The 288,358-nt window shown below is 40.8% G+C and overlaps 4 protein-coding genes, 1 long non-coding RNA gene and 1 pseudogene across 7 annotated transcripts; 2 read left to right on the forward strand and 4 right to left on the reverse strand.

Moving 5' to 3' along the window:
• Window positions 1-31,377: 31,377 nt before the first annotated feature.
• Window positions 31,378-33,126, reverse strand: LOC148000481 (uncharacterized). The gene is made up of 3 exons (XM_087589403.1): window positions 32,507-33,126; window positions 32,082-32,404; window positions 31,378-31,534 (listed from the first exon to the last, which is right to left on the reverse strand). Exons 1-3 carry the CDS (start codon window positions 33,115-33,117, stop codon window positions 31,512-31,514), a joined length of 957 nt encoding a protein of 318 aa, XP_087445529.1. The 5' UTR covers window positions 33,118-33,126; the 3' UTR covers window positions 31,378-31,511.
• Window positions 33,127-66,030: 32,904 nt separating this feature from the next.
• On the reverse strand, window positions 66,031-107,614 carry Potem (POTE ankyrin domain family member M). Its single transcript, XM_087589404.1, has 11 exons — window positions 107,198-107,614; window positions 102,604-102,718; window positions 101,704-101,877; window positions 100,641-100,747; window positions 98,570-98,622; window positions 86,903-86,936; window positions 86,403-86,445; window positions 84,541-84,669; window positions 67,156-73,622; window positions 66,731-67,053; window positions 66,031-66,171 (listed from the first exon to the last, which is right to left on the reverse strand). The coding sequence occupies exons 1-11, from the start codon at window positions 107,452-107,454 to the stop codon at window positions 66,149-66,151; spliced, it is 7,725 nt and encodes a 2,574-aa protein (XP_087445530.1). The 5' UTR covers window positions 107,455-107,614; the 3' UTR covers window positions 66,031-66,148.
• A 3,303-nt stretch (window positions 107,615-110,917) lies between these two features.
• LOC148000482 (uncharacterized) lies at window positions 110,918-198,538 on the forward strand. Its single transcript, XR_015639748.1, has 4 exons — window positions 110,918-111,170; window positions 157,563-157,660; window positions 196,595-196,746; window positions 198,298-198,538. It is a non-coding gene; the product is annotated as an uncharacterized LOC148000482 (long non-coding RNA).
• LOC134482473 (elongin-C-like) lies at window positions 120,188-120,649 on the forward strand (annotated as a pseudogene). The gene has a single exon (XR_015639745.1). The product of XR_015639745.1 is annotated as an elongin-C-like, transcript variant X2 (transcript).
• Window positions 198,539-227,080: 28,542 nt separating the features above from the next.
• Window positions 227,081-228,776, reverse strand: LOC148000483 (uncharacterized). Of its 2 annotated transcripts, XM_087589391.1 has the most exons (3): window positions 228,210-228,776; window positions 227,954-228,107; window positions 227,081-227,237 (listed from the first exon to the last, which is right to left on the reverse strand). In XM_087589391.1, the coding sequence occupies exons 1-3, from the start codon at window positions 228,767-228,769 to the stop codon at window positions 227,136-227,138; spliced, it is 816 nt and encodes a 271-aa protein (XP_087445517.1). In that variant the 5' UTR covers window positions 228,770-228,776; the 3' UTR covers window positions 227,081-227,135. The 2 variants fall into 2 exon arrangements, with proteins under 2 accessions (XP_087445517.1, XP_087445516.1); XM_087589390.1 differs by having other exon boundaries at window positions 227,081-228,107.
• Window positions 228,777-252,857: 24,081 nt separating this feature from the next.
• On the reverse strand, window positions 252,858-259,430 carry LOC134482339 (uncharacterized). Its single transcript, XM_087589405.1, has 3 exons — window positions 254,004-259,430; window positions 253,579-253,901; window positions 252,858-253,003 (listed from the first exon to the last, which is right to left on the reverse strand). Exons 1-3 carry the CDS (start codon window positions 259,415-259,417, stop codon window positions 252,981-252,983), a joined length of 5,760 nt encoding a protein of 1,919 aa, XP_087445531.1. The 5' UTR covers window positions 259,418-259,430; the 3' UTR covers window positions 252,858-252,980.
• Window positions 259,431-288,358: the final 28,928 nt, after the last annotated feature.

A 288,358-nucleotide genomic window follows, 5' to 3' on the forward strand; every position in this document is an offset into this window, starting at 1 on the left:
AATCCTAGAGGACTTGTCTTAATAAATAATATATTAACAATGTCTTAATAAATAAACAGGGGGAATTATATCCCTGTATGCTATGCAATTATTTAAAAATACTCCTTTTATATTAATTATAAATTTGGATGCCAAGGAACACTCTGAGTTTATGGCACCCTACAACTAGGCATACTTCTGCCTAGGTGAAATAGAAAGTCCACATATTGGCATGAACATGTCCAGGTATTTTTATGTGGAAGAGGGAATCTTTGTGTTTTTTTCTACAGGATGCTACAGAAGTGTGCCAGCTGCCTGCGTGTCTGGTGAGACATGCTGATCCTGGGAGCATGAAGATTCAGCTCTCCTGGTTCGGGTCCCTGGAGTCATTCCTGTGCCCTTGAAAGAAGATGGAGACTTTTTAGGATTTACCCTCACCGAGGTATCTGGGGTGGAAAGTTATATTTTGGGAGAACATATGCTCCCTCCTCACCAGCTGTTAGAAATATACAACCATACCTTGGTTGTTAATAAACATCATGAGTACCTGCTCGCCCCAAACCATACTTATCTGGCATGTTCATCAGGGCTGACTACCTATGTAATAATATCTGAGTTCCTGCAGCAGCACGATTATTGTGTATGAGTACAATTACTCCCCAGAATCAGCATACATGAGCCAGAGACTTTTCTTAAATCCTAGGAAAAGGGCTTTCCCCACAAAGTAAAAAGAGAACCAGTAACTGCCATCACTCTCGCGGTTCTCCTAGGACTAGGGGCTGCGGGTGCAGGCACTGGCATCACTTCCCTAGTTACCTCCCATCAATACTATAACCAGCTTAGTGAAGCCATAGATAAGGATATTGCTGAATTAAGAGATGGATTAGCTAACTTAAAAGATTCAGTTGCCTCGTTGTCTGAAGTAGTCTTACAAAATAGAAGAGGCCTAGACTTAATCTTCCTACAACAAGGAGGACTTTGTGCAGCCTTAAAATAGGAATGCTGTGCTTATGTAGATAAGACTGGACTTGTAGAAGACAGTCTAAAAAAGGTGAGAGTTAGCCTAGAAAAACGAAGGAGAAAGAGAGCAACAAGTGTCTTGCTACAAAAACTGGTTTTCTACATCCCCATGGCTCTCTACCCTGTTGCCCTCAATTTTGGGACCCCTTGTGGGCCTACTTTTGTAGATTTCCTTTGGTCCTTGGGCCTTTCAGCGACTTATATGCTTTATTAAATCACAAATAGATTCTGCTTTGCCTAGAAATTCCGATTCAGTACCTTATCATTGCTTGGAGACCAGAATAGCTGAGGAGAACCAGAGAGACAATGAACAAGATGAGGTGCCTACAACATATCAGGAGAGGCTCGATTTCCACAATCTCTTATATTAATGCCATCTGGCCCCTACTCTTTCGCCCCTGGGCTCAAATAAGAGGAATGAGTAGATGACCCAATGTAGCCATCATCAACGACGGGCAACTTCCTCTGACCCTTGACCAATCTAAGACATGGAGCCTTGAGGGCAACAAGGTGATCCTATGACAGATAAGGCTGGGGTTCGAGAGGTAGATCCTAAGACAGAGGTGGCTACACCCTGTTTAAACGTATGGGTTGGTCAAATGCTCCTCGGCCCAGTTTCTCCCCCAATAAACACACACGTATAGCCCAGTACGGTGTGTTACAGCATAAGTTCATTCCTAGCCATTGGGGTGCAGTCCTAACTGCAAGAGTGGCTTGCCATGGCCGAGCTGGGCACTCTGTGAGGCATGTCTAATCTCTCTTAGGCCACTACTTCCAGCTAATGGTCTTTTATAAAGAAAAATGGGGGAAATGTAGGGAGCCGTATTGGATTTGGGCCTGGCCACTTTTTGACTCCATGGCGCAAAGTGGCTAGGTGACTCTGGGCTGTTTGGCCACAGATATTCACCCCTAAGATGACTGCCATGAAGTCTTGAGATTGTTGGACAAAAGCCTCTCCCATGAATTTACAGCACAGGAAGATAACATTCAAGGGATGCCTCAGCTTGAGTAGATACCAGTTATCTCCTGAGTCAACACCCGGTGTCTCCACCGCATGACCTCATCGTCTACCGCCTGACCTCTTTGCCTCCTGCTATCACTGACTATATCCTCATCCCTCCATCCTTTGTGTTTCACAAAGGACACTCCCCCTACCTGAAAGCCTTAAAAGCTGGAACGTTCACCCCAATAAATGAGACCTTGACAATAGAATCTTGCTTGGTCTCCTTCTCCTCTCGCCCCCCATAGGCCTATGAGTAAGCATACATATAAGACTACAACCAGCTGAGTCATTTGTTGATGTTGTTGCTGTTGTTATTGTTGTTATTGATTGTGTGTATATAATTTCAGGTGTGATCACAATGCATTAAATTGCCAATTAGGGGGTTTATTCTTCCAGTAGGCTGATTCACTGACTTGCAAATGAATGAAAGGACAGTAGGGGAATAACCCTTCTAATGACCTAGCAGCTTTGGAGAGGAAATAAAAAAAAAAAAAAAAACGTTGGGATGGAAAACACATGAGCAGCTGAGAACACTGTAGATTTTTTGAGAGCATCCAGGTTTCATTTCCAGCAACATAAGAGTAGCTCACATCTACCTCTAATTCCAGTTTTAGAGGTTCAGAGAAAAGCTGTTCACCTCCCTAGTCAGGCAAAAATTTACCAGGCAGGAATGGGGAAAAGTCACATAAACAGGAAAAAAAAAACCCATATACATGAAATACAAGTGAAATTCTATTTTGGTGCCCATAATCATTTTCAGTAACGAACATTGCCAAGAACGGTATCACAAATGTTAATGCAAGCACTTAGGAGGCTAAGACAGTCTGATTTCCATGAGTTACAGTGCATTTTAATCTACTTAGTCACTCACATTATAAGACTAACCTCACGAATACCCCCGATTTTTTTAAAGTCAATGTAATTTTCATTTGATTCATTGGTTGACAGTAGATGTCACAAGAACTTTGACTTTGATTTACTTCTTATACTATAATCATAATACATATTGAATCTTTAACAAATTCTCATATACATTTAATCTCAGTGCCTGTGAATTATCATTGCTAGCTTTCCAATCTTCTATAAAAGAGAGAGCTAATGAATAAATTAATATTGCTAACTCTGTTAAGGAGTAGATGAGAATGTTCCTTATGTGGTTGTTCATGGCAGTCTACACTCGTCATCTTCGGATCTCTTCTACCCTCAAGGTCATGGTATTCATGCTACCTGCTCTAGAGCTACAGTTAAAACACACCCCTTCCTGGTTTCCTGTACCTGGATGGAGAGACATCAGTATTCTGATCTTCCACAGAACACTTTCATACAGTTACCCTTCTACTGCTGTGATAAAACATAACATGGCCAAGGCAGGTTTTAAAAGAAAGCAGTAAATTGGGCTTACAAACCCACAGTTAGAGATGGTGCTGGCACAATAAACACAGGGCAGCAGGAAGCACTGAGAGCTTACATCTGGAACCTCAGGTTGAAAGTAGAAAATACACTGGGCATGGCTATAGGAATCCACATCCAAGACTATTAACATGATGCCCCTCCTTTAAAAGGCCACACCTCTCATCTCTCGCAAAGTGTTAAGGCAGCTGGTTAACAATTATTCAAACAGAAAAGAGTATGGGAGCCATTTTCATTTAACCAACACAGTTTTCTGAAATTCTTAGTTAGTGCCAACTTAAATGGCACTGATATGTTTTCAACATACAGTGCCATAAAATATTAACTGCATTCTCTATGACCGTTATATTTTTGTTCTATTGTATGCAATTACCTTCTATTTAACCTAAGGAAAATAGTTTAAGCATCCTATCTATAGCCACCCTGCACTTCTGAAACTACTTTAGAAGTTTTACAACAGGCTCAAGTTTTTCCTTGCTTCATTTCCATATATGCTTTTGAATCATAATCAATAATGTCTCCAGTCCCCTTTATATAAAGTTGTTACCTGCTCCTAGTTCATTATCTTTACCTAAAACTGTATGTCATCAACTTAATATATCTTCTCATCTCTTTGTGGGTGACTGACTTTCTGTCTCCATGGCCTAACAAGTCCCTTCTAACAGTTGCCACATTCACAGGCAAAGCACAAGGAAAGGAAGGAAAAGCACAAGAAAGCAGTAAGGAAATATACTTTAGTCACTCAAAGACTTAGCCTTGTATGCCAGGATTCACTATGCAAACTATGTTTCAAAAGGGGATGTTGGAGATGTCCCATGAATTAATGTCCTGGTTATCTTTACTCTGTAAACCAAACACAGAAAAGAGTTTCATCCTCATTCCCATTGAGCTGATTAAGTAACCTGACCCAACGTGAAATACATGGGAAAACAGTCATTTGTATCAAAGTTCTAAATGACAGCTCATCATATACAAGGCTACAAATGCTGAAAAATAGAGTCTAATCACATCTCATTCATAGTCAAATCCAAAAAATATTAAACACATACTTGCTTTCCTCTTTCCTGCTTTCTTCACTCATTGACAAGTCATGGCTCAGCCTATTGTCCAGACATATCCAGAGTGGGCTTGGTATTTCATATCAATGAACTGTCACACAGTTTAACACCCATATGCAAACAGGACAACCTGGTCAACTGTCAGACATTTTCCAAGTATATTTGCTTGTGTCAAGTTGACAGTTGAAATTCCACAACTTTTAACTTGAATAACACCCTTCACAAGCTTGCCTGTCCATCCCTATTAACCAAGGAGTCCTGTTTTTCCTAACAAAAAACACTTCTAAATTCTTAAATCCCATGGATTAAATAGGGTTCTAGAGTCCCAGAACTTATGAGTAATCTCTATATAGTAAGAGACTTTGTTGATGACTTATAGTCTGTACTCCAAGTCCCAACAATGGTCAGAAGCAGCTGTGAATAAAAGTCCAAAGATCTAGCTTTGGCTTAGTCCCACAAGGCAGTAGAGAGAAAAAGAGAGATTCTTCCTTCTTCCATTGTCCTTATGTAGGTCTCCAGCAGAAGGTGTGTCCCAGATTAAAGGTGTGTACCACCATGCCTAGATCTGGGACTTGCTTTGCTCCAGGTGACCTTGAACTCAGAGATCTCCTTGCCTTGGTCTCCTGGGATTCATAGCCACTGTGCCTCAAGATCTCATATCCCAAGATCCATGTCAGAAAACTTGTATCTCCCATCTTCAAGATCAGGATCAGAGGTGAACCCTCCAATGCTGCATTGTAATTTACTCAAGATATATTCAAGTTGACAACCTGGAATAGCCATGATACCCATAGTCTTTAAAAATACCAACATTTAAAAAAAAACTGAAACCCTAAGTTCCCTGTGTAGATTCCTTGAAATTAACAACAACAAATGATTAGTATCCCAATATTTCAAAGTGGAAAAAAGAGAGTAGTGTAATCAATCCTACTTAAAGAGAGCAAAACCGAATAGCTTCTGTTACCACAATGTGCAAATTCGATGAAACATAATGATACTCTGGACTCAAAAAGACGTGGGAAACTCCGTGTTTCAAGCTTGGCCTGTAATACTCACAGCCTCCCTCACATGCCAAATCCATTCCATACCTGCTCTTCTCCTATGTATATCATATCTTCAGGTGTCCACTGCAAATAGTGTCCTCTCCAGGGCTCTCTAATGAGACTTCACATATGCCTGAAGGACATTGGCTCTCTTTCATATTCTCAAATATTAGTACCACACAGATGATAATTACTCTTCCTTACTTAACTCATGAAATGGCCTCGTTTCTTTAGATCACACAGTTGCATGAGCTTTTGAGGTAAAACAGAAGATGTCAATTGTGGACTGATACACCAAGTTATTTTTCAGTGACACTGTCCTGTGATAGAAGACCAAGAGACCAAAAGATCAGGCAGATAGTGTTGTTTGGTATTACAATGTCTTATACAAGCTATGTCTTATGCCAAGAGTGATGACTCATAAGTAGAATATTTATTTTTAATAAAGGAATGGGATGAGGTAAGCAGAAATTACCATACAATGCGATGCAGACACCAGGAAGCTAATAAAGCAAGATTGCACAAAGCAACAAAGGATACTTCTGGATCATTATAGACAGAGTACCCAGCAGCCTTGGGGCTTGTGACTATAACCTAGTATGAGAAGAAACAATAGGTTCTTCTGATCCTAAGCCAATGATCCACAAAATTGTTGGCCTTGTTCTACAGGCACTGCCAAGCATGCTCCTTGTTATAGAGAAGGAACTTAGTATTTCGCATATAATATACATAAGAGCCTCAGAAAAGGAATGTAAAGACATGCACACACAAATGTTAATGGAACCAACATGTATGTTGATGAAACAACTTTTCTTCTCCATACATTGTAGCCTCAGGGAAAAGCCTGGGAGGACCCCAGACCTCAAGACAAGTCTGTAGTGCTGCTCTCTTTCATACTTCCTCCACAGCACCAACAGATTTAGCACACATGAATTGAGTGAAAATACTACAGAAGCCCAGGACAGATAGATGTGTCTGCCCCTTTCCAAACTGTAGAGCCTACATGTTTCCCTGAATATCTACCATCACCAGGGACACAGGGATGATCCCTATCCCAGTACACATGCCAGCTGGGATCACCACAGAGCCCAGCACAGGAGACTACTCACCTCTCTGATCAAGTCCCGTCTTCTTTCTGATCTACACTTCCAACCAGAGCAGATTAGACTGCCTGACCTGTTACCACACCCTACATCCTGAGCACCTCCCAGGAGATCTGCCACAAGCTTTTCAGGAGGTCTCCCTTAACCAGGGACACAGGTGAATGGCTCCAATGAGAGACAAACAATCCAGTTAACATTACAGTTAATGAGATAATAAGAGAAAAGCACAAGAATATAAGCAAGAGAAGCCAAGGTAATATGGCACCATGAGAAAACAGTTCTGCTACAACAGCAGGCCCTGGATACCCTAACACACCTGGAAACTAGATTCTGACCTGACATTCCAACTCATAAAGATGAAAGAAGCCTTTAAAAAGGATATAAATAATTCCCTTAAAGAAATACAGGAAAACACAGGCAAACATGTAGAATCCATTAGAGAGAAAACAAGTCAATTCCTTAAAGATATACAGGAAAACATGACCAAGCAGGTAAAGGAATTGAACAAAAATGTTCAAGACACAAAAAATTGAAACAGAAAAAGGAAATCACAAACAGAGGCAACAACCTTGAAGATGGCAACCCTAGGAAACAGTTCAGGAACTACATCACCAGCAGAAGACAAGGGAGGGAAGAGAGAATCACAAGTATAGTATATGAAGATATTACCACATTGGTCAGAAAATACAATATACAAAACATCCTCATCCAAAACATCCAGAAAATGTGGGATACAATGAGAAGAACAAACCTAAGAATAATAGGAATAGAAGAGGGCAAAGAGTCCCAGGTCAGAGAACCAGAGAATGTCTTCAACAACATTTAAGAAGAAACTTTCCTAATCTGAAGGAGGAGATGGCCAAAAAATTACAAGAAGCCTACAGAACACCAAAAACTTTGGACTAGGAAATAAAATCCTCTTGTCACACAAAAATCAGAACACAAAATGCACAGAACTAAGAAAGAATATTAGAAGCTATAAGGAGAAAAGGTCAAGTAACATATGAAGGTAGAACCGTGAGAATTACACCACACTCCTCAAAAGAGACACTAAACCGTGAAAATCCAGGACACATGTCATGCAGTCCATAGGAGACCAGAAGTGCCAGCCCAGGCTCCAATACCCAGCACAAATCTCAATCATCATAGATGTAGAAACAAAGATATTTCATGATCAAACCAAATTTAAACAGTATTTTTCTAATATAAAGCACTACAAAGGACACTAGACCCAATACTCCTACACAAGGCATGTAACTACACCCAAGAAAACAAGAAATTAATCAACTCACAATAAACCTAACATAAGACACACACACACACACACACACACACACACACACACACACACTACCATGTCCAACCAAAAAACAATAACAATCTTTGATCTTTAATATTTATGAAAATCAGTGGACTCAAATTCAAAATAAAGACACAAGCTAACAGACTGGATTTGCAAACAGGATTCAGCTTTTGTCTGCATACAAGAATAATACCTCACTGATAAATACAGAAAGAATTCTGAGTAAAGGTCTAGAAAAAAGTTTTCCAAGCAAATGGTCCCAAGAAACAAGCTGTAGTAGCCATTCTAATACCCAATAAAATAGACTTTCAACCAAAAATAACCAACGGAGATGGGGAAGGACACTTCATATTCATCAAAGGAAAAGTCCACCAATATGAACTCTCAATTCTGAATATCTAAGTCCCAATGAAAGGACACCAGCATTCTTTAAAAAAAAGCAAAAACATTATTAAAGCTCAAAAAACATATTGAAACTTACACAGTAATAGTGGGAGACTTCAATGGCCCACTCTCACCCATGAACAAGTTATTGAAACAGAAACTAAACGGACACACAGAAAAGCTAGCAGAAGTTATGAACTAAAAGGATTTAACAGATATCCACAAAACATGTCACCATAATACAAAAGAACAAAATTTCTCAGGATCTCATGGAATCTTCTCCAAAATTGACCAGTTAATTGGACACAAAACAAGCATCAACAGATACAAGAAGATTGAAATAATCTCATACATTCTATTGGATCACCAGGGTCTAAGAATGAACATCCATACCGAAAATGAAAAAGAAAAAGAAAGAAAGAAAGAAATGAAGAAAGAAATGAAGAAAGAAAGAAAGAAATGAAGAAAGAAAGAAAGAAGAAAAGAAAGAAAGAAAGAAGAAAAGAAAGAAAGAAAGAGAGAAAGAAAGAGAGAAAGAGAGAAAGAAAGCAAGCAACAGAAAGCACACAGATACTTGAAAACCAAAGAAATGTCTAATCAATGACAACTTGATCAGGGAGGAAATAAAGAAAAAAATAAAAAATTCCCAGAATTCAATGAAAATAAAAGCACAGCATATTCAAAATCAGAGGACACAATGAAAGTAATGTTAAGAGGAAAGTTCATACCACTAAACGACTTTACAAAGAAATTGGAGAGATCTTATACTGAAAACTTAACAGAAAACCTGAAAGCTATAGAAGCAAAAGAAGCAAACATCCCTAAGAGGAATAGACAGCCAGAAATTGTCAAGCACATGACTAAAATCAACCATTTACAAAGAGAACAATACAAAGAATCAAAAAAACCAACAGCTGATTCTTAAAGAAAATTAACAAGGCAGATAAACTGTTAACCAATCTACCTAAAAATTATGGATACAGTATCCAAATTAAACTACTATTTAGCACCATAATATGGAATAAATGAGGAAACATGAATAAATAACCCACACAAACGTCGTTTTATATCGATATGAAAACCATTCTCTTTGTACAATACCCAAAACACCACTCTGTCAGTCAGAACAATCTAACATAAAGGCCCAATTTTCCCACACCTCGCTACAGAACAGTTAAGAACAGGAAAAGTGTACCCTACAGTACAAGGACAGTCTGATCAGTGAAGAACAAAGTTACTACAGAGGAAATATTCATACGGCTTTCCTATTTCTATTAGGATACTGCATTCTGTATACCCACTTCATGATTCAAAAACCATAAATAGCTAAAACAGACAGTGAAATGCTAACTGACTCATATAACAACTGACCTAATACAGATTATTTACATTATCAGTTTCAAAGTTGTAAAGTTTATAATATTTGATTGTGACAACATATTCAGTCCTTTAAAAACTTACTACTTTCCCTCTACTTTAACTACAACTATGATTTTATTTCTTCCAAGTATTACTCTGAACACCCCTAGTAGTCTGCTAATATGATGCCTGTTGTTTTAACATGACACCTAATTATGAAAAGATAATCCAACTGTTAATACATTGAATTAAAAAATATTTTGCTTTGAAATGCCGAAAGAAAATCATCACAATAAATGAAATCTCAGCATATCCATTAATATGAATATTTTTCTGGAAAAGAGTAAATGAATTATCTTAAGAATGTTAAAAATGTTTTATCTGTAACAGAGGAAACTATTCAGGAAATGTTAAAATAAAGAAAAGTGTCACTTCACAGCATGCCTGGCATGGGCTCAATTCTTAGTGGGTTGCATCCTTGACAAACACAGTGAATGGCCACACTCAGTAGACTCTACTCAAGGCAGTCTCCTCAAAGTTCTCCTCACACTTAACTTTCAATGAATCCGTATATAATCATTAAACTGAAGGAGCCTCCCTTCACAAACGAGTAAGCCAGTCTGTCAGGAGATGTTAAATGCTATTCCGAAGGAAGAGTGTCAACAGGGAGGGTATTATAGAACTGATGTAATTCCAATTATTAAGCCAAATGTAGGTAATTACTGCTTTTTCTTTCTCATTTTATGCTCTTCAACTTGAAGCTCCATTTATATCTTAAAACACTGGTATTTTTAAGAGAGCAAAGTGCATAGCGGAGGAAAAGAGGAAATAAGAAGGAGGCTGCAGAGAGCGGGAGGAATGGGCAGGCTTCTCAGGGCCATGGGACAGGTTTTTTCCCATCTTCATTAACTTGGGTATTCCTTATTTACATTTCAATTGTTATTCCCCTTTCCGGTTTCCAGGCCAACATCCCCCTAAACCCTCCCCTTCTATGTGGGTGTTCCCCTCCCCATCCTCCCCCCATTACTGCCCTCCCCTGCAACAATCCATTCACTGGGGGTTCAGTCTTGGCAGGACCAAGGGCTTCCCCTTCCACTGGTGCCCTTCCTAGGCTATTCATTGCTACCTATGAGGTCAGAGTCCAGGGTCAGTCCATGTATAGTCTTTAGGTAGTGGCTTAGTCCCTGGAAGCTCTGGTTGCTTGGCATTGTTGTTCATATGGGGTCTCAAGCCCCTTCAGCTCTTTCAGTCCTTTCTCTGATTCCTTTAACGGGGGTCCCGTTCTCAGTTCAGTGGTTTGCTGCTGACATTCGCCTATGTATTTGCTGTATTCTGGCTGTGTCTCTCAGCAGACATCTACATCTGGTTCCTGTCAGCCTGCACCTCTTTGCTTCATCCATCTTATCTAGTTTGGTGGCTGTATATGTATGGGCCACATGTGGGGCAGGCTCTGAATGGGCGTTCCTTCAGCCTCTGTTCTAAACTTAGCCTCCCTATTCCCTGCCAAGGGTATTCTTATTCCCCTTTTAAAGAAGGAGTGAAGCATTCGCATTTTCTTCATCCTTCTTGAGTTTCATGTGTACTGTGTATCTGGAATAATTCGAGCATTTGGGCTAATAGTCACTTATCAATGAGTGCATACCATGTGTGTTTTTCTGTGATTGGGTTACCTCACTCAGGATATTTTCATCCAGTTACCTATGAATTTCATGAAGTCATTGTTTTCGTAGCTGAGTAGTATTCCATTGTGTAGATTTACCACATTTTCTGTATCCATTCCTCTGTTGAAGGGCATCTAGGTTCTTTCCAGCTTCTGGCTATTATAAATAAGGCAAGGCAGCTTATCCTTATTAAAGAGAAGAAAGCTTTCTTCTTACATCTGGGTTTAATTCATTTAGCATTAAAAGGGTTGAACCTTTTCCTTTCTTTATGCAATAAAGATTGGAGCTCATTAAAAAAAAACACTGGTATTTTAAACCATGTTTAAAATATGCCATCTGATAGCATGAAAGGTAAATTAAGCTTTTGAAAAACCTTTGAACAACTTATTCTGACCTAAACTGAGTACTGTAACTTAAGGCCCAGTATGGTATTGACCAACTTAAAAAATGAATAAATGAAAAGAAAAATTTAATTTTAAATAGGAGCTAACAAAATCAGGAGCTAATAAAATGGCTGGCCACACTGATTAGGCACTCACTGTAAAACACAGCAGAATTGATATTTTCTGCTCATCACCACAGCACTGTAGTTTCACTAGCCTAATCAAATATTCATTTTTACATAGAAAACAACCCACTTTAGTGTCTAGTAATTCCTTTTAATGCAACTACCTTTCAAAATGTTGCTGGGACAGGTGTTCAGTCGGTGTGTGAAAGCTCTCAGTAAATCCTGTGGATTTACCTGCTTGAGTCTTTCATCAGTGAGTTTGTCCTGGTTGCCTACTTGGACTTTCTGCAGTAAAGAGCAGTGAGGCATGACCACTATGAGAGAGGTGTCAGGAAGCTGCTTACACCTATATGTTGTATACCTAAGAAGTCCAGGACACTTAAATGCTAGAACACACATCAGACATACTGAGACAACCAGAAATGCTGATCTCAAATATATTCTGAATTCTGGAAGCAATTTTTTTCCAATAATCATCAGTAATCTGCTGATGACTAGTAAGATCCAGCAGCTTCCAAACCTGGAAATCTAAACAAGTCAGCCCAGGACTTGCAAACCAATGATGCAGAAAGGTAACATTATTCAGGGACAAATTCAAAACTATCTTATGGACTGTGGCAGTTGGGTGATAGCTGGGATTTGGGGGAGGCTCTCTGTGACAGAAACAGGAGTTTTTAGGGATGGGCTCCTGAGAGTAAGTTTGGCTACTTTAAGGCTGCTCCTGGGCAGATGAGGGCAGGTGCACCTGGCTCTGACTGCATGCCCCCTCAGCCCCTCCCCCACAATTGCCTCAATCCTGGCACACTCTGTGGCTGGAGAGGCTGGTGCCAGGTAGAGAGGCAGTAAGGGCTGCACAGGGCCTCATAGCAGCTGGTGTTGGGCAGCCACGGAAGTGAGGCACCTCCCTTGCCCCTGCTGCCCTGGCACTTCAGAGGGTCTTTTCCAGCTCTCTGCTTCATACTACCTCAACTGCATTGAAGTTTTTCCTCTAAAGACTTGCGTCTCAGACATTTTCAGAGCAGTTGGTCACTTGGTCCACCATTTCAGACTGTTCAAATCATTTGTTCAAATCAAAGCTTCATTTATACCTGCACTTTCTCAGCACACAAACCCTGGACAATACATGCTACAGCTAACCAGTTTCCTTTTTTATTAATCATTTTATTCACTTGCATTCCAAATGATATCTCCCTTCCGGATTACCCCACACAAACCCCCCATCCCATCTCCTTCTCCCCCCTCCTATTTACCTCTATGAGGGGGCTCCTCCACACACTCAACCACTCACTCTTCACTTCCCTACTCTAGCATCTCCCTATTTTGGGGCATCAAGCCTCCACAGGACCAAGGGCCTCCCCTTCAAATGAGGCCAGGTAAGGCCATCCTCTGATATATATGTATGTGGAGCCATGGATTCCCTTCATGTATACTCTTTGGTTGGTGGTCTAGTCCTTGGAATCTCCTGGTGTGTAATTACTTGGTATCTTTCTTCCTATGGTGTTGCAGTTCCCTTCAGCTCCTTCAGTCCTTCCCCTAATTCTTCCATGGGGCCCCCATGTCCAGTCTGATGGTTGGCTTTGGGCACCTGAATTTGAATTGGTCAGGTTCTGGCACAGCCTGTCAGGGGAGAGTTATGCCAGGCTCCTATCAGCAAGTGTTTCTTGGCATCAGCAATAGTGTCTGTGTTTGGTGTCTGCAGATGGCATGGATCCCCAGGTGGAGTGGTCCCTGGATGGTGTTTCAGTCTTTGCTCCACTCTTTGTCTATATTTCCTTTAGACATGAACAATTCTGGGTTAATATTTTGAAATGGTGGGTGGCCACATCCCTCAGCTGGGGCCATGCTATCAACAGGATATAGTCTCTACTGGTTCTCTCTCCTCTTTGTTGAGTATTTTGCCTAATGTCATTCTGATTGGGTCCTGGGAAACTCTTGCTTCCCTGGCATCTGGGACTATCTAGTAGTTGTCACCAGTACCCATACCCCACTACTGCACACCTCTGTTCATTTTCCTGACCCTTAGTACATCTCCCCTTCTCCTCCCAGACCTCTTCCTGCCACCATTTTTCCCTGTGCCTGCTATCTCCCTCCCAGGTTCCTCCCTCTTCTACCTCCCATAATTATTTTGTTCCCCCCTCCAAGTAGGAATGAAACATCTACATTTTGCTCTTCATTCTTGGGCTTCATATGATCTGTGAATTATATTGTGAGTATTGTGAAATTTGGGCTAATATCCACTTATCAGTGAGATAAGTGATATGTGACCATATGATCAGTGACCATACCCTATGTGACCTTTTTGTGTCTGGGTTACCTTACACAGGAAGATCTTTTCTAGTTCCATCCATTTGTCTGCAAATTTCACATAGACATTTTTTTTACAGCTGAAAATTACTTTATTATGCAAATATACCACATTTTCTGTATCCATCCCTCTATTGAGGGAGATCAAGTTTGTCTGCAGCTTCTGGCTACTACAAATAAGGCTGCTGGTGAACTAATACCATCCCACAGTTCCCTGCACCCAAATCCCTTGGGAAAGAGAGCAGACCACCCAGGCGCGCAGACATCCCAAGGCCCCAGGACAGACTGCCACCTCTGAACACCTCGGCCCACATTCCTGGTCCAAGGGGAAACTGCACAATGCCTCTGGACAGAGGGATATAAGAACAGACAACTGCCAGTACCTGCAGTTCTGGTCTGCGCCCAGGACGGAACTGATCCCCCAAACAGCTCCCTGAAGCCAAATCCCATGGGGGAGAGAGCTGGAATCTCAGAAGTGTGGATACTCCTGAGAAGTCAGTGGAGAATACCCTCTGCCCACAGTCCAGACCCAAGAGGGAATTGAATAGTGCCAAGTGTGCCCGCTGGGTGCAAGGACCTACATGAGCAATCAGGGGCAGGACCCTTTGATTCCTTCCCATGCCTAGAGCTGGAATACAGTCTCCAGGAGTGCTGCCACAGCTGAGAGCAAGCACCTGTTCTCAGGAAAGGCTGAAAGAAAACAGGAAAACAGTTCTACAGGAGTGGGGCCACACAGGCCTCTCACAGGGACAAGACACTCCCAGATATGGCAAGACAAGCAAACACCAGAGACAACCCAATGGCTAGAGGCAAACGCAGGAACATAATAAACAGTAACCAAGACTACTTTGAATCAACAGAGCCCAGTTCTCCAACCAAAGAAAATACTGGATATCCAAACACACCAGAAAAGCAAGATTTGGATTTGAAATTACATTTTTTGATAATGATGGAGGATTTTAAGAACGACATAAAGAACTCCCTTAGAGAAATGCAGGAATGCACAAGTAAACAAGTAGAAGCCCTTAGAGAGGAAACACAAAAATCACTGAAAGAATTACAGGAAAACACAATGAAATAAAACAGGTGAAAGAGTTGAAAATGAAAATAGAGACAATAAAGAAAGCACAAAGGGAGACAACTCTGGATAAAGAAAACCAAAGGAAGAGACAAGGAGCCGTAGACACAAGCATCAACAATAGAATGCAAGAGATAGAAGAGAGAATCTCAGGGGCAGAAGATACTGTAGAAAACATCGACACAACTGTCAAAGATAATGTAAAACGCAAAAATCTCCTAGCCCAAAACATACAGGAAATCCAGGACACAATGAGAAGATCAAACCTAAGGATAATAGGTATAGAAGAAAGTGAAGACTCACAACTTAAAGGGCCAGTAAATTATTCAACAAACTTATAGAAGAAAACTTCCCTAACCTAAAGAAAGAGATGCCCATAAACATACAAGAAGCCTACAGACCTCCAAATAGATTGGACTAGAAGAGAAATTCCTCCCGTCACATAATAGTTAAAACAGCAAATGCACAAAACAAAGAGAGAATATTAAAAGCAGTAAGGGAAAAAGGTCAAGTGACATACAAAGGCAGACCTATAAGAATTACACCAGACTTCTCACCAGAGACTATGAAAGATATAAGATGCAGGACAAATGTCATACAGACCCTAAGAGAACACAACTGCCAGCCCTAGTTACTGTATCCAGTAAAACTTTCAATTAACATAAATGGAGAAACCAAGCTATTCCATGACTAAACCAAATTTACACAATATCTTTCTACAAATCCAGGCCTACAAAGGATAAGAGATAGAAAACTCCAAGACAGGGAGAGGAACTACACCATACAGAAAGCAAGAATATAATTTCCTTGCATTGAAACCAAAAGAGAGACAAACAAACATAATTTCACCTCTAACAATGAAAATAACAGGAAGCTACAATCACTATCCCTTAACACCTCTCAACATCAACAGACTCGATTCCCCAATAAAAAGACATAGGCTAACAGACTGAATAAAGAGGACCCAGCATTTTGCAACATGTAGGAAACACACGTCAGAGACAAAGACAGACACTACCTCAGAGTAAATGGCTGGAAAAAAATTTCCAAGCAAATGGCCAAAAAAACAAGCTGGAGTTGCCATTCTAATACCAAATAAAATTGAATTTCAACCAAGAGTCATTAAAAAAGATAAGGAAGGACACTTTATATTCATCAAAGGAAAAATCCACCAAGATGAACTCTCAATCCTAAATATCTATGCTCCTAATGCAAGGTCAACTACATTCATAAAAGAAACCTTACTAAAGCTCAAAGCACACATTGTAACTTACACAATAATACTAGGAGACTTCAACCCCTCACTCTCATCACTGGACAGATCATGGAAACAGAAATTAAACAGAGACATAGAAAAACTAACAGAAGTTATGAACCAATTTGATTTAACAGATATTTACAGAACATTCCATCCTAAAACAAAACGATATACTTTCTTTTCAGCACCTCATGGAACCTTCTCCAAAACTGACCATATAATCAGTCACAAAACAGGCCTCAACAGATACAGGAAGATAGAAATGATCCCATGCGTCCTATCAGATCACCATGAGCTAAGACTGGTCTTCAGTAACAACAATAATGACAGAAAGCCCACATATACATGGAAGTTGAACAATGCTCTACTCAAGGACAATGTGGTCAAGGAAGAAATAAAGAAAGAAATTAAGACTTCTTAGAATTTAATGAAAATGAAGATGAAACATTCCCTAGCTTATGGGACACAATGAAAGCGGTACTAAGAGGAAAACTCATATCTCTGAGTACCTACAAATAGAAACAGGAGAGAGCATATGTCAGCAGCTTGACATCACATCTTAAAGCTCTAGAACAAAAGGAAATAAATAAACCCAAGAGGAGTAGAAGGCAGGAAAAAAATCAAACTCAGAGCTGAAATCAACCAAGTAGAAATGGAATGGACTATACAAAGAATCAACAAAATCAGGAGCTGGTTCTTTGAGAAAATCAACAAGATAGATAAACCCTTAGCCAGACTAACCAGTAGTCACAGATAGTGTATCCAAATTAACAAAATCAGAAATGAAAAGGGAGACATAACAAAATCTGAATAAATTTTAAAAAATCATCATATCCTACTACAAAAGCCTATATTAAATAAAACTGGAAAATCTGGAGGAAATGGACAATTTTCTAGGCATATACCAGGTACCAAAGTTAAATCAAGAACAAATAAATCATCTAAACAACCCCGTAACTCTATAGAAATACAAGCAGTTATTAGAAGTCTCCCAACCAAACAGAGCCCAGGTCCAGATGGATTCAGTGCAGAATTCTATCATACCTTCATAGAAGATCTCAACTCATTACTGTCCAAACTATTCCACAAAATTAAAACAGACGGAGCACTACCAAATTCCTTCTATGAAGCCACAATTACTCTTATACCTAAACCACACAAAGACCCAACAAAGAAAGAGAACTTTAGAACAATTTCCCTTAAGAATATCAACGCAAAAATACTCAATAAAATTCTTGCAAACTGAATCTAAGAACACATCAAAACAATCATCCATCATGATCAAGTAGGCTTCATCCCAGGGATGCAGGGATGGTTTAGTGTATGAAAATCCATCAATGTAATCCACTACGTAAACAACTCAAAGATAAGAAGCACATGGTCATTTCATTAGATGCTGAGAAAGCACTTGACAAAATTCCACACCCCTTCATGATAAAAGTCCTGAAAAGATCAGGAATTCAAGGCCTATATCTAAACATTCTAAAAGCAATATACAGCAAACCAGTAGCTGACATCAAACTAAATGGAGAGAAACTTGAAGCAATCCCACTAAAATCAGGGACTAGACAAGGCTGCCCACGCTCTCCCTACTTATTCAATATAGTTCTTGAAGTTCTAGCCAGAGCAATCAGACAGCGAAAGGAGGTCAAATGGATACAAATTGGAAGGGAAGAAATCAAAATATCACTATTTGCAGATGATATGATAGTGTACTTAAGCGAACACAAACGATCCACCAGAGAACTACTTAACCTGATAAACAACTTCAGCAAAGTGCCGGGGTGTAAAATTAACTCAAACAAATCAGTAGCCTTACTCTACCCAAAGGATAAACCGGCTGAGAGAGAAATTAGGGAATGACACCCTTAAAAATAGTCCCAAATAACAGAAAATATCTTGATGTGACTTTAACCAAGCAAGTGAGAGATCTGCATGACAAGAACTTCAAATCTCTGAAGAAATTGAAGAAGATCTCAGAAGATGACAAGATCTTCCATGGTCATGGATTGGCAGGGTTAATATAGTAAAGATGGCCATTTTGCCAAAATCAATCTATAGGTCAATGCAATTCCCATCAAATTTCCTACTCAATTCTTTATAGAGATAGAAAGAGTAATTTGCAAATTCATTTGGAATAACAAAAAACCCAGAATAGCGAAAACTATACTCAACAGTAAAAGAAATTCTGGGGGAATCACCATCCCTGACTTCAAGCAGTATTACAGAGCAATAGTCTTCAAAACTGTATGGTATTGCTACAGAGACAGGCAGGTAGATCAGTGCAACAGAATTGAAGACCCAGCAATGAAACACACACCTATAGCCTCTTGATCTTTGACAAAGGAGCTAAAACCTTCCAATGGAAAAAAGATAACATTTTCAACAAATGGTGCTGGTTCAACTGGAGGTCAGCATATAGAAAAAGGCAAATCGATCCATGCTTATCACCCTGTACAAAGAAGTGGATCAAGGACCTCCACATCAAACCAGATACACTCAAATTAATAGAAGAAAAAGTGGGGAAGCATCTCAAACACATGGGCACTGGAGAAAATTTCCTGAACAAAACAATGTCTTATGCTCTAAGATCAAGAATCAACAAATGGGACCTCATAAGACTGCAAAGCTTTTGTAAAGCAAAAGACAATGTCATTAGGACAAAATGGCAACCAACAGATTGGGAAAAGATCTTTACCAATCCTACATCTGACAGAGAGCTAATATTAATCCAAAATATACAAAGAACTCAAGGAGATGGACTCCAGAGAGCTAAATCACCCTATCAAAAAATAGGGTACAGAGCTAAAGAAAACATTCTCAGCTGAGGATTATCAAATGGCCAAAAAGCATCTAAAGAAATGTTCAACATCCTTAGTCATCAGGTAAATGCAAATCAAAGCAGCCCTGAGATAAAAAAAGCTCAGATGACAGCAGACGCTGGTGAGGATGTGGAGAAAGAGGAACACTCCTCCATTTTTGGTGGGATTGCAAACTTCTACAACCTCTCTGGAAATCAGTCTGGAGGTTCTTCAGAAAATTGGGCATTACACTACCTCAGAACCCAGCTCTACCACCCTTGGGCATACACCCAAAGATGCTCCAACATACAATAAAGACACATGCTCCACTATGTTCATAGCAGCCTTATTTATAATAGCCAGAAGCTGGAAAAAACCCAGGTGCCCTTCAACAGAGGAATGGATACAGAAAATGTGGTACATTTACACAATGGAGTACTACTCAGGTATCAAAAACAAGGACTTCATGAGATTCATAGGCAAATGGAATGAACTAGAAAATATCATCCTGAGGGAGGTAACACACCACAGAAAACACACATGGCACGCACTCATCGATAAGTGGATATTAGCCCAAAACCTCGAATTACCCAAGATGCAATCCACAGACCACTTGAAGCTCAAGAAAAAGATTGAATAAAATACAGATGCTTCCACTACTTATTATAATGGGATAACAGAAATATCCATAGGAAGGGATATAGAGGCAAAGTTTAGAGCAGAGACTGAAGGAACAGCCATTCAGAGCCTGGCCCACATGTGGCCCATACATATACAGCCACCAAAACTAGATTAGACTGATGAAGCTAAGAAGTGCGTCATGTCCGGAACTGGATATAGATATCTCCTGAGAGACACAACCAGAGCATGTCAAATACAGAGGTTAACACTAGCAGCAAACTACTGAACTGAGAACAGGACGCCCTTTCAGGGATTAGAGAAAGGATTGAAAGAGCTGAAGGGGCTTGCAACCCCATAAGAATAACAATGCCAGAGATTCCAGGGACTAAACCACTACCCAAAGACTATATATGGACCCAGGGCTCCAGCTGTGTATGTAGCAGAGAATACACTTGTTGGTCACCAGTGGAAGGGGAAGCCCTTGATCCTACCCTGGTTGGATCCCCAGTGCAGGGGAATGTAGGGGTGGATTGTAAGGGGGTTGGATTCGGGGAGGGACACCCTTACAGGGAAAAGGGAGGGCATAGGGGTTTAAGGACAGGAAACTGGGAAAGGCAATAACATTTGAAATGTAAATAAAGAAACGTATCCAATTAAAAAAAGAAGAAAAATAAGTAGAGGAGGAGGAGGACGACGAGGAGGAGGAGGACCAAGAGGACGACAAGGTGGAGGAGGAGAAGGACGAGGAGGGGGAGGAGGAGGACGAGGAGGAGGAGGACGAGGACGAGGAGGACGAGGACGAGGAGGAGGAGGGCGAGGAGGAGGACAAGGACGAGGAGGAGGAGGAGGGGTGGAGGAGGACGAGGACGAGGACAAGGAGCAGCAGCAGCAACAGAAGCAGCAGCAGCAGCAGCAGCAGCAGCAGCAGCAGCAGCAGCAGCAGCAGCAGCAGCAGCAGCACCTGAAGCCGCAGCCCAAGCTCCAACAGAAGCAGCCAAAGCCAAAGCAGCTGAAGCCAAAACAGCGGAAGCCTAAGCCACCTAATCCGCCGAAACCCCGGAAGCCACCGAAGCCGCCAAAGGCGCCAAAGCCTCCATAGCCACGGAAGCCGCCGAAGCAGCTAAAGCCGATGCGGAAACCGCCAAGCCGAAGCCTAAGCAGAAGCCGAAGAAGAAGCAGAAGGCGAAGCCGAAGCAGAAGAAGCTGGCGAAGCATAAGAAGCCAACAAAGCCAAAGAAGCCAATGAGGACAAGGAAGAAGACAGAGGAGGAGGGGGAGGGGGAGGGGAAGCAAAGGGGAGAACGCGGGGAAGGAGGAGATGATGACAACCACAAAGATGACTAGGACAAGAAGAAGAAGAAGCCGAAGAAAAGGAAGAAGATGAAGGAGAAGAAGGTGAAGGAGAAGAAGAAGGAGAAGGAGAAGAAGGAGAAGGAGAAGAAGGAGGAGGAGAAGCCGGAATAGAAGTAGAAGCAGGAATAGAAGGAGAAGCCAGAGAATCTGTATCTATATCTATATCTGATAGAGGGCTAATATGCATACAAAGAAATTCATAAGTTTAGACTGCAGAGAATTAAATAACTCTAGCACAAAATGAGGTGCAGAGCTAAACAAAGAATTCTAAGCTGAGGAATATCAAATGGCCCTGAAGCTCCTAAGGAACTATTAAACATCCTTAATCATCAGCAAAAATCAAACCAAGAAAATGTTGAGATTTGACCTCACACCACTCAGAATGACTAAGAAAAAAGTCTAAAGTGACAACAAATGTTGACGAGGATGAGGAGAAAGAGAAACATTCCTCCACTGTAGGTGGGATTGCAAGCTCTTATACTAACTCTGGAAATTAGTTTGTAAGTTCCTCAGAATTCGGACATAGTACTACCTGAGGACCTAGCTATACACCCTCCTGGGCATATACCCAAAAGGGGTGCCAACATGTGGCAAGGAAACATGCTCCATTATGTTCATAGAACCCTTATTTGTAATTGCCAGGAGCTGGAAAGAACCCAGATGTCCCTCCATCTACAGAGTACACTGACAGACCCATGTCTTAGGTGCACATGTAGCAGAGGATGGCCTTGTGGGGAACCAATGGGAGGAGAAGCCCTTGGTCTTGCCAAGGCTCTACCTCCACAGTGTAAAGGAATGCTGAGACAGGGAGGGAGGTGGGAAGGGGTGAGTGGATAGGTGGGGGAACAGCCTCATAGAAGAGGGGAAGGGAAGATGAGATGGGCGTTCATGGGTGGGAAACCAGGAAAGGGGATAACATTTGAAATGGAAATAAAAAAAATCAAATACTCCTCCCCAAAAAAGGATGAGGGGAAGGGGTGGTTGGTAAACCTCACTTGGTAAAACTCTTGCCTTGAAAACCCAACTGCAGATGTGGGGACAAGGGGATCCCCAAAGCTACTTGCCTGCAAGTGTGAATATCAGTGCGCTCCAAGATAGTAAATCAACCACACCAGGGACGTGGGTGAGTGAGGTTTGTCTCCAGAACAGAGGGACCAGGGGTGGAATCCACAGGGCGGCCTGATGGCCTGAGTTCAGTCCTCAGAAGCCACAATGTGGCAGAACAGAACGGTAGTTGACCCTGCCTTCTGGCCACTACACACTTAGCTCCACATGTGTGGGGCACTGGAAAGTGAGAGTTGAGCAGGTGTCCCTGTCGTATGGTTGGTTATCTTTTTGGTATATGCCTAGGAGTGGTATACCTGGGTCTTGAGGTAAAACAATTTTTAGTTTTCTGAGAAACCTCCAAATTAATTTTCCAAATTCATTGTACAAGTTTCCACTCCAGCAACACTGAGAAACTCTTTCCTGTGCTCTACATCCTTACCAGCATGTGCTATCACTTGAATTTTTGGACTTAGCCATTCTAACAGTGGATATGGAATCTCAGGGTCATTTTGATACTCATTTCCAAGATGGCTAAGTACTTTGAAGATTTCTTGGCCATTTGAGGTTCCTTTGTTGAGGATTCCCTGCTTATCTTTGTATGCCATTTTAAATTGATAAACCCAGGGACCAGAAATCCTGACCTGGCAGGGCTTAAGAAGTAGTTCTAGCGTAATGAGCTCCAATTGCCAAAATGAAAGCCAAAGATGATTGCACTGTGACATAGGAAGAACCTATATGGGGGTTGCAGGGATGGCTCAGTATTGATAAGGGCCTGGTGCATTTGCCAAAAATCTATGTTCTATTCTCAGAACTTATCCAGTGGCTCAAGAGTACCTGACCTTATCTTCTGGATGCTCTAGATATGACATAGGTGGCAAACACAGACGCACATGACAAGCGTTTATTATTTTGATGTTTGACCTGTATAGATATTTTGTCTGCATGTATTTCTGTGCACCGAATGAATGTAGTGCCTGAAGCATTCAGAAGTGGGTACCACTGCCAGATCTCCTTCAAACTGTAGTTACAGACAGCTGATGGCCACCATGTACAGCTAGATATTAGGCTCATGTCTCCTAGAAGAGCAGTTAGCCAGTGCGTTTAACCACTGGGCCACATCTCCTAAAAATATTCTAAATGATAAAATACTATAGAATCAATTTTAAAAGTGCTCAGAAAATCTCAGAGTTGCATAAGAGTGTAGGGGGTTGCGATTATTGCAACCAAAGAAACAACAAACTAGTTGTAGACTCATAAACAGGGAATTTAATGAGAGAACCACTTTCTTGATCACTAAGCATGGAAGTGTAGGAATCAAGTGGACCTCACTCTCCTACAGGATTGAGAAAGGTGACATTCAGTGAGAGAGATTAACCTTAAGAATGCAGAAGACAAATTTGTGTTCAACATACAAAATGAAATGTTTTGAAGTCTCTTGACATCGTCTAAAATTGCCACAGCCATGTACTTCTTTAAACTACTCTTAGCGAATGATTTAGCTCCCTTGAATTTAAGTTTTTATAGGAATAGCCCTCCACTGATTTTTATTGCTTTTATTAGATAATTGCTTTATTTACATTTCAAATGTTATCCTGCTTCTCTGCTTCCAGTCCAGAAAACCGCTACTCCATTCCATCTCCTCAACCCCTGCCTCCATGAGGGTGAACTCCCACACACCCACACACTCCCTCCTGCCTCCCTGCCCTGGCATTCCCCTATACTTGTCATTGAGCCTTCACAGGACCACGGGTCTCTCCTCCCATTGATGCCCAACAAGGCCCATCTTCTGCTACACATGCTGCTGGAGCCAGGGTTCGTTCCAAGTGTACTCTTTACTTGGTGCTTTAGTCCCTGGAAGCTCTGCGGTATCTGGTTGGTTGATACTGTAGTTCTTCCTATGGGGTTGCACATCCCCTCAATTACCTCAGTCCTTTCACTAACTCCCCCATTGAGTTCCCAGTTCTCAATCCAATGGCTTGCTGAGAGCATCTGCCTCTGATTTGTCAGGCTCTGGCATATTCTCTCAGGAGGCAGCTGTATCAGGCTCCTGTCAGCATGTACCTCTTGTCACCCCAATAGTGAATGGGTTTGGTGACTGCATGTGGGATGGATCCACATATGTGTTACTCTCTGGATGGCCTTTCCTTCAGTCTCTGCTCCATACTTTGTCTTCATATTTCCTCCTGGACTATTTTGTACCCCCTTCTAAGAAGTACTGAAGCATCAGATTTTTGTCATTCGTCTTCTTGAGCTACAAATAGTCTCTAAATTATATGGTCAGTATGCTGAAATTTTGGGATAATATCCACCACTCCACTGTATGTTTAGATTCACCAAGCATGCTGCGGTTTAGGCAAATTAGGGAATTTTAGGATGTGGACATCAGTGGGACTGCTCCGTTATCCATCAGAAAACTCAGGTTTCCTTAGCTATTAACTAAAGATTTAGTGAGTATTATCAAGGAATAAAAACATTAAGATTATGAAGAATCAAGTTAAAAAATCTATTATAATTACAGCCACGATAAATATCCCAGAAAGTTTTATAAAGCAAAGCTTACCAGACAGCCTGAAGTCCGTGGCTTTCATATGAGAGGAATAGAGTAGATCCACAAATTAATATTTGAAGAAGTAACATTTCTAAGAAGAACTTAAAGGAAATTGTGTGAATGAGGAAATAGAGACAGAGTAGCAGGATCCAGCCCAAGAACATCAAAACCTAGGGTAGGAAAATGAGTGCTGCCCGTTCAAACGAACTGCAATAAGAAAGGTGTGCCTGGCAAAGAGGCAGGGAAAAACTGCAGAAAGAACACTGTCTCCTAATGTGATCCCGATTTTCCCCCTGAAAATACTTCAGGAAGCACATTCAACTTACCTCCATTGTTATAAAGATTTATATTGCACCTAGTCTCTGTGATCCTCTCTGAAATATCTACACACAAAACCTTGAATGTTTCACTCTCTGACTGTCTTAAATGGCATCTTGTTTCAGCATTTAGTAAGTAAAAACTCAGAATTATTGGCAGAAGGTGAATTAACCATGTGGAGATTAGGCAATGGCCTATCTACGGTACTGATCAAGATATATCAAAACATAAAACCTTTGTGTGTGTGTGTGTGTGTGTGTGTGCGTGTGTGTGTCTGTGTGTCGGTGTGTGTGTGTGCATGTCTGTGTGTGTGTCTGTGTGTCGGTGTGTGTGTGTGCCTTTCATACAGGAACGTAAACCATTAAAGCAGGTTACAAACCTGTCAATGTGATTTACTCATAAAATATTAATTCTACGCTCACACTGTTAAAAACATTGGTGTTTGTGTGTCCATGGTAACCTGTGATCATTCAGAATGAGGAGTTTCCTTTATTTTTTCTGAACTTTTCGCTATTGTCAATATAATCAAAATAATATGAGGATGAACTCTTGAATGGACACAAACTTGCTGCCTTGTTTTCCTATTATACAATCTTCTGCTTTATCAGGAGCTCTGAAGAATTAGCTACCGTATGCAGAAAAAGTGTTCTAAATCCTTCTGAAAATGTGCTGTCAACAGAAACAAAATCCTGCGCTTCCTTCACTACAGGATTTTTTATAAAGAATAAATACATGATGTTGATCATCACAAACATCTCCCCATTTGATTTCAAGCAGGCATGGTAACAGGATCGGCTCTGCATGGCAAACCTGAGGCCTGAATGATGTAGGAGGAGGAGCCTGAGGCAGAGATGAATCTTTGCTCTCGGCATGATTTATTGTGTGCTGTCTCCCAGGTTTATCACGTCCCTATTTATGATATCAGTGTGTGAGGGTTGTGGGTTTTTGAAATTTTTCTGTTTAATCTTAATTGAATACTGTTGCTGTTTACTTTGGATAATTGAAAGACTGTGTGAATTTTCTCTTGATAACTGACAGACTGTTGGAGATTCCTATGCATGATTTACTGGTTGTGTTCATTTCCTTTGTATGCATGACAGGCACTTAGCTTTTCCTATGGATGACTCTCACGCAATGTATGTGATGTGTGGATGACTGACAGACTGTGCGTGTTTCTAATAGATGACAGGATATGGTCATTCCTTATAAATGATTCTAAGGCTGTAGGGAATTCTTATGGATGACTGATAGAACGTAGGTTCTTCCTTCAGATGATTGCCAGCTTGGGGGTGTGCCATGTGTATTGATGACTAACAAGCTGTAGGTATTTCCTATAAATGATTGACAGGCTGTGGGCATTCCCTATGAATGCCTGACATGATGTGGGTACTTCCTATGGATGATTTGCAGGTAGCACTCAGTTAATATGGATGACTGACTAGAAGGCTGTACATGTTTACTGTGCATATTGAACAATTGTAGATATGTACTATGTATGGTTGACAGGCATTGGGTGTTTTTTTTTAATTAACTTGAGTATTACTTATATACATTTTGAGTGTTATTCCCTTTCCCGGTTTCCAGGCAAACATCCCCCTCCCCTCTCCCCCTCCCCTTCCTTATGGGTGTTCCCCTCCCCATCCTCCCCCCATTGCCGCCCTCCTCCCAACAATCTAGTTCACTGGGGGTTCAGTCTTAGCAGGACCCAGGGCTTCCCCTTCCACTGGTGCTCTTACTAGGATATTCATTGCTACCTATGAGGTCAGAGTCCAGGGTCAGTCCATGTATAGTCTTTAGGTAGTGGCTTAGTCCCTGGAAGCTCTGGTTGCTTGGCATTGTTGTACATATGGGGTCTCGAGCCCCTTCAAGCTCTTCCAGTTCTTTCTCTGATTCCTTCAACGGGGGTCCTATTCTCAGTTCAGTGCTTTGCTGCTGGCATTCGCCTCTGTGTTTGCTGTATTCTGGCTGTGTCTCTCAGGAGCGATCTACATCCGGCTCCTGTCGGCCTGCACTTTGCTTCATCCATCTTGTCTAATTGGATGGCTGTATATGCATGGGCCACATGTGGGGCAGGCTCTGAATAGGTGTTCCTTCTGTGTCTGTTTTAATCTTTGCCTCTCTATTCCCTGCCAAGGGTATTCTTGCTCCCCTTTTAAAGAAGGAGTGAAGCATTCACATTTTGATCATCCGTCTTGAGTTTCATTTGTTCTAGGCATCTAGGGTAATTCAAGCATTTGGGCTAATAGCCACTTATCAATGAGTGCATACCATGTGTGTTTTTCTGTGATTGGGTTACCTCACTCAGGATGATATTTTCCAGTTCCAACCATTCACCTATGAATTTCATAAAGTCATTGTTTTTGATAGCTGAGTAATATTCCATTGTGTAGATGTACCACATTTTCTGTATCCATTCCTCTGTTGAAGGGCATCTGGGTTCTTTCCAGCTTCTGGCTGTTATAAATAAGGCTGCTATGAACATAGTGGAGCACGTGTCTTTTTTATAAGTTGGGGCATCTTTTGGGTATATGCCCAAGAGAGGTATAGCTGGGTCCTCAGGCAGTTCAATGTCCAATTTTCTGAGGAACCTCCAGACTGATTTCCAGAATGGTTGTACCAGTCTGCAATCCCACCAACAATGGAGGAGTGTCCTTTTTTCCACATCCTCGCCAGCATCTGCTGTCACCTGAGTTTTTGATCTTAGCCATTCTCACTGGTGTGAGGTGAAATCTCAGGGTTGTTTTGATTTGCATTTCCCTTATGACTAAAGATGTTGAACATTTCTTTAGGTGTTTCTCAGCCATTCGGCATTCCTCAGCTGTGAATTCTTTGTTTAGCTCTGAACCCCATTTTTTAATAGGGTTATTTGTCTCCCTGCGGTCTAACTTCTTGAGTTCTTTGTCTATTTTGGATATAAGCCCTCTATCTGTTGTAGGATTGGTAAAGATCTTTTCCCAATCACTTGGTTGCCATTTTGTCCTAACCACAGTGTCCTTCGCCTTACAGAAGCTTTGCAGTTTTATGAGATCCCATTTGTCCATTCTTGATCTTAGAGCATAAGCCATTGGTGTTTTGTTAAGGAAATTTTTTCCAGTGCCCATGTGTTCCAGATGCTTCCCTAGTTTTTCTTCTATTAGTTTGAGTGTATCTGGCTTGATGTGGAGGTCCTTGATCCACTTGGACTTAAGCTTTGTACATGGTGATAAGCATGGATCGATCTGTATTCTTCTACATGTTGACCTCCAGTTGAACCAGCACCATTTGCTGAAAATGCTATCTTTTTTCCATTGGATGGTTTTGGCTCCTTTGTCAAAAATCAAGTGTCCATAGGTGTGTGGGTTCATTTCTGGGTCTTCAATTCTGTTCCATTGGTCTATCTGTCTGTCTCTGTACCAACACCATGCAGTTTTTATCACTATTGCTCTGTAATACTGCTTGAGTTCAGGGATAGTTATTCGCGTTGGGTGTTTCTTATGAATGATGGTCAGGGTGTAGTCATTTCTTATGAATGACTGACAGACTGTAGGCTTGTCCTTTAGAGAAGTGACAGAGTTGGTATGTGTTTCTTGGGGTTGATTCACAGGCTGTTGACATTACCTATGAATGGTTTACAGGCTCTGAGACTGGGCACAGAAACAAAAAGGTTAAGAATGGGACGATTTTGAGAGATAGTAGAATGTGTATTGTACTCAGTACACATCTAAGTTACATGTGGGGAGTAAATGGACTGACAGAATGAAAAAACTACAGTAGGACAAGTCAGTGTATTTAAAGAAAATATTCAATAAACAGGAAGTTCTTGGAATTCTAATTCAGAATTTATTATTTATGTGAAACTGTAACTTAAAGACTAAAGGCCTTTAGATCTACAAAATTATCAAGAAGCATGTGGATTATGGAATATCTACTACTGTGCTATGGTTCTCCTTCATAACCTAGTACAGCCTAACAATAGGAAATAAGGATTAGAGCCTGAGGTGTTTGGTAAAACACGTTTCCTGAAAACCTCACTGCAGATGTGGAAATAAGGGGATCCCCAAAACTTGCTTTCCTGCAAGGATGAAGATCAGTGTGCTCCAAGACACTAGGATTTGAGTGAATGAACATGTCCCCAAAACTGAGGGACCAGGGGTGGAACCCATACAGAGGGATGATGGCCTGAGTTCAGTCCCTAGAACCCACAATGTGGCGGAACAGAACTGTAGAGTGGCATTGTCCTTTGACCCACACAATTACACATGTGAGTGGGGTACAGGAAATCGAGAGGAAGACAATATCAGTCTCTATCCTTCACATGTGGATCAATGCACACACAAGATGTACACAAGGTTTATACTGGGGTTCAGGGTTATAGATCCAATTCAAAATGTCTTTGTTTGACCCATCTGCAAGCACAAGTCATATTGGTGTAAATATCTCTTGGTGAAAATTTTTGCACTATACTAGAAAATTTATTGAAGTTTCATGATAAAAATTTATCTTATGGTGAAATTTACCATGTTGTATAATATTAACATACATATACATATACATATACATACACACACACACACACACACACACACACACACACACACACACACATACATCCATACATACATATGGCCTAGAGAGATGGAGACGCAGTTAAGAGTTCTAGTTTTGTTTGTAGAGCACTCAGTTTTAATTGCTAGCACATCGCTGGCCACTCAAAACCAACCATCTGTAAATCCAGTTCCAGGGGAACCAGCACTGGGTTCTATCACACATACTGCATAGAAAATGCACAGCAGTAAAAACTCTTACATATAAATCTAATCAATTTAATGATAGACAAAGAAAATAAAATGTATTAACTTCTTGACCTAAAACATGTGCCCAATAACGGGCTCTTAAAGAGACCATGGAAAAGAATTGATAAACTAACTCAATGTTTCTGTTTTCTGTACAGAAGGCCTATGAGCTGCTGTCTTCAGGTACGCAGCTCTCATATGCCTAGGAGCCTAAAGTAGGTATGCAATCCAGTGGGGCTCAGTGAAAAGGAAGCTAAGCATGACCTCTCCCCTCTCAGTAAGGAGCCTATAAAATAAAGGATGCCCAGTGCTACACTCCACAGATCCAAGAAGACTGAACAAAAGAAGGGCACAAGAAAGGATAATTGAGAATATGGAAGGGTCATGGAAGGCATATGGATGAAGGGAACCAGTTGGGAAAGGAGAAAGGAAGGAATAGGGTCACTGAGGGTCCAGTGTGGGGAGGGGGAGGGAACCATGATAATGAATGGAAATCTGCAACAGATAGGGGTGGTGAGTGAGGAGGCGACCTCAGAGAGAGACAGAGACTGAGGTAGGGGAGGCAACAAGAATCACTGGAGCTTGTGACTCACTGCACTGGGGATACAGAGCATGGGGATCCTGGCTCTTCTCGCTATGCAGGAAGCCCAGTGGAGCAACTGGAACATCGACCCAACCACAAAACTTTAAATCCAAATTTTTTCCTGTCTACAGGAAATGAAGGAATAGGGCTGGAGGAGAGACTGAGGGAACAGCCAACCAATAACCCACCCAACTTGAAACTGATCCCTTGAACAAGCGACAGTCCCTGACTCTGAATGATACCCTGTTATGCTAGCAGACAGAGTCTAGCACAGGCTGTCTGGAGAGGTTGCACCCAGCAGCTGACTTAGATGTACACACCCACAGATAAAATTGGATGGATCTTGAAGACTCTTATGGAAGAAAAAGTAGAAGGATTGCAGTCCCTCAGAGGATAAGAACGCAACAGGAAGACTAACAAAATCGATTGACCTGGACTCTTAGGGCTCTTAGAGACTGATCCACCAACCAAAGAATATACAGAGGCTGGTCCTAAGCCTCCACACACATAGGTAGCACATATGCACCTCGATCTTCATGAGAGTCCCAAAAAAAACTGCAGCAGGGACTATCCTTAAAGCTGTTGCCCGTATGCGGGATATGTCCTTCTATCTAGACGGCCTTGTCTAGACTCAGTGGGAGAGGAAGGGCATAGTCTCACAGAGACTTCATGTTCCAGGGTGGGAAGATAACCAAGTGGCCCCTACCCTCTCAGAGGAGAAGGAGGCGGGGCGCAAGGGAAGGATTGTGGGAGAGGCTGACAGGGAGGGGCCAGTGAGCAGGATGTAAAGTAAACAAGTAAAAAATAAAATTGAAAATAATTGAACATTTTTTCTAGGAAGCATCACATGGCACAACTGAGTCTCCAGTGAAACAATAAATTTTTACTTCAGTCTACTATCACATTATACCTTTAACTCTACAATTTATATATATGATCAATTCTCCCACACAGACTGCTGTGGCATTCCAATCGATCCTGGAGGAACATCAAGGGTCTAGGGATCAGGAGCCGCAGCCACTAGAAGAAAAACAAGAATTATCAACAGCATCATCAGGCACATCACTGGTGATATTGTCATGCCCAGCATCAACAACATCAGTATCATTATCATCGGGATCAATGTAGTGAGAAACAGTGAGAAGGTGGATGCTTCTCTTGTTATTTTTAATCTCAGAAGTTGCTTCTTTTGGAATGTTGCGGTCAAAGGCTATGCTAACCTCAGAAGTCAGAGTTCAGAATGACAGCATTAAATAGACAATAACATTTAACAGGAAGTTACCCCTGCTTAGTCATTCAGGAAACACAAGGTCTTCACTGGGAGTGACCATAATCTCCTCATTCTAGACTAGAAAACAACCAATCAGAAAACAGTTTTACATGTCACTTGTATTTGTCCAAACTGGATTTATCATGTTACTAAAAATATATAAATTGAAAAAAAATTTCAGGTTCTAGGTTATTCATGAATAGCCCTATAGAAGCATGAAATTTATTAACAATACAGACCTAGGTTTCAAGGGAAAAAAATTCATCTATTTTAAACTACTATTTTTGTCTAACTAACCTGATCCAACTTTTTTGTTAGTGGGAGCTCCTTGGCCATTTTCTTCATGCCATGCATGTTGAATTTGGATTTTCATCCATGTTATGACAGAGAAAAGTGAGGATACAAGCCATATAAAAGGCAAAAAGGGGATGTGTGCTATCGCTGGTGCCCGAAGATATCCACCCACCCTGAGAGGGTTCATGCTGTGGTTTATTGGTTCAGCTGACGCAGAAGCATCAAAATTATCAACAGGTGCCTGAGTAGCAGGCAGACCTTCTTCTATGTCAGGAATAAAAGAAGATTCCTCATCTGAAGAAGCAGTATAAAATATTTCTTCTTCACTAAAGGATATCAAAAGAGTCAGGTTAGTCATTTGAATGGAATCAAGGGAATAACAAGTGCAGGAACCAGGAGTGGGCTCTGGGTCAGCATGGGGTTTGTACCTTGTACTCTCCTTGTAAAGAGGTAAATCAACTACATAATCCAATCCAATGTGACTAGCTGGTCCTGAGTCACCTGACACAGTACTGTCAGCAGCATATGTAAGGGACAGCTCGGGCTCATTTGCAGTCAGACCGTCAGCGGCAGTGGTGGACTTAGTCGGCGCAGGCTCAACTGCAGTCAGACTGTCAGCGGCAGTGGTGGACTTAGTCGGCACAGGCTCAATTGCAGTCAGACTGGCAGCGGCAGTGGTGGACTTAGTCGGCGCAGGCTCAGCTGCAATCAGACTGTCAGCGGCAATGGTAGACTTAGTCGGCACAGGCTCAACTGCAGTCAGACTGTCAGCGGCATTGGTGGACTTAGTCGGCGCAGGCTCAGCTGCAGTCAGACAGGCAGCATCCTTGGTGGACTTAGTCAGTGCAGGCTCAACTGCAGTCAGACTGTCAGTGGCAATGGTGGACTTAGTTGGCGCAGGCTCAACTGCAGTCAGACTGGCAGCCTCCTTGGTGGACTTATTCTGCGCAGGCTCAGCAGCATCCAGGCTGTCAGTAGTAGAAGTGGAAGGTCCAACATCAGCAGCAGCCTCAGAAGGCACGGAATGGAAATTTTCCATTTTAGTTTTTTCATCCTATAAGGAAAATTATCATTGTTATTTTTGATTTAAAATTCACTGATTTTATTCATTTCATCACCCTTCTGATAAAGTCAGGACCTTGATTGATAGTCCCCAAACTATTTCTGTATTCCGTCGATATTTAGCACTACATTCAATGATATTCAGTAACGTCTGCTTCCTTTCAGGATGAGTAAACGGCCCAGAGTCTTTAAAAATCTTTAATGTGGACATGCTTAGGTTTAAACTTACCACTATTCTGCTCTTTTGGATCTAAACTCATGGTACCTTTTAAGATGAAAATATATAAAAAAGAAGTGACAAAATGTGTTTCTTGGCCTCTGATGTTTTGCTCTGCTTCTCCTCTAAATAACGATTTTGTAATATTCTCTCTCCTTCATATTCTATGGTTCATCCCAAAAGTTCCACCAGAGAACTACTACACCTGATAAAAAACTTCAGCAAAGTGGCTGGGTATAAAATTAACTCAAATAAATCAGTAGCCTTCCTCTACACAAAAGAGAAACAAGCCGAGAAAGAAATTAGGGAAACGACACCCTTCATAATAGTCCCAAAGAATATAAAGTACCTCAGTGTGACTTTAACCAAGCAAGTAAAAGATCTGTACAATAAGAACTTCAAGTCTCTGAAGAAAGAAATTGAAGAAGACCTCAGAAGATGGAAAGATCTCCCATGCTCATGGATTGGCAGGATTAATATAGTAAAAATGGCCATTTTACCAAAAGTGATCTACAGATTCAATGCAATCCCCATCAAAATATCAATCCAATTCTTCACAGAGTTAGAACAATTTGCAAATTCCTCTGGAATAACAAAAAACCCAGGATAGCTAAAACTATCCTCAACAATAAAAGGACTTCAGGGGGAATCACTATCTCTGAACTCAAGCAGTATTGCAGAGTAATAGTGATAAAAACTGCATGGTATTGGTACAGAGACAGACAGATAGACCAATGGACTAGAATTGAAGACCCAGAAATGAACCCACACACCTATGGGCACTTGATTTTTGACAAAGGAGCCAAAACCATCCAATAGAAAAAAACATAGCATTTTCAGCAAATGGTGCAGTTCAACAGAAGGTCAACATGTAGAAGAATGCAGATCGATCCATGCTTATCACCCTGTACAAAGCTTAAGTCCAAGTGGATCAAGGACCTCCACATCAAACCAGATACACTCAAACAATAGAAGAAAAAGTGGGGAAGCATCTGGAACACATGGGCACTGGAGAAAATTTCCTGAACAAAACACCAATGGCTTATGCTCTAAGATCAAGAATGGACAAACAGGATCTCATAAAACTGGAAAGCTTCTGTAAGGCAAAGGACACTGTTGTTAGGACAAAACGGCAGCCAACAGATTGGGAAAAGATCTTTACCAATCCTACAACAGATAGAGGGCTTATATCCAAAATAGACAAAGAACTCAAGAAGTTAGACCTCAGGGAGACAAATAACCCTACTAAAAAATTGGGTTCAGAGCGAAACAAAGAATTCACAGCTGGGGAATGCTGAATGGCTGGGAAAAACCTAAAGAAATGTTCGACATCTTTAGTCATAAGGGAAATGTAAATCAAAACAACCCTGTGATTTCATCTCACACCAGTGAGAATGGCTAAGATCAGAAACTCAGGTGACAGCAAATGCTGGCGAGGATGTGGTGGGATTGCAGACTGGTACAACCATTCTGGAAATCAGTCTGGAGGCTCCTCAGAAAATTGGACATTGAACTGCCTGAGGACCCAGCTATACCTCTCTTGGGCATATACCCAAAAGATGCCCCAACTTATAAAAAAGACACGTGCTCCACTATGTTCATAGCAGCCTTATTTATAATAGCCAGAAGCTGGAAAGAACCCAGATGCCCTTCAACAGAGGAATGGATACAGAAAATGTGGTACATCTACACAATGGAATATTACTCAGCTATCAAAACAATGACTTTATGAAATTCATAGGCAAATGGTTGGAACTGGAAAATATCATCCTGAGTGAGGTAACCCAATCACAGAAAAACACACATGGCATGCACTCATTGATAAGTGGCTATTAGCCCAAATGCTTGAATTACCCTAGATGCCTAGAACAAATGAAACTCAAGATGGATGATCAAAATGTGAATGCTTCACTCCTTCTTTAAAAGGGGAACAAGAATACCCTTGGCAGGGAATAGAGAGGCAAAGTTTAAAACAGAGGCAGAAGGAACACCCATTCAGAGCCTGCCCCACATGTGGCCCACACATATACAGCCATCCAGTTAGACAAGATGGATGAAGTAAAGAAGTACAGGCCGACAGGAGCAGAATGTAGATCTCTCCTGAGAGACACAGCCAGAATACAGCAAATACATAGGCGAATGCCAGCATGAAACCACTGAACTGAGAACGGGACCCCCGTTGAAGGAATCAGAGAAAGGACTGGAAGAGCATGAAGGGGCTTGAGACCCCATATGAACAACAATGCCAAGCAACCAGAGCTTCCAGGGACTAAGCCACTACCCAAAGACTATACATGGACTGACCCTGGGCTCTGACCTCATAGGTAGCAATGAATATCCTAGTAAGAGCACCAGTGGAAGGGGAAGCCCCTAGTCCTACTAAGACTGAACTCCCAGTGAACAAGATTGTTAGGGGGAGGGAGGTAATGGGAGGAGGATCGGGAGGGGAGCAGGGGGGAGGGGCTAGGGGGACGTTGGCCTGGAAATCGGGAAAGGGAAATACAATCGAAATGTAAATAAGAAATACTCAAGTTAATAAAGAAAAAAATAAAAATAAAAATAAAAAGTACCTGAGTTCCATGTCTTTGCTAAGTTCTTCCTAGAATAAAAATTACTCAGGTTCATCACCTCTAGTAGTTAATTGGAAACCAAATTGATCTAGGCATAAAGGAAGAGCATTTGAGTTTGGTTTCTATAAATTTACAGTTTCTAATGATTCCATTATGTGTAATAATTATATCTGAACTTCCTCTTTCCTAATGATGAAATTAGAGGTCTAGAGGAAGGTAATTAGCTACGTGTTGACAGTATGCAGTGGAGTAAGGAGTAAGTAGTATGTGTAAGATCAGCAGACACATACTTCTGCTTGCTTTGTAACTTCTGAAAGGGGATTTAAACAGGAAAGATGGCTGTTACTTTTGAATTTGTTTCTTTACTTTCTGTGACAAAATATCTGATGGGGAAAACCAGTCACTTATTTCAAGGAAGGAACAGGGAGGCCTGACTTTTGGCAGTACATTATTGGTTCTCACAGGCTGGTAGACCGGGAAGCAGATAACACAGTACTGGTACCACAAGTAGTCACAGCCATTAAAATCTACCACTGAAAACCTTCTGCTAGCAAGGCCAGACCCCAAAAGTTAACCAATCTCCCAAACAGTGGCCAAGTGTTCAAACACATGAACTCCCATCTCTTTGTCTGATCCTTCCATGCACTGCTTAGCATTTGTGTTAATGTTAAATAACCCTCCCCCCCACACACACACATGCAGAGTTTATCTACTGTTTGTCTGTTAATGCTAACCAAAGTGTAAATCATGCTACAAATGTGATAAACCTACTTGGCAGCCTGACTGATAACTTGAATTTGATACCTGAGACTGGAAACAGAGGAAGGGAAAGATTGATTCATACAAGTTATCTTTTGATACCCACAATTCAACTTACATTCTCCTACTCCCCAAATAAATTAAGAACAGGACGTCCTTGAACTGACAGAGACCACCCTGCCTGCTTTATGAGTTCGTGAATTAACTGTGTACACCAACATACCCAGCCACCTGTTGTGGGCACCCTGCCTATAAGTACTTTGGACTTCAATGGGTAAAACCAGAATGCTGAGGTCCTGTCCAGGAAGTTAAGAAATATCAGAAGACTGACTTCTTATTTCCCCTGATGATAATTTTAATCTTTTTGCCTATCAAACATATTAAATCTGTGTGCTGGAAAAGGGGCTGAGGAGTTTAAAACATTCATTGCTCCTCCAGGACACCTGGCTTTGCTTTGTAAAACACATAATATTGGCTGACAAAGTTCTGGAACAACAAGAACAAAGGATGAAATGACCTCTTCTGATTTTTGTGGGAAGCACACGCACATGGTATACAGACAGAATACACGCAAAACATTCACACACATAAAGTCAGTCAATCCAAAGTAAATGAAACACAACTATGGTGGTTGCTTTCATATTGACTGTACCTATTTCCAGGAGCATGTACTATTTGGTTTCTGTATTTTTGAGTTCTCCTCAGTGAGTTAAAAACATGCTCATTTTCTGTTTTTTCTTCTGTTTCCATAGTCTAATTTACTATTATTACATTTTATGACAGTGATTCTCAACCCGTCTGTCATACCCTATTGGAGGAGGGCATAGAACAGTCTCACACAGGTTGGCAAAGACCTTCTGAAAATACCAATACGACATTACAGTTGATGATATTATCAATCTGACACTGATGCAGTAGCAACAAAACAGTTGTATGGTTGGGAATCACCACAGCATGAGGAACTGTATTAAAGGTCACAGCATTAGGAAGGTTGAGAAGCACTGCCTAATGCAGTGACTGGCAAGGAGTGAGGATATGGAGAGTGTGAAGGGAATGCTCAAGGCTGATCTTTCTCTACTCGTTCACTACTTGCTCTAGGAAGGCATAGGCACAAACACCCATCACTCCCCTTCACAAAAGGAAATAGGTTACTTCTCACATCAGTGGGGATTACCGTTGCAGATGTATTTTCTTCCCATACTTCAAGAATTGGGTCTACCCGAGAAGACACATAAACTCCAGATTTTCTAAAACTGTTCTGGCTCTTCTTAGGTTTTATGTGGATCTTTCTCCCTGATTCTCCCTGCAATGCAGAGGGGACAGTTAACTTTTTATTTGGTCCCGAAATTAACTCTTTTCTTTTAGGATGCATGCTTTTAAATCAACTTTATTACTTAGGAATTACAGGATATTGACACATGAAAATTAAAATTCATTATTAAATATAAAATATCTTCTAATATGCCTACTTACAACTTAGCAGAGGAGGACGGTAATGGGGGGAGGATGGGGAGGGGAACACACATAGAGAAGGCGACAGGGAGGGGCTAGGGGGATGGGGAGGGTTTAGGGAGATGTTGGCCAGAAACCCGAAAACAGAATAAGAATCGAAATCTAAATAAGAAATACCCAAATTAATAAAGATGAAAAAAATTGCATGCATTTTCCTGAGGGTCAAGTCACTTAGGAGATTCCTGGATTATAGAAATGTCTGGACTTACTAAGAAGTACTTATTATATATAAGTACACTGTAGCTGTCTTCAGACACACCAGGAGAGATCATCAGATCTCATTATAGATGGTTGTGAGCCACCATGTGGTTGCTGGGAATTGGATTCATCAAGACCTCTGGAAGAGCAGTCAGTGTTCTTAACCACTGAGCCATCTCTCCAGCCCAGGAAAACCCGTATGGGAGAGGTGAGGGGGAAGGGATGGGGGCTCATGGACAAGAAACCGGGAAGGGGAAAAACATTGGAAAAGTAAAGAAATATATCTAATAAAGAATTTTTAAAAAAGAAATATTATGGTCTAGTAACAGTCACATTTTAAAATCAGTCAAATGTGTACTCATCTCTGCAAACAATACTTGTCAAACATCAGACATCTTCTATTGTACAAGGACTGTGCTCAATCTTCCACTCACTATGTCTTTTGAGTCCATTCTCTTATTGGCCACCACTACCCACAAGGACTTACTGCTCACTTGCAGTTTGTAGAAATCTCCACATCTACAATGTAGACTCCCTTGAGCAATCTTTCCATATAAAACTGATCCCAGTTACACTATTGCTGAATTATAACAAAATTCATAAGAAAATTAATTTCACAAAGAAGCATTTTACCTTCACAGAGGAGGTAGAGCTGACATTATCCACATTCACACACCTAGGAACAACAAAGGAGGGCTTGTCAGGTAGCCTTTAGAATAACAGCATGCAACATTCTTCCAACCTCAGTTTTGTGGCTCAATCCCTTCTTGGTGAATAAGAAACCCAGGCAAACTAGCCAGTAAACTTCAGGGGATTCCCTGTCACCACCTCCTGCCTCATCATAAGTGCCCCAGGATTCAGATGCACTTGAGATCATCAGACTTCATGTGGATTCTGAGAATCCAACCTTCATTCTCACAGACTCATGGCAAGCACTTTATCCACTGAATCATCTCCCTACCTAAGGATGTTTGTCCATATCTCATGCTGTGTGGGAGATAGGTCTAGTAGTTTGAACATGGTTTGCTCTACAAATAATTGTTTAGCTTGTGATTATAGAAGAAATAAAGAAGCTGAAATCGTTGTACACAGAGGCAAAGACAGTGTCATGTTCTGAACATTATACTTTTTACAGATTAATGGATTGTACAATGCACACATTCTTACCACGGTGATCTTCCTGTAAGTTGCATCCAGCTTCTAAATAGGGAAGCAAAATTTGTCACGAAACAACTATAGGAAACATGACAATAAGTGCAAAGGCTAATATTTGTGACCCTATATCTTTTGGCACCATTTATGAAAAGCCTTTAAAGTGAGTAATTATTTGTAAATAATAAATATATGCAAAAACCTTCCTTTCCATTTCCTAGTATATTTTAAAGACAAAGAGAAAATTTCATCAAAAGTTACTACTTATAAAAATTGTTGTGCAAATTACCTATGATCCTGATCACTATCAGACACAGAAATTACCATCTTAGCCTGAATTGTTGTCCCATAGTGAAGGGTTAAAAGGACAGCGTCATGTTGCCACTGCTGCTTTTTGCCTCTGGACTAGGGATGTTTGCAGCGCTCTAAGTGAGCATGCTCATCTGGTACAGCAGTGAAAGGGGCTGCTACAAAGGTCGACTTGAACTTCCTTCACTGTGGAGGAACATTCATTGCTACCACCGGGAAGCACAGTCTCTGGTGACTGTCATTGCAGGACAGTCAAATATAGGAGACCCAAAGACCTTTACAAAACATTTCCAGCTGCAAGTGTGACAAAGCTCTTGGAGATCAGTGTGTTACTGTAGTCGAGATCTTCTGAAGAAGATGTTAAGGGCCCTCAGATCTAGCATTGACCCCTAGCTCATTTCCAGCAAAAAGAAGTTCAACATCAACTTCCATTGCCGGCCATGGCAAGAGCAACTGGAAAGACTTCCTTAGTAGTTATGCAACATGAATTATTACTCCAGAGAGAGAAGCATGAAAGAAACTTGCAGATAGAGCAGCAATCTCACATAAAACATTTTTAAAATATATTTCCACATATAAACCATAGTGTGTCTCAAGTTTCACTCTCTGGATAAAGCCTGCCCTCGAAACATGCTTCAGAGAATGAACAACCCTAGTTCATTTCCTATACAGTATGTAAAACTCCACTGCACACCCCTTGGCATTGCCCATGACCAGAGCAAGTTTTTGTCCTATCAACAAATGGGCTGAGAAAATGTCTCTATGGTGGACCGTATGCTCAGCATGTGTGGGGCCTCTTACAGTCCTCGACAACACAAACATAACTCCAGTGCTGAAATACATTTTAAAAAAAGACACCCACATTATGATAATTCTGTTTCCCTCAGGGTTATGTGAAGAGGGTCATTTAGGTTCCTCTACACTATTCTCTGGCTGGCTCTCTCCAAAGGCACAGTAGGTATGAGAGATGCTGTGGTGTAGGTTGCTGAAAGGATAAATTCTGTGGTGCTTCTCCCCCTGTTGGAATCTGATCTTATTCAGACTCAATGAAGGGATCATTCAGTGCTGTGTACTGGAGAATGATGTGGTTTTTCAACCTTCCATCTACTGTGTCAATGTTGTTTTTACTGGAAATTTTGTCTTGCAGCATATAAATCAAGTATCACTATATCTTTTGCTAATTAATAGGACTACAGGGAAAAGGTGCTGTCAGAGTAGCCCATATGGAGGCTGCTTTCATTGAATGCTAAGAATATCAGTTTTCATTCCCCAGCACTACCTACAAATCTCACACACCATTCACTTCTCCAAAGGTTCCTGAGTGAGCCAGATATTTATAATATCAAGATATTCACATTAAATGGAAGACAACTAAAAATAACTATAAGATAATCTATGAATTATCAAATAAGTATGATTGAAATATTATGAAGGGAAAAATTCCAGATTATGCTAAAAACATTTAGTCTCCAAAACATAATGAAAGTAATTGAATACTGTTTTTGGTTTTTTTTTTTTTTTTATTAACTTGAGTATTTCTTATATACATTTCAAGTGTTATTCCCTTTCCCGGTTTCTGGGCAAACATCGCCCTCCCCCCTCCCCTTCCTTATGGGTGTTCCCCTCCGAACCCTCCCCCCATTGCCGCCCTCCCCCCATAGTCTAGTTCACTGGGGGTTCAGTCTTACCAGGACCCAGGGCTTCCCCTTCCACTGGTGCTCTTACTAGGATATTCATTGCTACCTATGGGGTCAGAGTCCAGGGTCAGTCCATGTATAGTATTTAGGTAGTGGCTTAGTCCCTGGAAGCTCTGGTTGCTTGGCATTGTTGTACTTTTGGGGTCTCGAGCCCCTTCAAGCTCTTCCAGTTCTTTCTCTGATTCCTTCGACGGGAGCCTATTCTCAGTTCAGTGGTTTGCTGCTGGCATTCGCCTCTGTATTTGCTGTATTCTGGCTGTGTCTCTCAGGAGCGATCTACATCCGGCTCCTGTCGGTCTGCACTTCTTTGCTTCATCCATCTTGTCTAATTGGGTGGCTGTATATGTATGGGCCACATGTGGGGCAGGCTCTGAATGGGTGTTCCTTCAGTCTCTGTTTTAATCTTTGCCTCTCCCTTCCCTGCCAAGGGTATTCTTTTTCCTCATTTAAAGAAGGAGTGAAGCATTCACATTTTGATCATACGTCTTGAGTTTCATTTGTGCTAGGCATCTAGGGCAATTCAAGCATTTGGGCTAATAGCCACTTATCAATGAGTGCATACCATGTATGTCTTTCTGTGATTGGGTTAGCTCACTCAGGATGATATTTTCCAGTTCCAACCATTTGCCTATGAATTTCATAAACTCGTTGTTTTTGATAGCTGAGTAATATTTCATTGTGTAGATGTACCACATTTTCTGTATCCATTCCTCTGTTGAAGGGCATCTGGGTTCTTTCCGTTTTCTGGCTATTATAAATAAGGCTGCGATGAACATAGTGGAGCACGTGTCTCTTTTATATGTTGAGGCATCTTTTGGGTATATGCCCAAGAGAGGTATAGCTGGATCCTCAGGCAGTTCAATGTCCAATTTTCTGAGGAACCTCCAGACTGATTTCCAGAATGGTTGTACCAGTCTGCAATCCCACCAACAATGGAGGAGTGTTCCTCTTTCTCCACAACCTCGCCAGCATCTGCTGTCACCTGAGTTTTTGATCTTAGCCATTCTCACTGGTATGAGGTGAAATCTCAGGGTTGTTTTGATTTGCATTTCCCTTATGACTAAAGATGTTGAACATTTCTTTAGGTGTTTCTCAGCCATTCGGCACTCCTCAGCTGTGAATTCTTTGTTTAGCTCTGAACCCCATTTTTTAATAGGGTTATTTGTCTCCCTGCGGTCTAACTTCTTGAGTTCTTTGTATATTTTGGATATAAGGCCTCTATCTGTTGTAGGATTGGTAAAGATCTTTTCCCAATCGGTTGGTTGCCATTTTGTCCTAACCACAGTGTCCTTTGCCTTACAGAAGCTTTGCAGTTTTATGAGATCCCATTTGTCGATTCTTGATCTTAGAGCATAAGCCATTGGTGTTTTGTTCAGGAAATTTTTTCCAGTGCCCATGTGTTCCAGATGCTTCCCTAGTTTTTCTTCTATTAGTTTGAGTGTGTCTGGTTTGATGTGGAGGTCCTTGATCCACTTGGACTTAAGCTTTGTACAGGGTGATAAGCATGGTCAATCTGCATTATTCTACATATTGACCTCCAGTTGAACCAGCACCATTTGCTGAAAATGCTATCTTTTTTCCATTGGATGGTTTTGGCTCCTTTGTCAAAAATCAATTGACCATAGGTGTGTGGGTTCATTTCTGTGTCTTCAATTCTAGTCCATTGGTCTATCTGTCTGTCTCTGTACCAATACCATGCAGTTTTTATCACTATTGCTCTGTAATACTGCTTGAGTTCAGGGATAGTGATTCCCCCTGAAGTCCTTTTATTGTTGAGGATAGCTTTAGCTATCCTGGGTTTTTTGTTATTCCAGATGAATTTGCAAATTGTTCTGTCTAACTCTTTGAAGAAATGGATTGGTATTTTGATGGGGATTGCATTGAATCTGTAGATTGCTTTTGGTAAAATGGCCATTTTTACTATATTAATCCTGCCAATCCATGAGCATGGGAGATCTTTCCATCTTCTGAGGTCGTCTTCAATTTCTTTCCTCAGTGTCTTGAAGTTCTTATTGTACAGATCTTTTACTTGCTTGGTTAAAGTCACACCGAGGTACTTTATATTATTTGGGTCTATTATGAAGGGTGTCGTTTCCCTAGTTTCTCTCTCGGCTTGTTTCTCTTTTGTATAGAGGAAGGCAACTGATTTATTTGAGTTAATTTTATACCCAGCCACTTTGCTGAAGTTGTTTATCAGCTTTAGTAGTTCTCTGGTGGAACTTTTGGGATCACTTAAATATACTATCATGTCATCTGCAAATAGTGATATTTTGACCTCTTCTTTTCCCATCTGTATCCCCTTGATCTCCTTTTTTGTATGATTGCTCTGGCTAGAACTTCAAGAACTATATTGAATAAGTAGGGAGAGAGTGGGCACCCTTGTCTAGTCCGTGATTTTAGTGGGATTGCTTCAAGTTTCTCTCCATTTAGTTTAATGTTAGCAACTGGTTTGCTGTATATGGCTTTTACTATGTTTAGGTATGGGCCTTGAATTCCTATTCTCTCCAAGACTTTTATCATGAAGGGGTGTTGAATTTTGTCAAATGCTTTCTCAGCATCTAATGAAATAATCATGTGGTTCTGTTCTTTCAGTTTGTTTATATAATGGATCACGTTGATGGTTTTCCGTATATTAAACCATCCCTGCATGCCTGGGATGAAGCCTACCTGATCATGGTGGATGATTGTTTTGATGTGCTTTTGAATTCGGTTTGCCAGAATTTTATTGAGTATTTTTGCGTCGATATTCATAAGGGAAATTGGTCTGAAGTTCTCTTTCTTTGTTGTGTCTTTGTGTGGTTTAGGTATAAAAGTAATTGTGGCTTCGTAGAAGGAATTCGGTAGTGCTCCATCTGTTTCAATTTGGTGGAATAGTTTGGATAATATTGGTACGAGGTCTTCTATGAAGGTCTGATAGAATTCTGCACTAAACCCGTCTGGACCTGGTCTCTTTTTGGTTGGAAGACCTTTAATGACTGCTTCTAGTTCCTTAGGAGTTATGGGGTTGTTTAACTGCTTTATCTGTTCCTGATTTAACTTCGGTACCTGGTATCTGTCTAGGAAATTGTCCATTTCCTGAAGATTTTCAAGTTTTGTTGAATATAGGCTTTTTTAGTAAGATCTGATGATTTTTTGAATTTCCTCTGAATCTGTAGTTATGTCTCCCTTTTCATTTCTGATTTTGTTAATTTGGACACACTCTCTGGGTCCTCTCGTTAGTCTGGCTAAGGGTTTATCTGTCCCGTTGATTTTCTCAAAGAACCAACTTTTGGTTCTGTTGATTCTTTCTATGGTCCTCTTTTTTTCTACTTGGTTGATTTCAGCTCTGAGTTTGATTATTTCCTGCCTTCTACTCCTCCTGGGTGTATTTGCTTCTTTCTGTTCTAGAGCTTTTAGGTGTGCTGTCAAGCTGCTGACATATGCTGTTTCCTGTTTCTTTCTGCAGGCACTCAGCGCTATGAGTTTTCCTCTTAGCACAGCTTTCATTGTTTCCCATAAGTTTGGGTATGTTGTATCTTCATTTTCATTAAATTCTAAAAAGTTTTTAATTTCTTTCTTTATTTCTTCCTTGACCAGGTTATCATTGAGTAGAGCATTGTTCAATTTCCACGTATATGTGGGCATTCTTCCCTTATTGTTATTGAAGACCAGTTTTAGGCCGTGGTGGTCCGATAGCACGCATGGGATTATTTCTATATTTCTGTACTTGTTGAGGCCCGTTTTTTGACCAATTATATGGTCAATTTTGGAGAAAGTACCATGAGGAGCTGAGAAGAAGGTATATCCTTTTGCTTTAGGATAGAATGTTCTATAAATATCCATTAAGTCCATTTGGCTCATGACTTCTCTTAGTCTGTCGACATCACTGTTTAATTTCTGTTTCCATGATCTGTCCATTGATGAGAGTGGGGTGTTGAAATCTCCCACTATTATTGTGTGAGGTGCAATGTGTGTTTTGAGCTTTAGTAAGGTTTCTTTTACGTATGTAGGTGCCCTTGTATTTGGGGCATAGATATTTAGGATTGAGAGTTCATCTTGGTGGATTTTTCCTTTGATGAATATGGAGTGTCCTTCCTTATCTTTTCTGATGACTTTTAGTTGAAAATTGATTTTATTTGATATTAGAATGGCTACTCCAGCTTGCTTCTTCTGACCATTTGCTTGGAAAGTTCTTTTCAAGCCTTTCACTCTGAGGTAGTGTCTGTCTTTGTCTCTGAGGTGTGTTTCCTGTAGGCAGCAGAATGCAGGGTCCTCGTTGCGTATCCAGTTTGTTAATCTATATCTTTTTATTGGGGAGTTGAGGCCATTGATATTGAGAGATATTAAGGAATAGTGATTATTGCTTCCTGTTATATTCATATTTGGATGTGAGGTTATGTTTGTGTGCTTTCATTCTCTTTGTTTTGTTGCCAAGACGATTAGTTTCTTGCTTCTTCTAGGGTATAGCTTGCCTCCTTATGTTGGGCTTTGCCATTTATTATCCTTTGTAGTGCTGGATTTGTAGAAAGATATTGTGTAAATTTGGTTTTGTCATGGAATATCTTGGTTTCTCCATCAATGTTAATTGAGAGTTTGCTGGATACAGTAACCTGGGCTGGCATTTGTGTTCTCTTAGGGTCTGTATGACATCAGTCCAGGATCTTCTGGCCTTCATAGTTTCTGGCGAGAACTCTGGTGTGATTCTGATAGGTCTCCCTTTATATGTTACTTGACCTTTTTCCCTTACTGCTTTTAATATTCTTTCTTTGTTTTGTGGGTTTGGTGTTTTGACAATTATGTGACGGGAGCTGTTTCTTTTCTGGTCCAATCTATTTGGAGTTCTGTAGGCTTCTTGTATGTCTATGGGTATCTCTTTTTTTAGGTTAGGGAAGTTTTCTTCTATGATTTTGTTGAAGATATTTACTGGTCCTTTGAGCTGGGAGTCTTCACTCTCTTCTATACCTATTATCCTTAGGTTTGATCTTCTCATTGAGTCCTGGATTTCCTGTATGTTTTGGACCAGTAGCTTTTTCGCTTTACATTATCTTTGACAGTTGAGTCAATGATTTCTATGGAATCTTCTGCTCCTGAGATTCTCTCTTCCATCTCTTGTATTCTTTTGGTGAAGCTTGTATCTACAGCTCCTTGTCTCTTCTTTTGGTTTTCTATATCCAGGGTTGTTTCCATGAGTTCTTTCTTGATTGCTTCTATTTCCATTTTTAATTCCTTCAACTGTTTGATTGTGTTTTCCTGGAATTCTTTCAGGGATTTTTGTGTCTCCTGTCTATGGGCTTCTACTTGTTTATTTATGTTTTCCTGGAATTCTTTCAGGGATTTTTGTGTCTCCTGTCTATGGGCTTCTACTTGTTTATTTATGTTTTCCTGGAATTCTTTCAGGGATTTTTGCGATTCTTTCAGGCATTTTTGCGATTCCTCTCTGTAGGCTTCTACTTGTTCTGTAAGGGAGTTCTTCACGTCGTTCTTGAAGTCCTCCAGCATCATGATCAAAACTGATTTTTAACCTAGATCTTGCTTTTCTGGTGTGTTTGGATATTCCATGTTTGTTTTGATGGGAGAATTGGGCTCCGATGGTGCCATGTAGTCTTGGTTTCTGTTGCTTGGGTCCCTGCGCTTGCCTCTCGCCATCAGATTATCTCTAGTGTTACTTTGTTCTGCTATTTCTGACAGTGGCTAGACTGTCCTATAAGCCTGTGTGTCAGGAGTGCTGTAGACCTGTTTTCCTCTCTTTCAGCCAGTTATGGGGACAGAGTGTTCTGCTTTCCGGCGTGTAGTTTTTCCTCTCTACAGGTCTTCAGCTGTTCCTATGGGCCTGTGTCTTGAGTTCCCCAGGCAGCTTTCTTGCAGCAGAAAAGTTGGTCTTACCTGTGTTCCCGAGGCTCAAGTTCGCTCGTGGGGTGCTGCCCACGGGCTCTCTGCAGCGGCAGCAACCAGGAAAACCTGTGCCGCCGTTTCCGGGAGCTTCAGTGCACCAGGGTTCCAGATGGTCTTTGGCTTTTCCTCTGGCGTCCAAGATGTGTGTGCAGAGAGCAGTCTCTTCTGGTTTCCCAGGCTTGTCTGCCTCTCTGAAGGTTCAGCTCTCCCTCCCATGGGATTTGGGTGCAGAGAACTGTTTATCCGGTCTGTTTCCTTCAGGGTCCGGCGGTGTCTCAGGCAGGGGTCCTGCCGCTCCTGGTCCCTCCCCCACGGGAGCCCAGAGGCCTTATACAGTTTCCTCTTGGGCCAGGGATGTGGGCAGGGGTGAGCAGTGTTGGTGGTCTCTTCCGCTCTGCAGCCTCAGGAGTGCACACCTGACCAGGCGGTTGGGTCTCTCTCTCACAGGGTCTCTTTGGTTTGTTTTTTAACCTTATCATATTTTACAGACACTAACACCTATAATACGTAGCATTAATCATATATATATTATATATAAAAAACTGAAATAAAAATGTATTTTATTACAAAGTCAACGTACTGCTATGTGTCTAGAGAAGACACAAATCATGGAATAGTGTATCTTTTGTATCAAAAGACACTACACGCATCAGTAGTTCAATTTGAAGAAGCTAACACATCAGACGGTATAATTTGAATTTGACATTTCTTAGAAACAATACCTTAATAAATCTATAGTCTAAAAATGGTTGCCAGCAAGTGAACAAAGAATATAAATATATTCGTATTTGATTTCCTTATTCTTTTTATAGTAAGGGTAGAATCAGTAGAGGACTTACACTTAATCTTACCTGAATTATGCTGGATAGATGTTTTCAGAATGGAGTTTAGCTGTCTTGGTGATCTTACTCGACTGTGGGGTATTTTAAGAATGTTATGTTAATATTCATATTAAACATTAATCCAATGCATTGAATTACTTCTTGTTTGATTTCCTAAATTATATTACATTACAAGTCTGGGAATACTTTCCTTTCAACTTTTCCCCATGTGGAAAAAAGGGAAGGAATTTAGCAACACAAAATTAGCCTAATGAAACCATTACACAGTTACACACACACACACACACACACACACACACACACACACACACACCTTTCCAGCTTTTGCTCTCATAGCTATACCAAGTGATATTTTTAATCTGTAGATGCAATGGAATTAGTCCCCTGACTACATTAATCATAACAGTCTCTGCCCCTGATGCAACAAAGCACCTTTTCCCATGATACTTTGTGAATATTTCACTATCTATGATGGTATCACCCAAGTGGTTTGCTTGTCGAATATCAAATAGATTTCTGTTGCTGCTAGAACTCTTCAAAACCCACCACTGCTTTTGTAATGTTCAAGCTGCTCCTTCTTAACTCATGCATGAATGAATCCTGAAGTCACAATATGCCTGTTTCTGTGCCATTTATGCATTTTTATGAACATAATAAGGTAATAACAGAAAAAAAGAACAATAAGACTAAGCGCATTGAGACTGTGAAACTGTTTGCACTTCCAAGTATAAGTTAAAATGCATATTTTGCAAGGAGTCTTTGAACAGTTTTAGTATGGAAAAGTTTGAATCTTGATTTTTGACATTAGCTTGTATGATTTAGGAAATTTTAAACATGGAGGAAATAAGTCATTTGATAGTATTTATAAAATGTTTTCCTGATGTAGAGCCCAAATAAAGAGAACAACATAATTGTCTTCTCTTGTGGAGGTAATTACTCTTAATGAGCACAGAATTAGCTTGAAATACACCTTTTAATTTTCTACCAAACCAGTGTCTAACCTAGCATCCTGGACAGGAATGGATGGGCCTTCACCTGTATGTTCATGTCCAACTGATGTGGAAGGCAAAAACCCCTTTTATACAGAGATAAATAATTGTCACATGGTCATTTAGTTCTATACATTCAGCTAACCTATTGAGATTCAAAGGATCTGTTACTGTGGAAAGCAGATCATATGAATGGATAATTGACGGGTGGAACTTTCAGGAAGACATGGGACTTGTGGAATAATTAAAAGGTGAATGATTCCCTCGAGTTCCCATGCCAGGTGGAATCACATGCTCTAGATGTTTCTCTGTCCTCCATTTTCACACACTGTCTCCATAAAGGGTTGTTCCCAACCTGAAACCCACATCACGTTCCGTGGGCCATGCTAGTGTGGCCAAATGTCAAGCTAGCCCCAAGCATTCTATAGCCTAGCACGGATTCCTGTCACAGACTCTTCTCACACTCCCAACAACCCAGTGAAGTCATGACTCAACAAACTGTAACCCAGCAACCAGAGTCATATGTTAATTACTGAATGAACAATACATTCGCACAATTAACTTATAACTAACTTATAAGGACATAAACCGCCCACCAAGATAAGATATAGTTTGTTCATCTAGACACACAAAATCCTGTACATATCCATCCCTTCAGAATAACCATAACACCCAATAAATGTACAGAGAGAATTCTTAACATCCATCTTCAAATTCTCTCAGCCTGTCATTGGATGGACTGCAACTCATGGGTGTCTTCCAACATCTATGATATATGCTACACCTTTGCATTCATAGCTGGTGCCAAAGGAGGAAAGAAATTGTTGCCATCCTCTAGTAATGACTGACTGAGAATCATTCCAAATTATGTAACATGTCAGACAAGATGAATGACTGAAATGATAACTATGAGTGTGGGTCTTAGTGCACAAGTACTTAGTAAGGCTTTGAAAAGCCAAAGAATCTTAAGTAGACACTAACTTGCACAGTTAATCCTAGCAGGCTCTTTTTAAAAACTGTATAGTTTGTTCTTGGAAATGGTGGGTGAGTATAATTTTCATTTTCTTATGAAATACACCGAACAAGTTTTCAACCTAAAATTATATTCAGAATATTGTGGGACCTGTAAGACACAAGTCTCAAAGTGTACCCAAAATAATTTACTTATTATCTTTGCATTTCTCTAGTATTAATGTATTGTTAAACCTTACCGGGACAAAGGCCTTTCATCGTTAAAAACAAATACTTCTGAAAATAAAAACAAAGAATGTATTATTACAAGTATAGAAGAATATTACGAATAATCAGACTCATTATTAGTATCAATGTCTATAAGAGCAATCTAGAGAGTATTCTAGAGTAAATATTCATTTGTAGCCAATTACTTCACTTAGAACCAATCCATTCCCTATATATTTCAAATCAAGGATGACAGCAATTTATCAAACATTAATGTCTAGAAATAAATAGCCATAAACAATTGCGATGATCCTAACAGAACTCTCTCAGAATGACAGGAAGCCCAATCCTTACCAGTATGAATATAATCAACTGTGATTCTTTTTACTCTGGGCTAATGATTCTGGAAAGAATAACAGATTGGGTCTGGTGGTGCATAACATGAATACCAACACTGAGGAAGCAAAAACACATTGATCACTGTGATTCCTTAGACAAACAGAACTACAATTTAGTGAGACAATGTCTCAACTTCACCCGTAAAAAGAGAAAAACCCAGAGCCCACCTCAGGACACTGCACCTGAAAAACACCCAGGGATAAACAGTTGGCTGAGGGCCAGCATGAGAATACATTCAACAAGAGCCAAATCAACATGACACATCCTGAGCCCAGATATCCTACTACAGCAAGACCTGGATATCCTAACACAATCAAAGCACAATGAAATTACTTTGAAACCAATCTTATTGATATGATAGAGGAATTTAAAGGAGAAATTAATAAATCCCTTAAAATGTACAGGAAAATATAATCAAACAGGTGAAAAATGAATAAAACATGTCAATACCTGCAAATGATAAAAAAAGAAATAAAGGAAACAAACTGATGGAACCTTGGAGATGGAAAATCTACAAAAGAGAACAAGAACAGAAGCACAGCCAACACAATAAAAGAATTGGAAGAGATGATCTCAGGCATAGAATATATACTTTAAGAAATTAATACATCATCCAAAGAAAAGGTTACCTAAAAAAATGACTGACCCAAAATGTTCAGGTAGTCTGAGACACTGTGAAATTTCCTACTAAGAATAATAGCCATGAACAAAAGTGGAGAGTACGAGCTCCAAGGATGAGAACATATGTTCAGCAAAATCATAGAAGATAATTTATACAACGTAAAGAAAGAATGCTTATGAACATAAAAGAACCTCACAGAACACCACATTGATTAGTGTTCCCAACACATAATAATCTCTTCACAAAACGAGAATGGTAGGAATTAACACTCATTGGCTATTAATATCTCTCAATATAAGTGAACTCATCTTCCCCACTAAAAAGACACAGCCTGACAAGCAGGATGTGAAATTAGGACCAAATCTATGAAAAATAGGAATGGAAGAAGTTTCCCAGATTAAAGGCACAGAAAATATCCTCAACAACGTCATAGAAGAAAACATCCCAAACTTCAAGAAAAAGATGCCTATCTACACACAAGAAGCTTAAAGTACAAATAATACTTTATTGTGCCAGAAAAGAAAATCCTCCAGCTACATAATAACCAAAACAGTAAATCCACCAAAAAAGAGAGAAAATTGAAAAGCGGCAAGGAGAAAGAGGCAAGTAACATATTACATATAAAGGCAAACCAATCAGAAATATACCGAACTTCTCAACAGAGAATTAAAAGCCAGAAGAGCCAATGAGATGTCTTCTAGACCCTAAGAGACTACAACTGTCAGCCCAGACTACAACACTTAGCAAAATTTTCAAACAACATACATGGAGTAAAAAGATATTTTGTGACAAAAGCAAATACAAACTATATCTTTCTACTAATCCATACCTACCAGGGATGCTACAAGCAAAACTCCAAGACAAGTAGAGTAACTGAACTCAACAAAACAGAAGAAATTAATAATCACACAGCAAAACCAATAGAAGAGAAAGACATGCAAACCAACATCAAAACAATAAGTAAAAGCAATCGTTAGTCATTAATACCTCTGAACAGGAACAGATTCACTTGCCAAACAAAAAGACAGGGTCTAAGAGAGCAGATGTATAAACAGAATCTATCGTTCTGTTGCATATCGAAACGGAACTCAGCCACAAAGATAAAAACTACCACAAAATAAAGGGCTGAACAAAAGGACTGAAAAGCAAATGGACCCAAGACACAAGCTGAAGCAGTCAATCTAATAACTGGTAAAATAGACCTTCGATCAGAAATAATCAAAAGAGATGGGAAAGGACACTGCATACAAATCAAAGGAAAATACACCAACATGATGTCTCAATTCTGAACAATGCCTGAGATGCAAGGGCATCCTGCTTCATAAAAGAAACATTTACTTATTTGGCTAAAGCTTAAACCACACCTCAAACCTCACAAATTAAGAGTAGGGGGCATCAACCACATATTATCACTATTATGACCAAAGGACATGTCACCAAAAGAGAAACTAAACTGAAAAATTATGCAACTCATAGATGGCATGTACCAAATGGACCTAACAGATATCTACAGAACCTTTCACATAAATAAAAAATATGTACCGTCTCAGCATCTCATGGAATGTTCTCCAAAATTGAACATATATAGATACAGATCTACATCAACAGATAAAAGAAAAGGGAAAAAAAGAACCAACAACAATCCCCCCAAAAAACTCTTGCATCTAATAAGGTCACCATGGACTAAAGCTGGACTACATCAACAAGAAAACAACAGAAAGCATACAATCTGATAGAAACTGAACAATGCTATGCTCGGTGACCACTGGTGCAAAAAGAAATCGAAGACTTTCTAGAATTCAATGAAAATGAAGGCACAAAACATCCCAACTTAGGGAACACAATAAAAGCAGTGCAAAAGGAAAGTTCATAGCACTATGTCCCTTCATAAAATGGAGCGATTTCATAAAAGCAGCTAAACATCAAATCTGAAATATTGAAAAAAAAGAAGCAAACAGGCTCAAGAGAAGATGGTATGAAAATTAAACATAGAAACATGGCAAACAATACAGAGAACAAAACCAAGGGCTGCTTACTCAAACCCACTGACATGTGATTTGACACCCATCACAAATCAAGGTGACAAACTCAAGTGAGAGTAAATGCTGGCAGGATGTGGAGCAAAGGGAAGTCTACTCCATCACTGGTGGGTGTCAACAACAACTGGATATCAATTGGGTGGTTTCTCAGAAAACTGAGAATAGTTCTACCTCCAGGGCCAGCTATAACTCTCCTGGGTGTAGTCAGAAAGATGTCACACGATACCAAAGAACCACATCTTAAACTATGTTCTAGTAGCTTTGCTCATACCAACCAGAAACTGGAAACAACCTAGATGTCCCTCTACTGAACAATGGATAAAGGAAAAGATGTGTGCCTACACGATGGCATACTATGCAGCCATTAAGAACAAGGGCAGCATGAATTATACAGTCAAAGCAATGGAACGTGAGAACATCATCCTGAGTCCCAACAGGACATGTGTGGTATGTACTCACTTATAGATGGTTATTGGCCAAAAAGTGCAGGTACCATAGAACTATCCACAGACTCAGAAAAGCTACACAAGAAGGAATGCACAAGTGAGGATGCCTGAATCTCACTTAAATGAGTGTACAAAGCAGTCCTAAGAGGAAGTCGGAGGGAGTGAACTGGATAGAGAAGAGATACAGAGGGGTAGGGAGGGGTTCAGAATCAGGTGTGGGGAAGGAAGAGGAGTGATGGGTGGAAGGTTCTGAAAATGAATGGAAATCTGCAACTGACAAGGGTGAAGAGCAGGGGGCACCTCTGATGAGACAGAGACCTAGAATCATTGAGGCACCCAAGAAAAAACTGGGATGACCTTAGCTGTGACTGACCACGTTGGGGATATGGCACCCATAATTTATTTTGTCTACCAAAAATATTGCAAGTCCAAGGTTAGAGCAGAGACTGAGAGTATGGCCAACCAAGAGCAGCCCAAATTGAGACCAATCTCATGAGCAGGTACCAATCCCTGACATTATTAATGATATTCTTTAATGTTTGCAGGCATGAGCAAGCTGTCATCTGAGAGGCTCCATCCAGCATCTCACTTGGACACATAGATACAGATACCCACAGCCAAACAGTGGAGGGAACATGGGAATCTCTGTGGAAGAATACAGGAAAGTACTGAGTACCCAAAATGGGATAGCAATTCCACAGGAAAACCAACAGAGTAAACTAACCAGGACCCTTGAGGCTCTTAGGCTAGGGACCACCAACCAAAGTACATACATGGGCTGGGCCTAGGCCTCCCCGACCTACATAGCAGACATGCATCTTGGTCATCATGTGGGTCCAAAGAACTGGAGCGAGGGCTATCCCAAAAGCTATTGCATATCCTTGGGATATGTTGTTCTAACTCGGCTGATTCGTCGGGACTCAATGGGAAAGGAAGCACCTAGCCTTGCAGACACGTCAAGTGCAAGTCTCCTACCCACTCAGGGGAGAAGGAGTGGGAGATGGAGGAAGGATTGTGTAAAAGGAGTGACCAGGAGACAATCGATGAGCTGAATTTAAAGTGAATAAGTAAAGAAAAATTATATTAAGTTAAGAATAATAATTTATAGACCTGAGATATGGGTCAGCATTTAAGCACACGTGGTGCTCTTCCAGAGGACTACAGTTCAGTTCTCAGTCCCGTCTCTAAAACTCTTACTCCAACTCTATGAGAATGACTACTTCTGGCTTCATAGGTCACATGTACACATACTTTTTTTTTTTAACTTGAGTATTTCTTACTTACATTTCGAATGTTATTCCCTTTCCCGGTATCCGGGCTGACATCCCCCTAACCCCTCCTCCTCCCCTTCTTTATGGGTGTTCCCCTCACCATCCTCCCCCCATTGCCGCCCTCCCCCCAACAATCACGTTTGCTGGGGGTTCAGTCTTAGCAGAACCAAGGGCTTCCCCTTACACTGGTGATCTTACTAGGATATTCAATGCTACCCATGAGGTCAGAGTCCAGGGTCACTCCATGTATAGTCTTTAGGTAGTGGCTTAGTCCCTGGAAGCTCTGGTTGCTTGGCATTGTTGTTCATATGGGGTCTCGAGCACCTTCAAGCTCTTCCAGTTCTTTCTCTGATTCCTTCAATGGGGGTCCTATTCTCAGTTCAGTGCTTTGCTGCTGGCATTCGCCTCTGTATTTGCTGTATTCTGGCTGTGTCTCTCAGGAGAGATCTACATCCAGCGCCTGTCAGCCTGCACTTCTTTGCTTCATCCCTCTTGTTTAATTGGGTGGCTGTATATGTATGGGCCACATGTGGGGCAGGCTCTGAATGGGTGTTCCTTCTGTCTCTCTTTTAATCTTTGCCTCTCTATTCCCTGCCAAGGGTATTCTTGTTCCCCTTTTAAAGAAGGAGTGAAGCATTCACATTTTGATCATCCGTCTTGAGTTTCATGTGTTCTAGGCATCTAGGGTAATTCAAGCATTTGGGTTAATAGCCACTTATCAATGAGTGCATACCATGTGTGTTTTTCTGTGATTGGGTTACCTCACTCAGGATGATATTTTCCAGGTCCAACCATTTGCCCCTTGAATTTCATAAAGGCATTGTTTTTGATAGGTAAGTAATATTCCATTGTGTAGATGTACCACATTTTCTGTATCCATTCCTCTGTTGAAGGGCATCTGGGTTCTTTCCAGCTTCTGGCTATTATAAATAAGGCTGCTATGGGCTGGAGAGTTGGCTCAGCAGGTAAGAGCACTGTCTGCTCTTCCAGAGGTCCTGAGTTCGATTCCCAGCAACCACATTGTGGCTCATAACCATCTGAAATGGGATCCGATGCCCTCTTCTGTGTGTCTGAAGACAGCTACAGTGTACTCATATAAATAAAATAAATCTTAAAAAAATAAATTTTTAAAATGAAAAAAGACAATGTGGGATACCATTCACCTACTAAGGACAAAGATAATGAATTTTGCTGGTGAATGAATAGAACTTGAGAGTATCTTCCTGAGTGACATAACCCAGACCCAAAAGACATGGATGGTGTATACTCACTTATAAGTGGATATTAGCAATAAAGTACAGGATATCAATACTATACTCAGGACCAAAAGAAGATGAAGAAGAAAGGACCAAGAGAGGATTTTGAATCTAACTTAGAACATACTGTAAAATAGTCAGAGGAGGCAGAGGAAGGAAGAAACTAGGTGGGAGTGGGTAAATTTGGGACTATTGAGTGTTTCAGGATCGGGTCTGGGGAGATACAGAGGAGATGGCTTGACAGCCATGAAAATGAATGGATAGCTGCAGCTGGTAGGGGTGGGGTTATGGAAAAATTTTACTTGATCATCACATTAGATGCTGATAAAGCCATATAAAAACAAACACCCCTTCATGTTAAAAGTCTTAGAGACCTCAGTGATCAAATTTGCATACCTAAACCAGCCAATAGACAATAACAACTTAAATGCAGAGAAACTTAAAACCAGAGAGTAAGCAAAGCTGCCCACATACAAAGGAGACCTCGCAAAATCTACCAAAGTACACCTACACCAAAGGTGATAAACCCTTACAGCAAAGTGTCTGGATACAAGATTAACTCCAAAAACCAGCAGCCCTCCCTCATACAATAGTTAAAAGGGATAAGAAAAAATTTAGCCAAGCAAAACCCTTCACAGTAACCACAGGGAATATTAAATAGCTCAATACAACTCTAATCAAGCTACTTAAAGTCCTGTCTGTTAAAAACATTATGTCTCTGAAAAAGGAATTAACAGGACATCTGAAGATGGAAAGGTCTCCTATGCTACAGATGGATAGGATTAACAAGGTGAAAATGGCCATCTTATAAAAAGCATCATCACATTCACTGCACTTCCCATCAAAATTGCAAGACAGTTATTTACAGACCTTGAAAGAGCAATTCTTTCAAAAAAAACCCCAAGATTGCTAAGACATAGATAGATAGATAGATATATAGATAGATAGATAGATAGATAGATAGATAGATAGAGTTAGATATCGATATAGATATAGATCTTGAATAATAAAATAATTCTTGGAGGTATCACCATCCCTGATCTCAAGACATATCACAAAGCAATCATAACAAAAGTTGTATAGAATTAGTACAGAAACAAAAAGTTGATCGGCGGAATCAAATCAAAGAAAAGACACACATATCTACCAACACATGATTATGACAAAGAAGGCAAAACCATACAATGGGGGAAAAAATGAAAGTATCTTCAACAAATGATGCAGGTGTAACTGGATGTCTGCATGAAGAAGAATGCAAATAGATGAGTATTTATCACCCTGCACAAAACTCAAGTTCACATGGATGAAAGACCTCAGCATTGAAGCAGAAACATTAATATCCTTGGAACATTAGTACAGTAGACAATTTCCTAAACAGAACACCAATGTCCCAGCCTCTAAGACCAACAACTGATTAATGGGGACTCATGAAACTGAAAACCTTCTGTAAAGCAAAGGAAACCATTAAAGGACAAAACAGAAGCCTACGCATTGGGAAAAGATCTTCACCAGTCCTGCACTTGAAAGAGAAATAATGGTCAAATTATATATAAAAACCCAAGGAGTTAGACACCAATAAACCAATTGGAAAATGAGGTAAAGTGGTAGATGGAGAATTCTCAGCAGAGGAATCTCAGGAGGCAGAGAAATAGTAAATGTTCAGTCTTCAGTCATCACTGAATGCAAATAAAAAGAACTCTTAGATTCCATCCTACCCCAGTCAGAATGGCTAAAATAGAAAACACAAGTGACAGCACATGCTGGCAAGGATATTGAGCAAAGGAAACACTCCTCCATTGTTGGTGGGAGGACACATTTACAACCCCCTTTGAAAAGGAACTTGACAGTTTTTTTTCTAAAAATTAAGAATGGATGGGATTGGCAAACATCATAATGGATGAGGTAACTGAAACTGAGAAGGACAGGCATGGTATGTACTCACTTAAAGGTGAGGACCTTAGCAGCCATAAATTACAGAATAACCAGGCCACAGTGCACAGACCTAAAGAAGCTAAGTAATGAGGGCCCAAGGGAAGATGCGTGAATCTCACTCAGGAGAGAAAATGAAATAGATATCAGGATTCAATTGAGGGAGGGAAATTTGTGGGGGATGGGGAGGGGAACTAAGGTGCAGAGCAGGTGTGGTTTGGGAGCTGGGACAGAAGATACCAGTGGAGAGGCATCTCTGTCGTGAAACAAAGACCAGGAACCATGGGGGCTCTTAGCAGTCTATCTATGGAGCTGAGACTCGCTGAGCCTACTAGCAGCAGGTGATATGCAGCTTTCAGTGGTCATCTTCTGTACACAGGGGAGACTTCCAGGAGAAGGAGGAGAACACCAAAGCACTCAGAAAAACATCAACCCAAAATTTATCCTACCAGCAAGATAGGCAGGTTAAAATGGAATGGACATTAAGGACATACCAAACCAATAACTGGACCAACTTGAGACCCACCCTGTGGAAGAGAGCCAATCTTTGACTCCATTAATGATATTTTGCTATGCTTGCAGACAGAAACCTTGGATAATTCTTCTGAGAGTCTTCATCTAGCCCTGGATAGAAACAGATGTGAACACCCACAGCCAAATAAATATCAGGTGGAGGTTGGGGCGTCTTGTGAAAGAGTTGGGTGAAGGATATTGAATTCAAAGGAGGACAGTGCCATTGAAGGTTCAGAAACACAACAAGAAAACCTACAGATTAACCAACGGGGGCCCATCAGGGCTTACAGGGACTGAACCACCGATCAAAGAGCACGCAAGGCTGCACATAGACCCCATATTCACAGGTAGCAGACGTGCAGCTTCACGTGCTCTTCATGTGGACTCCTGGTTTACTGAACTGAGGGCAGGTTCACATTCTGTTCACATTTGGATTCCTTTCTGCTAGCTGGGCTGCCTTGTGTGGTCACAGTAGGAGAGGAGCTAAAATGTCTGCACTATTTTATCTAGGGTGAATAAGACCAGCTACAATATAGTAAATTTATATATGATATAAAAATCTTACCTTTGTTAAATCTGACATGCTTCACTTTTTTTTTATGTGCTGGTCTTCTTGCACTGTGGCATAGATTTTAAAGTTATGGTTATCGTACTATTCATAAGAAAAACATTTAGCGAGCATTTGAAGCCCTTTATATTTGAGTCCCCGTGTCTTAGTTTAGATGTTTACAAACATTCTTTTTTGAAACTGGATCTCACTATGTAGCCATGCTGGTCTGAAACCCACCCCATAGACCATGTTGGACTTAACTCACAAAGGTCTATGTGTCTCCTACCTCCCACAGTCTGGGATGTAATTCATGGAACTACAGGTCTAGGCAAATAATCTTTAATTCATTTTTCAGCAAATGATTATGATTATTGACTGGTATCCTCCCAAATTTCACAAGAGAAAACATGAGGCATGGTTAAGTTTTAAATAGAGCACAAACTAAAAGGCTCGAGAAAGCATACACACAATCTTTCCCTCTTTCCCTCCCTTCCTCCCTCCCTCCCTCCCTCCCTCCTTCCCTTCCTCCCTCCCTCCCTCCCTCCCTCCTTCCCTCCCTCCCTCCCTCCCTCCCTCCCTCCTTTCCTCCCACTTAAAAACTCTAATGACAAGATTTGCCTTGCTCAGGGATGTATGGCAGTAGACTCTTAGGGAACACTAGGAGGAAAGATTCCAGGTCTGCAAGGAGATAAGAACTCCAGAGGACAAACAACAGAGTGAAATAACCTGGACGCCTGGGGCTCTCAGAGACTGAACCACCAACCAGAGAACATACACGGGCTGGACTCACACCTTCCCACTCATATGTAGCAGAAGAGCAGCTAGGTTTTCATATAGGTCCCAGTCAACTGGGATGGGGCCTATCAAAAAGCTGTTCCTTATACATGGGATACCTCCTTTTAGCTGAGCTGCCTTGTCTGACCTTGGAGAGAGAGGAGTGTCTACCCTTGCAGAGACTTGAAGTGCCTGGGTGTGGGGATATATAGGGGATCCATGACTGCTCAGAGGTGAAGGGGAAAGGGAACCGGAAAGGACTGTAGAATAGGGAGACTGAGACAGGGTCAGTGAGTTTGATGTAAAGTGAATAAGAAAAAATAAATTTAAATATTTCAAAGAGCATTAAAGTTTTGAAATGAGAGTGAGCTCTCTCTAGAAAGGCTCACCTTAAAGCACAGATCTGTTGTCTGGAAATAATGGCTCAACATAAACAATAGGTAAACATGTGTACTAAACAGGGAATTTCAGCATAAAAATTTTTATTTCATATGGAAAGGAATATAGCTTTGTAAGATCATTTTGTAGAGCTAAACATTAACAAAGTCTAGGACAAGATTTATAATTCTACAATACCAGAATATGTGGAAGGAAATGAACTATTTATATATCCACATTGAAAGCTCCATCTGAAATATGACACAAAAACGTCTTGGACTGCAGTATCAAGAACATTGCTGGTTCATTACAGGATGAAAGTTGACAGAAAACCTCCTAGCAAAAGGTAGTTTTCTGCTGCATTGTACATTTCAAAACTCAAACAGATCATTAGGAAACACTATTTATTACCTGTGATTATGTATGTATAATTCTAAACATGTGGCTTATGCTGTCATTTTTAGAGTTAGAAATTATAAAATTTCAGACTCAGGGACTGGGGGTGTTTATTCATGGTAGAACATTTGCCAATGACACACATGACCTTTAATTCAGTGGCAACTGTGTCAAAATAAAAAATACTGAAGTGGACCAACAGCTGATCTAGCTTATTCTTTGTCTTGGTTCATGACTCACAAACTGAACTACTGAACTATGTAGTAATCCTGGTACTGCTGTTCTTTTGTTGTGTTGGAACAGTCTCCGTATTTCCTGTGTCATAAGCTTTCTAAATATTTGTCTCTGAGTTTTTCAAATCATTTAATATCATTTTAATATTCATACTTAAGTAATTGTCACCATCAAGAACAACACTAAGATTGTAGGGAAGGGAGAGGTAGCAATGAATATCCTAGTAAGAGCACCAGTGTAAGGGGAAGCCCAGGGTCCTGCTAAGACTGAACCCCCAGTGAACTAGACTGGTGGGGGGAGGGCGGCAATGGGGGGAAGGTTGGGAGGGGAACACCCATAAGGAAGGGGAGGGGGGAGGGGGATGTTTGCCCGGATACCAGGAAAGGGAATAACACTCGAAATGTATATAAGAAATACTCAAGTTAAAAAAAAAAAAAAAAAGAACCTATTCTGCATACAGGCAACATCCTTTAGGATAACCCATGCTGTAATTGTTTGGGACTCACACAAAGATCAAGCTGCACATCTCCTACCTATGTGTGTGGAGGCTTAGGACCAGCCTCTGTATGTTCTTTGGTTGGTGGTTCAGTCTCTAAGAGCCCTAAGAGTCCAGGTCAGTTGATTTGGTTAGTCTTCCTGTGGCGTTCTTATCGTCTGAGGGACTGCAATCCTTCCACTTATTTTTCCATGACAGTCTTCAAGATCCATCCAATTTTAGCTGGGAGTGTTCATCTAAGTCAGCTTCTGGGTGAACCCTCTCATGGGACAGCCTATGCTAGACTCTGTCTGCAAGCATAACAGGATATCATTAATAGTGTCAGGGACTGTTGCTTGACAATGTGATGGGTTTCAAGTTGGGTAGGCTAGTGGTTGGCTTTTCCCTCAGTCTCTCCTCCAGTGTCCCGCGTGACCTCGCCAGCAAGAATACATGGGAACACACGAATCCTTACTGCAGCTAAACATTTTTTGAATCTTAAGGAGAGGCCCGGGACGCCGGCAGGGCGCGGCTTATATACACCCTAGCGCGGCACATCCACACCTGATTGGTCGCTTACCCAAGATCTCATTAGGCACGCCCCGGAGTGGGCAAAGACCTGGCACGAAGGCACTCTTGCACATGCACACACAGTTAACTTCCTGAAAGGAAGTCGGCTGGCGCGGCGGAGGCCAGCGCCATCTTGTGGTGGCGAATGTTATTGCGGCCCTCTACACTCCAGCCCTGTTCCTTCATTGACTGTAGACAGGAAAAAAATTGGATGTAAAGTTTTGTGGTTGGGTCGATGTTCGAATTGCTCCAGTGGGCTTGCTGTGTAGCTAGAAGAGCCAGTCACCCCAGGTTCTGTATCCCCAAGGCTATGATTCACAACCTCCACTGATTCTTGTGTGCCTCCCCTATCCCATTCTCTGTCTCTCTCTCTGAGGTTGTACCCTCACTCAACACCCTTACAAGTTACAGATCTCCATGTAAGGTTTGTATGTAAGCTTGTGGACATGACCTGTGAATGATTAACAGACTATGGCCATTTTTTATGCGTGATTGACAGGCTGTGAAAATTTCTTCTGGATGACAGAGAGTTGAGAGTTGCTTGTAGATGACTGACAGGACAAGGAGGTTTCCAATGGATGATTGACAGGACTTAGGCAATTCTTATTGATGATTGCCAGGCTGTGGGATTTCCCTATAGATAATTGACAGACTATGGAGGGTTTGCGGACAGATTTTTTGATAAGCTGTGTGTCTTGTGGATGAGTGACAGGCTGTGGGTCTTAGGCTGGATGATTGACACAATGTAGACATGACCTACGGATGCAGTTTTCAGACCACGTGTATCTATGTAAATTCTTACCAACAAATGAACAAGGAAACCCCCAGTCACTAGTACTTTGATTTTTTTTTCATTTCCAAATTTCATTTTTTATGCCCAGGAGTAATGTTTCTGTATTTGCTTCCATCAGGATCACAACATGCTTCTTAGGTAATAGATAAAGTATCAATGGTAACACAGGGACTAAAAGGTAGCAAAGCAGGACTTCACGCTTTATGGTAAAATGGTCAATGTGTGCCTGGACTTACACCAAAATTGGTAAATATCACTATGAGGTGAGAAACAATGGCACCCCAGCTCCTGGATTTTAGATTCAAAATGGTTTAAGCAAAATGAAATGAGGGTCCCAAAGACCAGGGTTCATTTCATAATATTTAAATTTATGAACTGTAAGGATCTTGACTGGCTAAAGAAACAAAAAGGTGTAAGAATGGGACAATCTTGAGAAATAGTAGAATGGGGATTCTACACAGTACATGTGGGAAGTTACATGTGGGGAGTAAATGGACTGACAATGAAAAACTACAGTTCATCAAGTCGGAGTATTTAAAGAATATGTTCAATAAACAGAGGAATATTTTGGAATTAGAATGCATAATTTATTATTTATATGAAACTGCAGCTTAAAGACTAATTAATTAAGCCTTTAGAACTACAAGATGATCAAGAAGCATGTGGACAATGGAATGTCTACTACTGTGCTACTGGTTCTCCTTCCTAAGCTAGTACAGCCTAAAAATAGGAAATAAGGGATAGAGACTGGGGTGCTTGGTAAAACTCAATTGGCAAAACACTTGTCCTGAAAACCTCATTGCAGATGTGGGTATAATGGGATCCCCAAAGCTTACTTTCCTGCAAGTATGAAGATAATTTTGCTCCAAGTCAGAAAATCAAACACACTAGGGATTTGAGTGAGTGAACAGTCTCCAAAATGGAGGGACCAGGGGTGGAACGAAAATGAGGGTTGATGGTCTGTATTCAGTCCATAGAACCCACAGTATAGCAGAACAGAACTGTAAAGTGGCATTGTCCTTTGGCCCAAACACAGTAATCTACGTGTGGGGGGTAAAGTGAGAGAAAGACAATATCAGTCTCTATCTTTCATATGTGGATCAATGCACAAACAAGATGTACACATGTACACAATGTGAGTACTGGGGTTCAGGGTCATAGATCCAATTCAAAATGTCTTTGACCCATCTGCAAACACAGGTCATATTAGAGTAAAATGTTCTTAGTGAATTTTTTTTTACATAAACTAGACAATGTATTGAAATTTCATAAGATTTTATGATAAATTTTACCATGTTGAGATATATATATATATACCTTTAGAGATGGATGGGCTGTTAAGAGTTCTAGTTTTGATTGTAGAGCTCTCAGTTTTAATTGCTAGCACATTGCTGGTCACTCACAACTATCTGTAACTCCAATTCCAGGGGAACCAGCACTGAATTCTATCACACATACTGCATAGAAAATGCACAGTAGCAAAATCTCCTACATATAAATCTAATCAATTTAATGATATAAAAAGAAAACAAAATGTAATTTCTTTAACTTAAACATGTTAAAGTGCTGAATAGATGGGCTCTAAAAGAAACATTGGAAAAGTATTTATGACTTAATTCAATGATTATGTTTTCTTATAGAAGGCCTAGGATTGGCTCTCTTTAGTTATACAGGCCTCTTATGCCTAGGAGCCCTAAATAGGAATGCAATCCAGTGGGGCTCAGTGAAAAGGAAGGTAAGCATGACCCCTCCCTCTCAGGAGGCAGCCCATAAAATACAGGATGCCCATGATAGACTCTACAGACCCAAGAAGGTAGAAAAAGAAGGGCACAAGAAAGGATATTTGAGAATATAGAATGGTCATGGAAGGCATATGGATGGATGAAAGGAGCTGATTAAGAAAGGAGATAGAAAGGGATAGGGTCAGGCAGGGTTCAGTGTGGGAAGGAGGAGGGAACCATGATAATGAATGGAGATCTGTAACTTGTAAGGGTGTTGAGTGAGGGTACAACCTCAGAGAGAGAGACAGAGAATGGGATAGGGGAGGCACACAAGAATCAGTGGAGGTTGTGAATCATAGCCTTGGGGATACAGAGCCTGGGGTGACTGGCTCTTCTAGCTACACAGGAAGCCCACTGGAGCAATTCGAACATCAACCCAACCACAAAACTTTAAATCCAATTTTTTTTCCTGTCTACAGTCAATGAAGGAACAGGGCTGGAGGAGAGACTGAGGGAAAAGCCAACCACCAGCCTACCCAACTTGAAACCCATCGCATTGTCAAGCAACAGTCCCTGACACTATTAATGATATCCTGTTATGCTTGCAGACAGAGTCTAGCATAGGCTGTCCCATGAGAGGGTTCACCCAGAAGCTGACTTAGATGAACACTCCCAGCTAAAATTGGATGGATCTTGAAGACTGTCATGGAAAAATAAGTGGAAGGATTGCAGTCCCTCAGACGATAAGAACGCCACAGGAAGACTAACCAAATCAACTGACCTGGACTCTTAGGGCTCTTAGAGACTGAACCACCAACCAAAGAACATACAGAGGCTGGTCCTAAGCCTCCACACACATAGGTAGGAGATGTGCAGCTTGATCTTTGTGTGAGTCCCAAACAATTACAGCATGGGTTATCCTAAAGGATGTTGCCTGTATGCAGAATAGGTTCTTCTAGCTAGATTGTGTCCTCTGACTCAGTGGGAGAGGAAGGGATTAGTCTCACAGAGACTTCATGTTCCAGGGTGGGAAGATAACCAAATGGCCCCTACCCACTGAGAGGAGAAGGAGAGTGGGGCACAAGGGAACAATTATGGGAGAGGCTGACAGGGAGGGGGCAGTGAGCAGGATGTAAAGTAAATAAGTAAATATTAAAATTGAAAATAATTGAAAAAAGTTTCCAGGAAGCATCACATGGCACAACTGAGACTCCAATGAAACAATCAATTTTTACTTCAGTCTACAATTAGACTGAACATTTTATTTTAAAATTTATATATATGATCAATTCTCCCACACAGACTGTGTTTTGATATTCCAATCGATCCTGGAGGAGCATCAAGGGTCTAGGGATCAGGAGCCGCAGCCACTAGAAGAAAAAGAAGAATTATTAACAGTATCATCAGGCACATCACTGGTGATATTGTCATGCCCAGCATCAACAACATCAGTGTCATTATCATCTGGATCAATGTAGAGAGAAACAGTGAGAAGGTGGATGCTTCTCTTGTTATTTTTAATCTCAGAAGTTGCTTCTTTTGGAATGTTGCGGTCAAAGGCTATGCTAACTTCAGAAGTCAGAGTTCAGAATGACAGCATTAAATAGACAATAACATTTAACAGGAAGTTTTCCCGGCTTAGTCATTCAGGAAACACATGTTTTCACTGGAAGTGACAATAATCTCCTCATTCTAGAATAGGAAACATCCAAGTAGGAAAAAATATTACCTGGTCAGTTGTATTTCTCTAAACTGGATTTGTTACATTATGAAAATTATTTTCTATAAATTGAGAAAAAATAAATTTTTCAGGTTCTAGGTTATGCGTAAATAGCCCTATAGAAGTATGAAATTTATTAACAAAAGAGACCTAGGTTTCTAGTAAAACAATCTTAATCTATTTTAAGCTACTATTTTAGTTTAACTTACCTGGTCCGACTCTCTTCTTAGTGGGAGCTCCTTGGCCATTTTCTTCATGCCATGCTTGTTGAATTTGGATTTTCATCCATGTTATGATGGATAAAAGTGAGGATATAAGCCATATGAAGAGCAAAAAAGGTATGCGTGGTATCTCTGTTGCCCGAAGATATCCACTCTCCCTGAGAAGGTTCAAGCTGTGGTTTATTGGTTCAGCTCGTGCGGAAGCATGAAAAATATCCTCAGCACCCTGAGTAGCAGGCAGACCTTCTTCTACGTCAGGAGTAAAAGAAGATTCCTCATCTGAAGTAGCAGAATCAAATATTTCTTCTTCACTAAGGGATATCAAAAGAGTCAGGCTAGTCATTTGAATGGAGTCAAGGGAATAACAAGTGCAGGAACCAGGAGTGGGCTCTGGGTCAGCATGGGGTTTGTACCTTGTACTCTCCTTGTAAAGAGGTAAATCAACTACATAATCCAATCCAATGTGACTAGCTGGTCCTGAGTCATGACTCTCAACTAACACACTACTGTCAGCAGCACATGTAAGAGACAGCCGAGGTTCAAGAGCAGCCAGACAGTCAGCAACAATGGCAGGATCTGTAGGCTCAGCATCAATAGCAGCCATACTGTCAGCAGGGTGGGTGGACATACTGGACTCAGGCTGAACAGCAGGCAGACAGTCAGCAGTACTGGAGCAATTAGTATGTTCAGGCTCAACAGCAGTCAGAATGTCAGCATGGTGGGTGGCCATAGTTGGCTCTGGCTCAGCAGAGTCCAGACAGTCAGCAGCTTTGGTGGAATTAGTCGGCTTAGGCTCAACAGCTGCCAAACTGTCAGCAGGCTGGGTGGACAGGGTTGTCTCAGACCCAACAGCAGCCTGACAGTCAGCGGCATTGGTAGAAATAGTCCTATCAGGCTCAAGGTCGTCCAGACAGTCAGCAGCAATGTTGGAATTAGGCAGCTCAGGCTCATCAACTGCCATACTGTCAGCAGGGTGGATGGATTTGGTTGACTCGGGATCAACAGCACCCAGAAAGTCAGAAGCTTTGGTGGAATTAGTCAGTTCAGGCTCAATAGCTACCAAACTGTAAGCAGGGTGTGGGGACATAGATGACTCAGGCTGAACAGAATCCAGACAGTCAGCAGGGTGGTTTGACCTAGTTAGCTCAGGCTGAACAGTAGCCAGACAATCAGCAGCTTTGGTGGAAAAAGTAGGCTCAGGCTCAACAGATGCCAAAGTGTCAGCAGGCTGGGTGGACATGGTTGGCTCAGCCTTGAGAGAAGCCAGACAGTCAGCAGCTTTATTGGCATGAGACAGCTCATGCTCAAGAGCAGCCAGACTGTCGGAACGGTGGGTGGGCATAGCTGGCTCTTGTTCAATAGAGTCCAGACCGTCAGCAGCATTGGTAGAATTATTATGTTCAGGCTCAACAGCTGCCAAACTGTCAGCAGGCTGGGTGGACATGGTTGTCTCAGTCCCAACAGAAGGCAGACAATCAGTAGCATTGGTGGAATTAATCAGCTCAGCCTTGAGAGAAGCCAGACAGCCAGCATCTTTGTTGTCATGAGACAGCTCATGCTCAAGAGCAGCCAGAGTGTCGGCACGGTGGGTGGACATAGCTGGCTCTGGCTCAACATAGGCCAGGCAGTCAGCAGCACTGGAGGATTTAGTAGACTCAGGCTCAAGAGCAGCCAGACAGTAAGCAGCATTGGTGGAATGTGTAGGCTCAAGCTCATCAGTAGCCATATTGTCAGCAGGGTGGGTGGACATAGTTGTCTCAGTCCCAACAGAAGCCAAACAATCAGTAGCATTGGTAGAATCAATTGACTCAGCCTTCTGAGAAGCCAGACAGTCAGCAGTGTTGTTGGAATTAGTCAGCTCATGCTCAAGAGCAGCCAGACTGTCGGCACGGTGGGTGGGCTTAGCTGGCTCTTGTTCAACAGAGTCCAGACCATCAGCAGCATTGGTGGAATTATGTTCAGTCTCAACAGCTGCCAAACTGTCAGTAGGCTGGGTGGACATGGTTGTCTCAGTCCCAACAGAAGCCAGACAATCAGTAGCATTGATGGAATTAATCAGCTCAGCCTTGAGAGAAGCCAGACAGTCAGCATCTTTGTTGACATGAGACAGCTCATGCTCAAGAGCAGCCAGACTGTCGGCACGGTGGGTGGACATACCTGGCTCTGGCTCAACATAGGCCAGACAGTCAGCAGAATTGGAGGATTTAGTCGACTTAGGCTCAAGAGCAGCCAGAGAGTAAGCAGCGTTGGTTGAAATTGTAGGCTCAAGCTCATCAGTAGCCATATTATCAGCAGGGTGTGTGGACATAGATGTCTCAGGCTGAACAGAGTCCAGACAGTCAGCAGGGTGGTTTGACCTAGTTAGCTCTGGCAGAACAGTAGCCAGAAAATCAGCAGCTCTGGTGGAAATTGTAGGCTCAGGCTCAACAGCTGCCGAACTGTCAGCAGGCTGGGTGGACATGGTTGGCTCAGCCTTGAGAGAAGCCAGACAGTCAGCAGCTTTGTTGGCATGAGACAGCTCATGTTCAAGAGCAGCCAGACTGTCGGCATGGTGGGTGGACATAGCTGGCTCTGGCTCAACGGAGTCCAGACTGTCAGCAGCATTGGTAGAATCATTATAGTCAGGCTCATGAGCAATAGGAATATCAGCAAGGTGGGTAGACATGGTTGTCTCAGACCCAACAGAAGCCAGAATATCAGCAGCATTGGAGGAATTAGTCGACTGGGGCTCAAGAGCGGCCAGAAAGTAAGCAGCATTGGTGGAATGTGTAGGCTCAAGCTCATCCGTAGCCATATTGTCAGCAGGGTGGGTGGACATAGTTGTCTCAGTCCCAACAGAAGCCAAACAATCAGTAGCATTGGTAGAATCAATTGACTCAGCCTTCTGAGAAGCCAGACAGTCAGCAGTGTTGTTGGAATTAGTCAGCTCATGCTCAAGAGCAGCCAGACTGTCGGCACGGTGGGTGGGCTTAGCTGGCTCTTGTTCATCAGAGTCCAGACCGTCAGCAGCATTGTTGGAACTATTATGTTCAGGCTCAACAGCTGCCACACTGTCAGCAGGCTGGGTGGACCTGGTTGTCTCAGGCCCAACAGAAGCCAGACAATCAGTAGCATTGATGGAATTAATCAGCTCAGTCTTGAGAGAAGGCAGACAGTCAGCATCTTTGTTGGCATGAGACAGCTCATGCTCAAGTGCAGCCAGACTGTCGGCACGGTGGGTGGACATACCTGGCTCTGGCTCAACATAGGCCAGACAGTCAGCAGCATTGGAGGATTTAGTCGACTCAGGCTCAAGAGCAGCCAGACAGTAAGTAGCGTTCGTCGAATTTGTAGGCTCAAGCTCATCAGTAGCCATATTATCAGCAGGGTGTGTGGACATAGATGACTCAGGCTGAACAGAGTCCAGACAGGCAGCAGGGTGGGTTGACCTAGTTAGCTCCGGCGGAACAGTAGCCAGACAATCAGCAGCTCTGGTGGAAATTGTAGGCTCAGGCTCAACAGCTGCCGAACTGTCAGCAGGCTGGGTGGACATGGTTGGCTCAGCCTTGAGAGAAGCCAGACAGTCAGCAGCTTTGTTGGCATGAGACAGCTCATGCTCAAGAGCAGCCAGACTGTCGGCACGGTGGGTGGACATAGCTGGCTCTGGCTCAACGGAGTCCAGACTGTCAGCAGCATTGGTAGAATCATTATAGTCAGGCTCATGAGCAATAGGAATATCAGCAAGGTGGGTAGACATGGTTGTCTCAGACCCAACAGAAGCCAGAATATCAGCAGCATTGGAGGAATTAGTCGACTGGGGCTCAAGAGCGGCCAGAAAGTAAGCAGCATTGGTGGAATGTGTAGGCTCAAGCTCATCAGTAGCCATATTGTCAGCAGGGTGGGTGGACATAGTTGTCTCAGTCCCAACAGAAGCCAAACAATCAGTAGCATTGGTAGAATCAATTGACTCAGCCTTCTGAGAAGCCAGACAGTCAGCAGTGTTGTTGGAATTAGTCAGCTCATGCTCAAGAGCAGCCAGACTGTCGGCACGGTAGGTGGGCTTAGCTGGCTCTTGTTCAACAGAGTCCAGACCGTCAGCAGCATTGTTGGAACTATTATGTTCAGGCTCAACAGCTGCCACACTGTCAGCAGGCTGGGTGGACCTGGTTGTCTCAGGCCCAACAGAAGCCAGACAATCAGTAGCATTGATGGAATTAATCAGCTCAGTCTTGAGAGAAGGCAGACAGTCAGCATCTTTGTTGGCATGAGACAGCTCATGCTCAAGTGCAGCCAGACTGTCGGCACGGTGGGTGGACATACCTGGCTCTGGCTCAACATAGGCCAGACAGTCAGCAGCATTGGAGGATTTAGTCGACTCAGGCTCAAGAGCAGCCAGACAGTAAGTAGCGTTCGTCGAATTTGTAGGCTCAAGCTCATCAGTAGCCATATTATCAGCAGGGTGTGTGGACATAGATGACTCAGGCTGAACAGAGTCCAGACAGGCAGCAGGGTGGGTTGACCTTGTTAGCTCCGGCGGAACAGTAGCCAGACAATCAGCAGCTCTGGTGGAAATTGTAGGCTCAGGCTCAACAGCTGCCGAACTGTCAGCAGGCTGGGTGGACATGGTTGGCTCAGCCTTGAGAGAAGCCAGACAGTCAGCAGCTTTGTTGGCATGAGACAGCTCATGCTCAAGAGCAGCCAGACTGTCGGCACGGTGGGTGGACATAGCTGGCTCTGGCTCAACGGAGTCCAGACTGTCAGCAGCATTGGTAGAATCATTATAGTCAGGCTCATGAGCAATAGGAATATCAGCAAGGTGGGTAGACATGGTTGTCTCAGACCCAACAGAAGCCAGAATATCAGCAGCATTGGAGGAATTAGTCGACTGGGGCTCAAGAGCGGCCAGAAAGTAAGCAGCATTGGTGGAATGTGTAGGCTCAAGCTCATCAGTAGCCATATTGTCAGCAGGGTGGGTGGACATAGTTGTCTCAGTCCCAACAGAAGCCAAACAATCAGTAGCATTGGTAGAATCAATTGACTCAGCCTTCTGAGAAGCCAGACAGTCAGCAGTGTTGTTGGAATTAGTCAGCTCATGCTCAAGAGCAGCCAGACTGTCGGCACGGTAGGTGGGCTTAGCTGGCTCTTGTTCAACAGAGTCCTTACCGTCAGCAGTATTGGTGGAATTATTATGTTCAGGCTCAACAGCTGCCAAATTGTCAGTAGGCTGGGTGGACATGGTTGCCTCAGTCCCAACAGAAGCCAGACAATCAGTAGCATTGGTGGAATTAATCAGCTCAGCCTTGAGAGAAGCCAGACAGTCAGCATCTTTGTTGGCATGAGACAGCTCATGCTCAAGAGCAGCCAGACTGTCGGCACGGTGGGTGGACATAGCTGGCTCTGGCTCAACATAGGCCAGACAGTCAGCAGCATTGGAGGATTTAGTCGACTCAGGCTCAAGAGCAGCCAGTGTGTCAGCAGGGTGATTGGACATAGTTGGCTCTGGTTCCACATCAGGCAGACTGTCAGCAGGGTGGGTGGACATGTTTGGCTCAGGCTCAAGGTCAGCCAGACAGTCAGCAGCTTTGGTAGAAGTATTATGTGCAGGATCGTCAGCAGTCATAATGTCAGCAGGGTGGGTGGACATAGTCGGCTCAGGCTCAACAGCTGCCATACTGTCAGCAGGGTTGGTGGACATAGCGGGCTCTGGTGCAACAGCAGCCCGACAGTCTGCGGCATTGGTAGAAATTGTTGGATCAGGCTCAGGGTCAGCCAGACAGTCAGCAGTGTTGTTGAAATTAGTCAGCTCAGGCTCAAGAGCAGCCAGAGTGTCAGCAGGGTGGGTGGACATAGTTGGCTCTGGTTCCACATCAGGCAGACAGTCAGCAGGGTGGGTGGACATAGTTGGCTCTGGTGCAACAGCAGCCTGAAAGTCAGTGGCATTGGTAGAAATAGTCGGATCAGGCTCAAGGTCAGCCAGACAGTCAGCAGTGTTGTTGAAATTGGTCAGCTCAGGCTCTAGAGCAGCCAAAGTGTCAGCAGGGTGGGTGGACATAGTTGGCTCTGGTTCCACATCAGGCAGACTGTCAGCAGGGTGGGTGGACATTTTTGGCTCAGGCTCAAGGTCAGCCAGACAGTCAGCAGCTTTGGTAGAATTATTATGTTCAGGCTCATCAGCAGTCAGAATGTCAGCAGGGTGGGTGGACATAGTCGGCTCAGGCTCAACAGCTGCCATACTGTCAGCAGGGTTGGTGGACATAGCAGGCTCTGGTGCAACAGCAGCCTGAAAGTCAGCGGCATTGGTAGAAATCGTCGTATCAGGCTCAAGGTCAGCCAGACAGTCAGCAGTGTTGTTGGAATTAGTCAGTTCAGGCTCAAGAGCAGCCAGAGTGTCAGCAGGGTGATTGGACATAGTTGGCTCTGGTGCCACATCAGGCAGACTGTCAGCAGGGTGGGTGGACATGTTTGGCTCAGGCTCATGGTCAGCCAGACAGTCAGCAGTGATGTTGAAATTAGTCAGCTCAGGATCAAGAGCAGCCAGAGTGTCAGCAGGGTGGGTGGACATAGTTGGCTCTGGTTCCACATCAGGCAGACAGTCAGCAGGGTGGGTGGACATAGTTGGCTCTGGTGCAACAGCAGCCTGAAAGTCAGCGGCATTGGTAGAAATAGTCGGATCAGGCTCAAGGTCAGCCAGACAGTCAGCAGTGTTGTTGGAATTAGTCAGCTCATGCTCAAGAGCAGCCAGACAGTCAGTAGCATTTGTAGAATTTGTCGGGTCAGGCTCGGCAGCATCCAGGCTGTCAGCAGTAGAGGTGGAAGCTTCACGATCAGCAGTAGCCTTAGGAATAGAATTTCTATGCTCAGAAGACACAGCATAGAAATTATCTGTTTTATATTTTTCATCCTAAAACGAAAATTAGCAGTGATACTTTTGATTGAAAATTTACTGATTTTATTCATTCTATCACCCTTCTGATAATGTCAGAACCTGGATTCATAGTCCCCAAACTATTTGTGTATTCTGTCGAAAGTTAGCACTACATTCAGTGACATTCAGTGAAGTCTGCTTCCTGTCTGCTTGAGTAATTGGCCCAGAGTTTTTCAAAGTCTTTACTGTGGATCTCTTTAGGTTTATACTTAGATTTCTTCTGCTCTTTGCTACCTAAAGTCATTTTTCCTTGTAAGATGGAAATATATAAATAGAAAGGACAAAATGTGACTCTTGGCCTTTGATGTTTTGCTCTGCTCTTCCTCTAAATAGTGATTTTGTAATATTCACTTTCCTTCATATTCTATGGTTCATTCTGCAATATTTCTCTCTAAAACTCTACAAGTAAAAAGGCCACCTCCCTCCCTCCGCCCCTCCCTCCCTCCTCTCTCTCTCTCTCTCTCTCTCTCTCTCTCTCTCTCTCTCCCCCGTCTTTTTGTACTTTCTGCTGCACTACCCCTCAAGTAGCCACTTTTCTTATTCCTTCGTGAGAGAGATGGGAATATTCTTTATACCAAATCTTTCTCTGGATAATCACCTTCTCTTTCATGCAATTAAGCATCACTTTTAAACGAGGTGCTTCATTCTATAAACTAAGGTTACATTGATTACTTAGCATTAAGGGTGGGTACTAAGGAAATGTCTACATTCCAGTTTGAGAGATTAAAGGTCTGTGCAAAGGCTGAACCACAGCAATTAGTAGAAATTTGTTTATAAGTAAACAACGCAATCTGGGAGGAGGGCACAGTATCGTCAACTATTCTGTAACATCATGACTATTGCTACACTTACAGGATGTATATTAAGACCTCATCCAGCACCTCTGTGGTGGCTTGAATGTCAACAGCCCCATAGGCTCACATTATGCTTGCTGTGCAGAGCGCTGAATTATTTTCAAAAGGAGTAGGTGGTGGGGCTGTTTTGTAGTAAAACTGTTGCCAGGATGAGGTTTAAGATTTCAATAGAGAGACAGAGCTGGAAACAGAGTAGAACAACAGTGCTTTCTTTTGGCATCTGAGACACCGCCGGAACCTGAAGGGACCGACCATATAAACAGTTCTCTGCACCCAAATCCCGTGGGAGGGAGAGCTAAACCTTCAGAGAGGCAGACATGCCTGGGAAACCAGAAGAGACTGCACTCTGCACACATTACTGACTCCAGAGGAAAACACCAAACGCCATCTGGAACCCTGGTGCACAGAAGCTCTGGGAAAGTGCAGCTCAGAACTTCCTGGTGGCTGCCGCCGCGGAGAGCTCATAAGCAACACCCCATGAGCAACCTTGAGCCTCCGGATCACAGGTAAGACCAACTTTTCTGCTCCAAGTGACCTACCTGGTGAATTCAGGGCACAGACCCACAGGAACAGCTGAAGACCTGTAGATAGGAAAAACTACACGCCCCAAAGCAGAACACTCTGTTCCCATAACTGGCTGAAAGAAAACAGGAAAACAGGTCTACAGCACTCCTGAAACACAGGCATATAGGACAGTCTAGCCACTGTCAGAAATAGCAGAACAAAGTAACACTAGAGATAATCTGATGGCGAGAGGCAAGCACAGAAACCCAAGCAACAGAAACCAAGACTACATGGGATCATCGGAGCCCAATACTCCCACCAAAGCAAACACGGAATATCCAAACACACCAGAAAAGCAAGATCTAGTTTCAAAATCATATTTGATCATGATGCTGGAGAACTTCCAGAAAGACGTGAATAACTCCCTTAGAGAACAAGTAGAAGCCGATAGAGAGGAATCGCAAAAATCCCTAAAAGAATTCCAGGAAAACATAAATAAACAAGTAGAAGCCCATAGAGAGGAGTCACAAAAATCCCTGAAAGAATTCCAGGAAAACACAATCAAACAGTTGAAGGAATTGAAAATGGAAATAGAAGCAATCAAGAAAGAACACATGGAAACAACCCTGGATATACAAAACCTAAAGAAGAGACAAGGAGCTGTAGATACAAGCTTCACCAACAGAATACAAGATATGGAAGAGAGAATCTCAGGAGCAGAAGATTCCATAGAAATCATCGACTCTACAGTCAAAGATAATGTAAAGCGGAAAAAGCTACTGGTCCAAAACATATAGGAAATCCAGGACTCAATGAGAAGATCAAACCTAAGGATAATAGGTATAGAAGAGAGTGAAGACTCCCAGCTCAAAGGACCAGTAAATATCTTCAACAAAATCATAGAAGAAATCTTCCCTAACCTAAAGAAAGAGATACCCATAAGCATACAAGAAGCCTACAGAACTCCAAATAGATTGGACCAGAAAAGAAACAGCTCCCGTCACATAATAGTCAAAACACCAAACGCACAAAATAAAGAAAGAATATTAAAAGCAGTAAGGGAAAAAGATCAAGTAACATAAAGGCAGACCTATCAGAATCACACAGACTTTTCGCCAGAAACTATAAAATCCAGAAGATCCTGGAGAGATGTCATACAGAACCTAAGAGAACACAAATGCCAGCCCAGGTTACTGTATCCTGCAAAACTCTCAATTAACATAGATGAAGAAACCAAGATATTCCAGGACAAAACCAAATTTACACAATATCTTTCTACAAATCCTGCACTATAAAGGATAATAAATGGTAAAGCCCAACATAAGGAGGCAGGAGATACCCTAGACGAAGCAAGAAACTAATCGTCTTGGCAACAAAACAAAGAGAAGAAAAGCACACAAACATAACCTCATATCCAAATATGAATATATCAGGAAGCAATAATCACTATTCCTTAATATCTTTCAACATCAATGGCCTCAACTCCCCAATGAAAAGACATAGATTAACAAACTGGATACGCAACGAGACCCTGCATTCTGCTGCCTACTGAGGAAACACACCTCAGAGACAAAGACAGACACTAACTCAGAGTGAAAGGCTGGAAAAGAACTTTCCAAGCAAATGGTCAGAAGAAGCAAGCTGAAGTAGCCATTCTAATGTCAAATAAAATCAATTTTCAACCAAAAGTCATCAAAAAAGATAAGGAAGGACACTTTATATTCATCAAAGGAAAAATCCACCAAGATGAACTCTCAATCCTAAATATCTATGCCCCAAATACAAGGGCACCTACATACATAAAAGAAACCTTACTAAAGCTCAAAACACACATTGCACCTCACACAATAATAGTAGGAGATTTCAACACCCCACTCTCATCAATGGACAGATCATGGAAAAAGAAATTAAACAGAGACCTAGACAGATTAAGAGAAGTCATGAGCCAAATGGATTTAACGTATATTTATAGAACATTCTATCCTAAAGCAAAAGGATATACCTTCTTCTCAGCTCCTCATGGTACTTTCTCCAAAATTGACCATACAATTGGTCAAAAAACGGGCCTCAACAGGTACAGAAAGATAGAAATAATCCCATGCATCTTATCAGACCACCATGGCCTAAAGTTGGTCTTCAATAACAATAATGGAAAAATGTCTACATATACGTGGAAATTAAACAATGCTCTATTCAATGATAACCAGGTCAAGGAAGAAATAAAGAAAGAAATTAAAGACTGCTTAGAATTTAATGAAAACGAAGGTACAACATACCCAAACTTATGGGAGACAATGAAAGCTGTGCTATGAGGAAACTCATAACGCTGAGTGCCTGCAGAAAGAAACAGGAAAGAGCATATGTCAGCAGCTTGACAACACCCCTAAACGCTCTAGAACAAAAAGAAGCAAACACACCCAGGAGGAGTAGAATGCAGGAAATAATCAAACTCAGAGCTGAAATCAACCAAGTAGAAACAAAAAGGAACATAGAAAGAATCAACAGAACCAAAAGTTGGTTCTTTGAGAAAATGAACAAGATAGATAAACCGTTAGCCAGACTAACTAGAGGACGCAGAGAGTGTGTCCAAATTAACAAAATCAGAAATGAAAGGGAGACATAACTACAGATTCAGACGAAATTCAAAAAATCATCAGATCTTAGTATAAAAGCCTGTATTCAACAAAACTTGAAAATCTGCAGGAAATGGACAATTTCCTAGACAGATACCAGGTACCAAAGTTAAATCAGGAACAGATAAACCAGATAAACAACCCCATAACTCCTAAGGAAATAGAAGCAGTCATTAAAGGTCTCCCAACCAAAAAGGGCCCAGGTCCAGACGGATTCAGTGCAGAATTCTATCAGACCTTCATAGAAGACCTCATACCAATATTCTCCAAACTATTCCACAAAAATGAAACAAATGGAGCAGTACCGAATTCCTTCTATGAAGCCACAATTACTCTTATACCTAAACCACACAAAGACCCAACAAAGAAACAGAACCTCAGAACAATTTCCCTTATGAATATCGACGCAAGAATACTCAATAAATATCTGGCAAACCAAATCCAAGAGCACATCAAAACAATCATCCACCATGATCAAGTAGGCTCATCCCAGGCATGCAGGGATGGTTTAATATACGGAAAACCATCAACGTGATCCATTATATAAAAAAACTGAAAGAACAGAACCACATGATCATTTCATTAGATGCTGAGAAAGCATTTGACAAAATTCAACACCACTTCATGATAAAAGTCCTGGAAAGAATAGGAATTCAAGGCCCATACCTAAACATAGTAAAAGCCATATACAGCAAACTAGTTGCTAACATTAAACTAAATGGAGAGAAACTTGAAGCAATCCCACTAAAATCAGGGACTGGACAAGGCTGCCCACTCTCTCCCTACTTATTCAATATAGTTCTTGAAGTTCTAGCCAGAGCAATCAGACAACAAATGGAAGTCAAGGGGATACAGATGGGAAAAGAAGAAGTCAAAATATCACTATTTGCAGATGATATGATAGTACATTTAAGTGATCCCAAAAGTTCCACCAGAGAACTACAAAAGCTGATAAACAACTTCAGCAAAGTGGCTGGGTATAAAATTAACTCAAATAAATCAGTAGCCTTCCTCTACACAAAAGAGAAAAAGCTGAGAAAGAAATTAGGGAAATAACACCCTTCATAATAGATCCAAATAATATAAAGTACCTCGGTGTGACTTTATCCAAGCAAGTAAAAGATCTGTACAATGAGAACTTCAAGACTCTGAAGAAAGAAATGGAAGAAGACCTCAGAAGATGGAAAGATCTTCCATGCTCATGGATTGGCAGGATTAATATAGTAAAAATGGCCATCTTACCAAAAGCGATCTACAGATTCAATGCAATCCCCATCAAAAGACCAATCCAGTTCTTCAAAGAGTTAGAAAGAACAATTTGCAAATTCATCAACAAAAAGCCCAAGACAGCTAAAACTATCCTCAACAATAAAAGGACTTCAGGAGGAATCACTATCCCTGAACTCAAGCACTATTACAGAGCAATAATGATAAAAACTGCATGGTATTGGAACAGAGACAGACAGATAGACCAATGAAACAGAATTGAAGACCCAGAAATGAACCCACACACCTATGGGCACTTGATTTTTGACAAAGGAGCCAAAACCATCCAATGGAAAAAAGATAGCATTTTCAGCAAATGGTGCTGGTTCAACTGGAGGTCAACATGTAGAAGAATGCAGATTGATCCATGCTTATCACCCTGTACAGAGCTTAAGTCCAAGTGTATAAAGGACCTCCACATCAAACCAGATACACTCAAACTAATAGAAGAAAAACTAGGGAAGCATCTGGAACACATGGGCACTGGAAAAAATTTCCTGAACAAAACACCAATGGCTTATGCTCTAAGATCAAGAATCGACAAATGGGATCTCATAAAACTGCAAAGCTTCTGTAAGGCAAAGGACACTGTGGGTAGGACAAAACGGCCACCAACAGATTGGGAAAAGATCTTTACCAATCCTACAACAGATAGAGGCCTTACATCCAAAATATACAAAGAACTCAAGAAGTTAGACCGCAGTGATACAAATAACCCTATTAAAAATGGGGTTCAGAGCTAAACAAAGAATTCACAGCTGAGGAAGGCGAAATGGCTGAGAAACACCTAAAGTAATGTTCAACATCTTTAGTCATAATGGAAATGCAAATCAAAACAACCCTGAGATTTCACCTCACACCAGTGAGAATGGGTAAGATCAAAAACTCAGGTGACAGCAAATGCTGGCGAGGATGTGGAGAAAGAGGAACACACCTCCATTGTTGGTGGGAAAGCAGACTGGTGCAACCATACTGGAAATCAGTCTGGAGGTTCCTCAGAAAATTGGACATTGAACTGCCTGAGGATCCAGCTATACCTCTCTTGGGCACATACCCAAAAGTTGCCCCGACATATAAAAAAGACACGTGCTCCACTATGTTCATAGCAGCCTTATTTATAATAGCCAGAAGCTGGAAAGAACTCAGATGCCCTTCAACAGAGGAATGGATACAGAAAATGTGGTACATCTACACAATGGAATATTACTCAGCTATCAAAAACAATGACTTTATGAAATTCGTAGGCAAATGGTTGGAACTTGAAAATATCATCCTGAGTGAGGCAACCCAATCACAGAAAAACACACATGGTATGCACTCATTGATAAGTGGCTATTAGCCCAAATGCTTGAATTACCCTTGATGCATAGAACAAATGAAACTCAAGACGGATGATCAAAATGTGAATGCTTCACTCCTTCTTTAAAAGGGGAACAAGAATACCCTTGGCAGGGAATAGAGAGGCAAAGATTAAAACAGACACAGAAGGAACACCCATTCAGAGCCTGATCCACATGTGGCCCATACATATACAGCCACCCAATTAGACAATATGGATAAAGCGATGAAGTGCATGCCGTCAGGATACGGATGTAGATCTCTCCTGAGAGACACAGCCAGAATATAGCAAATACATAGCCGAATGCCAGCAGCAAACCACTGAACTGAGAACGGGACCCCCGTTGAAGGAATCAGAGAAAGAACTCGAAGAGCTCGAAGGAGCTCGAGACCCCTTATGAACAACAATGCCAAGCAACCAGAGCTTCCAGGGACTAAGCCACTACCTAAAGACTATACATGGACTGACCCTGGACTCTGGACTCTGACCTCATAGGTAGCAATAAATATTCTAGTAAGATCACCTGTGGAAGGGGAAGCCCTTGGTCCTGCTAAGACTGAACCCCCAGTGAACGTGATTGTTGGGGGGAGGGCAGCAATGGGGGGAGGATGGGGAGGGGAACACCCATAAAGAAGGGGAGGGGGAGGGATTAGGGGGATGTTGGCCTAGAAACCAGGAAAGGGAATAACATTCGAAATGTAAATAAGAAATACTCAAGTTAATAAAAAAAAAGATTTCAATAGACTGGTGTCATTTCCACTAAGTTCTCTCTTTCCTGTGTAGGTCAAGATGTGATCTCTCAGCTGCTGCTTCATCGTCATGCTTGTCTGCCTGAATCATGATGGTGATTTCTGTATCCAAATTAACCAAGAGACCCACTTCACACCATCTCTTTCTTCTAAACATTTTCTTTCCCATGATATTTTTTACAACTATAGAAAGTGACTAACATAAGCATCAGCTAGTTACAATAAGAGTGTATTTAACAGAGTCTGAAGGATTCATTCAAAGCTGTGAAGTGGTGTTACCCAGGGGATTTGGTCACAAAATGTGTTATCAAATTCCATAAAGCTAGCTTAGATAGGATGCCCAGAACACTCGTTGATTTAAATAGATAAATTCAGGAAGTTGGGATTGTGAATGGGTTTGATGCTGCATTGTAAATGGGAAGCCTCATTGACTCATACTGCATAAGAAATAAGATCTTCACATGTTTGTTCTTCCTTACACCTCAGGGAAACCCATAACATGGCAGTCTACTTTTGACTTTCAGTGCCAGGTTTGAGGATGATTTACGTTTCTTACTTGCAAAACTGACACGTCAAACATTCTCTGCATCAACAAGCAATATATCACAGAGAAGATTCAACAGAACAGGTGAAGGAGGACTGTTGATCAAAGAATAATGTTGAAGAAGCATGCATTTCCTCTTAGTGTTCACACTATTCAAATGGATCATGAGAGAATTTAAGTTCCTTGGATTTCCTGAGAAAGACAGACTTGAATATAGCAAACCATGGGGTATGTTACACACATAGTCATGTTTTCATATGCAATGTGTTACCAGACTACTTATCACTACCCCATTGAACCATCTGGCTGGCAAATATGCATATACACATGTGTGTGCACTTATACACATGTATGTATTTGTAACTACATATGTGTACGTGAGAAGATGTGTATACATGCATATATATGCAAGTATATGTATATATGTATATATATGTATATATATTTACTGCTTTTAAAATAAAAGGAGAGAGATTGGTGTATAGCCGTTTAGAATAAAAATAAAATGTAATAAGTGTGAATTTCTCATTCATGTGATCTTTTTCTTTCAGCCAAACTAGGCATCACCTTTGAAATGTGCCTGTGTTATTGTAAATCCTGCTGGCTGTACTTGTTTATAATGACTTATACCTGGTATTCCGCTAGCATGGGGTAGAGAACTGATATTAACTAGCTAAGGTCTTTCATTTTTTTATTTTATACTCATTACACTGCATTTGCCATGTAGTCTTGTGGGAAGTCTTGTGTTCGTTTGGTTTTATTCAAATTTAACATCAGAAATGATGTTTAGTTTTACTTCAGTGACATTTATTCCTTGGAAGAATGGAAACTACCTTTGTCTTAGTTGTCTCTGTAAGATCCCACTGCTGTAATGATATTGTGGATTGTATTCTAATCATGGGCATATAAAATTTAGTTACTATATTCATCACCATTATTTGTACATTCCATAACATCATAAAATTCTAGTTAGGATAAAATGTGTTTGCATTAGAAATTTTAGTTTAGAAAATTCTAATGACTTTTCACTGCAATAGAAGGTGATTGCCGAGTGAATTTCTCTTTATTAAAGTACCTGAGTTCTATGTCTTTGCTAAGTTCTTCCTAGAATAAAAATTACGCAGGTTCATCACCTTTAGTAGTTAATTGGAAACCAAATTGATCTAGGCATAAACGAAGAGCATTTGAGTTTGGTTTCTGTAAATTACAGTTTCTAATGATTCCATTATGTGTAATAATTATATCTGAACTTCCTCTTTCCTAATGATGAAATTAGAGGTCTAGAGGAAGGTAGTTAGCTACGTGTTGACAGTATGCAGTGGAGTAAGGAGTAAGTAGTGTGTGTAAGATCAGCAGACACACCCTTCTGCTTGCTTTGTAACTTCTGAAAGGGGATTTAAACAGGAAAGATGGCTGTTACTTTTGAATTTGTTTCTGTACTTTCTGTGACAAAATATCTGATGGGGAAAACCAGTCACTTATTTCAAGGAAGGAACAGGGAGGCCTGACTTTTGGCAGTACATTATTGGTTCTCACAGGCTGGTAGACCGGGAAGCAGATAACACAGTACTGGTACCACAAGTAGTCATAGCCATTAAAATCTACCACTGAAAACCTTCTGCTAGCAAGGCCAGACCCCGAAAGTTAAACAATCTCCCATCAGTGGCCAAGTGTTCAATCACATGAACTCCCATTTCTTTGTCTGATCCTCCCATGCACTGCTTAGCATTTGTGTTAATGTTAAATAACCCCCCCCACACACACACATGCAGAGTTTATCTACTGTTTGTCTGTTAATGCTAACCAAAGTGTAAATCATACTACCAATGTGATAAACCTACTTGGTAGCCTGACTGACAACTTGAATTTGATACCTGCGACTGGAAACAGAGGAAGGGAAAGATTGATTCATACAAGTTATCTTTTGATACCTACAATTCAACTTACATTCTCCTACTCCCCAAATAAATTAAGTACAGAATGTCCTTGAACTGACAGAGACCATCCTGCCTGATTTATGAGTTCATGAATTAACTGTGTACACAAACATACCCAGCCTCCTGTTGTGGGCACCCCGCCTATAAGTACTTTGGACTTCAATGGGTAAAACCAGAATGCTGAGGTCCTGTCCAGGAAGTTAAGAAATATCAGAAGACTGACTTCTTATTTCCCCTGATGATAATTTTAATCTTTTTGCCTATCAAACATATTAAATCTGTGTTCTGGAAAAGGGGCTGAGGAGTTTAAAACATTCATTGCTCCTCCAGGACACCTGGCTTTGCTTTGTAAAACACATAATATTGGTTGACAAAATTCTGGAACAACAAGAACAAAGGATGAAATGACCTCTTCTGATTTTTGTGGGAAGCACACGCACATGGTATACAGACAGAATACACGCAAAACATTCACACACATAAAGTCAGTCAATCCAAAGTAAATGAAACACAACTATGGTGGTCGCTTTCATGTTGACTGTACCTATTTCCAGGAGCATGTACTATTTGGTTTCTGTATTTTTATGAGTTCTCCTCAGTGAGTTAAAAACATGCTCATTTTCTGTTTTTTCTTCTGTTTCCATAGTCTAATTTACTATTATTACATTTTATGACAGTGATTCTCAACCCGTCTGTCATACCCTATTGGAGGAGGGCATAGAACAGTCTCACACAGGTTGGCAAAGACCTTTTGAAAATACCAATACGACATTACAGTTGATGATATTATCAATCTGACACTGATGCAGTAGCAACAAAACAGTTGTATGGTTGGGAATCACCACAGCATGAGGAACTGTATTAAAGGTCACAGCATTAGGAAGGTTGAGAAGCACTGCCTAATGCAGTGACTGGCAAGGAGTGAGGATATGGAGAGTGTGAAGGGAATGCTCAAGGCTGATCTTTCTCTACTCGTTCACTACTTGCACTAGGAAGGCATAGGCACAAACACCCATCACTCCCCTTGACAAAAGGAAATAGGTTACTTCTCAGATCAGTGGGGATTACCGTTGCAGATGTATTTTCTTCCCATACTTCAAGAATTGGGTCTACCCGAGAAGACACATAAACTCCAGATTTTCTAAAAATGTTTTGGATCTTCTTAGGTATTATATGGAATTTTCTTCCCGATTCTCCCTGCAATGCAGAGAAGAGAGTTTACTTTTTATTTGGTCTTGAAATTAACTCTATTCTTTTAGGATGCATGCTTTCAAATCAACAATGTTCTTTAGGAATTACAGGATATTGACACATGAAAATCAAAATTATTAAATATAAAATATCTTCTTATATGCCTATTTACAACTTAATAGGATACCATCAAGAAGTTAAAATATTTATGCTAGCCTAGATTAAGAGAAAATCATTAACTGACAAACTTGACCTTGTTCTTGTTGAGACTAAGCTTAGTTCATTATCAGTCAATTATTCTGCTTCTAGTTTAAGATGATTATTAATATTAATGAGGCCCCTTCTAACAGTCTTACTCTTCCATTGTGGGGAATCACAAAATGCACAGTTTTCATTTACAAATAAATGGCAATTTAATTGCTAGCACTGTCCATACCATAGAACCGGTGAAACTGCTTTATAGAAACACAATTGTCCACTGAGTCACATTCAAAAATCATTAAATTGCCACTCTTCATTCACACAGCCCCTCACTATAGGGCTATAGGTTATATAGAAACAGGTTTCTTAACCTTGAGCAGCTCACAGTGATAAAGCAGCCTCGGACTGGATATGGAAATATCTAAGTAAAGCACTACAATATTTTAACTGTTTGAATGTGGCACAAAGAATATAAGTTTATATTATTTTAAAATCCATAAAGAAGAACTTAAATGGAAATATACAGTAATTGACTCCCTGCATCTAAAAATGCTGGATAATTGGGAAAAACACTTGTTGTTTTTCTAGATGAAGAGCTTTCAACATACCCTCATAGAATCAAATAGAAAATGCTCTATTCTCATAAGACAAACTTGATGAACATATTACAAACTGCTACATAGCCACAATTTCTCCTTAGTGTAAATACACATGAAATAGAGAAACCAAGGAGATGCTCTCATACAGGATCCTAAAATAGCAGTGTCCAAAGGTAGATAAAAATTGCATGCATTTTCCTGAGGGTAAAGTCACTTAGGAGATTCATGGATTATAGAAATGTCTGGACTTACTAAGAAGTACTTATTATATATAAGTATACAGTAGCTATCATCAGACACACCAGGAGAGATCATCATATCTCATTATAGATAGTCGTCAGTCAACATGTGGTTGCTGGGAATTGGATTCATCAAGACCTCTGGAAGAGCAATCAGTGCTCTTTTTTTTTGTTTTGTTTTGTTTTGTTTTTTTTTTTTTTTTGGTTCTTTCAGTCAGTGCTCTTAACCACTGAGCCATCTCTCCAGCCCAGGAAAACCGATATGGGAGAGGGTGAGGGAAAAGGGATGGGGGCTCATGGACCGGAAACCAGGAAGGGGAAAAACATTGGAAAAGTAAGTAAAGAAATATATCTAATAAAAATTTTTTAAAAAAGAAATATTATGGTCTAGTAACAGTCACATTTTAAAATCAGTCGAACATGTAATCATTTCTGCAAACAATACTTGTCAAACATCAGACATCTTCTATTGTACGAGGACTGCGCTCAGTCTTCCACTCACTATGTCTTTTGAGTCCATTCTCTTATTGGCCACCACTACCCACAAGGACTTACTGCTCACTTGCAGTTTGTAGAAATCTCCACATCTACAATGTGGACTCCCTTGAACAATCTTTCCATACAAAACTGGGATAGTTACAATATTGCTGAATTGTAACAAAATTCATAAGAAAATTAAATTCACAAAGAAGAATTTTACCTTCACAGAGGAGGTAGAGCTGACATTATCCACATTCACACACCTAGGAACAAGAAAGGAGGGCTTGTCAGGGAGCCTTTAGAATAACAGCATGCAACATTCTTCCAACCTTGGTTTTGTGGCTCAATCCCTTCTTCATGAATAAGAAACCCAGGCAAACTATCCAGTAAACTTCAGGGGATTCTCTCTCACAACCTCCTGCCTCACCATAAGTGCCCCAGGATTCAGATGCACAAAAGATCCTCAAGACCTCATGTGGATTCTGAGAATCCAAACTTCCATTCTCAGAGACTCATGGCAAGCACTTTATCCACTGAATCATCTCCCTACCTAAGGATGTTTGTCCATAACTCATGCTGTGTGGGAGATAATTGTTCAGCTTGTGATTATAGAAGAAATAAAGAAGCTGAAATCGTAGTACACAGAGGCAAAGAGAATGTCAGGTTCTGAACATTATACTTTTTACAGATTAATTTATTGTAAAATGCACACATTCTTACCATGGTGATGTTCCTGTAAGTCTCTTACCAGCTTCTAAAGAGGGAAGCAAAATTTGTCACTAAACAACTATAGGAAACATGACAATAAGTACAAAGGCTAATATTTGTGACCCTATATCCTTTGGCACCATTTATGAAAAGCCTTTAAAGTGAATAATTATTGGTAAATAATAAATATATGCAAAAACCTTTCTTCCCATTTCCTAGTATATTTTAAAGACAAAGAGAAAATTTGATCAAAAGTTACTACTTATAAAAATTGTTGTGCAAATTACCTATGATCCTGATCACTATCAGACACAGAAATTATCATCTTAGCCTGAACTGTTGTCCCATAGTGAAGGGTTAAAAGGACAGCGTCATGTTGCCACTGCTGCTTTTTGCCTCTGGACTAGGGATGTTTGCAGCACTCTAGGTGAGCATGCTCATCTCGTACAGCAGTGAAAGGGGCTGCTACAAAGGTCGACTTGAACTTCCTTCACTGTAGGGGAACATTCATTGCTACCACCGGGAAGCACAGTCTCTGGTGACTGTCGTTGCAGCATAGTCAAATATAGGAGACCCAAAGACCTTTACAAAGTATTTCCAGCTGCAAGTGTGACAAAGCTCTTGAGAGATCAGTGTGTTACTGTAGTCGAGATCTTCTGAAGAAGATGTTAAGGGCCCTCAGATCTAGCATTGACCCCTAGCTCATTTCCATCAAAAAGAAGTTCAACATCAACTTCCATTGCCGGCCATGGCAAGAGCAACTGGAAAGACTTCCTTAGTAGTTATGCAACATGAATTATTACTCCAGAGAGAAGCATGAAAGAAACTTGCAGATAGAGCAGCAATCACACATAAAACATTTTAAAAATATATTTCCATATATAAACCGTAGAGTGTCTCAAGTTTCACTCTCTGGATAAAGCCTGCCCTCGAAAGATGCTTCAGAGAATGAACAACCCTAGTTCATTTCCTTTACAGTATGTAAAACTCCACTGCACACCCCTTGGCATTGCCCATGACCAGAGCAAGTTTTTGTCCTATCAACAAATGGGCTGAGAAAATGTCTCTATGGTGGACTGTATGCTCAGCATGTGTGGGGCCTCTTTCAGTCCTCGACAACACAAACAAAACTCCAGTGCTGAAATACATTTTAAAAAAAGACACCCACATTATGATAATTCTGTTTCCCTCAGGGTTATGTGAAGAGGGTCATTTAGGTTCCTCTACACTATTCTCTGGCTGGCTCTCTCCAAAGTAGGTATGAGAGATGCTGTGGTGTAGGTTGCTGAAAGGAGAAATTCTGTGGTGCTTCTCCCACTGTTGGAATCTAATCTTATTCAGACTCAATCAAGGGATCATTCAGTGCTGTGTACTGGAGAATGATGTGGTTTTTCAACCTTCCATCTACTGTGCCAATGTTTTTTTTTTTTTACTGGAAATTATGTCTTGCAGCATATAAATCAAGTATCACTATATCTTTTGCTAATTAATAGAACTACAGGGAAAAGGTGCGGTCAGAGTAGCCCATATGGAGGCTGCTTTCATTGAATGCTAAGAATATCAGTTTTCCCAGGAGCGGCAGGACACCTGCCTGAGACAACGCCGGAACCTGAAAGAAACAGACCGGAAAAACAGTTCTCTGCACCCAAATCCCGTGGGAGGGAGACCTAAACCTTCAGAGAGGCAGACAAGCCTGGGAAACCAGAAGAGACTGCTGCCTGCACGCACATCTCGGACGCCAGAGGAAAAAGCCAAAGACCATCTGGAACCCTGGTGCACTGAAGCTCCCGGAAGGGGCGGCCCAGGTCTTCCTGGTTGCTGCCGCTGCAGAGAGCCCCTGGGCAGCACCCCACGAGCGAACTTGAGCCTCAGGACCACAGGTAAGACCAAATATTCTGCTGCAAGAAAGCTGCCTGGTGAACTCAAGACACAGGCCCAAAGGAACAGCTGAAGACCTGTAGAGAGGAAAAACTACACGCCTGAAAGCAGAACACTCTGTCCCCATAACTGACTGAAAGAGAGGAAAACAGGTCTACAGCACTCCTGACACACAGGCTTATAGGACAGTCTAGCCACTGTCAGAAATAGCAGAACAAAGTAACACTAGAGATAATCTGATGGCGAGAGTCAAGCGCAGGAACCCAAGCAACAGAAACCAAGACTACATGCCATCATCGGAGCCCAATTCTCCCACCAAAACAAACATGGAATATCCAAACACACCACAAAAGCAAGATCTAGTTTCAAAATCATATTTGATCATGATGCTGGAGGACTTCAAGAAAGACATGAACACACTTAGGGAAACACAGGAAAACATTAATAAACAAGTAGAAGCCTACAGAGAGGAATCGCAAAAATCCCTGAAAGAATTCCAGGAAAACACAATCAAACAGTTGAAGGAATTAAAAATGGAAATAGAAGCAATCAAGAAAGAACACATGGAAACAACCCTGGATATAGAAAACCATAAGAAGAGACAAGGAGCTGTAGATACAAGCTTTACCAACAGAATACAAGAGATGGAAGAGAGAATCTCAGGAGCAGAAGATTCCATAGAAATCATTGACTCAACTGTCAAAGATAATGTAAAGCGGAAAAAGCTACTGGTCCAAAACATATAGGAAATCCAGGACTCAATGAGAAGATCAAACCTAAGGATAATAGGTATAGAAGAGAGTGAAGACTCCCAGCTGAAAGGACCAGTAAATATCTTCAACAAAATCATAGAAGAAATCTTCCCTAACCTAAAAAAAGAGATACCCATAGACATACAAGAAGCCTACAGAACTCCAAATAGATTGGACCAGAAAAGAAACACCTCCCGTCACATAATTGTCAAAACACCAAACGCACAAAATAAAGAAAGAATATTAAAAGCAGTAAGGGAAAAAGATCAAGTAACATATAAAGGGAGACCTATCAGAATCACACCAGACTTCTCGCCAGAAACTATGAAGGCCAGAAGATCCTGGACTGATGTCATACAGACCCTAAGAGAACACAAATGCCAGCCCAGGTTACTGAATCCAGCAAAACTCTCAATTAACATTGATGGAGAAACAAGATATTCCATGACAAAACCAAATTTACACAATATCTTTCTACAAATCCTGCACTACAAAGGATAATAAATGGTAAAGCCCAACATAAGGAGGCAAGCTATACCCTAGAAGAAGCAAGAAACTAATCGTCTTGGCAACAAAACAAAGAGAATGAAAGCACACAAACATAACCTCACATCCAAATATGAATATAAAGGGAAACAATAATCACTATTCCTTAATAATTCTCAATATCAATGGCCTCAACTCCCCAATAAAAAGACATAGATTAACAAACTGGATACGCAACGAGGACCCTGCATTCTGCTGCCTACAGGAATCACACCTCAGAGACAAAGACAGACACTACCTCAGAGTGAAAGGCTGGAAAACAACTTTCCAAGCAAATGGTCAGAAGAAGCAAGCTGGAGTAGCCATTCTAATATCAAATAAAATCAATTTCCAACTAAAAGTCATCAAAAAAGATAAGGAAGGACACTTCATATTCATCAAAGGAAAAATCCACCAAGATGAACTCTCAATCCTAAATATCTATGCCCCAAATACAAGGGCACCTACATATGTAAAAGAAACCTTACTAAAGCTCAAAACACACATTGTACCTCACACAATAATAGTGGGAGATTTCAACACCCCACTCTCATCAATGGACAGATCATGGAAACAGAAATTAAACAGTGATGTCGACAGACTAAGAGAAGTCATGAGCCAAATGACTTAACGGATATTTATAGAACATTCTATCCTAAAGCAAAAGGATATACCTTCTTCTCAGCTCCTCATGGTACTTTCTCCAAAATTGACCATATAATTGGTCAAAAAACGGGCCTCAACAGGTACAGAAAGATAGAAATAATCCCATGCGTGCTATCGGACCACCACAGCCTAAAACTGGTCTTCAATAACAATAAGGGAAGAATGCCCACATATACGTGGAAATTGAACAATGCTCTACTCAATGATAACCTGGTCAAGGAAGAAATAAAGAAAGAAATTAAAAACTTTTTAGAATTTAATGAAAATGAAGATACAATATACTCAAACTTATGGGACACAATGAAAGCTGTGCTAAGAGGAAAACTCATAGCGCTGAGTGCCTGCAGAAAGAAACAGGAAAGAGGATATGTCAGCAGCTTGACAGCACACCTAAAATCTCTAGAACAAAAAGAAGCAAATACACCCAGGAGGAGCAGAAGGCAGGAAATAATCAAACTCAGAGATGAAATCAACCAAGTAGAAACAAAAAGGACCATAGAAAGAATCAACAGAACCAAAAGTTGGTTCTTTGAGAAAATCAACAAGATAGATAAACCCTTAGCCAGACTAACGAGAGGACACAGAGAGTGCGTCCAAATAACAAAATCAGAAATGAAAAGGGAGACATAACTACAGATTCAGAGGAAATTCAAAAAATCATCAGATCTTACTATAAAAACCTATATTCAACAAAATTTGAAAATTTTCAGGAAATGGACAATTTCCTAGACAGATACCAGGTACCGAAGTTAAATCAGGAACAGATAAACCAGTTAAACAACCCCATAACTCCTAAGGAAATAGAAGCAGTCATTAAAGGTCTCCCAACCAAAAAGAGTCCAGGTCCAGACGGGTTTAGTGCAGAATTCTATCAAACCTTCATAGAAGACCTCATACCAATATTATCCAAACTATTCCACAAAATTGAAACAGATGGAGCCCTACCGAATTCCTTCTACGAAGCCACAATTACTCTTATACCTAAACCACACAAAGACACAACAAAGAAAGAGAACTTCAGACCAATTTCCCTTATGAATATCGACGCAAAAATACTCAATAAAATTCTGGCAAACCGAATTCAAGAGCACATCAAAACAATCATCCACCATGATCAGGTAGGCTTCATCCCAGGCATGCAGGGATGGTTTAATATACGGAAAACCATCAACGTGATCCATTCTATAAACAAACTGAAAGAACAGAACCACATGATCATTTCATTAGATGCTGAGAAAGCATTTGACAAAATTCAACACCCCTTCATGATAAAAGTCATGGAAAGAATAGGAATTCAAGGCCCATACCTAAACATAGTAAAAGCCATATACAGCAAACCAGTTGCTAACATTAAACTAAATGGAGAGAACCTTGAAGCAATCCCACTAAAATCAGGGACTAGACAAGGCTGCCCACTCTCTCCCTACTTATTCAATATAGTTCTTGAATTTCTAGACAGAGCAATCAGACAACAAAAGGAGATCAAAGGGATACAGATTGGAATAGAAGAAGTCAAAATATCACTATTTGCAGATGATATGATAGTACATTTAAGTGATCCCAAAAGTTCCACCAGAGAACTACTAAAGCTAATAAACAACTTCAGTAAAGTGGCTGGGTATAAAATTAACTCAAATAAAGCAGTAGCCTTCCTCTACACAAAAGAGAAACAACCGAGAAAGAAATTAGGGAAACAACACCCTTCATAATAGACCCAAATAATATAAGGTACCTCAGTGTGACTTTAACCAAGCAAGTAAAAGATCTGTACAATAAGAACTTCAAGACTCTGAAGAAAGAAATTGAAGAAGACCTCAGAAGATGGAAAGATCTCCCATGCTCATGGATTGGCAGGATTAATATAGTAAAAATGGTCATCTTACCAAAAGCGATCTACAGATTCAATGCAATCCCCATCAAAATAACAATCCAATTCTTCAAAGAGTTAGACAGAACAATTTGCAAATTCATCTGGAATAACCAAAAACCCAGGATAGCTAAAACTATCCTCAACAATAAAAGGACTTCAGGGGGAATCACTATCCCTGAACTCAAGCAGTATTACAGAGCAATAGTGATAAAAACTGCATGGTATTGGTACAGAGACAGACAGATAGAACAATGGAACAGAACTGAAGACCCAGAAATGAACCCACACACCTATGGGCACTTGATTTTTGACAAAGGAGCCAAAACCATCCAATGGAAAAAAGATAGCATTTTCAGCAAATGGTGCTGGTTCAACTGGAGGTCAACATGTAGAAGAATGCAGATTGATCCATGCTTATCACCCTGTACAAAGTTTAAGTCCAAGTGGATCAAGGACCTCCACATCAAACCTGATACACTCAAACTAATAGAAGAAAAACTAGGGAAGCATCTGGAACACATAGGCACTGGAAAAAGTTTCCTGAACAAAACACCAAAGGCTTATGCTCTAAGATCAAGAATCGACAAATGGGATCTCATAAAACTGCAAAGCTTCTGTAAGGCAAAGGACACTGTGGTTCGACAAATCGGCAACCAACAGATTGGGAAAAGATCTTTACCAATCCTACAACAGATAGAGACCTTATATCCAAAATAAACAAAGAACTCAAGAAGTTAGACCGCAGGGAGACAAATAACCCTATTAAAAAATGGGGTTCAGAGCTAAACAAAGAACTCACAGCTGAGGAATGCCGAATGGCTGAGAAACACCTAAAGAAATGCTCAACATCTTTATTCATAAGGGAAATGCAAATCAAAACAACCCTGAGATTTCACCTCACACCAGTGAGAATGGCTAAGATCAAAAAGTCAGGTGACAGCAGATGCTGGCAAGGATGCAGAGAAAGAGGAACACTCCTCCATTGTTGGTGGGATTGCAGACTGGTACAACCAATCTGGAAATCAGTCTGGAGGATCCTCAGAAAATTGGACATTGAACTGCCTGAGGATCCAGCTATACCTCTCTTGGGCATATACCCAAAAGATGCCGCAACATATAAAAAAGACACGTGCTCCACTACATTCATAGCAGCCTTATTTATAATACCCAGAAGCTGGAAAGAACCCAGATGCCCTTCAACAGAGGAATGGATACAGAAAATGTGGTACATCTACACAATGGAATATTACTCAGCTATCAAAAACAATGCCTTTGTGAAATTCATAGGCAAATGGTTGGAACTGGAAAATATCATCCTGAGTGAGCTAACCCAATCACAGAAAAACACATATGGTGTGCACTCATTGATAAGTGGATATTAGCCCAAATGCTTGAATTACCCTAGATGCATAGAACACATGAAACTCAAGATGGATGATCAAAATGTGAATAATTCACTCCTTCTTTGAAAGGGGAACAAGAATGCCCTTGGCAGGGAATAGAGAGGCAAAGATTAAAACAGAGACTGAAGTAACACCCATTAAGAGCCTGCCCCACATGTGGCCCATACATATACAGCCACCGAATTAGACAAGATGGATGAAGCAAAGAAGTGCAGACCGTCAGGATACGGATGTAGATCTCTCCTGAGAGACACAGCCAGAATACAGCAAATACAGAGGTGAATGCCAGCAGCAAACCACTGAACTGAGAACAGGACCCCCGTTGAAGGAATCAGAGAAAGGACGGAAAGAGATTGAAGGGGATGAGATGCCATATGAACAACAATGCCAAGCAACCAGAGCTTCCAGGGACTAAGCCACTACCTAAAGACTATACATGGACTGACCATGGACTCCGACCTCATAGGTAGCAATGAATGGCCTTGTAAGAGCACCAGTGGAAGGGGAAGCCCTGGGTCCTGCGAAGACTGAACCCCCAGTGAACGTGATTGTTGGGGGGAGGGCGGCAATAGGGGAGGAATGGGAGGGGAACATCCATAAAGAAGGGGAGTGGGAGGGGCCACGGAGATTTTGGCCCGGAAACTGGGAAAGGGAATAACACTTGAAGTGTAAATAAGAAATACATAAGTTAATAAAAAAAAGAAAGTGATGTATACTTTCAAAATGGCATATTATCCCACTATTACAAACAAAGGCAGAATGAATTTTGCAGGTAAATCAATGGAACTTGAGAATATCCTCCGGAGTCCAAACAGGACATGTGTGTTATGTACTCACTTATAGATGGTTATTGGCCAAAAATACAGACACCATGTTTTTATCCACAGACGCAGAAAAGCTACACAAGAAGGAATGCACAAGTGAGGATGCCTGAATCTCACTTAAAGGAGTGCATAAAGCAGTCCTAAGAGGAAGACGGAGGGAGTGAACTGAATAGAGAAGAGATACGGAGGGCTATGGGATGGGTTTGGAATCAGGTGTGGGTAAGGAAGAGGAGAGATGGATGGATGGTCCTGAAAGTGAATGGAAATCTGCAACTGACAAGGGTGAAGTTTTTTTTTTTAATGAAAAAAGACAATGTGGGATACTATTCACCTACTAAAGACAAAGACATAATGACCTTTGCAGGTGAATGAATAGAACTTGAGAATATCTTCCTGAGTGACATAACCCAGACCCAAAAGACATGGATGGCGTATACTCACTTCTAAGTGGATATTAGCAATAAAGTACAGGATATCACTACTATACTCAGGACCAAAAGAAGATGAAGAAGAAAGGACCAAGAGAGGATTTTGAATCTAACTTAGAACATACCGGAAAATAATCAGAGGAGGCAGAGGAAGGAAAGAACTAGGTGGGAGTGGGTAAATTTGAGACAACTGAGTGTTTCAGGATCCGGTCTGGGGAGATACAGGGGAGATGGCTTGACAGCCATGAAAATGAATGGATAGCTGCAGCTGGCAGGGGTGGAGATGTCAAAAAAATTCACTTGGTCATCACATTAGATGCTGATAAAGCCGTTGATAAAATCAAGCACCCCTTCATGTTAAAAGTCTTAGAGACCTCAGTGATCAAATTTGCATACCTGAACCAGCCAATAAACACTAACAACTTATATGCAGAGAAACTTAAAACCAGAGAGTAAGCAAAGCTGCCCACATACAAAAGAGACCTCACAAAATCTACCAAAGAACTCCAACACCAAAGGTGATAAACCCTTACAGAAAAGTGTCTGAACAAGATTAACTCAAAAAACCAGCAGCCCTTCCTCATGCAACAGTTAAAAGGGATAAGAAAAATTTAGTCAAGCAAAACCCTTTACAGTAACCACAGATAACATTAAATACCCCAGTACAACTCTAATCAAGCTACTTAAAGACCTGCCTGTCAAAAACTTTATGTCTCTGAAAAAGGAATTAACAGGACATCTGAAGATGGAAAGATCTCCTATACTACAGATGGATAGGATTAACAAGGTGAAAATGGCCATCTTACAAAAAGCATCTTCACAGTCAATGCATTTCTCTTCAAAATTGCAAGACCATTATTTACAGACCTTGAAAGAGCAATTTTTTAAAAAACAAAAAACCCATGATAGCTGACAGATAGATAGATGATAGATAGATGATAGATACATAGATAGATAGATAGATAGATAGATAGATAGATAGATAGATAGATAGATATCTTGAATAATTAAATAATTTTTGGAGGTATCATCATCCCTGATATCAAGACATATCACAGAGCAATCATAACAAAAGCTGTATAGAATTAGTATAGAAACAAAAAGTTGAACGATGGAATCAAATCAAAGAAAAAACACACATACCTACCAACACATGATTTTGACAAAGGCAAAACCACACAATGGGGAAAATAGGAAAGTTTCTTCAACAAATGGTGCAGGTGTAACTGTATGTCTGCATGAAGAAGAATGCAAATAGATCTGTATTTCTCAACCTGCACAAAACTCAAGTTCATGTGGATGAAAGACCTTGACATTGAAGCAGAAACTTCAATATACTGAGGACATCGGTACAGTAGACAATTTCCTGAACAGCACACCACTGTCCCAGCCTCTGAGATCAACGATTGATAAATGGGGACTCACAAAACTTAAAAACCTTTGTAAAGCAAAGGACACCATCAAAAGGACAAAAGAGAAGCCTACATTTTGGGAAAAGATCGTCATCAGTCTTACACTTCCAGAGAAATAATGGTTAAAATATATAAAATGCCCAAAAAGTTAGCAATAAACCAATCTGAATATGGGGTACAGTGGTAAACGGAGCATTCCCAGCCGAGGATGCTCAGGAGGCCGAGAGACATCAAATGCTCATCTTCAGTCATCACTGAATGCAGATCAGAAGGACCCTGAGTCCATCCTACACCAGTCAGAGCAGCCAGAATCAAAACCTCAAGTGACAGCCATGCTGACAAGGATATTGAGCAAAGGGAACATTCCTCCATTGTTGGTGGGAGAGACATTAAAATCCCTTTTCTTTTTTCTTTTTCTTTTTTTCAGAGCTGGGGACCGAACCCAGGGCCTTGCGCTTGCTAGGCAAGTGCTCTACCACTGAGCTAAATCCCCAACCCCTAAAATCCCTTTTGAAAAGCAATTTGGCGGGTTTTTTTTCCAAAAATTTTGAAATAGTTTTTACCTTAAGACACAACTATGTCAATCATGGGCATATACCCCAAACTTGCTCCACCATACCACCCAAGCACACTTGCTTAACTATGTTCATAAAACCTCTCCTTGTAATAGCCATGGACAGGAGACAACTGAAAAACTGATTAAGGAAATGTGGTATATTTGCACAATGAAATAATCCTCGGCTATGAAAAACATGGAATTTGAGAAAATTGCAGGCAAATGGATGGGATTGGCAAACATCATATTGGATGAGGTAACTGAAACCGAGAAGGACAGGCATGGTATGTACTCACTTAAAGTTGAGGACCTTAGCAGCCATAAATTACAGAATAACCAGGCCACAGTGCACAGACCTAAAGAAGCTAAGTAATGAGGGCCCAAGGGAAGATGCGTGAATCTCACTCAGGAGGGAAAATGAAATAGATATCAGGATTCGATTGAGGGAGGGAAATTTGTGGGAGATGGGGAAGGGAACTAAGGTGCAGAGCAGGTGTGGTGTGGGAGCTGGGACAGAAGATACCAGTGGAGATGCATCTCTGTGGTGAAACAAAGACCAGGAACCATGGGGGCTCTTAGCAGTCTATCTATGGAGCTGAGACTTGCAGAGCCTACTAGCAGCAGGTGATATGCAGCTTTCAGTGGTCACCTTCTGTACATAGGGGAGACTTCCAGGAGAAGGAGGAGAACACCAAAGCACTCAGAAAAACATCAACCCAAAATTTATCCTACCACCAAGATATGCAGGTTAAAATGGAACGGACATTAAGGAGATACCAAACCAATAACTGGACCAACTTGAGACCCACCCTGTGGGAGAGAGCCAGTCTTTGACTCCATTAATGATATTTTGCTATGCTTGCAGACAGAAGCCTTGGATAATTCTTCTGAGAGTCTTCATCAAGCCCTGGATAGAAACAGATGTACACACCCACAGCCAAATAAATATCAGGTGGAGGTTGGGGCGTCTTGTGAAAGAGTTGGGGGAAGGATATTGAATTCAAAGGAGGACAGTGCCATTGAAGGTTCAGAAACACAACAAGAAAACCTACAGATTAACCAACAGGGGCCCATGAGGGCTCACAGGGACTGAACCACCTATCAAAGAGCACGTCAGGGCTGCACATAGACCCCATATTCAGAGGTAGCAGACGTGCAGCTTCACGTGCTCTTCATGTGGACTCCTGGTTTACTGAAGTGAGGGCAGGTTCTCATTCTGTTGCCTGCATTTGGATTCCTTTCTGCTAGCTGGGCTGCCTTGTGTGGTCACAGTAGGAGAGGAGCTAAAATGTCCGCACTATTTTATCTAGGGTGAATAAGACCAGCTACAATATAGTAAATTTATATATGATATAAAAATCTTACCTTCCAAAAATCTTACATGCTTCACTTCTTTTTTATGTGCTGGTGTTCTTGCACTGTGGCATAGATTTATAAGTTATGGTTATTTTACTATTCATAAGAAAAACATTTAGTGAGCATTTGAAGCCCTTTATATTTCAGTCCCCTGTATCTTAGTTTAGATGTTCACAAACAATGTTTTTTGAAACCGGATCTCACTATGTAGCCATGCTGGTCTGAAACCCACCCCATAGACCATGTTGTACTTAACTCACAAAGGTCTGTGTGTCTCCTACCTCCCACAGTCTGGGATGTAATTCATGGGACTACAGGTCTAGCCAAACAATTTTGAATTTATTTTTCAGCAATTCACTATGACTGTTGACTGGTACCCTTGCGACTTTCTCAAGAGAAAACATGAGGCATGGTTAGCTTTTAAATAGAACACAAACTAAAAGGCTCAAGCATGCATACACACAATCAGTCAATCAATCTCTCTCTCTCTCTCTCTCTCTCTCTCTCTCTCTCTCTCTCTCTGACTCTCTGTCTCTCTCTGTCTCTCTCTCTGTCTCTCTCTGTCTCTCTCTCTGTCTCTCTCTCTGTCTCTCTCTCTCTCTCTCTCTCTCTCTCTTTCTCTCTGTCTCTCTCTCTCTCTCTCTCTCTCTGTCTCTCTCTCTCCTCCCTCCCTCTTAAAAACTCTAAAGAGAATATTTGCCTTGCTCAGGGATGTATGGCAGTAGACTCTTAGGGAACACTAGGAGGAAAGATTCCAGGTCTGCAAGGAGATAAGTACTCCAGAGGACAAACAACAAAGTGAAATAACCTGGACGCCTGGGGCTCTCAGAGACTGAACCACCAACCACAGAACATACACGGGCTGGACTCACACCTTCCCACTCATATGTAGCAGAAGAGCATCTAGGTTTTCATATGGGTCCCAGTCAACTGGGATGGGGCCTATCAAAAAGCTGTTGCTTATACATGGGATACCTCCTTCTAGCTGAGTTGCATTGTCTGACCTTGGAGAGAGAGGAAGTGTCTACCCTTGCAGAGACTTGAAGTGCCAGGGTGTGGGGATACATAGTGGATCCATGACTGCTCGGAGGTGAAGGGGAAGGGGAACCGGAAAGGACTGTGGAATAGGGAGACTGAGACAGGGTCAGTGAGTTTGATGTAAAATGAATAAGAAAAAATAAAATTAAATATTTCAAAGAGCATTAAGTTTTGAAAGGAGAGTGAGCTCTCTCTAGAAAGGCTCACCTTAAAGCACAGATCTGTTGTCTGGAAATAATGGCTCAACATAAACATTAGGTAAACATGTGTACTAAACAGGGAATTTCAGCATAATAATTTTATTTCATATGGAAGGGAATATAGCTTTGTAAGATCAATTTTTTTAGAGCTAAACATTCACAAAATCTAGGAGAAGATTTATAATTCTAAAATACCAGAATATGTGGAAGGAAATGAACTATTTATATATCCACATTAAAAGCTCCATCTGAAATGTGACACAAAAATGTCTTGGACTGCAATATCACCAACATTGCTAGTTAATTACGGGATGAAAGTTTACCGAACACCTCCTAGCAAAAGGTAGTTTTCTACTGCATTGGACATTTCAAACAGATCATTAGGAAACACTATTTATTACCTGTGATTATGTAACATATAATTCTAAAGATATGGCTTATACTGTCATTTTGAAGATCAGAAATTATAAAATTTCAGACTCAGGGACTGGGGGTGTTTATTCATGGTAGAACATTTGCCAATGACACACATGACCTTTAATTCAGTGGCAAACTGTGTCAAAATAAAAAATACTGAAGTGGACCAACAGCTGATCTAGCTTATTCTTTGTCTTGGTTCATGACTCACGAACTGAACTACTGAGCTATGTAGCACTCCTGGTACTGCTGTTCTTTTGTTGTGTTGGAACAGTCTCTTTTCTAGCTCATATTTCGTGTGTAATAAGCTTTCTAAATATTTCTCTGAGTTTTTCAAATCATTTAATATCATATTAATATTCCTGACTTAAGCAATTCTCACCATCAAGAACAACACTAAGATTGTAGAAGAGAAGAAACTGTACCTGTTTGACACTTGCACGGCCTGTGCATCTGCACTCATTGATTCTAAGAAGTTTATCATTTCAGTCTGATTTTCATATGTTGCAAGTTGCAGTGGTGTCAAGCCATACTGTAAAGAAAACAATATTACATTTTATAAAACAACTTGTTTCTCAACTGAAAGTTCATCACAGATTTTGTGAACATAAACACACACTGTACTGAGTCACAAGGCATCATTTTTCCTACAACACCTGCTGTGCTTTCCACACACAGCTCTCTTCTTCCCTTTGACACATCTTTTGTCTACACAACACTGCATATGAACACCAATCCCTTCCAGAATTTTCCCCAAACACTCAATGGTTCCAATCTTCTTAGCTCCAAAGACTAGGACCTCCATGGACACAACCCCAAAATATAAAGTTTGGTATGCCCCTGTTGAAGGAGTGTGCTCAAGAGGTATCTGGAGCAGAGTTTCTCAATCTGCACTCCAAATATATTTCTTTTCTAAACTAAAAATTATCTCCCAAGGGCAATAGCATCTTCTATGAATACCAAAACTTTTGAAAATCATAAAAATGTTTTGTATATTTTCTCAATGATCAGATTTTCTAATTTGCCTGACACCTCTCTCCTTTCCCAGTCTGCCCTCATCCCTGAGCCAAACATACATCAATACCTTCTTAGCAGCAACCCAGTTCTATATATTCTATAATCATTAAACTTGAAATGTATTTCTTTTTCTTGTTGGTGTAGATGTGATGTGATGTGTGTGTGTCTGTGTGTGTGTGTTTCTGTGTGTGTCTGTGTGTGTCTGTGTGTGTCTGTGTGTAATCCTAAAGCCTATAATCTTGAATTTCAAACTTAAAGTCAACGCTGAGACAAAATATGCTATTCTGTGGGTTTTTTGGCACTAATTATAAATACACACACACACACACACACACATATTTAAAGAGAAAAAGCGTTCCTCTGAACACATTCAGTGAGAATGCTTGAGGTTCTGCATGTAGAAAATAGGTCTGAGCGTCCCAGCTAGAAGTAGCTAGAAGTGCATTGGGAATGAAGTTGAATGACCTTTACCTCTGTTTTGGCTTCAATATCTACGTTGTACTCCAGGAGCATCTTTACAATTGCTATGCTGCCCCTGGAAAAGGCATGGTGAAAGGCTGTATTCCCACTGTAATCCATCAAATTTGGATTAGCATTGTGCCTGAGCAATACACAAACACAATGTGTGTTGTCCCGCTGCGCAGCCTGTGGAAATTGTACAAAGAAATACATCTTCACTTCAAGGAAGCCAAGGGAGACATTTCTACAATGGCACTGAATAGTTTCTCTGAAATCAGACAGAGTTTTAGTTATTCATATTTTCCCTCCATTTTGACACAAGGTCTTCTTAAATACTCCAGGCTTGACTCATTTAATGATCTCCCCACCACATCTTTTTCCAAGTGGTAGAATTAAGGGGTTCTACCAACCCACCTAGATGTCCTAAGCACTCAGGTCTGTGCTGGTTGGCTGTCACAATGCAGAGATTGCTTGTTTGCTTAGATTTTGTTCTTTTTGCCAATGTGATACATGCTTAATACACCTGGAAAGATCCTCACTTGAGGAATTGGACGGGCCTCTGGGGCACTGTGTGGACTATTTTTTTTTTATTAAGACAGAAGTAGGAAAGCCCAAGGTCTTGTGGTAGGGGCATGCCTGAGTTCAAAGTTGTATAAAAAAAAGCTGAGCAAACCTGGGTAAAAGCCATGGAAAGCTGCATTCTCCCCTGATCTCTAGTTTAGTTCTTCCCCCCAGTTCCTGATTTGAGTTCTTGACCAGGTTTCCCATGAGGATCAACTGGGATGAATAAATGTAAGCTAAATAACCTTTTCCTTCCTGAGTAAGTTTTGGTCTGTGTTTTCTCACAACAACAGAAACCAAACAAGGACACCTCTAATCCATTTCATACCAAAACAGATGGCCAATAGCTACCTTAATCAACGGTGTGCAGCCTTCATCATCCTGGATGTTAATGTTGGACTTATTTTCTAATAACAGTGTCACTACATCTGGATGGTTGTGGGCACTCGCATAATGCAGCGATGTCCTGCAAATTGAAAACACATTTAGCAACATCTCTGAATTCCCAGTAAGACTATCATCACCTGTAAGTACTACATAATATGAAGGTGATTTCTATCTGATGGAAGAAAGTAACTACAATGTTCTTATTTATTGAGGTCTACTCGAATGTTCATTTATTGTGCTAGGGATATGGTACATGACTCTTCCTATTTAAGGCAGGTGTTCTATCCTGACCTTCTTCGCTGCTCAAAGCAGCCTGTCTGAATCCTAGAAAAGTTCCCAAATTGATCTCAGCTTGAATTTAAATCATACTCTAATATCTGGAACTTACTAGTTACTCCTCGGTATTTTCAGGAGCTCCATGACTCCATGTCCCCATCCAAGGGATGAACATTAAACATATCTTAATAGGGGCTACTCTGATGTTTCAGTTCGAATGGGGAAGAAATCTGCTACAACACTACAAGCATTTCCAGCTCCTGAGAGCTCAGCATTTCCTGATCATGGTAATGATTTCTCTTCCTAGTGATAACAAACAGAACTATTCTGTGAGAGAAAAACAGGATTTTATCAGCAGTACACATAAAAAAATTCATATAAAAGAAGTTTACATTTCTTAATCCTCCTATCTTATCCATTGTGGTTACCTTCATTTTCATTCACATTTTACCCTCTCTAAGAATGGAAGGTCATTTATCCTTTTTATTATTTTACAACTATAATTAGCAATACTTTTAGCACTTTACAAAATTAAAGGTAATTATCATGCAACCCATTGTGGCCTACATTAAACAAAATATGTCACAATCAACAGGTAAGTGGCAATTTTACCGGTCACTTGCATCTATGTACATTTTTAACAGTGAACAAAATATAAGCTCTCAGTCCTCAATACTTTCTTTTATTTTTATTTTCACATTTCATTTTTTATGCCCATATGTAACACTTCTATACTCGGTATAGAAACCAGGACCTCATGCTTTGCCGTATATTGATCAATGTGCCCATGGACTCACACCAAAATCAGGTAAATATTGCTACAAGGTAATAACCTATGGTGGCATAGCTGCCTTGCTTGAGATTCATAGAGTTTCCGTAAAATGAAAGGAGGGTTCCAAAGAGTAATGTTCATTTCATGTTATATTTAAATTTATAGAATGTAAGGAAGCTTGACTGGGCAGAGAAATGAAGTTTTACAAATGGGAAGATCTTGAGAGATATTAGAATGTGTATTCTACACAGGGGATATCTAAGTTACATGTGGGGAAAAATGGACTGACAGAATGAAAAATTACCATTGGACAATTCAGTGTTTTTAAAGAAAATATTCAATGAACAGAAGAATATTTTAAAACTAAACTTCATTCTTGTATTCTTTATATGAAGCTCCACCTTAAAGACTAATTAACATCTTAGAATAACAAAATGATCAAGAAGCATGTGAACTAGGGAAAATATGCTGGTGTGTCATCGATTCCCCTTCAACCATAAAGACAGGATATAAGAATGAGGTGCTAACCTTTAAAAGTCTTGGAAAAATCAGGAATTCAAAGCTTACTATAAACATAGGAAAAGCAATATACAGCAAACCAATAGCCTACATCAAACTAAATTGAGAGAAAGTTGAAGGAATACCACTAAAATCAGGGAGTAGTCAAGGATGCCCCCTTAAACAAATTCAGCAAAGTGGCTGGATACAAAATTAACTCAAACAAATCAGTAGCCTTTCTCTATTCAAAGGATGAATAGGCTAAGAAAGGAATTAGGGAAACAACACCTTCAGAATAATCACAAATAAAATAAAATAACCCAGTGTGACTCTAACCAAGCAAGTGAAAATCCTGTTCGGTAAGAACTTCAAGTCTCTGAAGAAAGAATAGAAGATCTCATAAGATGGAAAGATCTCCCATTCTCACAGATTGGCAGGATTAACATTATAAAATTGGCCATCTGTCCAAAAGCAATCTACTGATTCGACGCAATCTCCATCAAAATTCTAACTCCATTCCCCATGGAGGTAGAAAGAGCGATTTGGAAATTCACTTGCATTAACAAAAAAACAGGATCCTGAGAACTATACTCAACAAGAAAAAAAATTCTGGGGGAATCACCCTCCCTAACCTTAAGCTGTATTACAGAGCAATAGTGATAAAAATGTTATGATACTGGTACAGCGATAGGCAAGTAGATCAATGGAATAGAATAGGAGACCCAGAAATGAACCCATACACCTACCTATGGTCACTTGATTTTTAACAAAAGAACTAAAACCATCTAGTGTGTAAAAGATAGCTTTTTCAACAACTGGTGCTGAATCAACTGGCACTCAGCATGTAGACTGCAAATCAAACCTTTCTTATCACCCTGTACACAGTTAAAATCCAAGCAAATCAAGGATCTCCATATAAAACCAGATATACTCAACTTAGAAGAAAACATGGGGAAGAGCCTAGAATACATGAGCCTGGAATACTTGGGAAAATTTCCTGAACAGAACAGCAATAGTTTATTCTCCAAGATCAAGAATCAACAAATGGGACCTCATCAAATTGCAAAGCTTCTGTAAGGCAAAGAGTACTGTCATTAGAAAACAATGGCTACTAACAGATTGGAAAAGATTTTTATGAATCCTACATCTGATAGAAGGCTTACATCCAATATACACATAGAATTCAAATAGTTGGACTCCAGAGAATCAAATTACTCTATTACAAAATGGGGAACAGAGCTAAACAAAGAATTCTCAATTGAGGAATATCAAATGGCCAAAAAGAACCTAAAGGACTGGTCAACATCTTTAGTCATCAGAGAAAATGCAAATCAGTACCACCCTGTGATTCAACGCCACACCAGTCAGAATGGCTAAGATCAAAACTCAGGCAACAGAGGTAGGCGAGGATTTGGAGAAGGAGGAACACTCCTCCTTTGTAGGTGGGAGAGCAAGCTGGGACAACTCTGGAAATCTGTTTGGAGGACCCAGCTTTACACACTCCTGTGCATATACACAAAAAGGGCTCCAACATAAAACAAAGAAACATATTCCATTACATTCACAACAGCCTTATTTACAATAGCCAGGAGCTGGAGAGAACCCAGATATCCGTTCATCTAAAGAGTTCACATGGATGACCCCTGGCTTCAACTGCATATGTAGCAGAGGATGGCCTTGTTGGGCACCAATAAGAGGAGAAGCTCGTGGTACTGCCAAGGCTCTAGCCCCAGTGGAACGGAATGCTAAGGCAGGGAATCCGGAAGGGGTGGGCAAACGAGTGGGGGTGAACCCTCATATAAGAGGAGGAGGGACGATGAGCAAGGGGGTTCATGGTAAGAACCCACACACACACAGAGAAAAAGGAATGAGGGGCTGGGGTAGTTGTTAAAACTCAATTGGTAAAGCATTTGTCCTGAAAACCTGACTGCTGATCTTGGGATAAGGGGATCCACAAAGCTCACTTGCCTACAAGTGTGAGGATCAGTGTGCTCCAAGACAGTAAATAAAGCACACCATGGACTTGCTTGAGTGGAGTCTCCAGAACAGAGGGACGATGGGTTGGAACCCACAGGGAGGCCTGCTTGCCTGAGCTCAGGCCTTAGAACCCCATGGTGGTACAACATAACTAGCAGTCGACATTGTCTCTGACCACCACACCCTAAGCTCCACACGTGTGGGGCACAGGAAGTGAGATGAGGACAATCTCTGTCCTTCACATGTGTATCGATGTAAAAACAACAGTACAGAAGGTGATTACATGGGAGCATGGTCACAGTTCCAGTTCTAAATGTCTTTGATCCATTATTATTTTATACTATATTATTATATTGTATCATATACATTATATTATATTATACATTATTATATTGCATCATATTATGTATTAAGAAAGTCGTCATAGAATCAGGGGGAGTGGGAAGTGGGATGGAAGAGGCAGGACAGGACATAACATTGAAATGTAAATGTATGAACTATCTAATAAAAATGAAAAAACAGAAAACAACAACAACAAAGAAGAAAGAAAATCTAGATAGGGGTCTTGGCAATAACAGCTCTAGTTTTGTTTAGTAGAGAACTCAGTTTGATTGCTAAGACACACAGGGCAGCTCACAACTGTCTATAGCTGCAGTTCCAGGGGATCCTGCACCAGGTTCTATCACAATGGTACACAGAAAATACACAGAGGCAAAACAACGGTATTTATGTGTGTGAGTGTGTGTGTCTTTTTGTATGTTTACAAAATGTAAGGGTTAACATAAGAATAAAATTATGTAGTTTCATTAAGGCCTAGGAGCTGCTGTTCCACAGTGTGGAGGTCTCATACGACTAAGAGCATTTAGCAGGTATAAAACCCAGGGGTCCCCAGTGAAAATGAGCCTATGTATGACCACTCTCTACCCTCAGATTGTAGCCCTGGAAGTTGATTTGTCTTCCTCCTTAGCCCTGAGTGTCCCTAACAGTTCCTACCCTCCTCCTTTTACTCCCCTCATCAATTTGAAGCCCCATTACCTGCCCCTCCAATCAGATTCATCCACATGATGATGACACTCATGGATCATACTTTCAATTTTCTCCACGTCCCCAACACAGGCCGCTGTTTGTAATCGACCCACGGGATCATACCCGATCAGATAGAGGGGAAATTTCGTCGTTTTCTTTTGACGCAGGCATCCAAAACCAGGACAGGAGCGCCACAGACGGGTGTACCAGCGTCCCCTTCTGGGGAACTTCAATGCCAGAGCATCATATTCAAAATCTTCCTCCATTATGGAGCGCTAGGGCCGCCCAGGACCTTCTTACTCTCTCTTCCCTCCCATTTAGCTAATCTCCACCTCCCAAATTATACGATAAGAGTTTGCTAAAATCACCAATTCTTGCCAAAGAAGTGTAGGCAAGACCTGCTCGTTCAGGGTTAACTGAACTATACTTCATCACCTAGTAACACAGCTGCACTGGCACCACCATAGTGACATGCTCTGAGCTCACAATGGAGCTGGCTTACGGACTGTACCCTATGCTTATGCTCCATGTGTGCCCCCCTCAGACTCCACTGTTAGGAGCCCAGCCCCCTCAGTGCTTGTTCAAAGCTCTGTCAATGTTGACGCTGAAGTAGATCTATTTGCATGGCCTTCAAAGGGAGTACTGAGGGCAGTTAGGGCAGCCATTGCAATCTGTAACCCTAAGACTGGCCTGATGGACCTAAAAAAATCATCCTGATTTGGCAAACCCAGACCCAAAACAACAAACATTTCATGTGTCTGCTGTTAAGGATGTTAGGTTTTAAGTATCTGATATGAGAACTACAATCTGGATAACCACACAGGATTCCTGACTATCTACTAGGGAACTAGGGAGCAGAAGAATATCGCCCCAGGAAGAGGAAGGAGTGTATAGTGTTGGGAAGAGATAAAAGCTAGAATAGGAGGGGTTAATGAGAGGGAACCGGGAGAAATGGGTAGAGGCAAAGGGTACACACTTCTACCTCCCTCGCATTTTTCAAGCCCCATTACCCTCCTTTCATATTCATCAACATGATGTTGACTGGAGTTGATCACTCTCTCCAGTGTATCCTGGTCACCTGCTGGCTGCATGTTGGAATGGGCATACAGATTCATACTTGATAAGGAAGAGGGTCAGTTTCTTTTTCTTAACCAGGCACCCACAGCCCTGGCATGCAAGCCTAGGTAAAGTAGGAAATAAGGGGAGGGACAACAAACACTAAAGTCCCTTTGAAAAAATTAAATGGAAATCTGCTACTCTATTAGCTTCCTATATGTATGGAATACATATGGAGCCAAAAACTAACATGACACGAGGCTCCACTTAGACATCTTGTGCCACCAAGTTACAAATCCAGCAACAGGAATGGGTGACAACCTGTTGAGTCATTATCCAAAGGGTCCTATAGAAAACCTTGACCATCACAAGCCAGTGCCAAGACTATTGGTTGCTCTACACAATCTGATGTTCAGGACTGACTTCTGAAGATAACATTTCTGTCATCACGGGGGGGGGGATAGGTTGAGCCGGGGTCTAACTAGACTCTTCACACTACTAACCAGAGTTCATAATACTGGAAGGTAACCTGTCTGCTACTGGAGGGCAAAGGTAATCCTCAACATCAGTCAGCTTCAAACCCTGAAACCTACAGTAACACCTACAAAGAAGCTCAAAGGCATCTTCAAATCTAATTATAGGCGATCTAGAACTCTCATATCTTCACAGGCCCAGACATACATATAGTGCACACACAGACACGTAGGCAAAACATTCATACATGTGAAAGAAGCATTATCTTTCAATAATAACATGTTTACAGGTATGTAATACACTTATGCAGCAAATTCATCTTTTTCAAGTATATAATCTAGGAGTGCATTCTTACTATGTCATTAAATTATGCATCCCTTATACTATTGGTTTTAAAAATATTTTAAGTTTGAGAAAACTCTGTGGCCATTAGAAGGTACTCTTTATTCCTCCAGATCCTACCCCCTATCAACTTGTTAGGCACCAGCTCAGCCTATCCCTCTTTAATGACAGAAGTGTTACTTTAAGTATAGGAACTTAAGATCAGGATGTGTAGAGCACACCATAGCCCATGATGTGCCTGGGTTTCATGGATGCTTTGAGTTAAGGAGTAAACTGGCTGCAATCCAATCTAACATTTGGTCTCATTCGGTTGGTTTTTGGTGTAGATGTTGTCGTCGTTGTTGTTGTCGTTGTTGTTGTTGCTGCTGCTGCTGCTGCTGCTGTTGCTTCTGACATTGTTTGATAGATTGATTGGTTTTTTGGTGTCTGGTTTTTTGAGGTTTTTGTTTGTTTAAGTGATTCCTTGTGTGAGTGATTGGTTGATTTTCAAGAAAGTTTGTCTCTGCCCACCCCCTTTCTCTCTCTCTCTCTCTCTCTCCCTCTCTCTCTCCCTCTCTCTCTCTCTCTCTCTGTCTGTGTGTGTGTGTGTGTGTGTGTGTGTGTGTGTGTGTGTGTGTGTGTGTTTGAGTGTGTGTAGCTCTGGCTCTCCTGAATCTACCTCTGTAGACTAGGCTGGCCCCAAACTCGTGAAAATCTACATGCCTCTGCTTCCTGAGTGCTGGGATAAATTTCTATGCCCCCACGAACCAGGTCATTTTGCGTATTTAACAAAAATGAAGTCATCTAATATAGAAATATCCCCTTTCTTGGTCATTAAATAATAGCTTCTTTTATCATAAGATACTGTCAATGCCTCTGTCCATCTCTAGAGACTAGTCCATTGTATCAATATGATAAACTCTGTTTACCCATTCATCATGCTGGACCATTTGGGGTTCTCTCTTTTGTCTTTTACACTTAGCAGGGCAATTATACATCAATCACAAAAAAATGAGCTTCAGACTTGCCCTCAGGACAATGTGATGGAGAAGATACCTCTACTGTGATTCACTTTTCCCAGATTATATCCACATTTTGTAGAGTTGCTTAAAATCAACCAGCATCCTAGCCTCCAAGGCTCCAGTGCTGCTGTTGAGCAGAGTCAGAGAGGATGGAAGAGTGAATTTTGGGGGCATTCCTGTAAAACTAGGTCTTCCGGATGGAACAAATGCTAGCAGTCATGAGTCCAATACAGGGGCCTTTGCTGAAAACACCCCACACAGAATGGGGCATCCTAATTCCATCAGGTACTGGAAGGAGCTCCTGAAGTTTTAAAGGGTACCAGTTGAAGACTGGTTTTCACTTGAAAAATACACTAAAAAGCTACTGATGTAATAAAGAGTATAGAAACTTGTGGCTTTCACTTAGAACATTTTAATGGGAAACTTTTTTTTAATTAACTTGAGTATTTCTTATATACATTTCGAATGTTATTCCCTTTCCTGGTTTCCAGGAAAACATCCCCCTAATCCCTGCCCCTCCCCTTCTTTATGGGTGTTCCCCTCCCCATCCTCCCCCCATTGCTGCCCTCCCCCCAACAATCTAGTTCACTGGGGGTTCAGTCTTAGCAGGATCCAGGGCTTCCCCTTCCACTGGTGCTCTTACAAGGATATTCTTAATGGGAAACTCTTAATTAAAAGGCAAACAGTTTAGGTCAACACTCATAGGATGAGTCACTAGGACTAGCAGCAGAGTCCTTGACAAGAGGGAGTCCTACTTAGCAATCTCATGATAAACCCTCACAAATCAGAGGCCCACTGCTCTCCTTGGACTGTTTTACTAACAGTGCTGTGCTGGCTTTCTTTTACAACTTTACAGCGTACGCAGACCAGACTCCATAAATTGTCATGTCTGCAAACGTCATCTGCTGTTCGTGACGTCACTTTATCTCTGAAAAAAACTGAGCTTCACTAAGGATCACCTTGGACATGGATACATCTACTGTCATGGTATTGGCCTGCTGCCTGCCCGATGGCAAAGAAGGACAAATGAGTCACCTCCAGGACACTGCAGTCACAGAGACATGGATTCTCCTTGATCAAGGTTCCAATCTCCTGGATTGCATCATCTGGTAAATGCGTGAGAAGTATTTGTTCTTTTCACACATAAAATCCTGTTCACCAAAATCAGTGAGTGCACAGTGCACCCTTCAGGTGCAGACCTGACCTATTAGACTGAGAATAAATTTTAACAAACATCCATGCTCAGTGGAATCCAAACATCACATCTGTCCTCCCAAGTGGAGGATATTTATACTCATTAAATTGCAGAAATTACTAAAATACCTAAATACTGAAGGGAAACACAGGGTGGCTGGTGCCATTGTGCTGTCTTTAGGTGATGCTCCCACAGGTCCTCTGAATGCACGAAAGGGAAAGTACTGACCTCTACCTTCATCCACTCAGCAATTCCTTGTTTGAATCCTATTGACTTCTTAGTATTACTTCTCAGATTCCATGTTGTTTTTTCTTCTCTTTTACTAGTTACTTGGTATTATGTCTGTAAGTCACTCACTACAGTAATCTATCACCCCAATCTCTTAGAATCTCTACGTTTATTTGCTATAGAGATAATGAAGTCTTGAGGGAGAGATGTAAAGGAGTCATACCATTTAAAATGGAGTTACCACCTTCTCTGTACACTTTCCAGGTTGGGGTCTCTGTGTTAGTGTCTATAGCCTACAAGAAGATGATGCTTTTCTAACGAGGGTTCCAAACACAGATCTATAGCTATGACAGTCATTTCATTGATACGGATAAGAGTACTGAGTTTTCCTTTTGGCTCAGGACATATCTACTCTTAGGGTTTTGGCTGCTTTAGCAGTTTCAGGCCTGGCTTCCATCACATAGAGTGTGTCTGAAATAGAATCAGGAAATAGAATTATTTCCATAATATGTGTTCCACTACTGTACCAGAACATCTTACGAGCCAGTAACTGGTTTACTTTGCAGTATTTGTAGCTTTGGAATAACCATGCTTGCATTTCTGTTCTGAAATCATGCAGACTACTTTACGTATCATGAATGCTACTTGGTAGGTGTGAAGCTTAATAGATAAGGCTTTTCTTGTGTTTATAGAGTAAATATACTTATTTTTATAGGAATCTATTAAGATTTTTACGAATGGTAGAGGCATCATTTTCAGCTAAATGATGATGATCATTGATTTATGCCATGTTTTAAATTTCAGGAGGTATGATTTATGAATGGATGTTTTTATTCTCTATGCTATAGGAGTAATGTTCAGGAAGTACCATTCTGCACAGCGAAGTCAAACATATTTCCTATTTTCTCATCTGCCACATCTGTGGTATGAAGTCTTATGTTTTGTTCCATGATGCATGTGGCATTGACTTTTGTGCTTGTTCTGTGTAATGGACCAAGTTTCTGTCTTCTCCATGAAGCTGTCTCTATTCATCAGTATAATTTGTTAACGTGCTGTCAATTCCCCATATACCATGGATTTATTTTTAATTTTTATTTTTTAATTAATTAGTTAATTAATATATACTTTCCTTCAATCTCTTCTCCAAATTTTGGCTTCATATTTCCTGCTATAAATATTTTTGTTCCCCCTTCTAAGAAATACTGACACAAACACATTTTGGTTGTCCTTCTTCTTGAGCTTTATGTGGTCTGTGGATTGCACCTTGGCTCATCTGAGCTTCAGGGCTACTATTCACTTATCAGTGAGTGCACACCATCTGTGTTATTTTCTGGGGTCACCTCACTCAAGATGATATTTTCTAGTTCCATCCTTTTGCCTATGAATTTCATGAAGTCATTGCTTTTTAATAGCTGAGTAGTACTGCGTTTGTGTAATTGTACCACATTCTCTGTATCCATTCTTTTGTTGATGGACTTCTGGGTTCTTTCCAGCTTCTAGCTATTAAAAATAAGGCTGCCATGGACTTACTGGAGCATGTTTGTCTGTTATATGTTGGAGCATCTATTGGCTCTATGCCCAGAAATGGGTATACCTGGGTCCTCAGGTAGTACTATGTCCAATTTTCTGAGGAAACCCCCAGCTGATTACCAGAGCAGTTGTACCAGCTCGCTATCCAAGTAACAGTGGAGGAGTGTTCTGCTTTCTCCACATTCTTGTCAGAATCTGTGGTCACCTGAGGTTTGTTCCTAGCCACTCTGAGGGGTGTGAAGTAGAATCTCAGCATTGTTTTGATTTGCATTCCCCTAATGACTAAGATTGTTGAAGAACATTTCTACAGGTACTTTTCAGTTGTTCGATATTCCTCAGCTGAGATTTCTCTGTTTAGTTCTATATCCATTTCTCTAATAGGATTATTTGGCTCTCTGGAGTCTAAGTTCTTGAGTTCTTAGTACATATTGGATATTAGACCTCTATTGAATGTAGGATTGGTAAAGACCTTTTCCCAATCTCTTGGTTGCCGTGTTGTCCTAAAGACAGTATCCTTTGCCTTAGAGAAGCTTTGCAATATTATGAGGTCCCATTTGAAAGTCCTTGAGCAGAAGCCATTGGTGTTTCTTTTCAGGAAAATTTCCGCAGAGTCCCTACGTTCGAGGCTTTTCTCCACAGTTTCCCCTCTGGCTTTGAGTGTTTTCTTTTTATGTGGATGTCCTTGATCCACTTGCCCTTGAGCTTTGCACTAGGGAAGAAGATCAATATGCATTCTTCTGGGTGCGAACTTCCAGTTGATCCAGCAACAATTATTGAAAAAGCTATCTTTTTTCTACTGTATGGTTATATTTCCTTTGTCAAACATCAAGGGACCATAGGAGTATTTGTTCATTTCGGTGTCTTCAATTCTATTACATTGATCTACCTGCTTGTCTCTGTTTTTAATACCATACAGTTTTTAAAACTATTGCTCTGTAATACAGCTTGAGGTCAAGGACGGTGATTCTATCTTTTATTGTTATTATTTCTTTATGTTGAGGATAGTTTTCTCTATCCTTGTTTTTTTTTTGTTGCTATTCCAAGTGAATTTCCAAATTCATCTTTCTGACTCTATGAAGGATTGAATTGGAATTTTGATAGATTGTATTGAATCAGTAGATTGCTATCAGCAAGATAGCCATTTTTTATTTATTTACTTTTACACTTCAGATTTCATTCCCCTCCCAATCCACCCCCTGACAGTTCCACATCTAAATATTGCATACCTCCTCCCCCTACCCCTTGTCTCCTCCACAAGGATATCCCCAGCCCAGCAACTCCACCATATGTATAAGCTTCCTGGAGCCTCTAGTCTCTTGAAGGGTAGACATCTGCTTTACCTGAACCCAGACAGGGGTGTTCAATGACTCATGGCTGTCTGTGTACAAAATTATGGACAGATGCTTAATTACGTTTCCCAACCTATGAGCCTTTGAATACTGTTGCAGATTTCATTATTGCTTTACCTCTATGGTGTATTAACTCCAAATCTGTGTCGGTGAGGGCTCAAGCTGCGCTAATGTTGATGACTGTGCTGACCTACATGGCTCCTTTATATTGACCTATTAAATTAATGATGGATTTCTAAATGTCATTAAAGAATCGTGTTGGTATTCTTAGGGGATTGCACAGACTATCTAGATGAATTTTTGTGTTATGGCCACTGTCTTACGTAGGACTTTAGTTGTGTGAACAGACACCATGGCCAATGCAACTCTTAAAAGGAAACCATTTCATTAGGGCTGGTTTACAGCCTCAGAGGTTCAGACCTGTTATCATCACAGCAGGATCACTGCAGCCACCAATCAGACATGGTGAAGGAGGATCTGAGAGCTGTAGATCTTCATCTGGATGGTCCTGCAGAATACGGCCTTCTAGGCAGCTAGGATGAGTGTGTTAAACCCCTTACACACAGTCGCACACCTACTCCAACAGGGCCACTCCTACTCCAACAGGACCACGCTTCTAATAGTGCCACCCCTGAGCCAAGGAAATATAAACCATCACATCCAACTCCACCATATTAATCCTTCTGACCTAGGAGCATGGGGCTTTTCCATATTACTGTATCTTCTTCTGTTAATTTACATTAAGTTTAGAGTTTTTACTGTACATGTCATTCAATTCCTTGGTTATATTTAATCTATAATGTCTGTGAGAATCTGTTAGTTTGCTTATTTGCAGAGTGTGCTGGGTATTTGGATTTAGGAAACTAACTTGGTTTTATGCATTGCTTTTCCTCTAATACAATGCTGAACAATTGAATAGCTGCAGGGGAATTTTGGTGGAGGCTTTAGAGTCTTTTGTGTATATCAACCACCCAGGCCTAAATAAAGTGACATTGGCTTCATTCTTTCAAGGGTGTACATCTATCTCATTCACTTGTGCTGTTATTCTAGCTAAGACTTCAATGATTTTATTGAACAGGGGAAGATCAAATATACTTTTCACATTTCTGATTTCTGATTTAGTGTGAATGCTTGGCATAAATATTTTAGAATGATATTTGCTGTGTACCATTCTTATCTTGTCTTTATTATATTGAACTGTATCCTGGGTCTGATGGTTTGTATGTGTGAAGCCGAGGAAGTAGCAGTATTAGAAGTTGTGACCCTGTTGGAATAGGCATGTCACTGTGGGTGTGGGCTTTAAGACCCTGATCTTAGCTGCATGGCTGTCAGTCTTAAACTAACAGCCTTCACGTAAACATGTAGACTACTCAGCTATCAAAAAACAATGACTTTATGAAATTCAAAGGCAAGTGGATGGAACTGGAAAATATCCTGAGTGAGGTAACCCAATCACAGAAAAACACACATGGTATGTATGCACTCATTGATAAGTAGATATTAGCCCAAATGCTCGAATTACCCTAGATGCATAGAACACATGAAATTCAAGAGGGATGACCAAAATGTGATTGCTTCACTCCTTCGTTAAAAGGGGAACAAGAGTACCCTTGGGAGGGAATAGGGATGCAAAGTTTAGAACAGAGGCTGAAGGAACACCCATTCAGAGCCTGCCTCACATGTGGCCCGTAAATATACAGCCACCAAACTAGATAAGATGGACGAAGCAAAGAAGTGCAGGCTGACAGGAACCAGATATAGATCTTTCCTGAGAGACACAGCCAGAATAAGGCAAAAACATTGGCGAACGCGAACAGCAAACCACTGAACTGAGAACAGGACCCCCGTTGAAGGAATCAGAGAAAGGACTGAAAGAGATTGAAGGGGATGAGACGCCATATGAACAACAATGCCAACCAACCAGAGCTTCCAGGGACTAAGCCACTACCCAAAGACTATACATGGACTGATTCTGGGCTCCAACTGCATAGGTAGCAATGAATAGCCTAGTAAGAGCACCAGTGGAAGGGGAAGCCCTAGGTCCTGCCATGACTGAACCCTCAGTGAACGTGATTATTGGGGGGAGGGCAGTAACAGGGGAAGATGGGGATGGTAACACTCATATAGTAGGGGAAGGGGAGTGGTTGGGGGATTTGGCCTAGAAACTGGCAAAGGAAATAACAGTTGAAATTTAAATAAGAAATACCCAAGTTAATAAAGATGGAGGAAAAAATACTGAATAAAAGAAAGGAATGTAAACCTTTGAGGCAAGTTGTAAACCTGTCACTAGAATTCATTAATTAAATATTAATTCTATGTGCATATTGTTTAAACATCTGTGTTTCTTTCAATGGCAAACTGTGATCATATTCAAAATGAGGCATTTCCTTTCATTTTTCTGACGTTTCCTTTTGCTATTGTCAATATAATTGAAATAAGGTGAGATAGGACTCTTGAATGGACATACACTTCCTGCCTTGTTTTCCTATTATACAATCTTCTGCTTTATCAGGAGCTCTGAAGAATTAGCTAACGTATGCAGAAAAACAGTAGACTAAACCCTTCTGAAAATGTGCTGTCAACAGAAACAAAATCCTGCGCTTCCTTCACTACATGATTTTTATAAAGCTATTAGAATAAATTGACGAAGTTCATCATCACAAACATCTCCCCATTTGATTTCAAGCAGGCATGGTAACAGAATCGGCTCTGCATGGCAAACCTGAGACCTGAATGATGTAGGAGAGGAGCCTGAGGCAGAGATGAATCTTTGCTCTCGGCATGATTTATTGTGTGCTGTCTCCCAGGTTTATCATGTCCCTATTTATTTTCTGTTTAATCTTAATTGTATACTGTTGAATAATTGAAATGTGGGAGCTGTATTGGATTTGGGCCTGGTTGCTTTGTCACTGTGTGGCACAAGAAGTTTACATTCACAGAATGTTGTCAGCCTGAACAAGACCCTTCTGGGTCTCCAACAAGGTTTGACCCCTGCTGAGCCCTGCCCTTGCATGTGGAAGCCTTTTGTCCCCAACTGGGAACAGTCTGGCCGGGTACTTCTCACCTGAGTCAGAATTAGGCTGGCCTTCCTGGTTATTTCCCTAATTTATTCAGGCCACATAGTTGGTCCTTTGTTACCGAAGTCTCAGCCAGGGTTCCCCACTGTGCTTGACAGATACCTGCTAAGTGGTGTTCTTTGGATATATAGTTTGGTCAATAAAGAAACCAGGAGCTCTTCTGGCTTGACACGAATAACCTGTGTGTGTGTGCTTCTTTCATCCCGCAGGCTTTCGCCCGATTCTAGGTACCCTGTTGGTGCTGGCCCCGACATTGAAAGACTGTGTGAATTTTCTCTTGATAACTGACAGACTGTTGGAGATTCCTATGCATGATTTACTGGTTGTGTTCATTTCCTTTGTATGCATGACAGGCACTTAGCTTTTCCTATGGATGACTCTCACGCAATGTATGTGATCTGTGGATGACTGACAGACTGTGTGTGTTTCTAATAGATGACTGAGAGGCTGTTGACTTTACTGTGGCTGTTTGAAAGGATATTGAAATTTCTTATAAATGGTTCTAAGGCTATGGGCAATTCCTATGGGTTATTGATAGGATGTAGATTTTTCCCCCAGATGACTACCAAGTTGGGGGTGTGCCATGTAGCTGACAAACAGGCAACTCTTTCCTACAGATGATTGACAGGTTGTTGGTTTTTCCTATGAATGCCTTACAGGTTGTGGGTACTTTCTATGGATGATTTCATGTAGCAGTCATTTACCATGGAGGACTGACTGAAAGTCTGTGCATATTTGTTATGCATACTGAACAATGGTAGATACATACTATGTATGGTTGACAGGCTTTGGCTATTTCTTATCAATGATGGACAGGGTGTAGGTATTTCCTATGAATGACAGATAGAGTGTAGGCTTGTCCTTTGGACAAGTGACAAAGTTGGTATATGTTTCCTGGGGCTGAGTGATAGGCTGTTGACACTACCTATGAATAATCCACAGGCTTTGAGATATGTTGTGAAAGACTGACAGGCTGTGGGTCTCTCCATTGAATGACTGGCTATGGGAGTTTCTAATGTATGACTGACCGGCTCTGAGAGGTTTGTATATAAGTTAGCCGCCATGTCCTGTGGTTGATTAACAGACTATGGCCATTTGTTATGTCTGATTGACAGACTGTGATAATTTCTTCTGGATGACTGACAGGTTTTGTGAGTTGCTGGTAGATGATTGACAGGGTGAGGGGATTTCCAGTGGATGACTGACAGGACATGGGCAATTCTTATGGATGGTTGCCAGGCTGTGGGCTTTTACTTTGGATGATGTAGGTGTTGGGGACAGATTTTTGATAAGCTGTATGACTTGTGGGTGACTGACATGTTGTGCTTCTTAAGATAGATGATTGATACATCATAGGCATGACCTACAGATGCAGATCTACAGACCACTTGTTTCACTGTAAATTTTATAAACAAATGAAAATTGAAATCCCCAGTCACCAATACTTTGACTTTTTCAATCCAAATTTCATTTTTTATGCCCACGATTAAGCTTTCTATATTTGCTACCATTATGATCACAACATATTGCTTAGGTAATAAATAAAGTATCCATGTTAACCCGGGAGCAAAAACGTAGCAAAGCAGGACCTTCCATTTTGTTTTAAAATGGTCAATGTGTCCCTGGACTTACACTAAATTTGGTAAATATAAGTAGAAGGAGATAAACTATGGCATCCAATCTCCTATATATGAGATTCAAAAAGGTTTCAGCAAAATGAAATGAGAGTTCCAAAAAGCAAGGTTCATTTCATGCTATATTTACATTTATATGATGTAAGGAAGCTTGACTGGGCAGAGAAACATAAAGGTTTAAGAATGGGAAGACCTTGAGATATATTTTTTTTTCGGAGCTGGGGACTGAACCCAGGACCTTGTGCTTGCTAGGCAAGGGCTCTACCACTGAGACAAATCCCCAACCCGACCTTGAGATATATTAAAATGTGTATTATACACAATAGACATTTAATTACATGTGAGGAATAAATGGACTGACAGAATGAAAAACTATAGTTGGACAAATCAGAGTTTGAAGAAAATATTCAATAAGCATAAGAATATTTTCAAACTATAATTCATTCTTGTATTATTTATATGAAGCTCTACCTTAACAACTAATAAACACCTTAAAATAACAAAATGATTAGGAAGCATGTGGACTTCGGAAAAATATGCTGGTGTGCCATCAATTCCCCTTCAAGCAAAAAAATATGAAATACGAATGAGGGCCTAGCCCATCACACTGCTCCCTGATCTCAAATCCCACGGAGAAGAGAGCTAAACACCAAGAAGTATGGAACATCCTGAGACCAGAGGACAGACAGACACATCTGTCCACTTTCAACACCACATTCTCATCAATGGACAGATAAGAGAAACAGAAATTAAACAGCGACATAGAGAAACTAACAGAAGTTATATACTAAATGGATTTAACAAATATTTATAGAACATTAAATAATAAAACAAAAGGATTTATATTCTTCTCAGTACCTCATAGTACCTCCTCGAAAATTGACCATATGATTTGTCAAAAAAATAGGCATCAATAGATACAGGAAGATAGAAATAATTCTATTTGTCCTATCAGATCACCATGGACAAAGGCTGGTCTTCAATAAAAACAATAATGACAGAATGCCCTCAGATACATTGAAGTTTAACAACACACTACTCAATGAAAACTTGGTCAAGGAAGAATTAATGATAGAAATTAAAGATTTCTTAGCACTTCCTTCGGATGCAAGTTACTAGATGACTGCTTCTCGGCCTCGCCAGGAAACTAGTAAGTTCCTCTGGGATCAAGTAGAATTTTATAAGAACATAATGGATGGAGAGGAGAAAACCTATGGTGGCTGTGAAGGCCCTGATGCCATGTATGTGAAATTAATATCTTCTGATGGTCATGAATTTATTGTAAAAAGAGAACATGCATTAACATCAGGAACAATAAAGGCCATGTTGAGTGGTCCAGGTCAGTTTGCGGAGAATGAAACCAATGAGGTCAACTTTAGAGAGATCCCTTCACATGTGCTATCGAAAGTGTGCATGTATTTTACCTACAAGGTCCGCTATACTAACAGCTCCACTGAAATTCCTGAATTCCCAATTGCACCTGAAATTGCACTGGAACTGCTGATGGCCGTGAACTTCTTAGATTGTTAAATAAGATAAATTAAAATAAACTGTTAATTTTTTTTCAGTATTTAATACCTGTAGTTCAGTTAGTAATTTTTTCACATATAGCATGTTGCCTGTATGAAATTGAACTCTAAAGTTAATTGCTGAGCACATTTCTTCTGTCATTTGCATAGCAGAGTTGAAATTTGTTTGCTACATCAACAAATTAAGGAAGTTTCACAAGCCAAAAAATAAATAAATAATGCCAGTTTTAAAAAAAAGATTTCGTAGAATTTAATGAAAATGAAGATACAACACACCCAAACATTTAGGACACAGTGAGAGCAGTACTAAAAGGAAAAATAGCTCTGAGTGCCCCCAAAAGAAACAGGAGAGAGCATACTCAGCAGCTTGACAGCACATCTAAAATGTCTACAGCCAAAAGAAGTAAATACACACAAGAGGAATAGAAGGGAAGAAATAATAAAACTAAGAGCTAAAATCATCCAAGTTTTAAAAAAAAAGGAGTACACAAAGAATCAACAAAAGCAGGAGCTGGTTCTTCGACAAAATCAACAAGATAGATAAACCCTTAGCAAGAATACCCAGAGTGTATCCAAATTAACAAAATCAGAAGGGAAAAGGGAGACATAACAAAAAATCTGAGGAAATTAAAAATATCAACGGATCCCACTACAAAGGCATATATTCAACAAAACTGGAAAATCTGGAGGAAATAGACAATTTTCTAGACAAATACAAGGTACTAAAGTTAAATCAAAAACAGATAAACATCTAAACAACACCATAATTCCTAAAGAAGTAGAAGCAGTTATTAAGAGTCTCCCAACCAAAGAGAACCCAGGACTCCATGAATTTACTGCAGAATTCTATCAGGCCTTCATAGAAGACCTCATATCAACACTATCCAGATTAGTTCCCAAAATAGAAATAAGCAGAGCACTACCAAATTCCTTCTTTGAAACCACAGTTACTCTTATAACTAAACCACACAAAAATCCAACAAAGAAAGAGAACTTGAGACCATTTACCCTTATGATTATTGATGTAAAAATACTCAATAAAAATCTTGCAAAGTGAATACAAGAACACATCAAAATAATCACCCATCATGATCAGTTAGGCTTCAGCCCAGGGATGAAAGGATGGTCCAATATACTAAACGATAACCTGGGCAAGGAAGAAATAAAGAAAGAAATTAAAGATTTCTTAGAATTTAATGAAAATGAAGGTACGACATACCCACACGTATGGGACACAATTAAAGCTGTGCTAAGAGGAAAACTCATAGTTCTTAGTACCTACAGAAAGAAACAGGAGAGATCATATATCAGCAGCTTGACAGCACACCTAAAAGCTCTAGAACAAAAAGAAGCAAATACACCCTGGAGGAGTAGAAGGCAGGAAATAATCAAACTCAGAGCTGAAATCAACCAAGTAGAAAAAAAGAGGACCATAGAAAGAATCAACAGAACCAAAAGTTGGTTCTTTGAGAAAATCAACGGGACAGATAAACCCTTAGCCAGACTAACGAGAAGACACAGAGAGTGTGTCCAAATTAACAAAATCAGAAATAAAAAGGGAGACATAACTACAGATTCAGAGGAAATTCAAAAAATCATCAGATCTTATTATAAAAGCCTATATTCAACAAAACTTGAAAATCTGCAGATAATGGAAAATTTCCTAGACAGATACCAGGTACCGAAGTTAAATCAGGAACAGATAAACCAGTTAAATAACCCCATAACTCCTAAGGAAATAGAAGCAGTCATTAAAGGTCTCCCAACCAAAAAGAGCCCATGTCCAGACAGGTTTACTGCAGAATTCTATCAGACCTTCATAGAAGACCTCATACCAATATTAGCCAAACTATTCCACAAAATTGAAACAGATGGAGCACTACCAAAGTCCTTCTATGAAGCCACAATTACTCTTATACCTAAACCACACAAAGACCCAACAAAGAAAGAGAAATTCAGACCAATTTCCCTTATGAATATAGACGCAAAAATACTCAATAAAATTCTGGAAAACCGAATCTAAGAGCACATCAAAACAATCATCCACCATGATCAGGTAGGCTTCATTCCAGGCATGCAGGGATGGTTTAATATATGGAAAACCATCAATGTGATCCATTATATAAACAAACTGAAAGAACAAAACCACATGATCATTTCATTAGATGTTGAGAAAGCATTTGACAAAATTCAACACCCCTTCATGATAAAAGTCCTGGAAAGAATAGGAATTCAAGGCCCATACCTAAACATAGTAAAAGCCATATACAGCAAACCAGTTGCTAACATTAAACTAAATGGAGACAAACTTAAAGCAATCCCACTAAAATCAGGGACTAGACAAGGCTGCCCACTCTCTCCCTACTTATTCAATACAGTTCTTGAATTTCTAGCCAGAGCAATTAGACAACAAAAGGAGGCAAAAGGGATACAGATTGGAAAAGAAGAAGTCAAAATATCACTATTTGCAGATGATATGGTAGTACATTTAAGTGATCGCAAAAGTTCCACAAGAGAACTACTAAAGCTGATAAACAACTTCGGCAAAGTGGCTGGGTATAAAATTAACTCAAATAACTCAGTAGCCTTCCTCTACACAAAAGAGAAACAAGCCAAGAAAGAAATTCGGGAAATGACACGCTTTATAATAGACCCAAATAATATAAAGTACCTCGGTGTGACTTTAACCAAGCAGGTAAAAGATTTGTACAATAAGAACTTCAAGACTCTGAAGAAAGAAATTGAAGAACACCTCAGAAGATGGAAACATCTCCCATGCTCATGGATTGGCAGGATTAATATAGTAAAAATGGACATTTTACCAAAAGCGATCTACAGATTCAATGCAATCCCCATCAAAATACCAATCCAATTCTTCAAAGAGTTAGAACAATGTGCAAATTCATCTGGAATAACAAAAAACCCAGGATAGCTAAATATATCCTAAACAATAAAAGGATATCAGGGGGAATCACTATCCCTGAACTCAAGCAGTATTACAGAGCAATAGTGATAAAAACTGCATGGTATTGGTACAGAGACAGACAGATAGACCAATGGAAGACAATTGAAGACCCAGAAATGAACCCACACACCTATGGGCACTTGATTTTTGACAAAGGAGCCAAAATCGTCCAATGGAAAAAAGATAGCATTTTCAGCAAATGGTGCTGGTTCAACTGGAGGTCAACATGTAGAAGAATGCAGATCGATCCATGCTTATCACCCTGTACAAAGCTTAAGTCCAAGTGGATCAAGGACCTCCACATCAAACCAGATATACTCAAACTAATAGAAGAAAAACTAGGGGAGCATCTGGAATACATGGGCACTGGAAAAATTTCCTGAACAAAACACCAATGGCTTATGCTCTAAGATCAAGAATCGACAAATGGGATCATAAAACTGCAAAGCTTCTGTAAGGCAAAGGACACTGTGGTTAGGATAAATCGGCAACCAACAGATTGGGAAAAGATCTTTACCAATCCTACAACAGATAGAGGCCTTATATCCAAAATAAACAAAGAACTCAAGAAGTTAGACCGCAGGGAGACAAATAACCCTATTAAAAAATGGGGTTCAGAGCTAAACAAAGAATTCACAGCTGAGGAATGCCGAATAGCTGAGAAACACCAAAAGAAATGTTCAACATCTTTAGTCATAAGGGAAATGCAAATCAAAACAACCCTGAGATTTCACCTCACACCAGTGAGAATGGCTAAGATCAAAGATCAAAAACTCAGGTTACAGCAGATTCTGGAGAGGATGTGGAGAAAGAGGAACACTCCTCCATTGTTGGTGGGGTTGCAGACTGGTACAACCATTCTGGATATCAGTCTGGAGGTTACTCAGGAAATTGGACATTGAACTGCCTGAGGATCCAGCTATACCTCTTGGGCATATACCCATAAGATACCCCAACATATAAAAAAGACATGTGCTCCACTATGTTCATAGCAGCCTTATTTATAACAGCCAGAAGCTGGAAAGAACCCAGATGCCCTTCAACAGAAGAATGGATACAGAAAATGTGGTACATCTACACAATGGAATATTACTCAGCTATCAAAAACAATGACTTTATGAAATTCGTAGGCAAATGGTTGGAACTGGAAAATATCATCCTGAGTGAGGTAACCCAATCACAGAAAAACACACATGGTATGCACTCATTGACAAGTGGCTATTAGCCCAAATGCTTGAATTACCCTAGATGCCTAGAACAAAGGAAACTCAAGACGGATGATTAAAACGTGAATGCTTCACTCCTTCTTTAAATGTGGAATGAGAATACCCTTGGCACGGAAGGGAGAGGCAAAGATTAAAACAGAGACTGAAGGAACACCCATTCAGAGCCTCCCCCACATGTGGCCCATACATATACAGCCACCCAATTAGACAAGATGGATGAAGCAATGAAGGGCAGGCTGACAGGAGCCGGATGTAGATCTCTCCTGAGAGACACAGCCAGAGTACAGCAAATACATAGGCGAATGCCAGCAGCAAACCACTGCACTGAGAATAGGACCCCATTGAAGGAATCAGAGAAAGAACTGGAAGAGCTCGAAGGGGCTCAAAACCCCTTATGAACAACACTGCCAAGCAACCAGATCTTCCAGGGTCTAAGCTACTACCTAAAGACTATACATGGACTGACCCTGGACTCTGACCTCATAGGAAGCAATGAATATCCTAGTAAGAGCACCAGTGTAAGGGGAAGCCCTGGGTCCTGCTAAGACTGAACCCCCAGTGAAGGTGATTGTTGGGAGGAGGGCAGCAATGGGGGGAGGATGGGAAGGGGAACACCCATAACGAAGGGGAGGGGGAGGGATTAGGGGGATGTTTGCCCTGAAACCGGGAAAGGAAATAACACTCGAGATGTAAATAAGAAATACTCAAATTAATGAAAAAAATTTGACTTCAACAAGTTTCTAACCCCTGGACCATTTCTAAAATTCAAAGATTGTTTTCTCTACTATAAAGTATATGTATATTTAATGGTTTTATCTTATAATTATTATATAACTTCTATCCATTATATGATAATGAACTCATCTTTTTCAGTAGCACATACATTTTATACTTTATTATGTAAAAGGTATGGCTCAGGTACAATATTTCATTGCATAAATGTTATATTTTGTAATAAAGAGAAAACAACAACAAAAAAAAAGTCCTGGAAAGATCAGGAAATCAAAACCCATAACTAAACATAGTAAAAACAGTATACAGTGAACCAGTAACTAACATCATACTAAATGGAGAGGAACTTGATGAAATCCCACTAAAATCAGGGACTAGATAAGGCTGCCTGCACTGTAACTACTTATTCAATACAGCCCTGGAATTCCGAGCCAGAGCAGTCAGACAACAAAAGGAGGTCAAGGGATACAAAGTGGGAGGGAAGATGTCACAATATGGCTATTTGCCAACGATAGGATAGTATATTTAAGTGACGCCAAAAGTTCCACCAGAGAATTACAAAACCTGATATTAACTTCAGCAAATTTTTGGGTACAAAATGACTCAAAAAAAATTAGTAGCCTTCCTCCACTCAAAGGAAAAACAGGCTGAGTAAAATTAGGGAAATGACACCCTTCACAATAGTCGCAATAATATAAAATACCTCAGTGTGACTTTAACGAAATAAGTGAAAGATCTATATAGCAAGAACTTCAAGTCTCTGAAAAGACATTGAAGAAGATATCAGAAGATGGAACGGCCTCACATTCTCATGGATTAGCAGGATTAATATAGTAAAAGTGGCCATTTTGCCAAAAGCAATCTACAGATTCACTGCAATCCCCATCAAAAATCCAACTCAATTCTTCAGACATAGAAAGAGCAATTTACTAATTCATTTGGAATAAAAAAAACCCAGGATAGCAAAACCTATACTCAATGATAAAAGAACTTCTGGGGAAATCATCATTCCTGACCTCAAGCAGTATTACAGAGCAATAGTGGAAAAAAAAAAGCTGTATGGTTTAGTAACATAGACAGCTAGACAGATCAGTGAAATATAATTGAAGACCCAGACCTGAACCCACCCACCTTTGGTCAATTGATCTTTGACAAAGAACAAAAACCATCCATTTGTAAAAAGATAGCATTTTCAATAAATGGTGCTCATTCAATAGGTTAGCATGTAAAAGATACAAATCAAACAATTCTTATCTCCCTGTACAAAGCTTAAGTCCAAGTGGATCAAGAACATCAACATTAAAACATATACAGTGGAACTAATAGAAGAAAAACTGGAGAATAGACTCACACACATGGGCACTGGGGAAATTTTCCTAAACAAAACAACAATGGCTTATGTGCTAAGGTCAAAAATTGACAAATGGAACCTCATAAAACTGCAAAGCTTCTGTAATGCAATGGATACTTTTCAATAGAACAGAACAGCAACCAACAGATTTGGAAAAGATCTTTACCAATATTACATCTGATGCAGGGCTAATATCAAAAATATACAAAAAAAAAACCCCAAGAACTTAGAGTCCAGAGAGCCAAATAACCCTATTAAAATTTGGGTTCAGAGCTAAACAAAGAATTCTCAGCTGAGGAATATCAAATGGCTGAGAAGCACCTATAGAAATGTTTAGCATTCTTAGTCATCAGGGATGTACAAATCAAAAAACCCTGAGATTCCACTCACACCAGTAAGAATGGATACGATAAAAAAACTCAGGTGACAGCAGATGCTGGCCAGGATGTGGATAAAGAGGAAAACTCTTCCATTGTTGGTACGATTGCTGACTGGTACAACCACTCTGGAAATCAGCCAGGAGGTTCCTGAGAAATTTCCACTACCTGAGGACCCAGCCACACCTCTCCTGGGCATATACCCAATAGATGCCCCAACAAACAACCAGGAAACACGCTCCACTATGTTCATAGCAGCCTTATTTATAATAGCCAGAAGCTGGAAAGAACCCAGATGCCCTTCAACAGGGGAGTGGATTCAGAAAATAAGGTACATCTACACAATGGAGTACTACTCAGCAATCAAAAACAATGACTTCATGAAATTCATAGGCAAATGGAATGAACTAGAAAATATCATCCTGAGTGAAGTAACCCAATCACAGAAAAACACACATGGTATGCACTCATTCATAAGTGGATATTAGCCGAAAACCTCGAATTACTCTAGATGCAATCCACAGACCACATGAAGCTCATGACAAAGGATGAATAAAATACAGATGCTTCCACTCCTTCTGAAATGGGATAACAAAAATATCCATAGGAGGGAAATAGAGGCAAAGTTTAGAGCAGAGCCTGAAGGAACAGCCATTCAGAGCCTGCCCCACATGTGGCCCATACATATACAGCCACCAAAACTACATTTGACTGATGAAGCTAAGAAATGTGTGATGACACGGACCGGATATAGATGTCTCCTGAGAGACACACAGAGCATGTCAAATGCAGAGGTGAACACTAACAGCAAACTACTGAACTTAGAACAGGACTCCCTTTTGGGGAATTAGAGAAAGGATTGAAAGAGCTGAAGGTGCTTGCAACCCGATAAGAACAACAATGTCAGAGATGCCCAGGGACTAAACCACTACCCAAAGAGTATACATGGACCCAGGGCTCCAACTGCATATGTATCAGAGAATAGACTTGTTGAACACTAGTGGAAGGGGAAACCCTTGGTCCTACCCTGGGTGACCCACAGTGCAGGGGAATATAGGGGTAGGTTGTAAAGGGTGTGGGTTTGGGGGGAGAATACCCTTATAGGGAAGGGGGAGGGGACAGGGGCATATGGAGAGGAAACTAGGAAAGGGAATAAAGCAGCAGCAGCAGCAGCCTGAGGAGGAGGAGGAGGAGGAGGAAACAGACTGGAGGAGCTGAAGGGGTTTCAACACCACAGGAAGAACAACACTATCAACCAACCAGAATCGCAGAGTTCCCAGAGACTAAAACACCAACCAAAGAGTAGCTTGATACTCATGTATTGCTTTTCTAGGTATCACATTATCTATTTACTGACTAACTGATTTATGGGATTTTGCTGTTCATGGTTTGTTTTAGATACAGGCACTGTAGAATAGGATAGAAGCCTCCAAAAGGGCTTTTATCTGTCCCTCTTGAGACACTAATCCTGTCTAGCTCCAGATGGCTCCAGGCATTTAGAGAACATTAATTAGCTCAGTAATGCCACTGTGTGCTCACAGAAAGGGATTGATTCAAAATTGCCAACATTATCTCTGGAGCTAGTTAAGTTTGCCACAGTCAAAACAAATCTAAATAAACTTGTATCTAATAAAGGTATAATATATTTAAAGTAAAAAAAAAAAAAGAATGAAGGCTAGCCTTCATTTTAAAAGTCTTGGAAAGATCAGGAATTCAAGTCCCAAATCTAAACATAGTAAAAACAATATACAGCATACCAGTAGCCAACATCAAACTAAATGGAGATGAACTTGAAGAAATACCACTAAAATCAGTAGCCTTCCTCTATTCAAAGGATAAACAGGCTCAAAAAGAAATTAGGGAAATAATGCACTTCACAATAGTAACAGATGTTAAAAAACTACCTCGGTGTTACTCTAACCAAGCAAGTGAATGATCACTTTGACAAGACCTTCAAGTTTCTGAAGAAAGAATTTGAAAAAGATCTCATAAGATGGGAAGATCTCCCATGCTCATGGATTGACGGGAATAAAAATGTAAAATGGCCATCTGACCAAAGGGAATTTACAAATTCAATGTAATCCCCATGAAAATTTCAACTCTATTCTTCATAGAGTTAGAAAGAGCAATTTGCAAATTCGTTTGAAATGACAAGAAATCCAGGATAGTGAAAACTATCTTCAACTATAAAAGAATTTCTGGGAGAATCACCATCCCAGGCCTCAAGCTGTATTATATAGCAATAGTGATAAAACCTGTATGGTTTGGTACAGATTCAGACAGGCAGATCAATGGAATAGAAGTGGAGACCCAGAAATGAGCCCACACACCTTTGGGCCCTTGATGTTTGACAAAGGACCTAAAACCATCCACTGGAAAAAATATAGCATTTTGAACAAATGTTGCTGGATCAACCAGCAGTCAGCATGGACAATGCAAATCAAATGTTTCTTATCACCCCGTACACAGCTAAAATCCAAGAGAATTGAGGATCTCCACATAGAAGAAGATACACTCCAAATAATAAAAGGAAAATTGGGGAAGACCCTGGAACACGTGGGCACTAGGGAAAATTTCCTGAATAGAACACCAATAGCTTATGCTTTAAGATCAAGATTCAACAAATGGGACCTCAAAAAATTGCAAAGATTATGCAAGGAAAAGGACACTGTCATTAGGACAAAATGGAAAACAACAGATTGGGAAAAGATCTTTACCAATCCTATATCTGATAGAAGGGTAATATGTAATATATATATATAAAGAAATCTAGAAGTTTAGACTGCAGAAAATCAAATAACTCTACTACAAAATGAGGTACAGAGCTAAACAAAGAATTCTAAGCTGAGGAATATCAAATGGCCCTGAAGCTCCTAAGGAACTATTAAACATCCTTAATCATCAGCAAAAATCAAACCAAAAAAATGCTGAGATTTGACCTCACACCACTCAGAATGACTAAGGACAAAATCTAAGGTGACAACAAATGTTGACGGGGATGTGGAGAAAGAGGAACACTCCTCCACTGTATGTGGGAGAGCAAGCTGGCAAAATAATTCTGGAAATTAGTTTGTAAGTTCCTCAGAAAATTGGACATAGTACTACCTGAGGACCCAGCTATACCCCCTAGTGGGCATATACCCAAAAGGGGCTCCAAAATATAGCAAGGAAATATGCTCCATTATGTTCATAGAACCCTTATTAGTAAATGCCAGGAGCTGGAAAGAATTCAGATGTCCCTCCATCTACAGAGTACACATTGGCTGACCCATGGCCTCAGGTGCATATGTAGCAGAGGATGGCCTTGTTGGGAACTAATTGGAGGAGAAGCCCTTGGTCTTGCCAAGGCTCTATCCCCCAGTGTAAGAAAATGGTAAAGCAGTGAGGTGGGAAGAGGTGAGTAGATGGGTGGGGGAAAACCCACATAGAAATTGGGAAGGGGCGATGTGATAGGCTGTACATGGATGGGAAACCAGGAAAGAAGATAACATTTGAAATGGAAATAAAAAAAATTAAACAAACCCCTCCCAAAAAAATGAAGGGCTGTGGTGGCAGGTAAAACTCATTTGGTAAAACATTTGCCCTGAGAAACTGACTGTAGATGTGGGGATAAGGGGAGCCCCAAAGCTTACTTGCCTGCAAGTGTGAGTATCAATGTGCTCCAAGATAGTAAATCAATAACACCAGGAACGTGGGAGAGTAAAGTTTGTCTCCAGAACAGAGGGACTAGAGGTGGAACCCACAGGGCGGCCTGATGGCCTGAGTTCAGTCCTCAGAAGCCACAATGTGGTAGAACAGAACCGTCAGTTGGTTCTGCCCTCTGACCACTACACACTTAGCTCCACGTGTGTGGAAAGTGAGAGGAAGTCAATGGCAATCTCTGACCGTCACATGTATATCAGTGCAAAATCAACAGTACAGAAGGTCCTCACTCACCTTCTGTGAGGGGGCATGGTCACAGTTCCTGTTCAATATGTCTTTTATCCATTAGCAAACAGGTAATATTGATCTAATATTCATTATTGATATTTTTGTCCCAAAGTTGACAATTTGTCTTATGATTAATTTTCCAGTACTGTCTATTAACATTAATGCTCTATATATTAAGAAAGTCTTCATAGAATCAGGGGTTGTAGAGAGGAATGGGAGAGGCAAAGAAGGGGATAACATTTAAAATGTAAATACATAAAATACACAAACACCTCCAGCAAAGTGGCTGGGTATGAAATTAACTCAAAGAAATCCGTAGCCTTCCTCTATACAAAAAAGAAATAAGCCGAGAAAGAAATTAGGGAAATGACACCCTTCATAATAGTCCGAATTGATATAAAATAACTCGGTGTGACTTTAACCAAGCAAGAGAAAGATCTGTATGATAAGAACTTCAAGCTTCTGAAGAAAGAAATTAAAGATGAGCAATGCTCTACTCAATGATATCCTAGAAAAGGAAGAAATAAAGAAATTAAAGACTTCTTAGAATTTAATGAAAATGAGGGTACAACATACCCAAACTTATGGGACAAAACGAAAGTTGTGCTAAGAGGAAAACTCATAGCTCTGAGTGCCTGCAGAAAGACACAGGAGAGAGCATAGGTCAACAGCTTGACAGCACACCTAAAAGCTCTAGAACAAAAAGGAGCAAATACACCCAGGAGGAGTAGAACGCAGGAAATAATGAAACTCAGAGCTGAAATCAGCCAAGTAGAAACAAAAAGGACTATACAAAGAATCAACAGAGCCAAAAGCTGGTTCTTTGAGAAAATGAACAAGATAGATAAACCCTTAGCCACACTAACAAGAGGACACAGAGAGTGTGTCCAAATTAACAAAATCAGAAATGAAAAGGGAAACATAACAACAGAATCAGAGGAAATTCAAAAAATCGTCAGATCTTACTACAAAATCCTACATTCAACAAAACTTGAAAATCTGCACGTAATGGACAATTTCCTAGACAGATACCAGTTACCAAAGTTCAATCAGGAACAAATAAACCATTGAAACAACCCCATAACTTCTAAAGTAGTAGAAGCAGTCATTAAAAGTCTCCCAACCAAAAAGAGCCCAGGTCCAGACGGGTTTAGTGCAGAATTCTATCAGACCTTCATAGAAGACCTCATACCAATACTATCCAAATATTCCAGAAATTTGAAACAGACGTAGCGCTACCGAATTCCTTCTGTGAAGACAGAATTACTATTATACCTAAACCACACAAAGACCCAACAAAGAAAGAGAACTTCAGATCAATTTCCCTTACAAATATTGACGCAAAGATACTTAATAAAATTCTTGAAAACCAAATCCAAGAGCACATCAAAACAATCATCCATCATGATCAAATCAGCTTCATCACAGAAATGCAGGGATGGTTTAATATACGAAAAACCATCACCGTAATCCACTATATAAACAAATTGAAAGATAAAAACCACATGATCATTTCATTAGATGTTGAGAAAGAATTTGACAAAATTCAACACCCCTTCATGATAAGAGACCTGGAAAGAAGAGAAATTCAAGGCCCATATCTAAACATAGTAAAATTCATATATACCAAACCAGTAGCTAATATTAAACTAAACGGAAATAAACATGAAGCAATCCCACTAAAATCAGGGACTAGACAAGGCTGGCCACTCTTTCCCTACTTCTACAATATAGTTCTTGAAGTTCTACCCAGAGCAATCAGACAAGAAAATAATATCAACGGGATACGGATTGGAAAGGAAGAAGTCAAAATATCACTATTTGCACACGATAAGATTGTATATTTAAGTGATCCCAAAAGTTCCATCAGACAACTACTAAACCTAATAAACACCTTCAGAAAAGTGACTGGGTATAAATTTAACTCGAATAAATCAATAGCCTTCCTCTAACACAAAAGAGATACAAGCCAAGAAAGAAATTAGGGAAATGATACCCTTCAAAATAGTCCCAAATGATATAAAATAACTTGGTGTGACTTTAACCAAGCAAGTGAAAAGATAAGAACTTTTATAAGTGTATGATAAGAACTTCTAGCCTCTGAAGAAAGGAATTGAAGAAGACCTCGGAAGATGGAAAGATCTCCCAGGCTCATGGATTGGCAGGATTAATATAGTAAAAATGGCCATTTTACCAAAAGCAATCTACAGATTCAATGCAATCCCCATTAAAATACCAATCCAATACTTCAGAGAGTTAGACAGAACAATTTGCAAATTCATCTGGAATTACAAAAAACCCAGGATAGCTAAAACTATCCTCAACAATAAAAGGACTTCCAGGGGAATCACTTTCGTGAACTCAAGCAGTATTACAGAGCAATAATGATAAAAACTGTATGGTATTGGTACAGAGACAGACAGATAGACCAGAGGAATAGAATTGAAGACCCAGAAATGAAGCCACACACATATGGTCACTTGATTTTTGACAAAGGAGCCAAAACCATACAATGGAAAAAAGCATTTTTTAACTAATGGTACAGGTTCAACTGGACATCAGCATGTAGAAGAATGCAGATCAATCCATGCTAATCACCCTGTACAAAACTTAAGTCCAAGTGGATCAAGGACCTCCACATCAAACCAGATACACTCAAACTAATAGAAGAAAAAGTGGGGAAGTGTCTTGAACACATGGGCACTGGAGAAGATTTCCTGAACAAAACACCAATGGCTTATACTCTAAGATCAAGAATGGACAAATGGGATCTCATAAAACTACAAAAACTCAATAAAACTCTTGCAAACTAAATCTAAGAAAACATCCATCAGCATCAAGTAGGCTTCATCCCAGGCATGCAGGGATGGTTTAATATACGGAAAACCATCAATGTAACCCACTATATAAACAAATTCAAAGATAAGAAGCACATGGTCATTTCATTAAAAACTGAGAAAGCATTTGACAAAATTCCACACTCCTTCATTATAAAAGTCCTGGAAAGATCAGGAATTCAAGGCCCATATCTAAACATAGTAAAAGCAACATACAGCAAACCAGTAGCTAACATCAAACTAAATGGAGAGAAACTTGAAGCCATCCCACTAAAATCAGGGACTACACAAGGCTGCCCATGCTCTCACTACTTATTCTATATAGTACCGGAAATCCTAGTCAGAGCAATCAGACAGCAAAAGCAGGTCAAAGGGATACAAATTGGAAGGGAAGAAATCAAAATATCACTATTTGCAGATGATATGATAGTGTACTTAAGCGAACACAAAAGATCCACCAGAGAACTCCTTAACCTGATAAACAACTTCAGCAAAGTGCCGGGGTGTAAAATTAACTCAAACAAATCAGTAGCCTTACTCTACCCAAAGGATAAACAGGCTGAGAGAGAAATTAGGGAATGGCTCCCTTAACAATAGTCCCAAATAACATAAAATGCCTTGGTGTGATGTTAACCAAGCAAGTGAGAGATCTGTATGACAAGAATTTCAAATCTCTGAAGAAATTGGAGAAGATCTCAGAAGATGACAAGATCTTCCATGCTCAAGGATTAGCAGGATTAATATGCTAAAGTTGGCCATTTTGCCAAAATCAATCTACAGGTCAATGCAATCCCCATCAAATTTCCTGCTCAATTCTTTATAGAGATAGAGAGAGCAATTTGCAAATTCATTTGGAATAACAAAACCCCAGGATGGCGAAAACTGTACTCAACAATAAAAGAAATTCTGGGGGAATCACCATCCCTGACTTCAAGCAGTATTACAGAGCAATAATCTTCAAAACTTTATGGTATTGGTACAGAGACAGGCAGGTAGATCAGTGCAACAGAATTGACGATCCAGCAATGAACCACACACCTGTAGCCTCTTGATCTTTGACAAAGGAGCTAAAACTGTCCAATGGAAGAAAGATAGCATTTTCAACAGATGGTGCTGGTTCAACTGGAGGTCAGCATATAGAAGAATGGAAATGGATCCATTCTTATCACCCTGTACAAAGCTTAAATCCAAGTGGATCAAGAAACTCCACATCAAACCAGATACACTCGAATTGATAGAAGAAAAATTGGAGAAGAGTCTCAAACACATGGGCACTGGGGAAAATTTCCTGAACAAAACAAAAATGGCTTATGCTCTAAGATCAAGAATCAACAAATGGGACCTCATAAAACTACAAAGCTTTTGTAAAGCAAAAGACAATGTCATTAGGACAAAACAGCAACCAGCAGATTGGGAAAAGATCTTTACCAATTCTACATGTGATAGAGAGCTATTATCAATCCAAAATATACAAAGAACTCGGGAGGTAGACTCCAGAGAGCCAAATCACTCTATCAAAAATAGGGTACAGAGCTAAAGAAAACATTCTCAGCTGAGGATTATCAAATGGCCAAAAAGCATCTAAAGAAATGTTCAACATCCTTAGTCATCACGTGAATGCAAATCAAACAGCCCTGAGATAAAAAAAAAAAAAAAAAAAAAAAAAAACTCAGGTGACAGCAGACGCTGGTGAGGATGTGGAGAAAGAGGAACACTCCTCCATTGTTGGGGGGATTGCAAACTTCTACAACCTCTCTGGAAATCAGGCTCTCCAGCCTCAGAAAATTGGACATTACACTACCTCAGCACCCAGCTCTACCACCCTTGGGCACATACCCAAAAGATGCTCAAACATACAACAAAGACACATGCTCCACTATGTTCATAGCAGTCTTATTTATAATAGCCAGGAGCCGGAAAGAACCCAGATGCCCTTCAACAGAAGAAAGGATTCAAAAAAATGTGATAAATCTACACAATGAAGTATTACTCAGCTATCAAAAACAATGACTTCATGAAATTCATAGGCAAATGGAATGAACTAGAAAATATCATGCTGAGTGAGGTTACTCAATGACAAAAAACACACTTGGTATGCACTCATTGATAAGTGGATATTAGTCAAAAACCCAATTTCCCAAGACACAATCTACAGACCACAGGAAGCTCAAGAAGAAGGATGACCAAAATGCAGATGCTCCTACATTTTCTTAAAATTGGGGAAAATATTCATGTGATGGGATATGGAAGCGAAGTTTAGAGCAGCGACTCAAGAAATGGCTGTTCAGAGCCTGACACACATATGGCCCATGTATATACAACCACCAAAACTAGATAAGATTGATGAAGCTAAAAAGGGACCGGACATAGATCTCTCCTGAGAGACAATCCAGAGCATGTCTAATACAGAGGTCAATGCTAGCAGCAAACCACCAAACTGAGAAGAGGACCCTGTTGGGCAGAATTAGAGGAAGTATTGAAAGATTTGAAGGAGCTTGCAACCCCATAAAAACAAGAATGCCAACCAACCAGAGCCTCCAGGGACTAAACCATCACCTAAAGACTATACATGGACTGACCCAGGTCTCCAGCTGCATATGTAGCAGAGAATAGCCTTGTTGGGGCACCAGTGGAAGGGAAAGCCCTTGATCTTTCCACGGTTGGACCGCCAGTTCAGGGGAATATGGGGGAGGGCAATGAGGGGGATGTATAGGAGGAATACCTGTATAGGGGAGAAGGAGGGGAAGGAATGTGGGCTTATGGACAGGAAACCAGGAAGGGGAATAACCTTTGAAATGTAAGTAAAGAAACATATAATAAAAAATTAAAAATAAATAAATTTAAAAATAAGAAAATAAATAAATAAATAAATAAATAAATAAATAAATAAATAAATAAGGCTGCAATGGAACATAGTGGATCATGTGTCCTTGTTAAATGTTGGGGAATCTTTGTAGGTATATGCCCAGGGTTATATATCTGGTTCTGAGGCACGGTGTCCAGTTTTCTGAAGAACCTCCAGCCTGATTTCCGGAGTGATTGAACAAGCCTGCAATGCTAACAGCAATGGAGGGCTGTTCCTCTTTTTCCACATGTTGGCCAGCATATGCTGTCACATGAGTTTTTACTCTTTGCCATTCAGACTGATATGAGGTAGAATCTCATGGTCATTTTGAGTTTCATTTCCCTCATGACTAAGGATTTTGAACACTTCTTTATATGCTGCTTGGACATTTGAAATTCATCAGTTGAGAATTCTTTACCTCTGTACCCCATTTTTAATAGGGTTATTTTTCTCTCAGGAGTTTAACTTCTGGGAATTCCATGAAGCCACAGTTATGTTGATAACTAAACCACACAAAGACTCAAAAAAGAAAGAGAACTTCAGACCAATTTTTCCTATGAATATCGAGGCAAAAATACTCAATAAATTTCTAACAAACCTATTTCAAGAACGCCTTAAAATAACCATTCATCATGATAAAGCAGAGTTCTGCCCAGAGACGCAGGGATGATTCAATATATGAATATCAATCAACATAATCTACTATATAAACAAACTAAAAAATACATTATCATTAAAAGCCTTGGGCAAAATACACCACCCCTTAATGTTAAAAGTCTTGAATAATCAGGAATTCACGGCCCAAATCCAAACATAATAAAAGCAAGGAACAGCAAACCAATGTGCAATATCAAACTGACAGAACGTTCACATATTCATGGAAGTTGAACAACTCTATCCTCAATGACAACTTGGTCAAGGAAGAATTAAAGAAATAAAGACTTCTTAGAATTTAATGAATATGAAGATACAAAATATCGAAATATAAGGGACACAATGAAAGCAGTGCTAAGAGTAAAACTCATAGCTCTGAGTGCCTGCAAAAGAAACAGGAGAGAGCATACTCAGCTACATGACAGCACACCTAAAAGCTCTAGAACAAAAGAAACAGATACACCCAAGTGGTGTATTTGTAGAAGGCAGCAAATAATCAAACTCCGGGCTAAAATTAAGCAAGTAGAAACAAAAAGGATTACATAAAGATTCAACAAAACCTGGAGCTGTTTCTTTGAGAAATCAACAAGATAGATAAACACTTAGACAGACTAACCAGAGATCACAGAGAAGTGTAGCCAAATCAAAAAAAAATCATAAATGAAAAGAGAGACATAGCAAAATCTGAGTAAATTAAAAAAATCATTAGATCATCCAACAAAAGCCTATATTCAGCATAACTGGAAAATCTGGAGGAAATGGATAATTTTCTAGACAAATACCATTTACCAATGTTAAATGAGGAACACATAAACCATCTAAACAATCCTGTAACTCCTAAAGAAATAGAAGCAGTGATTAAGAGTCGCCTAACCAAAAAGAGCCCAGGACGAGATGGATTTAGTGCAGAATTCTATCAGAATAGAAGATATCACAGCAATACTATCCCGATTATTCCCCCAAATAGAAACAGATGGAGCACTCCCAAATTCCTTCTATGAAGCTACAATTACTCTTATACAGAAACCACACAAAGACCCCATGAAGAAAGAGAAGTTCAGACCAATTTCTTTTATGAATATTGACACAAAAATACTCAATAAAATTCTTGTAAATGGCAAACAGAATCAAAGAACACATCAAAACCATCATCCATCATGATCAAGTAGGCTTCATCCCAGGCATGCAGGGATGGTTTAATATACAGAAAACCATCAACATAATCCACTATATAAACAAACCGAAAGAACAAAACCACATGATCATTTCATTAGATGCTGAGAAAGCATTTGACAAAATTTCAACACCCCTTCATAATCAAAGTTCTGGAAAGAATAGGAATTGAAGGCCCATACCTAAACATAGTAAAAGCCATATACAGCAAACCAGTTGCTAACATTAAACTAAATAGACAGTAACTTGAAGCAATCCCACGAAAATCAGGGACTACACAAGGTTACCCACTCTCTCCCTACTTATTCAATATAGTTCTTGAAGTTCTAGCCAGAGCAATCAGACAACAAAAGGAGATCGAAGGGATAAAGATTGGAAAAGTGGAAGTCAAAATATCACTATTTGCAGATGATATGATAGTATATCTAAGTGAACCCAAAAGTCCCACCAGAGAACTACTAAAACTGATAAACACCTTATGCAAAGTGGCTGGATCTAAAATTACTCAAATAAATCAGTAGCCTTCCTCTACACAAAAGAGAAACAAGCCAAGAAAGAAATAGGGAAATGACACCCTTCCTAATAGTCCCAAATAATAAAAAATACCTCGGTGTGACTCTAGCCAAGCAAGTGAAAGATCTGTATGATAATAACTTTAAGCCTCTGAAGAAAGAAATTGAAGAAGACCTCAGAAGATGGAAAGATCTCCCATGCTCATGGATTGGCAGGATTAATATAGTAAAAATGGCCATTTTACCAAAAGCGATCTACAGATTCAACGCAATCCCCATCAAAATACCAATCCAATTCTCCAGAGAGTTAGACAATTTGCAAATTCATCTGGAATAACAAAAAACCCAGGATAGCTAAAACTATCCTCAAAAATGAAATCACTTCCAGGGGAATCCACTATCCCTGAACTCAAGCAGTAATACAGAGCAATAGTGATAAAAAAAACTGCATGCTATTGGTACAGAGACAGACAGACAAGTGCAATAGAAGTGAAGATGCAGAAATGAACCCATACACCTATGGTCACTTGATTTTTGACAAAGGAGCCAAAACCATCCAGTGGAAAAAAGAGCATTTTCAGCAAATGGTGCTGGTTCAACTGGTGGTCAGCCTGTAGAAGAATGCAGATCAATCCATTCTTATCACCCTGTACAAAGCTTAAGTCCACATGGATCAAGGACCACCACATCAAACCACATACACTGGAAGTTATAGAATAAATAGTGGGGAACTGTGTCAAACATGTAGGGACTGAGAAAAATTTCCTGAAAAAATGCCAATGGCTTATGCTCTAAGATCAAGAATCAAGACATGGGACCTTATAAAACTGCAAAGCTTCTGTAAGGCAATGTACACTGTCATTAGGACAAAACAGCAACCTATAAATTGGGAAAAAATCTTTACCAATACTACATCCGACACAAGGCTAGTATCAAAAATAGATGAACTCAAGAACTTAGGCTCCAGAGAGCCAAATAACACTATTTAAAAATGTGGGGCAGGCTCTGAACGGCCATTCCTTGAGTGTCTGTTGTAAAGATTGCCTCCATATCCCCTCCTATGAATACTTTTTTCCCCCCATTTTAAGGATTGCAAGCGTCTGCATTTTGCTCATCCTTCTTCTTGAGCTTCATGGGGTCTGGGGATTGCATCTAGGGTAATTTGAGCTTTTGGGCTAACATACAATAATCACTGAGTGTACACCATGTGTGTTTTCCTGTGAATGGGTTAACTCACTCAGGTTGATATTTTCTAGTTCTTTCCATTTGCCTCTGAGTTTCATGAAGTCATTGTTTTTGATAGTTGAGTAGTACTCCATTGTGTAGATGTACCACATTTTCTGAATCAATTTCTCTGTTGAAGGCATCTGAATCCTTTCCAGTTTCTGGCTATTATAAATAAGGTTGCTATGAAAATAATGGAGCATGTTTTCTTGTTGCATGTTGGAGCATCATTTGGGTCTACGCCCAGGAGAGGTATAGCTGGGTCCTTAGGTAATGCAACGTCCAATTTTCTGAGGAACCTCCAGACTGATTTCCAAAGTGGTTATACCAGTTTGCAATTCCACCAACAATGGAGGAGTGTTCCTCTTTCTCCACATCCTCACCAGCATCTGCTGTCACCTGAGATTTTTATCCTAGCCTTTCTGACTGGTGTGAGGTAGAATCTCAGGGATTTTTTGATTTGCATTTCCCTGATGTCTAAGAATATTGAACATTTCCTAAGGTGCTTCTCGCCCATTCGATATTCCTCACCTTTTAATTTGTGTGTGTGTGTGTGTGTGTGTGTGTGTGTGTGTATCCACCAAAACTAGGTAAGATTGATGAAGCTAAGAAGAGCATGCTGACAGGAACCAGATATAGGTCTCTCCTACAGACACAACCAGAGCATGTCAAATACATAGGTAAACACTAGCACCAACCCACTCAACTGAAAACGGGACTCCCTTGGGGAAATTCCAGAAGGAATTGAAAGATCTGAAGGTTCTTGCCACCCCATAAGAATACCAAGGCCTACCATCCAGAGCTTCCAGGGACTAAACCACTACCCAAAGACCATACATGGACTGACCCAGGACTCCAAATGCATATGTTGCAGAGTTGGAATATCATTTCTTAGGCACCAGTGGAAGGGGAAGTCCTTGGTCCTGCCAAGGTTGGACCCCAGAGCGGGGGAATGTCTGGGGGTGTAGAACGGGAGAATGAATGGGAGGGCCTCAGTTATGGTGAAGGAGGAGGGGATAGGAGGCTTATGGATAGGAAAATGGGAAAGGAATGTACATCTAAAATGTAAATTAAGAAATATATCCCATCAAAAAAGAGAAGAAGAAGAAGAAGAAGAAGAAGAAGAAGAAGAAGAAGAAGAAGAAGAAGAAGAAGAAGAAGAAGAAGAAGAAGAAGAAGAAAAAGAAAACGGACTGGAGGAGCTGAAGGGGTTTCAACCCCATAAGATTAATTACAACATCAACCATTCAGACCCTCCAGGGCTCCCAAAGACTAAACCAGCAACCAAAGAGAAGCTCGACACCCGTGTGTTGCTTTTCTAGGTATCACACTATTTATTTACTGACTAACTCATTTATGAGATTTTGCTTTCTTTGTTTGTTTTGAATACGGGCACTGTAGGATAGGCTGGAAGCCTCCAACAGGGCTTCTAGCTGACCCTCTTGACACACTAAACCTGTCTAGCTCCACATGGCTCCTGGCACTTAGAGAACTTTAATTAGTCCAGTAACTGCTCACAGTTAGTGAATGATTCGAAATTGACAACAATGTCTGTGGAGCGTGTTAAATTACAACAGTCAACACAAATCTAAGTAATCTTCCATCCAATAAAAACTATAATGTATGTAAAGTAAAAAGTGAGGGCTAGCCTTCATTTTAAAATTCTTGGATTGATCAGGAATTCAAGGCCCATACCTAAACATAGTAAAAACAATATAGAGCAAACCAGTGGCCAATATCAAACTAAATGGAGAAAACCTTGAAGAATTAGCACTAAAGTCCACTGCCTTCCTCTATTCAAAGGATAAACAGGCTCAGAAAGGAATTAGGGAAATGACACCCTTCAAAACAGTAACAAATGATATAAAATACCTCGCTGTGACTCTAATCAAACAAGTGAATGATCTCTTTGACAAGAACTTTAAATTTCTAAAGAAAGAACTTGAACAAGATCTCATAAGATGGAAAGATTTCCCATGCTCACATATTGGCAGGATTAAAATTGTAAAAATGGAAATCTGACCAAAAGCAATCTAAGATTCAATGTAATTCCCATGAAAGTTCCAACTCTATTCCTCATTTAGGTAGAAAGAGGAATGTGCAAATTCATTTGGAATAATAAAAAATCCAGGGTAGTGAGAACTGTCCTCAAAAATGAAAGAACTTCTGGGAGACTCACCATCCCAGGCGTCAGGCTGTATTACATATCAATAGTGATAAAAACTGCATGGTTTAGTACACAGACAGGCAGGTTGATCAAGGGAGTAGAATTGGAGACAGAGAAATGAACCCACACAACTTTGGTCACTTGATGTTTGACAAAGACACTGAAGTCATTCAGTGGAAAAAAGACAGCATTTCCAGCAAATGCTGTTGAATCAACTGGCAGTCAGCATGTAGAATGCAAATCAAACTTTTCTTGTCACCCTGTACACAGCTAAAGTCCACGTGAATTGAGGATCTCCACATAGAAGCAGATACACTCAAAATAATAAAAGGAAAATTGGGGAAGAGCCTGGACCACATGGGCACTGGGGAAATTTTCCTGAATAGAACACCAATAGCTTAGGCTCCAATTTCAAGTATCGAAAAATGAGACCTCAAAAAATTGCAAAGATTATGCAAGGAAAAGGACACTGTCATTAGGACAAAATGGAAACTAACAGATTAGAAAAAGATCTTTACGACTCCTACATCTGATAGAAGGCTAATATGCAACGTATACAAAGAAATCTATGTTTAGACTCCAGAGAATCAAATAGCTCTATTACAAAATGAGGAGGTGCAAACTTAAATAAAGAATTCTAAACTGAGGAATATCAAATGTCCCAGAAACTCCTAAGGAACTATTGAATATCCTTAATCATCAGGGAAATGTAAATCAAGAAAATGAAGAGATTCCACCTCACACCAGTAGAATGACTAAGAACAAAATCTCAGGTGACAACAGATGTTGGTGAGGATGTGGAGAAAGAGGAACACTCCTCCTTGTAGGTGGGAGAGCAAGCTGGTACAACTCTAGAAATTACTTAGCATGTTCCTCAGAAAATTGGGCATAGTACTACCTGAGGACCCAGCTATACCCCATCCTGGGCATACATCTAAAAGGGGCTCCAACATATAACAAAGACACATGCTCAAATTATGATCATAGCACCCTTTTTGTAATTGCCTGGAGCTGGAAAGAACCCAGATGTCCCTCCATGTACAAAGTACACATTGACACACTCATGTCTTCAGGTCATATGTAGCAGAGGATGACCTTTTTGGGAACCAATGAGAGGAGAAGCCCTTGGTCTTGCCAAGGCTCCACCTCCCAGTGTAAGGGAATGCTAAGACAGGGAGGTGGGAAGGGGTGAGTGGATGGGTGGGAAAACACCCTAATAGAAGAGGGGGAGGGGCAATGTGATAGGCGGTTCATGGATGGGAAACTAGGAAAGGGGATAACATTTGAAATGGGAACAAAAAATATCAAATAAAAATCCCCCCACCCCCAGAATAGGGAGGCTAAGTTTAGAATAGACGTAGAAGGAACACCCATTCAGAGCCTGCCCCACATGTGGCCCATACATATACAGCCACCAAACTAGATAAGATGGATGAAGCAAAGAAGTGCAGGCTGACAGGAACCAGATGTAGATCTCTCCTGAGAAACACAGCCAGAATACAGCAAATACATAAGTGGATGCCAGCAGCGAACCACTGAACTGAGAACGGGACCCCCGTTGAAGGAATCAGAGAAAGGATTGAAAGAGCTTGAAGGGACTTGAGACCCCATATGAACAACAATGCCAAGCAACCAGAGCTTCCAGGGACTAAGCCACTACCTAAAGACTATACATGGACTGACCCTGGACTCCAACTGCATAGGTAGCAATGAATAGCCTAGTAAGGTCATCAGTGGAAGGGGAAGCCATTGGTCCTGCCAAGGCTGGACCCTTAAATAATGGGATTCTTGGGGTGAGGTAATGGGGGGAGAATGGGGAGGGGAACACCCATATAGAAGAGGAGGAGGAGGGGTTCGGGGGATGTTGGCCTGGAAACCGGGAAAGGGAATAACAATTGAAATGTAAATAAGATACATCCAATTTAATATTGACCGGGAAAATAAAAGAAAAGGAAAAAATCGCCCCCCCGCAGAAAAATAATGAAGCGCTTTTGCGGTTGGTAAACCTCACTTGGTAAAACATTTGCCCTGAAAACCTGACTGTAGATGTGGGGATAAGGGGAGCCCCAAGGCTTACTTGCCTGCAAGTGTGAATAGCAATGTGCTCCTAGATAGTAAATCAATCACACGAGGGTGTGGCTGGGTGAGGTTTCTCTCCAGAACAGAGGGACCAGGGGTGGAACCCACAGGGAGGCCTGATGGCCTGAGTTCAGTCCTCAGAAGCCAGAACAGAACCGTCAGTTGGCTCTGTCCTCTGACCACTACACACTTAGCTCCACATGTGTGGGGCACTGGAAAGTGAGAGAAAGACAATGGCAATCTCTAACCTTCACATGTATATCAGTGCAAAATCAACAGAACAGAAGGTCCTCACTCACCTTCTGTGAAGGGGACATGGTCACAGTTCCTGTTCAAAATGTCTTTTATCCATTAGCAAACAGGTAATGTTGATCTAATATTCATTATTGATATTGCCCTAAAGTTGACAATTTGTCTTATGATAAATTTTCGAGTGTTGTCTATTATAATTAATGCTCTATATATTAATAAAGTCTTCATAGAATCAGGGGTTATGGAGGGGGGATGGGGATAACATTTGAAATGTAAATACATAAAATATCTAAGAAAAAAGAAAAAAGAACAAAAAGAACAAAAACAGGAAAAACAAAAAGAAAATCTACATGGGGGCATGGCAGTGACCAGCTCTAGTTTTGGTTTGAATAACACTCAGTTCTGATTGCTAGGACACACAGGGCAGCTCACAACTGTTTATAGCTGCAGCCCCAGGGGAACCAGCACCAGGTTCTACCACATATGGTACACAGAAAATACACAGAGGTAAAACGATTGTGTGTGTGTGTGTGTGTGTGTGTGTGTGTGTGTGTGTGTGTGTTTGCCCGCGTGCATATGTGTCTGTATCTGTGTGCCTTTTTGTATGTTTACACAACTTAAGTTATACATAAAAATAAAATGAGGTAGTTTCATTAAGGCCTAGGACCTGCTGTCACACAGGGTGGAGGTCTCATATGACTAAGAGCTTTCAGCAGGTATAGACTCAGGAGTCCCCAGGCTTGGGCTCTGTCTTCAAATCATGGGTCACCTGGTACCCATCATGAAAAGGATGCTTAGGGATCCTGAAGAAAGACAAGCAGCTAGGGAGAGCAGCAGAACGCCTTGACTTGCTGTTTGGCAAATGGTGCTGCAGAGACTTGTGAGATTGCCTGGGCTCTGTTAATGTTTTTGGGGTTTTGCTTTGGTTTGGTGTTTTGAGCCAGGGTTTCTCTGTAGACCAGGCTGCCCACAAAGTGAGATTCTATCTCAGAAGTAGTAAGTTACCTTGCCAGAGACGGTGTCATCTGCTTCAGATGTCTTCTGTGAGCCCTTGTAGAAAGGTTGCTGACTGATTTATGTGATGCCACAGAGCTGTTTGTAATGAGGCAGGAAAACAGGGACGTATGTGAGGGCTGCCTTTGCTCCTTGTGTATCACAGGCCAAATCCTTCCTTCCTAAACTCCAGACTTGCGCGCTGCCCCTTTACCTCTTGAGCAGATGAAGTCCTTGTGGAGATGACCGCAGCTCCATCCTGCAGTTGTTGGTTCTGACAGACAGCCCCGAGAGACCACAAAGCCTTTAAGGATAGGGCGTGTTCTGGAAGTCCGCTGATGTGGGGTTCACCCACACTGGACAGCCTAGACGGAGCAAGTCTCACATCCGCCATCTTGGTGAAGGCCCACAACAGCTCCAGGAAGCGGAAGTACATGGATCGGGGGAGGAGTCCTCCAGCACTGGTTAGAATGGACAGTCTCAAAACGGCCAGGGAGGTAAACGCCCCAAGCATGTCCAGGATCGAGGCCACTTCTCTTTTCATCACGGAGAGGTCTCTGTGACCTCTGTCTCAGTACTTTTCTCCCTGACATGATTTATTAATACATGTATGTTATTTTGGGGTTATTTATTTTTCCACTACTGTCAATGCCAGTCACCTTAAAAGGCAATCATTCACCTATTCCAAAAACACTGTGGGTTTATTCTACATTTCTCTCAGCGAACAAAAGCAAAAAGTGCCAAGTATAACAGTTTAATATTTGTCACCAAGTTAAAAAAACAAATGAAAAAAATACATATATAAATACATATATATACACATATATATTTTTATATATATATGCATGCATGCGCCAAGGGAATACATACGGAGCCAAAAACTAACAGAGGACAGAAGGCTCCACCTAGACATCTTGTGTCACACAATTTCACCTCCAGTAACAGGAATGGGTAACAAACTGCTGAGTCATTAACCATAGGGTCCTATAGGAAGCCTCAACTGTCACAGGCTTGTGTCAAGACTATTGGTTGGTCTACACAATCTGATGTTCAGGACTGATTTCTGATGGTAACACTTCTGTCATCACAGTGGGAGAGGTTGAGCCGGGGTCTAGCTAGACTCTTCACCCTACTAACCAGAGTTCATAATACTGGAAGGTACCCTGTCTGCTACTGGAGGGCAAAGGTAATCCTCAATATCTGTCACCTACAAACCGTGCAACCTACAATGACAACTATGTGGAAGCCCAAAAGCATCTTCAAATCTAATTCCAGGTGATCTAGACCCCTCTTATATCTTCACAGGCCCAGACATGCATGTAGTGCACCGACAGACACATAGGCAAAACTTTCACACATAGGAAATAAGCATAATGTTTCAATAATAATAGGTTCACAGGTATGTAGTAAACTTATGTGCTAAGTTCATTACTTACAAGCGTACAATGTAGTAGTGGTTTCTTAGTACTTTATTAAAGTCATGCTCCCATTACCCTATTGTTTTAAAAACATTCTCATCTTTGACAGGAAACCCTGGGCCATTACAAGTTACTCTTTTTTACTCCACAGCCTACCCCCTATCAACTTTTTAGGCACCAGTTCCAACTATCCCTCTTTGATGATAGAAGTATGACCTTCAAATATAGAACCTTAAAACCAGGTTGTGTACAGCTCCAATGCCATTGCAATAGCCCATAATATGAATGGTTTTCTGAGGGGCCCTTTGATTAATGAGGAAACAAGCTGGTACCCAATCTAACTTCTGCTTTACGTTTCTCATTCTGTTAGTGTTTGTTGTTGCTGTTGTTGCTGCTGCTGCTGCTGCTGCTGCAGTTGTTGTGTTTAATTGATTGATTTCTTTTTGTTGTCTTGTTTTTGAGGTTTTGTTTGATTGATTGATTGATTGATTGATTGTGTGAGTGCGTGTATGTCCGTGTGTGTGTGTGTGTGTGTGTGTGTGTGTGTGTGTGTGTGTGTGTGTGTGTAGCATCCCTGGCTGTCCGATACCTAACTCTGTAGACCAGGCTGGCTTTAAACTCATGGAGAACTACATGTCTCAGCCTCTTGAGTGCTGGGATTAAAGGCATATGTCACCACCAACCAGTTCATTCTAGGTATTTAATAGAAATTAATGATCTAATATAAAAATAAAGCTTTTTGGTCATTAAAAATGCTATTTTCACTGAGTTTACGGATTGTAATGTGTTTTCATGTTTTAGGATTATTATGAATACCTCTTGTCATTGCTAGATACTAGTCCATTGTATTGATACGCCACACTTTGTTTACCTATTCATCATGCTATACTTCTTGGGGTTCCTCCCTTTTGTCATTTGTAAGTTCTGTGCACATTCAGCTGCTTGAGGCTGAACCATTTTATATTTATAGTTCCAACAGTAATATAGAAGGTTGCTATTTCTCAGTTCCTTTACAGTCTCACATGTGCCATACAAGTGCTCCACCACTGACCTACACACTCAGCATATGAATATATATATATCATTTTATTATACTATATGTTATATATAAATGAGAAACTTATAAGAGTATTTGTGAAATGTATGTGTCAACTACACTCCAGTGCTCTGTGAACTGAGCTATCGAAGTCTCTTCAAAACAACTACAGAAAATACTTGCAAAGTAGGTTTTATACCAGGAAAGCAGGGATGGTTCAGTTACAAACACTCAACAAGTCATCTGCCATATAAACAAACTGAAAGAAAAAATCAGCAATTGATGACAGAGTGGAGACTGAGGGATACTAGCCAAACTTGATACCCATCTGTGGGCAAGCACCAATCCTTGACATTTCATAATACTCTATAACAGAGTATTTTATAACAATTATAACAATTACAGACAAGTGTTTAGCATGGCTGTCCTCTGAGAGGCTCCACTGAACAGCTTACTCAGACAGATGCAGACATCCACAGCTAAACACTGGGTAGAACTTACGGACTCATATACAAGATTCAGAAGAAGGATTGCAGCCCTCAAGGGGAATGAAACTCCATAGGCCGTCCAGCAGAGTTAACTAAACTTGACACTTTGGGCTCTCAGCATCTGAACCACCAGCAAAAGAACATACAGGGGTTGGAGACAGGCCTCCCAGTACATGTGTGGCAGATATGCAGCTCGATATTCATGTGTGGCCTGAGCAACTGGAGCAGGGGCTGGACCAAAAGTTGTTGCTTTTCTGGTTGGTATGTTCTTCTAGCTAGGTATCTAGCTGGAAATCTCTGGAGAAAGGTCTTGAAATCCATTGCCCATGCTGACCTTTTACTGTTGAGATTTTAGACATCTTTATATATTTTGGACAAAAAATTGCTATAAGCCTATACCTTTACATAAACTTCTGGAAATATTTCAAACAGCAGGAAAAACACACTGACTTCTTCTGGACACAAATGAATTAAAAAAATCAGGAACTTGAGTGTCAGGCCCTGGTGTCTTATACAATTATTTATTGTACTAAAAATTATTTACTTCCCTTAAAATGTTGTGCTTGTCTTCACAGTTCGAGAGCTGCCTTCCATGTGTGAAGCAAACTCGCACTGCCTCTAAAGTACTTGCACATCCTTACGTGTTCCTTAATATTGTCTAAGATTTGATGTACTTAGAAAGTGACAGAAATATTAGAAATGCTTCTGCTTTTTAAATGAAAAGAATGTCAATGGGAAGAAATTTGTAGAAAAGCAACCATTGAGATGACACAGCACCTAAGATCATTTTCCATTCAAGCCTGATGACCTGCAATCTTGGTAGGAGGATCAAACCAATTCTAAGACATTGCACTCTCACCTCTACATATGGACTTTGTCACTTACAAACACACACACACACACACACACACACACAGAGAGAGAGAGAGAGAGAGAGAGAGAGAGAGAGAGAGAGAGAGAGAGAGAGAGAGAGAGAGTGGGGAGGGGCAGAGATTACTGCCTTGTTCACATGATTTGCTCAACCTGTTTTTTTTTTTTTTTTTTTCCGGAGCTGGGGACCGAACCCAGGGCCTTGCGCTTCCTAGGCAAGCGCTCTACCACTGAGCTAAATCCCCAGCCCCTCAACCTGTTTTCTTATACAACTGAGGCCCATCCACCCAGAAGTACCAACATCTAGTATCACCACCTACAATTACAGGGGACATTCTACCTTAACCACAGAAAATGACCCACAGACTTCCTTCAAGACAATGTGATGGAGAAGATTCCTCTACTCTGATTCAGTCTTCCCAGATTATATGTAGATTTATGGAAAGTTCATTAAAATCAAACAGCACAACATCCTCCAAGGCTCAGTTACTGTTGTGGAAGAGGGAGTCAGAAAAGATATAAGGACAAAATGTGGGGAGACGTGCTGTGAAACTAGGTCTTCTGGATGTGACAAAGTAATGACAGTCATGAATATAATAAGGGTGTTTTCCTCAAAACGCCCTACACGAGAATGGAGCATCACCATCATCTCAGGTATTTGGAATGGCTCATAAAGTCATCATTAATGGCCACTTGTGGAGGGAGCAGAATAAACGTTTTACAAAAATAAAGAAAGAAAAAAAGGAAAGAAAGGAGGAAGGAAAGGAAAGAAAGAAAATTCAGAGAAGCCACATTTCAACTGTCTTCTCTTTGCCAACTAATAACACATGACATGATAATATGAGAAGTAAGAGTAGGGTTAAAGATTGTTTTCCCTTGAAAATACACTAAAAAAGCTACTGATGCAATAAAAATTTTAAAATGCAAGACTTTCACTTTGAACATTTTAATGGGAAACTCTTACAATTAAGAGGCAAGCAGTTTAATTCAAAACTCATATGCTAAGTCCCTTGGACAAACAATACAGTCTGTGACACCAAGGTGTTCTATTTAGCAACTTTATGATATATCCTCACAAATCAGAGGGACAGGCAATGTACACTCCCTTCACATATTAAGTGCATGTAGTATATATCGGGAAGAGATTTAACTGAAAGACGGAGTTAGAGGTCAGTGTTTGGTCAAACTATAGGCTCTATGGTGGAGGGTTACAGTGAAGACAGCACAAACCAGAAACCTAGAAGCACTACATACAAACAGCTAAAGGCAAGAAGGCACATGTGTGATGGGAAGCTACAAAGGAGTGGACTGAGAGTCTCTGAGAGATTAAAATGAATACTGAACAGTGGCCTGATTGATAAGGTTGGCTTAGTGCAGGCTGTGAACACTGACAACTAACCTAAAGGAAGGGCTAAGTCCTGAGGAAGCAGTGCATGAGCCTAAGTGGCATCTGATTTTGTGCAAAGGGGGACAGAGCTGCCATCTCAACAATGCAACACATTGACCTCTGTTGAAACCCTGGGCAGATAGCTACAGGGTTACACATCTGGGTCCATTGATCTCCTTGGACTGTTTTTCTCACAATGCTCTGCTGCCTTTCCTTTACAACTTTATAACATGTGAAGACCTGACTCCATAACTTACCATTTCTCCAATTGTCATCTGCTGTTCATGATGTCACTTATTTCTGAAAAAATTTAATTCAATTGGATATATATATTCATTCTTGTTACTGGCCTGCTACCTGCCTAATCACGAAAAAGAAGAAGAAATGAGTCATTTTCAGGACACTGCAGTCACAGAGACATGGATTCTCCTTGATCAAGGTTCCAATCTCCTGGATTGCATCATCTGGTAAGTGCGTGAGAAGTATTTGTTCTTTTCACACATAAAATCCTGTTCACCAAAATCAGTGAGTGCACAGTGCACCCTTCAGGTGCAGACCTGACCTATTAGACTGAGAATAAATTTTAACAAACATCCATGCTCAGTGGAATCCAAACATCACATCTGTCTTCCCAAGTGGAGGATATTTATACTCATTAAATTGCAGATATTACTAAAATACCTAAATACTGAAGGGAAACCCAGGGTGGCTGGTGCCATTGTGCCGTCCTTAGGTGATGCTCCCACAGGTCCTCTGAATGCACGAAAGGGAAAGTACTGACCTCTACCTTCATCCACTCAGCAATTCCTTGTTTGAATCCTATTGACTTCTTAGTATTACTTCTCAGATTCCATGTTGTTTTTTCTTCTCTTTTACTAGGGACTTGGTATTATGTCGGTAAGTCACTCACTACAGTAATCTATCACCCCAATCTCTTAGAATCTCTACGTTTATTTGCTATAGAGATAATGAAGTCTTGAGGGAGAGACGTAAAGGAGTCATCCCATTTAAAATGGAGTTACCACCTTCTCTGTACACTTTCCAGGTTGGGGTCTCTGTGTTAGTGTCTATAGCCTACAAGAAGATGATGCTTTTCTAATGAGGGTTCCAAACACAGATCTATAGCTATGACAGTCATTTCATTGATACGGATAAGAGTACTGAGTTTTCCTCTTGGCTCAGGACATATCTACTCTTAGGGTTTTGGCTGCTTTAGCAGTTTCAGGCCTGGCTTCCATCACATAGAGTGTGTCTGAAATAGAATCAGGAAAGAGAATTATTTCCATAATATGTGTTCCACTACTGTACCAGAACATCTTACGAGCCAGTAACTGGTTTACTTTGCAGTATTTGTAGCTTTGGAATAACCATGTTTGCATTTCTGTTCTGAAATCATGCAGACTACTTTACGTATCATGAATGCTACTTGGTAGGTGTGAAGCTTAATAGATAAGGTTTATCTTGGTTTGTATTGTAAATATACTTATTTTTATAAGAATCTACTAAGATTTTTATGAATGGCAGAGGCATCATATTCAGTCAAATGATGATGATCATTGATTTATGCCATGTTTTAAATTTCAGGAGGTATGATTTATGAATGGTTGCTTTTATTCTCTGTGCTATAGGACTAATGTTCAGGAAGTACCATTCTGTACAGTAAAGTCAAACATATTTCCTACTTTCTCCTCTGCCACATTTGTTGTGTGAAGTATTATGCAGATCCGTATGTATGTGATGTATGTGGTATTGACTTCTGTGCTTGGTGTTGAAATGGACTAAGTTTCTGTCTTCTGCATGCAGTTATCTCTATGGATCAGTGTAATTTGATAAAGTGCTGTCAATTCCCCATATACTGTGGATGTTTTCTTTATTTTTATTTTGATTTTTTAAATTTATTTATTTATTTATACTTTTCTCCAAACCCTTCTCCAAATTTTGGCTTCATATTTCCTACTATAAATATTTTTGTTCCCCCTTCTAAGAAATACTGACACATAGACATTTTGGTTGTCCTTCTTCTTGAGCTTTATGTGATCTGTGGATTGCACCTTGGCTCATCTGAGCTTTGGGGCTACTATTCACTTATCAGTGAGTGCACACCATCTGTGTTATTTTCTGGGGTCACCTCACTCAAGATGATATTTTCTAGTTCCATCCTTTTGCCTATGAATTTCATGAAGTCATTGTCTTTTTAATAGCTGAGTAGTACTGCGTTTGTGTAATTGTACCACATTCTCTGTATCCATTCTTTTGTTGATGGACTTCTGGGTTCTTTCCAGATTCTAGCTATTAAAAATAAGGCTTCTATGGACTTACTGGAGCATGTTTGTCCGTTATATGTTGGAGCATCTATTGATTCTATGCCCAGGAATGAGTATACCTGGGTCCTCAGGTAGTACTATGTCCAATTTTCTGAGGAAACTCCCAACTGATTTCCAGAGCAGTTGTACTGGCTTGCTATACAAGTAACAGTGGAGGAGTGTTCCTCTTTCTCCACATCCTTGCCAGCATCTGTCATCACCTGAGTTTTTGTTCTTAGCCATGCTGAGGGGTGTGAGGAGGAATCTCAGCATTGTTTTGATTTCCATTCCCCTGATGACTAAGGTTGTTGAACATTTCTATAGGTACTTCACAGCCATTCAATATTCCTCAGCTTAGGACTTTAGTTGTGTGAACAGACACCATGGCCGAGGCAACTCTTAAAAGGACACCATTTCATTAGGGCTGGTTTACAGCTTCAGAGGTTCAGACCTGTTATCATCACAGCAGGATCACTGCAGCCACCAATCAGACATGGTGAAGGAGGATCTGAGAGCGGTAGATCTTCATCTGGATGGTCCTACAGAATACTGCCTTCTAGGCAGCTAGGATGAGTGTGTTAAACCCCTTACACACAGTCGCACACCTACTCCAACAGGGCCACACCTACTCCAACAGGACCATGCTTCTAATAGTGCCACCCCTGAGCCAAGGAAATATAAACCATCACATCCAACTCCACCATATTAATCCTTCTGACCTAGGAGCGTGGGGCCTTTCCATGTTACTGTATCTTCTTCTGTTAATTTACGTTAAGTTTAGAGTTTTTAACTGTACAAGTCATTCAATTCCTTGGTTATATTTAATCTATAATATCTGTGAGAATCTGTGAGTTTGCTTATTTGCAGAGTGTGCTGGGTATTTGGATTTAAGAAATTAACTTGGTTTGATGCATTCCTTTTCCTCTAATACAATGCTGAACAATTGAATAGCTGCAGGGGAATTTTGGTGGAGGCTTTAGAGTCTTTTGTGTATATCAACCACCCAGGCCTAAATAAAGTGACATTGGCTTCATTCTTTCAAGGGTGTACATCTATCTCATTCACTTGTGCTGTTATTCTAGCTAAGACTTCAATGATTTTATTGAACAGGGGAAGATCAAATATACTTTTCACATTTCTGATTTCTGATTTAGTGTGAATGCTTGGGCATATATATTTTAGAATGATACTTGCTGTGTACCATTCTTATCTTGTCTTTATTATATTGAACTGTATCCTGGGTCTGATGGTTTATATGTGTGAAGCCCAGGGAATAGCAATATTCCAAGTTGTGACCATGTTGGAATGTGTGTCACTGAGGTGTAGGCTTTAGGACCCTGATCCTAGCTGCATGGGAGTCAGTCTTAAACTAACAGCCTTCACATAAAGATGTAGTCTCTCAGCTCCTCCTGCACCATGTCTCCCTGGATGCCACCATACCCCTACCTTGATGATAATCAAGTGAACCTCTGAACACATAAACCAGCCCCAATTAAACGTTGTCCTTCATAAGATTTGTCTTGGTCATGGTGTCTATTCACAGCAGTAATACCCTAACTAGGACACTGGGTATCCCTATTCTCTCAAGGATGTCTTTCAATACTAACGTTGAATAATTTCAAAACCATTTTACCTCTCCTCAGTTGGTCATATAGACTCTGACTTTAATAATGCAATAAATAATATTTAATCCTCTAGATAGACAAGATCTTATCTGCATCTCTAGGATCATGAGAGCTTTATAATGGTGAATTATCATTTTGATGTAGATATGAATAATTTCTTAAAGGGTTATACTGACAATTTTACATCTACAAAGATCCAAAGAATTTTTAATTAGTAAATAAATTAATCAATTTTACACTCTAGATATTATTCCCCTCCTGGCCCATTCCCCAAGAATTCTGGATCCCATAATCCCCCGCCAATTCTACTGGGGATATCCACACCCACAAAACGTCTAAACTTCCTGGGGCCTCCAATCTCTTGAGGATTAGTGGCATCTTCTGTGACAGAAGCCTGACCAAGGGGTCCTCTGCTATATATTACATATACTTTTGTTTTATTTTTTATATTTTTATTCACTTTATATCTCAATCATTGCCCCCTCTGAGACCATCCTAACACCATTCTTCCTTCCATCCCACCTCTCCTCCTCCTCTAAGCGGTTGAACTCCCCAGCCCCGTGAGTATTCCCGCACCTTGCCACATCAAGAAACAGCAGGATTACGTTCATCCACTCCTACTGAGTCTAGAAAAAGTATCAGATTTCACAGACAAGAAACGGCTTTAAAAAGAGCTCCCACCCCACTTTTAGCACTCGAAATAAAGAGTGAGCTGCACATCTTCAACAAATGTGTGTCAGACAAGGTCTGCTTCATGTACTACATAGTTCAGTCTCTGAGAGGTCCCAAAGGTTCAGTTTAGATGACTCTGTTGGTATTCTGTGTAGTTGATGTTCTGTTCCAGGCCCTCACTCATTCCCCTAAATCTCCCATAAGAGTCTGTAGGCATGATACAATGTTTCACTATGGGTTTCTGAATCTGTTTCAGTCAGCTGCTAGGTAGAACCTGTCAGCGGAGGGTTAAGTGATTCCTTTGTCTTCTAGTATAACAAAGTATCATTAATATTGTCAGGAACTTGTACTTGCCTGTGGATGGGTCTAAACTTGGACCTTTATAGGTTGTCCATTCCCATAGTCTCTGCTCCACATTTCTCTCTGCATTTCTTGTAGGAAGGATAAACTTGGGGTCAAAAGTTTTGTGTCTTCTTATGGGTTGTTGTCCTTATATTCCCACTGGAGTTCCTGTGTGGCTACAGAAGTGGCATCTTCAGTTTCCATATCCCCACTGCCAGGAGTATCAGCTAATGTCACCACTATTTACCGTGGGAAATTTCCCACTCCAGGTGTCTGGTATATCCTCAAGATGTTCCCACCTTCCGCACCCCACAACTCTGTCTCTCTCTGCCTCTGTCTGTCTCTCTCTCTGTCTCTCTGTCTCTGTCTCTGTCTCTCTCCTCTCTCTCTCTCTGTCTCTCTCTCTCTCTTTTTCTCTCTGTCTCTCTCTCCCTCTCTCCAGCTATAGGTTTTCATTTACACTTCTGGTTCTCCAGCCCTCTCTTCTGTCTCTCCTCAAACTTCATACTCAACTCATTCCCTATTCCTCTTCCTATCCCTCTCTTACTCAGTCCTCTCCCTACATATTTCTCCTATGACTATTTTATTCCCCCTCCTAAGTGAGAATCAGGTATTTTATATTGAGCTTTCCTTCATATTCAGTATCTTTCTGTATATACGGTATATTATGATTACACTGTAATTTTGACTAATAAGCACTTATAAGTCAGTACATTCAATGCATGTTTTTGGGTGTGGGTTACCTAACTCAGGATGATATTCTCAATTTCCACCTATTTGCTTGCAAAATTCAAGATGTCTTTGTTTTTCATAGCTGAATAGTATTCTACAGTGCAAATGTACCACATTATTTTTTATCCATCCTTGTTTTAGGGGCAATTGAATTGTTTCTAGTTTATGGGTATTATGAACAAAGCTACTATGATCATAGTTGAGCAAGTGTCCCTGTTGTATAGTAGGTAACCGTTTGTGTAAATGCCTAGGAGAGGTATAGCTAGGTCTTGAGGTAAAATTATTTTGAGTATTCAGAGAAAATGCCAAATTAATTTTCCAAATTGATTGTACAAATTTCTACTCCAGCAACAATGAAAAAATCTTTTCTGTGCTCCACATCCTTACCAGCATGTACTATCACTTGAAATTATGGACTTAGCCTTTCTAACAGTGTATATGAAATCTCAGCATCATTTTGATTCTCATTTCAAAGATGGTTAAGGACTTTGAAGATTTCTTTAAGTGCTTCTTGGCCATTTGAAATTCCTTTGTTGAGAATTCTCTGCTTATCTTTGTACCCCAATTTTAATTGATAAACCCAGGGACCCGAAAGCCTGACCTGGGAGGGCTTAAGAAGTAGTGCTCTCTTGAAGAGCTCCAACTGCCATGGACAAAAACAAAGCAAAATTACACTATAAAATAGGGAAAATCAATGTGGGGCTTAGAGGAATGACTCAATATTGATAAGGGTTGGTTGCATTTTCCAACAACCTATTTCTATTCTCAGAATCATCCAGTGCCTAAGAGCACTTACATCTCTGGGACCTGAACCTCTCTTCTGGACACTATAGGTGCAACATAGGTGGTAAAAACAGACACCCATGGGTAAGTATGTATTATTTTGATATTTGACCTGTATAGATACTTAGCATGTATTTCTGTGCACCAAATGAATGTAGTGTCTGTAGCATCCAGAATAGAATTCAACATCCCCTTCAAACTGTAGTTACACACAGTTGAAGGCCAAAATGTACAGCTGCATATTAGGCTCAGGTCTCCTAGAAGTGCAGTTAGCCAAAGCTCTTAACGACTGAGCCATATCTCTAGACCTAAAAATATTCCAAAGGATAAAATACTATAGAATCAATTTTTAAAGTGCACTGAAAATTTCAGAGTTGCAACAGAGTGTAGGGGGATGCAATTGTTGCAACCAAAGTAACAACAAAGAAGTTCTAGACTCATAAACAGTGAATTTAGAAGGAGAGAACTATTTTCTTGATCAGTAAGCATGAAAGAGTAGGAATTAGGTGGACCTCGCTCTCCTACAGGATTAAGAATGGAAAAAGAGTCAGTTTTAGAATTCAGAAGACAAAATTCTCTTCAACATAGAACATGGAATGTTTTGAGGTCACTTACCATCTTCTAAATTTCCACAGACATTTTCTTCTTTAAACTGCCCTCAGAAAATATTTAGTTCCATTGATTTCCAGTTTTTATAGGAATAGCCCTCTACTCTTTTTCATTTCATTCGTAAGATTTTTTATTTACATATGAAATGATTCCCCTCCAGAAAACCTCAGCCCATCACATCACCCCACACCATGTCTCCACAAGGGCACTCCCCACCCTCCCACCCACTCCCACCTGCTTCCCTGCCCTGGCATTCTCCTTCACTGGGGCATTGTGTCTTCACAGGACCACAGGCCTCCCTTCCCATTGATGCCCAACAAGGTCCATCTTCTGCTCCATATTCTGCTGGAGCCAGGGGTTGCTCCATGTGTATGCTTTACTTGGAGCTTTAGTCCCTGGATGCTCTGCGGTATCTGGTTGGTTGACATTGTTTTTCTTCCTATGGGGTCCTTTCTCTAACTCCTCCATTGTGGTCCCACTTCTCAGTCCAATGGTTTGTTGAGAACATTGCCTCTAAATTTCTCAGGCTCTGGCAGAGCCTCTCAGATGACACCTATATCAGGCTCCTGTCAGCATGCACCTCTTGGCATCCCCAAGAGTGCCTGAGTTTGGTGACTGCATGTGGGATGGATCCCCTTACGTTGCACTCTCTGGATGGCCTTTCCTTCAGTCTCTGCTTCACACTTTGTATTCCCTCCTATGACTAATTTATACTCCCTTTGTGTAGGGGTGTGTGTGTGTAGGTGTGTGTGTGTTTGTGTGCGTGTGTGTGTGTGTGTGTGTGTGTCTTTCATTCAGGAATGTAAACAATTGAGGCACGCTGTAAACCTCTCACTGGGATTTATTAAATAAATATTAATTCTATGTTCATATTGTGTAAACATTTGTGTTTATATCCTTGGTAAACTGTGATCATATTCACAATGAGGCATTTCCTTTCATTTTTCTGACGTTTCTTGTTGCTATTGTCAATATAATTGAAATAAGGTGAGGTTGGACTCTTGAATGGACACACAAGGCAGGGCCTTGTTTTCACACTTTTCTGCTTTATCAGGAGCTCTGAAGAATTAGCTACCGTATGCAGAAAAACCGTGGACTAAACCCTTCTGAAAATGTGCTGTCAACAGAAACAAAATCCTGCGCTTCCTTCACTACATGATTTTTATAAAGCTATTAGAATAAATTGATGAAGTTCATCATCACAAACATCTCCCCATTTGATTTCAAGCAGGCATGGTAACAGGATCGGCTCTGCATGGCAAACCTGAGGCCTGAATGATGTAGGAGGAGGAGCCGGAGGCAGAGATGGATCTTTGCTATCAGCATGATTTATTGTGTGCTGTCTCCCAGGTTTATCATGTCCCTATTTATGTTGTGAGTGTGTGGGGGTTGTGGGTTTTTGAACATTTCTATGTTTAATATTTAATTGAATACTGTTGATATTTACTTTGTATAATTGACAGACTGTGTGAATTTTCTCTTGATAACTGACAGACTATTGGAAATTCCTATGCACAATTGGCTTGCTGTGGTCATTTCCTATGCATGCATGGCATGCACTTAGTTTTTCCTATGGATGACTCTCAAGCAATGTGTGTGTCCTCTAGATGACTAACAGACTGTGTGTGTTTCCAATAGATGACTGAAAGGCTGTTGACTTTCTCTGTGGATTTTCAGAGGATATGGGCATTTTTTAGAAATGGTTCTAAGGCTGTGGGCAATTCCTATGGGTGTTTGATAGGCTGCAGGTTTTTCCCACAGATGGTTGCCAGGTTGGGGGTCTGCCATGTAGGTGACAATCAGGCTGTAACTCCTTCCTACGGATGATTGACATGTTGTAGGTGTTTCCTATGAATGCCTGACAGGTTGTGGGTACTTTCTATGGATGATATGCAGGTAGCAGTCAGCTAATATGGATGACTGACTGGAAGGCTGTGCATGTTTGCTATGCATATTGAACAATTGTAGATGTGTACTATGTATGGTTGACAGGCGTTGGGTGTTTCTTATGAATGATGGACAGGGTGTGGGTATTTCCTGTGAATGACTGACATAGTGTGGGCTTGTACTTTGGACAAGTGACAAAGTTGGTATGTGTTTCCTACGGTTGAGAGACAGGCTGTTGACTCTACCTATGAATAATTGACAGGCTCTAAGATATGTTATGAAAGACTGACAAGCTGTGGGTCTCTCCATTGAATGAGAGGCTATGGGAGTTTCTAATGAATGACTAACAGGCTCTGAAGGGTTTGTATATAACTTTGTGGGCATGTCCTGTGGGTGATTAATAGACTATGGCCATTTGTTAGGTCTGATTGACAGACTCTGATAATTTCTTCTGGGTGACTGACAGGTTTTGTGAGTTGCTGATAGATGATTGACAGGATGAGGGGGTTTCCAGTGGATGACTGACAGGACATGGGCAATTCTTATGGATGGTTGCCAGGCTGTGGGCTTTTCCTTTGGATAATTAACAGGCTATGTAGGTTTTAGGGACAGATTTTTGATAACCTGTATGACTTGTGGGTGACTGACATGTTGTGGGTCTTATGCTAGATGACTGACACAACATAGGCATGACCTACAGATGCAGATCTACAGACTATTTGTATCTCCGTAAATTTTAGCAACAAATGAAAAATTGAAACCCCCAGTCACCAATACTTTGACTCTTTTCATTTCCAAATTTCATTTTTTTACACCCACGATTAAGGTTTCCATATTTGCTGCCATTAGGATCACCACATACTGCTTAGGTAATAGATAAAGTATCCATGGTAACACAGGGGCTAAAAGGTAGTAAAGCAGGACCTCAGGCTTTGTGGTAAAATGGTCGATGTGTCCCTGGACTTACAACAAATTGGGTAAATATAAATACAAGGAGATAACCTATGGCATCCAATCTCCTATACATGAGAGTCCAAAAGGTTTCAGCAAAAAGAAACGAGGTTTCCAAATAGCAAAGTTCATTTCATGTTATATTTACATTCATATAATGTAAGGAAGCTTGACTGGGCAGAGGAATGTAAAGGTTGAGGAATGGGAAGATCTTGAGATATATTAGAATGTGTATTATACACAATAGATATTTAAGTTACATGTGGGGAATAAATGGACTGACAGAATGAAAAAGTAAAGTTGGACAAATCAGAGTTTTAAAGAAAATATTCAATAAGCAAAAGAATATTTTCAAAATATAATTCATTCTTGCATTATTTACATGAAGCTCTAACTTAACAACTAATTAACACCCTAAAATAACAAAATGATCAAGAAGCATATGGACTTCAGAAAATATGCTGGTGTATCATCAATTCTCCTTCAAGCAAAAAAAATAGGAAATGAGAATGAGAGTGTAGATCCCTAATCTCAAATCCCGTGGGGAAGAGAGCTGAAAACTGAGAAGTGCAGAACATCCTGAAACCGCAGGACACTTCTGCTCACCTCTGCCCACATCCCTGGTCAGACAGGAAACTGCATAGTTCCTCTGGACACAGTAATATAGGAACTGTTAGCAGCAGGTACCTGCAGTTCTGGTCGGTGCCCAGAACTGAACTGAATGAGTCAAACAGCTCCCTGCTCCCAAATCCTGTGGGGGAGAGAGCTGGACCCTCAGAAGTGAGGACACTCCTGAGAAATCAAAGGAGACTACCCTCTGCTCACATTCCCAGCCTAAGAGGGAATGGTCTAGTGTCATCTCTGCCTGCTGGGTGCAGGGACATAGGAGCAGTCGGGGGTGGGGGATCCTTCCAATTCCTACCTGTGCCAAGAGCTCAAAGACAGTCACCAGGAGAACCTCCATACCTGAGAGCAGAGCACCTCTTCCCAGAAATGGCTGAAAGAAAACAGGAAAACAATTCCACCTGAGTGCTGACACAGAGGCCCGTTGAAAGAACAAAAAAACAAGAATAGCAAAAACTATACTCAACAATGAAAGAACTTCCTGGGGAATCACCATCCCTCACCACAAACAGTATTACAGAGCAATAGTCATAAAAACTGTATGGTATTGGTACAGAGACCTGCAGATAGATCAGCGAAATAAAACTGAAAATCCAGAAATGTTTCCACACACCGTTGGTCACTTAATCTTTGAAAAAGGAGCTAAAATCATCCAATGGAAAAAAAGCGTTTTCAACATATGGTTCTAGATCAATGGAGGACAGCATGTAGAAGAATGCAAATAGTTACGTTCTTTTTTTTAATCTTTTATTAGATATGTTTCTTTATTTACATTTTAAAAGTTATTCCCCTTCCCAGTTTCCGGTCCATCTGCCCCCATCCCCTCCAATATCCTCCCCCATATGGGTATTACCCCATACATTCCCCTTACTGCCCCCCCACATACCCCTGCACTGGGAGTCCAACCTTCGGAGGACCAAGGGCTTTGGGTCCATTCTTATCTCCCTATACAAACCTTAAGTCCACATGGATCAAGGACCTCCAAATCAAACCACATGCACTGAAAGTAACAGAAGAAAAAGTAGGGAACTGTCTCAAACACGTGAGAACTGGGAAAAATTTCCTGAACAAAACACCAATGGTTTATGCTCTAAGATCAAGAATCAACAAATGGGATCTCATAAAACTACAAAGCTTCTATGAGGCAAAGGACACTGTTGTTAGGACAAAATAGAAATCGACAAATTGGGAAAAGATCTTTACTAATACTACATCTGATACAGGGCTAATATCAAAAATATAGAAAGAACTCAAGAACCTATGTTCCAGAGAGCCAAATAACACTATCAAAAACTGGGGTACAGAGCTAAACAAAAATTCAAAGGTGAGGAATATCGAATGGGTGAGAAGCACCTTAGGAAATGTTCAACATCCTTAGTCATCAGGGCAATGCAAATCAAAACAACCCTACAATTTCACCTCACACTAGTCAGAATGGCTAGGATAAAATCTCAGGTGACAGTAGATGCTGGTGAGGATGTGGAGAAAGAGGAACACTCCTCCATTGTTGGTAGGATTGCAAACTGGTACAACCAATTTGGAAATCAGTCTGGAGGTTCCTCAGAAAATTGAACATTCCACTACCTGAGGACCCAGCTACACCTCTCCTGGGCAAAGACCCAAATGGTGCTCCAACATATAACAAGGACACATGCTCCACTATGTTCATAGCAGACTTATTTATAATAGCCAGAAGCTGGAAAGAACCCAGATGCCCTTCAACAGAGGAATGGATACAGAAAATGTGGTACATCTACACAATGGAGTACTACTCAACTATATGATTTCATGAAATTCAGAGGCAAATGGATGGAACTGGAAAATGTCAACCTGAGTGAGTTAACCCATTCACAGGAAAACACACATGGTCTACACTCAGTGATAATTGTATGTTAGCCCAAAAGCTCAAATTACCCAAGATGCAATCCCCAGACTCCATGAAGTTCAAGAAGGATGACCAAAATTCAGATGCTTGCAATCCTTCTTAAAATGGGGAACAAAAATATTCATAGGAGGGTATACGGAGGCAAACTTTACAGCAGACACTCAAGAAACGGCCATTCAGAGCCTGCCCAACATGTGCCCCATATATATATATATATATATATATATATATATATATATATATATATATATATATATACACACAGAAATACTCACACACACACACACACAGAGAGAGAGAGAGAGAGAGAGAGAGAGAGAGAGAGAGAGAGAGAGAGCCACCAAAACTAGGTGAGACTGATGAAGCTAAGAAGAGCATGATGACAGGAACCGGATATAGGTCTCTCCTGAGAGACACGAGCTGAGCATGTCAAATACATAGGTAAACACTAGCAGCAACCTACTCAACTGAGAATGGGGCACCCTTGGGGAAATTACAGAAGGGACTGAAAGATCTGAAGGTTCTTGAAACCTCATAACAATATCAAGGCCTACCATCCAGAGCTTCCAGGGACTAAATCACTACCCAAAGACTTTACATAGACTGTCCCAGGACTCCAACTGCATATGCTGCAGAGTTGGAATATCATTTTTGGGCACCAGTGGAAGGGGAAGTCCTTGGTCCTGCCAAGGATGGACCCCAGAGCGGGGAAATGTCGGGGGCATAGAAAGGGGGAGTGAATGGGATGGCCACAGTTATGATGAAGGAGGAGGGGATAGGAGGCTTATGGACAGGAAAATGGGAAAGGAATGTACATTTGAACATAAATAAATATATCCAATTAAAAAGAAGAAAAATAAAACAGACTGAAGGAGCTGAAGGGGCTTTCAATCCCATAGGAATAACAACAACATCAACCATCCAGACCCTCCAGAGCTCCCAGAGACTAAACCATCAACCACTAAGCCACTACCCAAAGACTATACATGGACTGACCCTGGTCTCCAACTGCATAGGTAGCAATGTAGTAGGGCACCGGTGGAAGGGGAAGCCCTTGGTGCTGCCAAGACCTAATGCCCAGTGAACAGGATTGTTGTGGGGAGGGTTGTAAGGTGAGGAGGATGGAAAGGGGAACACCCATATAGAAGGGGAGGGGAAGGGGTTAGGGGGATGTTTGCTTGGAAACCAGGAAAGGTAATAACAATTGAAATGTAAATAAGAAATACTCAAGTTGAGGAAACAGACCAGATAAACAGTTCTCTGCACCCAAATCCCGTGGGAGGGAGAGCTAAAACTACAGAGAGGCAGACACACCTGGGAAACCAGAAGAGACTGCACTCTGCACACATCCAGATGCCAGAGGAAAACACCAAACGCCATCTGGAACCCTGGTGCACGGAGGCTCCCGGAAAGAGCGGCGCAGATCTCCTCGGTTGCTGCCGCCGCGGAGAGGACTTAGGCAGTACCCCACGAGCACACTTGAGCCTCGGAACCTCAGGTAGGACCAACTTTTCCCCTGCAAGTGACCTGCCTGCTGAACTCAAGACACAGGCCCACAGGAACAGCTGAAGACCTATAGAGAGGGAAAACTACACGCCCGAAAGCAGAAAACTCTGTCCCCATAACTGGCTGAAAGAAAACAGGAAAACTGGTCTACAGCACTCCTGACACACAGGCTTATAGGACAGTCTAGCCACTGTCAGAAATAGCAGAAAAAAGTAACACTAGAGATAATATGATGGCGGGAGGCAAGTGCAGGAACCCAAGCAACAGAAACCAAGACTACATGCCATCATCGGAGCCCAATTCTCCCACCAAAATAAACATGGAATATCCAAACACACCAGAAAAGCAAGATCTAGTTTCAAAATCATATTTGATCATGATGCTGGAGGACTTCAAGAAAGACGTGAAGAACTCCCTTAGAGAACAAGTAGAAGCCTACAGAGAGGAATCGCAAAAATGCCTGAAAGAATTCCAGGAAAACACAATCAAACAGTTGAAGGAATTAAAAATGGAAATAGAAGCAATCAAGAAAGAACACATGGAAACAACCCTGGATATAGAAAATCAAAAAAAGAGACAAGGAGCTGTAAATAGAAGCCTCACCAACAGAATACAAGAGATGGAAGAGAGAATCTTGGGAGCAGAAGATTCCCTAGAAATCATTGACTCAACTGTCAAAGATAATGTAAAGCGGAAAAAGCTACTGGTCCAAAACATACAGGAAATCCAGAACTCAATGAGAAGATCAAACCTAAGGATAATAGGTATAGAAGAGAGTGAAGGCTCCCAGCTCAAAGGACCAGTAAATATCTTCAACAAAATCATAGAAGAAAACTTCCCTACCCTAAAAAAAGAGATACCCATAGGCATACAAGAAGCCTACAGAACTCCAAATAGATTGGACCAGAAAAGAAACACCTCCTATCACATAATAGTCAAAACACCAAACGCACAAAATAAAGAAAGAATATTAAAAGCAGTAAGGGGAAAAGGTCAAGTAACATATAAAGGCAGACCTATCAGAATCACACCAGACTTTTCGCCAGAAACTATGAAGGCCAGAAGATCCTGGACAGATGTCATACAGACCCTAAGAGAACACAAGTGCCAGCCCAGGTTACTGTATCCTGCAAAACTCTCAATTAACATAGATGGAGAAACCAAGATATTCCATGACAAAACCAAATTTACACAATATCTTTCTACAAATCCAGGACTACAAAGGATAATAAAGGGTAAAGCCCAACATAAGGAGGCAAGCTATACCCTAGAAGAAGCAAGAAACTAATCGTCTTGGCAACAAAACAAAGAGAAGAAAAGCACACAAACATAACCTCACATCCAAATATGAATATAACAGGAAGCAATAATCACTATTCCTTAATATCTCTCAACATCAATGGCCACAACTCCCAAATAAAAAGACATAGATTAACAAACTGGATACGCAACGAGGACCCTGTATTCTGCTGCCTACAGGAAACACACCTCAGAGACAAAGACAGACACTACCTCAGAGTGAAAGGCTGGAAAACAACTTTCCAAGCAAATGGTCAGAAGAAGCAAGCTGGAGTAGCCATTCTAATATCAAAAAAAATCAATTTTCAATTAAAAGTCATCAAAAAAGATAAGGAAGGACACTTTATATTCATCAAAGGAAAAATCCACCAAGATGAACTCTCAATCCTAAATAACTATGCCCCAAATACAAGGGCACCTACATACGTAAAAGAAACCTTACTAAAGCTCAAAACACACATTGCACCTCACACAATAATAAAGGGAGATTTCAACGCCCCACTCTCATCAATGGACTGATCATGGAAACAGAAATTACACAGAGACGTAGACAGACTAAGAGAAGTCATGAGCCAAATGGACTTAACAGATATTTATAGAACATTCTATCCTAAAGCAAAAGGATATACCTTCTTCTCAGCTCCTCATGGTACTTTCTCCAAAATTGACCATATAGTTGGTCAAAAAACGGGCCTCAACAGGTACAGAAAGATAGAAATAATCCCATGTGTGCTATCAGACCACCACGGCCTAAAACTGGTCTTCAAAAACAATAAGGGAAGAATGACCACATATACGTGGAAATTGAACAATGCTCTACTCAATGATAACCTAGTCAAGGAAGAAATAAAGAAAGAAATTAAAAACTTTTTAGAATTTAATGAAAATGAAGATACAACATACCCAAACTTATGGGACACAATGAAAGCTGTGCTAAGAGGAAAACTCATAGCGCTGAGTGCCTGCAGAAAGAAACAGGAAAGAGCATATGTCAGCAGCTTGACAGCACACCTAAAAGCTCTAGAGCAAAAAGAAGCAAATACACCCAGGAGGAGTAGAAGGCAGGAAATAATCAAACTCAGAGCTGAAATCAACCAAGTAGAAACAAAAAGGACCATAGAAAGTATCAACAGAACCAAAAGTTGGTTCTTTGAGAAAATCAACAAGATAGATAAACCCTTAGCCAGACTAACGAGAGGACACTGAGAGTGTGTCTAAATTAACAAAATCAGAAATGAAAAGGGAGACATAACTACAGATTCAGAGGAAATTCAAAAAATCATCAGATCTTACTATAAAAGCCTATATTCAACTAAACTTGAAAATCTACAGGAAATGGACAAGTTCCTAGACAAATATCAGGTACCGAAGTTAAATCAGGAACAGATAAACCAGTTAAACAACCCCATAACTCCAAAGGAGATAGAAGCAGTCATTAAGGGTCTCCCAACCAAAAACAGCCCAGGTCCAGATGGGTTTAGTGCAGAATTCTATCAAACCTTCATAGAAGAACTCATACCAATATTATCCAAACTATTCCACAAAATTGAAACAGATGGATCACTCCCGAATTCCTTCTATGAAGCCACAATTACTCTTATACCTAAACCACACAAAGACCCAACAAAGAAAGATAACCTCAGAACAATTTCCCTTATGAATATCGACGCAAAAATACTCAATAAAATTCTGACAAACCGAATCCAAGAGCACATCAAAACAATCATCCACCATGATCAAGTAGGCTTCATCCCAGGCATGCAGGGATGGTTTAATATACGGAAAACCATCAACGTGATCCATTATATAAACAAACTGACAGAACAAAAACCACATGATCATTTCATTAGATGCTGAGAAAGCATTTGACAAAATTCAACACCCCTTCATGATAAAAGTCATGGAAAGAATAGGAATTCAAGGCCCATACCTAAACATAGTAAAAGCCATATACAGCAAACCAGTTGCTAACATTAAACTAAATGGAGAGAAACTTGAAGCAATCCCACTAAAATCAGGGACTAGACAAGGCTGCCCACTCTCTCAATACTTATTAAATGTAGTTCTTGAAGTTCTAGTCAGAGCAATCAGACAACAAAAGGATTTGGTCAAGGGGATACAGATCGGAAAAGAAGAAGTCAAAATATCACTATTTGCAGATGATATGATAGTTTATTTAAGTGATCCCAAAAGTTCCACCAGAGAACTACTAAAGCTGATAAACAACTTCAGTAAAGTGGCTGGGTATAAAATTAACTCAAATAAATCAGTAGCCTTCCTCTACACAAAAGAGAAACAAGCCGAGAAAGGAATTAGGGAAACGACACCCTTCATAATAGACCCAAATAATATAAAGTACCTCGGTGTGACTTTAACAAAGCAAGTAAAAGATCTGTACAATAAGAACTTCAAGACACTGAAGAAAGAAACTGAAGAAGACCTCAGAAGATGGAACGATCTCCCATGCTCATGGATTGCCAGGATTAATATAGTAAAAATGGACATTTTACCAAAAGCGATCTACAGATTCAATGCAATCCCCATCAAAATACCAATCCAGTTCTTCAAAGAGTTAGACAGAACAATTTGCAAATTCATCTGGAATAACAAAAAACCCAGGATAGCTAAAAGTATCCTCAACAATAAAAGGACTTCAGGGGGAATCACTATCCCTGAACTCAAGCAGTATTACAGAGTAATAGTGATAAAAACTGCATGGTATTGGTACAGAACAGACAGATAGACCAATGGAATAGAATTGAAGACCCAGAAATGAACCCACATGCCTATGGTCACTTGATTTTTGACAAAGGAGCCAAAACCATCAAATGGAAAAAAGATAGCATTTTCAGCAAATGGTGCTGGTTCAACTGGAGGTCAACATGTAGAAGAATGCAGATCGATCCATGCTTATCACCCTGTACAAAGCTTAAGTCCAAGTGGATCAAGGACCTCCACATCAAACCTAATACACGCAAACTAATAGAAGAAAAACTAGGGAAGCATCTGGAACACATGGGCACTGGAAAAAATTTCCTGAACAAAACACCAATGGCTTATGCTCTAAGATCAAGAATGGACAAATGGGATGTCATAAAACTGCAAAGCTTCTGTAAGGCAAAGGACCCTGTGGTTAGGACAAAACGGCAACCAAAAGATTGGGAAAAGATCTTTACCAATCCTACAGCAGATAGAGGCCTTATATCCAAAATATACAAAGAACTCAAGAAGTTAGACCGCAGGGAGACAAATAACACTATTAAAACATGGGGTTCAGAGCTAAACAAAGAATTCACAGCTGAGGAATGCCGAAGGGCTGAGAAACACCTAAAGAAATGTTCAACATCTTTAGTCATAAGGGAAATGCAAATCAAAACAACCCTGAGATTTCACCTCACACCAGTGAGAATGGCTAAGATCAAAAACTCAGGTGACAGCAGATGCTGGCGAGGATGTGGAGAAAGAGGAACACTCCTCCATTGTTGGTGGGATTGCAGACTGGTAAAACCATTCTGGATATCAGTCTGGAGGTTCCTCAGAAAATTGGACATTGAACTGCCTGAGGATCCAGCTATACCTCTCTTGGGCATATACCCAAAAGATGCCTCAACATATAAAAGAGACACGTGCTCCACTATGTTCATCGCAGCCTTATTTATAATAGCCAGAAGCTGGAAAGAACCCAGATGCCCTTCAACAGAGGAATGGATCCAGAAAATGTGGTACATCTACACAATGGAGTACTACTCAGCAATCAAAAACAATGACTTCATGAAATTCATAGGCAAATGGTTGGAACTGGAAAATATCATCCTGAGTGAGGTAACCCAATCACAGAAAAACACACATGGCATGCACTCATTGATAAGTGGCTATTAGAACAAAACCTTGAATTACTCTAGATGCAATCCACAGACCACATGAAGCTAAAAAAAAGAAACAATGAATAAAATACAGATGCTTCCACTCCTTCTTAAAATGGGATAACAAAAATATCCATAGGAGGAGGCAAAGTTTAGAGCAGAGACTGAAGGAACAGCCATTCAGAGCCTGGCCCACATGTGGCCCATACATATACAGCCACCAAAACTAGATTAGACTGATGAAGCTAAGAAGTGTGTGATGACAGGAACTGGATATAGATGTCCCCTGAGAGACACAACCAGAGCATGTGAAATGCAGAGGTGAACACTAGCAGCAAACTACTGAATTGAGAACAGGACCCCCTTTCACGAATTAGAGAAAGGACTGAAAGAGCTGAACGTGCTTGCAACCCCATAAGAACAACAATGCCAGAGATTGCCAGGGACTAAACCACTACCCAAAGACTATATATGGACCCAGGGCTCCAGCTGTGTATGTAGCAGAGAATACACTTGTTGGTCACCAGTGGAAGGGGAAGCCCTTGGTCCTAACCTGGTTGGACCCCCAGCTCAGGGGAATGTAGGGGTGGGTTGTAAGGGGGTGGATTCGTGGAGGGAGACCCTTACAGGGAAGGGGGAGGGCATTGGGTGTTTATGGACAGGAAACTGGGAAAGGGAATAACATTTGAAATGTTAAATAAAGAAATATATCCAATATAAAAGAAGAAAAATAAGAAAATGTTAAAGGAGGGGGAGGAGGAGCGGGAGGAGGAGCAGCAGTAGCAGCAGCAGCAGGAGCAACCTAAGCAGAAGCAGAAGATACAGCCAAAGCAGCACCTGATGCAGCAGGCCAAGCCACAGCCGAAGAAATCGACACCGAAGCTGTCGATGCGGCTGAAGCCGCCGAAGCCAACGAAGTCGATGCTGAAACCACTGAACCCGAAGCTGACCAAGAAGCCAACGCCGAAGCCAAAGCCGAAGCCGAAGCCGAAGCTGAAGCCAAAGCCGAGGCAGAGGCCGAGGCCGAGGCCAAAGCCGAAGACAAAGCCTAAGCTGAAGGCGAGGCCGAGGCTGCCAAAGAAGCTGTCGAAGCTGATGCGGCCTAAGCTGATGTGCCGGAAGTCGATGCCGACCAAGCCAGTGCCCACGAAGCCGATGCCGCTGAAGCCGATGGGGCCGAAGCTGCCTAAGTCGAAGCCGAAACTGAAGCTGAAGCCGAAGAAGAAGGGAAAGAAGAAGTGAAAGAAGAAGGCGAAGACAAAGCCAAGAAGAAGGGAAAGAAGCAAAAGAAGCCGAAGCCAAGGAGCCAACAAAGCCTAAGAAGCCGACGAAGCCGACAACTTCTAGGAAGAAGACGAAGACAAAGAAGACTGAGGAGGAGTAGGAGGAGGAGGAGGAGGAGGAGGAGGAGGAGGAGGAGGAAGATTAGGAGGAGGAGGAGTAGGAGGAGGAGGATTAGGAGGAGGAGGATTAGGAGGAGGACGAGGATCACAGGAAGCGGGGGGAGGGGGGAGAGGGGAGGGTGAAGAGGAGAAGGAGGGGTAGGAAGAGACGACAACGATGAAGACAACGAAGACAACGACTAAGAAGAAGGTGAAGGAGAAGACAGAGTATAGAAGGCTAATATGCAATGTGTACAAAGAAACTCAGAAGTTTTGACTGCAGAGAATCAAATAACTCTAGTACAAAATGAGGTGCAGAGCTAAACAAAGAATTCTAAACTGAGGAATATCAAATGGCCCTGAAGTACCTAAGGAACTATTAAACATCCTTAATCATCAGCAAAAATCAAACTAAGAAAATGCTGAGATTTGACCCCACTCCAGTCAGAATGGCTAAGAACAAAATCTAAGGTGACAACAAATGTTGACGAGGATGAGGAGAAAAGAGGAACACTCCTCCACTGTAGGTGGGATTGCAACTCTGGAAATTAGTTTGTAAGTTCCTCAGAATTCGGACATAGTACTACCTGAGGACCTAGCTATACAGCCTCCTGGGCATATACCCAAAAGGGGCGCCAACATATAACAAGGACACATACTCAGTTACATTCATAGCACCCTTACTTGTAATTGCCAGGGCTGGAAAGAACCCAGATGTCCCGCCATCTACAGAGTACACTGACAGACCCATGTCTTCAGGTGCATATGTAGCAGAGGACGCCCTTGTTGAGCACCAATGGGAGGAGAAGCCCTTGGTCTTGCCAAGGCTCTATCCTCTCCACAATGTAAGGGAATGCTAAGACAGGGAGGTAGGAAGGGGTGAGTATATGGGTGGGGGAAAACCCTCAGGGGGAGGGGCGATGAAATAGGGGTTCATGGATGGCAAACTAGGAAAGGGGATAACATTTGAAATGGAAATGAAAAATATCAAATAAAAATCCCCCCCAAGAAAATAATGAAGGGCTCTGGTGGTTGGTAAAGCTCAATTGGTAAAACTTTTGCCTTGAAAACCCGACTGTAGATGTGGGGATAAGGGGATCCCAAAGCTACTTGCCTGCAAGTGTGAATATCAGTGCACTCCAAAGTAGTAAATCAATCACACCAGGGATGTGGGTGAGTGAGGTTTGTCTCCAGAACAGAGGGACCAGGGGTGGAACCCACAGGGAGGCCTGATGACCTGACTTCAGTCCTCAGAAGCCACAATGTGGCAGAACAGAACTGTCAGTTGGCTCTGTCCTCTGACCAGTACACACTTAGCTCCACATATGTGGGGGACAAGAAACTGAGAGGAAGACAATGGGAATCTCTGACCTTCACATGTATATCAGTGCAAAATCAACAGAACAGAAGGTCCTCACTCCCCTTCTGTGAGGGGAACATGGTCACAGTTCCTGTTCAATATGTCTTTTATCCATTAGCAAACAGGTAATGTTAATCTAATATTCATTATTGATATTGCCCTAAAGTTGACAATTTGTCTTATGATTAATTTTCCAGTGCTGTCTATTAACATTAATGCGCTATATATTAAGAAAGTCTTCATAGAATCAGGGGTTGTGGAGGGGGGATGGGAGAGGCAAGAAAGGGGATAACATTTGAAATGTAAATACATAAAATATCCAATAAAAAAGAAAAAAGAACAAAAATAACAAAAACAGGAAAAACAAAAAAAAAATCTAGATAGGGGGCTTGGCAGTGACCAGCTCTAGTTTTGGTTTGAATAACACTCAGTTCTGATTGCTAAGACACACAGGGCAGCTCACAACTGTCTGCTGGGGAACCAGCACCAGGTTCTACCACACATGGTACACAGAAAATACACAGAGGCAAAACAATAGTGTGTGTGTGTGTGTGTGTGTGTGTGTGTGTGTGTGTTTGCCCACGTGCATGTGTGTGTCTGTATCTGTGTACCTTTTTGTATGTTTACACAAATTAAGTTATACATAAAAATAAAATTAGGTAGTTTCATTAAGGCGTAGGAGCTGCTGTCCCACAGGGTGGAGGTCTCATATGACTAAGAGCATTCAGCAGGTATAGACTCAGGAGTCCCCAGGCTTGGGCTCTGTCTTCAAATCATGGGTCACCTGGTACCCATCATGAAAAGGATGCTTAGGGATCCTGAAGAGAGACAAGCAGCTAGGGAGACCAGCAGAACGCCTTGACTTGCTGTTTGGCAAATGGTGCTGCAGAGACTTGTGAGATTGCCTAGGCTCTGTTAATGTTTTGGGGTTTTGCTTTGGTTTGGTGTTTTGAGCCAGGGTTTCTCTGTAGACCAGGCTGCCCACAAAGTGAGATTCTATCTCAGAAGTAGTAAGTTACCTTGCCAGAGACGGTGTCATCTGCTTCAGATGTCTTCTGTGAGCCCTTGTAGAAAGGTTGATGACTGATTTATGTGATGCTCCAGAGCTGTTTGTAATGAGGCAGGAAAACAGGGGATGTATGTGAGGGCTGCCTTTGCTCCTTGTGTATCACAGGCCAAATCCTTCCTTCCTAAACTCCAGACTTGTGCGCTGCCCCTTTACCTCTTGAGAAGATGAAGTCCTTGTGGAGATGACCGCAGCTCCATCCTGCAGTTGCTGGTTCTGACAGACAGCCCCGTGAGACCACAAAGCCCTTAAGGATCGGGCTTGTTCTGGAAGTCCGCTAATGTGGGGTCCACCCACACTGGACAGACTAGACGGAGCAAGTCTCACAACCGCCATCTTGGTGAATGCCCGCATCAGCTCCAGGAAGCGGAAGTACATGGATGGGGGGAGGAGTCCTCCAGCACTTGTTAGAATGGACAGTCTCAAAACGCCCCAAGCATGTCCAGGCCACTTCTCTTTACATTTCCATGTGGACTTTGTGACCTCTGTCTCAATACTTTTCTCCTAGGCATGATTTTTTAATACATGTATGTTATTTTATACTTATCTATTTTCCCACTACTGTCACTACCAGTCACCTTAAAAGGCAATAATACACATATTCCAAAAACCCTGTAGGTTTCTTCTACACTTCTCTCAGCCAACAAAAGCATGAATGCCAAGTTTAACAGTTTAACATATGTGGCCAAATTTTAAAAAATGAAAATAATTAAATATATGAATATATAAATATATATATGAATATGTGAATATATAAATATATATATATAAATCTGTGTGTGTGTGTGTGTGTGTGTGTGTGTGTGTGTGTGTGTGCGCGCGCGCGCGCGCACAGAGGGAATATATATGGAGCCAAACTAACAGAGGACACAAGGCTCCACCTAGACATCTTGTGTCACACAATTTCACCTCCAGTAACAGGAATGGGTAACAAACTGCTGAGTCCTTAACCATAGGGTCCTATAGGAAGCCTCAACTGTCACAGGCTTGTGTCAAGACTATTGGTTGGTCTACACAATCTGATGTTCAGGACTGATTTCTGATGGTAACACTTCTGTCATCACAGTGGGAGAGGTTGAGCCGGGGTCTAACTAGACTCTTCACCCTACTAACCAGAGTTCATAATACTGGAAGGTACCCTGTCTGCTACTGGAGGGCAAAGGTAATCCTCAATATCTGTCACCTACAAACCCTGCAACCTACAACGACACCTACATGGAAGCCCAAAAGCATCTTCAAATCTAATTCCAGGTGATCTAGACCCCTCTTATGTCTTCACAGGCCTGGACATTCACACAGTGCACACACATATACATAGGCAAATCATTCACACGTAGGAAATAACCATAATGTTTCAATAATAATAGGTTCACATGTATGTAGTAAACTTATGTGCTAAGTTCATTACTTACAAGCATACAATCTATTAGTGCTTTCTTAGTATTTTATTAAAATTATGCCCCTATCACCCTATTGGTTTTCAAAAAAAAATTATCTTTCACCAAAAAACCTGTGGCCATTACAAGCTACTCTTTATTCCTCCACAGCCTACCCCCTATTAAATTTTTAGGTACCACTTCCAACTATTGATGATAGAAGTATGAACTTCAAATATAGAACCTTAAAACCAGGTTGTGTAGAGCACCAGTGCCTTTGCAATAGCCCATAATATAAATGGTTTTCTGAGGGGCCCTTTGATTAATGAGGAAACAAGCTGGAACCCAATCTAACTTCTACTTCAGGTTTCTCATTCTGCTAGCGTTTGTTGTTGCTGCTACTGTCTTATTGATTGATTGATTTTTTTTGTGTCTGGTTTTTGAGGTATTTGTTGGATTTGATTGAATGAGTGAGTGAGAGAGAGAGGGTGAGTGAGTTATTTCCAGAATGAAGGTGCGTGTGTGCATGTGCGTGTGCGTGCTTGTGTGTGTGTGTGTGTGTGTGTGTGTGTGTGTGTGTGTGTATGTGTGTGTAGCAGCATTGGCTGTCCTGAATCTAGCTCTGTAGAACAGACTGGCCTTAAACTCATGGAGAACTGCATGCCTCTGCTGCCTGAGTGATGCGATTAAAGGCATATGTCACCACCAACCACTTCATTCTAGGTATTTAATAGAAATGAAATCATCTAATATAACATTAACCCCTTTTTGGTCATTAGAATTTCTTCTTTCACAGAGTTTAATGTTTGTCATTTTTATTAATGTATTAGGATTAGTATCAATAAGTCTTGTCATTGCTAGAAACTAGTCCATTGTATTGATATGCCACACTTTGTTTACCTATTCATCACACTGTACTTCTTCGGGTTCCTCCCTTTTGTCATTTATAAGTTCTGTGCACATTCAGGTGCTTAAGACTGAACCATTTTATATTTATACTTCAAACAGTAATATAGAAGTTTGCTATTTCTCAGTTCCTTTACAGTCTCACATGTGCTCTTGCACTTTTAGACACTTCACAAGTGCTCTACCACTGACCTACACACTCAGCATATAAATATATATGAATATATATTGTTATATTATACTATATGTTACATAAATGATAAACATATAAAATATATTTCTCAACTGCACTCCCCTGCTCTATGAACTGAGCTACCAAACTCTCTACAAAACAACTAGATAGAATACTTGGAAAATAGGCTTTATACCAGGGAAGCAGCAATGTTCTGTTTACAAACACTCATCAAATTTATCTGCCATATAAAGAAACTGATAGAAAAAAATCAGGAATTGATGACAGAGTAGAGACTGAGGGAGTGGCCAGTTAATTACTAGCCAAACTTGATACCCATCCGTGGGCAAGCACCAATCCTTGACATTTCATAATACTCTGTAACAGAGTATTTTATAACAATTGTAACAACTGCAGACAAGTGTTTAACATGGCTGTCCTCTGAGAGGCTCCACTGAACAGCTTACTCAGACTGATGCAGATATCCACAGCTAAACAGTGGGTAGAAGTTAAGGACTCATATACAAGATTCAGAAGAAGGATTGCAGCCCTCAAGGGGAATGAAACTCCATAGGCCATACAGCAGAGTTAACTAGACTTGACACTTTGGGCTCTCAGTGTCTGAACCATCAGCAAAAGAACACACAGGGGCTGGAGACAGGCCTCCCAGTACATGTGTGGCAGATGTGCAGCTCGATATTCATGTGTGTCCTGAACAACTGGAACAGGGGCTGGACCAAAAGCTGTTGCTTTTCTGGTTGCTATGTTCTTCTAGCTGGGCATCTTCGAATATATAAATGAAGTACTTGGAAATCTCTGGAGAAGTGTCTTGAAATCCATTGTCCACGCTGTCCTTTTACTGTTGAGTTATTAGACATCTTCATATATTCTGGACAAAGATTGCTACATCTATACCTTTACATAAACTTCTGGAAATATTTCAAACAGCAGGAAAAACACACTGGCTTCTTCTGGACACAAATGAATAAAGACATCAGGCCCTGGTGTCTTATACAATTATTGATTGTACTAAAAATTATTTACTTGCCTTAAAATATTGTGCTTGTCTTCACTGTTAGAGAGCTGCCTTCCATGTGTGAAGCAAACTCACACTACCTCTAAAGTACATGCACAGCCTTATGTGTTCCTTAATACTTTCTAATGTTTGATGTATTTAGAAAGGGACAGAAATATTAAAAACACTTATGTTTTTGAATGAAAAGAATGTTAATGAGAAGAAATTCGTAAAAAAGCATCCATTTAGATGATGCAGCACATAAGATCATTTTCCATCCAAGCCTGATGACCCTCAATCTTGGTAGGAGGATCAAACCTACTCTAAGACATTGCAGTCTCACCTCTACATATATGCATCATCACTTACACACACACACACACACACACACACACACACATACACACATGCACATACACACACACACTCAGAGAGAGAGAGAGAGAGAGAGAGAGAGAGAGAGAGAGAGAAGTGGGGGGGGCAGTGCTTGCTCCCATGGTTTGCTGAACCTGTTTTCTTATACAATTGAGGCCCATCCACCCTGGAGTACCAACATCTAGGACCACCACCTACAATTACAGGGGACATTCTACATTAATCACAAGAAAATGACCCACAGACTTCCTTCAAGACAATGTGATGGAGAAGATACCTCTACTCTGATTCAGTCTTCCCAGATTATATGTAGATTTATGGAAAGTTCATTAAATTCAACCAGCACAACATCCTCCAAGGCTCAGGTACTGTTGTTGAAGAGGGAGTCAGAAATGATATAAGAACAAAATTTGGGGAGACGTGCTGTGAAACTAGGTCTTCTGGATGTGACAAAGTAATGACAGTCATGAATCCAATACAGGTGTTTTCCTGAAAACACCCTACACAAGAATGGGGCATCATGGGGCTGGGGATTTAGCTCAGTGATAGAGCGCTTGCCTAGCAAGCACAAGGCCCTGGGTTTGGTCCCCTGCTCTGAAAAAAAAAAAAAAAGAATGGGGCATCACCATCATCTCAGGTATTTGGAGTGGTTCATAAAGCCCCCATTAATGGCCACTTCTTGAGGGAGCAGGATAAAAGTTTTACAAAGGAAAGAAAGAAAGAAAGAAAGAAAGAAAGAAAGAAAGGGAGAGAGAGGGAGAGAGAGAGAGAGAGAGAGAGAGAGAGAGAGAGAGAGAGAGAGCGAGGAAGAAAGTTAGGTTTCAACTGTCTTTTCTCTTTGGCAACTAATAACACATGACTTGGTAATATGAGTAGTTTTTCAGAGTAGGGTTAAAGAGAGATTGTAGGGCGCCCTCCTGTGGTGAACAACGGTACTGCGCATGCGCAGGTTTTGCACCTGGAGTCAGTTAGCCGGGACGGTACCATGCTAGTGAGGTGATTCATTCTCCGCCAATCCCTGAAGGACAATTAGCCACAGCCTGTTGTGTATATAAGGCGAGTGCTTTGCCGCTCGAGGTCCCCGTATCAGCAAAGAGGTGGTCCTGCAATAAAGGTTGTTGAGAAGAATCCGACCGTGTTGCGTCTTCCTTGCTGGCCGAGGCAGGCAAGACAATTGGTGGCCTGTGCCTTGACCCGAGGACAATCTCGTGGATTCAGAACTCTTCAATTTCAGGACGGTGACGTCAGTAAATTCCCGGATAAGGGACCATAAGGTTCTCTGGAGGTAAGCAGAGAAGATGAAAGCCTTGCTATAGAAACCGAAAGGTTTGTAAACTATGGCAATGTTGTTTCCAATGGATCCTTTGTGGATAGGGCTTGTACCTCTTTTTGTTTCCTTTTTTCTTTGTGTGGGATAGAGAAGCCACAGAGGGCAAGCTTAAGCCCTGACCAAAACCTCTTTGGCGAATGGTTCGTGCCTGCTTAGAGGATAAACGACGTGAGGAAGCCGTTAGAGCCATTAGGACAGGTCAGAGGGTCCTTGCAGAGCAACAAGAAAGTATGTCGGAGGGAGAAAAGTTCTGGAAAGAAAAAAAGAAAAGAAAAGGAGATAAAAGGAACAGAGAGAAGGTAGAGATAAAAAAAAAGAGGATAATCAGAACCAGGAAACAAATAAGATATATTCTTCTTTAAAAGCCTTGACCTTAGAAATGTCAGATGATTCAGAGCTTAGTGAGGATGATGAGGCTGATCTCGAGGAAGAGTCTGCTCAGTGTGAGAGGGAGAGATATGATCCAGACTGGCCACACGCTAGTGCCACATGGCAACAAGGCAGACAATTAGACAAGAAAGCGGTTATACCAACAGCACCTCCGTATAACCCTCAATATAAAAGCATGGTGAAGCCTACAAAAGCTACTTCCTTTTGCCCAGAGGTGTGGAAAGAGATGGGATTAAGTTTTCCAGTGTTTCTGGATGCTAATGGGCATTGATATCATGAACGTGTTGACTTTAAGACTATAAAGAAATTGGCAGAATCGGTCAGAACCTATGGGGTGAGTGCAGCTTTTGTTGTGGCTCAAGTTGAGGCTATTGCTAGGTATTGCCTCACCTCTTGGGATTGGGGGAGTCTGGCTAAAGCCTGCCTCTCCTCAGGTCAATACTTAGATTGGAAATCTTATCTTTTTGAATATGCTAATACTCAGGCCACCATTAATCTAGCCTCAGGAGTAGACCCTCAGAGACATTGGGATGCTGACATTGCTATTGGGTCTAGGGAGATTCACTCTGCACCAGACTGGTTATCCAGAACAAGTCTATAGTCAAATTAATGAAATAGCCATCAAGGCATGGAAAGCACTGCCTAATAGGGGTGCAGTCTTCGGGAACCTTACCAAGGTTCTGCAAGGACCCACAGAGCTGTTTTCAGACTTTGTAGCCTGCATGGTAGAGGCTGCTACCAAGATCTTCGGAGACCCTGATACAGCCATGCCTCTCATTAAGCAGCTAGTGTATGAGCAATGTACAAAAGAATGTAGGACTGCTATAAACCCATACTAACACAAAGGTTTAGAAATTTGGATGAAAGTCTGCAGGGAACTGGGAGGACCATTGACTAATGCTGGCCTAGCGGCAGCTGTGATACAGTTAGGAAAAACTGCCACCACGGATACCTGTTTCAAATGTGGCCATAAAGGGCATTATCGAAGACAGTGTCCTGAAAGGAATAAGGGGAGAATTAGTGATAGACCTAAGCAGCCTGGACTATGTCCACAGTGTAAGAAGGGAAGTCATTGAGCAAATGAGTGTAGATCTGTGAAGGACTTGGATGGCCGACCCCTAGCGACAGGATGTGGTGGTGCACGGCCAAAAAACAGACAACGGGGCCCACGTCCCCAGGGCCCTCAAATATATGGGGCACTGCAGGGCGACAGACAGGGACAGGACAATCAGAGGCCTTGGCCTTTCCTTCGCCACCCAAAGGACCGAGGAGAGCCACTAAAGGCTCCGCAGGACTGGACCTTCACTCCACCACCAGACTCGTACTAACCCCTCAAATGGGAGTGCAGCCTGTAGACACAGATTTTAGAGGACCCCTCCCTAAAGATACAGTTGGGCTATTGTTGGGATGCTCCTCCTCTGCCCTGAAGGGTTTACAGATTGTGCCCGGAGTAATTGACCCTGATTATTTAGGCACAGTAAAAGTCCTGGTAGCCTCCCCCTAGGGAATTACTGCAATTTCCCCTGGAGACAGAATTGCTCAAATGCTGCTTCCGCCTAGCTTGCATAAGTGCTTTCCTGCTGAAAATAGAATCAGAGGGGACAGGGGCTTAGGATCTACAGGCTCCCGATTTGCCTTTATCTCATTGGAACTGGGTGATCATCCAATGTTAACATTGACTGTAGAGAGACAATCATTCCTTGGCCTGTTGGACACTGGAGCAGATCATAGTATTATCTCTGCTCATGACTGGCCACCTAGGTGGCCTATGCAAACATCATCTCAGGCCCTACGTGGTCTAGGGTATGAAATGGCTCCTTTTATAAGCTCCAAAGAATTGACATGGGAGGATACAGAAGGGAGATCAGGAAAGATTACTCCCTGTGTTATAGACATTCCCGTGACACTGTGGGGCAGAGATGTTTTGATAAGTCTAGACATGAGACTGACTAATGCTTACTCCCTGCAAGTTAAGGATATAATGGCGAAAATGGGCTACATGCCTAGAAAAGGTCTGGGAAAAAATTACAAGGACGAGTTGACCCAGTACTGTCAAAACAAAAACAAAACAGGACGGGTCTGGGTTTTTCCTAGGGGCCATTGAGGGAGGAATACCCATTACTTGGAAAACAGAGGAGCCTGTATGTGTTCCTCAATGGCCTCTATCCTCTGAAAAATTAATTGCTGCTGCCGAATTAGTATTTGAACAATTGCAATTAGGACATATTAAACCATCCAGATCACCTTGGAATACACCCATATTTGTTATTAAGAAAAAGTCAGGAAAATGGCGATTATTGCAGGATTTAAGAGCTATCAATTCTCAGATGCAAACAATGGGTCCCATACAGAGAGGTTTGCCATTACTCTCCAGCATCCCTGCCGATTGGCCTATTATTATTATTGATATTAAAGATTGATTTTTCTATCCCTCTTGCTCCACAAGATAGCCTGCTATTTGCCTACTGAGTCTAGAAAAGGGCTGCTGATTCCACAGATAGGCAACAGCTTTAAAAACAGCTCCCACTCCATGTTTGGGGCCCATAATGAAGACTGAGCTACATATCTGCAGCATATGTGTGGGGGCCTAGGACTACTTCATGTATGATCTTAGGTAGGTAGTTCAGTCTCTGAGAGGTTCAGTTTACTTGATTCCTGGTATTCCTGTGTAGTTGCTATCCTCTTCTGGCCCTCAGTCATTCTGCCAAGTGTCCCATAAGAGCCTCTGAACACAATATTTGGCTGTAGGTTTCTAAATCTGCTTCAGTCAGTGCTTGGTGGAACCTATCAGAGGAAAGTTAAGCTATTCTCCTGTCTCCAAGCATAACAAATTATCGTTAATGGTGTCAGAGACTTGTACTTGCCTGTGAGATGGGTCTAAAGTTGGGCCTCTTGTTGGATGCCCATTCTCTCAGTCTCTGTTCCATCTTGTCCCTGCCTTTCTTGCAGGAAGGATAAATTTGGGGTCACAAATTTGTGTCCTCTTGTGTGTTTGTGTCCTTATTCTTCTACTGGAGTTTCTACCTGACTATAGAAGGCAGCTTCTTCATCTTCCATATCCCCACTGCTATGAGTATCAGGTAATGTCACCACTGTTTGTCCTGAGAACTTTTCCACCCCAGGTGTCTGATACATCCTCAGGAGGACCTCATTCAGCAAACACACACATACACAGAGACACACACACACACAGGCACACACACACGCACACACACAGGCGCACACACAGAGACATTCAAACAGATACACACAAGCATACACACAGAGACATATAAACAGATACACACACAAACACACCATGTCTGCTGTAGATTTCCATTTATTCTCTGGGCTCTGTGACCCTGTTTTATGTTTCACCTCATATGTGATACTGAATCCCTTCCCCATTCCTTTTTCTATACTTCTCTTACACAGTGCCCTCCCTCCATCTTTCTCCTATTACTCTTTTACTCCCCCTCCTTGTGAAAAGCATGCATTCTCTCTTGAGCCTTCCTTGTTGTGTAGCATCTCTGGGTCTATAGAATGCACTGAGAGTGTTTTGTATTTTATTGCTAATATCCACTTATAAATAAGTACATACACTGCATGTCTTTTTAGGTGTGGTTACCTAATTGAGGATGACATCAATTTCCATCCATTAGTTTTTCATACCTGAATAGTATTCTACTGTGTAGATATAACGCATTTTCTTTATCTATTGTTTGTTTGAGGAGCATCTGGGTTATCTCCAGTATCTGGCTATTATGAAGAAAGCTGCTATGAACATAGTTGAGCAAGTGTCTCTGTTGTGTACTAGGTTATCTTTTGGGAATGTACCCTAGGTATTTTTTTTTACTAATTATTTATTTATTTTTTTTTGGTTCTTTTTTTCGGAGCTGGGGACCGAACCCAGGGCCTTGCGCTTCCTAGGCAAGCGCTCTACCACTGAGCTAAATCCCCAGCCCCACTAATTATTTATTTTTTATCATTCCATATTTATTCACCTCTTGGTCCTCAACCTCCCAGTGTTCCATATTGCATACCTCCCTCCCCTTGCAATCACCCTCCCTTAACTTCTCCACAAGAACATTCCCATTCCATGCACTCCACCCAACCCGTAAAGTTCCTGGGAATTCTAGTCTTTGAGGATTAGGTGCATCCTCTCTGACTGAACACAGACCTGGGAGTCCTCTGCTGTATGTGTGTTGGAGGCCTCATCTCAGCTGCTGTATACTACCTGGTTGGTGATCCAGTGTCTAAGCAATCTCAGGGGGGCTAGGTAATTGAGACTGCTGGTCCTCCTCCAGGGTTACCCACCTCCTTCGCTTCCTCCAGCTTTTCTCCAATTCAACCAGAGGAGTCAGCAGCTTCTGTTCACTGGTTGGGTGCACATAACTGCATCTGACTCTTTCAGCTGCTTGTTGGGTCTTTTGAGGAGCAACCATGATACATCCCTTTTTGTGAAAGCTCCATAGCTTCAGTAATGGTTTCAGGTCTTGGTGCCTCCCCTTGAGCTGGATCTCACTTTGGGCCTTTTGCTTGACCTCCTTTTCCTCAGCTCCTCTCCATTTCCATTCCTGCATTTCCTTCAGACAGGAAGAAATATGGGTCAGAGCTTTGGCTGTGGGATAGCTACTCCATCCCTCACTTGATTCCCTGTCTTCCTGGGGAAAAGACAGGTGGACTCAAAAAGTTCAGTCTTTTCACAGTAGGGCCTTTCATCTAGGGTACCCCATTTGAGACCAGAGAGTCGTTCACTTCCCAGGTCTCTGGTATATTCTAGAGGGTCTTCTCAACCTCTGTCCTCCCAAGTTCATCTGTTTCAATGTTTTCTGCTGTACCTCAGGGCTTCAGATCATGATACCAGATCATGACCCTCCCAACCTCATTCCCTCCCAGTACCTCCCTCCCTCCCCCTTGTGATTGCTTTCTGTTCCCTCCCAAGTGGAACTGAGGCTTCCTCACTTGAGCCCTTAGTTTGTTGACCTTTTTGAGTCCTGTGGACTCTATGGGTATTCTGTACTTTTTTATTTTGGCTAATATCCACTTATTAGTGAGGACATATTGTGCATGTCCTTTTGGGTCTGAGTTACTTCACTCAGGATGACATTTTCTAGTTCCATCCACGTGCCCGAAAAATGCAGAATGTCCTCATTTTTAATAGCTGGTTAGTATTCCATTGTGTAAATGAACCACATTTTCTTTATCTATTCTTCTCTCTTGGAACATCTGTGTTGTTTCCAGGTTTCAGCCATCACAAGTGAAGCAATTATGCACATAGTGGAATATGTGTCCCTGTGGCAGGCTGGAGAATCTTGGGTATATTCCCAAGAGTAGTATTTCTGCATCTTTAGGTATGTCTATTTCCAATTTACTGAGCAACCTCCAAATTGATTTCCAGAGTGGTTGTACCAGTGTGCAATCCCACCAGGAATGGAGGAGAGTTCCTCTTTCACCACATCCTCACAAACATCTGTTGTTAATTGAGGTTTAGATCTTAGATATGCTGAGTGGTGTAAGGTGGAATCTCAGGGTCACTTTGATTTGCATTTCTCTGATCAATAATGAATTTGAACATTATTTAGGTGTTTCTCAGCCATTCGAGGTGGTACAAATTTTCCTTTTAGCACTGCTTTCATTGTGTGCCATAGGTTTGGGTATGATGTGTTCATATTTTCATTAAATTCCAGAAAGTGGTGGTTTTTTCATCCCAGACCAAATGATCATTAAGTAGAGAGTTGTTCAGTTTCCAAATGTATGTGGGTTTTCTCTTGCCTTTGCTCTTATTAAAGACCAGCCTCAGGCTATTGTGGCCTGAAAGGGTGCATGGGATTATTTCAATCTTCTTGTATTGGTTAAGAACAGTTTTGTATCCAATTATATGTTCCATTTTGGAGAAGATACCATGAGGTACTGAAAAGAAGGTGTATTCTTTCTTTAGGGTGAAATGTTCTGGATATATCTGTTAAATACTTTTGGTTCATAACCTCTATTAGTTTCACTGTGTCTCTGCTTAGTTTCTCTACCAAAGACCTCTCCATTGATGAGACAGGGGTGTTGAAGTCTACCACGATTATTGTGTGGGTTTCAATGTGTCTTTTGAGCTTTACTAAAGGTTTGTTTTTTGTTTTGTTTTGTTTTGTTTTGTTTTGTTTTTGTAAACCCAGCAGGTTAACATTTATTTGAAACTGCTATGAGTGTTTTACATTTTCTTAGTAGTTCAACATAGTAAAGACAATGTGGAAAACAGAATACATGGTTTTGTTTGTTTGTTTGTTTGTTTGTTTTCATCTTTATTAAAATGGGTATTTTTTTATTTATATTTGGAATGTTATTCCCTTTCCCGGTTTCCATGCCAACATCACCATAACCCCTCCCCTTCCCATTCTATATGGATGTTCCCCTCCCAACCCTCCCCCAACTATACCCTTCTTAGGCATATACCCAAAAGATGCTCCCACATATAACAATGACACATGCTGCACTATGTTCATAGCAGCCTTATATATAATAGCCAGAAACTGGAAAGAACCCAGATGCCCTTCAACAGAGGAATGGATACAGAAAATGTGGTACATCTACACAATGGAATATTACTCAGCTATCAAAAACAATGACTTTATGAAATTCGTAGGCAAATGGATGGAATTGGAAAATATCATCCTGAGTGAGGTAACCCAATCACAGAAAAACACACATGGTATGCACTCATTGAAAATTGGCTATTAGCCCTAATGTTTGAATTGCCCTAGATGCACAGAACACATGAAACTCAAGAGGGGTGACCAAAATGCGAATGCTTCACTCCTTCTTTAAAAGGGGAACAAGAATACCCTTGGCAGGGAATAGGGAGGCAAAGTTTAAAACAGAGGCAGAAGGAACACCCATTCAGAGCCTGCCCCACATGTGGCCCATACACATACAGCCAACCATTTAGATAAGATGGATGAAGGAAAGAAGTGCAGGCTGACAGGAACAGGATGTAGATCTTTCCTGAGAGACACAGCCAGAATACAGCAAATACATAGGCGAATGCCAGCAGCAAACCACTGAACTGAGAACAGGACCTCCATTGAAGGAATCAGAGAAAGGACTGGAAGAGCTTGAAGGGGCTCGAGACCCCATATGAGCAATAATGCCAACCAATCAGAGCTTCCAGGGAGTAAGCCACTACCCAAAGACTATACATTGACTGACCCTGGGCTCCAACCTCATAGGTAGCAATGAATATCCTAGTTAGATCACCAGTGGAAGGGGACTCCCTTGGTCCTGTCAAGACTGAACCCCCAGTGAACGTGATTCTTGGGGGGAGGGTAGTAAAGGGGGGAGGATGGGGAGGGGAACTCCCATATAGAAGAGGAGGGGGGACAGGTTATGGGTCCAGAAACCGGAAAGGGAATAACAATCAAAATGTAAATAAGAAATACTCAAGTTAGTAAAGATAAAAAGTAAAAATCAAAATTGAACAGTGGGAAAAAAACAATAACTTTATGAAAATCATAGGCAAATGGATGGAACTGGAAAATATCATCCTGAGTAAGGTTTTTATTTTTAATGGGAATGCCCTTGCATTCAGGTCATAGATATTCAGAATTCTTAATTTTCTCTTGGGGGATTTTCCCTTTAATGAAATATGAGTGTCTTTGTTCATCATACTTATAACTTTCAGTTGAAAGTCTATTTTATTGTATTTTAGGATGGCAACTCCAGGTTGTTTTTTGAACCCATTCCCTCGGTAGAACTGTTGCCATCCTTTTATTCTGAAATAGTGTCTGTCTACGTTAATGAGGTGTGCTTCTTATATGCAGCAAAATGCTTGATATTGTTTGTGTAGCCCATCACACAGCTTATGTCGTTTTATAGGTGAGTTGAGTTCATTAATATTGAGAGACATTAAAACCAGATGACTGTTGGTTCCTGTTATATTTGCTATTGTAAGTATTTTTTATGTGTTTGGGGTTTTCTCCTTTAGGCTTTGCTGTGAGATGTTTAATATGTTGTCTTTTCTTTGTTATAGGTATCTTCCTTATATTAAACTTTTCCTTACAGGATTCTCTGTTGTCCTGGATTAGTAGATAGATACTGTTTGAATTTAGTTTTCTCCTGGAATATTCTAGTTTCTCCACCTATATTGATTAAGAGTTTTGCTGGGTACAGTAGCCTGGGCTGGCATTTGTGTTCTCTTAGAGTCTGCATGACCTCTGACCAGGCTCTTCAGGCTTTCATAGTCTCTGTTGAGAAGTCTGGTGTAATTCTGACAGGTCTGCCTTTTTATGTTATGTGGCCCTTTTCCCTTGCAGCTTTTAATATTCTTTCTCTGTTCTTTGCATTTAGTGTGTTGAGGATTATGTGACAAGAAAATTTATGTGAAGAGAGGGAGGTAAGACCGGTCGAATAAGTGTCGTCCCATCGCCGTGGGGAAGGTACTGTCTAAGGAGGCTTGTTTCATAGGAGAGATCAAGCACTCACTCAGGGAGAGAGGATTAAGAGTGAAGAAAAAGGATTTAATCAAGTTCTTTTTTTTTTAATTAACTTGAGTATTTCTTGTATACATTTCCAGTGTTATTCCCTTTCCCGGTTTCCGGGCAAACATCCCCCTCCCACTCCCCTTCTTTATGGGCAATCCCCTCCCCATCCTCCTCCCCTTGTCGCCCTCCCGCCAACAATATAGTTCACTGGGGGTTCAGTCTTAGCAGGACCTAAGGCTTCCCCTTCCACTGGTGCTCTTACTAGGATATTTATTGCTACCTATGAGGTCAGAGTCCAGGGTCAGTCCATGTATAGTCTTTAGGTAGTGGCTTAGTCCCTGGAAGCTCTGGTTGCTTGGCATTGTTGTACATATGGGGTCTCGAGCCCCTTCAAGCTCTTCCAGTTCTTTTTCTGATTCCTTCAACGGGGGTCCTATTCTCAATTCAGTGGTTTGCTGCGGGCATGCGCCTCTGTGTTTGCTGTATTCTGGCTGTGTCTCTCACGAGAGATCTACATCTGACTCCTGTCGGCCTGCACTTCTTTACTTCATCCATCTTGTCTAACTAGATGGCTGTATATGTGTGGGCCACATGTGGGGCTGGCTCTGAATGGGTGTTCCTTTTGCCTCTGTTTTAAACTTTGCCTCTCTATTCCCTGCCAAGGACATTCTTGTTCCCCTTTTAAAGAAGGAGTGAAGCATTCACATTTTGATCATCTGTCTTGAGTTTCATTTGTTCTAGGCATCTAGGGTAATTCAAGCATTTGGTCTAATAGCCACTTATCAATGAGTGCATGCCATGTGTGTTTTTCTGTGATTGTGTTACCTCACTCAGGGTGATATTTTCCAATTCCATCCATTTGCCTACGAATTTCATAAAGTCATTGTTTTTGATAGGTGAGTAATATTCCATTGTGTAGATGTACAATATTTTCTGTATCCATTCCTCTGTTTAAGGGCATCTGGGTTCTTTCCAGCTTCTGGCTATTATACATAAGGCTACGATGAACATAGTGGAGCACATGTATTTTTTATATATTGGGGCATCTTGTGTGTATATGCCCAAGAGAGGTATAGCTGGATCCTCAGGCAGTTCAATGTCCAATTTTCTGAGGAACCTCCAAACTGATTTCCAGAATGGTTGTACCAGTCTGCAATCCCACCAACAATGGAGGAGTGTTCCCCCTCCACATCCTCGCCAGCATTTCCTGTCACCTGAGTTTTTGATATTAGCCATTCTGACTAGTGTGAGGTGAAATCTCAGGGTTGTTTTGATTTGCATTTCCCTTATGACTAAAGATGTTGAACATTTCTTTAGTTGTTTCTCAGCCATTCGGCATTCCTCAGCTGTGAATTCTTTGTTTAGCTCTGAACCCCATTTTTAATAGGGTTATTTGTCTCCCTGCGGTATACCTTCTTGAGTTCTTTGTCTATTTTGGATATAAGGCCTCTATCTGTTGTAGGATTGGTAAAGATCTTTTCCCAATCTCTTGGTTGCCATTTTGCCCTAACCACAGTGTCCTTTGCCTTACAGAAGCTTTGCAGTTTTATGAGATCCCATTTGTCCATTCTTGATCTTAGAGCATAAGCCATTGGTGTTTTGTTCAGGAATTTTTTTCCAGTGCCCATGTGTTCCAGATGCTTCCCTAGTTTTTCTTCTATTAGTTTGAGTGTGTCTGGTTTGATGTGGAGGTCCTTGATCCACTTGGACTTAAACTCTGTACATGGTGATAAGCATGGATCGATCTGTATTCTCCTACATGTTGACCTCCAGTTGAACCACCACCATTTGCTTAAAATGCTATCTTTTTTCCATTGGATGGTTTTGGTTCCTTTGTCAAAAATCAAGTGCCCATAGGTGTGTGGGTTCATTTCTGGGTCTTCAATTCTGTTCCATTGGTCTATCTGTCTGTCTCTGTACCAATACCATGCAGTTTTTATCACTATTGCTCTGTAATACTGCTTGAGTTCAGGGATAGTGATTCCCCCTGATGTCCTTTTATTGTTGAGGATAGTTTTAGCTATCCTGGGTTTTTTGTTATTCCAGATGAATTTGTAAATTGTTCTGTCTAACTCTTTGAAGAATTGGATTGGTATTTTGATGGGGATTGCATTGAATCTGTAGACCGCTTTTGGTAAAATGGCCATTTTCACTATATTAATCCTGCCAATCCATGAGCATGGGAGATCTTTCCATCTTCTGAGGTCTTCTTCAATTGCTTTCTTCAGAGTCTTGAAGTTCTTATTGTACAAATCTTTTCCTTCCTTGGTTAAAGTCACACCGAGGTACTTTATATTATTTGGGTCTATTATGAAGGGTGTCATTTCCCTAATTTCTTTCTCGGCTTGTTTCTCTTTTGTGTAGAGGAAGGCTACTGATTTATTTGAGTTAATTTTATACCCAGCCACATTGCTGAAGTTGTTTATCAGCTTTAGTAGTTCTCTGGTGGAATTTTGGGATCACTTAAATATACTATCATATCATCTGCAAATAGTGATATTTTGACTTCTTCTTTTCCCATCTGTATCCACTTGACCTCCTTTTGTTGTCTGATTGCTCTGGCTAGAACTTCAAGAACTATATTGAATAAGTAGGGAGAGAGTGGCAGCCTTGTCTAGTCCCTGATTTTAGTGGGATTGCTTTAAATTTCTCTCCATTTAATTTAATGTTAACAACTGGTTTGCTGTATATGGCTTTTACTATTTTTAGGTATAGGCCTTGAATTCCTATTCTTTCCCGGACTTTTATCCTGAAGGGGTGTTGAATTTTGTCAAATGCTTTCTCAGCATCTAATGAAATGATCATGTTGTTTTGTTCTTTCAGTTTGTTTATATAATGGATCACATTGATGGTTTTCCGTATATTAAACCATCCCTGCATGCCTGGGATGAAGCCTACTTGATCATGGTGGATTATTGTTTTGATGTGCTCTTGGATTCCGTTTGCCAGAATTTTATTGAGTATTTTTGTGTCTATATTCATAAGGGAAATTGGTCTGAAGTTCTCTTTATTTGTTGGGTCTTTGTGTGGTTTAGGTGTAAGAGTAATTGTGGCTTCAAAGAAGGAATTTGGTAGTGCTCCATCTGTTTCAATTTTGTGGAATAGTTTGGATAATATTGGTACGAGGTCTTCTATGAAGGTCTGATAGAATTCTGGACTAAACCCATCTGGACCTGGTCTCTTTTTCGTTGGGAGACCTTTAATGACTGCTTCTAGTTTCTTAGGAGTTATGGGGTTGTTTAACTGCTTTATCTGTTCCTGATTTAACTTTGGTACCTTGTATATGTCTAGGAAATTGTCCATTTCCTGCAGATTTTCAAGTTTCGTTGAACATAGGCTTTTTTAGTAAGATCTGATGATTTTTTGAATTTCCTCTGAATCTGTAGTTATGTCTCCCTTTTCATTTCTGATTTTGTTAATTTGGATACACTCTCTGTGTCCTCTCATTAGTCTGGCTAAGGGTTTATCTATCTTGTTGGTTTTCTGAAAGAACCAACTTCTGGTTCTGTTGATTCTTTCTATGGTCCTTTTTGTTTCTACCTGGTTGATTTCAGCTCTCAGTTTGATTATTTCCTGGCTTCTACTCCTCCTGGGTGTGTTTGCTTCTTTTTGTTCTAGACCTTTTAGGTGTGCTGTCAAGCTGCTGACATATGCTCTTTCCTGTTTCTTTCTGCAGGCACTCAGCGTTATGAGTTTTCCTCTTAGCACAGCTTTCATTGTGTCCCATAAGTTTGGGTATGTTGTACCTTCATTTTCAGTAAATTCTCAGAAGTCTTTAATTTCTTTCTTTATTTCTTCCTTTACCAGGTTATCATTGAGTAGAGCATTGTTCAATTTCCACGTATATGTGGGCATTCTTCCCTTATTGTTATTGAAGACCAGTGTTAGGCCATGGTGGTCCGATAGCACGCATGGGATTATTTCTATCTTTCTGTACCTATTGAGTCCCGTTTTTTGACCAATTGTATGGTCAATTTTGGAGAAAGTACCATGAGGAGCTGAGAAGAAGGTATATCCTTTTGCTTTAGGTTAGAATGTTCTATAAATATCTGTTAAGTCCATTTGGCTCATGACTTCTCTTAGTCTTTCTACGTCTCTGTTTAATTTCTGTTTCCATGATCTGTCCATTGATGACAGTGGGGTGTCCTACTATTATTGTGTGAGGTGCAATGTGTGTTTTGAGCTTTAGTAATGTTTCTTTTACGTATGTAGGTGCCCTGGTATTTGGGGCATAGATATTTAGGATTGAGAGTTCATCTTGGTGGATTTTTCCTTTGATGAATATGAAGTGTCCTTCCTTATCTTTTTTGATAAATTTTAGTTGAAAATTGATTTTATTTGATATTAGAATGGCTACTCCAGCTTGCTTCTTCTATTTGCTTAGAAATTTGTTTTCCAGCCTTTCACTCTGAGGTAGTGTCTGTCTTTGTCTCTGAGGTGTGTTTCCTGTAGGCAGCAGAATGCAGGGTCCTCATTGCATATCCAGTTTATTAATCTATGTCTTTTTATTGGGGAGTTGAGGCCATTGATGTTGAGAGATATTAAGGAATAGTGATTATTGCTTCCTGTTATATTCATATTTGGATGTGAGGTTATGTTTGTGTGCTTTTCTTCTCTTTGTTTTGTTGCCAAGACAATTAGTTTCTTGCTTCTTCTAGGGTATAGCTTGACTCCTTATGTTGGGCTTTACCATTTATTATCCTTTGTAGTGCTGGATTTGTAGAAAGATATTGTGTAAATTTGGTTTTGTCATGGAATATCTTGGTTTCTCCATCTATGTTAATTGAGAGTTTTGCAGGATACAGTAACCTGAGCTGGCATTTGTGTTCTCTTAGGGTCTGTATGACATCTGTCCAGGATCTTCTGGCTTTCATAGTTTCTGGCGGAAAGTCTGGTGTAATTCTGATAGGTCTGCCTTTATATGTTACTTGACCTTTTTCCCTTACTGCTTTTAATATTCTTTCTTTATTTTGTGCATTTGGTGTTTTGACTATTATGTGACGGGAGGTGTTTCGTTTCTGGTCCAATCTATTTGGAGTTCTGTAGGCTTCTTGTGTGCCTATAGGTATCGCTTTCTTTAGGTTAGGGAAGTTTTTGTCTATGATTTTGTTGAAGATATTTACTGGTCCTTTGAGCTGGCAGTCTTCACTCTCTGCTACACCTATTATCCTTAGGTGTGATCTTCTCATTGAGTCCTGGATTTCCTATATGTTTTGTGACCAGTAGCTTTTTCCACTTTACATTATCTTTGACAGTTGAGTCAATGATTTCTATGGAATCATCTGCTCCTGAGATTCTCTCTTCCATCTCTTGTATTCTGTTGGTGAAGCTCGTATCTACAGCTCCTTGTCTCTTCTTTTGGTTTTCTATATCCAGGGTTGTTTCCATGTGTTCTTTCTTGATTGCTTCTATTTCCATTTTTAATTCCTTCAACTGTTTGTGTTTTCCTGGAATTCTTTCAGGGATTTTTGTGACTCCTCTCTATGGGCTTCTACTTGTTTATTTATGATTTCCTAGATTTCTTTCAGGGATTTTTGTGACTCCTCTCTATGGGCTTCTACTTGTTTATTTATGATTTCCTGGAATTCTTTCAGGGATTTTTGCGATTCCTGTCTGTAGGCTTCTACTTGTTCTCTAAGGGAGTTCTTCACGTCTTTCTTGAAGTCCTCCAGCATCCTGATCAAATATGATTTTGAAACTAGATCTTGCTTTTCTGGTGTGTTTGGATATTCCATGTTTATTTTGGTGGGAGAATTGGGCTCCGATGATGCCATGTAGTCTTGGTTTCTGTTGCTTGGGTTCCTGCGCTTGCCTCTCGCCATCAGATTATCTCTAGTGTTACTTTGTTCTGCTATTTCTGACAGTGGCTGGACTGTCCTATAAGCCTGTGTGTCAGGAGTGCTGTAGACCTGTTTTCCTGTTTTCTTTCAGCCAGTTATGGGGACAGAGTGTTCTGCTTTCAGGCGTGTAGTTTTTCCTATCTACAGGCCTTCAACTGTTCCTGTGGGCCTGTGTCTGGAGTTCACCAGGCAGGTCACTTGCAGCAGAAAAGTTGGTCTTACCTGTGGTCCCGAGGCTCAAGTTTGCTCGTGGGGTGCTGCCTACGAGCTCTCCACGGTGGCAGCAACCAGGAAGATCTGCGCCGCCGTTTCCGGGAGCCTCAGTGCACCAGGGCTCCAGATGGCCTTTGGTGTTTTCCTCTGGCGTCAGAGATGTGTGCAGAGTGCAGTCTCTTCTGATTTCCCAGGCGTGTCTGCCTCTCTGAAGGTTTAGCTCTCCCTCCCACGGGATTTGGGTGCAGAGAACTGTTTATCCGGTCTGTCCTAAATTCTTTTGTTTTATTGATGAAAAATGTCCCTGGTTAATTTTAAACAGTGTGTGGCTGAGGGTGACAAGTGTGCAGGCCTGCTAACAAGCAAGCTGCAGGCTGTGCGTGGGCAACAGCACAGCTCAGGCCAAGTCAGCATAAGAAGAGTTTCAAGGTGAGGAAGCCAGCGCAGAAACAGGGATGTATTGGGGTAAGATGGGCTAGAAAAGGCCTCGATGATTTGGACTAGCTTGAGTAAAACTTGTAATAAAAAAGGGACAAGGTAATGGTAAATTGTTTTTATGTATGCGTTCTTTTAGAGTTATGTTTTAGTCTTTGGACCTGATTAGAGATAGTTTACACCCTAGACATGAGAGAGAATGGGTTTGGGAAAAAGAGTCCTCCCAGACTCTCCATGGATGCTTTGGAGAAAGAGAAAAACTTACAGAGCTCTCCTAGTAACAGAAGAAAGGCAGGAGATGTCCTGCCTCTCTGCTGGCTCCTATTGGAGAAATGCTTCTTTCTGGTTCTGGGTTCCATAGGTAGGATATCTGAGTCCCTTCGGTGGGACACCATCTAGTTTTTCCCCTCTATGTCTATTGTCTGGTGCACCAAGCTGTCCATGTCTGTCAGTTTATGTCTGTGGTTTTTGTTTCTTGTTTAAATGTTTTATGTTTCATGTTCAAAAGAAAAAATGGTAAAAACTTTATCTGCCAGTCATTCACACCTTGATTTGGTTTTAACTCGTTTCAAAAAAAGGGAACAAATGAATAAAAAACAGTTTCAATGGGCCTTTGGAACCCTGTACCTGTAGCTAGGAGCCTAGGTCAGCTGGAGAAGCTGCCTGGGGGCAGAGCGTCTACAGGAGCTGATCTTAAAGGTGCCAACAACCCCTCAGCTTCTATGGTATGGGAGCTGATGGCTGTTTCTCTTAGAAAAATCCCTGACTTATTATTAGACTTAGCAGGTGACAAGGTGCTTCTCTTAAAATCACAGCTAGAAAAGTAAAAATGGTGCTTGGTCTAAATATTAAAGACATGTGTAGCCACTTCAATCTTGTTTCTGACTGGTTTTAAATGTATAAATATGCTCTACATGCCTTGGTCATAGATTATTGACTTTTAGGTTATTGGAGATGGTTATAAAATTATAACGTTGGTAACAGAAAGTTGACATAAAACTGGTAATTTGGATACAGTTATTCTAGACAACATGTGGCATGAGCCAACCTAGGGAAACAGGTCTAAATTGAGATAATATTTTTATGGAACTCTTATCCTAGAAACCAGGCTTCTAAAAGAATTTAGGGCAATGTCTCTTTGTTGAGGTATTGGAGACCACACCATCGTGCGTTCATATGTAGGAATTGGCAGTCAAACTTTGTAGCATGAAGGATAGACTCTGTGTCTTGGAGACTAGATCGTTTGTTGGAGGTTGAGTTTTGCTTTCCAAAGTTGTGGTTTGCCCTGAAGTTACCTGTATTTTGATGCTAATTCTACTGCCCCAAGGGAAGCTTCCTAGTCTTACTCAGAACTTAGATGACTTCCAAAGTTGTGGTTGTGCTCTGGTGTTACAAGGAGAACTTAAGGATTGTGATTTAGGATTGCCAGTGTTACATTGACTAACTCAAACTTATTTATAATTTAAAAAAATGGCTAATACCCTTATTATGTAATTTCATCACTTCTTCAATGTAAGAAGTTAAAACTTTAAATCTTTCAGTGTATCTGGAAATTTTTACTACAAACCTTTGCTCTCAAAATGAGCTTTAACATTTGGGGAATAGCTGTTACACTACTCAAGAACATTTAAGAACTCAAACTGGATTGCCTAGACTCCTTAACAAGGGAGGACAATGATACCAGGCAGATTATAGGCCTTACATAGGAACAATTATTCAAAAAATATTATTCTGTATTATCCAAAACAATAATGCTAGAGACAGTAATTTGATATACAAGTCTATTTATAAATACAAGTGCTCAGTGTCCTCAATTTAATCCTAGAGGACTTGTCTTAATAAATAATATATTAACAATGTCTTAATAAATAAACAGGGGGAATTATATCCCTGTATGCTATGCAATTATTTAAAAATACTCCTTTTATATTAATTATAAATTTGGATGCCAAGGAACACTCTGAGTTTATGGCACCCTACAACTAGGCATACTTCTGCCTAGGTGAAATAGAAAGATCCACATATTGGCATGAACATGTCCAGGTATTTTTATGTGGAAGAGGGAATCTTTGTGTTTTTTTCTACAGGATGCTACAGAAGTGTGCCAGCTGCCTGCGTGTCTGGTGAGACATGCTGATCCTGGGAGCATGAAGATTCAGCTCTCCTGGTTCGGGACCGTGGAGTCATTCCTGTGCCCTTGAAAGAAGATGGAGACTTTTTAGGATTTACCCTCACCGAGGTATCTGGGGTGGAAAGTTATATTTTGGGAGAACATATGCTCCATCCTCACCAGCTGTTAGAAATATACAACCATACCTTGGTTGTTAATAAACATCATGAGTACCTGCTCGCCCCAAACCATACTTCTCTGGCATGTTCATCAGGGCTGACTACCTATGTAATAATATCTGAGTTCCTGCAGCAGCACGATTATTGTGTATGAGTACAATTACTCCCCAGAATCAGCATACATGAGCCAGAGACTTTTCTTAAATCCTAGGAAAAGGGCTTTCCCCACAAAGTAAAAAGAGAACCAGTAACTGCCATCACTCTCGCGGTTCTCCTAGGACTAGGGGCTGCGGGTGCAGGCACTGGCATCACTTCCCTAGTTACCTCCCATCAATACTATAACCAGCTTAGTGAAGCCATAGATAAGGATATTGCTGAATTAAGAGATGGATTAGCTAACTTAAAAGATTCAGTTGCCTCGTTGTCTGAAGTAGTCTTACAAAATAGAAGAGGCCTAGACTTAATCTTCCTACAACAAGGAGGACTTTGTGCAGCCTTAAAATAGGAATGCTGTGCTTATGTAGATAAGACTGGACTTGTAGAAGACAGTCTAAAAAAGGTGAGAGTTAGCCTAGAAAAACGAAGGAGAGAGAGAGAGCAACAAGAGTCTTGCTACAAAAACTGGTTTTCTACATCCCCATGGCTCTCTACCCTGTTGCCCTCAATTTTGGGACCCCTTGTGGGCCTACTTTTGTAGATTTCCTTTGGTCCTTGGGCCTTTCAGCGACTTATATGCTTTATTAAATCACAAATAGATTCTGCTTTGCCTAGAAATTCTGATTCAGTACCTTATCATTGCTTGGAGACCAGAATAGCTGAGGAGAACCAGAGAGACAATGAACAAGATGAGGTGCCTACAACATATCAGGAGAGGCTCGATTTCCACAATCTCTTATATTATTGCCATCTGGCCCCTACTCTTTCGCCCCTGGGCTCAAATAAGAGGAATGAGTAGATGACCCAATGTAGCCATCATCAACGACGGGCAACTTCCTCTGACCCTTGACCAATCTAAGACATGGAGCCTTGAGGGCAACAAGGTGATCCTATGACAGATAAGGCTGGGGTTCGAGAGGTAGATCCTAAGACAGAGGTGGCTACACCCTGTTTAAACGTATGGGTTGGTCAAATGCTCCTCGGCCCAGTTTCTCCCCCAATAAACACACACGTATAGCCCAGTACGGTGTGTTACAGCATAAGTTCATTCCTAGCCATTGGGGTGCAGTCCTAACTGCAAGAGTGGCTCGCCATGGCCGAGCTGGGCACTCTGTGAGGCATGTCTAATCTTTCTTAGGCCACTACTTCCAGCTAATGGTCTTTCATAAAGAAAAATGGGGGAAATGTAGGGAGCCATATTGGATTTGGGCCTGGCCACTTTTTGACTCCATGGCGCAAAGTGGCTAGGTGACTCTGGGCTGTTTGGCCACAGATATTCACCCCTAAGATGACTGCCATGAAGTCTTGAGATTGTTGGACAAAAGCCTCTCCCATGAATTTACAGCACAGGAAGATAACATTCAAGGGATGCCTCAGCTTGAGCAGATACCAGTTATCTCCTGAGTCAACACCCGGTGTCTCCACCGCATGACCTCATCGTCTACCGCCTGACCTCTTTGCCTCCTGCTATCACTGACTATATCCTCATCCCTCCATCCTTTGTGTTTCACAAAGGACACTCCCCCTACCTGAAAGCCTTAAAAGCTGGAACGTTCACCCCAATAAATGAGACCTTGACAATAGAATCTTGCTTGGTCTCCTTCTCCTCTCGCCCCCCATAGGCCTATGAGTAAGCATACATATAAGACTACAACCAGCTGAGTCATTTGTTGATGTTGTTGCTGTTGTTATTGTTGTTATTGATTGTGTGTATATAATTTCAGGTGTGATCACAATGCATTAAATTGCCAATTAGGGGGTTTATTCTTCCAGTAGGCTGATTCTCTGACTTGCAAATGAATGAAAGGACAGTAGGGGAATAACCCTTCTAATGACCTAGCAGCTTTGGAGAGGAAATATATATATATATATATATATATATATATATATATATATATATATATATATATATATATATATATATATATAAAACCTTGGGATGGAAAACACATGAGCAGCTGAGAACACTGTAGATTTTTTGAGAGCATCCAGGTTTCATTTCCAGCAACATAAGAGTAGCTCACATCTACCTCTAATTCCAGTTTTAGAGGTTCAGAGAAAAGCTGTTCACCTCCCTAGTCAGGCAAAAATTTACCAGGCAGGAATGGGGAAAAGTCACATAAACAGGAAAAAAAACCCATATACATGAAATACAAGTGAAATTCTATTTTGGTGCCCATAATCATTTTCAGTAACGAACATTGCCAAGAACAGTAGCACAAATTTTAATGCAAGCACTTGGAGGCTAAGACAGTCTGATTTCCATGAGTTACAGTGCATTTTAATCTACTTAGTCACTCACATTATCAGACTAACCTCACGAATACCCCCGATTTTTTTAAAGTAAATGTAATTTTCATTTGATTCATTGGTTGACAGTAGATGTCACAAGAACTTTGACTTTGATTTACTTCTTATACTATAATCATAATACATATTGAATCTTTAACAAATTCTCATATACATTTAATCTCAGTGCCTGTGAATTATCATTGCTAGCTTTCCAATCTTCTATAAAAGAGAGAGCTAATGAATAAATTAATATTGCTAACTCTGTTAAGGAGTAGATGAGAATGTTCCTTATGTGGTTGTTCATGGCAGTCTACACTCGTCATCTTCGGATCTCTTCTACCCTCAAGGTCATGGTATTCATGCTACCTGCTCTAGAGCTACAGTTAAAACACACCCCTTCCTGGTTTCCTGTACCTGGATGGAGAGACATCAGTATTCTGATCTTCCACAGAACACTTTCATACAGTTACCCTTCTACTGCTGTGATAAAACATAACATGGCCAAGGCAGGTTTTAAAAGAAAGCAGTAAATTGGGCTTACAAATCCACAGTTAGAGATGGTGCTGGCACAATAAACACAGGGCAGCAGGAAGCACTGAGAGCTTACATCTGGAACCTCAGGTTGAAAGTAGAAAATACACTGGGCATGGCTATAGGAATCCACATCCAAGACTATTAACATGATGCCCCTCCTTTAAAAGGCCACACCTCTCATCTCTCGCAAAGTGTTAAGGCAGCTGGTTAACAATTATTCAAACAGAAAAGAGTATGGGAGCCATTTTCATTTAACCAACACAGTTTTCTGAAATTCTTAGTTAGTGCCAACTTAAATGGCACTGATATGTTTTCAACATACAGTGCCATAAAATATTAACTGCATTCTCTATGACCGTTATATTTTTGTTCTATTGTATGCAATTACCTTCTATTTAACCTAAGGAAAATAGTTTAAGCATCCTATCTATAGCCACCCTGCACTTCTGAAACTACTTTAGAAGTTTTACAACAGGCTCAAGTTTTTCCTTGCTTCATTTCCATATATGCTTTTGAATCATAATCAATAATGTCTCCAGTCCCATTTATATAAAGTTGTTACCTGCTCCTAGTTCATTATCTTTACCTAAAACTGTATGTCATCAACTTAATATATCTTCTCATCTCTTGGTGGGTGACTGACTTTCTGTCTCCATGGCCTAACAAGTCCCTTCTAACAGTTGCCACATTCACAGGCAAAGCACAAGGAAAGGAAGGAAAAGCACAAGAAAGCAGTAAGGAAATATACTTTAGTCACTCAAAGACTTAGCCTTGTATGCCAGGATTCACTATGCAAACTATGTTTCAAAAGGGGATGTTGGAGATGTCCCATGAATTAATGTCCTGGTTATCTTTACTCTGTAAACCAAACACAGAAAAGAGTTTCATCCTCATTCCCATTGAGCTGATTAAGTAACCTGACCCAACGTGAAATACATGGGAAAACAGTCATTTGTATCAAAGTTCTAAATGACAGCTCATCATATACAAGGCTACAAATGCTGAAAAATAGAGTCTAATCACATCTCATTCATAGTCAAATCCAAAAAATATTAAACACATACTTGCTTTCCTCTTTCCTGCTTTCTTCACTCATTGACAAGTCATGGCTCAGCCTATTGTCCAGACATATCCAGAGTGGGCTTGGTATTTCATATCAATGAACTGTCACACAGTTTAACACCCATATGCAAACAGGACAACCTGGTCAACTGTCAGACATTTTCCAAGTATATTTGCTTGTGTCAAGTTGACAGTTGAAATTGCACAACTTTTAACTTGAATAACACCCTTCACAAGCTTGCCTGTCCATCCCTATTAACCAAGGAGTCCTGTTTTTCCTAACAAAAAACACTTCTAAATTCTTAAATCCCATGGATTAAATAGGGTTCTAGAGTCCCAGAACTTATGAGTAATCTCTATATAGTAAGAGACTTTGTTGATGACTTATAGTCTGTACTCCAAGTCCCAACAATGGTCAGAAGCAGCTGTGAATAAAAGTCCAAAGATCTAGCTTTGGCTCAGTCCCACAAGGCAGTAGAGAGAAAAAGAGAGATTCTTCCTTCTTCCATTGTCCTTATGTAGGTCTCCAGCAGAAGGTGTGTCCCAGATTAAAGGTGTGTACCACCATGCCTAGATCTGGGACTTGCTTTGCTCCAGGTGACCTTGAACTCAGAGATCTCCTTGCCTTGGTCTCCTGGGATTCATAGCCACTGTGCCTCAAGATCTCATATCCCAAGATCCATGTCAGAAAACTTGTATCTCCCATCTTCAAGATCAGGATCAGAGGTGAACCCTCCAATGCTGCATTGTAATTTACTCAAGATATATTCAAGTTGACAACCTGGAATAGCCATGATACCCATAGTCTTTAAAAATACCAACATTTAAAAAAAAACTGAAACCCTAAGTTCCCTGTGTAGATTCCTTGAAATTAACAACAACAAATGATTAGTATCCCAATATTTCAAAGTGGAAAAAAGAGAGTAGTGTAATCAATCCTACTTAAAGAGAGCAAAACCGAATAGCTTCTGTTACCACAATGTGCAAATTCGATGACACATAATGATACTCTGGACTCAAAAAGACGTGGGAAACTCCGTGTTTCAAGCTTGGCCTGTAATACTCACAGCCTCCCTCACATGCCAAATCCATTCCATACCTGCTCTTCTCCTATGTTCTAGAGTATATCATATCTTCAGGTGTCCACTGCAAATAGTGTCCTCTCCAGGGCTCTCTAATGAGACTTCACATATGCCTGAAGGACATTGGCTCTTTTTCATATTCTCAAATATTAGTACCACACAGATGATAATTACTCTTCCTTACTTAACTCATGAAATGGCCTCGTTTCTTTAGATCACACAGTTGCATGAGCTTTTGAGGTAAAACAGAAGATGTCAATTGTGGACTGATACACCAAGTCATTTTTCAGTGACACTGTCCTGTGATAGAAGACCAAGAGACCAAAAGATCAGGCAGATAGTGTTGTTTGGTATTACAATGTCTTATACAAGCTATGTCTTATGCCAAGAGTGATGACTCATAAGTAGAATATTTATTTTTAATAAAGGAATGGGATGAGGGAAGCAGAAATTACCATACAATGCGATGCAGACACCAGGAAGCTAATAAAGCAAGATTGCACAAAGCAACAAAGGATACTTCTGGATCATTATAGACAGAGTACCCAGCAGCCTTGGGGCTGGTGACTATAACCTAGTATGAGAAGAAACAATAGGTTCTTCTGATCCTAAGCCAATGATCCACAAAATTGTTGGCCTTGTTCTACAGGCACTGCCAAGCATGCTCCTTGTTATAGAGAAGGAACTTAGTATTTCGCATATAATATACATAAGAGCCTCAGAAAAGGGATGCAAAGACATGCATACACAAATGTTAATGGAACTAACATGTATGTTGATGAAACAACTTTTCTTCTCCATACATTGTAGCCTCAGGGAAAAGCCTGGGAGGACCCCAGACCTCAAGACAAATCTGTAGTGCTGCTCTCTTTCATACTTCCTCCACAGCACCAACAGATTTAGAACACATGAATTGAGTGAAAATACTACAGAAGCCCAGGACAGATAGATGTGTCTGCCCCTTTCCAAACTGTAGAGCCTACATGTTTCCCTGAATATCTGCCATCACCAGGGACACAGGGATGATCCCTATCCCAGTACACATGCCAGCTGGGATCACCACAGAGCCCAGCACAGGAGACTACTCACCTCTCTGATCAAGTCCCGTCTTCTTTCTGATCTACACTTCCAACCAGAGCAGATTAGACTGCCTGACCTGCTACCACACCCTACATCCTGAGCACCTCCCAGGAGATCTGCCACAAGCTTTTCAGGAGGTCTCCCTTAACCAGGGACACAGGTGAATGGCTCCAATGAGAGACAAACAATCCAGTTAACATTACAGTTAATGAGATAATAAGAGAAAAGCACAAGAATATAAGCAAGAGAAGCCAAGGTAATATGGCACCATGAGAAAACAGTTCTGCTACAACAGCAGGCCCTGGATACCCTAACACACCTGGAAACTAGATTCTGACCTGACATTCCAACTCATAAAGATGAAAGAAGCCTTTAAAAAGGATATAAATAATTCCCTTAAAGAAATACAGGAAAACACAGGCAAACATGTAGAATCCATTAGAGAGAAAACAAGTCAATTCCTTAAAGATATACAGGAAAACATGACCAAGCAGGTAAAGGAATTGAACAAAAATGTTCAAGACACAAAAAATTGAAACAGAAAAAGGAAATCACAAATGGAGGCAACAACCTTGAAGATGGCAACCCTAGGAAACAGTTCAGGAACTACATCACCAGCAGAAGACAAGGGAGGGAAGAGAGAATCACAAGTATAATATATGAAGATATTACCACATTGGTCAGAAAATACAATATACAAAACGTCCTCATCCAAAACATCCAGAAAATGTGGGATACAATGAGAAGAACAAACCTAAGAATAATAGGAATAGAAGAGGGCAAAGAGTCCCAGGTCAGAGAGCCAGAGAATGTCTTCAACAACATTTAAGAAGAAACTTTCCTAATCCGAAGGAGGAGATGGCCAAAAACATACAAGAAGCCTACAGAACACCAAAAACTTTGGACTAGGAAATAAAATCCTCTTGTCACACAAAAATCAGAACACAAAATGCACAGAACTAAGAAAGAATATTAGAAGGTGTAAGGAGAAAAGGTCAAGTAACATATGAAAGCAGAACTGTGAGAATTACACCACACTCCTCAAAAGAGACACTAAACCGTGAAAATCCAGGACACATGTCATGCAGTCCATAGGAGACCAGAAGTGCCAGCCCAGGCTCCAATACCCAGCACAAATCTCAATCATCATAGATGTAGAAACAAAGATATTTCATGATCAAACCAAATTTAAACAGTATTTTTCTAATATAAAGCACTACAAAGGACACTAGACCCAATACTCCTACACAAGGTATGTAACTACACCCAAGAAAACAAGAAATTAATCAACTCACAATAAACCTAACATAAGACACACACACACACACACACACACAAACACACACACACACACACACACTACCATGTCCAACCAAAAAACAATAACAATCTTTGATCTTTAATATTTATAAAAATCAGTGGACTCAAATTCAAAATAAAGACACAAGCTAACAGATTGGATTTGCAAACAGGATTCAGCTTTTGTCTGCATACAAGAATAATACCTCACTGACAAATACAGAAAGAATTCTGAGTAAAGGTCTAGAAAAAAAGTTTTCCAAGCAAATGGTCCCAAGAAACAAGCTGTAGTAGCCATTCTAATACCCAATAAAATAGACTTTCAACCAAAAATAACCAACGGAGATGGGGAAGGACACTTCATATTCATCAAAGGAAAAGTCCACCAATATGAACTCTCAATTCTGAATATCTAAGTCCCAATGAAAGGACACCAGCATTCTTAAAAAAAAAAGCAAAAACATTATTAAAGCTCAAAAAACATATTGAAACTTACACAGTAATAGTGGGAGACTTCAATGGCCCACTCTCACCCATGAACAAGTTATTGAAACAGAAACTAAACAGACACACAGAAAAGCTAGCAGAAGTTATGAACTAAAAGGATTTAACAGATATCCACAAAACATGTCACCATAATACAAAAGAACAAAATTTCTCAGGATCTCATGAAATCTTCTCCAAAATTTACCAGTTAATTGGACACAAAACAAGCATCAACAGATACAAGAAGATTGAAATAATCTCATACATTCTATTGGATCACCAGGGTCTAATAATGAACATCCATACCGAAAAAGAAAAAGAAAGAAAGAAAGAAAGGAAGGAAGGAAGAAAGAAAGAAGGAAGGAAAGAAAGAAAGAAAGAGAGAAAGAGAGAGAGAAAGAGAGAAAGAAAGCAAGCAACAGAAAGCACACAGATACTTGAAAACCAAAGAAATGTCTAATCAATGACAACTTGATCAGGGAGGAAATAAAGAAAAAAATAAAAAATTCCCAGAATTCAATGAAAATAAAAGCACAGCATATTCAAAATCAGAGGACACAATGAAAGTAATGTTAAGAGGAAAGTTCATACCACTAAACGACTTTACAAAGAAATTGGAGAGATCTTATACTGAAAACTTAACAGAAAACCTGAAAGCTATAGAAGCAAAAGGAGCAAACATCCCTAAGAGGAATAGACAGCCAGAAATTGTCAAGCACATGACTAAAATCAACCATTTACAAAGAGAACAATACAAAGAATCAAAAAAACCAACAGCTGATTCTTAAAGAAAATTAACAAAGCAGATAAACTGTTAACCAATCTAACTAAAAATTATGGATACAGTATCCAAATTAAACTATTATTTAGCACCATAATATGGAAAAAATGAGGAAACATGAATAAATAACCCACACAAACGTCGTTTTATATCGATATGAAAACCATTCTCTTTGTACAATACCCAAAACACCACTCTGTCAGTCAGAGCAATCTAACATAAAGGCCCAATTTTCCCACACCTCGCTACAGAACAGTTAAGAACAGGAAAAGTGTACCCTACAGTACAAGGACAGTCTGATCAGTGAAGAACAAAGTTACTACAGAGGAAATATTCATACGGCTTTCCTATTTCTATTAGGATACTGCATTCTGTATACCCACTTCATGATTCAAAAACCATAAATAGCTAAAACAGACAGTGAAATGCTAACTGACTCATATAACAACTGACCTAATAGAGATTATTTACATTATCAGTTTCAAGGTTGTAAAGTTTATAATATTTGATTGTGACAACATATTCAGTCCTTTAAAAACTTACTACTTTCCCTCTACTTTAACTACAACTATGATTTTATTTCTTCCAAGTATTACTCTGAACACCCCTAGTAGTCTGCTAATATGATGCCTGTTGTTTTAACATGACACCTAATTATGAAAAGATAATCCAACTGTTAATACATTGAATTAAAAAATATTTTGCTTTGAAATGCCGAAAGAAAATCATCACAATAAATGAAATCTCAGCATATCCATTAATATGAATATTTTTCTGGAAAAGAGTAAATGAATTATCTTAAGAATGTTAAAAATGTTTTATCTGTAACAGAGGAAACTATTCAGGAAATGTTAAAATAAAGAAAAGTGTCACTTCACAGCATGCCTGGCATGGGCTCAATTCTTAGTGGGTTGCATCCTTGACAAACACAGTGAATGGCCACACTCAGTAGACTCTACTCAAGGCAGTCTCCTCAAAGTTCTCCTCACACTTAACTTTCAATGAATCCATATATAATCATTAAACTGAAGGAGCCTCCCTTCACAAACGAGTAAGCCAGTCTGTCAGGAGATGTTAAATGCTATTCCGAAGGAAGAGTGTCAAAAGGGAGGGTATTATAGAACTGATGTAATTCCAATTATTAAGCCAAATGTAGGTAATTACTGCTTTTTCTTTCTCATTTTATGCTCTTCAACTTGAAGCTCCATTTATATCTTAAAACACTGGTATTTTTAAGAGAGCAAAGTGCATAGCGGAGGAAAAGAGGAAATAAGAAGGAGGCTGCAGAGAGCGGGAGGAATGGGAAGGCTTCTCAGGGCCATGGGACAGGTTTTTTCCCATCTTCATTAACTTGGGTATTCCTTATTTACATTTCAATTGTTATTCCCCTTTCCGGTTTCCAGGCCAACATCCCCCTAAACCCTCCCCTTCTATGTGGGTGTTCCCCTCCCCACCCTCCCCCCATTACTGCCCTCCCCTGCAACAATCCATTCACTGGGGGTTCAGTCTTGGCAGGACCAAGGGCTTCCCCTTCCACTGGTGCCCTTCCTAGGCTATTCATTGCTACCTATGAGGTCAGAGTCCAGGGTCAGTCCATGTATAGTCTTTAGGTAGTGGCTTAGTCCCTGGAAGCTCTGGTTGCTTGGCATTGTTGTTCATATGGGGTCTCGAGCCCCTTCAGCTCTTTCAGTCCTTTCTCTGATTCCTTTAACGGGGGTCCCGTTCTCCGTTCAGTGGTTTGCTGCTGACATTCGCCTCTGTATTTGCTGTATTCTGGCTGTGTCTCTCAGCAGACATCTACATCTGGTTCCTGTCAGCCTGCACCTCTTTGCTTCATCCATCTTATCTAGTTTGGTGGCTGTATATGTATGGGCCACATGTGGGGCAGGCTCTGAATGGGCGTTCCTTCAGCCTCTGTTCTAAACTTAGCCTCCCTATTCCCTGCCAAGGGTATTCTTATTCCCCTTTTAAAGAAGGAGTGAAGCATTCGCATTTTCTTCATCCTTCTTGAGTTTCATGTGTACTGTGTATCTGGAATAATTCGAGCATTTGGGCTAATAGTCACTTATCAATGAGTGCATACCATGTGTGTTTTTCTGTGATTGGGTTACCTCACTCAGGATATTTTCATCCAGTTACCTATGAATTTCATGAAGTCATTGTTTTCGTAGCTGAGTAGTATTCCATTGTGTAGATTTACCACATTTTCTGTATCCATTCCTCTGTTGAAGGGCATCTAGGTTCTTTCCAGCTTCTGGCTATTATAAATAAGGCAAGGCAGCTTATCCTTATTAAAGAGAAGAAAGCTTTCTTCTTACATCTGGGTTTAATTCATTTAGCATTAAAAGGGTTGAACCTTTTCCTTTCTTTATGCAATAAAGATTGGAGCTCATTAAAAAAAAAAAACACTGGTATTTTAAACCATGTTTAAAATATGCCATCTGATAGCATGAAAGGTAAATTAAGCTTTTGAAAAACCTTTGAACAACTTATTCTGACCTAAACTGAGTACTGTAACTTAAGGCCCAGTATGGTATTGACCAACTTAAAAAATGAATAAATGAAAAGAAAAATTTAATTTTAAATAGGAGCTAACAAAATCAGGAGCTAATAAAATGGCTGGCCACACTGATTAGGCACTCACTGTAAAACACAGCAGAATTGATATTTTCTGCTCATCACCACAGCACTGTAGTTTCACTAGCCTAATCAAATATTCATTTTTACATAGAAAACAGCCCACTTTAGTGTCTAGTAATTCCTTTTAATGCAACTACCTTTCAAAATGTTGCTGGGACAGGTGTTCAGTCGGTGTGTGAGAGCTCTCAGTAAATCCTGTGGATTTACCTGCTTGAGTCTTTCATCAGTGAGTTTGTCCTGGTTGCCTACTTGGACTTTCTGCAGTAAAGAGCAGTGAGGCATGACCACTATGAGAGAGGTGTCAGGAAGCTGCTTACACCTATATGTTGTATACCTAAGAAGTCCAGGACACTTAAATGCTAGAACACACATCAGACATACTGAGACAACCAGAAATGCTGATCTCAAATATATTCTGAATTCTGGAAGCAATTTTTTCCAATAATCATCAGTAATCTGCTGATGACTAGTAAGATCCAGCAGCTTCCAAACCTGGAAATCTAAACAAGTCAGCCCAGGACTTGCAAACCAATGATGCAGAAAGGTAACATTATTCAGGGACAAATTCAAAACTATCTTATGGACTGTGGCAGTTGGGTGATAGCTGGGATTTGGGGGAGGCTCTCTGTGACAGAAACAGGAGTTTTTAGGGATGGGCTCCTGAGAGTAAGTTTGGCTACTTTAAGGCTGCTCCTGGGCAGATGAGGGCAGGTGCACCTGGCTCTGACTGCATGCCCCCTCAGCCCCTCCCCCACAATTGCCTCAATCCTGGCACACTCTGTGGCTGGAGAGGCTGGTGCCAGGTAGAGAGGCAAAAGGGCTGCACAGGGCCTCACAGCAGCTGGTGTTGGGCAGCCACGGAAGTGAGGCACCTCCCTTGCCCCTGCTGCCCTGGCACTTCAGAGGGTCTTTTCCAGCTCTCTGCTTCATACTACCTCAACTGCATTGAAGTTTTTCCTCTAAAGACTTGCGTCTCAGACATTTTCAGAGCAGTTGGTCACTTGGTCCACCATTTCAGACTGTTCAAATCATTTGTTCAAATCAAAGCTTCATTTATACCTGCACTTTCTCAGCACACAAACCCTGGACAATACATGCTACAGCTAACCAGTTTCCTTTTTTATTAATCATTTTATTCACTTGCATTCCAAATGATATCTCCCTTCCGGATAACCCCACACAAACCCCCCATCCCATCCCCTTCTCCCCCCTCCTATTTACCTCTATGAGGGGGCTCCTCCACACACTCAACCACTCACTCTTCACTTCCCTACTCTAGCATCTCCCTATTTTGGGGCATCAAGCCTCCAGAGAACCAAGGGCCTCCCCTTCAAATGAGGCCAGGTAAGGCCATCCTCTGATATATATGTATGTGGAGCCATTGATTCCCTTCATGTATACTCTTTGGTTGGTGGTCTAGTCCTTGGAATCTCCTGGTGTGTAATTACTTGGTATCTTTCTTCCTATGGTGTTGCAGTTCCCTTCAGCTCCTTCAGTCCTTCCCCTAATTCTTCCATGGGGCCCCCATGTCCAGTCTGATGGTTGGCTTTGGGCACCTGAATTTGAATTGGTCAGGTTCTGGCACAGCCTGTCAGGGGAGAGTTATGCCAGGCTCCTATCAGCAAGTGTTTCTTGGCATCAGCAATAGTGTCTGTGTTTGGTGTCTGCAGATGGCATGGATCCCCAGGTGGAGTGGTCCCTGGATGGTGTTTCAGTCTTTGCTCCACTCTTTGTCTATATTTCCTTTAGACATGAACAATTCTGGGTTAATATTTTGAAATGGTGGGTGGCCACATCCCTCAGCTGGGGCCATGCTATCAACAGGATATAGTCTCTACTGGTTCTCTCTCCTCTTTGTTGAGTATTTTGCCTAATGTCATTCCGATTGGGTCCTAGGAAACTCTTGCTTCCCTGGCATCTGGGACTATCTAGTAGTTGTCACCAGTACCCATACCCCACTACTGCACACCTCTGTTCATTTTCCTGACCCTTAGTACATCTCCCCTTCTCCTCCCAGACCTCTTCCTGCCACCATTTTTCCCTGTGCCTGCTATCTCCCTCCCAGGTTCCTCCCTCTTCTACCTCCCATAATTATTTTGTTCCCCCCTCCAAGTAGGAATGAAACATCTACATTTTGCTCTTCATTCTTGGGCTTCATATGATCTGTGAATTATATTGTGAGTATTGTGAAATTTGGGCTAATATCCACTTATCAGTGAGATAAGTGATATGTGACCATATGATCAGTGACCCTATGTGACCTTTTTGTGTCTGGGTTACCTTACACAGGAAGATCTTTTCTAGTTCCATCCATTTGTCTGCAAATTTCACATAGACATTTTTTTACAGCTGAAAATTACTTTATTATGCAAATATACCACATTTTCTGTATCCATCCCTCTATTGAGGGAGATCTGGTTTGTCTGCAGCTTCTGGCTACTACAAATAAGGCTGCTGGTGAACTAATACCATCCCACAGTTCCCTGCACCCAAATCCCTTGGGAAAGAGAGCAGACCACCCAGGCGCGCAGACATCCCAAGGCCCCAGGACAGACTGCCACCTCTGAACACCTCGGCCCACATTCCTGGTCCAAGGGGAAACTGCACAATGCCTCTGGACAGAGGGATATAAGAACAGACAACTGCCAGTACCTGCAGTTCTGGTCTGCGCCCAGGACGGAACTGATCCCCCAAACAGCTTCCTGAAGCCAAATCCCATGGGGGAGAGAGCTGGAATCTCAGAAGTGTGGATACTCCTGAGAAGTCAGTGGAGAATACCCTCTGCCCACAGTCCAGACCCAAGAGGGAATTGAATAGTGCCAAGTGTGCCCGCTGGGTGCAAGGACCTACATGAGCAATCAGGGGCAGGACCCTTTGATACCTGCCCATGCCTAGAGCTGGAATACAGTCTCCAGGAGTGCTGCCACAGCTGAGAGCAAGCACCTGTTCTCAGGAAAGGCTGAAAGAAAACAGGAAAACAGTTCTACAGGAGTGGGGCCACACAGGCCTCTCACAGGGACAAGACACTCCCAGATATGGCAAGACAAGCAAACACCAGAGACAACACAATGGCTAGAGGCAAACGCAGGAACATAATAAACAGTAACCAAGACTACTTTGAATCAACAGAGCCCAGTTCTCCAACCAAAAAAAATATTGGATATCCAAACACACCAGAAAAGCAAGATTTGGATTTGAAATTACATTTTTTGATAATGATGGAGGATTTTAAGAAAGACATAAACAACTCCCTTAGAGAAATGCAGGAATGCACAAGTAAACAAGTAGAAGCCCTTAGAGAGGAAACACAAAAATCACTGAAAGAATTACAGGAAAACACAATGAAACAAAACAGGTGAAAGAGTTGAAAATGAAAATAGAGACAATAAAGAAAGCACAAAGGGAGACAACTCTGGATAAAGAAAACCAAAGGAAGAGACAAGGAGTCGTAGACACAAGCATCACCAATAGAATGCAAGAGATAGATGAGAGAATCTCAGGGGCAGAAGATACTGTAGAAAACATCGACACAACTGTCAAAGATAATGTAAAACGCAAAAATCTCCTAGCCCAAAACATACAGGAAATCCAGGACACAATGAGAAGATCAAACCTAAGCATAATAGGTATAGAAGAAAGTGAAGACTCACAACTTAAAGGGCCAGTAAATTATTCAACAAACTTATAGAAGAAAACTTCCCTAACCTAAAGAAAGAGATGCCCATAAACATACAAGAAGCCTACAGACCTCCAAATAGATTGGACTAGAAGAGAAATTCCTCCCGTCACATAATAGTTAAAACAGCAAATGCACAAAACAAAGAGAGAATATTAAAAGCGGTAAGGGAAAAAGGTCAAGTGACATACAAAGGCAGACCTATAAGAATTACACCAGACTTCTCACCAGAGACTAGGAAAGATATAAGATCCAGGACAGATGTCATACAGACCCTAAGAGAACACAACTGCCAGCCCTAGTTACTGTATCCAGTAAAACTTTCAATTAACATAGATGGAGAAACCAAGCTATTCCATGACTAAACCAAATTTACACAATATCTTTTTACAAATTCAGGCCTACAAAGGATAAGAGATAGAAAACTCCAAGACAGGGAGAGGAACTACACCATACAGAAAGCAAGAATATAATTTCCTTGCATTGAAACCAAAAGAGAGACAAACAAACATAATTTCACCTCTAACAATGAAAATAACAGGAAGCTACAATCACTATCCCTTAACACCTCTCACCATCAACAGACTTGATTCCCCAATAAAAAGACATAGGCTAACAGACTGAATACATAAAGAGGACCCAGCATTTTGCAACATGCAGGAAACACACGTCAGAGACAAAGACAGACACTACCTCAGAGTAAATGGCTGGAAAAAATTTTCCAAGCAAATGGCCAAAAAAACAAGCTGGAGTTGCCATTCTAATACCAAATAAAATTGAATTTCAACCAAGAGTCATTAAAAAAGATAAGGAAGGACACTTTATATTCATCAAAGGAAAAATCCACCAAGATGAACTCTCAATCCTAAATATCTATGCTCCTAATGCAAGGTCAACTACATTCATAAAAGAAACCTTACTAAAGCTCAAAGCACACATTGTAACTTACACAATAATACCAGGAGACTTCAACCCCTCACTCTCATCACTGGACAGATCATGGAAACAGAAATTAAACAGAGACATACAAAAACTAACAGAAGTTATGAACCAATTTGATTTAACAGATATTTACAGAACATTCCATCCTAAAACAAAACGATATACTTTCTTTTCAGCACCTCATGGACCCTTCTCTAAAACTGACCATATAATCAGTCACAAAACAGGCCTCAACAGATACAGGAAGATAGAAATGATCCCATGCGTCCTATCAGATCACCATGAGCTAAGACTGGTCTTCAGTAACAACAATAATGACAGAAAGCCCACATATACATGGAAGTTGATCAATGCTCTACTCAAGGACAATGTGGTCAAGGAAGAAATAAAGAAAGAAATTAAGACTTCTTAGAATTTAATGAAAATGAAGATGAAACATTCCCTAGCTTATGGGACACAATGAAAGCGGTACTAAGAGGAAAACTCATAGCTCTGAGTGCCTACAAATAGAAACAGGAGAGAGCATATGTCAGCAGCTTGACATCACATCTTAAAGCTCTAGAACAAAAGGAAATAAATAAACCCAAGAGGAGTAGAAGGCAGGAAAAAAATCAAACTCAGAGCTGAAATCAACCAAGTAGAAATGGAATGGACTATACAAAGAATCAACAAAATCAGGAGCTGGTTCTTTGAGAAAATCAACAAGATAGATAAACCCTTAGCCAGACTAACCAGTAGTCACAGACAGTGTATCCAAATTAACAAAATCAGAAATGAAAAGGGAGACATAACAAAATCTGAGTAAATTTTAAAAAATCATCATATCCTACTACAAAAGCCTGTATTAAATAAAACTGGAAAATCTGGAGGAAATGGACAATTTTCTAGGCATATACCAGGTACCAAAGTTAAATCAAGAACAAATAAATCATCTAAACAACCCCGTAACTCTATAGAAATAAAAGCAGTTATTAGAAGTCTCCCAACCAAACAGAGCCCAGGTCCAGATGGGTTCAGTGCAGAATTCTATCATACCTTCATAGAAGATCTCAAATCAATACTGTCCAAACTATTCCACAAAATTAAAACAGACGGAGCACTACCAAATTCCTTCTATGAAGCCACAATTACTCTTATACCTAAACCACACAAAGACCCAACAAAGAAAGAGAACTTTAGAACAATTTCCCTTAAGAATATCAATGCAAAAATACTCAATAAAATTCTTGCAAACTGAATCTAAGAACACATCAAAACTATCATCCATCATGATCAAGTAGGCTTCATCCCAGGGATGCAGGGATGGTTTAATGTATGAAAATCCATCAATGTAATCCACTACGTAAACAACTCAAAGATAAGAAGCACATGGTCATTTCATTAGATGCTGAGAAAGCATTTGACAAAATTCCACACCCCTTCATGATAAAAGTCCTGAAAAGATCAGGAATTCAAGGCCTATCTCTAAACATTCTAAAAGCAATATACAGCAAACCAGTAGCTGACATCAAACTAAATGGAGAGAAACTTGAAGCAATCCCACTAAAATCAGGGACTAGACAAGGCTGCCCACGCTCTCCCTACTTATTCAATATAGTTCTTGAAGTTCTAGCCAGAGCAATCAGACAGCGAAAGGAGGTCAAAGGGATACAAATTGGAAGGGAAGAAATCAAAATATCACTATTTGCAGATGATATGATAGTGTACTTAAGCGAACACAAACGATCCACCAGAGAACTACTTAACCTGATAAACAACTTCAGCAAAGTGCCGGGGCATAAAATTAACTCAAACAAATCAGTAGCCTTACTCTACCCAAAGGATAAACCGGCTGAGAGAGAAATTAGGGAATGACACCCTTAAAAATAGTCCCAAATAACAGAAAATATCTTGATGTGACTTTAACCAAGCAAGTGAGAGATCTGTATGACAAGAACTTCATATCTCTGAAGAAATTGAAGAAGATCTCAGAAGATGACAAGATCTTCCATGGTCATGGATTGGCAGGATTAATATAGTAAAGATGGCCATTTTGCCAAAATCAATCTATAGGTCAATGCAATTCCCATCAAATTTCCTACTCAATTCTTTATAGAGATAGAAAGAGCAATTTGCAAATTCATTTGGAATAACAAAAAACCCAGAATAGCGAAAACTATACTCAACAGTAAAAGAAATTCTGGGGGAATCACCATCCCTGACTTCAAGCAGTATTACAGAGCAATAGTCTTCAAAACTGTATGGTATTGCTACAGAGACAGGCAGGTAGATCAGTGCAACAGAATTGAAGACCCAGCAATGAAACACACAGCTATAGCCTCTTGATCTTTGACAAAGGAGCTAAAACCTTCCAATGGAAAAAAGATAACATTTTCAACAAATGGTGCTGGTTCAACTGGAGGTCAGCATATAGAAAAAGGCAAATCGATCCATGCTTATCACCCTGTACAAAGAAGTGGATCAAGGACCTCCACATCAAACCAGATACACTCAAATTAATAGAAGAAAAAGTGGGGAAGCATCTCAAACACATGGGCACTGGAGAAAATTTCCTGAACAAAACAATGTCTTACGCTCTAAGATCAAGAATCAACAAATGGGACCTCATAAGACTGCAAAGCTTTTGTAAAGCAAAAGACAATGTCATTAGGACAAAATGGCAACCAACAGACTGGGAAAAGATCTTTACCAATCCTACATCTGACAGAGAGCTAATATTAATCCAAAATATACAAAGAACTCAAGGAGATGGACTCCAGAGAGCCAAATCACCCTATCAAAAAATAGGGTACAGAGCTAAAGAAAACATTCTCAGCTGAGGATTATCAAATGGCCAAAAAGCATCTAAAGAAATGTTCAACATCCTTAGTCATCAGGTAAATGCAAATCAAAGCAGCCCTGAGATAAAAAAAGCTCAGATGACAGCAGACGCTGGTGAGGATGTGGAGAAAGAGGAACACTCCTCCATTGTTGGTGGGATTGCAAACTTCTACAACCTCTCTGGAAATCAGTCTGGAGGTTCTTCAGAAAATTGGGCATTACACTACCTCAGAACCCAGCTCTACAACCCTTGGGCATACACCCAAAGATGCTCCAACATACAATAAAGACACATGCTCCACTATGTTCATAGCAGCCTTATTTATAATAGCCAGAAGCTGGAAAAAACCCAGGTGCCCTTCAACAGAGGAATGGATACAGAAAATGTGGTACATTTACACAATGGAGTACTACTCAGGTATCAAAAACAATGACTTCATGAGATTCATAGGCAAATGGAATGAACTAGAAAATATCATCCTGAGGGAGGTAACCCACCACAGAAAACACACATGGCACGCACTCATCGATAAGTGGATATTAGCCCAAAACCTCGAATTACCCAAGATGCAATCCACAGACCACTTGAAGCTCAAGAAAAAGATTGAATAAAATACAGATGCTTCCACTACTTATTATAATGGGATAACAGAAATATCCATAGGAAGGGATATAGAGGCAAAGTTTAGAGCAGAGACTGAAGGAACAGCCATTCAGAGCCTGGCCCACATGTGGCCCATACATATACAGCCACCAAAACTAGATTAGACTGATGAAGCTAAGAAGTGCGTCATGTCCGGAACTGGATATAGATATCTCCTGAGAGACACAACCAGAGCATGTCAAATACAGAGGTTAACACTAGCAGCAAACTACTGAACTGAGAACAGGACGCCCTTTCAGGGATTAGAGAAAGGATTGAAAGAGCTGAAGGGGCTTGCAACCCCATAAGAATAACAATGCCAAAGATTGCCAGGGACTAAACCACTACCCAAAGACTATATATGGACCCAGGGCTCCAGCTGTGTATGTAGCAGAGAATACACTTGTTGGTCACCAGTGGAAGGGGAAGCCCTTGATCCTACCCTGGTTGGATCCCCAGTGCAGGGGAATGTAGGGGTGGATTGTAAGGGGGTTGGATTCGGGGAGGGACACCCTTACAGGGAAGGGGGAGGGCATAGGGGTTTAAGGACAGGAAACTGGGAAAGGCAATAACATTTGAAATGTAAATAAAGAAACATATCCAATTAAAAAAAGAAGAAAAATAAGTAGAGGAGGAGGAGGACGACGAGGAGGAGGAGGAGGACCAAGAGGACGACAAGGTGGAGGAAGAGAAGGACGAGGAGGGGGAGGAGGAGGACGAGGAGGAGGAGGAGGGGGAGGAGAAGGAGGATGAGGAGGAGGACGAGGACGAGGAGGACGAGGACGAGGAGGACGAGGACGACGAGGACGAGGACGAGGAGGACGAGGACGAGGAGGACGAGGACGACGAGGACGAGGACGAGGAGGACGAGGACGAGGAGGAGGAGGGCGAGGAGGAGGACGAAGACGAGGAGGAGGAGGAGGGGTGGAGGAGGACGAGGACGAGGACAAGGAGCAGCAGCAGCAACAGAAGCAGCAGCAGCAGCAGCATCAGCAGCAGCAGCAGCAGCAGCAACAGCAGCAGCAGCAACAGAAGCAGCACCCGAAGCCGCAGCCCAAGCTCCAACAGAAGCAGCCAAAGCCAAAGCAGCTGAAGCCAAAACAGCGGAAGCCTAAGCCACCTAATCCGCCGAAACCCCGGAAGTCACCGAAGCCGCCAAAGCCGCCAAAGCCTCCATAGCCACAGAAGCCGCCGAAGCAGCTAAAGCCGATGCCAAAACCGCCAAGCCGAAGCCTAAGCAGAAGCCAAAGAAGAAGCAGAAGGCGAAGCCGAAGCAGAAGAACCTGGCGAAGCATAAGAAGTCAACAAAGCCAAAGAAGCCAATGAGGACAAGGAAGAAGACAGAGGAGGAGGGGGAGGGGGAGGGGAAACAAAGGGGAGAAGGTGGGGAAGGAGGAGATGATGACAACCACAAAGATGACTAGGACAAGAAGAAGAAGAAGCCGAAGAAAAGGAAGAAGGTGAAGGAGAAGAAGGTGAAGGAGAAGAAGAAGGAGAAGGAGAAGAAGGAGAAGGAGAAGGAGAAAAAGGAGAAGGAGAAGAAGGAGGAGGAGAAGCCGGAGTAGAAGGAGAAGCAGGAATAGAAGGAGAAGCCAGAGAATCTGTATCTATATCTATATCTGATAGAGGGCTAATATGCATACAAAGAAATTCATAAGTTTAGACTGCAGAGAATTAAATAACTCTAGCACAAAATGAGGTGCAGAGCTAAACAAAGAATTCTAAGCTGAGGAATATCAAATGGCCCTGAAGCTCCTAAGGAACTATTAAACATCCTTAATCATCAGCAAAAATCAAACCAAGAAAATGTTGAGATTTGACCTCACACCACTCAGAATGACTAAGAAAAAAGTCTAAAGTGACAACAAATGTTGACGAGGATGAGGAGAAAGAGAAACATTCCTCCACTGTAGGTGGGATTGCAAGCTCTTATACTAACTCTGGAAATTAGTTTGTAAGTTCCTCAGAATTCGGACATAGTACTACCTGAGGACCTAGCTATACACCCTCCTGGGCATATACCCAAAAGGGGTGCCAACATGTGGCAAGGAAACATGCTCCATTATGTTCATAGAACCCTTATTTGTAATTGCCAGGAGCTGGAAAGAACCCAGATGTCCCTCCATCTACAGAGTACACTGACAGACCCATGTCTTAGGTGCATATGTAGCAGAGGATGGCCTTGTGGGGAACCAATGGGAGGAGAAGCCCTTGGTCTTGCCAAGGCTCTACCTCCACAGTGTAAAGGAATGCTGAGACAGGGAGGGAGGTGGGAAGGGGTGAGTGGATAGGTGGGGGAACAGCCTCATAGAAGAGGGGAAGGGAAGATGAGATGGGCGTTCATGGGTGGGAAACCAGGAAAGGGGATAACATTTGAAATGGAAATAAAAAAAATCAAATACTCCTCCCCAAAAAAGGATGAGGGGAAGGGGTGGTTGGTAAACCTCACTTGGTAAAACTCTTGCCTTGAAAACCCAACTGCAGATGTGGGGACAAGGGGATCCCCAAAGCTACTTGCCTGCAAGTGTGAATATCAGTGCGCTCCAAGATAGTAAATCAACCACACCAGGGACGTGGGTGAGTGAGGTTTGTCTCCAGAACAGAGGGACCAGGGGTGGAATCCACAGGGCGGCCTGATGGCCTGAGTTCAGTCCTCAGAAGCCACAATGTGGCAGAACAGAACGGTAGTTGACCCTGCCTTCTGGCCACTACACACTTAGCTCCACATGTGTGGGGCACTGGAAAGTGAGAGTTGAGCAGGTGTCCCTGTCGTATGGTTGGTTATCTTTTTGGTATATGCCTAGGAGTGGTATACCTGGGTCTTGAGGTAAAACAATTTTTAGTTTTCTGAGAAACCTCCAAATTAATTTTCCAAATTCATTGTACAAGTTTCCACTCCAGCAACACTGAGAAACTCTTTCCTGTGCTCTACATCCTTACCAGCATGTGCTATCACTTGAATTTTTGGACTTAGCCATTCTAACAGTGGATATGGAATCTCAGGGTCATTTTGATACTCATTTCCAAGATGGCTAAGTACTTTGAAGATTTCTTGGCCATTTGAGGTTCCTTTGTTGAGGATTCCCTGCTTATCTTTGTATGCCATTTTAAATTGATAAACCCAGGGACCAGAAATCCTGACCTGGCAGGGCTTAAGAAGTAGTTCTAGCGTAATGAGCTCCAATTGCCAAAATGAAAGCCAAAGATGATTGCACTGTGACATAGGAAGAACCTATATGGGGGTTGCAGGGATGGCTCAGTATTGATAAGGGCCTGGTGCATTTGCCAAAAATCTATGTTCTATTCTCAGAACTTATCCAGTGGCTCAAGAGTACCTGACCTTATCTTCTGGATGCTCTAGATATGACATAGGTGGCAAACACAGACGCACATGACAAGCGTTTATTATTTTGATGTTTGACCTGTATAGATATTTTGTCTGCATGTATTTCTGTGCACCGAATGAATGTAGTGCCTGAAGCATTCAGAAGTGGGTACCACTGCCAGATCTCCTTCAAACTGTAGTTACAGACAGCTGATGGCCACCATGTACAGCTAGATATTAGGCTCATGTCTCCTAGAAGAGCAGTTAGCCAGTGCGTTTAACCACTGGGCCACATCTCCTAAAAATATTCTAAATGATAAAATACTATAGAATCAATTTTAAAAGTGCTCAGAAAATCTCAGAGTTGCATAAGAGTGTAGGGGGTTGCGATTATTGCAACCAAAGAAACAACAAACTAGTTGTAGACTCATAAACAGGGAATTTAATGAGAGAACCACTTTCTTGATCACTAAGCATGGAAGTGTAGGAATCAAGTGGACCTCACTCTCCTACAGGATTGAGAAAGGTGACAGTCAGTGAAAGAGATTAACCTTAAGAATGCAGAAGACAAATTTGTGTTCAACATACAAAATGAAATGTTTTGAAGTCTCTTGACATCGTCTAAAATTGCCACAGCCATGTACTTCTTTAAACTACTCTTAGCGAATGATTTAGCTCCCTTGAATTTAAGTTTTTATAGGAATAGCCCTCCACTGATTTTTATTGCTTTTATTAGATAATTGCTTTATTTACATTTCAAATGTTATCCTGCTTCTCTGCTTCCAGTCCAGAAAACCGCTACTCCATCCCATCTCCTCAACCCCTGCCTCCATGAGGGTGAACTCCCACACACCCACACACTCCCTCCTGCCTCCCTGCCCTGGCATTCCCCTATACTTGTCATTGAGCCTTCACAGGACCACGGGTCTCTCCTCCCATTGATGCCCAACAAGGCCCATCTTCTGCTACACATGCTGCTGGAGCCAGGGTTCGTTCCATGTGTACTCTTTACTTGGTGCTTTAGTCCCTGGTAGCTCTGCAGTATCTGGTTGGTTGATACTGTAGTTCTTCCTATGGGGTTGCACATCCCCTCAATTACCTCAGTCCTTTCACTAACTCCCCCATTGAGGTCCCAGTTCTCAATCCAATGGCTTGCTGAGAGCATCTGCCTCTGATTTGTCAGGCTCTGGCATATTCTCTCAGGAGGCAGCTGTATCAGGCTCCTGTCAGCATGTACCTCTTGTCACCCCAATAGTGAATGGGTTTGGTGACCTCATGTGGGATGGATCCACATATGTGTTACTCTCTGGATGGCCTTTCCTTCAGTCTCTGCTCCATACTTTGTCTTCATATTTCCTCCTGGACTATTTTGTACCCCCTTCTAAGAAGTACTGAAGCATCAGATTTTTGTCGTTCGTCTTCTTGAGCTACAAATAGTCTCTAAATTATATGGTCAGTATTCTGAAATTTTGGGATAATATCCACCACTCCACTGTATGTTTAGATTCACCAAGCATGCTGCGGTTTAGGCAAATTAGGGAATTTTAGGATGTGGACATCAGTGGGACTGCTCCGTTATCCACCAGAAAACTCAGGTTTCCTTAGCTATTAACTAAAGATTTAGTGAGTATTATCAAGGAATAAAAACATTAAGATTATGAAGAATCAAGTTAAAAAATCTATTATAATTACAGCCATGATAAATATCCCAGAAAGTTTTATAAAGAAAAGCTTACCAGACAGCCTGAAGTCCGTGGCTTTCATATGAGAGGAATAGTGTAGATCCACAAATTAATATTTGAAGAAGTAACATTTCTAAGAAGAACTTAAAGCAAATTGTGTGAATGAGGAAATAGAGACAGAGTAGCAGGATCCAGCCCACGAACATCAAAACCTAGGGTAGGAAAATGAGTGCTGCCCATTCAAACGAACTGCAATAAGAAAGGTGTGCCTGGCAAAGAGCCAGGGAAAAACTGCAGAAAGAACACTGTCTCCTAATGTGATCCCGATTTTCCCCCTGAAAATACTTCAGGAAGCACATTCAACTTACATCCATTGTTATAAAGAATTATTTTGCACCTAGTCTCTGTGATTCTCTCTGAAATATCTACACACAAAACCTTGAATGTTTCACTCTCTGACTGTCTTAAATGGCATCTTGTTTCAGCATTTAGTAAGTAAAAACTCAGAATTATTGGCAGAAGGTGAATTAACCATGTGGAGATTAAGCAATGGCCTATCTACGGTACTGATCAAGATATATCAAAACATAAAACCTTTGTGTGTGTGTGTGTCTGTGTGTGTGTCTGTGTGTCGGTGTGTGTGTCTGTGTGTCGGTGTGTGTGTGTGCATGTCTGTGTGTGTGTCTGTGTGTCGGTGTGTGTGTGTGCCTTTCATACAGGAACGTAAACCATTAAAGCAGGTTACAAACCTGTCAATGTGATTTACTCATAAAATATTAATTCTACGCTCACATTGTTAAAAACATTGGTGTTTGTGTGTCCATGGTAACCTGTGATCATTCAGAATGAGGAGTTTCCTTTATTTTTTCTGAACTTTTCGCTATTGTCAATATAATCAAAATAATATGAGGATGGACTCTTGAATGGACACAAACTTGCTGCCTTGTTTTCCTATTATACAATCTTCTGCTTTATCAGGAGCTCTGAAGAATTAGCTACCTGTATGCAGAAAAAGTGTTCTAAATCCTTCTGAAAATGTGCTGTCAACAAAAACAAAATCCTGCGCTTCCTTCACTACATTATTTTTCATAAAGAATAAATACATGAAGTTCATCATCACAAACATCTCCCCATTTTATTTCAAGCAGGCATGGTAACAGGATCGGCTCTGCATGGCAAACCTGAGGCCTGAATGATGTAGGAGGAGGAGCCTGAGGCAGAGATGAATCTTTGCTCTCGGCATGATTTATTGTGTGCTGTCTCCCAGGTTTATCACGTCCCTATTTATGATATCAGTGTGTGAGGGTTGTGGGTTTTTGAAATTTTTCTGTTTAATCTTAATTGAATACTGTTGCTGTTTACTTTGGATAATTGAAAGACTGTGTGAATTTTCTCTTGATAACTGACAGACTGTTGGAGATTCCTATGCATGATTTACTGGTTGTGTTCATTTCCTTTGTATGCATGACAGGCACTTAGCTTTTCCTATGGATGACTCTCACGCAACGTATGTGATGTGTGGATGACTGACAGACTGTGTGTGTTTCTAATAGATGACAGGATATGGTCATTTCTTATAAATGATTCTAAGGCTGTAGGGAATTCTTATGGATGATTGATAGGACGTAGGTTCTTCCTCCAGATGATTGCCAGCTTGGGGGTGTGCCATGTGTATTGATGACTAACAAGCTGTAGCTATTTCCTATAAATGATTGACAGGCTGTGGGCATTCCCTATGAATGCCTGACAGGATGTGGGTATTTCCTATGGATGATTTGCAGGTAGCACTCAGTTAATATGGATGACTGACTAGAAGGCTGTACATGTTTACTGTGCATATTGAACAATTGTAGATATGTACTATGTATGGTTGACAGGCATTGGGTGGTTTTTTTTTGTTTTTTTTTTAATTAACTTGAGTATTTCTTATATACGTTTCGAGTGTTATTCCCTTTCCCGGTTTCCAGGCAAACATCCCCCTCCCCTCTCCCCCTCCCCTTTCTTATCGGTGTTCCCCTCCCCATCCTCCCCCCATTGCCGCCCTCCCCCAACAATCTAGTTCACTGGGGGTTCAGTCTTAGCAGGACCCAGGGCTTCCCCTTCCACTGGTGCTCTTACTAGGATATTCATTGCTACCTATGAGGTCAGAGTCCAGGGTCAGTCCATGTATAGTCTTTAGGTAGTGGCTTAGTCCCTGGAAGCTCTGGTTGCTTGGCCTTGTTGTTCATAAGGGGTCTCGAGCCCCTTCAAGCTCTTCCAGTTCTTTCTCTGATTCCTTCAATGGGAGTCCTATTCTCAGTTCAGTGCTTTGCTGCTGGCATTCGCCTATGTATTTGCTGTATTCTGGCTGTGTCTCTCAGGAGAGATCTACATCTGGTTCCTGTCAGCCTGCACTTCTTTGCTTCATCCATCTTGTCTAATTGGGTGGCTGTATATGTATGGGCCACATGTGGGGCAGGCTCTGAATGGGTGTTACTTCAGTCTCTGTTTTAATCTTTGCCTCTCTATTCCCTGCCAAGGATATTCTTGTTCCCCTTTTAAAGAAGGAGTGAAGCATTCACATTTTGATCATCCGTCTTGAGTTTCATTTGTTCTAGGCATCTAGGGTAATTCAAGCATTTGGGCTAATAGCCACTTACCAATGAGTGCATACCATGTGTGTTTTTCTGTCATTGGGTTACCTCACTCAGGATGATATTTTCCAGTTCCAACCATTTGCCTACGAATTTCATAAACTCATTGTTTTTGATAGCTGAGTAATATTCCATTGTGTAGATGTACCACATTTTCTGTATCCATTCCTCTGTTTAAGGGCATCTGGGTTCTTTCCAGTTTCTGGCTATTATAAATAAGGCTGTGATGAACATAGTGGAGCACGTGTCTTTTTTATAAGTTGGGGCATCTTTTGCGTATATGCCCAAGAGAGGTATAGCTGGGTCCTCAGGCAGTTCAATGTCCAATTTTCTGAGGAACCTCCAGACTGATTTCCAGAATGGTTGTACCAGTCTGCAATCCCACCAACAATGGAGGATATACTGCTTGAGTTCAGGGATAGTGATTCGCGTTGGGTGTTTCTTATGAATGATGGTCAGGGTGTAGTCATTTCTTATGAATGACTGACAGACTGTAGGCTTGTCCTTTAGAGAAGTGACAGAGTTGGTATGTGTTTCTTGGGGTTGATTCACAGGCTGTTGACATTACCTATGAATGATTTACAGGCTCTGAGACTGGGCACAGAAACAAAAGGTTAAGAATGGGACGATTTTGAGAGATAGTAGAATGTGTATTGTACTCAGTACACATCTAAGTTACATGTGGGGAGTAAATGGACTGACAGAATGAAAAACTACAGTAGGACAAGTCAGTGTATTTAAAGAAAATATTCAATAAAGAGGAAGATCTTGGAATTCTAATTCAGAATTTATTATTTATATGAAACTGTAACTTAAAGACTAAAGGCCTTTAGATCTACAAAATTATCAAGAAGCATGTGGATTATGGAATATCTACTACTGTGCTATGGTTCTCCTTCATAACCTAGTACAGCCTAACAATAGGAAATAAGGATTAGAGCCTGAGGTGTTTGGTAAAACACGTTTCCTGAAAACCTCACTGCAGATGTGGAAATAAGGGGATCCCCAAAACTTGCTTTCATGCAAGGATGAAGATCAGTGTGCTCCAAGACACTAGGATTTGAGTGAATGAACATGTCCCCAGAACTGAGGGACCAGGGGTGGAACCCATACAGAGGGATGATGGCCTGAGTTCAGTCCCTAGAACCCACAATGTGGCGGAACAGAACTGTAGAGTGGCATTGTCCTTTGACCCACACAATTACACATGTGAGTGGGGTACAGGAAATAGAGAGGAAGACAATATCAGTCTCTATCCTTCACATGTGGATCAATGCACACACAAGATGAACACAAGGTTTATACTGGGGTTCAGGGTTATAGATCCAATTCAAAATGTCTTTGTTTGACCCATCTGCAAGCACAAGTCATATTGGTGTAAATATCTCTTGGTGAAAATTTTTGCACTATACTAGAAAATTTATTGAAGTTTCATGATAAAAATTTATCTTATGGTGAAATTTACCATGTTGTATAATATTAACATACATATACATATACATACACACACACACACACACATACATACACACATATGGCCTAGAGAGATGGAGACGCAGTTAAGAGTTCTAGTTTTGTTTGTAGAGCACTCAGTTTTAATTGCTAGCACATCGCTGGCCACTCAAAACCAACCATCTGTAAATCAAGTTCCAGGGGAACCAGCACTGGGTTCTATCACACATACTGCATAGAAAACGCACAGCAGTAAAAACTCCTACATATAAATCTAATCAATTTAATGATAGACAAAGAAAATAAAATGTATTAACTTCTTGACCTAAAACATGTGCCCAATAACGGGCTCTAAAGGAGACCATGGAAAAGAATTGATAAACTAACTCAATGTTTCTGTTTTCTGTACAGAAGGCCTATGAGCTGCTGTCTTCAGGTACGCAGCTCTCATATGCCTAGGAGCCTAAAGTAGGTATGCAATCCAGTGGGGCTCAGTGAAAAGGAAGCTAAGCATGACCTCTCCCCTCTCAGTAAGGAGCCTATAAAATAAAGGATGCCCAGTGCTACACTCCACAGAGCCAAGAAGACTGAACAAAAGAAGGGCACAAGAAAGGATAATTGAGAATATGGAAGGGTCATGGAAGGCATATGGATGAAGGGAAGCAGTTGGGAAAGGAGAAAGGAAGGAATAGGGTCACTGAGGGTCCAGTGTGGGGAGGGGGGGGGAACTATGATAATGAATGGAAATCTGCAACAGATAGGGGTGGTGAGTGAGGAGGCGACCTCAGAGAGAGACAGAGACTGAGGTAGGGGAGGCAACAAGAATCACTGGAGCTTGTGACTCACTGCACTGGGGATACAGAGCATGGGGATCCTGGCTCTTCTCGCTATGCAGGAAGCCCAGTGGAGCAACTGGAACATCGACCCAACCACAAAACTTTAAATCCAAATTTTTTCCTGTCTACAGGAAATGAAGGAATAGGGCTGGAGGGGAGACTGAGGGAACAGCCAACCAATAACCCACCCAACTTGAAACTGATCCCTTGAACAAGCGACAGTCCCTGACTCTGAATGATACCCTGTTATGCTAGCAGACAGAGTCTAGCACAGGCTGTCTGGAGAGGTTGCACCCAGCAGCTGACTTAGATGTACACACCCACAGCTAAAATTGGATGGATCTTGAAGACTCTTATGGAAGAAAAAGTAGAAGGATTGCAGTCCCTCAGAGGATAAGAACGCAACAGGAAGACTAACAAAATCGATTGACCTGGACTCTTAGGGCTCTTAGAGACTGATCCACCAACCAAAGAATATACAGAGGCTGGTCCTAAGCCTCCACACACATAGGTAGCACATATGGAGCTCGATCTTCGTGTGAGTCCCAAAAAAAACTGCAGCAGGGACTATCCTTAAAGCTGTTGCCCCTATGCGGGATATGTCCTTCTATCTAGACGGCCTTGTCTGGACTCAGTGGGAGAGGAAGGGCATAGTCTCACAGAGACTTCATGTTCCAGGGTGGGAAGATAACCAAGTGGCCCCTACCCTCTCAGAGGAGAAGGAGGTGGGGCGCAAGGGAAGGATTGTGGGAGAGGCTGACAGGGAGGGGGCAGTGAGCAGGATGTAAAGTAAACAAGTAAAAAATAAAATTGAAAATAATTGAACATTTTTTCTAGGAAGCATCACATGGCACAACTGAGTCTCCAGTGAAACAATAAATTTTTACTTCAGTCTACTATCACATTATACCTTTAACTCTACAATTTATATATATGATCAATTCTCCCACACAGACTGCTGTGGCATTCCAATCGATCCTGGAGGAATATCAAGGGTCTAGGGATCAGGAGCCGCAGCCACTAGAAGAAAAACAAGAATTATCAACAGCATCATCAGGCACATCACTGGTGATATTGTCATGCCCAGCATCAACAACATCAGTATCATTATCATCGGGATCAATGTAGTGAGAAACAGTGAGAAGGTGGATGCTTCTCTTGTTATTTTTAATCTCAGAAGTTGCTTCTTTTGGAATGTTGCGGTCAAAGGCTATGCTAACCTCAGAAGTCAGAGTTCAGAATGACAGCATTAAATAGACAATAACATTTAACAGGAAGTTACCCCTGCTTAGTCATTCAGGAAACACAAGGTCTTCACTGGGAGTGACCATAATCTCCTCATTCTAGACTAGAAAACAACCAATCAGAAAACAGTTTTACATGTCACTTGTATTTGTCCAAACTGGATTTATCATGTTACTAAAAATATATAAATTGAAAAAAAGTTTCAGGTTCTAGGGTATTCATGAATAGCCCTATAGAAGCATGAAATTTATTAACAAAACAGACCTAGGTTTCAAGGGAAAAAAATTCATCTATTTTAAGCTACTATTTTTGTCTAACTAATCTGATCCAACTTTTTTGTCAGTGGGAGCTCCTTGGCCATTTTCTTCATGCCATGCATGTTGAATTTGGATTTTCATCCATGTTATGACAGAGAAAAGTGAGGATACAAGCCATAAAAAAGGCAAAAAGGGGATGTGTGCTATCGCTGGTGCCGGAAGATATCCACCCACCCTGAGAGGGTTCATGCTGTGGTTTATTGGTTCAGCTGACGCAGAAGCATCAAAATTATCAACAGGTGCCTGAGTAGCAGGCAGACCTTCTTCTATGTCAGGAATAAAAGAAGATTCCTCATCTGAAGAAGCAGTATAAAATATTTCTTCTTCACTAAGGGATATCAAAAGAGTCAGGTTAGTCATTTGAATGGAGTCAAGGGAATCACAAGTGCAGGAACCAGGAGTGGGCTCTGGGTCAGCATGGGGTTTGTACCTTGTACTCTCCTTGTAAAGAGGTAAATCAACTACATAATCCAATCCAATGTGACTAGCTGGTCCTGAGTCACCTGACACAGTACTGTCATCAGCATTTGTATGGGACAGCTCGGGCTCATCTGCAGTCAGACCGTCAGCGGAATTGGTGGACTTAGTCAGCGCAAGCTCAGCTGCAGTCAGACTGGCAGCGGCAGTGGTGGACTTAGTCGGCGCAGGCTCAGCTGCAGTCAGACTGGCAGCATCCTTGGTGGACTTAGTCAGTGCAGGCTCAGCTGCAGTCAGACTGGCAGCCTCCTTGGGGGACTTAGTCTGCGCAGGCTCAACTGCAGTCAGACTGTCAGTGGCAATGGTGGACTTAGTTGGCGCAGGCTCAACTGCAGTCAGACTGTCAGCGGCAATGGTGGACTTAGTTGGCTCAGGCTCAACTGCAGTCAGACTGGCAGCCTCCTTGGTGGACTTATTCTGCGCAGGCTCAGCAGCATCCAGGCTGTCAGCAGTAGAAGTGGAAGGTCCAACATCAGCAGCAGCCTCAGAAGGCACGGAATGGAAATTTTCCATTTTAGTTTTTTCATCCTATAAGGAAAATTATCATTGTTATTTTTGATTTAAAATTCACTGATTTTATTCATTTCATCACCCTTCTGATAAAGTCAGGAGCTTGATTTATAGTCCCCAAACTATTTCTGTATTCCGTCGATATTTAGCACTACATTCAATGATATTCAGTAACGCCTGCTTCCTTTCAGGATGAGTAAACGGCCCAGAGTCTTTAAAAATCTTTAATGTGGACATGCTTAGGTTTAAACTTACCACTATTCTGCTCTTTGGGATCTAAACTCATGGTACCTTTTAAGATGGAAATATATAAAAAGAAGTGACAAAATGTGTTTCTTGGCCTCTGATGTTTTGCTCTGCTTCTCCTCGAAATAACGATTTTGTAATATTCTCTCTCCTTCACATTCTATGGTTCATCCCAAAAGTTCCACCAGAGAACTACTACACCTGATAAAAAACTTCAGCAAAGTGGCTGGGTATAAAATTAACTCAAATAAATCAGTAGCCTTCCTCTACACAAAAGAGAAACAAGCCGAGAAAGAAATTAGGGAAACGACACCCTTCATAATAGTCCCAAAGAATATAAAGTACCTCAGTGTGACTTTAACCAAGCAAGTAAAAGATCTGTACAATAAGAACTTCAAGTCTCTGAAGAAAGAAATTGAAGAAGACCTCAGAAGATGGAAAGATCTCCCATGCTCATGGATTGGCAGGATTAATATAGTAAAAATGGCCATTTTACCAAAAGTGATCTACAGATTCAACGCAATCCCCATCAAAATATCAATCCAATTCTTCACAGAGTTATAACAATTTGCAAATTCCTCTGGAATAACAAAAAACCCAGGATAGCTAAAACTATCCTCAACAATAAAAGGACTTCAGGGGGAATCACTATCTCTGAACTCAAGCAGTATTGCAGAGTAATAGTGATAAAAACTGCATGGTATTGGTACAGAGACAGACAGATAGACCAACGGACTAGAATTGAAGACCCAGAAATGAACCCACACACCTATGGGCACTTGATTTTTGACAAAGGAGCCAAAACCATCCAATAGAAAAAAACATAGCATTTTCAGCAAATGGTGCAGTTCAACAGAAGGTCAACATGTAGAAGAATGCAGATCGATCCATGCTTATCACCTTGTACAAAGCTTAAGTCCAAGTGGATCAAGGACCTCCACATCAAACCAGATACACTCAAACAATAGAAGAAAAAGTGGGGAAGCATCTGGAACACATGGGCACTGGAGAAAATTTCCTGAACAAAACACCAATGGCTTATGCTCTAAGATCAAGAATGGACAAACAGGATCTCATAAAACTGGAAAGCTTCTGTAAGGCAAAGGACACTGTTGTTAGGACAAAACGGCAACCAACAGATTGGGAAAAGATCTTTACCAATCCTACAACAGATAGAGGGCTTATATCCAAAATAGACAAAGAACTCAAGAATTTAGACCGCAGGGAGACAAATAACCCTACTAAAAAATGGGGTTCAGAGCGAAACAAAGAATTCACAGCTGGGGAATGCTGAATGGCTGGGAAAAAACCTAAAGAAATGTTCAACATTTTTAGTCATAAGGGAAATGCAAATCAAAACAACCCTGTGATTTCATCTCACACCGGTGAGAATGGCTAAGATCAGAAACTCAGGTGACAGCAAATGCTGGCGAGGATGTGGTGAGATTGCAGACTGGTACAACCATTCTGGAAATCAGTCTGGAGTCTCCTCAGAAAATTGGACATTGAACTACCCGAGGACCCAGCTATACCTCTCTTGGGCATATACCCAAAAGATGCCCCAACTTATAAAAAAGACACGTGCTCCACTATGTTCATAGCAGCCTTATTTATAATAGCCAGAAGCTGGAAAGAACCCAGATGCCCTTCAACAGAGGAATGGATACAGAAAATGTGGTACATCTACACAATGGAATATTACTCAGCTATCAAAAACAATGACTTTATGAAATTCATAGGCAAATGGTTGGAACTGGAAAATATCATCCTGAGTGAGGTAACCCAATCACAGAAAAAGACACATGGCATGCACTCATTGATAAGTGGCTATTAGCCCAAATGCTTGAATTACCCTAGATGCCTAGAACAAATGAAACTCAAGATGGATGATCAAAATGTGAATGCTTCACTCCTTCTTTAAAAGGGGAACAAGAATATCCTTGGCAGGGAATAGAGAGGCAAAGTTTAAAACAGATGCAGAAGGAACACCCATTCAGAGCCTGCCCCACAAGTGGCCCACACATATACAGCAGTCCAGTTAGACAAGATGGATGAAGTAAAGAAGTACAGGCCGACAGGGGCCGAATGTAGATCTCTCCTGAGAGACACAGCCAGAATACAGCAAATACATAGGCGAATGCCCGCATGAAACCACTGAACTGAGAACGGGACCCCCGTTGAAGGAATCAGAGAATGGACTGGAAGAGCATGAAGGGGCTTGAGACCCCATATGAACAACAAGGCCAAGCAACCAGAGCTTCCAGGGACTAAGCCACTACCGAAAGACTATACATGGACTGACCCTGGGCTCCGACCTCATAGGTAGCAATGAATATCCTAGTAAGAGCACCAGTGGAAGGGGAAGCCCTTAGTCCTACTAAGACTGAACTCCCAGTGAACAAGATTGTTAGGGGGAGGGAGGTAATGGGAGGAGGATGGGGAGGGGAACAGGGGGGAGGGGCTAGGGGGACGTTGGCCTGGAAATCGGGAAAGGGAAATACAATCGAAATGTAAATAAGAAATACTCAAGTTAATAAAGAAAAAAAATAAAAATAAAAATAAAAAGTACCTGAGTTCCATGTCTTTGCTAAGTTCTTCCTAGAATAAAAATTACTCAGGTTCATCACCTGTAGTAGTTAATTGGAAACCAAATTGATCTAGGCATAAACGAAGAGCATTTGAGTTTGGTTTCTATAAATTTACAGTTTCTAATGATTCCATTATGTGTAATAATTATATCTGAACTTCCTCTTTCCTAATGATGAAATTAGAGGTCTAGAGGAAGGTAGTTAGCTACGTGTTGACAGTATGCAGTGGAGTAAGGAGTAAGTAGTGTGTGTAAGATCAGCAGACACACCCTTCTGCTTGCTTTGTAACTTCTGAAAGGGGATTTAAACAGGAAAGATGGCTGTTACTTTTGAATTTGTTTCTGTACTTTCTGTGACAAAATATCTGATGGGGAAAACCAGTCACTTATTTCAAGGAAGGAACAGGGAGGCCTGACTTTTGGCAGTACATTATTGGTTCTCACAGGCTGGTAGACCGGGAAGCAGATAACACAGTACTGGTACCACAAGTAGTCACAGCCATTAAAATCTACCACTGAAAACCTTCTGCTAGCGAGGCCAGACCCCAAAAGTTAAACAATCTCCCAAACAGTGGCCAAGTGTTCAAACACATGAACTCACATCTCTTTGTCTGATCCTCCCATGCACTGCTTAGCATTTGTGTTAATGTTAAATAACCCCGCCCCACACACACACATGCAGAGTTTATCTACTGTTTGTCTGTTAATGCTAACCAAAGTGTAAATCATGCTACAAATGTGATAAACCTACTTGGAAGCCTGACTGATAACTTGAATTTGATACCTGAGACTGGAAACAGAGGAAGGGAAAGATTCATTCATACAAGTTATCTTTTGATACCCACAATTCAACTTACATTCTCCTACTCCCCAAATAAATTAAGAACAGGACGTCCTTGAACTGACAGAGACCACCCTGCCTGCTTTATGAGTTCGTGAATTAACTGTGTACTCCAACATACCCAGCCACATGTTGTGGGCACCCTGCCTATAAGTACTTTGGACTTCAATGGGTAAAACCAGAATGCTGAGGTCCTGTCCAGGAAGTTAAGAAATATCAGAAGACTGACTTCTTATTTCCCCTGATGATAATTTTAATCTTTTTGCCTATCAAACATATTAAATCTGTGTGCTGGAAAAGGGGCTGAGGAGTTTAAAACATTCATTGCTCCTCCAGGACACCTGGCTTTGCTTTGTAAAACACATAATATTGGCTGACAAAGTTCTGGAACAACAAGAACAAAGGATGAAATGACCTCTTCTGATTTTTGTGGGAAGCACACGCACATGGTATACAGACAGAATACACGCAAAACATTCACACACATAAAGTCAGTCAATCCAAAGTAAATGAAACACAACTATGGTGGTCGCTTTCATGTTGACTGTACCTATTTCCAGGAGCATGTACTATTTGGTTTCTGTATTTTTATGAGTTCTCCTCAGTGAGTTAAAAACATGCTCATTTTCTGTTTTTTCTTCTGTTTCCATAGTCTAATTTACTATTATTACATTTTATGACAGTGATTCTCAACCTGTCTGTCATACCCTATTGGAGGAGGGCATAGAACAGTCTCACACAGGTTGGCAAAGACCTTCTGAAAATACCAATACGACATTACAGTTGATGATATTATCAATCTGACACTGATGCAGTAGCAACAAAACAGTTGTATGGTTGGGAATCACCACAGCATGAGGAACTGTATTAAAGGTCACAGCATTAGGAAGGTTGAGAAGCACTGCCTAATGCAGTGACTGGCAAGGAGTGAGGATATGGAGAGTGTGAAGGGAATGCTCAAGGCTGATCTTTCTCTACTCGTTCACTACTTGCACTAGGAAGGCATAGGCACAAACACCCATCACTCCCCTTCACAAAAGGAAATAGGTTACTTCTCACATCAGTGGGGATTACCGTTGCAGATGTATTTTCTTCCCATACTTCAAGAATTGGGTCTACCCGAGAAGACACATAAACTCCAGATTTTCTAAAACTGTTCTGGCTCTTCTTAGGTTTTATGTGGATCTTTCTCCCTGATTCTCCCTGCAATGCAGAGGGGACAGTTAACTTTTTATTTGGTCCCGAAATTAACTCTTTTCTTTTAGGATGCATGCTTTTAAATCAACTTTATTACTTAGGAATTACAGGATATTGACACATGAAAATTAAAATTCATTATTAAATATAAAATATCTTCTAATATGCCTACTTACAACTTAGCAGAGGAGGACGGTAATGGGGGGAGGATGGGGAGGGGAACACACATAGAGAAGGCGACAGGGAGGGGCTAGGGGGATGGGGAGGGTTTAGGGAGATGTTGGCCAGAAACCCGAAAACAGAATAAGAATCGAAATCTAAATAAGAAATACCCAAGTTAATAAAGATGAAAAAAATTGCATGCATTTTCCTGAGGGTCAAGTCACTTAGGAGATTCCTGGATTATAGAAATGTCTGGACTTACTAAGAAGTACTTATTATATATAAGTACACTGTAGCTGTCTTCAGACACACCAGGAGAGATCATCAGATCTCATTATAGATGGTTGTGAGCCACCATGTGGTTGCTGGGAATTGGATTCATCAAGACCTCTGGAAGAGCAGTCAGTGCTCTTAACCACTGAGCCATCTCTCCACTCCAGGAAAACCCGTATGGGAGAGGGTGAGGGGGAAGGGATGGGGGCTCATGGACAGGAAACCGGGAAGGGGAAAAACATTGGAAAAGTAAAGAAATATATCTAATAAAGAATTTTTAAAAAAGAAATATTATGGTCTAGTAAGAGTCACATTTTAAAATCAGTCAAATGTGTACTCATCTCTGCAAACAATACTTGTCAAACATCAGACATCTTCTATTGTACAAGGACTGTGCTCAATCTTCCACTCACTATGTATTTTGAGTCCATTCTCTTATTGGCCACCACTACCCACAAGGACTTACTGCTCACTTGCAGTTTGTAGAAATCTCCACATCTACAATGTAGACTCCCTTGAGCAATCTTTCCATATAAAACTGATCCCAGTTACACTATTGCTGAATTATAACAAAATTCATAAGAAAATTAATTTCACAAAGAAGCATTTTACCTTCACAGAGGAGGTAGAGCTGACATTATCCACATTCACACACCTAGGAACAACAAAGGAGGGCTTGTCAGGGAGCCTTTAGAATAACAGCATGCAACACTCTTCCAACCTCAGTTAGGTGGCTCAATCCCTTCTTCTTGAATAAGAAACCCAGGCAAACTAGCCAGTAAACTTCAGGGGATTCTCTGTCACCACCTCCTGCCTCATCGTACGTGCCCCAGGATTCAGATGCACGTGAGATCATCAGACTTCATGTGGATTCTGAGAATCCAAACTTCCATTCTCACAGACTCATGGCAAGCACTTTATCCACTGAATCATCTCCCTTCCTAAGGATGTTTGTCCATATCTCATGCTGTGTGGGAGATAGGTCTAGTAGTTTGAACATGGTTTGCTCTACAAATAATTGTTTAGCTTGTGATTATAGAAGAAATAAAGAAGCTGAAATCGTTGTACACAAAGGCAAAGACAGTGTCATGTTCTGAACATTATACTTTTTACAGATTAATGTATTGTACAATGCACACATTCTTACCACGGTGATCTTCCTGTAAGTTGCATACCAGCTTCTAAATAGGGAAGCAAAATTTGTCACTAAACAACTATAGGAAACATGACAATAAGTGCAAAGGCTAATATTTGTGACCCTATATCTTTTGGCACCATTTATGAAAAGCCTTTAAAGTGAATAATTATTTGTAAATAATAAATATATGCAAAAACCTTCCTTCCCATTTCCTAGTATATTTTAAAGACAAAGAGAAAATTTCATCAAAAGTTACTACTTATAAAAATTGTTGTGCAAATTACCTATGATCCTGATCACTATCAGACACAGAAATTACCATCTTAGCCTGAATTGTTGTCCCATAGTGAAGGGTTAAAAGGACAGCGTCATGTTGCCACTGCTGCTTTTTGCCTCTGGACTGGGGTTGTTTGCAGCGCTCTAAGTGAGCATGCTCATCTCATACAGTAGTGAAAGGGGCTGCTACAAAGGTCGACTTGAACTTCCTTCACTGTGGAGGAACATTCATTGCTACCACCGGGAAGCACAGTCTCTGGTGACTGTCATTGCAGGACAGTCAAGTATAGGAGACCCAAAGAACTTTACAAAACATTTCCAGCTGCAAGTGTGACAAAGCTCTTGAGAGATCAGTGTGTTACTGTAGTCGAGATCTTCTGAAGAAGATGTTAAGGGCCCTCAGATCTAGCATTGACCCCTAGCTCATTTCCATCAAAAAGAAGTTCAACATCAACTTCCATTGCCGGCCATGGCAAGAGCAACTGGAAAGACTTCCTTAGTAGTTATGCAACATGAATTATTACTCCAGAGAGAGAAGCATGAAAGAAACTTGCAGATAGAGCAGCAATCTCACATAAAACATTTTTAAAATATATTTCCACATATAAACCATAGTGTGTCTCAAGTTTCACTCTCTGGATAAAGCCTGCCCTCGAAACATGCTTCAGAGAATGAACAACCCTAGTTCATTTCCTTTACAGTATGTAAAACTCCACTGCACACCCCTTGGCATTGCCCATGACCAGAGCAAGTTTTTTGTCCTATCAACAAATGGGCTGAGAAAATGTCTCTATGGTGGACCGTATGCTCAGCATGTGTGGGGCCTCTTTCAGTCCTCGACAACACAAACAAAACTCCAGTGCTGAAATACATTTTTAAAAAAGACACCCACATTATGATAATTCTGTTTCCCTCAGGGTTATGTGAAGAGGGTCATTTAGGTTCCTCTACACTATTCTCTGGCTGGCTCTCTCCAAAGGCACAGTAGGTATGAGAGATGCTGTGGTGTAGGTTGCTGAAAGGATAAATTCTGTGGTGCTTCTCCCACTGTTGGAATCTAATCTTATTCAGACTCAATCAAGGGATCATTCAGTGCTGTGTACTGGAGAATGATGTGGTTTTTCAACCTTCCATCTACTGTGTCAATGTTGTTTTTACTGGAAATTTTGTCTTGCAGCATATAAATCAAGTAGCACTATATCTTTTGCTAATTAATAGGACTACAGGGAAAAGGTGCTGTCAGAGTAGCCCATATGGAAGCCGCTTTCATTGAATGCTAAGAATATCAGTTTTTATTCCCCAGCACTACCTACAAATCTCACACACTATTCACTTCTCCAAGGGTTCCTGAGTGAGCCAGATATTTATAATATCAAGATATTTACATTAAATGGAAGACATCTAAAAATAACTATAAGATAATCTATGAATTATCAAATAAGTATGATTGAAATATTATGAAGGGAAAAATTCCAGATTATGCTAAAAACATTTAGTCTCCAAAACATAATGAAAGTAATTGAATATTGTTTTGGTTTGTTTTTTAACCTTATCATATTTTACAGACACTAACACCTATAATACGTAGCATTAATCATATATATATTATATATAAAAACTGAAATAAAAATGTATTTTATTACAAAGTCAACTTACTGCTATGTGTCTAGAGAAGACACAAATCATGGAATAGTGTATTTTTTGTATCATAAGACACTACACGCATGAGTAGTTCAATTTGAAGAAGCTAACACGTCAGACGGTATAATTTGAATTTGACATTGCTTAGAAACAATACCTTAATAAATCTATAGTCTAAAAATGGTTGCCAGCAAGTGAACAAAGAATATAAATATATTCGTATTTGATTTCCTTATTCTTTTTATAGTAAGGGTAGAATCAGTAGAGGACTTACACTTAATCTTACCTGAATTATGCTGGATAGATGTTTTCAGAATGGATTTTAGCTGTCTTGGTGATCTTACTCGACTGCGGGGTATTTTAAGAATGTTATGTTAATATTCATATTAAACATTAATCCAATGCATTGAATTACTTCTTGTTTGATTTCCTAACTTATATTACATTACAAGTCTGGGAATACTTTCCTTTCAACTTTTCCCCATGTGGAAAAAAGGGAAGGAATTTAGCAACACAAATGAAACCATTACACAGTTACACACACACACACACACACACACACACACACACACCTTTCCAGCTTTTGCTCTCATAGCTATACCAAGTGATATTTTTAATCTGTAGATGCAATGGAATTAGTCCCCTGACTACATTAATCATAACAGTCTCTGCCCCTGATGCAACAAAGCACCTTTTCCCATGATACTTTGTGAATATTTCACTATCTATGATGGTATCACCCAAGTGGTTTGCTTGTCGAACATCAAATAGATTTCTGTTGCTGCTAGAACTCTTCAAAACCCACCACTGCTTTTGTAATGTTCAAGCTGCTCCTTCTTAACTCATGCATGAATGAATCCTGAAGTCACAATATGCCTGTTTCTGTGCCATTTATGCGTTTTTATGAACATAAGAAGGTAATAACAGAAAAAAAGAACAATAAGACTAAGCGCATTGAGACTGTGAAACTGTTTGCACTTCCAAGTATAAGTTAAAATGCATATTTTGCAAGGAGTCTTTGAACAGTTTTAGTATGGAAAAGTTTGAATCTTGATTTTTGACATTAGCTTGTATGATTTAGGAAATTTTAAACATGGAGGAAATAAGTCATTTGATAGTATTTATAAAATGTTTTCCTGATGTAGAGCCCAAATAAAGAGAACAACATAATTGTCTTCTCTTGTGGAGGTAATTACTCTTAATGAGCACAGAATTAGCTTGAAATACACCTTTTAATTTTCTACCAAACCAGTGTCTAACCTAGCATCCTGGACAGGAATGGATGGGCCTTCACCTGTATGTTCATGTCCAACTGATGTGGAAGGCAAAAACCCCTTTTATACAGAGATAAATAATTGTCACATGGTCATTTAGTTCTATACATTCAGCTAACCTATTGAGATTCAAAGGATCTGTTACTGTGGAAAGCAGATCATATGAATGGATAATTGACGGGTGGAACTTTCAGGAAGACATTGGACTTGTGGAATAATTAAAAGGTGAATGATTCCCTCGAGTTCCAATGCCAGGTGGAATCACATGCTCTAGATGTTTCTCTGTCCTCCATTTTCACACACTGTCTCCATAAAGGGTTGTTCCCAACCTGAAACCCACATCACGTTCCGTGGGCCATGCTAGTGTGGCCAAATGTCAAGCTAGCCCCAAGCATTCTATAGCCTAGCACGGCTTCCTGTCACAGACTCTTCTCACACTCCCAACAACCCAGTGAAGTCATGACTCAACAAACTGTAGCCCAGCAACCAGAGTCATATGTTAATTACTTAATGAACAATACATTCGCACAATTAACTTATAACTAACTTATAAGGACATAAACCGCCCACCAAGATAAGATATAGTTTGTTCATCTAGACACACAAAATCCTGTACATATCCATCCCTTCAGAATAACCATAACACCCAATAAATGTACAGAGAGAATTCTTAACATCCACCTTCAAATTCTCTCAGCCTGTCATTGGATGGACTGCAACTCATGGGTGTCTTCCAACATCTATGATATATGCTACACCTTTGCATTCATAGCTGGTGCCAAAGGAGGAAAGAAATTGTTGCCATCCTCTAGTAATGACTGACTGAGAATCATTCCAAATTATGTAACATGTCAGACAAGATGAATGACTGAAATGATAACTATGAGTGTGGGTCTTAGTGTACAAGTATTTAGTAAGGCTTTGAAAAGCCAAAGAATCTTAAGTAGACACTAACTTGCACAGTTAATCCTAGCAGGCTCTTTTTAAAAACTGTATAGTTTGTTCTTGGAAATGGTGGGTGAGTATAATTTTCATTTTCTTATGAAATACACCGAACAAGTTTTCAACCTAAAATTATATTCAGAATATTGTGGGACCTGTAAGACACAAGTCTCAAAGTATACCCAAAATAATTTACTTATTATCTTTGCATTTCTCTAGTATTAATGTATTGTTAAACCTTACCGGGACAAAGGCCTTTCATTGTTAAAAACAAATACTTCTGAAAATAAAAACAAAGAATGTATTATTACAAGTATAGAAGAATATTACGAATAATCAGACTCATTATTAGTATCAATGTCTATAAGAGCAATCTAGAGAGTATTCTAGAGTAAATATTCATTTGTAGCCAATTACTTCACTTAGAACCAATCCATTCCCTATATATTTCAAATCAAGGATGACAGCAATTTATCAAACATTAATGTCTAGAAATAAATAGCCGTAAACAATTGCGATGATCCTAACTGAACTCTCTCAGAATGACAGGAAGCCCAATCCTTACCAGTATGAATATAATCAACTGTGATTCTTTTTACTCTGGGCTAATGATTCTGGAAAGAATAACAGATTGGGTCTGGTGGTGCATAACATGAATACCAACACTGAGGAAGCAAAAACACATTGATCACTGTGATTCCTTAGACAAACAGAACTACAATTTAGTGAGACAATGTCTCAACTTCACCCGTAAAAAGAGAAAAACCCAGAGCCCACCTCAGGACACTGCACCTGAAAAACACCCAGGGATAAACAGTTGGCTGAGGGCCAGCATGAGAATACATTCAACAAGAGCCAAATCAACATGACACATCCTGAGCCCAGATATCCTACTACAGCAAGACCTGGATATCCTAACACAATCAAAGCACAATGAAATTACTTTGAAACCAATCTTATTGATATGATAGAGGAATTTAAAGGAGAAATTAATAAATCCCTTAAAATGTACAGGAAAATATAATCAAACAGGTGAAAAATGAATAAAACATGTCAATACCTGCAAATGATAAAAAAAGAAATAAAGGAAACAAACTGATGGAACCTTGGAGATGGAAAATCTACAAAAGAGAACAAGAACAGAAGCACAGCCAACACAATAAAAGAATTGGAAGAGATGATCTCAGGCATAGAATATATACTTTAAGAAATTAATACATCATCCAAAGAAAAGGTTACCTAAAAAAATGACTGACCCAAAATGTTCAGGTAGTCTGAGACACTGTGAAATTTCCTACTAAGAATAATAGCCATGAACAAAAGTGGAGAGTACGAGCTCCAAGGATGAGAACATATGTTCAGCAAAATCATAGAAGATAATTTATACAACGTAAAGAAAGAATGCTTATGAACATAAAAGAACCTCACAGAACACCAAATTGATTAGTGTTCCCAACACATAATAATCTCTTCACAAAACGAGAATGGTAGGAATTAACACTCATTGGCTATTAATATCTCTCAATATAAGTGAACTCATCTTCCCCACTAAAAAGACACAGCCTGACAAGCAGGATGTGAAATTAGGACCAAATCTATGAAAAATAGGAATGGAAGAAGTTTCCCAGATTAAAGGCACAGAAAATATCCTCAACAACATCATAGAAGAAAACATCCCAAACTTCAAGAAAAAGATGCCTATCTACACACAAGAAGCTTAAAGTACAAATAGTACTTTATTGTGCCAGAAAAGAAAATCCTCCAGCTACATAATAACCAAAACAGTAAATCCACCAAAAAAGAGAGAAAATTAAAAAGCGGCAAGGAGAAAGAGGCAAGTAACATATTACATATAAAGGCAAACCAATCAGAAATATACCGAACTTCTCAACAGAGAATTAAAAGCCAGAAGTGCCAATGAGATGTCTTCTAGAACCTAAGAGACTACAACTGTCAGCCCAGACTACAACACTTAACAAAATTTTCAAACAACATACATGGAGTAAAAAGATATTTTGTGACAAAACCAAATACAAACTATATCTTTCTACTAATCCATACCTACCAGGGATGCTACAAGCAAAACTCCAAGACAAGTAGAGTAACTGAACTCAACAAAACAGAAGAAATTAATAATCACACAGCAAAACCAATAGAAGAGAAAGACATGCAAACCAACATCAAAATAATAAGTAAAAGCAATCGTTAGTCATTAATACCTCTGAACAGGAACAGATTCACTTGCCAAACAAAAAGACAGGGTCTAAGAGAGCAGATGTATAAACAGAATCTATCGTTCTGTTGCATATCGAAACGGAACTCAGCCACAAAGATAAAAACTACCACAAAATAAAGGGCTGAACCAAAGGACTGAAAAGCAAATGGACCCAAGACACAAGCTGAAGCAGTCAATCTAATAACTGGTAAAATAGACCTTCGATCAGAAATAATCAAAAGAGATGGGTAAGGACACTGCATACAAATCAAAGGAAAATACACCAACATGATGTCTCAATTCTGAACAATGCCTGAGATGCAAGGGCATCCTGCTTCATAAAAGAAACATTTACTAATTTGGCTAAAGCTTAAACCACACCTCAAACCTCACAAATTAAGAGTAGGGGGCATCAACTACATATTATCACTATTATGACCAAAGGACATGTCACCAAAAGAGAAACTAAACTGAAAAATTATGCAACTCATAGATGGCATGTACCAAATGGACCTAACAGATATCTACAGAACCTTTCACACAAATAAAAAATATGTACCGTCTCAGCATCTCATGGAATGTTCTCCAAAATTGAACATATATAGATACAGATCTACATCAACAGATAAAAGAAAAGGGAAAAAAAGAACCAACAACAATCCCCCCAAAAAACTCTTGCATCTAATAAGGTCACCATGGACTAAAGCTGGACTACATCAACAAGAAAACAACAGAAAGCATACAATCTGATAGAAACTGAACAATGCTATGCTCAGTGACCACTGGTGCAAGAAGAAATCGAAGACTTTCTAGAATTCAATGAAAATGAAGGCACAAAACATCCCAACTTAGGGAACACAATAAAAGCAGTGCAAAAGGAAAGTTCATAGCACTATGTCCCTTCATAAAATGGAGCAATTTCATAAAAGCAGCTAAACATCAAATCTGAAATATTGAAAAAAAGAAGCAAACAGGCTCAAGAGAAGATGGTATGAAAATTAAACATAGAAACATGGCAAACAATACAGAGAACAAAACCAAGGGCTGCTTACTCAAACCCACTGACATGTGATTTGACACCCATCACAAAACAAGGTGACAAACTCAAGTGAGAGTAAATGCTGGCAGGATGTGGAGCAAAGGGAAGTCTACTCCATCACTGGTGGGTGTCAACAATAACTGGATATCAATTGGGTGGTTTCTCAGAAAACTGAGAATAGTTCTACCTCCAGGGCCAGCTATAACTCTCCTGGGTGTAGTCAGAAAGATGTCACACGATACCAAAGAACCACATCTTAAACTATGTTCTAGTAGCTTTGCTATGAATTTCATAAAGGCATTGTTTTTGATAGGTAAGTAATATTCCATTGTGTAGATGTACCGCATTTTCTGTATCCATTCCTCTGTTGAAGGGCATCTGGGTTCTTTCCAGCTTCTGGCTATTATAAATAAGGCTGCTATGGGCTGGAGAGTTGGCTCAGCAGTTAAGAGCACTGTCTGCTCTTCCAGAGGTCCTGAGTTTGATTCCCAGCAACCACATTGTGGCTCATAACCATCTGAAATGGGATCCGATGCCCTCTTCTGTGTGTCTGAAGACAGCTACAGTGTACTCATATAAATAAAATAAATCTTAAAAAAATAAATTTTTAAAATGAAAAAAGACAATGTGGGATACCATTCACCTACTAAGGACAAAGATAATGAATTTTGCTGGTGAATGAATAGAACTTGAGAGTATCTTCCTGAGTGACATAACCCAGACCCAAAAGACATGGATGGTGTATACTCACTTCTAAGTGGATATTAGCAATAAAGTACAGGATATCACTACTATACTCAGGACCGAAAGAAGATGAGCAAGAAAGAACCAAGAGAGGATTTTGAATCTAACTTAGAACATACTGTAAAATAGTCAGAGGAGGCAGAGGAAGGAAGGAACTAGGTGGGAGTGGGTAAATTTGGGACAATTGAGTGTTTCAGGATCGGGTCTGGGGAGATACAGAGGAGATGGCTTGACAGCCATGAAAATGAATGGATAGCTGCAGCTGGTAGGGGTGGGGTTATGGAAAAATTTTACTTGATCATCACATTAGATGCTGATAAAGCCATATAAAAACAAACACCCCTTCATGTTAAAAGTCTTAGAGACCTCAGTGATCAAATTTGCATACCTAAACCAGCCAATAGACAATAACAACTTAAATGCAGAGAAACTTAAAACCAGAGAGTAAGCAAAGCTGCCCACATACAAAGGAGACCTCGCAAAATCTACCAAAGTACACCTACACCAAAGGTGATAAACCCTTACAGAAAAGTGTCTGGATACAAGATTAACTCTGAAAACCAGCAGCCCTCCCTCATACAATAGTTAAAAGAGATAAGAAAAAATTTAGCCAAGCAAAACCCTTCACAGTAACCACAGGGAACATTAAATAGCCCAGTACAACTCTAATCAAGCTACTTAAAGTCCTGTCTGTCAAAAACATTATGTCTCTGAAAAAGGAATTAACAGGACATCTGAAGATGGAAAGGTCTCCTATGCTACAGATGGATAGGATTAACAAGGTGAAAATGGCCATCTTATAAAAAGCATCATCACATTCACTGCACTTCCCATCAAAATTGCAAGACAGTTATTTACAGACCTTGAAAGAGCAATTCTTTCAAAAAAAAAAACCCAAGATCGCTAAGACATAGATAGATAGATAGATAGATAGATAGATAGATAGATAGAGTTAGATATCGATATAGATATAGATCTTGAATAATAAAATAATTCTTGGAGGTATCACCATCCCTGATCTCAAGACATATCACAAAGCAATCATAACAAAAGTTGTATAGAATTAGTACAGAAACAAAAAGTTGATAGGTGGAATCAAATCAAAGAAAAGACACACATATCTACCAACACATGATTATGACAAAGAAGGCAAAACCATACAATGGGGGAAAAATGAAAGTATCTTCAACAAATGATGCAGGTGTAACTGGATGTCTGCATGAAGAAGAATGCAAATAGATGAGTATTTATCACCCTGCACAAAACTCAAGTTCACATGGATGAAAGACCTCAGCATTGAAGCAGAAACATTAATATCCTTGGAACATTAGTACAGTAGACAATTTCCTAAACAGAACACCAATGTCCCAGCCTCTAAGACCAACAACTGATAAATGGGGACTCATGAAACTGAAAACCTTCTGTAAAGCAAAGGAAACCATTAAAGGACAAAACAGAAGCCTACGCATTGGGAAAAGATCTTCACCAGTCCTGCACTTGAAAGAGAAATAATGGTCAAATTATATATAAAAACCCAAGGAGTTAGACACCAATAAACCAATTGGAAAGTGAGGTAAAGTGGTAGATGGAGAATTCTCAACAGAGGAATCTCAGGAGGCAGAGAAATAGTAAATGTTCAGTCTTCAGTCATCACTGAATGCAAATAAAAAGAACTCTTAGATTCCATCCTACCCCAGTCAGAATGGCTAAAATAGAAAACACAAGTGACAGCACATGCTGGCAAGGATATTGAGCAAAGGAAACACTCCTCCATTGTTGGTGGGAGGACACATTTACAACCCCCTTTGAAAAGGAACTTGACAGTTTTTTTTTTCTAAAAATTAAGAATGGATGGGATTGGCAAACATCATAATGGATGAGGTAACTGAAACCGAGAAGGACAGGCATGGTATGTACTCACTTAAAGGTGAGGACCTTAGCAGCCATAAATTACAGAATAACCAGGCCACAGGGCACAGACCTAAAGAAGCTAAGTAATGAGGGCCCAAGGGAAGATGCGTGAATCTCACTCAGGAGAGAAAATGAAATAGATATCAGGATTCAATTGAGGGAGGGAAATTTGTGGGAGATGGGGAGGGGAACTAAGGTGCAGAGCAGGTGTGGTGTGGGAGCTGGGACAGAAGATACCAGTGGAGAGGCATCTCTATCGTGAAACAAAGACCAGGAACCATGGGGGCTCTTAGCAGTCTATCTATGGAGCTGAGACTCGCGGAGCCTACTAGCAGCAGGTGATATGCAGCTTTCAGTGGTCATCTTCTGTACACAGGGGAGACTTCCAGGAGAAGGAGGAGAACACCAAAGCACTTAGAAAAACATCAACCCAAAATTTATCCTACCAGCAAGATAGGCAGGTTAAAATGGAACGGACATTAAGGAGATACCAAACCAATAACTGGACCAACTTGAGACCCACCCTGTGGAAGAGAGCCAATCTTTGACTCCATTAATGATATTTTGCTATGCTTGCAGACAGAAACCTTGGCTAATTGTTCTGAGAGTCTTCATCAAGCCCTGGATAGAAACAGATGTGCACACCCACAGCCAAATAAATATCAGGTGGAGGTTGGGGCGTCTTGTGAAAGAGTTGGGTGAAGGATATTGAATTCAAAGGAGGACAGTGCCATTGAAGGTTCAGAAACACAACAAGAAAACCTACAGATTAACCAACAGGGGACCATGAGGGCTCACAGGGACTGAACCACCAATCAAAGAGCACGCAAGGCTGCACATAGACCCCATATTCACAGGTAGCAGATGTGCAGCTTCATGTGCTCTTCATGTGGACTCCTGGTTTACTGAACTGAGGGCAGGTTCACATTCTGTTCACATTTGGATTCCTTTCTGCTAGCTGGGCTGCCTTGTGTGGTCACAGTAGGAGAGGAGCTAAAATGTCTGCACTATTTTATCTAGGGTGAATAAGACCAGCTACAATATAGTAAATTTATATATGATATAAAAATCTTACCTTTGTTAAATCTGACATGCTTCACTTTTTTTTTATGTGCTGGTCTTCTTGCACTGTGGCATAGATTTTAAAGTTATGGTTATCGTACTATTCATAAGAAAAACATTTAGCGAGCATTTGAAGCCCTTTATATTTGAGTCCCCTGTGTCTTAGTTTAGATGTTTACAAACATTCTTTTTTGAAACCGGATCTCACTATGTAGCCATGCTGGTCTGAAACCCACCCCATAGACCATGTTGGACTTAACTCACAAAGGTCTGTGTGTCTCCTACCTCCCACAGTCTGGGATGTAATTCATGGAACTACAGGTCTAGGCAAATAATCTTTAATTCATTTTTCAGCAAATGATTATGATTATTGACTGGTATCCTCCCGAATTTCACAAGAGAAAACATGAGGCATGGTTAAGTTTTAAATAGAGCACAAACTAAAAGGCTCGAGAAAGCATACACACAATCTTTCCCTCTTTCCCTCCCTTCCTCCCTCCCTCCCTCCCTCCCTCCCTCCCTCCCTCCCTTCCTCCCACTTAAAAACTCTAATGACAAGATTTGCCTTGCTCAGGGATGTATGGCATTAGACTCTTAGGGAACACTAGGAGGAAAGATTCCAGGTCTGCAAGGAGATAAGAACTCCAGAGGACAAACAACAGAGTGAAATAACCTGGACACCTGGGGCTCTCAGAGACTGAACCACCAACCACAGAAAATACACGGGCTGGACTCACACCTTCCCACTCATATGTAGCAGAAGAGTAGCTGGATTTTCTTATAGGTCCCAGTCAACTGGGATGGGGCCTATCAAAAACTGTTCCTTATACATGGGATACCTCCTTCTAGCTGAGCTGCCTTGTCTGACCTTGGAGAGAGAGGAAGTGTCTACCCTTGCAGAGACTTGAAGTGCCTGGGTGTGGGGATATATAGGGGATCCATGACTGCTCAGAGGTGAAGGGGAAGGGGAACCGGAAAGGACTGTAGAATAGGGAGACTGAGACAGGGTCAGTGAGTTTGATGTAAAGTGAATAAGAAAAAATAAAATTAAATATTTCAAAGAGCATTAAAGTTTTGAAATGAGAGTGAGCTCTCTCTAGAAAGGCTCACCTTAAAGCACAGATCTGTTGTCTGGAAATAATGGCTCAACATAAACAATAGGTAAACATGTGTACTAAACAGGGAATTTCAGCATAAACAATTTTATTTCATATGGAAAGGAATATAGCTTTGTAAGATCATTTTGTAGAGCTAAACATTAACAAAGTCTAGGACAAGATTTATAATTCTACAATACCAGAATATGTGGAAGGAAATGAACTATTTATATATCCACATTGAAAGCTCCATCTGAAATATGACAAAAAAATGTCTTGGACTGCAGTATCAAGAACATTGCTGGTTCATTACAGGATGAAAGTTTACAGAAAACCTCCTAGCAAAAGGTAGTTTTCTGCTGCATTGGACATTTCAAAACTCAAACAGATCATTAGGAAACACTATTTATTACCTGTGATTATGTATGTATAATTCTAAACATGTGGCTTATGCTGTCATTTTTAGAGTCAGAAATTATAAAATTTCAGACTCAGGGACTGGGGGTGTTTATTCATGGTAGAACATTTGCCAATGACACACATGACCTTTAATTCAGTGGCAAACTGTGTCAAAATAAAAAATACTGAAGTGGACCAACAGCTGATCTAGCTTATTCTTTGTCTTGGTTCATGACTCACGAACTGAACTACTGAACTATGTAGTAATCCTGGTACTGCTGTTCTTTTGTTGTGTTGGAACAGTCTCCGTATTTCCTGTGTCATAAGCTTTCTAAATATTTGTCTCTGAGTTTTTCAAATCATTTAATATCATTTTAATATTCATACTTAAGTAATTGTCACCATCAAGAACAACACTAAGATTGTAGGGAAGGGAGAGGTAGCAATGAATATCCTAGTAAGAGCACCAGTGGAAGGGGAAGCCCTGGGTCCTGCTAAGACTGAACCCCCAGTGAACTAGACTGGTGGGGGGAGGGCGGCAATGGGGGGAAGGTTGGGAGGGGAACACCCATAAGGAAGGGGAATGGGGAGGGGGATGCTTGCCCGGATACCAGGAAAGGGAATAACACTCGAAATGTATATAAGAAATACTCAAGTTAATAAAAAAAAAAAAAAAAAAAAGAACCTATTCTGCATACAGGCAACATCCTTTAGGATAACCCATGCTGTAATTGTTTGGGACTCACACAAAGATCAAGCTGCACATCTCCTACCTATGTGTGTTGAGGCTTAGGACCAGCCTCTGTATGTTCTTTGGTTGGTGGTTCAGTCTCTAAGAGCCCTAAGAGTCCAGGTCAGTTGATTTCGTTAGTCTTCCTGTGGCGTTCTTATCGTCTGAGGGACTGCAATCCTTCCACTTATTTTTCCATGACAGTCTTCAAGATCCATCCAATTTTAGCTGGGAGTGTTCATCTAAGTCAGCTTCTGGGTGAACCCTCTCATGGGACAGCCTATGCTAGACTCTGTCTGCAAGCATAACAGGATATCATTAATAGTGTCAGGGACTGTTGCTTGACAATGTGATGGGTTTCAAGTTGGGTAGGCTAGTGGTTGGCTTTTCCCTCAGTCTCTCCTCCAGTGTCCCGCGCGAGCTCGCCAGCAAGAATACATGGGAACACACGAATTCTTACTGCAGCTAAACATTTTTTGAATCTTAAGGAGAGGCCCGGGACGCCGGCAGGGCGCGGCTTATATACACCCTAGCGCGGCACATCCACACCTGATTGGTCGCTTACCCAAGATCTCATTAGGCACACCCCGGAGTGGGCAAAGACCTGGCACGAAGGCACTCTTGCACATGCACACACAGTTAACTTCCTGAAAGGAAGTCGGCTGGCGCGGCGGAGGCCAGCGCCATCTTGTGGTGGCGAATGTTATTGCGGCCCTCTACACTCCAGCCCTGTTCCTTCATTGACTGTAGACAGGAAAAAAATTGGATGTAAAGTTTTGTGGTTGGGTCGATGTTCGAATTGCTCCAGTGGGCTTGCTGTGTAGCTAGAAGAGCCAGTCACCCCAGGTTCTGTATCCCCAAGGCTATGATTCATAACCTCCACTGATTCTTGTGTGCCTCCCCTATCCCATTCTCTGTCTCTCTCTCTGAGGTTGTACCCTCACTCAACACTCTTACAAGTTACAGATCTCCATGTAAGGTTTGTATGTAAGCTTGTGGACATGACCTGTGGATGATTAACAGACTATGGCTATTTTTTATGCGTGATTGACAGGCTGTGAAAATTTCTTCTGGATGACAGAGAGTTGAGAGTTGCTTGTAGATGACTGACAGGACAAGGAGGTTTCCAGTGGATGATTGACAGGACTTAGGCAATTCTTATTGATGATTGCCAGGCTGTGGGATTTCCCTATGGATAATTGACAGACTATGGAGGGTTTGCGGACAGATTTTTTGATAAGCTGTGTGTCTTGTGGATGAGTGACAGGCTGTGGGTCTTAGGCTGGATGATTGACACAATGTAGACATGACCCACTGATGCAGTTTTCAGACCACGTGTATCTATGTAAATTCTTACCAACAAATGAACAAGGAAACCCCCAGTCACTAGTACTTTGATTTTTTTTTCATTTCCAAATTTCATTTTTTATGCCCAGGAGTAATGTTTCTGTATTTGCTTCCATCAGGATCACAACATGCTTCTTAGGTAATAGATACAGTATCAATGGTAACACAGGGACTAAAAGGTAGCAAAGCAGGACTTCACGCTTTATGGTAAAATGGTCAGTGTGTGCCTGGACTTACACCAAAATTGGTAAATATCACTATGAGGTGAGAAACAATGGCACCCCAGCTCCTGGATTTTAGATTCAAAATGGTTTAAGCAAAATGAAATGAGGGTCCCAAAGACCAGGGTTCATTTCATAATATTTAAATTTATGAAGTGTAAGGATCTTGACTGGCTAAAGAAACAAAAAGGTGTAAGAATGGGACAATCTTGAGAAATAGTAGAATGGGGATTCTACACAGTACATGTGGGAAGTTACATGTGGGGAGTAAATGGACTGACAGAATGAAAAACTACAGTTCATCAAGTCGGAGTATTTAAAGAATATGTTCAATAAACAGAGGAATATTTTGGAATTAGAATGCATAATTTATTATTTATATGAAACTGCAGCTTAAAGACTAATTAATTAAGCCTTTAGAACTACAAGATGATCAAGAAGCATGTGGACAATGGAATGTCTACTACTGTGCTACTGGTTCTCCTTCCTAAGCTAGTACAGCCTAAAAATAGGAAATAAGGGATAGAGACTGGGGTGCTTGGTAAAACTCAATTGGCAAAACACTTGTCCTGAAAACCTCATTGCAGATGTGGGTATAATGGGATCCCCAAAGCTTACTTTCCTGCAAGTATGAAGATAATTTTGCTCCAAGACAGAAAATCAAACACACTAGGGATTTGAGTGAGTGAACAGTCTCCAAAATGGAGGGACCAGGGGTGGAACGAAAATGAGGGTTGATGGTCTGTATTCAGTCCCTAGAACCCACAGTATAGCAGAACAGAACTGTCAAGTGGCATTGTCCTTTGGCCCAAACACAGTAATCCACGTGTGGGGGGTAAAGTGAGAGAAAGACAATATCAGTCTCTATCTTTCATATGTGGATCAATGCACAAACAAGATGTACACATGTACACAATGTGAGTACTGGGGTTCAGGGTCATAGATCCAATTCAAAATGTCTTTGACCCATCTGCAAACACAGGTCATATTAGAGTAAAATGTTCTTAGTGAATTTTTTTTTACATAAACTAGACAATGTATTGAAATTTCATAAGATTTTATGATAAAATTTACCATGTTGAGATATATATATATATATATATATATATATATATATATATATATATATATATATACCTTTAGAGATGGATGGGCTGTTAAGAGTTCTAGTTTTGACTGTAGAGCTCTCAGTTTTAATTGCTAGCACATTGCTGGTCACTCACAACTATCTGTAACTCCAATTCCAGGGGAACCAGTACTGAATTCTATCACACATACTGCATAGAAAATGCACAGCAGCAAAATCTTCTACATATAAATCTAATCAATTTAATGATATAAAAAATGTAATTTCTTTAACTTAAACATGTTAAAGTGCTGAATAGATGGGCTCTAAAAGAAACATTGGAAAAGTATTTATGACTTAATTCAATGATTATGTTTTCTTATAGAAGGCCTAGGATTGGCTCTCTTTAGTTATACAGGCCTCTTATGCCTAGGAGCCCTAAATAGGAATGCAATCCAGTGGGGCTCAGTGAAAAGGAAGGTAAGCATGACCCCTCCCTCTCAGGAGGCAGCCCATAAAATACAGGATGCCCATGATAGACTCTACAGACCCAAGAAGGTAGAAAAAGAAGGGCACAAGAAAGGATATTTGAGAATATAGAATGGTCATGGAAGGCATATGGATGGATGAAAGGAGCTGATTAAGAAAGGAGATAGAAAGGGATAGGGTCAGGCAGGGTTCAGTGTGGGAAGGAGGAGGGAACCATGATAATGAATGGAGATCTGTAACTTGTAAGGGTGTTGAGTGAGGGTACAACCTCAGAGAGAGAGACAGAGAATGGGATAGGGGAGGCACACAAGAATCAGTGGAGGTTGTGAATCATAGCCTTGGGGATACAGAGCCTGGGGTGACTGGCTCTTCTAGCTACGCAGCAAGCCCACTGGAGCAATTCGAACATCAACCCAACCACAAAACTTTAAATCCAATTTTTTTCCTGTCTACAGTCAATGAAGGAACAGGGCTGGAGGAGAGACTGAGGGAAAAGCCAACCACCAGCCTACCCAACTTGAAACCCATCGCATTGTCAAGCAACAGTCCCTGACACTATTAATGATATCCTGTTATGCTTGCAGACAGAGTCTAGCATAGGCTGTCCCATGAGAGGGTTCACCCAGAAGCTGACTTAGATGAACACTCCCAGCTAAAATTGGATGGATCTTGAAGACTGTCATGGAAAAATAAGTGGAAGGATTGCAGTCCCTCAGATGATAAGAACGCCACAGGAAGACTAACCAAATCACCTGACCTGGACTCTTAGGGCTCTTAGAGACTGAACCAGCAACCAAAGAACATACAGAGGCTGGTCCTAAGCCTCCACACACATAGGTAGGAGATGTGCAGCTTGATCTTTGTGTGAGTCCCAAACAATTACAGCATGGGTTATCCTAAAGGATGTTGCCTGTATGCAGAATAGGTTCTTCTAGCTAGATTGTGTCCTAGATTAGTCTCACAGAGACTTCATGTTCCAGGGTGGGAAGATAACCAAATGGCCCCTACCCACTGAGAGGAGAAGGAGAGTGGGGCACAAGGGAACAATTATGGGAGAGGCTGACAGGGAGGGGGCAGTGAGCAGGATGTAAAGTAAATAAGTAAATATTAAAATTGAAAATATTAAAATTGAAAATAATTGAAAAAAGTTTCCAGGAAGCATCACATGGCACAACTGAGACTCCAATGAAACAATCAATTTTTACTTCAGTCTACAATCAGACTGAACATTTTATTTTAAAATTTATATATATGATCAATTCTCCCACACAGACTGTGTTTTGATATTCCAATCGATCCTGGAGGAGCATCAAGGGTCTAGGGATCAGGAGCCGCAGCCACTAGAAGAAAAAGAAGAATTATTAACAGTATCATCAGGCACATCTCTGGTGATATTGTCATGCCCAGCATCAACAACATCAGTGTCATTATCATGTAGATATCAATGTAGACATATCAATGTAGAGAGAAACAGTGAGAAGGTGGATGCTTCTCTTGTTATTTTTAATCTCAGAAGTTGCTTCTTTTGGAATGTTGCGGTCAAAGGCTATGCTAACTTCAGAAGTCAGAGTTCAGAATGACAGCGATAAATAGACAATAACATTTAACAGGAAGTTTTCCCGGCTTAGTCATTCAGGAAACACATGTTTTCACTGGAAGTGACAATAATCTCCTCATTCTAGAATAGGAAACATCCAAGTAGGAAAAAATATTACCTGGTCAGTTGTATTTCTCTAAACTGGATTTGTTACATTATGAAAATTATTTTCTATAAATTGAGAAAAAATAAAGTTTTCAGGTTCTAGGTTATGCGTAAATAGCCCTATAGAAGTATGAAATTTATTAACAAAAGAGACCTAGGTTTCTAGTAAAACAATCTTAATCTATTTTAAGCTACTATTTTAGTTTAACTTACCTGGTCCGACTCTCTTCTTAGTGGGAGCTCCTTGGCCATTTTCTTCATGCCATGCTTGTTGAATTTGGATTTTCATCCATGTTATGATGGATAAGAGTGAGGATATAAGCCATATGAAGAGCAAAAAAGGTATGCGTGGTATCTCTGTTGCCCGAAGATATCCACTCTCCCTGAGAAGGATCAAGCTGTGGTTTATTGGTTCAGCTCGTGCGGAAGCATGAAAAATATCCTCAGCACCCTGAGTAGCAGGCAGACCTTCTTCTACGTCAGGAGTAAAAGAAGATTCCTCATCTGAAGTAGCAGAATCAAATATTTCTTCTTCACTAAGGGATATCAAAAGAGTCAGGTTAGTCATTTGAATGGAGTCAAGGGAATAACAAGTGCAGGAACCAGGAGTGGGCTCTGGGTCAGCATGGGGTTTGTACCTTGTACTCTCCTTGTAAAGAGGTAAATCAACTACATAATCCAATCCAATGTGACTAGCTGGTCCTGAGTCATGACTCTCAACTAACACACTACTGTCAGCAGCACATGTAACAGACAGCCGAGGTTCAAGAGCAGCCAGACAGTCAGCAACAATGGCAGGATCTGTAGGCTCAGCATCAATAGCAGCCATACTGTCAGCAGGGTGGGTGGACATACTGGACTCAGGCTGAACAGCAGGCAGACAGTCAGCAGTACTGGAGCAATTAGTATGTTCAGGCTCAACAGCAGTCAGAATGTCAGCATGGTGGGTGGCCATAGTTGGCTCTGGCTCAGCAGAGTCCAGACAGTCAGCAGCTTTGGTGGAATTAGTCAGTTCAGGCTCAATAGCTACCAAACTGTCAGCAGGGTGTGGGGACATAGATGACTCAGGCTGAACAGAATCCAGACAGTCAGCAGGGTGGTTTGACCTAGTTAGCTCAGGCTGAACAGTAGCCAGACAATCAGCAGCTTTGGTGGAAAAAGTAGGCTCAGGCTCAACAGATGCCAAAGTGTCAGCAGGCTGGGTGGACATGGTTGGCTCAACCTTGAGAGAAGCCAGACAGTCAGCAGCTTTATTGGCATGAGACAGCTCATGCTCAAGAGCAGCCAGACTGTCGGAACGGGGGGTGGGCATAGCTGGCTCTTGTTCAATAGAGTCCAGACCGTCAGCAGCATTGGTAGAATTATTATGTTCAGGCTCAACAGCTGCCAAACTGTCAGCAGGCTGGGTGGACATGGTTGTCTCAGTCCCAACAGAAGCCAGACAATCAGTAGCATTGGTGGAATTAATCAGCTCAGCCTTGAGAGAAGCCAGACAGCCAGCATCTTTGTTGGCATGAGACAGCTCATGCTCAAGAGCAGCCAGACTGTCGGCACGGTGGGTGGACATACCTGGCTCTGGCTCAACATAGGCCAGACAGTCAGCAGAATTGGAGGATTTAGTCGACTTAGGCTCAAGAGCAGCCAGACAGTAAGCAGCGTTGGTCGAATTTGTAGGCTCAAGCTCATCAGTAGCCATATTATCAGCAGGGTGTGTGGACATAGATGACTCAGGCTGAACAGAGTCCAGACAGTCAGCAGGGTGGTTTGACCTAGTTAGCTCTGGCAGAACAGTAGCCAGAAAATCAGCAGCTCTGGTGGAAATTGTAGGCTCAGGCTCAACAGCTGCCGAACTGTCAGCAGGCTGGGTGGACATGGTTGGCTCAGCCTTGAGAGAAGCCAGACAGTCAGCAGCTTTGTTGGCATGAGACAGCTCATGCTCAAGAGCAGCCAGACTGTCGGCATGGTGGGTGGACATAGCTGGCTCTGGCTCAACGGAGTCCAGACTGTCAGCAGCATTGGTAGAATCATTATAGTCAGGCTCATGAGCAATAGGAATATCAGCAAGGTGGGTAGACATGGTTGTCTCAGACCCAACAGAAGCCAGAATATCAGCAGTATTGGAGGAATTAGTCGACTGGGGCTCAAGAGCGGCCAGAAAGTAAGCAGCATTGGTGGAATGTGTAGGCTCAAGCTCATCCATAGCCATATTGTCAGCAGGGTGGGTGGACATAGTTGTCTCAGTCCCAACAGAAGCCAAACAATCAGTAGCATTGGTAGAATCAATTGACTCAGCCTTCTGAGAAGCCAAACAGTCAGCAGTGTTGTTGGAATTAGTCAGCTCATGCTCAAGAGCAGCCAGACTGTTGGAACGGTGGGTGGGATTAGCTGGCTCTTGTTCAACAGAGCCCAGACCATCAGCAGCATTGGTGGAACTATTATGTTCAGGCTCAACAGCTGCCACACTGTCAGTAGGCTGGGTGGACATGGTTGTCTCAGTCCCAAAAGAAGCCAGACAATCAGTAGCATTGATGGAATTAATCAGCTCAGTCTTGAGAGAAGGCAGGCAGTCAGCATCTTTGTTGGCATGAGACAGCTCATGCTCAAGAGCAGCCAGACTGTCGGCACGGTGGGTGGACATACCTGGCTCTGGCTCAACATAGGCCAGACAGTCAGCAGCATTGGAGGATTTAGTCGACTCAGGCTCAAGAGCAGCCAGACAGTAAGCAGCGTTGGTCGAATTTGTAGGCTCAAGCTCATCAGTAGCCATATTATCAGCAGGGTGTGTGGACATAGATGACTCAGGCTGAACAGAGTCCAGACAGTCAGCAGGGTGGTTTGACCTAGTTAGCTCTGGCAGAACAGTAGCCAGAAAATCAGCAGCTCTGGTGGAAATTGTAGGCTCAGGCTCAACAGCTGCCGAACTGTCAGCAGGCTGGGTGGACATGGTTGGCTCAGCCTTGAGAGAAGCCAGACAGTCAGCAGCTTTGTTGGCATGAGACAGCTCATGCTCAAGAGCAGCCAGACTGTCGGCACGGTGGGTGGACATAGCTGGCTCTGGCTCAACGGAGTCCAGACTGTCAGCAGCATTGGTAGAATCATTATAGTCAGGCTCATGAGCAATAGGAATATCAGCAAGGTGGGTAGACATGGTTGTCTCAGACCCAACAGAAGCCAGAATATCAGCAGCATTGGAGGAATTAGTCGACTGGGGCTCAAGAGCCGCCAGAAAGTAAGCAGCATTGGTGGAATGTGTAGCCTCAAGCTCATCAGTAGCCATATTGTCAGCCGGGTGGGTGGACATAGTTGTCTCTGTCCCAACAGAAGCCAAACAATCAGTAGCATTGGTAGAATCAATTGACTCAGCCTTCTGAGAAGCCAGACAGTCAGCAGTGTTGTTGGAATTAGTCAGCTCATGCTCAAGAGCAGCCAGGCTGTCGGCACGGTAGGTGGGCTTAGATGGCTCTTGTTCAACAGAGTCCTTACCGTCAGCAGTATTGGTGGAATTATGTTCAGGCTCAACAGCTGCCAAATTGTCAGTAGGCTGGGTGGACATGGTTGTCTCAGTCCCAACAGAAGCCAGACAATCAGTAGCATTGGTGGAATTAATCAGCTCAGTCTTGAGAGAAGCCAGACAGTCAGCATCTTTGTTGGCATGAGACAGCTCATGCTCAAGAGCAGCCAGACTGTCGGCATGGTGGGTGGACATAGCTGGCTCTGGCTCAACATAGGCCAGACAGTCAGCAGCATTGGAGGATTTAGTCGACTCAGGCTCAAGAGCAGCCAGTGTGTCAGCAGGGTGATTGGACATAGTTGGCTCTGGTTCCACATCAGGCAGACTGTCAGCAGGGTGGGTGGACATGTTTGGCTCAGGCTCAAGGTCAGCCAGACAGTCAGCACCTTTGGTAGAAGTATTATGTGCAGGCTCGTCAGCAGTCAGAATGTCAGCAGGGTGGGTGGACATAGTCGGCTCAGGCTCAACAGCTGCCATACTGTCAGCAGGGTTGGTGGACATAGCGGGCTCTGGTGCAACAGCAGCCCGACAGTCAGCGGCATTGGTAGAAATAGTCGGATCAGGCTCAAGGTCAGCCAGACAGTCAGCAGTGTTGTTGAAATTAGTCAGCTCAGGCTCAAGAGCAGCCAGAGTGTCAGCAGGGTGGGTGGACATAGTTGGCTCTGGTTCCACATCTGGCAGACAGTCAGCAGGGTAGGTGGACATAGTTGGCTCTGGTGCAACAGCAGCCTGAAAGTCAGCGGCATTGGTAGAAATAGTCGGATCAGGCTCAAGGTCAGCCAGACAGTCAGCAGTGTTGTTGAAATTGGTCAGCTCAGGCTCAAGAGCAGCCAGAGTGTCAGCAGGGTGGGTGGACATAGTTGGCTCTGGTTCCACATCAGGCAGACTGTCAGCAGGGTGGGTGGACATGTTTCGCTCAGGCTCAAGGTCAGCCCGACAGTCAGCAGCTTTGGTAGAAGTATTATGTTCAGGCTCGTCAGCAGTCAGAATGTCAGCAGGGTGGGTGGACATAGTCGGCTCAGGCTCAACAGCTGCCATACTGTCAGCAGGGTTGGTGGACATAGCGGGCTCTGGTGCAACAGCAGCCCGACAGTCAGCGGCATTGGTAGAAATAGTCGGATCAGGCTCAAGGTCAGCCAGACAGTCAGCAGTGTTGTTGGAATTAGTCAGCTCAGGCTCAAGAGCAGCCAGAGTGTCAGCAGGGTGGGTGGACATAGTTGGCTCTGGTTCCACATCAGGCAGACAGTCAGCAGGGTGGGTGGACATAGTTGGCTCTGGTGCAACAGCAGTCTGAAAGTCAGCGGCATTGGTAGAAATAGTCGGATCAGGCTCAAGGTCAGCCAGACAGTCAGCAGTGTTGTTGAAATTAGTCAGCTCAGGCTCAAGAGCAGCCAGAGTGTCAGCAGGGTGGGTGGACATAGTTGGCTCTGGTTCCACATCAGGCAGACTGTCAGCAGGGTGGGTGGACATGTTTGGCTCAGGCTCAAGGTCAGCCAGACAGTCAGCAGCTTTGGTAGAATTATTATGTTCAGGCTCATCAGCAGTCAGAATGTCAGCAGGGTGGGTGGACATAGTCGGCTCAGGCTCAACAGCTGCCATACTGTCAGCAGGGTTGGTGGACATAGCAGGCTCTGGTGCAACAGCAGCCTGAAAGTCAGCGGCATTGGTAGAAATCGTCGGATCAGGCTCAAGGTCAGCCAGACAGTCAGCAGTGTTGTTGGAATTAGTCAGCTCAGGCTCAAGAGCAGCCAGAGTGTCAGCAGGGTGGGTGGACATAGTTGGCTCTGGTTCCACATCTGGCAGACAGTCAGCAGGGTAGGTGGACATAGCAGGCTCTGGTGCAACAGCAGCCTGAAAGTCAGCGGCATTGGTAGAAATCGTCGGATCAGGCTCAAGGTCAGCCAGACAGTCAGCAGTGTTGTTGAAATTGGTCAGCTCAGGCTCAAGAGCAGCCAGAGTGTCAGCAGGGTGGGTGGACATAGTTGGCTCTGGTTCCACATCAGGCAGACTGTCAGCAGGGTGGGTGGACATGTTTGGCTCAGGCTCAAGGTCAGCCCGACAGTCAGCAGCTTTGGTAGAAGTATTATGTTCAGGCTCGTCAGCAGTCAGAATGTCAGCAGGGTGGGTGGACATAGTCGGCTCAGGCTCAACAGCTGCCATACTGTCAGCAGGGTTGGTGGACATAGCGGGCTCTGGTGCAACAGCAGCCCGACAGTCAGCGGCATTGGTAGAAATAGTCGGATCAGGCTCAAGGTCAGCCAGACAGTCAGCAGTGTTGTTGGAATTAGTCAGCTCAGGCTCAAGAGCAGCCAGAGTGTCAGCAGGGTGGGTGGACATAGTTGGCTCTGGTTCCACATCAGGCAGACAGTCAGCAGGGTGGGTGGACATAGTTGGCTCTGGTGCAACAGCAGCCTGAAAGTCAGCGGCATTGGTAGAAATAGTCGGATCAGGCTCAAGGTCAGCCAGACAGTCAGCAGTGTTGTTGAAATTAGTCAGCTCAGGCTCAAGAGCAGCCAGAGTGTCAGCAGGGTGGGTGGACATAGTTGGCTCGGTTCCACATCAGGCAGACTGTCAGCAGGGTGGGTGGACATGTTTGGCTCAGGCTCAAGGTCAGCCAGACAGTCAGCAGCTTTGGTAGAATTATTATGTTCAGGCTCATCAGCAGTCAGAATGTCAGCAGGGTGGGTGGACATAGTCGGCTCAGGCTCAACAGCTGCCATACTGTCAGCAGGGTGGGTGGACATAGTTGGCTCTGGTGCAACAGCAGCCTGAAAGTCAGCGGCATTGGTAGAAATCGTCGGATCAGGCTCAAGGTCAGCCAGACAGTCAGCAGTGTTGTTGAAATTGGTCAGCTCAGGCTCAAGAGCAGCCAGAGTGTCAGCAGGGTGGGTGGACATAGTTGGCTCTGGTTCCACATCAGGCAGACTGTCAGCAGGGTGGGTGGACATGTTTGGCTCAGGCTCAAGGTCAGCCAGACAGTCAGCAGTGTTGTTGAAAGTAGTCAGCTCAGGCTCAAGAGCAGCCAGAGTGTCAGCAGGGTGGGTGGACATAGTTGGCTCTGGTTCCACATCAGGCAGACAGTCAGCAGGGTGGGTGGACATAGTTGGCTCTGGTGCAACAGCAGCCTGAAAGTCAGCGGCATTGGTAGAAATCGTCGGATCAGGCTCAAGGTCAGCCAGACAGTCAGCAGTGTTGTTGGAATTAGTCAGCTCATGCTCAAGAGCAGCCAGACAGTCAGTAGCATTTGTAGAATTTGTTGGGTCAGGCTCGGCAGCATCCAGGCTGTCAGCAGTAGAGGTGGAAGCTTCACGATCAGCAGTAGCCTTAGGAATAGAATTTCTATGCTCAGAAGACACCGCATAGAAATTATCTGTTTTATATTTTTCATCCTAAAACGAAAATTAGCAGTGATACTTTTGATTGAAAATTTACTGATTTTATTCATTCTATCACCCTTCTGATAATGTCAGAACCTGGATTCATAGTCCCCAAACTATTTGTGTATTCTGTCGAAAGTTAGCACGACATTCAGTGACATTCAGTGAAGTCTGCTTCCTGTCTGCTTGAGTAATTGGCCCAGAGTTTTTCAAAGTCTTTACTGTGGATCTCTTTAGGTTTATACTTAGATTTCTTCTGCTCTTTGCTACCTGAAGTCATTTTTCCTTGTAAGATGGAAATATATAAATAGAAAGGACAAAATGTGACTCTTGGCCTCTGATGTTTTGCTCTACTCTTCCTCTAAATAGTGATTTTGTAATATTCTCTTTCCTTCATATTCTATGGTTCATTCTGCACTGTTTCTCTCTAAAACTCTCCAAGTAAAAAGGCCACCTCCCTCCCTCCGCCCCTCCCTCCCTCCTCCCTCTCTCTCTCTCTCTCTCTCTCTCCCCCCCGTCTTTTTGTACTTTCTGCTGCACTACCCCTCAAGTAGCCACTTTTCTTATTCCTTCGTGAGAGAGATGGGAATATTCTTTATACCAAATCTTTCTCTGGATAATCACCTTCTCTTTCATGCAATTAAGCATCACTTTTAAACGAGGTGCTTCATTCTATAAACTAAGGTTACATTGATTACTTAGCATTAAGGGTGGGTACTAAGGAAATGTCTACATTCCAGTTTGAGAGATTAAAGGTCTGTGCAAAGGCTGAACCACAGCAATTAGTAGAAATTTGTTTATAAGTAAACAACGCAATCTGGGAGGAGGGCACAGTATCGTCAACTATTCTGTAACATCATGACTATTGCTACACTTACAGGATGTATATTAAGACCTCATCCAGCACCTCTGTGGTGGCTTGAATGTCAACAGCCCCATAGGCTCACATTATGCTTGCTGTGCAGAGCGCTGAATTATTTTCAAAAGGAGTAGGTGGTGGGGCTGTTTTGTAGTAAAACTGTTGCCAGGATGAGGTTTAAGATTTCAATAGAGAGACAGAGCTGGAAACAGAGTAGAACAACAGTGCTTTCTTTTGGCATCTGAGACACCGCCAGAACCTGAAGGGACTGACCATATAAACAGTTCTCTACACCCAAATCCTGTGGGAGGGAGAGCTAAACCTTCAGAGAGGCAGACATGCCTGGGAAACCAGAAGAGACTGCACTCTGCACACATTACTGACTCCAGAGGAAAACACCAAACGCCATCTGGAACCCTGGTGCACAGAAGCTCCCGGAAAGGGCGGTCAGAACTTCCTGGTGGCTGCCGCCGCGGAGAGCTCATAAGCAACACCCCGTGAGCAACCTTGAGCCTCCGGATCACAGGTAAGACCAACTTTTCTGCTCCAAGTGACCTGCCTGGTGAATTCAGGGCACAGGCCCACAGGAACAGCTGAAGACCTGTAGATAGGAAAAACTACACGCCCCAAAGCAGAACACTCTGTTCCCATAACTGGCTGAAAGAAAACAGGAAAACAGGTCTACAGCACTCCTGAAAAACAGGCATATAGGACAGTCTAGCCACTGTCAGAAATAGCAGAACAAAGTAACACTAGAGATAATCTGATGGCGAGAGGCAAGCACAGGAACCCAAGCAACAGAAACCAAGACTACATGGCATCATCGGAGCCCAATTCTCCCACCAAAGCAAACACAAAATATCCAAACACACAAGAAAAGCAAGATCTAGTTTCAAAATCATATTTGATCATGATGCTGGAGAACTTCCAGAAAGACGTGAATAACTCCCTTAGAGAACAAGTAGAAGCCGACAGAGAGGAATCGCAAAAATCCCTGAAAGAATTCCAGGAAAACATAAATAAACAAGTAGAAGCCCATAGAGAGGAGTCACAAAAATCCCTGAAAGAATTCCAGGAAAACACAATCAAACAGTTGAAGGAATTGAAAATGGAAATAGAAGCAATCAAGAAAGAACACATGGAAACAACCCTGGAAATACAAAACCTAAAGAAGAGACAAGGAGCTGTAGATACGAGCTTCACCAACAGAATACAAGATATGGAAGAGAGAATCTCAGGAGCAGAAGATTCCATAGAAATCATCAACTCAACAGTCAAAGATAATGTAAAGCGGAAAAAGCTACTAGTCCAAAATATACAGGAAATCCAGGACTCAATGAGAAGATCAAACCTAAGGATAATAGGTATAGAAGAGAGTGAAGACTCCCAGCTCAAAGGACCAGTAAATATCTTCAACAAAATCATAGAAGAAATCTTCCCTAACCTAAAGAAAGAGATACCCATAAGCATACAAGAAGCCTACAGAACTCCAAATAGATTGGACCAGAAAAGAAACAGCTCCCGTCACATAATAGTCAAAACACCAAACGCACAAAATAAAGAAAGAATATTAAAAGCAGTAAGGGAAAAAGATCAAGTAACATAAAGGCAGACCTATCAGAATCATACAGACTTTTCGCCAGAAACTATAAAATCCAGAAGATCCTGGACAGATGTCATACAGAACCTAAGAGAACACAAATGCCAGCCCAGGTTACTGCATCCTGCAAAACTCTCAATTAACATAGATGAAGAAACCAAGATATTCCAGGACAAAACCAAATTTACACAATATCTTTCTACAAATCCAGCACTACAAAGGATAATAAATGGTAAAGCCCAACATAAGGAGGCAAGAGATACCCTAGACGAAGCAAGAAACTAATCGTCTTGGCAACAAAACAAAGAGAAGAAAAGCGCACAAACATAACCTCATATCCAAATATGAATATAACAGGAAGCAATAATCACTATTCCTTAATATCTCTCAACATCAATGGCCTCAACTCCCCAATGAAAAGACATAGATTAACAAACTGGATACGCAACGAGGACCCTGCATTCTGCTGCCTACAGGAAACACACCTCAGAGACAAAGACAGACACTACCTCAGAGTGAAATGCTGGAAAACAACTTTCCAAGCAAATGGTCAGAAGAAGCAAGCTGGAGTAGCCATTCTAATGTCAAATAAAATCAATTTTCAACCAAAAGTCATCAAAAAAGATAAGGAAGGACACTTTATATTCATCAAAGGAAAAATCCACCAAGATGAACTCTCAATCCTAAATATCTATGCCCCAAATACAAGGGCACCTACATACATAAAAGAAACCTTACTAAAGCTCAAAACACACATTGCACCTCACACAATGATGGTAGGAGATTTCAACACCCCACTCTCATCAATGGACAGATCATGGAAATAGAAATTAAACAGAGACCTAGACAGATTAAGAGAATTCATGAGCCAAATGGACTTAACGGATATTTATAGAACATTCTATCCTAAAGCAAAAGGATATACCTTCTTCTCAGCTCCTCATGGTACTTTCTCCAAAATTGACCATATAATTGGTCAAAAAACGGGCCTCAACAGGTACAGAAAGATAGAAATAATCCCATGCATCTTATCAGACCACCATGGCCTAAAGTTGGTCTTCAATAACAATAATGGAAGAATGTCCACATATACGTGGAAATAAAACAATGCTCTATTCAATGATAACCAGGTCAAGGAAGAAATAAAGAAAGAAATTAAAGATTGCTTAGAATTTAATGAAAACGATGGTACAACATACCCAAACTTATGGGACACAATGAAAGCTGTGCTATGAGGAAACTCATAACGCTGAGTGCCTGCAGAAAGAAAGAGGAAAGAGCATATGTCAGCAGCTTGACAACACCCCTAAACGCTCTAGAACAAAAAGAAGCAAACACACCCAGGAGGAGTAGAATGCAGGAAATAATCAAACTCAGAGCTGAAATCAGCCAAGTAGAAACAAATGGACCATAGAAAGAATCAACAGAACCAAGAGATGGTTCTTTGAGACAATCATTAAGATAGATAAACCCTTAGCCAGACTAACTAGAGGACACAGAGAGTGTGTCCAAATTAACAAAATCAGAAATGAAAAGGGAGACATAACTACAGATTCAGACGAAATTCAAAAAATCATCAGATCTTAGTATAAAAGCCTGTATTCAACAAAACTTGAAAATCTGCAGGAAATGGACAATTTCCTAGACAGATACCAGGTACCAAAGTTAAATCAGGAACATATAAACCAGATAAACAACCCCATAACTCCTAAGGAAATGGAAGCAGTCATTAAAGGTCTCCCAACCAAAAAGGGCCCAGGTCCAGACGGATTCAGTGCAGAATTCTATCAGACCTTCATAGAAGACCTCATACCAATATTCTCCAAACTATTCCACAAAAATGAAACAAACGGAGCACTACCGAATTCCTTCTATGAAGCCACAATTACTCTTATACCTAAACCACACAAAGACCCAACAAAGAAAGAGAACCTCAGAACAATTTCCCTTATGAATATCGACACAAGAATACTCAATAAATATCTGGCAAACCAAATCCAAGAACACATCAAAACAATCATCCACCATGATCAAGTAGGCTTCATCCCAGGCATGCAGGGATAGTTTAATATACGGAAAACCATCAACGTGATCCATTATATAAACAAACTGAAAGAACAGAACCACATGATCATTTCATTAGATGCTGAGAAAGCATTTGACAAAATTCAACACCACTTCATGATAAAAGTCCTGGAAAGAATAGGAATTCAAGGCCCATACCTAAACATAGTAAAAGCCATATAGAGCAAACCAGTTGCTAACATTAAACAATATGGAGAGAAACTTGAAGCAATCCCACTAAAATCAGGGACTAGACAAGGCTGCCCACTCTCTCCCTACTTATTCAATATAGTTCTTGAAGTTCTAGCCAGAGCAATCAGACAACAAATGGAGGTCAAGGGGATACAGATGGGAAAAGAAGAAGTCAAAATATCACTATTTGCAGATGATATGATAGTACATTTAAGTGATCCCAAAAGTTCCACCAGAGAACTACAAAAGCTGATAAACAACTTCAGCAAAGTGGTTGGGTATAAAATTAACTCAAATAAATCAGTAGCCTTCCTCTACACAAAAGAGAAAAAGCTGAGAAAGAAATTAGGGAAATAACACCCTTCATAATAGATCCAAATAATATAAAGTACCTCGGTGTGACTTTATCCAAGCAAGTAAAAGATCTGTACAATAAGAACTTCAAGACTCTGAAGAAAGAAATTGAAGAAGACCTCAGAAGATGGAAAGATCTTCCATGCTCATGGATTGGCAGGATTAATATAGTAAAAATGGCCATCTTACCGAAAGCAATCTACAGATTCAATGCAATCCCCATCAAAATACCAATCCATTTCTTCAAAGAGTTAGAAAGAACAATTTGCAAATTCATCAACAAAAAGCCCAAGATAGCTAAAACTATCCTCAACAATAAAAGGACTTCAGGAGGAATCACTATCCCTGAACTCAAGCACTATTACAGAGCAATAATGATAAAAACTGCATGGTATTGGAACAGAGACAGACAGATAGACCAATGAAACAGAATTGAAGACCCAGAAATGAACCCACACACCTATGGGCACTTGATTTTTGACAAAGGAGCCAAAACCATCAAATGGAAAAAAGATAGCATTTTCAGCAAATGGTGCTGGTTCAACTGGAGGTCAACATGTAGAAGAATGCAGATCGATCCATGCTTATCACCCTGTACAAAGCTTAAGTCCAAGTGGATCAAGGACCTCCACATCAAACCAGATACACTCAAACTAATAGAAGAAAAACTAGGGAAGCATCTGGAACACATGGGCACTGGAAAAAATTTCCTGAACAAAACACCAATGGCTTATGCTCTAAGATCAAGAATCGACAAATGGGATCTCATAAAACTGCAAAGCTTCTGTAAGGCAAAGGACACTGTGGGTAGGACAAAACGGCCACCAACAGATTGGGAAAAGATCTTTACCAATCCTACAACAGATAGAGGCCTTATATCCAAAATATACAAAGAACTCAAGAAGTTAGCCCGCAGCGAGACAAATAACCCTATTAAAAAATGGGGTTCAGAGCTAAACAAAGAATTCACAGCTGAGGAAGGCGAAATGGCTGAGAAACATCTAAAGTAATGTTCAACATCTTTAGTCATAATGGAAATGCAAATCAAAACAACCCTGAGATTTCACCTCACACCAGTGAGAATGGGTAAGATCAAAAACTCAGGTGACAGCAAATGCTGGCGAGGATGTGGAGAAAGGGGAACACTCCTCCATTGTTGGTGGGAAAGCAGACTGGTGCAACCATTCTGGAAATCAGTCTGGAGGTTCCTCAGAATATTGGACATTGAACTGCCTGAGGATCCAGCTATACCTCTCTTGGGCACATACCCAAAAGTTGCCCCGACATATAAAAAAGACACGTGCTCCACTATGTTCATAGCAGCCTTATTTATAATAGCCAGAAGCTGGAAAGAACCCAGATGCCCTTCAACAGAGGAATGGATACAGAAAATATGGTACATCTACACAATGGAATATTACTCAGCTATCAAAAACAATAACTTTATGAAATTCGTAGGCAAATGGCTGCAACTGGAAAATATCATCCTGAGTGAGGCAACCCAATCACAGAAAAACACACATGGTATGCACTCATTGATAAGTGGCTATTAGCCCAAATGCTTGAATTACCCTAGATGCATAGAACAAATGAAACTCAAGACGGATGATCAAAATGTGAATGCTTCACTCCTTCTTTAAAATGGGAACAAGAATACCCTTGGCAGGGAATAGAGAGGCAAAGATTAAAACAGACACAGAAGGAACACCCATTCAGAGCCTGCCCCACATGTGGCCCAATCATATACAGCCACCCAATTAGACAATATGGATAAAGCGATGAAGTGCATGCCGTCAGGATACGGATGTAGATCTCTCCTGAGAGACACAGCCAGAATACAGCAAATACATAGCCGAATGCCAGCAGCAAACCACTGAACTGAGAACGGGACCCCCGTTGAAGGAATCAGAAAAAGAACTCGAAGAGCTCGAAGGAGCTCGAGACCCCTTATGAACAACAATGCCAAGCAACCAGAGCTTCCAGGGACTAAGCCACTACCTAAAGACTATACATGGACTGACCCTGGACTCTGACCTCATAGGTAGCAATAAATATTCTAGTAAGATCACCAGTGGAAGGGGAAGCCCTTGGTCCTGCTAAGACTGAACCCCCAGTGAACGTGATTGTTGGGGGGAGGGCAGCAATGGGGGGAGGATGGGGAGGGGAACACCCATAAAGAAGGGGAGGGGGAGGGATTAGGGGGATGTTGGCCTAGAAACCAGGAAAGGGAATAACATTCGAAATGTAAATAAGAAATACTCAAGTTAATAAAAAAAAAAGATTTCAATAGACTGGTGTCATTTCCACTAAGTTCTCTCTTTCCTGTGTAGGTCAAGATGTGATCTCTCAGCTGCTGCTTCATCGTCATGCTTGTCTGCCTGAATCATGATGGTGATTTCTGTATCCAATTTAACCAAGAGACCCACTTCACACCATCTCTTTCTTCTAAACATTTTCTTTCCCATGATATTTTTTTACAACTATAGAAAGTGACTAACATAAGCATCAGCTAGTTACAATAAGAGTGTATTTAACAGAGTCTGAAGGATTCATTCAAAGCTGTGAAGTGGTGTTACCCAGGGGATTTGGTCACAAAATGTGTTATCAAATTCCATAAAGCTAGCTTAGATAGGATGCCCGGAACACTCGTTGATTTAAATAGATAAATTCAGGAAGTTGGGCTTGTGAATGGGTTTGATGCTGCATTGTAAATGGGAAGCCTCATTGACTCATACTGCATAAGAAATAAGATCTTCACATGTTTGTTCTTCCTTACACCTCAGGGAAACCCATAACATGGCAGTCTACTTTTGACTTTCAGTGCCAGGTTTGAGGATGATTTACGTTTCTTACTTGCAAAACTGACACGTCAAACATTCTCTGCATCAACAAGCAATATATCACAGAGAAGATTCAACAGAACAGGTGAAGGAGGACTGTTGATCAAAGAATAATGTTGAAGAAGCATGCATTTCCTCTTAGTGTTCACACTATTAAAATGGATCATGAGAGAATTTAAGTTCCTTGGATTTCCTGAGAAAGACAGACTTGAATATAGCAAACCATGGGGTATGTTACACACATAGTCATGTTTTCATATGCAATGTGTTACCAGACTACTTATCACTACCCCATTGAACCATCTGGCTGGCAAATATGCATATACACATGTGTGTGCACTTATACGCATGTATGTATTTCTAACTACATATGTGTACGTGAGAAGATGTGTATACATGCATATATATGCAAGTATATGTATATATGTATATATATGTATATATATTTACTGCTTTTAAAATAAAAGGAGAAAGATTGGTGTATAGCCGTTTATAATAAAAATGAAATGTAGTAAGTGTGAATTTCTCATTCATGTGATCTTTTTCTTTCAGCCAAACTAGGCATCACCTTTGAAATGTGCCTGTGTCATTGTAAATCCTGCTGGCTGTACTTGTTTATAATGACTTATACCTGGTATTCCGCTAGCATGGGGTAGAGAACTGGTATTAACTAGCTAAGGTCTTTCATTTTTTTATTTTATACTCATTACACTGCATTTCCCATGTAGTCTTGTGGGAAGTCTTGTGTTCGTTTGGTTTTATTCAAATTTAACATCAGAAATGATGTTTAGTTTTACTTCAGTGACATTTATTCCTTGGAAGAATGGAAACTACCTTTGTCTTAGTTGTCTCTGTAAGATCCCACTGCTGTAATGATATTGTGGATTGTATTCTAATCATGGGCATATAAAATTTAGTTACTATATTCATCACCATTATTTGTACATTCCATAGCATCATAAAATTCTAGTTAGGATAAAATGTGTTTGCATTAGAAATTTTAGTTTAGAAAATTCTAATGACTTTTCACTGCAATAGAAGGTGATTGCCGAATGAATTTCTGTTTATTAAAGTACCTGAGTTCTATGTCTTTGCTAAGTTCTTCCTAGAATAAAAATTACTCAGGTTCATCACCTGTAGTAGTTAATTGGAAACCAAATTTATCTAGGCATAAACGAAGAGCATTTGAGTTTGGTTTCTGTAAATTACAGTTTCTAATGATTCCATTATGTGTAATAATTATATCTGAACTTCCTCTTTCCTAATGATGAAATTAGAGGTCTAGAGGAAGGTAGTTAGCTACGTGTTGACAGTATGCAGTGGAGTAAGGAGTAAGTAGTGTGTGTAAGATCAACAGACACACCCTTCTGCTTGCTTTGTAACTTCTGAAAGGGGATTTAAACAGGAAAGATGGCTGTTACTTTTGAATTTGTTTCTGTACTTTCTGTGACAAAATATCTGATGGGGAAAACCAGTCACTTATTTCAAGGAAGGAACAGGGAGGCCTGACTTTTGGCAGTACATTGTTGGTTCTCACATGCTGGTAGACCGGGAAGCAGATAACACAGTACTGGTACCACAAGTAGTCATAGCCATTAAAATCTACCACTGAAAACCTTCTGCTAGCAAGGCCAGACCCCGAAAGTTAAACAATCTCCCATCAGTGGCCAAGTGTTCAATCACATGAACTCCCATCTCTTTGTCTGATCCTCCCATGCACTGCTTAGCATTTGTGTTAATGTTAAATAACCCCCCACACACACACATGCAGAGTTTATCTACTGTTTGTCTGTTAATGCTAACCAAAGTGTAAATCATACTACCAATGTGATAAACCTACTTGGCAGCCTGACTGACAACTTGAATTTGATACCTGAGACTGGAAACAGAGGAAGGGAAAGATTGATTCCTACAAGTTATCTTTTGATACCTACAATTCAACTTACATTCTCCTACTCCCCAAATAAATTAAGTACAGAATGTCCTTGAACTGACAGAGACCATCCTTCCTGATTTATGAGTTCATGAATTAACTGTGTACACCAACATACCCAGCCTCCTGTTGTGGGCACCCCGCCTATAAGTACTTTGAACTTCAATGGGTAAAACCAGAATGCTGAGGTCCTGTCCAGGAAGTTAAGAAATATCAGAAGACTGACTTCTTATTTCCCCTGATGATAATTTTAATCTTTTTGCCTATCAAACATATTAAATCTGTGTGCTGGAAAAGGGGCTGAGGAGTTTAAAACATTCATTGCTCCTCCAGGACACCTGGCTTTGCTTTGTAAAACACATAATATTGGTTGACAAAATTCTGGAACAACAAGAACAAAGGATGAAATGACCTCTTCTGATTTTTGTGGGAAGCACACGCACATGGTATACAGACAGAATACACGCAAAACATTCACACACATAAAGTCAGTCAATCCAAAGTAAATGAAGCACAACTATGGTGGTCGCTTTCATGTTGACTGTACCTATTTCCAGGAGCATGTACTATTTGGTTTCTGTATTTTTATGACTTCTCCTCAGTGAGTTAAAAACATGCTCATTTTCTGTTTTTTCTTCTGTTTCCATAGTCTAATTTACTATTATTACATTTTATGACAGTGATTCTCAACCTGTCTGTCATACCCTATTGGAGGAAGGCATAGAACAGTCTCACACAGGTTGGCAAAGACCTTCTGAAAATACCAATACGACATTACAGTTGATGATATTATCAATCTGACACTGATGCAGTAGCAACATAACAGTTGTATGGTTGGGAATCACCACAGCATGAGGAACTGTATTAAAGGTCACAGCGTTAGGAAGGTTGAGAAGCAATGCCTAATGCAGTGACTGGCAAGGAGTGAGGATATGGAGAGTGTGAAGGGAATGCTCAAGGCTGATCTTTCTCTACTCGTTCACTACTTGCACTAGGAAGGCATAGGCACAAACACCCATCACTCCCCTTCACAAAAGGAAATAGGTTACTTCTCACATCAGTGGGGATTACTGTTGCAGATGTATTTTCTTCCCATACTTCAAGAATTGGGTCTACCCGAGAAGACACATAAACTCCAGATTTTCTAAAAATATTTTGGATCTTCTTAGGTATTATATGGAATTTTCTTCCCGATTCTCCCTGCAATGCAGAGAAGAGAGTTTACTTTTTATTTGGTCTTGAAATTAACTCTATTCTTTTAGGATGCATGCTTTCACATCAACAATGTTCTTTAGGAATTACAGGATATTGACACATGAAAATCAAAATTATTAAATATAAAATATCTTCTTATATGCCTATTTACAACTTAATAGGATACCATCAAGAAGTTAAAATATTTATGCTAGCCTAGATTAAGAGAAAATCATTAACTGACAAACTTGACCTTGTTCTTGTTGAGACTAAGCTTAATTCATTATCAGTCAATTATTCTGCTTCTAGTTTAAGATGATTATTAATATTAATGAGGCCCCTTCTAACAGTCTTCCTCTTCCATTGTGGGGAATCACAAAATGCACAGTTTTCATTTACAAATAAATGGCAATTTAATTGCTAGCACTGTCCATACCATAGAACCGGTGAAACTGCTTTATAGAAACACAATTGTCCACTGAGTCACATTCAAAAATCATTAAATTGCCACTCTTCATTCACACAGCCCCTCACTATAGGGCTATAGGTTATATAGAAACAGGTTTCTTAACCTGGAGCAGCTCACAGTGATAAAGCAGCCTCAGACTGGATATGGAAATATCTAAGTAAAGCACTACAATATTTTAACTGTTTGAATGTGGCACAAAGAATATAAGTTTATATTATTTTAAAATCCATAAAGAAGAACTTAAATGGAAATATACAGTAATTGACTCCCTGCATCTAAAAATGCTGGATAATTGGGAAAAACACTTGTTGTTTTTCTAGATGAAGAGCTTTCAACATACCCTCATAGAATCAAATAGAAAATGCTCTATTCTCATAAGACAAACTTGATGAACATATTACAAACTGCTACATAGCCACAATTTCTCCTTAGTGTAAATACACATGAAATAGAGAAACCAAGGAGATGCTCTCATACAGGATCCTAAAATAGCAGTGTCCAAAGGTAGATAAAAATTGCATGCATTTTCCTGAGGGTAAAGTCACTTAGGAGATTCATGGATTATAGAAATGTCTGGACTTACTAAGAAGTACTTATTATATATAAGTATACAGTAGCTATCATCAGACACACCAGGAGAGATCATCATATCTCATTATAGATGGTCGTCAGTCAACATGTGGTTGCTGTGAATTGGATTCATCAAGACCTCTGGAAGAGCAATCAGTGCTCCTTTTTTTTTGGTTTTTTTTTTTTTTTTTTTTGGTTCTTTCAGTCAGTGCTCTTAACCACTGAGCCATCTCTCCAGCCCAGGAAAACCGATATGGGAGAGGGTGAGGGGGAAGGGATGGGGGCTCATGGACCGGAAACCAGGAAGGGGAAAAACATTGGAAAAGTAAGTAAAGAAATATATCTAATAAAAATTTTTTAAAAAAGAAATATTATGGTCTAGTAACAGTCACATTTTAAAATCAGTCGAACATGTACTCATTTCTGCAAACAATACTTGTCAAACATCAGACATCTTCTATTGTACGAGGACTGCGCTCAGTCTTCCACTCACTATGTCTTTTGAGTCCATTCTCTTATTGGCCACCACTACCCACAAGGACTTACTGCTCACTTGCAGTTTGTAGAAATCTCCACATCTACAATGTGGACTCCCTTGAGCAATCTTTCCATATAAAACTGGGATAGTTACACTATTGCTGAATTGTAACAAAATTCATAAGAAAATTAAATTCACAAAGAAGAATTTTACCTTCACAGAGGAGGTAGAGCTGACATTATCCACATTCACACACCTAGGAACAAGAAAGGAGGGCTTGTCAGGGAGCCTTTAGAATAACAGCATGCAACATTCTTCCAACCTTGGTTTTGTGGCTCAATCCCTTCTTCATGAATAAGAAACCCAGGCAAACTAGCCAGTAAACTTCAGGGGATTCTCTCTCACCACCTCCTGCCTCACCATAAGTGCCCCAGGATTCAGATGCACATGAGATCCTCAAGACCTCATGTGGATTCTGAGAATCCAAACTTCCATTCTCACAGACTCATGGCAAGCACTTTATCCACTGAATCATCTCCCTTCCTAAGGATGTTTGTCCATAACTCATGCTGTGTGGGAGATAATTGTTCAGCTTGTGATTATAGAAGAAATAAAGAAGCTGAAATCGGAGTACACAGAGGCAAAGAGAATGTCAGGTTCTGAACATTATACTTTTTACAGATTAATTGTAAAATGCACACATTCTTACCATGGTGATGTTCCTGTAAGTCTCTTACCAGCTTCTAAAGAGGGAAGCAAAATTTGTCACAAAACAACTATAGGAAACATGACAATAAGTACAAAGGCTAATATTTGTGACCCTATATCCTTTGGCACCATTTATGAAAAGCCTTTAAAGTGAATAATTATTGGTAAATAATAAATATATGCAAAAACCTTTCTTCCCATTTCCTAGTATATTTTAAAGACAAAGAGAAAATTTCATCAAAAGTTACTACTTATAAAAATTGTTGTGCAAATTACCTATGATCCTGATCACTATCAGACACAGAAATTATCATCTTAGCCTGAACTGTTGTCCCATAGTGAAGGGTTAAAAGGACAGCGTCATGTTGCCACTGCTGCTTTCTGCCTCTGGACTAGGGATGTTTGCAGCGCTCTAGGTGAGCATGCTCATCTCGTACAGCAGTGAAAGGGGCTGCTACAAAGGTCGACTTGAACTTCCTTCACTGTAGGGGAACATTCATTGCTACCACCGGGAAGCACAGTCTCCGGTGACTGTCGTTGCAGCATAGTCAAATATAGGAGACCCAAAGACCTTTACAAAGTGTTTCCAGCTGCAAGTGTGACAAAGCTCTTGAGAGATCAGTGTGTTACTGTAGTCGAGATCTTCTGAAGAAGATGTTAAGGGCCCTCAGATCTAGCATTGACCCCTAGCTCATTTCCAGCAAAAAGAAGTTCAACATCAACTTCCATTGCTGGCCATGGCAAGAGCAACTGGAAAGACTTCCTTAGTAGTTATGCAACATGAATTATTACTCCAGAGAGAAGCATGAAAGAAACTTGCAGATAGAGCAGCAATCTTACATAAAACATTTTAAAAATATATTTCCACATATAAACCATAGTGTGTCTCATGTTTCACTCTCTGGATAAAGCCTGCCCTCGAAACATGCTTCAGAGAATGAACAACCCTAGTTCATTTCCTTTACAGTATGTAAAACTCCACTGCACACCCCTTGGCATTGCCCATGACCAGAGCAAGTTTTTGTCCTATCAACAAATGGGCTGAGAAAATGTCTCTATGGTGGACCGTATGCTCAGCATGTGTGGGGCCTCTTTCAGTCCTCGACAACACAAACAAAAGTCCAGTGCTGAAATACATTTTAAAAAAAGACACCCACATTATGATAATTCTGTTTCTCTCAGGGTTATGTGAAGAGGGTCATTTAGGTTCCTCTACACTATTCTCTGGCTGGCTCTCTCCAAAGGCACAGTAGGTATGAGAGATGCTGTGGTGTAGGTTGCTGAAAGGATAAATTCTGTGGTGCTTCTCCCCCTGTTGGAATCTAATCTTATTCAGACTCAATCAAGGGATCATTCAGTGCTGTGTACTGGAGAATGATGTGGTTTTTCAACCTTCCATCTACTGTGTCAATGTTGTTTTTACTGGAAATTATGTCTTGCAGCATATAAATCAAGTATCACTATATCTTTTGCTAATTAATAGGACTACAGGGAAAAGGTGCTGTCAGAGTAGCCCATATGGAGGCTGCTTTCATTGAATGCTAAGAATATCAGTTTTCATTCCCCAGCACTACCTACAAATCTCACACACCATTCACTTCTCCAAAGGTTCCTGAGTGAGCCAGATATTTATAATATCAAGATATTCACATTAAATGGAAGACAACTAAAAATAACTATAAGATAATCTGTGAATTATAAAATAAGTATGATTGAAATATTATGGAGGGAAAAATTCCAGATTATGCTAATGATATTTAGTCTCCAAAACATAATGAAATTAATTGAATACTGTTTTTGGTTTGCTTTTTAATATGATCATATTTTCACACACTGACACCTATGACATGTAGCAATAATCATATATATAGTATATATGCTAAAACCTGAAATAAAAATGTATTTTATATCAAAGTCAACTTGCTGCTATGTGTCTAGAGAGGACACAAATCATGGAATAGTTTTTTTTTTTTATCAAAGGTCACTACATGCATCAGTAGTTCGATTTGAATATAGTAGCATTGCAGATGATATAATTTGAATTTGAAATTTCTTAGAAGCTCTGGTTGGTTGGCATTGTTGTTCATATGGGGTCTCAAGCCCCTTCAAGCTCCTTCAGTCCTTTCTCTGATTCCTTCAACGGGGGTCCCGTCCTCAGTTCAGTGGTTTAATGATGGCATTTGCCTATGTATTTGCTGTAGTCTGGCTTTGCCTCTCAGGAGAGATCTACATCCGGTTCCTGTCGGCCTGCACTTCTTTGCTTCATCCATCTTATCTAGTTTGGTGGTTGTATAAATTTTTAAAAATCCCATAAAAGAAAAAAGGAAAAAAAAGAAAAAAAAAAGAAATACAGGGTAAAAAATGGAGCAGAGAGGAAAGGAAAGGCTGTCCAGTGACCGGCCCAACTTGGGATCTATCCCATGCATAGGCACCAAACCCTGATACTATTACTGATGCCATGTTGTGCTGGCAAACAGGAGCCTAGCATGGCTGTCCCGCTAAGAGGCTCTACCAGAAGCTGACTAAGACAGACGCAGAGACAGCCAACCACTGGATTGATGTCTAGAATGCCTATGGAAAAGTTGTGTAAAGAAATAAAATGTAATTCAATAAAAAGAATGCAAATACATAAAACAACTTTAAAAGAAAAAAAGAAATTTCTTAGAAACAATATCTTAAGTAAATCTGAATTCTAAAAATGGTTGCCAGGAAGTGAAGAATGGATATAAATATATTCATATTTGATTTCCTTACTTTCCTAGCACAAACAAAGTTCTTTCTATAGTTAGGGTAGAATCAGTAGAGGACTTACACTTAATCTTACCTGAATTATGCCGGTTAGAGTTTTTCAAAATGGATTTTAGCTGTCCTGGTGGTCTTACTCCACTGTGGTGTATTTTAAGAATGTTATGTTAATATTCATACTAAACATTAATCCAATGCATTGGATTACTTCTTGCTTGATTTTCTAACTTATATTACATTATAAATTGTTTTAAAAAGCTATTCATTTGTTCTTTAACCAGTTGAGTATGTCTGGGAATACTTTACTTCCAACTTTTCCCCATGTAGAAGAAAGGGAAGGAAATTAGGCCCAAAAATTAGCCCAATGAAACCATTATACAGATACATATATACACACAACCACCTCTCTAGCTTTTGCTCTCATAGCTATACCGAGTGATATTTTTAATCTATAGATGCAATGGAATTAGTCCCCTGACTACATTAATCATAACAGTCTTTGCCCCTGATGCAGTAAGGCACCTATTCCCATGATACTTTGTGAATATTTCACTATCTATGATGGTACCACCCAAGTGGTTTGCTTGTCGAACATCAAATAGATTTCTGTTGCTGCTAGAGCTCTTCAAAACCCACCACTGCATTTGTAATGTTCAAGCTGCTCCTTCTTAACACACGCATGAATGAATCCCGAAGTCACAATCTGCCTGTTTCTGTGCCATTTATCCATTTTTATGAACATAATAAGGTAATAACAGAAACAAAGAACAATAAGACTAATTGCATTGAGACTGTGAAACTGTTTGCACTTCCAAGTATAAGTTAACATGCGTATTTTGCAAGGAGTCTTTGAACAGTTTTAGTATGGAAAAGTTTGAATCTTGATTTTGACATTAGCTTGTATGATTTAGGGAATCTTAAACATGGAGGGAATAAGTCATGTGATAGTATTTATAAAATGATTTCCTGATGCAGAGCCCAAATAAAGAGAACAACATAATTGTCCTCTCTTGTGGAGGTAAGTAATCCTAATGAGCACAGAATGAGCTTGAAATACACCTTTTAATTTTCTACCAAACCAGTGTCTAACCTAGCATCCTGGACAGGAATGGATGGGCCTTCACCTGTATGTTCATGTCCAACTGATATGGAAGGCAAAAACCTCCTTTATAGAGAGATAAATAATAGTCACATGGTCACTTAGTTCTATACATTCAGCTAATCTATTGAGATTCAAAGGATCCATTCCTGTGGAAAACTGATCATATGAATGGATATTTGATGGGTGGAGCTTTCAGGAAGACATGGGTCTTGTGGAATAATTAAAAGGTGAATGACTGGTTCCCATGAGTTCCCATGCCAGGTGCAATCACATGCTCTAGATGTTTCTCTGTCATCCATTTTCACACACTGTCTCCATAGCGGGTTGTTCTGTGGGCCATGCTAGTGTGGCCACATGCCAAGCTAGCCCCAAGCATTCCATAGCCTAGCACCGCTTCCTGTCACAGACTCTTCTCACACTCCCAACAATCCAGTGAAGTCATGACTCAACAAACTGTAACCCAGCAACTGTAACCCAGAGTCATATGTTAATTACTTAATGAACAATACATTTGCACAATCAACTTACAACCAATTGATAAGGACATAAACCACCCACTTAGGTAAGATATAGTTAGTTCATCTAGACACACACAAACCAGTATATATCCATCCCTTAAGAATAGCCATAACAACCTATAAATGTAAAGTGAGAAATGTTAATATCCACCTTCATGGAATCTCAGCCTTTCATTGGATGGACTGCAACTCATGGGTTTCTTCTAAGATATATGATATATGCTACACCTGACAAAAAGTTCCTTTGCCTTCATAGCTGGTGTCAAAGGAGGAAAGAAATGCTTGCCATCTTGTAGTAATGACTGACAACTGAGAATCATCCCACATTATGTACCGTGTCAGAGAGATGAATGCCTGAAATGATAACTATGAGTGTGGGTCTTAGTCCACAAATACAATTTAGTAAGGCTTTGAAAAGCTGAAGAATCTTAAGTGGACATTAACTTGCAGAGTTAATCCTAGCAGGCTCTTTTTAAAAACTGCATAGTTTTTTCTTGGAAATGGCATACTTGTGAGCATACTTTTCACATTCATATAAAGTACACTGAACAAATTTTAGGCTAAAATTATATTCAGAATACTGTGGGACCTGTAAGACACAAGTCTCAAAGTATACCCAAAAAGAATTTGCTTTTTATCTTTGCACTCTTCTAGTACTAATGTACTGTTAAGCCTTACCAGGACAAAGGTCTTTCATCTTTAAAAAACAAGACTTCTGAAAATAAAAACAAAATGTGTATTATTACAAGTATAGAAGAATATTACAAATAAAATTATGAAACTCATTTTTAGTATCAATGTCTATGAGAACAATCTATTGAGTACTCTAGAGTAAATATTCATTTGTAGCCAATTACGTCACTTAGAACCAATCCATTCCCTGTATATTTCAAATCAAAGATGGCAGTAATTTATCAAACATCAATGTCTAGAAATAAATACCCGTGAACAATTGTGATGATCCTAACTGAACTCTCTCAGAATGACAGAAAACCCAATCCTTACCAGTATAAAAACAATCAACTGTGATTCCTTTTACTCTGGGCTAATGATTCTTGAAAGAATAACAGATTGGGTCTGGTGGCGCACAACATGAATCCCAACACTGAGGAAGCAAAAGCATATGGATCACTGTGATTCCTTAGACAAAGAAAGCTACAATTTAGTGAGACCATATCTTAACCTAACCCCTAAAAAGAGAAAAACCCAGAGCCCACTTCATGACTCTTGCACCAGTAAACACCCATGGATAAAGAGTTGGCTAAAGGCCAGCATGAGAATACACTCAACAAGAACAAAACAATATAACACACCTGGAGCCCAGCTATCCTACTACATCAAGACCTGGATATGCGAATAAAATCAAAACACAATAAAATGACATTGAATCCAATCTTATGAATATGATAGAGGAATTTAAAGGAGAAATTATCAAATCCCTTAAAATATACAGGAAAATACAATCAAACAGGTGAGCAAAATGAATAAAATATGTCAACACCTGCAAATGATTAAAGAAGCAATAAAGGCAACCCAAAATGATGGAACCTTGGAGACAGAAATACTCCAAAAGAGAACAAGAACAGAAGCACAGCCAACACAATAAAAGAATTGGAAGAGATGATCTCAGGCATACATGATATACTCAAAGAAATTAATACGTCAACCAAAGAAAATATCACCTAAAAAGTTACTGACTCAAAATATTCAGGTAGTCTGAGACACTGTGAAATTTTGTACTAAGGATAATAGGAATTGTTCAAAAGTGAAGAGAGTACCAGCTCCAAAGATGAGAACACATGTTCAACAAAATCATAGAAGGAAATTTATACAACATAAAGGAAGAATGCCTATAAACTTAGAGGAACCTTACAGAACACCAAATTGATTGGTGTTAACAAAAATAAATAATAATCACTCATTCACAAAATGAGAATGGCAGGAATTAACACTCATTTGTTGTTAATATCTCTCAATATCAGTGAACTCATCTTCCCCATTAAAAAGGCACAGCCTGATAGGCTGGATGTGGAATCAGGGCCAAACTTAAGAAAAATAGGAACAGGAGAAGAAGATTCCCAGATGAAAGGCCCAGAAAATATCTTCAACAACATCATAGAAGAAAACATCCCAAACCTCAAGAAAAAGATGCCTACATACACACAAGAAGCTTACAGTACAAATAAGAGTTTACTGTGTCAGAAAATAAATCCTCCAGCTACATAATAACCAAAACATTAAATCCCCAAAACAAAGAGAGAAAATTAAAAAGCCACAAGGAGAAAGAGGCAAGTAACATATTACATATAAAGACAGAACAATCAGAATTATACCAAACTTCTCAACAGAGAATTAAAAGCCAGAAGAGCCAGAGAGATGTCTTACAGACCCTAAGAGACTATAGCTGTCAGCCCAGACTACAATACTTAGCAAAATTTTCAATCAATTTTACTCAAGATGGAGTAAAAAGCTATTCTGTGACAAAACCAAACGCAAACTATATCTTTCTACTAACCCATCACTAATCAGGATGCTACAAGCAAAACTCCAAGACAAGGAGAGTAACTGAACTCAATGAAACACGAGAAACTAATAATCGCATAGTAAAACCAACCAAGAGAAACACATGCAAACCAAAATCAAAATACCAAGTAAAAGCAATCATTAATTATTAATATCTCTGAACAGGAACAGATTCACTTACCAAATAAAAAGACATAGTCTAAGAGAGTAGATGCATAAACAGAATCTATGCTTCTGTTGCATATAGAAATGCAACTCAGCCACAAAGATAATCACTGCCACAGAATAAAGGACTGGACAAAAGGTCTGTAAAGCAAGAGTCAAGCTGCAGCAGCCAATCTAATATCTGGTAAAATAGACTTTCAATGAGAAATAATTAAAAGAGATGGGAAAGGACACTGCATATAAATCAAAGGAAAATCCAACAAGATGGTGCTTCAATTCTAAACATCAATGCTTGCGATACAAGTGCATCCTCCTTTACAAAAGAAACATTTACTAATTTTGTTAAAGCTTAAACCACACCTCCAATTCCACACATTAATAGTAGGGGACATCACCTACATATTATCACGTTAATGACCAACAGGCATGTCACCAAAAGAGAAACTAAACTGAAATGTAATGCAACTAGTAGATGACATGAATCAAATGGACCTAACAGATATCTGTGGTGGTTTGCCCTGAAGTTTCTGTATTTTGATGCTAATTCCACTGCCCCAAGGACAGCTGCCTAGTCACATACTCAGAACTCAGATGACTTCACCAGAACCACCTCCCCATTGAATTTGTAAAATACAGGTGAGGGGCAGGTACAGGATAGTAGGAGACCTGACACTGGAGGAGAAGCAAGGATGGGCAGGAGAGAAGCTTGAAGGAAGAGAAGGGGATTAACACAGAGAAGAGGAGAGAGAGGGGGGAGGAGCCATGGCAGGTGATGTTAAGATTCTGCTCTGTGTATTTACAGGTTGTTATCAATCTTCCTAAGGGATGGATGGTACCAGGCCTTGTATGTTTAAGTGGCAACTATACCTTACCAATTGGATCAAAGATTATTGTGTTGTGTGTTCTTTTATGTGAGGGTTTGAGTGTAGGAAAATGTGCGGCTGGGCTGTGTTTCCGCCAAGATATCTAGCAGATATCTTGGGGCACCGAGGTGCGGACCTAGCGGGGTAAAAGACAACTTTTACTTTTTTATTTTAATATTTTTACAACAACATATATCTATAGAAGCTGTCACTCAAATAAAAAAATATGTATCTTCTCAGCACCTCATGGAACCTTCTCCAAAATTGAACATGTACAGATACAGATCTACAACAGATACAAGAAAATACAAAAACAACAACAACAAAAGAACACCAAAATGCTTTTGTGTCTGATAAGGTCACCATGGACTAAAGTTGGACTATGTCAACAACAAAAACAATGGAAAGCCTACAATCTCATGGAAACTGAACAACTCTATGCTAAGTGACCACTGTTGAAAGAAGAAAAGTCTTTCTAGAATTCAATGAAAGTGAAGGCACAAATCATACAAACTTAGGGAACACAATAAAAGCAGTGCAAAAGGAAAGTTCATAACACTATGTCCCTTCAAAAGAAATGGAGAGATTTCATAATAGCAGCTAATCAGCACATATGCAATATTAAAAATAAAAACAGAAGCATACACGCTCAAGAGAAGATGGTATGAAAATTAAACATAGAAACATGGGAAACAATACAAAGAATGAACAAAACCAAGAGCTGCTTACTCAAAACCACTCTGACATGTCATTTGACACCCATCACAAAAGCAAAGATGAAAAACTCAAGTGAGAGTGAATGCTGGCAGGTTGTGGAGCAAAGGGAACACTAATCCATCACTGATGGACGTGAAACTTTGAACAACAACTTTGGAAATCAATTGGGTGGTTTCTCACAAAACTGAGAGAAAAAAACTGTTCTACCTCAAGGGCCAGCTATAACGCTCCTGGGTGTGTAGTCATAAAGATGTCACACTGTACCAAAGAACCACTTGTCAAACTATGTTCATAGTAGCTTTGTTCATACTAACCAGAATCTGGAAACAACCTGGATGTGCCTCTACTGAACAATGAATAAAGAAAGTGATGTATGGCTCCCAAACCCCGTGGGAGGACCGGACACTTCCAGTTTTTAGCGGGAGTCCGAATCTCGTGCTCCCTGCCTCCAGCTCACTGCTCCCAAACCCCGTGGGAGACAGAGCTCACCGCCCGGACAGGTGGGCACTCCTGAGACTGCAGAGCAGAAGAGACCACCAACACTGCCCACCCCTGCCCATATCCCTGGCCCAAGAGGAAACGGTCTCTGGGTTCCCGTAGATAAGGGCACAGGAGCAGCAGGTCCACTGCGTCTGAGACACCGCAGGAACCTGAAGGGACCAGCCAGATAAACGGTTCTCTGCACCCAAATCCTGGGAGAGGGAGAGCTAAACCGTCAGAGAGGCAGACACGACTGGTAAACCAGAAGAGACTGCACTCTGCCCACATCTCTGACTCCAGAGGAAAACACCAAACGCCATCTGGGACTCTGGTGCACGGAGGGCTCCCGGAAAGGGCAGCGCAGGTCCGCCTGGTTGCTGCCCCTGAGGAGAGATCATTAGCAACACCCCACGAGCAATCTTGAGCCTTGGGACCACAGGTAAGACCAACTTTTCTGCTCCAAGTGACCTGCCTGGTGAATTCAGGGCACAGGCCCACAGGAACAGCTGAAGACCTGTAGATAGGAAAAACTACACGCCCCAAAGCAGAACACTCTGTTCCCATAACTGGCTGAAAGAAAACAGGAAAACAGGTCTACAGCACTCCTGACACACAGGCTTATAGGACAGTCTAGCCACTGTCAGAAATAGCAGAACAAAGAAACACTAGAGATAATCTGATGACGAGAGGCAAGCACAGGAACCCTACCAACAGAAACCAAGACTACATGACATCATCGGATCCCAATTCTCCAACCAAAGCAAACACGGAATATCCAAACACACCAGAAAAGCAAGATCTAGTTTCAAAATCATATTTGATCGATGCTGGAGGACTTCAAGAAAGACATGAAGAACTCCCTTAGAGAAACGCAGGAAAACATAAACAAGTAGAAGCCTACAGAGAGGAATCACAAAAATCCCTGAAAGGATTCCAGGAAAACACAAACACTTGAAGGAATTAAAAATGGAAATAGAATCAATCAAGAAAGAACACATGGAAACAACCCTGAATATAGAAAACCAAAAGAAGAGACAAGGAGCTGTAGATACGAGCTTCACCAACAGAATACAAGAGATAGAAGAGAGAATCTCAGGAGCAGAAGATTCTATAGAAAACTATCGACTCAACTGTGAAAGATAATGTAAAGCAGAAAAAGCTACTGGTCCAAAACATACAGGAAATCCAGGATTCAATGAGAAGATCAAACCTAAGGATATAGGTATAGAAGAGAGTGAAGACTCCCAGCTCAAAGGACCAGTAAATATCTTCAACAAAATCATAGAAGAAAACTTCCCTAACCTAAAGGAAGAGATACCCATAAGCATACACGAAGCCTAGAGAACTCCAAATAGATTGGACCAGAAAAGAAACAGCTCCCGTCACATAATAGTCAAAAGACCAAACACACAAAATAAAGAATATTAAAAGCAGTAAGGGAAAAAGGTCAAGTAACATAAAGGCAGACCTATCAGAATCACACCAGAAACTGTGAAAGCCAAAAGGTCCTGGACAGATGGCCTACAGACCTTAAGAGAACACAAATGCCAGCCCAGGTTACTTTATCCTGCAAAACTCTCAATTAACATAGATGGAGAAACCAAGATATTCCAGGACAAAACCAAATTTACACAATATCTTTCTACAAATCCAGCACTACAAAGGATAATAAATGGTAAAGGCCAACATAAGAAGGCAAGCTACACCCTAGAAAAAGCAAGAAACAAATCGTCTTGGAAACAAAACAAAAAGAAGAAAAGCACACAAACATAACCTCACATCCAAATATGAACATAACAGGAAGCAATAATCACTATTCCTGAATATCTCTCAACATCAATGGCCTCAACTCCCCAATAAAAATACACAGATTAACACACTGGATATGCAATGAGGACCCTGCATTCCCTACAGGAAACACACCTCAGAGACAAAGACAGACTCTACCTCAGAGTGAAAGGCTGGAAATCAACTTTCCAAGCAAATGGTCTGAAGAAGCAAGCTGGAGTAGCCATTCTAATATCAAATAAAATCAATTTCCAACTAAACGTCATCAAAAAAGGTAAGGAAGGACACTTCATATTCATCAAAGGAAAAATCCACCAAGATGAACTCTCAATCCTAAATATCTATGCCCCAAATACAAGGGCACCTACATACGTAAAGGAAACCTTACTAAAGCTCAAAACACACATTGCACCTCACACAATAATAGTAGGAGATTTCCACACCCCACTCTCATCAATGGACAGATCATGGAAACACTAATTAAACAGAGACGTAGACAGACTAAGAGAAATCATGAACCAAATAGACTTAACAGATATTTATAGAACATTGTATCCTAAAGCAAAAGGATATACATTCTTCTCAGGTCCTCATGGTACTTTCTCCAAAATTGACCATATATTTGGTCAAAAAACAGGCCTCAACAGGTACAGAAAGATAGAAATAATCCCATGGGTGCTATCAGACGACCACGGCCTAAATCTGGTCTTCAATAACAATAATGGAAGAATGCCCACATATACGTGGAAGTTGAACAATTCTCTACTCAATGATAACCTAGTTAAGGAAGAAATAAAGAAAGAAAATAGAGACTTCTTAGATTTAATGAAATCGAAGGTACAACATACCCAAACTTATGGGACACAATGAAAGCTGTGCTAAGAGGAAAACCCATAGCTCTGAGTGCCTGCAGAAAGAAACAGGAAACAGCATATGTCACCAGCTTGACAGCACACCTAAAAGCTCTAGAACAAAAAGAAGCAAATACACCCAGGAGGAGTAGAAGGCAGGAAATAATCAAACTCAGAGCTGAAATCAGCCAAGTAGAAACAAATGGACCATAGAAAGAATCAACAGAACCAAAAGATGGTTCTTTGAGACAATCATTAAGATAGATAAACCCTTAGCCAGACCAACTAGAGGACACAGAGAGTGTTTCCAAATTAACAAAATCAGAAATGAAAAGGGAGACATAACTACAGATTCAGACGAAATTCAAAAAATCATCAGATCTTACTATAAAAGCCTACGTTCAACAAAACTTGAAAATCTGCAGGAAATGGACAATTTGCTAGACAGATACCAGGTACCGAAGTTAAATCAGGAACAGATAAACCAGTTAAACAACCCCATAACTCCTAAGGAAATAGTAGCAGTCATTAAAGGTCTCCCAACAAAAAAGAGCCCAGGTCCAGACGGGTTCAGTGCAGAATTCTATCAGACCTTCATAGAAGGCCTCATACCAATACTATCCAAACTATTCCACAAAATTAAAACAGATGGAGCACTACCAAATTCCTTCTATGAAGCCACAATTACTCTTATACCCAAACCACACACAGACCCAACACAGAAAGAGAACTTAGACCAATTTCCCTTATGAATATAGACGCAAAAATACTCAATAAAATTCTGGCAAACCAAATCCAAGAGCACATCAAAACAATCATCCACCATGATCAAGTAGGCTTCATCCCAGGCATGCAGGGATGGTTTAATATACGGAAAACCATCAACGTGATCCATCATATAAACAAACTGAAAGAACAGAACCACATGATCATTTCATTAGATGCTGAGAAAGCATTTGACAAAATTCAACACCCCTTCATGATAAAAGTCCTGGAAAGAAAGGTATTCAAGGCCCATACCTAAACATAGTAAAAGCCATATACAGCAAACCAATTGCTAACATTAAAATAAGTGGAGAGAAACTTGAAGCAATCCCACTAAAATCAGGGACTAGACAAGGCTGCCCACTCTCTCCCTACTTATTCAATACAGTTCTTGAAGTTCTAGCCAGAGCAATCAGACAACAAAAGGAGGTCAAGGGGATACAGATTGGAATAGAAGAAGTCAAAATATCACTATTTGCAGATGATATGATAGTACATTTAAGTGATCCCAAAAGTTCCACCATAGAACTACTAAAGCTAATAAACAACTTCAGTAAAGTGGCTGGACATAAAATTAACTCAAATAAATCAGTAGCCTTCCTCTACACAAAAGAGAAACAACTGAGAAAGAAATTAGGGAAACAACACCCTTCATAATAGACCCAAATAATATAAAGTACCTCGGCGTGACTTTAACCAAGCAAGTAAAAGATCTGTACAATAAGAACTTCAAGACTCTGAAGAAAGAAATTGAAGAAGACCTCAGAAGATGGAAAGATCTCCCATGCTCATGGATTGGCAGGATTAATATAGTAAAAATGGTCATCTTACCAAAAGCGATCTACAGATTCAATGCAATCCCCATCAAAATAACAATCCAATTCTTCAAAGAGTTAGACAGAACAATTTGCAAATTCATCTGGAATAACCAAAAACCCAGGATAGCTAAAGCTATCCTCAACAATAAAAGGACTTCAGGGGGAATCACTATCCCTGAACTCAAGCAGTATTACAGAGCAATACTGATAAAAACTGCATGGTATTGGTACACAGACAGACAGATAGACCAAAGGAATAGAATTGAAGACCCAGAAATGAACCCACACACCTATGGTCACTTGATTTTTGACAAAGGAGCCAAAACCATCCAATGGAAAAAAGATAGCATTTTCAGCAAATGGTGCTGGTTGAACTGGAGGTCAACATGTAGAAGAATGCAGATTGATCCATGCTTATCACCCTGTACAAAGTTTAAGTCCAAGTGGATCAAGGACCTCCACATCAAACCAGACACACTCAAACTAATAGAAGAAAAACTAGGGAAGCATCTGGAACACATGGGCACTGGAAAAAATTTCCTGAACAAAACACCAATGGCTTATGCTCTAAGATCAAGAATCGACAAATGGGATCTCATAAAACTGCAAAGCTTCTGTAAGGCAAAGGACACTGTGGTTCGACAAATCGGCAACCAACAGATTGGAAAAAGATCTTTACCAATCCTACAACAGATAGAGGCCTTATATCCAAAATAAACAAAGAACTCAAGAAGTTAGACCGAAGGGAGACAAATAACCCTATTAAAAAATGGGGTTCAGAGCTAAACAAAGAATTCACAGCTGAGGAATGCCGAATGGCTGAGAAACACCTAAAGAAATGCTCAACATCTTTAGTCATAATGGAAATGCAAATCAAAACAACCCTGAGATTTCACCTCACACCAGTGAGAATGGCTAAGATCAAAAAGTCAGGTGACAGCAGATGCTGGCAAGGATGCAGAGAAAGAGGAACACTCCTCCATTGTTGGTGGGATTGCCGACTGGTACAACCAATCTGGAAATCAGTCTGGAGGATCCTCAGAAAATTGGACATTGAACTGCCTGAGGATCCAGCTATACCTCTCTTGGGCATATACCCAAAAGATGCCCCAACATATAAAAAAGACACGTGCTCCACTACGTTCATAGCAGCCTTATTTATAATAGCCAGAAGCTGGAAAGAACCCAGATGCCCTTCAACAGAGGAATGGATACAGAAAATGTGGTACATCTATACAATGGAATATTACTCAGCTATCAAAAACAATGCCTTTGTGAAATTCATAGGGAAATGGTTGGAACTGGAAAATATCATCCTGAGTGAGCTAACCCATCACAGAAAAACACATATGGTATCCACTCATTGATAAGTGGATATTAGCCCAAATGCTTGAATTACCCTAGATGCATAGAACACATGAAACTCAAGATGGATGATCAAAATGTGAATACTTCACTCCTTCTTTGAAAGGGGAACAAGAATGCCCATGGCAGGGAATAGAGAGGCAA

This window comes from Rattus norvegicus, chromosome 16, assembly GCF_021556685.1.
Source record: "Rattus norvegicus strain SHRSP/BbbUtx chromosome 16, alternate assembly SHRSP_T2T, whole genome shotgun sequence".
Classification (NCBI taxonomy): Eukaryota; Metazoa; Chordata; class Mammalia; order Rodentia; family Muridae; genus Rattus; species Rattus norvegicus.

Coding starts and splice junctions, on each gene's coding strand:
- LOC148000483 (XM_087589390.1), bottom strand. CDS start 228,769: ATGGAAAATTTCCATTCCGTGCCTTCTGAGGCTGCTGCTGATGTTGGA. Junction 228,108..228,209: donor CTTTACAAGGAGAGTACAAG/GTACAAACCCCA, acceptor GATATCCCTTAG/TGAAGAAGAAATATTTTATA.
- Potem (XM_087589404.1), bottom strand. CDS start 107,454: ATGGAGGAAGATTTTGAATATGATGCTCTGGCATTGAAGTTCCCCAGA. Junction 101,878..102,603: donor GCTGCACACCGTTGATTAAG/GTAGCTATTGGC, acceptor CAATTTCCACAG/GCTGCGCAGCGGGACAACAC. Junction 67,054..67,155: donor CTTTACAAGGAGAGTACAAG/GTACAAACCCCA, acceptor GATATCCCTTAG/TGAAGAAGAAATATTTGATT.
- LOC148000481 (XM_087589403.1), bottom strand. CDS start 33,117: ATGGAAAATTTCCATTCCGTGCCTTCTGAGGCTGCTGCTGATGTTGGA. Junction 32,405..32,506: donor CTTTACAAGGAGAGTACAAG/GTACAAACCCCA, acceptor GATATCCTTTAG/TGAAGAAGAAATATTTTATA. Junction 31,535..32,081: donor TAACAAAAAAGTTGGATCAG/GTTAGTTAGACA, acceptor TTTTTCTTCTAG/TGGCTGCGGCTCCTGATCCC.
- LOC134482339 (XM_087589405.1), bottom strand. CDS start 259,417: ATGTCCACCCACCCTGCTGACACTCTGGCTGCTCTTGAGCCTGAGCTG. Junction 253,902..254,003: donor CTTTACAAGGAGAGTACAAG/GTACAAACCCCA, acceptor GATATCCCTTAG/TGAAGAAGAAATATTTGATT. Junction 253,004..253,578: donor TAAGAAGAGAGTCGGACCAG/GTAAGTTAAACT, acceptor TTTTTCTTCTAG/TGGCTGCGGCTCCTGATCCC.